The 288,358-nt window shown below is 43.9% G+C and overlaps 1 protein-coding gene across 1 annotated transcript; it reads right to left on the reverse strand.

The window, feature by feature from the left end:
- Positions 1–239,748: 239,748 nt before the first annotated feature.
- LOC147700809 (olfactory receptor 8H1-like) lies at positions 239,749–240,669 on the reverse strand. Its single transcript, XM_086929243.1, has one exon. It carries the CDS (start codon positions 240,667–240,669, stop codon positions 239,749–239,751), a length of 921 nt encoding a protein of 306 aa, XP_086785369.1.
- Positions 240,670–288,358: the final 47,689 nt, after the last annotated feature.

Raw genomic sequence — 288,358 nt, forward strand, 5'->3', positions numbered from 1 at the left:
TTTCCGGGTAGGCCTGTCCAACAAAAAATGTCTGTTGGAAACTGACTTTGAGTGCCCCTAGAACATCCCAGTTCATCCTGGTGTCTATGGTTGAGGTCCATGGGGGTAACCAAGGGACAACTCTGTAAAACCATGCAGAGTGTGGCAGGCACCATGAGGTGCCCACGACGGGGTGCAAGGTTTTCTGCAGACACCAATTTTCCCCATGGGAGCCTGTGTTTTAATTTGAAATACAGGCTCCCATTGAAGTCAATGGAAGTCCTTGTGAACAGTGTTCGGAAGCATCAAAATCGGTCGGGCAGAACCGCCGATCATGAGTCAGTCAGTACCGAATCCGAGACAGTGAGTGTCAGTCGGAAGAGTCTCCAACCAACATCATAATTAGGCCTTTAGTTTTGCAATATACAATACACTTTATTGATAGCCTTGTAAAGGCTACACCGTTTTTAGTCATTTTACAGGCTTTGCATTCGTTACAACCTTTGAAATTAGTATTTTTTTGCAAACAATCACACACTAATGCCTTCTGGTGTGAAAAATTGCTTTTTACTTCTATGTCTTTTGTGGAAATCCCCTTTCTATATACAATCAAGGGTTTATTTGTTACCTTATTTCGACGACTGGGATCAGTTTTGATTAATTCCCAATGTTTGCTTGTAATCCTCCTTACTCCATTATGTTGTAAATGAAACATTGTATTAAGACAGTTTGGATTATCATTTCTTCTCCTCTTTCATTCTAAGTGCAAATCCTCTCTTTTGGTATTTTTATCCTATGTGTACACTTTTTAAAAATTGCATTTGAGTTCCTTCGTGTACCTCCACTTGTATTTATGTTTTGTTCTTCAGTCTTGCACGCATCAGGTGTACTACTACATTTTTTCACTCTCAATATTTCATTTTGTTGAATGTACGTTATACAAATGTTGGGGTCAAAAATGTCAGTGTGTAATTTATTTTCCCTGTCGAATTCTTCCTGGATATAGATTCAGTGATTTCCTCATCCAGAATTCTCAATTCGACATACAGAAATGTTGTCTCAGATTTTTTGAGTGTTGTAAAATGTGGATTGAAGTAATTGTTGCTTGTTGATTCATTGCCGCATTTTGGAGACTCAGGGACTACATGTCCCAAGTGACATTGGGGCTGAGGAGGTGGCGCTACAATCACCTGAAGCTGGCTCTGATTGGTGATATGATATATAGCAAAATGCCTGCACCTGTGGTGCAGGACTCTCTGCCACATTTTGGAGACTCTCTGAACATGTGTACCAAGTGACATTGGGGCTGAGCAGGCAGCCCTACAATCACCTGCAGCTGGCCCTGATTGAATTGACACTATATAGCACAGTGCATTCACCCATAGTGTGGGATTTTCTGCTGCATTTTGGAGACTGGGGGACTACCTGTCCCAAGTGACATTGGGGCTGAGGAGGAGGCTCCATATTCACCAGCAGATGGCTCTGATTGGTTTGGCAGTACATAGCCCATCCTACCCTTCAGAGCCTGGAGTAGGCTGGGCCGGTCCACCGTCCTAATGACCTTCCCTCTGTTTTTACAAACTGAAATCTACTAGTAACAATGGCACACTGCATTCAAAGGTACCATGTAAATGTGAAAGCATCATTTCATTCCTTTTATCGGCAATGGTTGCCCTTAATGAAGAAATCCTGAGTGGAGAATTCAAATTGAGACGGACAATAGTGAGCAAAGTATCACATCTAGGGGAAGCCCCAGGGACCTAATTGACGTGATTTTAATGCCAGTGGAGGTAGGACCTGTTTTAACTGATATGGCTTCAAAGTGGATTACTCCTGTCAAGACGTCTGTACTGCTTAGCTCTCCTTCTCCTGATCAGAACTCCCTACCCAAGAATACGAAAGACCTAAAATTGGCAAAGGGAAGTCATCCACTGTAAAGGATGGAAATGTGGCTTCAGATTCTGGGAAGCCATCTGCCACTATTAAGCAAGGGGTGCCTTTGTGTATTTCAACTATGTATTGCTCATGATATTAAAACATAGTTGGAGCCTTTGTATAGTTATCCATTGGACAATATTGTTGGATTGGTAAAAAGTGCAACCAATGGCTTCCATACCAAACTGGAAGCCTTAGAATCTGCTGCTGCCAATTTAACCCTCTAATTATCCAGGAAGGGGGCAGGGCTTTGGGCTCCCAGGTTATACCTAAGCATAAACACTGCACTAGGATTAATACAATTGACCTCTTCTATCAATTCAATTAATACTATCATAGACGAAAATACAAGGGAAAAGCAAGACGATAAGAGTCTACCTACGAAGAAGATCAACATTATAGGGAGCTCTGGGTGTTCGCTCCTTTTGTTTACAGGGCCTTTCTCCCCCTGTGATGCCATGTTGGTAAGCTGTGAGAATTTAGCCCCCCAGCCTAACTGCATGGGGACAGGAGAGCATAGACCTAGATTGCAGCTACCTCCGTAATCCCCTAGTTGGTGGCTATTTTGGCTCATGTTTTGCCCCTGAGATCACTAGATCCATATCAGAACTTATTTGAAATGTCACACACTGGTGTTGCTGCCAAGACGGGGTTGGGACACATCTGTATACGCAAATCATTATAGCAAGAATTGTGAGATGGGTGGGTCAGAGAAAGAAATTAGGGAAGCTCTACTGTAGTTATTAATTTCAGTCATCTGGACATTGCAAGTCCGTTAATAGATCGAAGGGCTCATGTCAGTCCCCATATCACAAGTGTTACCAATAGGATTTTTTTTACCCACAAGAGCCTTGTTTTCCTAATTGGAGGAGAAGAACACAGGAGGGCATGCAGGGTCTTCAGGGCAGAAGGGAACATGTAGCTGCTATTGAGCTGTCCACAAAATCCCTCTCACTGAGCACTTTAGGGATCAATGACTGACTAATTCACTAACCCAAATCTTTCCCACATTAGAGGGCTAGAACAAGATACTATGGAGCCAATCACACTGCAAATTCAGTAGCCAATCTAGGCCCTCATCAAAAGGTCATGTGACGGATTATAGCGGGTTGTCTAATAAAAGAGATAATAAGAGCTGGCTAAGTCTTTTATTTGAATAGCTCATAAAAAAATACAAGGTGATCAGCAGATCCGCAGAACACCAGTGGAGAAAAACTAAAACAAGGGAAGACCGGGAGTATTACAAACTAGCACACTCCAATTATATAAAAAATATAAAAGCGGCGAAAAAATTCTATCTCACTCAAAAAATAAATAAAGTGGTTCACTCTAGTAAAGAGCTTTATAAAATCCTGAAGGAATTCACTGCCCCCCAGGAAGAACAATTAGTATTTACTCCCACGGAGGAATGGGTAAACTCTTTGTCTTCCTATTTTGATAATAAAATTAAGTTGATCTATAGCGCATTTCCGTATACTAGCCTAGACTCATCATTTCTTGTTGATGACAATCCCTTGCTCATATTCACTATAAATGTAGCCTCGGATACGCCATATCTTACAGAATTTGATCCCATCACTTCCTCTGAAGCTCTTGAAGGCCTTAGGAAAATTAAATCCGCTCTTCCACCGACCTCTTGTCCCCCCGTAACTGCTCGGAGATACTTCAGCTACTGGCTAGCTCCCTTACAGGCATCTTTAACACTACCTTTGAGCTAGCCCTCATACCCAGATGTTGGAAGCACGCCATGGTCAAACCTATTTTAAAAAAGACATCCAGTGACCCCCTTTCTCTAAACTAACTATCGACCTATTTCTTTACTTCCGTATTTTCGGAAGGTATTAGAATATTTGGCGAACAAGCGTCTCACTACCTACATTGAAACACATGAGCTCCTAGACCCCTCTCAGTCGGGGTTCCGAGCTGCCCATGGCACTGAGACAGCTGTAATGGAGATTGTGGACAATATAAGACTCACCCTAGATAAAGGCGATTCCGCAATTTTTTCTCTATTGGATTAATTGGCTGCTTTTAACACCATCTCCCACAGCATTCTGAAACAGCGGCTGTGTGAGATAGGTGTCAGAGGCAAGGCCCTATTCTTGTTTGAAAACTATTTGGCGGATCGCTCCACCTCCATTAAGGTTGACACTATTGTTTCCAGTAGTCTGCCACTTACTGTAGGAGTACCTCAGGGGTCAATTCTAAGCCCCTTGTTATTCAATATATACCTTATCCCGTTAGCCAATATAATAAAAGCCCATGGCTTCACAACAGTGTCGTAAGCCGACGACACTCAGGTGCTTATCACCTGTAAGGCTGATTTTCATGAAACATGTATTAGATTTAAAAAGTGTATGATTGACGTCAGCAAATGGATGACAACAAGCTTCAACTGAACTACAGCAAAACGGAAATCATTCTGTTCGGTAAGGCAAATGAAGTTTGGTCACAGGACTGGTGGCCCCAAGAACTTGGACCCTGCCCCACATCCAAGGAGGTGGTTCGCAACCTAGGAATCATGATAAACTGTTCTCTTTCCATGAAAACTCATATTAACCAAGTATCCGCGTCTGCTACGGGATCATGCATACATTGCGTAAAACTTTTAAATGGCTACCTCTGGAAACCAGAAAACCACTGGTGCAATGTTTAATCATAAGTCGCTTGGACTACGGCAATGCCCTATTTACAACAATCAATGAGTGCTTTCTCTCTAAATTACAAACGCTGCAGAATGTTGCGGCAAGACTGGTTCTTGGCCTTCTCCCCAGACCAGCTGCCATGCCAAGTCTTAAGCAACTACACTGGCTGCCAATCCACCAGAGAAGCCATTTCAAAGTTCTCAGTCTGACTAACAAACTTCTCTACAGTACCGGGCCAGCATATCCTGCAAAAAAACGTGCCCTGGTATCGTCCCACTAGACCCCTAAGATCTAGCTCGAAATTCCTCCAAGTTTAACCCCGGGCCCAGACGTCGCGTAATGGATGTCGGTCCTTTTCCTATGTGTCTCCTCATCTCTGGAATAAACTTCCCCCGTCAATTACCAACCACGAGCTATTTCGAAAAAACTTAAAAACCTGGTTCTTTCCGAAGTAACTGCTACTAAGCAGCCCCAGCCTACGTCAAGGTTGTTGTTCTTCACTGCAAAGCGCCCTGAGACTAAAAGGTGATTTGTGCGCTCTATAAAAGCTTCTGACGTATGACTTATGACTTATAGTCAGTCAGTCAATAACTTTATTTTGGCTGTTGTGGCCATAAAAGTGTCACATGCATACAGTACAGTACAAACATAGTAAACAATCATTTTTAAAAAGGTCCTTGATTACACAGGCTTCTTCTTTTTGGAGTCCTGACTTCCTAAAGCAACAAGGTATAGGAAACCACACATGTTTATGTGCATAAGATAAAATAAAATGGTAGCCATATTTCAGAAGCAGGAGCCTGGGACTTATAGAGACTGCCCTGCCACCATATAATAGATAAAAACCTAGAAAGTGCCAGTTCCTAGAATACAAAAAGGATGAGAAGTTTATTTAAAAAATTCAGAAGCTGGTTCAGTTCGACTAACTTATACATGAATAAAATAGATTAAATGAGCTATAAAAACAATTCAAATCAGAACCGGGGGATGTTTCAGCAAAAATCTATGCTGTAACAGTTAACAGCATGACCCGTCATGCAGTACAATTCCATGTTTGATACAATACTTACTTAATGAATAAAAACTGAGGTAAAATCAGTTAAGAAGTAATACAATGTAAGAGAAATTGGTCTGTCACATGATCAGTGCATGCCTTCTGCTGATCTACAGTTTCCCTAAAAAGTTTGCAACTGCACAGATAATTGGGATGCTGAAATCAGATTTTAAAATATGTAATGTCTCGCTATGACAGCGGATGCCTAACTGTTTGAAGATAGGGGCTATCCACCTAGATCAAATTTTGTGGTACCTAGGTCAGGCAAAGAGTATATGACTAATAAACATGGCTGAATGAGAGCAGCCAGGGCAAATCACAGATGCAGAAGGGTGCTGGGACCAGGAGGCAACAAAAGTGTTAAGAGGGGGGGAACCGAATCTGAATTTCATGAATAGTTTCCTATCTTGGGCATTAGTAACAACCTCCAGATATTGCTCAAAGACACCTTCCAGTTTGAATTCCATAAAGTCGAGAGTCAAACTTCCCCCAGTTGGATGGGAGATGAGGGAGTGCGTGACCCAATTCCAATAGTGTTTCTTAAGTTGGGTTGGAAGAGATTCTGGAGTAACAGTGTCCCAAATGGCTTCCATCCCTAGAGAAGACAGCAGTAATTTTACCCTGGTTATCCAGCTAATTTTCTTGTGGCTATCTAATGCTAGTACTTCGTCCAGAGCAGCAGCATATGGATATAGCTCGGGGTTGTTTTTAGACTTAACAGAAAAAGCAAGGGACATAGCTGAGCCTTTTGCACAACCAAAAATTGAATCTCAGCGGTTGCAGGGGGGTACTCTGTGGAAGGGAGCAAAGTGATCTCAAACATTTGTTTCCCGTCATTTATAGTGGATCCAAATGTTCATACCCCCAGAGTTCCACTCCATATAGAGTTGCTCTCAGAGCTATTTGATTGTAGATACAAACGGGGCAGCTATTGGCTTGCTCACTGCGATCTTATGCTCCTTAACCAAAGTCCCCGAGATACACCCAAGTTGGAGATTCTGCAGCTTGACATGAAATCTCGAAGAAAGGTTGTCAGACAGGGTGATGCCTAAGTAATCAAAGATATTTACTCTCTCTTGGGGTTTCTACTCTAACAAAAGCTTCCCCTAAAGGATTGAAGAGCGTTAATCATTAGGAGCTTGATTTTTGTAGCATTTATCTCAAGCCCTTTCAGCACAAAAAAGGACTTGAAGCATTTAAGAAGGGATTGTAGGCCACTAGGTGTCTTAGAAACCAACATGGTGTTGTCTGCAAAGAGTAAGATTGTCACTTTAACGCCCCGCTAGGGTCGGTGCATCAGCTGGGCTCTCAGCAAAAAACTGGACGACACCATTGATAAAGAGAGAAAAAAGAGTGGGCACCACTACGCATGCTTCGCGGACCCCTCTATCAACCCTAATGTGGTCTGACAAATGACCTTGAATACCCCGATGCATAGTTCTTCTCATACAGGTGAATGGTAAATGATAAGGTGACATCAAAGTCTACTTCAACAATTACTGTTAATAGAGTATCTCCAGCATCTAAGTGATTCTCCAGCTCCTGGAGGGTGGGAAATGTACTTCCTGCTTTCATCCCTCGGGCGTACACATTAAAAAGATCCATCCCCAACCCGCTTTCCAACCTTACCTGAACCGCTAGTATGTCTGGGCTGTTGGTCTTAAGCTCTTTGACAGAGCAGTGGAGATCAATTTTAATTAAGATTAATAAACCACTGATTGGGCACCTAGATTTGCTGGCAATAGCAGTGCGATGGAATGTAATAAACCCAGGGATAAAGATGGGAAAATTGCACCACGTTCCTTACAGAATACACATGTCATGCCTTTCTACGTATTGGATCCAGCGGGCAAGTGCAAATTTAGATCTCACCCCTGCAACATTCCAGGATAGTAGAGATTGTTTAGTTGCATGATCTGTGTTATCTAAGAGTACTGTATTATTACCCCCTCCCATATCTCCTCCCTGTGTACCCAACTCGTGTTTCTCTGGGCTACTTCACTCATGGCGACCACTGGCTGACGTCGAATCTTCATCACCAATTAGAGCAACCAGGGCCATTACTGAACGTGGGGTTAAGTCATCAAGGCTGATTGGCATAGGAGTAAATGGGATAAGGATGAGAGAATCTGACATATGATCTAACGAACACAGGAATAGGTGGGGTTGGGCGAGAGAGAGCGATGTATGGCCTGAAGGGAAGGTTGAACAATACAAAGAACCAACCCAGGAGGTCTATAAGCCAATTATTCTGGCCCAACTGACATTTATTACACTATGTCAGTAGGTGCTACAGTCACCATTGAACAAATTCCAAGGAGCAAGAAAAAAAGAGAAACACATGTGCAGTAAACTTCGAACACAAAATGTGAAGCTAGTTCAGAAACTGGTCAACAAGATCCAGATCGTCTCATAGTGGATAACCATCAAACAGACCAGGTGATCAGTCATATCATTTGGCCGTTCAAACTGTGACCTGGCAGGTCCCTTGATCATCGAGACCCCATGCCACACAGTAAGTTGTTGATACTGGATCGGGTCCACAATTGCTAGCCAGTTTATGATGGTAGAAAGAAATCGTGAAAATACAGTGCAACTAACAAAAAGTGGTGAATTAAAATAGGGTGATATGTCTAAACAAACTATTTTAATGGAAATCTTGGCACTCCCCTAATTAAAAAACAGGAACAGCGCAAACGACAGTATGAAACAAATAACTGTCACAGTATGGGCCAACATGTTTCTGCCTACCGGGCAAAGCGTCCCTTGGATTTCATCAGGGCCACTGCTCTTAACTTGTTTCTACTGTTGAAAAATGTGTAAACTAAATAATACACCAAACACATCAGTGAAAGAAGTATAATAAATGTTAAAAACAATACAACCTATATCTACAGTTATGTACTAATCCTCTAGGTCAATGGATGTCAAAAGTAATCCAGAATGACAGTGGACTGGACCTCACTTCACCTGGAACGTGCTCAGGTATACGAGGCCCTGCTCTCTCCGTCAGTGCCACCAAACAATCCTTGGGGGAGGCTGAAGGGAAGGTTGACAATACAAGTCAATCATTAACATAAAGGCTAGAACCATGGCTCAGCTGATGGGCAAGAGTGTTGGAAGTTGGCTGTAATGAGTGCATTTCAGGAGGGTTTTTTATCTGTGTCCCCATGTGAGTGGAGGGATTAAACCTAGCTTCTTTTGCAATTAGATCATGTGCAAGGTTCGCATTTCCAAAGAGCAATTCTATAAAATCTGTCATGGAGTTGGGGCCATTAACCTTTTTGGCCCCACAAATGTCCTCCCTGATTATTGATCAGCACCCCCTCACATGGCATTTCCAATGTATGCTTTTATTGATAAGGGAGTCTTCATTTTTGTATCTTGTGGTAGACCCCAAGCTACGGACATTGATGGAAAAATACACTTTGGGGTCCTTGTGGAAGGTCTCTCCTACCAGGTAAATCTTGACAAGGATGAGTGTAAGTAGAGGGAGGCATTGGTGACCCATTAGGTGGCAACCGAGCTGGAATTTGACAATAAGCTGTTTTAGCTTGGGGAGCTATGTACCTAGGCATGGGGTCAGAGGGTTTCTTAGGAATTGGATTTGCAACAGACCCTAGAGATAATACTTTTGGGCTATCCAACTTGATTTTAAGGATCAGAGTTTTTGTAGGAGGCTGCTCAGGCAGTTGTGCTTTGGTGTCACCTTTTTTAGTTACCAATATAATTTGGTCCGTTAACTCTTGAACTGCCCTTTTCAAACTCTCAACCTCTGTCCTTAGTTCAAGTATAGTCTTGAATGGACCCCTACCGACCTGTTCGATGATAGCAGTCCCAATTATTGACCAAGAAAGAGTGTCCCGGGCCGCTTGAGCTACTCTTGGTTCCTGACTCCCTACATCTAGGCTGTAATACTCACCTGTCCCCATCACTATTGTCACCAGGGGCTCATAGTTGACCTGAAGTGGGAGGAACCTGTTGGATAGGGTAAGATCGGTGGTTAGATTACTAACAACTGGGGCACTGTTTAGGATCCTGCCCGGGATTTCGGTGGTTTAGCCCCCTCTACTACAACTGCCTCTTCTACAACAACATTGGAAGTATTAAAAATGAAAAAGTGGTCAGAAGAGCAATTTTTCGTACTGTGTGTTTTGGGCTTTCTAAACATAGAAGGGATATGTTTGGACATGGTAGGTTTTTAGTTATTAGAGTAGATTGGCAAACATGAGAACAAAGGTCAATGAAAGATCTACTGGCTGGGATAAGATATCTTCGCATTCAAAAAGAAGGTCATCTACTCAATCAATGGCACAATCTCCTCCAGCCGACTTGCGTGCCATACTAATTTTAATTTCTTTTAATTTCGATTCTGACCCACCATCGTCATTTTCGAAGTCTCTGGACTTCCTTTTCCCCAGGATAGGATGTGATTTGTAATGCCTTGCAAGTCTCATTGGTCGGCCAAGGCTGCTCTCCCGTGATCCTTTTTTGGCTGTGGTCAGAGGATAAGTAGATGATTGTCTGCTAGTCTTCCCAGCAAGCAACCAAGCAACCTAGGATGTGTGCAGATCACTGCTACAATAATCAAAAAACAAAAAGCTACGGAACTGACCACCGTTTGCTTTACCCACACAGGATAAAATCAGTGATATGCAACAAAAATAAACAGAACGTGGGTCAGAAGAAGCAAACAATCTGACCACAGACAACTACCAGCAACCCAGGAAGTTTATAAACAAAAAATAATTGACTCTCTGTAGCGGATATACCAAGTGGATCAAGATCAGGCACTCAAGTGGTGTGACAGAAGTGAAAGACCAAAAGCAAAATCATAGTCAAATACAAAGTCAAACATTAAATCAAAGTCCAGGAGGTTTGAACTCACAGTAGGATTGCACCAGAATTAGAGGGGGTGGCCCTGCCCTGCCTCTTCCTGGCAAAGATGGGCAAGGACGGGCCTGCCCTTGGCCCGGCCATCGCCCAGGCGCATCCTACATGCATCCTGTGCAGCGGGAGCTCACGTTTGACATTAAGCGCCTCCAGGCGCAAGTAAATCCATTGCAGTGCGGGGCAGCCTGGGAAATGGGATTTGGAGGCAGGCTGGCCCTCGCATCTCACCCCAGTAAGTGTGAGCACATCCCGTGCAGCGGGAGCTCACGTTTGACTTTAAGGACCTCCGGGTGCAAGGAAATCTGTTGCGGTGCGGGGCAGCCTGGGAAATGGAGTTTGGAGGCAGGCTGGTCCACGTGTCTCACCCCTGTAAGTGTGACCACATAGTGGTCCTGCATGAAGGAATAATTAATTTTTTACGTCTCATATTTCTCCTCTTCTCTATCCTTAGAATCGAGCAGGGCTAAAGGTGGTATAGTGACTCTACTTTCCCTAAGCATTACGTGTAAGTCTATGTAGATGGAAACAGGGTCCAGTTATTTGTTGGTGATACAGTTAGAATTTAAAAACACTGCAACTTTATTATTTCAAAATGTCTATAGTTCGATTGCACAGTCTAATCCTGGAAAACATTAGCTGGTTTTAAGATCTGCTTTAGAATCATATGCAATAGATCTAATCTACTGTATGCGGTCTTGTTAGCCCAAGATTTCAATATCCATTTTTGTCACTCAGTTTATCTAACAAACATTTTATAGAAGATTTTAATAAGACCAGTTTGAAACTACGAACCGGCGGGGGGGGGGGGGGGGGGGGGCTGTTGATGGTCTTATTGAAGATTTTCATTTGGAATGTTTTGAGTAATATAGAAAAGATCGCGACACCCCTATCTTTACCAGACAAGATTCTAATACTCTCATTGATTATATCTGTCTATTAGAACCCTTCAATTTATCCTGCAATGTGAGGCCAATTGGAACCAGCCTAGTGATAACAATCACATGTTTATAAGTTTGGAATGGTGAACCGATGAAGAAGTCTACCTCAAGGACCAATCATGCACATTAAAATGCGGTGATAGACTAATTTTAAAATAATGTTCCTATTAATTGTGACCGGGACATTGGTCTATGTTTAGAAGGCAGCACGGAACTGGTCCTCTTACTGAATGCTATGGTAGAATCTGTGCGTGTGTATCAACTAACTTGGCAAAGGCTAAAGATAAACATAAGCAGGAGAGGGAGAAGCAATTGCTCTAAGTCATATTACAATCTTTGTCTAGCCTTGAAAAAATTAGCTCCAAGAGGCAAGGGTGAGTTTACCTTAAGCAGAGTGAGATACAAACAGGTCCTACTAACTTAGAAAGAAGAAATCAGAGAGGAAGCATGGACCCAACTTCTCCAGACTAAGATTTAAAGAACAGTTTTAGTTTCCTGAAAATCATCAATTGTCTTTTTTTAAATGGGGTGACTAATATCATCTTAGACTGTGTTATAACTTCAGATACAGAGGGATCTATGGGAGTTTAACATCAGAGTCCCTGGATGAGAGGCAGGGTAAGCCTTGTAGTGATTTTGATTTGGTATTTATGGAGGTGGTAGTCACTGAGGCAATATTAATTATGTCGAAGAACAAGGCTCCAGGCTCAGTTGGGGCACCAGCAGATCTATATAAGACATGCTTGTAAAACAGGTATGTCAGCTTTATGGTCTAGATCCAAGATGTTACCAGTTTTTAAGTAAGGAGTGAAAACAAACCCAAGATTTTATAGGCTTCTATCCCTAAAAGTCTCTGTGTTCAAAATAATGGAGAGAATGATTCGCTCCAGGTTATCTGCCTGGCTGGATCCAAATTAAGTTATTTCAAGTCTACAGTATGGCTTTAGGTGAGGGCAGGGCACTCTTGATTAAATCCTCAATTTACAACTGATCAAAGGGAACTATACAGCCAGTATGGTATGCATGTTACATCCAGCTCTTCTGGACCTACCTTCAGCACTCAACAGAGTCAACAGGACAAAACTCTGGCTTCTCCTGATCAACATGTGTATGGACAGTGATATTGTTAATTTTTTTTACCTGATTTACATCTATACCTGTTGGCAATGGTGAGGTATAATATAACATAGAGTCTTTCTCCTCCTATTGAAATAAACAGGGGGTTTGACAATACTTTATTCTATCCCCACTCCTATTAACATTATATATTTATAAACTGGGGCCAACATTATGTTCAGCTAGCAGAGACATTGTCCACATTGGATCATAACCAATTCATGCATTTCTATATGCTGATTATGCTTTGCTGGTAGCCATAACAGGGGTGGGTGTTCAGCATCTCCTCAATACCTTTGTGTATTTTATGAATTCCCTAGATCTAAACACTAATTACACACACAATCCATACTATGGTCCCCAAAAGTAAAAGTTAAAATACGAAGACGTTTTTTGAGACTGGAGGAGAGCTCGCAACGGTTAACGCATTTGCGTACCTTGGAGTACTTTTTGACGAGAGGGCCAATTGGATCCCATCAAGGCGGGCTGAAAGTAACACTATGGCCAGAGCCGCAGTGGTGGTCTTTGATTTGCAAGTTGGTTGGGTGCTAAACCTGTGCCACCACTCTTCAAAGTGTACTCATCTAAATGCATCTCTCTAGCTAGTTATGGATGTGCCATATGGAAATGCAAGGTACCCGCACAGTTTCAGTTGCAAATACATTTTTGAAAAGAATGTTAGCTCAATCTACAGTCTCTTTTATTGTTCTAGAAGAACTAGGTGATGGGTATATCTCAGATATTCTGTATTGCAGTCACTATTAGGTTGGTTTAGAATCTGGATTAACCCGAAACTAAAATGAACCAAATAATCTATAAATATTGTCTGTTTATGGAGAAGGATAAAAGCATCCTGTGGCAATATTATATTAGAATCACAGTGGGAAAGCTGGGTCGCCCTGAATTACATAGTTCCAAAGAAAAGACCATTAGTTAATAGGTGGCCTGGGTGAAGAAACACTATCTTGCATTGGCTAAGGCTGAGAGAGAAGCTATAGAGTTATTTATACCCTCGGTTTGTTTAAATGTCTTACTAAAGTCCTGCGCTTGAATTCAGCCCTATTAGAAGTGGTCATTATTTCTCACCAATTGTTCCTTTCTATAAGATTTAGGTTATGTATTTTGCATTGGCTATTAGCTAAACCACAGGGCTGGAACACTATAGCAAACCTGGGTCCATGTAGCTGTGATCGTTTCTCAACCCAAGATACTATTCATTTTTTAATGTTTTTCAATTAATACAGCTCACTAAGACAATGATATATACTTCCACTGTTAAAAGGGAAGGGCTTTGTACATGTACGACCTCCCTTATTATATTTATAGATGTTGTCAAACGCAATAGTTTGTTTTAACATGTTTTTTTTCGAATGGGGGCAGTGAGATCAAGAAAGAGACTACCCACTTGGTGGCGGGTTTGTAGGTATATTGATGTTATTACATGGAAGAGGATCTGTCTTCTATATAATGGCTGTATGAACTGGCTCTTAGCTTTCAGATTCGCTAGATTTTATTCATCGTTTGTGTTGTATACTTTAATATTCATGGAGTTTTTTGGATATTACATTTTTATCCCCCTCCAGGTAATAAAAAGGAGATCTGTGAACCTGAGCCATAACAATACCTTTTCATCCATTGTCATCTGATGACCCCTAAGGAAGGCTTTACAAGGTCAAAGCCCCAATTGCATATTCACTATCTGCATCAGACAATGCAGTTAGCAAATACACACAATATAGGTCCTGTTACATAAAATATTGTGCTTCAAAGTCAGTTCCTTAATTGGCATAATCAATTATCAGATGACTTAAACGCTTAAGATCTATTGGATGGTGTCAACAAATGCTGATGGATAATCACAACAACAATGTATAGTCAAGTCAAGTCAAGTCATAAAATTTGTATAGCGCACTACATACCCAGAGGGTTTCAAGGCGCTAAGGAAGGGAAGGAGGATTACTTGTCAAATATCCACGTTTTAAGTTGTTTTCTGAATGCTAGGTGGTTCTGGGTAAGGCGAAGGTAAGCGGGGAGTGAGTTCCATGTTTTAGCAGCCAGGTATGAAAAGGATCTGCCTCCCATGGTGGTCTTGTTGATGCGAGGTACAGTGGCGAGGGCTTGGCTGGAAGAACGTAGTTGGCGGGAGGGGGTGTAGAAGGATAGTCGTGAGTTGAGGCAATCTGGTCCGATGTCGTAGAGTGATTTGTGTGCGTGGGTAAGCAGTCGGAAAGTGATCCTCTTATTGACGGGTAGCCAGTGGAGGTCTTTAAGGTGACCAGAGATGTGTTCATTGCGTGGGATGTCTAATATGATCCTGGCTGAGGCGTTTTGGATTCGTTGGAGTTTCTTCTGGAGTTTTGCGGTAGTACCTGCGTAGAGGGTGTTTCCGTAGTCCAGTCGGCTCGTGACCAGAGCGTGGGTGACTGTTTTCCTTGTTTCGGCGGGGATCCAGCGAAATGTTTTTCTGAGCATGCAAAGAATGTTGAAGCAGGAAGAGGATACGGCGCTGACTTGTCTGTTCATTGAGAGTGAAGAATCCAGGATGACGCCTAGGTTCCGTGCGTGGTCTGTCGGGATGGGTGCTTTTCCGAGGGCTTCCGGCCACCAGGAGTCGTCCCATGCAGAGGGGGAAGTATCTAAGATGAGGACTTCTGTTTTGTCTGAGTTCAGTTTCAGACGGCTTTGTTTCATCCATTCGGCAACTTCTTTCATTCCTTCGTGTAGGTTAGTTTTGGCGGTGCTGGGGTCATTGGTGAGAGAAAGGATCAGTTGAGTGTCGTCCGCGTAAGAGATGATGTTGAGGTTGTGTTGGCGTGCGATGGCCGCGAGGGGGCTCATGTATACGTTGAAGAGGGTGGGACTGAGTGAGGATCCTTGTGGTACGCCGCAGATGACTTCAGAGGCCTCGGACTTGAATGGTGGAAGGCGGACTCTCTGGGTTCTTCCGGTGAGGAACGAGGTGATCCATTCAAGCGCTTTTCCTTGGATTCCGATGTTATTGAGGCGTTGTAAAAGGGTGCTGTGGCAGACTGTGTCGAATGCTGCAGAGAGGTCAAGGAGGATGAGGGCGACTGTGTCTCCATTGTCCAGTAGAGTTCGAATGTCGTCTGTTGCTGCGATGAGGGCGGTCTCCGTGCTGTGTTTTGCTCGGAAGCCAGATTGTGATGGGTCGAGGGATTTGTTGGCTTCGAGGAAGGCGGCGAGCTGGTTGTTGACAGCTTTCTTGATGACTTTGGCCGGGAATGGAAGAAGCGAGATGGGGCGGTAATTTTTGAGTTCGGTGGGGTCCGCTGTTGGTTTTTTCAGAAGGGCGGTGAGTTCAGCGTGTTTCCAGTCTTCCGGGAAGGTGGCGGAGTTGAAGGAGCAGTTGATGACGTCTCGGAGGTGCGGTGCTATGACGGAGTCTGCTTTGTTGAAGATGTGGTGGGGACATGGGTCTGTGGGGGATCCTGAGTGGATGGAATTCATCAGGCGGATGGTGTCCTCAGTGGAGATTGGGTTCCAGTCGTTAAGGGTGTTCACGGGGGGAAGATGATCAGCAAATGGTAGGGTGGGTTGGTTTCCGGGTTGGTTGTCGAAGCTGTTGTGGATGTCTGCAATCTTGTTGTGGAAAAATGAGGCTAGGGAGTCGCAGAGGGTTTGAGAGGGGGTGATGTCGTTGGAGTTGGCTGAGGGATTGGAAAATTCCTTGACGATGTTGAAAAGTTCCTTGCTGTTGTGGGCGTTGTTGTCAAGTCGATCCTTGAATGCTGTTTTCTTGGCTTTTCAGATCAGTTGGTGGTGTATGCGGGTGGCGTTTTTGAAGGCGTCCTTGGTGCTAGTGGTTGGGGCTTTTTCCAGGCCTTTTCAAGGGAGCGGCAGAGTTTCTTGGACTTCTTAAGGTCATCGTTGAACCATGAGGCCTTCTTGCTGCCAGGTTTGCTTTGACGTTTTTTCAGTGGTGCTAAGGTGTCGGCGGTGTTTGATAACCATAGGGTGAGGTTGGCGGCGGCTTCGTTAGCGTTAGAAGAGAGGGCTGGGGAGTTTCGGAGGAGCGATGCGGAGATTTGGTCCGTGGTGATTTTGTTCCAGTTTCTTTGCAGGGTAGGTTGGAGGTGGATGTTGTGTTTTGGTTTGTTGTAGGTGAAGTGAACGCAGCTGTGGTCAGTCCAGAGGAGGTCCGTGGTGTGGCTGAAGGAGACATGATTGCTGGATGTGAAGATGGGGTCGAGTGTGTGACCTGCGATGTGGGTGGGGGAAGTGACTAGTTGTTTAAGTCCGAGGTTGGCTAGGTTGTCCACGAGGGTGGCGGTGTTGCGGTCGTTGATCTTTTCAAGGTGAAAGTTGAGGTCTCCCAGAAGGATGTAGTCTTTGGAGGGGAGCGCGTGTGGAGTGATGAAGTCCGTGATGTCTTCACTGAATTTTCCGCGGGGTCCCGGTGGTCTGTAGAGGAGAGTGCCTCTTAGTGTGGTTTTGGGGTCGATGTGGATCTGGAAGTGAAGGTGTTCGGAGTTGGCGAGGTTGGCGTCAGAGCTGGTTGAGATGCGGATTGATTTCTTATGGACGATAGCGATTCCTCCTCCTGTGTGGCTGGTGCGGTCTTTGCGAGTGATCTTATAGTCTTCAGGGATGGCAATGGTGATGTCTGGGGCGGAGGAAGCGTTCATCCAAGTTTCCGTTAGGAAGGCGATGTCTGGAGAGATGGTGTCTAGTAGATTCCATAGGTCAATGGCGTGCCTGTGGACCGATCGGGTGTTGAGAAGGATGCATTGTAGGTGGTTGGGGTCGGGAGTCAGTGGTGTGGTCGTAGCGGTGATGATGTCGGTGGCGCTGAATTTGCAGGAGAAGCAGGAGAAAGGTCCATGGGTGTGTCCGGGAGCGGCTTGGACGCAGTTGGGGGCGCGACCGGGGTTAAGGGCTAGGAGGGTGGCGGCATCGTAGGTAACGCGGGGGGGGCTGGGCAGCGCGAGGGGCAGGGGGTCTGGCGCTGGGCGCGGTCCAGGCGCGGACGGGTGTAGACGGGCTTACCTTTGGCGCACCTTCGGCGAGGCCGTAGCGTGTGGACGCTGCGCGTGGGGGCATTGGCCATAAATGGATGGTGGAGGGGGCGGAGCGTGGGAGGTGCAGCTGGGAGGCGGGATCTGGGAGGAGCCACGGGCTGCCGAGGGTAAACAGAGCTACAATGGAGCCCGGACCCTGAATCAAAACTGTGTTAGAGCCGGAGTGGGCAACACGTTTGTAAAGCACTTTAAAATGCACTCCACACAAGCGTCTCTATCCTGACTAGTTATCGCTAGTGCGCAGCAGGAGAACAATGTAATGCACCAAGCGGCAAGAACAATGATGAGATACAAATAATTAAATAAATAAATAAACTTGAAAACGATACCGAGCGCTGAGTGCGCTTAACCAGCAGGCAGGCAGGCAGGAGCAAATACAGCCAATTGTGAATGCAGCGTCTGGGGGGGGGCAGAGGGCGAGGGGAGCAACCGCACAGGAGAGTGATCCAAAGCTATGAGACTGTGCTAAGCTGCAGAAGATGGCATCTTGGATTTCCTTTATACTTATCAGGTAGATCTCAAAAAGGAATCAAATGCAGATAACAACATGTGGGTGTGAAGTTCCCTATGTTGTCACTTGGATCAGATGAGAGGAGTGAAAAACTTGCCATCAGTGAAATACTGAAGCTCAAACAATCTGCTAAATCCATTCCACAGTTACAGTCTTCAATCTTTTTGTATAATTTATTTATTGAAAATTTCAAATAAGGACACATACATCTGAGTCCCATTGTACAAAGAGTACAGAAAGGAATCAACGCAGGGAATGTGGCTCCTTCTTCCATTTAGTATCCTCCTGATCCAACTGCCATTCATGGGAGCCTCAGAAAAGCTACCTAAACTACCAGTATATTCAGTTTTGAAAATTCAAAAGAGACGGTAAGTGACTGGGCAGGGGGACAAGATAAACATCAGCCAGATAAACAAACTAAGAAAAGTAAACAAAATGATAAAATGAAGGATATGTCCAGAGAACAAAGACACAAATATATATTTAACCAGAACCATATTCATTGCTTCACTGAGTGCAGCTTAGGTTCGAACATCAAATTATATCCTATATAATTGCTCAAAAGTACAGCATATCAGGGAATATGTAAAACAAAATAAAGGTCTGCATCCTGGCTATAAGTTATTAGCACATTAAATTACATCATAAATAAAAATCAGGCAGAATGCTGAAATTGTAGGCGGACAATTTGCTTAGTTAAAGACGGACATCAAGATGAGGGAGAGCTTGATATAACATGCTTTACAAGTTATCAATGAGCACAGCTGCACAATAAAGAATCATGATCAAGAGGCAATGGAACTGTGAAGTGGTTTAATGGGTGTCAACACATTCTAAGAACTCCACTGCACAGAAGCCAGCATGTTGTCACAGAGGCCAATATGAAGTAGGATAGACGTGGAAAAAGAACCAGGGAATGCTGGCCGGAAGGCCAAAACTATAAAAGATCACCTAAAATAGGCCCTCATCAGCCAGGCTAGCTTCTTCAGTCCATTGGCACTAGGGTTACATGTATGCATTGTTCACCATTCCGTCCATCATTTGTTCTTTTTGCTTTTTTCCCCTAAGTGGGAAGGGTATACCCAGACGTGGTTCCCAAGCTCACTGCACCACTTGATTCAAGCAAGCCTAGCTGATATGGGGAGATGCCCTAAAACTGGTCCCACGATGCTTGAGTCTGGTCCAGGGAGGACCTGGATTGGTGGTTCGGGTTGGACTGGTCCCATGGGGAACAGGGTAAAGACTGATTTGCTTATGGTTAGGTCCAAACTGGTGTGGTGAACAAAAGAATGCTGGAATAAACCCAGATCTTTGTGACTGGAGGTAACTGTTTGCATTGTTAAGCATTCAATCCATCATTTGTTCCTTTTGCTTTTGTCACCCTAAATGGGAATGGTTTACCCAGACATGGTTCCTGTGCCACATGATTCAAGCTAACCTGAATGATGAGGGGTGATGCCCCGAAACCGGTCCTAGGATGCTTGTTTCCAGTCCAGGGAGGACCTGTCTTTGCAGTTCAGGCTGGAGTCTTTCCATAAGGAATAGGGTCAAGTCTTTGTATATGGCCAGGTCTAACTAGGGTGGTGTGGGAGCAAAAAAACTATGTATTAAACCCAGATCTTTGTGACTGGGGGTGAATGTTTACATTGTTCATCATTCCTTCATTTTTTTTTCCTTTTGCTGTTTCAGCCTAAGTGGTAAAGGCCTGCTCATATGTAGGTCCGTGCTCACTGTGCCACTGGATTCAAGTAAGCCTCGCTGATGAGGTGTGATGCCCCAAAACCATTCGGTCCAGGCCAGGCATGGCAGTTCAGGCTGAAGTGGTCCCATGAGGAACAGGGTCAAGACTGATTTGCATATAACTGGGTTCAAACTGGGGTGACATGGTGAGCAAAACGATACTGGATTGAACCCTCTGTTACCCTTTGTTGATCTCTGTTACTGGGGGTGAATGTTTGCATTGTTCATTATTTTATCCATCATTTGTCCCTTTTGTATTTAACCTGTGCTAGAAGCATATATTAATCCTAAAAAGGTAGTGCTACCCAGAATGAGCACTTGGCAAAGAACTAACAGCCTTTTAAATCCATCCATGTTTTAAGAATCTTACAGTAGAACCTTTTACCTATGTAAATTGAGACCCCGCATTTCTTGAAACAACTATGTGAAGGTGAGGCATTACATTAGGCATTGACTGACCTGCTAAATGCTACCCACAGGCACCCCCCAATCTCTTTTATCTTTCTGTGATTCATCAGGGGACTAGTGGGTCTCTTGGATGAGACCAATGTCGACCTTTTTTTCTCTAGGTAATGCATTATTCCTATATGTTTAATGAAGTGTGACATGCTTTAGACATTCATAGTGATCAGTGACTATGATTTAGGCATAGAATGCCCAGAAACGATTGGGTTACATATTATAGTGGGTAAGGAGGTAAAGCTAAAAGTAAAACCTATGTTCCGTAGCAAGTAGCACAAATACGAAATGCCAAAACAAGGCTCAGTGTGAGCAGTACACCATTAGCCTTTTGGCGTGTAGTCCTAAAGGTCGCTAGCTTGTTTCTAAAAGTGGAGACAATCAATACATGGGGAAAATTGCATCCTAATCTAGCATAATGAAGAGAGATGTGGACTGGTGTAATGCAATAAATTCAATAAGATGGGTGATGAGAACCCCCTGTTCATGTTACACTAGAGAAGAAAATTAGATCTCTAATTGTGGATCAGAACTCGTGAGTCACTCAGCACAAACATACCACCTTACCCTGCTTATATAAGAGCTCTATCAAAATTGGGCTGTATTGATACTCAAAAAACATCAATTTATGGGCACTGGGGATGCTGCAGTGCGTGTTAGGACAGTTGAAAGTGCAAATGAAAGTGTCCCCAAACAACTGTAGATCATTAGACATAGAAGACAGAACGTTAACACTTTTATACTATGTAACATTTCACATTCAGTTAGTGATATCATGGTGATACAATAGTGATACCATAGTAGAATGTTTCCAACAGGGAAGCTAATTGATAATAATTAATGGGTCAAAGCAACCAGTGACATAACACAGGTAGTAGAGAACATCACCCCTCATAGTGGTACACCAATGGATACATTGCTTCAATAGTAGGGGTTCATTCCCTCTTTTCTTCTATTCATTCTTTTTTTGACAGATGTTGTTGGTGAGGGAGATTCATCTCTTCTCTGTGAAGTGCCTCCATCGTCTGATGTGAACCAGCATGATCAGATTCATGCTGAGAGGGACTGGTCACTCTTTGATGCCTATAAGAGCTCTTGGGTAAATTACAAGATGAGATTGTCCTCATGTTGGATAGACGGGTCACTAGGAATGGTAGTGTCCATTTCTGAATCATCAGGTGAGCAGAGGAAAGTTCAGAGTATTCCTCCGTCTTGCCATCCGTGTCAGTATTATACAGGGTTTAAAATTCCATACTTAAGGTCCCATAACTTCAGTCTGGCCTGGAATGTAAGGAACCTCTTTCACTTAATGTTCATGTCTACTGAGTAATCTGCTGAGAAGAAGATTTGGTGACTTTCATAGAGAAATGGTGCTTTGTTTTGTTTCGTAGCGAGAAAATAACTGGCCAAAACACAATTGGCCAGAAGGGGACACCTTTCCAGAAAACCATAAAGTCAGATGTCACACTAAGTTAGGAAAACTCAGCCAATCAGAACACAGAATGCACAGTACACTCAGTGATCACGCGCTCCCCATCTTAGGCATCTGGATACGTACTCATTAGCTTTGTATTGTGTTCGATCAGGGTCGAAACCCACCTGTGCTTCTTATCAAATGACCAGATTTATGACTCCGTGACTAGGCCCAGGTTCATGTTCTAAATAAAAATGCACAGTTCACTCAGTTACAGATTGTGAAATGTATGAAATGATGGCAAAAACTAATGTACTTTGACACCGTCTTCATACTCCGACTCTGTTGCCCTAACTACATGTGATACCATATACCAGGGACTTACAATACAATTAAGTGTGCCAGTCAGGTGCAGGACGCTTTTATCATATTTTAAGGAGTGAGCAAAAGCTCTTTAGCACCGGTTACCAGTGGTAAAGTCCTAAAGCCAACATAAATGTAGTCAGCAAAGCAGGGGGGTGAAGCCGAAATGTGAGGGGTCGCCCTGCAGAGATCTCCAAGTCTAACAGTAGCTGATAATGTTAAGGGTCCAAGACTGAGATGCTAATGCTTCACCTCCAAACAGCAGAAACAAAATAATGGGGTTTGCCACAACCATGTTCTTTATAAGAACAGTACCCCCGCATATCAAAGAAATGCACAAGCAAGTTATTTGGAACGTGGTCTCATGACCTTACTAAAACATCGCAAAAAGCTTTATTTAATCCACTGGGAAATCTTGATACAGTGTGAGAAATGGTGAACTGGTCTCTGAGCTGTGAAAATGCAATGGATGCTGGTCTACCTAGATACGAAATAGAAGAACCCTGACTCACACAAAAGAAAAACATGTGTTTCTGCTGGATTACTCCAAGATGTGAGATAACTCCCCACTCTTTTGTAACACAGATTTGCCTGGGGCACTACTGGGAAGCAGTCCACTCTATTTTCACATTAGAACGTCTGCATTATTATATACATTTGTTGTGGTTCCTTTTCTTCATGTGAAAATGATGAACCCCTTCCTCTACACCTCTTCCATGTACCACCGTAAAAAAAGATTTAATATTGCCATTCACATAAAGGGGTCTTGTAGAGGGTGGTGAGCAGCCTGCGAGACTGCCATGTCAACAGAAGAAATGCTTATCCATTTCTTTGGTAAATGACCACCCTCCAGATCAGGGACTGTAGAAGGCAATGGTCATTTACTGAGTGAGTATTATGTTATGCACCACCTTGGCAAAGGTGTTTGTTTCTCAATACCAAAGTTCTAAACTAGAAGTTTGTTACTGAAAACAAGAAATAAAGGTCCATATTGGTTTGAACATTTTGAACCAGAGTTTGTGGGGTCATTTTCACAATTTTTTTGATAGGTACCACCTTGATGTCCGTAGTGGTCCAAAGCAGAAATAGTGCACATTGCAAGGACAGTTGCTTTGATATATATTGACTCATGGTCCTGTGGTGGATGATTGTCAAAGGGGTGTTATGGTGGAACCAGATGAGAATGCAATGGGCACTTCACTGACATATAAATAGAATGACAAATCAGAAGTTTGGCAGACAGAGCATCAGCACGTGTTCAGTGATGCCCTGCAACCTACAAACTCCATCTTTGTCTTGAGATCTCTGCCAATTTCTAAGTTGTCAATGGGCTGATAATTGGTTTGTGAGTATACTTTAATCACAGGTTAAGGCAAATGCCAACTGTCCAGAATATCATTGCCATCAAATGATGTTTCGCCCGTCATGTGAGTAGACTGAGTTCTAGTAATGTGCGACTATAAATCCCAAATCGATTTTGCATCAGGGTTTTACTAGAAAAGTTAATCAAGCCGGATTCAAAACCAGGGCCTCAACTTATACATTATTTTCTTTAACCTCTGCCACAAGGAAATTGGCAACAAGGAGAAACGTGATAGTAAATATGTACTGCTTAGTTGGTTGTAAAGTGTGATTTTGAAAAAAATCTTATGGGGCTGCAGAGATCATATATAACAGATCCAGTACAATGGTTTACACATGTGTGTGATTTATTGTCAATGTAATGTGTACATGTGATATAAAGCACTCCGATGTGTAGTGTTATAAAATAAATCAAAAATGGTAGTATTCAAATTGTTATTTTCTATAAATACTAAGACAAATCAACACTTCTGACATAGGTGCAGTGCATGCATATCTCTCAGATACAAGGACTGAAAAAAGATGAAAGCATGCTTCTTTTAAGTATTTGGGAAGTAATAATGAGCTGTGAGCCTTGGTTTACCCTTCATTGCATTTGCACCTCAATATAAAGCTCAGATAGCTCCCAGCCAAGATACAAGAACTAAAGTAAATCTGATGGCCCCTTAAATTGAGCCTTTGTTATGGGACCAGCTGGAGCCTGAAAAGGAAAGACCACTGCCTGCTGGGATCGAAAGCAGACAACATGAAGCACCGCTGAAGGTGTCCTGGGGTTTGGAAATGATACCAGGAGAAGTTAAGCACATTCCTCAGTAGTGGCCAACTTCTTCGCAAGATGAACAGCGTCCATCCTTTGAAAATAGTGGGTGGACGTTGTCCATCCTTGTGTACAACAATGTGAGCAGACACTAGGTGAATAGGCCACACTGTCCATCCAAGCGTCCAACACACTTGGTTAAATGTGTGCTGCGTTGCACACCAGGGCAGGTCCATCTTTCCCTAATGTGCTGTTGTCAGTACTGGCAGGGCCACAAGTTTACAATGTGAGCAGCACACTCAGTAGAATAGGCCCGGGCACCCTCAGTTACATGTGTACTGTGTGCACACCGGGCTAGTGTACCCTAATTCTAGTACGGAATCACATGGCATCGCAGCACGCTCGCACCTTCAGAGTGTAATGCCAGTGACTATTGAGACATCAGTTATCGCCAACTAAATGAGTCGGAAACCTGATTCTGTTTTTCTTTCTCCTTAAACAAAACAAAACATTCCACTGCAGCTATAAAGAATGACGTCAGCATGTTGGCTTGCAGGCCAGCACAACAAAGGCATTGCAGCTAAACTATTCAGCATTATTGCTGGTGTCAAATCCAAAAATGATGTGATTTTTCTTGCTGAAACGGAGGAATGCCCAGGCCTACGACCTACACAGCTTGAAAGAGACTGTGCTATATTTTAGTTGTGAATTACAAAGAGCGATTGAGATGCTTGCCTTCTCTGCCAATTAAATTGGTATTGAGGATAATAGGGTGCCACAACAGGAATACGGGATGCTTTTCAAATAGAAACATGAAAGGTTTCAGTTTAATGTTTTAGGAGTAGGTAGAGGTCCAGGGCAACAACTGCTTTCTCTTTAAAAACATTTTTACAACCATTCTCAAAGGGGAAGGGGTCCCTTTGGGACACCTTCCTATTCGCAAATGGATTTCCCCTTGAAGCAGGGGGTCAAAATGCGAACGTTTTGAAACCACATTTCAGTCGCAAAATATTCATACCTTCCACTGTGACTTGCTATTAGGAAGGGACTGCCTGAGCACATTCCTTCCTACCAACGAATCGCAAATCCAATTCGAGTGTTGGTAAAAGGTTGCTGAATTGCAAATAGGGTTTTGTAATTAAAGGCCCTTTTCCAGTCACTAAGTGGCCGATTCTGGGAATTGGCCCATCTATGTGTGAGTGTCCCCTAGTTCCTTCCATTCAACTGACCATTATCCGTCCGATTCACATTTCTGAGTATTGGAAGCAGTGCTACAGGATTATCATTGCAAGCCTTTGTGAATTGGCTGACCATGTCATACTCCCTTTAGTAGTTGTACTGAGAGGGGGCAGTGCTTCCATTTTAATAACATTTTAGTCGATTTCTGGGAAATCCAGAATGTCATGTAGGAGCATGTGAACGATGACTAGAGGCGTACTACTTTACGTACTCCAATGTGCCTCGAATAGACACCTGAGAGTGTACAGTTCAGGCTTTTTCGACGTACCACATACATACCCATAACACACTGTCATGCGTTATGTAACTTTGCAAATGTTGAATGCATTTAGAAAAAGAAACTGCACTATGAAAAGATAATGCACATGGTGCTCACTGAGACCCACCACTAGCCTCCTACTCCAGAGACCTGCTCAACAGGCATCTCTTGTGTGGGCCTCTTCACACTAGTATTCCAAGCACTGGGTTCTAGAGTGCTGCCCAGTTACCTGCTGTGAGCTAAACCTGTGCCAAGAAAAGCATTGATGCTGCAGACACATTTTTGTATTTGTATGATCTCAAGGTGTTGTGTCACTCATTGACCTGTGTAATGACCACTGCCACCCTACCTAGGGTCTAGAGCCTGGCTGCACTAGACACAACTTCAAATAAATGAAAGCATGCACGTGGCATGCATAGCCAACAGTACCTGCAGGAACAATCCAAAGTAGAGGTGACTCTAGCACTTAATTCTGGGTCCGCTGCAGCCCCAAAAGACAGATGCAGTGATGAAGATTTGATGTTCCAAAGGAGAGGATGAAATGGAGCAGATTATTTCTTGTGAATGTTACACCGCATGCATAGAGTAGCCGAGATATTTATTAACCCATTTTCCTTCCCATAGGGAGAGCTCACCATCTGTGGTTGGTCCCCTTAGAGATATTCCCATAGCTGGACATAGCATGCCTGGTGTCACTGTGGCAGAAGTTAAGTCACAAAAACTTCGCTGTTAATTACATTTTTGCTGTTTAACAACACAGGCATCATGAGATTAAAAATACATTGTGAACATTATTTAGGTTTAGAAAACAAGTTGGTTACGTTATGTAAGATGCTGTTAAGCAACTTTGAGTGTAAACATACAGAGTGTGTTAGTTAAAATATCCTTACACTTTGTAAGGTGGTTTAAACGGTTATGAATATGAAATACTTAAAAATTCATGAAAAAATTTAATTATATAAAACAGATGACAAAGTAATACACTTTTGTATACATTTTTCTTTCAAAAAAAATATAGTTTGTTTAATAAATTACATGATGAAATGGCACCACATTAATCTCCTTTTAAAAACAAAGTACACCAAATTTTCTGTAAGAAGGAGAAATGTGTTTCTGTGTCCTGCTCGAAGTCCTGACTTTACGAAGACAGGTTCCATGAGTAAAATATAAAAGTCTCTCCTTCCAATGACTTCTGTGTCATGTCTTGCGGCATGTATCATCCCCATCTATTTGGGAAGCTTCATTGGCAGACCATGGACAACTGTATAGCTCTGGGCTTTATGCACCAAGCCATGACCCCTACTGTCCCTATACATGTCAGCAGTCTCGTGTCTATGTATATTCGTCAATGCTCCTAGTGCCCTGGAGGCTTGGGGCCTCCTTTAACCCCTCCCATGCTGGTGACGGAACCGCTGTGTCACCAGCCTTGGTCGCGCTGTGCTGGTGACGGAGCGGTTCCATCACGGCCCGCTCGGCGAGCCTGCGCGCGCTGATTTCGTGCCTGAGCTGGACGTTCCATTGAGCGGCGGGCCCTGATGGAACCACTCCGTCACAAGCACTACAAAAGGGGGTGGTGATTGACTGAGCATCTGAATCAATCAAACACTGACACCCAGTCAAAAGATCTGGGTTGAATCCATCACCGTTCTTTAGCCCACTCTGCCACCCCAGTTCAGACTTGGCTATATGCAAATCAGTCTGACCCTGTGCCTCATGGGAACAGTCCAGCCCGAACTGCTAAGCCATGTCTTCCCTGGACCGGAAACAAGCTTCCGAGGACCGGTTTCTGGCATTCTAGCCGTCTTCAGCCCCGCTTGCTTGAATCCAGTGGCAAAGTGAGCAAGGGACTCACGTCTGAGCATACCCTGCCACACTTATGGCGGCCAAAAGCGGTACAAAAGGGGGTGGTGATGGACGGAGTATCTGAATCAATCAAACACTCACACCCAGTCAAAAGATCTGGGTTTAATCCATCACTGTTCTTTAGCCCACTCTGCCAGCCCAGTTCAGACATGGCTATATGCAAATCAGTCTGACCCTATGCCTCATGGGAACAGTCCAGCCCGAACTGCCAAGCCATGTCTTCCCTGGACCGTAAACAAGCTTCCGAGGACCAGTTTCTGGCATTACAGCCGCTTTCAGCCCGGCTTGCTTGAATCCAGTGGCAAAGTGAGCAAGGGACTCACTTCTGAGCATACCCTGCCACACTTATGGCGGCCAAAAGCGGTACAAAAGGGGGTGGTGATGGATGGAGCATCTGAATCAATCAAACACTCACACCCAGTCAAAAGATCGGGGTTTAATCCATGACCGTTCTTTAGCCTACTCTGCCACCCCAGTTCAGACATGGCTACATGCAAATCAGTCTGACCCTGTGCCTCATGGGAACAGTCCAGCCCGAACTGCCAAGCCATGTCTTCCCTGGACCGGAAACAAGCTTCCGGGTACCGGTTTCTGCCATTCCAGCCATCTTCAGCCCAGCTTGCTTGAATCCAGTGGCAAAGTGAGCAAGGGACTCACGTCTGAGCATACCCTACCACACTTATGGCGGCCAAAAGCGGTACAAAAGGGGGTAGTGATGGACGGAGCATCTGTATCAATCAAACACTCACACCCAGTCAAAAGATCTGGGTTTAATCCATTACCGTTCCTTCCTTCTAGGAAGGATTTGATCCAAGACAGGGCGGTACCGGAAATTCCTGCCATGCTAAGACGGCGGATAAGGATGGCATGATCCACTGTGTCGAAGGCGGCGCTCAAGTCCAGTGGCAGTGATCCTCCTGGACTTGAGCGCCGCCTTCGACACAGTGGATCATGCCATCCTTATCCACCGTCTTAGCATGGCAGGAATTTCCGGTACCGCCCTGTCTTGGATCAAATCCTTCCTAGAAGGCAGAACCTTCCAGGTGACCAATGGCTCAGTTAACTCCAGAGCTCTCCCCCTCCAGTGTGGGGTCTGCCAGGGCTCCTCCCTGAGCCCCACACTTTTTAACGTATACATGTCTCCCCTCGAAGACATCGTAACTCCATTCGGAATAAAAACTGTTATGTACGCCGACAATACCCAGCTGGTCTTCTCTTTAAACCAGTCGATCAAATGTCTGGACAACTTGTCATCTTGCCTCCTGAATATATCCCAATAGATGTGCGACTCTCGTTTGAAACTAAACGGAGAGAAATCTGAGCTCCTTCTCCTTGGGGACCCATGCAGACTCCCCCCATCCCTCTCCTGGCCACCTTGCATGGGATCACCCCCCTCCCCTAAGATGGAAGTCAAGAGCCTGGGTATCTGGTTGGACCAGGACCTCAACTTTAAAGTCCAGGCCAGAAAAACAGCCGGCACGTGCTTTGGCCTCATTCAGATAGCTCGAAAAATCCTCCACCTAATCCCCTTTCAGTCCAGGAAACTGTTAATACAGGGGCTAGTTAACTCTAGACTGGACTACGGAAATGCCCTATACTTAGGTGCTCCCTCATCAGTCATCAACAGACTGCAATGTGCCCAAAACGTCACTGCCAGACTCCTGACCGGGACCAAATTTAGATGCTCTGCCAAACCGGCCCTCAGATTACTACACTGGCTCCCGATTAAGGAAAGGATCACCTTTAAGAATCTCTACATCTCACATAAAATACTTCAAGGCAGAGGCCCGCCCATCCTGAGATCTCTCGTCAAACCACATCACTCCAACAGACAGCTCAGATCAGACTTCCTCTCCTTGGCCAGTATCCCCAAAATAAGAAAGGCCCGCTCAGGGGGGCGACTGTTTTCATATAATGCTCCAAAGCTGTGGAATTCCCTCCCACACCCCATCCGAAGAGAACCCAACCTACTGGCCTTCCGTAGGCAATTATAGACCTGGCTCTTCACATAAAACCCTCCATGCAGCTCCCCCTCTCTGAATGCTACAGGTTGACTGACAGCGCTGGGACGCCCCAGGGTAGCTACGCACTTTACAAATCTGAAATCAAATCAAATCAAACCGTTCTTTAGCCCACTCTGCCACCCCAGTTCAGACATGGCTATATGCAAATCAGTCTGACCCTGTGCCTCAAGGGGACAGTCCAGCACAAACTGCCAAGATATGTCTTCCCTGGACCGGAAACAAGCTTCCGAGGACCGGTTCCTGGCTTTCCAGCCATCTTCAGCCCGGCTTGCTTGAATCCAGTGGCAAAGTGAGCAAGGGACTCACGTCTGAGCATATGTTACATTCTACGTTTTCCCTATCATTCATTTATTTATTTCTGCTTGTATGACATCAGCCTGTTCTTCTGATGTCTGCTCTACACATCATGTTATGATTCCAATAAGACCTGGAATTCTAGAAGGTGTAAGAGGCAGAGAGTCAGTTTGACATGAGATTGTAGCTGTGTACTGGCTGATGCTGTGCTGGACATTAAATCTTCCTTTCTACAGTACTTGATTCCTGTCTGATTTCAACATATTTTGGTGACGAGGGAAAGACCTATCCTATGCTCCTGTCATCTTACCAGCACAGGTACGGAGTGTGTCTAAGGATTATTTCATTTTACAAAATGTTTGTGCTCTGATGGCACCAGCGGCAGTTTTCTTTATATTTCTCATTTATGCGCCTTGATAGCACATGCGGCTGTAACCTCTTAACTTTGTATATATTCCTACATACTATTTTTGAGTTTTAATCTGACTATTTTTCGCCTTGTGAAACTTTTCCTTCTACACACTGTTGGTTTGCCTGCTCTGCATGTTGCAAGTAAGACGCTTTAAATTCTGCTCATTTTGCTATCTTCTACTCCTATTTTGTGGATATTTGAACTATTTACCTTCATTTTCAAGTCAGCCTGAATTGCATCTTTTGATTTTCCACACGCGAGCAATCGCTCTCCCAGCGTTTCACGCGAGCAGCTTCTGAACTGCCTACGCGCACTGTTGCCAAGGAAGCATCAACACTGCAACGTCACCGCCGCACCGCCGCCTACGCGAGCTGTTGTCAAGGGAGTCTTTCAGCGTCTTCCAGCGCTTCTTCTTAGCGCGTCATCACGCACTTTCTCCACGCAACGCGTCACAACGTTGGCGGCCATTTTCGGTTTCCAAGGGAACGGATTTCAACAAAACTACGGAGCTTTGATAAGGGAGCTCATTTACAGCTCATTTACAGACATTATAATCGTTTTTGGCAAAAAAAATTACTACTCAGCAAGACTATTAATTTTACATTTACTTATATGTGTACCAGCTTATTTATTTGCGGTTTTCAGTATTTAGTTTCCATGGAGATTAGTTCATCATTTTAATCATTTAAGTTTAGTTTCTGATGGTTTACAATATTACAACTAGCATGTGTTTTTAACTTTAGGCATTTTGTCAGTAACTTCACATTATTTAACATGCAGTTTGACCCTCCAGCAAAATTCCTTCAAATTAAAGGTGATCCTCCCATGCCTTGGGTAAGATGGAAGGAAGAATTTATCACTTATATGAAGGCAATTGATGGGGAACGCATGGGGGCAGAAAGAAAAAAAAGTATTTTCCTTCATTGTTTAGGATCCAAAGGTCAAGTTATTTTTAGATCTTTGCCTCAGGTTACAGTACAGAGTGATGGTAGTGGTGATAATTTGAATGTCTATAACGAAGCCTTATTACGCATAGAGAAAAGATTTAAACCGGTTACAAGTATTGCATTAAACAGATTTAAATTTTATAAGAGGGCACAGAAATCTGACGAGAATTTTGATGATTTTCTTACAGGTTTGAGATCATTATCTATACATTGCAATTTTGAGTTGTTAACAGATGAAATGATCAGAGATCAAATCATAGTACATGTTAAGAATAAGAAAATACAGGAAAGATTATGGGTGTTGGGTAATCCCACATTATCTGAAGCTATTTCAGAAGCTAAAGCTCTAGAACAATCTGAAAAATGGATGGAAGTTGTTAAAGATAATGCTAATAAGAAAGTTGCAGAAGAAGAGGTATGTAATGTTAAAATTAGGAATGATGGTCATATACAACAAACCTTTCAACGTCCTCTAACTTCACGTTTTCAACAAAATTACAGAAGTGGATTTAATAGGAATTCTCAAGGAATGTTTGGTAGTATGACTGTCTGTTATAGATGTGGTAATAGATCACATTTAGCTTCTTTTCCTGGATGTCCTGCTCTTAACAAAGAGTGTAGAAATTGTGGAAGAATAGGACATTTCACTAGTGTTTGTAAAGATCTCAAACGCAATCCTACACCCTCTACAGATATTGTTGATAAAGGCTTTGTTGTTTCAATAATTGATGTGGTTCCAGCTCATATAAAGAAATCACCTAATGTGGATTTTGCGATGTGCCAGGTCAATATATCCTTGATGGTAGACTCAGGTTCACCATGGACAATAATGACAGAACTCTATTTTCTTGAGAAGTTGAGTAAACAACTAAGTTTGAGTAATTTGTTCTCAAATTCTGTTATTACTCAGGATGGTAAGTTATGGAACACAAAAAGAATTGCTAAATGTAACTATGCTGTTCATGGTGCCTGTGCTAAGGATCTACCTAGTTCTGATATTTCAGGTCAGGGTGATCAAGACACCATTGCCTCAAGAATCAAACGTAATGTTCGTGTTACAAGTAGACCGTTAAAATTGAGAGATTATGTTTAGTTTTCAATTGTTATGAAAAAAAAGGGATGTGTTACATTCTATGTTTTCCCTATCATTTATTTATTTATTTCTGCTTGTATGACATCAGCCTGTTCTTCTGATGTCTGCTCTACACATCATGTTATGATTCCAATAAGACCTGGAATTCTAGAAGGTGTAAGAGGCAGAGGCAGAGACTCAGTTTGACATGAGATTGTAGCTGTGTACTTGCTGATGCTGTGCTGGACATTAAATCTTCCTTTCTACAGTACTTGATTCCAGTCTGATTTCAACAGCATACCCTGCCACACCTATGGCGGCCAAAAGCGGTACAAAAGGGGGTGGTGATGGGCGGAGCATCTGAATCAATCAAACACTCACACCCAGTCAAAAGATCTGGGTTTAATCTATCACTGTTCTTTAGCCCACTCTGCCACCCCAGTTCAGACATGGCTATATGCAAATCAGTCTGACCCTGTGCCTCATGGGAACAGTCCAGCCCGAACTGGTAAGCCATGTCTTACCTGGACCGGAAACATGCTTCCGAGGACCGGTTTCTGGCATTCTAGTCGTCTTCAGCCCGGTTTGCTTGAATCCAGTGGCAAGGTGAGCAAGGGACGCAACTCTGAGCAGACCCTGCCACACTTATGAGGCCCAAAAGCGGTACAAAAGGGGGTGGTGATAGATGGAGCATCTGAATCAATCAAACACTCACACCCAGTCAAAAGATCTGGGTTTAATCCATCACCGTTCTTTAGCCCACTCTGCCACCCCAGTTCAGACATGGCTATATGCAAATCAGTCTGCACCTGTGCCTTATGAGATTAGTGCAGCCCGAACTGCCAAGCCATGTCTTCCCTGGACTGGAAACAAGCTTCCGAGGACCGGTTTCTGGCATTCCAGCCGTCTTCAGCCCGGCTTACTTGAATCCAGTGGCAAAGTGAGCAAGGGACTCACGTCTGAGAATACCCTGCCACACTTATGGCGGCCAAAAGCAGTACAAAAGGGGGTGGTGATGGACGGAGCATCTGATTCAATCAAACACTGACACCCAGTCAAAAGATCTGGGTTTAATCCATCACCGTTCTTTAGCCCACTCTACCACCCTAGTTCAGACATGGCTATATGCAAATCAGTCTAACCCTGTGCCTCATTGGAACAGTCCAGCCCGAACTGCCAAGCCATGTCTTCCCTGGACCGGAAACAAGCTTCAGAGGACCGGTTTCTGGCATTCCATCCGTCTTCAGCCCGGCTTGCTTGAATCCAGTGGAAAAGTGAGCAAGGGACTCACGTCTGAGCATACCCTGCCACACTTATGGCAGCCAAAAGCGGTACAAAAGGGGGTGGTGATGGACGGAATTCATAGTGATCAGTGACTATGATTTTGGCATAGAATGCACAGAAATGATTGGGTTACATATTATAGTAAAACCTAAGTTCGGTAGCAAGTAGCACAAATACGAAATGCCAATACAAGGCTCAGCGTGAGCAGTACACCATTAGCCTTTTGATGTGTAGTCCTAAAGGTCACTAGCTTGTTTCTAAAAGTGGAGACAATCAATGCTGAGGAAAATTGCATCCTAATCTAGCATAATGAAGAGAGATGTGGACTGGTGGAATCCAATAAATTCAATAAGATGGGTGATGAGAACCCCCTGTTCATGTCACACTAGTGAAGAAAATTAGATCTCTAATTGTGGATCAGAACCTAACTCCTGAGTCACTCAGCACAAACATACCACCCTACCCTGCTTATATAAGTGCTCTATCAAAATTGGGCTGTATTGATACTCAAAAAACGTCCATTTATGGGCAGTGGGGATGCTGCAGTGCGTGTTAGGACAGTTGAAAGTGCAAATGAAAGTGTCCCCAAACAACTGTAGATCATTAGACATAGAAGAGAGAACTTTAACACTTTTATACTATGTACCATATCACATTCAGTTAGTGACATCATGGTGATACAATAGTCATACCATAGAGAATGCTTCCAACAGGGAAGCTAATTAATAATAATTAATGGGTCAAAACAACCGGTGACATAACACAGGTAATAGAGAACATCACCCCTCATAGTAGTACACCAATGGATACATTGCCTCAATAGTAGGGGTTAATTTCCTCTTTTCTTTTCTTCTATTCAGTCTTTTTTTGACAGATTTTGTTGGTGAGGGAGATTCATCTCTTCTCTGTGAAGTGCCTCCATCGTCTGATGTAAACCAGCATGATCAGATTCCTGCTGAGAGGGACTGGTCACTCTTTGATGCTTATCAGAGTTCTTGTGTAAATTCCAAGATGTGATTGTCTCCATGTTGGATAGATTGGTCACTAGGAATGGTACTGTCCATTTCTGAATCATCAGGTGAGCAGAGGAAAGTTCAGAGTGTTCCTTTGTCTTGCCATCTGTGTCAGTATTATACAGGGTTTAAAAGTCCCTACTTAAGGTCCCATAACTTCAGTCTGGCCTGGAATGTAAGGAACCTCTTTCACTTAATGTTTTTTTTTTGGAAAACCTTTATTTGATATTTCAACCAGTTACAAACAAGGGCCTACAACCCCCAGGGCCGGCCGGTAAGCAGTTGGAGCACAATAAAGCAATCAAAAACCCAGATTCAGCATCCCGGGGAGCAGATTCGCCACGTCAACAATACGTACTGGTTATAAAACAGAACATGTATGTAACAGGATGCAAAAGGTTTCATTTTATAATATAAAATAGAAGGATCAGGTGCCATACAATATCTCAAGTTGCAGAATAGGGCGGGCGAAATAGCAATATGTCCACAATTAATCGCTTTCGTTTAAATCAAAGGCGCTAAGACGTACGATTTAGGAGGAGCAAGCTTACAATTACAGGTTCGCGCCAGTTAGATGTCCGCCCAGTGACACTGAAACATCACGAGAATTAAGACATAGATAAAAAAGCAGAGATTGACATAGGAGTGAACCCACTACACTGACCCGGAAAAGAAGAGAAGAAAAGAGCGAAGAAAGATAAAAGGAAAAAAGGCCATAGAAACAAAACGAAAAACAAAACTCTCCTTCCCCAACCCCCCACCCTGCACCCCTGCAGATGACTACAGCCTACCCCCCTAGCAGCGTGCCTGTAGCCCAAGAACCGAAACCCGAAATATAGAAAGAACCAGAGAAAGAAAGAAAGAAATTAAACCCCACCCGAAGAGGGGAAATGGAGGGGGGCTGTATTCTACATGTTCCCGGTCTCTCCCTCCCGCCTTAACAAATGGCGCCTCCCGAACCTAACACAATCAAATAGACCACAATGAAAAATTACCCCGGGGGGAACCACAAACCCTGCCCCGGAATCCGTTAATCTAACGAAGCAGTCCCGTTACCGATAAAACCACAGTAAACAACCCAAACAACAATCTCAGCCTTGGCCCCGCCGATCGAATTTGCTGAGTCCCTCGGATGAATAAAGCGCCATCCTCAAAATGTCAAAGGTTACACAGAAGTGGTCGGAACTTAGTTCAGTAGATGGAAAAAGAACAGCAGATCCCAAAGTAGACGGCCGGTACCAACGATGCCCCTCCCCGTCTCCGAGGCCAAGCATTGTTACATCCACCATCTTGAGAGACCGACTGGGGAGGGGGTACGACACAATCCAAAGCAGTTCACAGTGCTGACCAAAAAGTTTCCAGGATGGGAACAGCAGTTAAATGTTCCGACAGCTGCGAAACCGAGGATTCCAATGAAGTAGTTGAGTCACCGATCCCAGCCCATTCAAATAGTTCCACTTCTGTAGGGGCAGGCACAGCTTCCAGCACCGGATCTAAGCGCGCCGCTGGGGCGTCCATCGGGAGGCAAGCTGGCTGCCGGGTCTCGGGCATCAATTTAGGGTCCAGTCTCAGTCCTATAATTCCATCCGCCGCCGACAACAAGTTACAGACCTGGGCTTCCATAGTCACATGAAGTGCCTCATGTGCCGCCAGCACCATTCGCAATGATGGACCACATTGAGCCTGCTCCGCCAGGTTCCGTATATCCTCAGGCATAGTGATCCCCACGGAGAGGCGCCTTTTCCGGGGTAAGATTAGCCAGAGCAGGAATGAGCCTTGAGGGACAAACCGTCAGCATGCAGTAGTGCGCGACGAGACCCCAACCCAAAGGCGCCGGCGATGCAAGTTCCGGACCTCCAGGTCGGGGACCCCTGCAACACAGCACCGTGCATCACTCGTCTCCTCACCTCCGGTACATCACCAGGCAGCAGACGGTAGCAAATCCGTCTAAAAATTTCCGAAAGTTCCAGAGGCCGGACCCTGCCGCCCTCCACAGTCCGCTGTTGTTCAACTCGGACCCGGCTAGACCAGCACTCGAGACCCCGGCTTACAGACTGGGTTAGGCCACAAATCGTTCCTCGACGTTACTCCGCTCCACAATGTCAGAAAAGTCCCGGGATCACACCATCGGGGTGCTGATTAGTTCACCCACACGGATCCGGGGCAGGAAATCAGGATATGTGACAGGATCTTCGAGCGTAAGACGGAGGTCAGCGGAGCCGGGAGACTATGTGGCCATCTTGCTTGCTGTCGTGGCTCCTCCCCTCTTTCACTTAATGTTAATGTTTACTGAGTAATCTGTTGAGAAGAAGATTTAGTGACTTTCATAGAGAAATGGTTCTTTGTTTTGTTTCGTAGCGAGAAGTATAACTGGCCAAAACACAATTGGCCAGAAGGGGACACCTTTCCAGAAAACCATAAAGTGAGATGCCACACTGAGATAGGAAAACTCAGTCAATCAGAACACACAATGCACACTACACACAGTGATCACGTGCTTCCCATGTTAGACATCTGGACACGTACTCCCCAGCTTTGCATTGTGTTCAATCAGGGTCTAAACCCACCTGTGCTTCTTATCAAATGACCAGATTTATGACTCCGTGACTAGGCCCAGGTTCATGTTCTAAATAAAAATGCACAAATCACTCAGTTACACCATGTGAAATGTATATGATGGCAAAAACTAATGTACTTTGACACGGTCTTCAAACTCAGACTCTGTTGCCTTAACTACATGCGATACCATATACTAGGGACTTAAAATACAATTAGGTGTGCCAGTCAGGTGCAGGACACTTTTATCATATTTTAAGGAGTGAGCAAAAGCTATTTAGCACCGGTTACCAGTGGTAAAGTCCTAAAGCCAAAATAAATGTATTTAGCAAAGCAGGGGGGTGAAGCCAAAATGTGAGGGGTCGCCCTGCAGAGAGCTCCAAGTCAAACAATAGCTATTCATGTTAAGGGTCCAAGACTGAGATGCTAATGCTTCACCTCCCAACTGCAGAAACAAGATAATGGGGTTTGCCACACACATGTTCTTTATAAGAACAGTACACCCGCAAATCAGAGAAATGCACAAGCAAGTTATTTGGAACGTGGTCTCATGACCTTACTAAAACATTGCAAAAAACATTATTTAATCCTCTGGGTAATCTTGATACAGTGTGAGAAATGGTGAACTTGTCTCTGAGCTGTGAAAATGCAATTGATGCTGGTCTACCTAGATACGAAATAGAAGAACCCTGACTCACACAAAAGAAAAACATGTGTTTCTGCTGGATTACTCCAAGATGTGAGATAACTCCCCACTCTTTTGTAACACAGATTTGCCTGGGGCACTACTGGGAAGCAGTCCACTCTATTTTCACATTCGAACGTCTGCATTATTATATACATTTGTTGTGGTTCCTTTTCTTCATGTGAAAATGATGAACCCCTTCCTCTACACCTCTTCCATGTACCACCGTAAAAAAAGATTTAATATTGCCATTCACATAAAGGGGTCTTGTAAAGTGTGGTGAGCAGCCTGCGAGACTGCCATGTCAACAGAAGAAATGGTATCCATTTCTTTGGTAAAGGACCACCCTCCAGATCATTCAGTGGCACTGCAGAAGGCAATGGTCATTTACTGAGTGAGTATTATGTTATGCACCACCTTGGCAAAGGTTGTTGTTTCTCAATACCAAAGTACTATAGTAGAAGTTTGTTACTGAAAACAAGAAATGAAGGTCTATATTGGTTTGAACATTTTGAACCAGACTTTCGGGGGTCGTTTTCACAATTTTGGTGATAGGTACCACCTTGATTTCCCTGGTGGTCCAAAGCAGAAATAGTGCACATTGCAAGGACAGTTGTTTTGATATATATTGACTCATGGTCCTGTGGTGGATGATTGTCAAAGGGGTGTTATGGTGGAACCAGATGAGAATGCAATGGGCACTTCACTGACATATACATAGAATGACAAATCAGAAGTTTGGCAGACAGAGCATCAGCACGTGTTCAGTGATGCCCTGCAACCTACAAACTCCATCTTTGTCTTGAGATCTCTGCCAATTTCTAAGTTGTTAATGGGCTAATAATAGGTTTGTGAGTATACTTTAATCACAGTTTAGGGCAAATGCCAACTGTCCAGAATATTATTACCATCAAATGATGTTTCACCGGTCATGTGAGTAGACTGAGTTCTAGTAATGTGCGACTATTAATCCCAAATCGATTTTGCATCAGGGTTTTACTAGAAAAGTGAATCAAGCCGGATGCAAATCCAGGGCCTCAACTTATACATTATTTTCTTTAACCTCTGCCACAAGGAAATTGGCGACAAGGAGAAACGTGATAGTAAATATGTACTGCTTAGTTGGTTGTAAAGTGTGAATTTGAAAAAAAATCTTATGGGGCTAAGGTACCTTCTGCAGAGATCACATATAACAGATCCAGTCCAATGGTTTACAAATGTGTGTGATTTATTGTCAATATAATGTGTACATGTGATATAAAGCGCTCTGATACCTTGCATTGGGATGAGTAGTGTTATAGAAGAAATCAACAATGGTAGTATTCAAATTGTCATTTTCTATAAATACTGGGACAAATCAACACTTCTGACATAGGTACAGTGGGTGCCTATCTCTCTTATACAAGGACTGAACAAAGATGAAAGCATGCTTCTTTAAAGTATTTGTGACGTAATAAGCTGTGAGCCTTGGTTTACCCTGCATTGCATTTGCATCTTAATGTAAAGCTCAGATAGCTCCCTGCCAAGATACAAGAACAAAAATAAATCTGATGGCCCTTAAATTCAGCCTTTGTTATGGGACCTGCTGGAGTCTGAAAAGGAAATACCACTGCCTGCAAGGATCGAAAGCCCACAACATGCAGCACCGCTGAAGGTGTCCTGGGGTTTGGAAATGATACCAGGAGAAGTTAAGCCCAATCCTCAGTAGGGCCCAACTTCTTCAGAGGATGAACAGCGTCCGCCCTGTGAAAAGAATGGGTGACGTTGTCCATCCTTGTGTACAACAATGTGAGCCACACTGTCCATCCCTGCGTCCAACAAACTTGGATAAATGTGTGCTGCGTTGCACACCAGGGCAGGTCCATCTTTCACTAATGAGCTGTTGTCAGTCCTGGCAGGAGCACAAGTTTACAATGTGAGCAGAACACTCTGTAGAATCGGCCCTGGCTCCCCCAGTTACATGTGTACTGTGTGCACACCGGGCTAGTGCACCCTAATTCTAGTACGGAATCACATGGCATCGCAGCACGCTCACACCTTCAGAGTGTAATGTCAGTGACTATTGCGATATCAGCTATCACCAACTAAATTAGTCGGAAACCTGATTCTGTTGTTCTTTCTCCTTAAACAAAACAACACATTCCACTGCAGCTATAAAGAATGACGTCAGCATGTTGGCTTGCAGGGCAGCACAACAAAGGCATTGAAGCTAAACTATTCAGGTTAGTGGTGCTGGTGTCAAATCCCAAAATGTTGTGATTGTCTTGGTGAAACGGGTGAATGCCCATATGACCTATACAGCTTTAAAAATACCGTGCTATATTTTAGTTGTGAATTACAAAAGGCGAATGAGATACCTGCCTTCTCTGCCAATTAAATTGGTATTGAGGATAATCGGGTGCCCCATCAGGAAAACGGGATGTTTTTCAAAAAGAAAAAAATGATAGGTTTCTATTTAATGTTTTAGGAGTAGGTAGTGGTCCAGGGAACAACTGCTCGCTCTTTAAAAATACTTTTACAACCATTCTCAAAGGGGAAGGGGTCCCTCTGGGAGACCTTCCTAGTTGCAAATGGATTTCCACTTGAAGCTGGTGGTCAAAATGCGAAAGTTTTGAGACCACATTTCAGTCGCAAAAAAGTCATACCTACCACTGTGACTTGCTATTAGGAAGGGACTGCCTAAGCACATTCCTTCCTAACAGCGAATCGCAAATCCAATTTGAGTTTTGGTAATAGGTTGCTGAATTGCTAATAGGGTTTTGTAAATTTTTAAAGGCCCTTTTCCCAGTCACTAAGTGGCCGATTCTGGGAATTGGCCCATCTATGACCACACATACCCTTTGTGTAAGTGGCCCCTAGTTCTTTCCATTCAACTGACCATTAGCCGGCCGATTCACATTTCTGAGTATTGGAAGCAGTGCTACAGGATTATCATTGCAAGTCTTTGTGAATTGGCTGACCATGTCATACTCCCTTTGGTAATTGTACCGAGAGGGGGCAATGCTTCCATTCTAACAACATTTTAGTCGATTTGTGGGAAATCCAGAAGGTCATGTAGGAGCATGTGAACGATGACTAGAGGTTTACTACTTTACGTACTCCAATATGCCTCGAATAGACACCTGAGAGTGTACAGTTCAGGCTTTTTCGACGTACCACATACATACCCTTAACACACTGTCATGCATTATGTAACTTTTCAAATGTTGAATGCATTTAGAAAAATAAACTGCACTATGAAAAAATAATGCACATGCTGCTCACTGAGACCCACCACTAGCCTCCTGCTCCAGAGACCTGCTCCGCAGGCATCTCCTGTGTGGGCCTCTTCACACTAGTATTCCAAGCACTGGGCTCTAGAGTGCTGCCCAGTTACCTGCTGTGAGCTAAACCTGTGCCAAGAAAAGCATTGATGCTGCAGACACATTTTTGTATTTGTCTTATCTCAAGGTGTTGTGTCACTCACTGACCTGTGTAATGACCACTGACACCCTACCTAGGGTCTAGAGCCTGGCTGCACGAGACAACACTTCAAATTAATGAAAGCTTGCACGTGGCATGCATAGCCAACAGTACCTGCAGGAACAATCCAAAGTAGAGGTGACTCCAGCACTTAATTCTGGGTCCGCTGCAGCCCCAAAAGACAGATGCAGTGATGACGATTTGTTGTTCCAAAGGAGAGGATGAAATGGAGCAGATTATTTCTTGTGAATGTTACTCTGCATGCATAGAGCAGCGGAGATATTTATCAACCTATCTTCCTTCCCATAGGGAGAGCTCAACTTCATTGGTTGGTCCCCTTAGAGATATTCCCATAGCTGGACATAGCATGCCTGGTGTCACTGTGGCAGAAGCTAAGTCACAAAACCTTCGCTGTTAATTAAAGTTTTGCAGTTTAACAACACAGGCATCATTAAAAATAAATTGTGAACATTATTTAGGTTGAGCAAACAAGTTGGTTAAGTTATGTAAGATGCTGTTAAGCAACTTTGAGTGTAAACATACAGAGGGTGTTAGTTAAAACATCATTACACTTTGTAAGGTGGTTTAAACGGTTATGAATATGAAATACTTATAAATTCATGAAATAATTTAAGTATAAAAAAACAGATGACAAAGTAATACACTTTTGTATACATTTTTCTTTCTAAAATTTGTTTCTGTGTCCTGCTCGAAGTCCTGACTTTACGAAGACAGATTCCATGAGTAAAATATAAAAGTTTCTCCTTCCAAAGACTTCTGTGTCATGTCTTGTGGCATGTATCATCCCCTTCTATTTAGGAAGCTTCAGTGGCTGACCATGGATAACTGTATAGCTCTTGTCTTTATGCACCAAGCCATGACCTCTAATGTCCCTATAGATGTCAGCAGTCTCGTGTCTATGTATGTTCTTCAATGCTCCTGGTGATCTTGAGGCTTGGGGCCTTGCTAGGACCCCTCAGGATGAGTTGGTCAGACAAGCAGGGTGCTCCTTTATCCCCTCCCATGCTGGTGACGGAACCGCTCCGTCACCAGCCTCGGTCGTGCTGTGCTGGTGACGGAGCGGTTCCATCACGGTCCGCTCGGCGCGCCTGTGCGGTGCTGATTTTTCGCCTGAGCTGGACGTTCCATTGAGCGGGCGGGCCGTGATGGAACCGCTCCATCACAAGCACTACAAAAGGGGATGGTGATTGACGGAGCATCGGAATCAATCAAACACTCACACCCTGTCAAAAGATCCATCACCGTTTTTTAGCCCACTCTGCCACCCCATATGCTAATCAGTCTGACCCTGTGCCTCATTGGAGCAGTCCAGCCCGAACTGCCAAGCCATGTCTTCCCTGTACCGGAAACAACCTTCCGAGGACCGGTTTCTGGCATTCCAGCCGTCTTCAGCCCAGCTTGCTTGAATCCAGTGGCAAAGTGAGCAAGGGACTCACGTCTGAGCATACCCTGCCACACTTATGGTGGCCAAAAGCGGTACAAAAGGGGGTGGTGCTCACCCGAAGTCAAAAGATCTGGGTTTAATCCATCACCGTTCTTTAGCCCACTCTGCTACCCCAGTTCAGACATGGCTATATGCAAATCAGTCTGACCCTCTGCCTCATGGGAACAGTCCAGCAGTCTGCTCTCCCTCACAGAAAATGCCTAAACCCAACTTCAGCATCATACATCAATATAGCCATTCCAACTAATACAAGATCCCCAGTGAAGACTGTAAGCAGAAGCTGGGAGGCAGAGGCATCACCATATTTAATGACACTAATAGCTGCACCACCTTCAGAGACATCCATTTCAGCTACATGGAACATTTCATGTTCAAGATATATGGACAGAACCTTCCTGTACAGCCCACAGAACCCTGCAGCAATTTTGCTAGTGAGATCATGGACTTCAGTCAACTTAACTATCAACTGTACAGACCTAAACTCCACAGAAAACCTTGGAAACCTCAACCTCGCCCAGCATGTTACCAAACCTACCCACACCATTGAATACCTCTCTGTCCCGATTTCCTTCTCAATCTATATCACATAGACAGACCCATTCTGCACAACCACTGACCTAACCCTACCTAACGCACCCAACGGGCCCACCCGTTGCAACTAGAAAAACATCACAGAAGACAATTTGACTTCTGCCTTCTCTGGACCCCAACCCGTGCACACCAGCAACCCTTGACTCTGCCACCAGGTAGGTCACCCCCCAGCCACCGCACGGTCCTCCTGTGTGACGCTACCCCTGCTGCCGTGCCTGGTTTTGTCTTAGCTTCCCCCTTTGCGTTTTTGTCTCCCCTTACGCTGCTTGTATTGTTTAAATCCAGTTGCTTCTGTTTAATCTCTGCTCCATCTATCTTGCCCCATCTGTGTGTCCTTGCTGTATTACTGCCAATTTATCTTGCTTTTCTTGTGCCCCACCGCCCCTTTTGATTCCGGATCACCCTCCCGCTCCCCGCCTCACTGTTCCCGCTGCTCCGTCCCCTTCTGCCCCGCCCCCGCCCCCGCTTGTTTCCCGTTCGCCACCCCTCTCCCGCCTCCCAGCTACTCCTCCCTCTCTCTGTCCCTCATATGGAGGCCGCGCAGCGGACGCTTCGCAGGCATGCCGCAGGCGCGCCAAAGGCACGCCCGTCTGCGCCCGTCTAGGCCTTTACCGCGCCCAGCACCAGAACCCCTGGCCACCACCGGACTGACTGCTCCTATCAGCCGCGCCGGGGTACACGAGGACATCGCTCCTGTTAGAAGCGGATCCGCGCATCGACCCGGGACCGCCCGCAAACTTAATAACTTGCCATCCGGCAAAACTCCTGACTTAGAGTCCACCATCTTGGAAGACGACTGCCTTACCTGCGCTTCTCAACGCGGAAAGCCCTAACTCGGCAAGGAATAATTTCTGCCGACTCACTTCTATTATCAACCTCGTGCGCTGTTACTCTGTAGAACTTACAGAGCCCGCCCATAGAATCGTAACCACTGGATATCCAAGTTCCGCTATGCGCATAGTCCTCTCCCGAAGAGGTGTATAAACTGTTTCCAACAGGCAATACAATTGTAATAAGTCCTGATGATGGTCCCAATGTATTTTAGAGCGCGGGATCGAAACGTTGACCTTTTACAGTAGTCATACAGTATAAACCAATGTGTATCATTTACTGTGTATACTACTCTGGTAAAACACTTGCACTATCGATCTGAGAGTGTCCAGTTTGCTCTGCTTTTTTCTTGCCTGTAAAACCTTTCCTCCCTCATACCTATTCTCATTTCTTTATTTTTTCTGTCCTGCGGTAAAGCACAGGATTGTGCTCTTTATATTTCCTGTAATGTGATTTATAAATATTTCTTCATTGTTAAAATAAATTCCATGTCCTGCTGGACTTGGACAAATACATAAGCAGTTCATTAAGGCTTGTCTTATTATCAACGTTCTTTATCTCTGAACTGCTTTGGACCACTGTCTGTTTGCAATTGTCTAAAACCCTTGGTCCACAGCCAATTATAGGGTCCCCCTTGATTTCGAAAAAATCACAAGAGCCGCAGCACCCGACTTAGATACGGCCCCGCCGCCCTCCACGCGCTCAACACTGGACGACCGCCCGCCTGCTACAGAGCCACCCCGAAACGAACCCAAGGACTTTTCACCTGCCAAACCTGCAAATTCACCTGCCTCCGTACCTGCACCCTACCCTCAGGACCAAGCAAAAATAACCACCTCAAGTGCATCCTGCTCAACACCCGCTCCGTCCGCAAACACGCCGTTGAACTCTGGGACCTCCTCAACAGAACAGCACCAGACGTTGCCTTCCTCATGGAAACTTGGATGAATGCCTCCTCAGCCCCCGACATCGCCATAGCCATCTGGACGGCTACAAGATCACCCAGAAGGACCGCGTCAACCAAACCGGAGGGGTACTAGCCATCATCTACAGGAACACCATCAGCGTCACAACCAATTCCAAAGACAACCTCACCGCTGCCAAATACCTACACTTCCAGATCCACCCCGACCCCAAGACCATCCTCAGAGGAACCCTCATCTATAGACCCCCGGGCCCACTTACACAATTCAGTGAAGCCATCGCTGACTTATTCAAACCGCAGGCCCTCGCCTCACCAGACTACATCCTCCTAGGGGACCTGAACTTCCACCGGGAGAACTACAATGACAGCAACACCACCACCCTGCTCGACAACCTCGCCAACCTTGGACTCAAGCAACTGGTGAACACCACCACCACCTACGCTCAACCCCATCTTCTCTGCCAGTGGCCACGTCACCTTCAGCCACTCCTCCGGACTACACTGGACCGACCACAGCTGTATCCATTCACCTTCAAGAATGTGACATCCCACCACCGCCTGCAACAGAACCCCCGCAGATGCTGGAGCAAAGTAACCACCGACCAGCTAACCAAAGCACTGAGCCAGAACCCACCAACCGACAATACCGACGCCAACGCCGCAGCCCACAACCTCACACAGTGGATCACCAACTGCGCTGACGCCCTTGCATCACTGAAGATCCCTCCAGGCAAGCCCAGCAACAGGAGAGCCACATGGTTCACCGACGACCTTACAGATTCAAAGAAATCATGCCGTACTCTCGAGAAAGCCTGGTGCCACGAACAGAAAACCTGACAGCCCTCAAGACCGCCACACGCAAACACCACCAGCTGATCCGAACCACCAAAAGGACATCGTTCACAGAGCAGCTAGACAACAACACACACAACAGCAAGGAACTCTTCAGCATTGTTAAAGAGCTCTACAACCCAAGCGTCAGCAGCAACAACATCAAACCATTGCAAGACCTCTGCAACTCCCTCGCCACGTTCTTCCACCGCAAGATCACCGATATACATGACAGCTTCGGCAACCAGACACCACCTCCAGCCACCGGACCAACGCCCCCTACCACCACCCTCAACGCTTGGACTCCCATCAGCACTGAAGACACCACCCATGTGATGAGCACCATCCACTCCAGCTCACCCTCAGACCCAATGCCCTCAATACATCTTCAACAAAGCCGATACCATCATCGCACCCCAACTCTGGAACGTCATAAACAACTCCTTCACATCCGCCACCTTCTCAGAGAGCTGGAAGCATGCAGAAATCAACGCCCTACTGAAGAAACTCACAGCAGACCCCAAAGACCTCAAGAACTTCCGCCCCATCTCTCTTCTCCCCTTCCCTGCAAAAGTCATCGAGAACACCATCAATAAACAGCCGACTGCATTCCTCAAGGCAAACGGATCCCTCGAACAGCCCTCATCGCAGCCACCGACGACATCAGGACCCTGCTCGACGACGGGGAAACTGCCGCTCTCATCCTCCTAGACCTCTCAGCCGCCTTCCACACCGTCTGCAATCGCACCCTAATAACCCACCTCCACAATACTGGGATCCAAGGAAAGGCCCTGGACTGGATCACCTCGTTCCTCTCTGACAGAACCCAGTGAGTTCACCTCCCCCCTTCTGCTCCACAACCACAGAGATCATCTGCGGTGTACCCCAATGCTCCTCACTCAGCCCTACCCTCTTCAATATCTACATGAGCCCCCTCGCCGCCATCGCACGCAAACACAACCTCAACATCATCTCCTATGCCGACAACACCCATCTAATACTCTCCCTCACCAAAGACCCTGACACCGCCAGAATCAGCTTTCAGGAAGGAATGAGATACGTCGAGGAATGGATGAAGCTCAGCCATCTAAAACTGAACTCAGACAAGACAGAAGTCCTCATCCTGGGACCGTCCCCATCCGCCTGGGATGGCTCCTGGTGGCCCACAGAGCTGGGCTCTGCACCAACACCCATGGACCACGCACGCATCCTGGGATTCATCCTCGACTCCTCCCTCACGATGACCAAGCAAGTCAACTCATCCACATGCTTCAACCGCCTGCGCATGCTCCAAAAGATCTTCAGGTGGATCCCCACTGGAACCAGAAAGGTGGTCACCCAGGCCCTCATCACCAGCCGACAGGACTACGGGAACGCCCTCCACGCTGGAACCACGGCCAAACTGCGGAAAAGACTCCAGCGCATACAGAACGCATCCGCCCGACTCATCCCTGCCACAGCCACATCCCTGCCCACCTGAGAGACCTGCACTGGCTCCCCGTCAACAAGAGGATCGCGTTCAGGCTCCACACCCACGCACACAAAGTTCTCCTCGACATGGGCCCCGAATAACTCAACAACCGCCTCACTTCCTACACACCAACCCGCCAGCTCCGCTCCGCTAGCCTCGCCCTCACCACCGTCCCACGGATTTGCAGAGCCACCGCCGGAGGAAAATCATTCTCCTACCTGGCTGCAAAGACGTGGAACTCCCTCCCTGCCCACCTACGACTGACCCAGGACCACCTCACCTTCAGGAAACACCTCAAGACCTAGCTATTCGAGCAGTATCAGCACCCCCCTTCCCGTCAGAGCCTTGAGACCCACACAGGTGAGTAGCGTGCTCTATAATGTACTGATTGATTCATTGAGCAACTCATGGAAAGCCATCTGGAACATTAACAGCAGGAATATGCCAAATGCCAAACTTCTAGCTCCTCTCAAGCTCTACCCAACAGCAAGATCCAAACCAAAATCCACCTGGTACACAGAGGCGCTCAAACTGATGAAACCTAACTGCATGAAATTGGTGAAGACACTTTAAGCGTCTGAAAGCTGATAAAGTGGTAGCAAATTGCTAAGACCTAGCACTTTTGTGAGCCAGGCAAAACACCACTATAAAACCACCATAACATCTTTTGAAGATGCAATATGTACATGTATCCAATCCCCAGACAAAATCACAGGTTATTTACAATTCATATGGGGATACATTACTTTTTCACCATTCTTGGTAAATAGGTTACTTCAAATTTATATTTGATTTAATTTACAGACCTAATGATAAAAAACAACTATATACATTCTATAAATAATTAAAATGCCAATAGTTAAAAAAAGCGTTATAATCTATGTTTTTAATCCATATTTTTTCCTAATCAAGCAGACACTGAGGAGGTACCGACTGACACCAAAGGTTATCAGCTGAATATTCGAAGATCTAAGTAATCTTTCTGCCTCTTTATATGAGCGTATGCCCAAGTTTTTACAAAGGGGTTTAATCCATTTTGTATGTTGTGATTTATATAATGGGCAAAAAAAGAGGATATGTGCCTCGTCTTCATTTTGTTTCAAGTCGCACAGTTTGCAATATGGGTCATTCCCATTGGGATTAGAGTTTCCCCACCGGCAAGTATTTGCGTTTATTTGTAGAACCCCATATCTATATTGGAGATACATAGTTTTGGCCAGGGGTGGTTCTACCTCGTCCATGAATTGTTCGGATAAGGGGATGTCCTTAAATTGCAAAAACTTGATTGTTAATGAACCAGTGGCACGTTCATGAACATTAGTGTTCATATAGTACCAAAAAGCAGTTTTTACCTGATCTTTACAGTTGGATTGCAAGGAAGTTGGATTTTTCCAGAAGTGTAAAAGACCAATTTTTGTGAGCCATATGGATATATGTCTCAACCACTTAACTGAGTTATAAGTGTCCAGTTCCATAATTTCCATCAATCCCGCTCTATAGTCTGCGAGTTCCGGGGTGGACCATATTCTTACCCAATATAGCATTTGCCTCAAACAACACAAGTAATCTGTACGTTTTAGGTTAATGTCTAGAAAAACGGGGACTAAAGGTGTTCTTGTTGGTAACCTTAACAAACGCCTACAGAACATATTCTCATCAGTATCAAATGTATGATTTGAATGAGGCCCCCAAATCTCGGCGCCATATAAGGCGGCAGATTATGGTTTAGCTTTAAACACTTCAATCGCAGGAGTTATAGCTTTTGAAGTACTTCCTCCATGGATTTTTAAAATAGGGAGGGAGTTGTGTTTAAGTGTCAACCTACTTTTTTCTAGTTGTTTTACCCAAATCAATTTGCTATCAAACCTGATACCCAGGTAGTCAAAGAATTCCACGTACTCAAGTTTGGTGATGTTTAGAGGCAGATTTTTCTTAAAGGATTTTGGGGGGTTAATGGCCATGTATTTAGTTTTATTTGAGTTAATTTCTAACCCCTTCATTTCGCAGTAACTATTGAATTGGTTTATTAAATTTTGTAGTCCTTTAGGTGTTTGAGATATTAAAATAGTGTCATCTGCAAATAGCAGCACTGTAACTGCCTCATTGCATAGTTTAGGGGAATCATGATTACATTGTGCCAGATAGGGGGGAATATCATTTACAAATAAGGAAAAAAGGGTCGGGCCAACACGCACCCTTGTCGTACCCCCCTTTTGACTGGAATGGCTTGAGTGAGTTCGCCATTTCTTCCCCATCCTACTTTTGCAAAATTATCAGTATGAAGCTTTATAAGGTTGGACAGCAGTTCTTCCGGGACACCCATGTTCCTTAAGGTATTCCATAACAGGGAACGAGGGACAAGAACGAACGCTGAGCGTAAATCCATGAATGCTACATATATGCTACACTTCTTATTTATTTGGACATATTTCCAACAAATACACATAAACCTATGTACCTGGTCCACAGTACTTGTCCTAATTCTAAAACCTGCTTTATTTTTTGAGAGGATTTTAGTTTCCTCTACCCAATCTAAAAGTCGATTTAAAATATGTCTGGCAATTTTTTTTAGTAAAATATCAATTAAACTTATCGGTCTGGAATTACCTGGATTGTAACGGTCCCCTTTTTTGTAGATGGTTACTATTTCCGCCCCCTTCCATGATTCGGGGATCGGGGTTCCCATCAGAATGGAATTGTACAGAAAATTTATATAGGGGCACCATACTTCAATATTATGGGTGAACAAATCCCCTGGTAATTTGTCCGGGCCTGGAGCCTTACCGGCCTTAACTGCCTTTATTGCACATAATGTCTCTTCAATGGTAAATATTTCCGGGTTAGGGTAAGGGGGGAGAGATTCAGTATAGGTATCGTCTGAAGGCACCCCTTTTACATCATATAGTTTTAAAAAGTGATCATACCAGATTTTTTCGTCTAGGAAAAAATCTCTATTGGAGCTACCCGATTTGTTATTTTTTGTTATCAAGCTCCAAAAAGTGCATTGGTCATGTTTCCTAGCAGCAACTAGAAGGTCTTCCCAGATCGAGTCATCCCACTCCTTTTTCGCCCTAGAGAGGAGGTTTTTATATTCAATTCTTTTATTTTAATTTTAGGGTTGTTTGGAATTGCTGAAGGGGAACTTATAAGATGCTTTGTGGGATGTAGATCTATAGATTAAAAGGCTGTGCAAACGTGGAAATGTTAATGCAATAAGTGATAAATATTTAGCAGTGCTGCAGCAGCTGATGATTTAACAGAATAAAATCTTGTTTAATTATAAAAAAATACACTACGGATAAAAACATCCACCTTAGGATGCTACAACAAGCAGATACAGAGGCCTCACCGAGCGCATCAACTGCATTGTGAATAGCAACAAGAAATTTGTAATCATTATCAAAGATTTCATCACAACTCCTGCTGCCGCCAGCATAATCGCTCCTCATAAGAATTTTGCAGCAACTCTCAAAAATCTTCTGTAACAAAATCACCTCCTTATGCAATACCTTCAACAGGACGCTGTCACTGTCACAGCTCAACTTCAGATCATGGCCGAAGAACAAACCCTAAACTTGTGGTCCACTGTCAAGTAAGAAAATCCTACTGATCAGCAAATCAATAATACCCATCCTCAATATCTGTATCAACTCAGCAACATTACCGACTACCTGGAAACATACCACCATCAATCTCACCCATCTGTTGCCCCAGCCATGCTCTGCTATTACAGACCCTTCTCCCTTCTACCTCCCTCCTACCTCCAGCCAAGATCTTAGAGAACCTAATCAACCATCTCCTTACTGGCCAGCACAGCAACTACCAGCTCTTCAAAGCCATGCAGTCTTGATTCAGGCCCAAAGATAATGCAAAAACTGCATCTATATAATCTTAGATAGAATACAAGCTGACAGCCTGTGCCCTAGTTGTGGGAATCCTGCAGCCACGGCCTCTTCAATGCATAAATGATGACACTGGCCAATGCCATCCACAACACACATGTACCTTCTCTCCTAAGACAGAAGTAGTCAGCTTAACTCTGACCCACGCCTCTACCCAGGACCCACGCCATGAGCCTCAGAATCATCATTGATAGCATACTCAAAATGACTGCGAAAGTCAACAGCATCAATGTTTTCTACTTTCACACCCTGAAGATTCTGATGAAGATCTTTCATTTACTTTTCATTACTTACAAGCAACTCCAGAAAAGGTGGCACTCATGTGCTATTCACCAGCACCAAACTCTCTACACTGGGATCACCGAGCAACTAACTTGAAGTCTGTGAACCGTTGGAGAACTGCAGCCTTAAGGCCTGGTGGCGCAGGGTACGCCTAAATCCCCGGGATTCACCTGCCTTGTCAAAACAGAGACACGGACTCTTCATCTGGCGTAGAAGATGGTATTTATTAGCTGCAGCTAGTACAGTGGTCTTAGAAGTCGTCAGTACAACGAGGTTCAAGAGAGACTGCCACTTAACTCCGTGGCGCTCAGGTTTATATATCATATAGCACAATGCAATAATGCAATCACACACAAGCATGAGCTATAAGCAAATGTTACAGACAATGATTTAAAGCCAAAGCAACTCAAGTTCCCGGTTCTGTTTGTCATTCGACCCCTTAAGTAAATCACAATTGAATCCACACAATTCGGTTTACTAGCAGAGAAAACACAGCTGTGTGTCGCAGAAGGACAGTCAAGAAACAGGAGAATGCATGAGATGTGTAGCGAAGGACAGCAGATAAAATAACTTAAAGGAAACAATGGTGTGAATTGACATGTAGTACGGATGGGGATTAATCAGCTAAGACAGGAATTAGTGTACTCGGCCAGACCCTGACACTCGTTAGTAAACATAGGCTAGGAAGCCACCTGACACACAAAGCAGAAACGACAAAAACATCACGTTAGCCGAGCTGCCTCAGTGGGGGCAACAAAAAATGGCAGCGATCTCAAAATGGAGGCTGTGCACGAACAAATTCGTAATTTACAGAACCTCAGACCCTCCTTTTGCCATTACTCAGGCAAAACAAGCCAACTCATGCTAATCTGAGTTAGAGTCAACGCTGATATTCATGAGATCTTCAAGTTGTTGCTGCACCATCATTCTAATATTCTGTCTTCTGAGCAGCAGACCCTGGAACGCACAAAGTAGCCAACAGGCCACAAACTGCAGGACCACACTGAACACACAAACAACAAGAGAATATGACAGCTAAAATTGCTCCAAGGAACGTTTAGATCTTTCATCCCCAAGTTGACAATATTCCTCAAAACCATCCCATTAAAGACCAATCTCCTTCATCCTGATGTATCGACTCGGAGATTGTGTGCAATTTGGAAATAGCTTGGTATACTGCTGGAGCGTCATCTGATATATAAATGCAGCAACTAGATCCGATCAATCTACAGACACCACCTCGATCTGCTAGAATCACGTCTAGAGCAATTCGGTTCTAAAGCGTCATAAGATGGTCCACTTGAAGCTCTGCTGTAATGTTATCTATCGCACCTGCGGTAATATTAATAGTGGTCTCAACCACTCGAACCAATTGCCTAATGTGTCTGCTGTTAACCATTGGACCCTTCCTGCCTCTTGCTCTGCCGTGTCTTTGGCATCGAATACACCTCTGCTATGTCTAACTCTGTGATGGTCTGACGAAGCCGTATATGTAGGGGGAAGGAGAAAAGCTATGTAGCAGGTTCCAGAAAAGTTAGAAGGTAACCAAGTGTAAGCTCGATCGTTACAAACAAAATATGTTCCTTGAGACGGAACTAGCGGAGCGAAATCAAGAGATGAGAAAACATATGTATATGTACATTTCTGGATATCATCAATGTTCTTGCTGTTAATCTGAAGACAAAGATTTACTTTATGGGGCACAGTCCACACTGGGGAAGACTCGCCTTTCCTCGTTTTGTCGCTGAGAATGGAGACATAGTGGGTAACATTCCATCCATCATAAGCTTTCTTTTCATCCAATGGAATCTTACTTTTCTCTACAATCTTGGCCATTACCACTATGCTTTTTATCAAGGAGCTATGACTAAAATCTAATCCATTCCCAGGAGTTCTCACAGGGCTTCTAAGTCTGTTGTGGTATGCGGCCGAAAACATTGTCAAATAGGCCCAAGCTGAACCTTCGTACGAAAAAGGAAGAACCAGATATGGCATTCCTTTCTGTGTATTATGTGGCATGAGTCCGCACACCCAACAGTCAGTCATCTTAATGGCCAACTGATGTTGGTGCAACAACTGAATAAACATATTGTTCATATACTCGGCTCTCCTTATCTGTTCATGTGTGGGTAAAGTATGCATTTTGTGTGAAAAGACAGAAAGTCGAGAAGGCAAAGAAGTCATAGTATTAGCAACATTTCTTGATTGAAAAATATGAACAATCCATCCTCTGCAGGCTAATAAAATACACAAAAACATAAAAAACACACAAAGCTACGCCAAATCGACTACGTAATAATTTACAATATTTTGATCTCATTTCTTGCTTCCTATTTTCCCTACCTACAATTATTGTACCATCCATCTTTATCTAAAAAAAAATGTTGCTCAGGGCACTCTTCTTCGATCGCTCAGCTAATCAGTTCTTTATATCCTAAAGCAATAGCCGCTTACTAAAGAACAGAATCAGGTTACAGTCTGAGTCTCCTACCGTGACCCTGCGACGGAGACAGATGGCACTTCTGATACTAATATTACACAAAAAGGCAAAAAGATGACAAAAGAATGTCTTTCGTTAATAAAAAAGTTCAAGAGTACAGTTCATTAGGTCTTGTTCTTAAATTGTAGCGTGCTTTGCTTGGCACGGTCTGATCTTTAAACAGTATTTCTGGGTAGGTGGTGTCCATTCGACGATGCACAGGCACAGCAGCTTGAAGAATATCATCATCCGCTTTTTCAGACTGAGTCCCATAAATCTGAGCATCACTGAATGGGACAAAACAAGGAACGGCTGCAGTGTCCGATTCTCTTATACCACTGTGAGTCCACTGATCAAAGGGTAATGGAAGTGGCACCTTTTTGCAGTGCACTCCATGCTCCCAAATTCGCTTTCCTTCCACCTTGACAGCCGTGCGAGTGACGAGCAACACCTGCGTAGGCGGGGACCACTGAGGCTCCAAAATCTTAGTCCGTTGAAAATTCTTCACACAGACCCAGTCGCCGGGCACGATGGTGTGACCTGGGTCTGTGGAGGCCTCCGGCAGAACACTCTGTACCTGTTGACGGATAACACTTAATTTAGTAGTCAAATCGTGCAGATAGTCAATTAACACAGGATATGGTATGTCTGAGTATCTTTTAGGACGGGGGACACCCCAAACATTAGCTGGGCGTCCGAATACCACCTCATATGGGCTAAGTCCAATACGAGAGTGTACAGTAGTTCTGGTTGACAAAAGGGCTAGGGGCAAGGCATCAGGCCAAACAAGACCTGTACTAGCTTGAATCTTCGCCAGCTTAAGCTTGAGCATACCATTTTAACACTTAACCAAACCCGCTGACTGTGGATGGTTTGCTGCATGGAATTTTTGTTTGATTCCGAGACCAGAACATACTTTCTGCATTATCTGGCCTACGAATTCACTTCCATTGTCACTCCAGACAATGCGCAGCAAACCAAACGTAGGGAAAAATTCCTTAGTTAGTACTTTAGCAGTTGACATAGCAGTGTTATCTTTCAAGGGGTAGGCCTCTATCCAGCGGGAAAAGGCACATACAACACCAGAACATACTTGAGGTTGTTGCAGCAATCCATATGAATGTAATCGATCTGCAACACCTCAAAGGGATATGACGGGGGAGCAAAATGGCCTGCTGGAGTTGGAGTTCCTTTTCCTGGGTTATGCATTAAACAAACAATGCAATGTTTAACCACATTTTCTGCACATTTCGGAATTCCTTCATTCTGCCATACTGGAGCCAAGAGCTTACATATGCCTTTTGCACTAATGAGAGCTGGGCCATGAGCCATATTCGCGACCGGCAACACATAAGCATCCGGTAACAACCATCGCTGATGTTCCGGCAACTCTGTCCAAAAACCCGTTGGATCTAACATTCCTGTCCTTTCTTTCTACATTCTCAATTCTTTCTCAGTGGCTTCTCCCTGAATCGTTTTCACACTCTCAATCGTATCTTCACACATTTCAATTTCCCTCACCCGATTTGCAGGGCCTGCCACATACATTCGACTAGTGGTGTTTCTAGCTGTAGTTTTTGCTACCTCGTCTGCAAACGCATTTCTGCGGCCCACATCATCTGTGATTTTCTTATGTGCGCTGCACTTTATGATCGTTGTCTGTGCTGGTAAAGTAAGTGACTCATTACGATCAGTCACCAACTGACCATGCTGAATCTTTGTCCCGTGAGAGGTAAAAAATCCTCTCTCCCTCCATAACTTTCCAAAATTATGCGCAACACGAACGCATACTGACTATCTGTATACATATTCACTCTCTTTCCCTTCGACAGTACACATGCTCTAGTCAAAGCTATTAATTCAGCTGCTTGGGCTGAATTATGTCCAATACGTGCCGTCTCAACAATAGTGCATAAGGTGGTGACAGCATAGGCAGAAGTGGTTTCTCCATTTGGAAGCTTAAAACAAGATCCGTCCACCCATAGGATCCCGTCCGGGTCCTTGAGCGGAGTGTCCTTTAAATCAATCCTCCCTTTTGTCTCTTCTTCTGATCGAAGAAAACAATCATGCTTTTCCTGATCGTCTTTCTCATCTGGGAGTGGCAACAGTGTAGCTGGATTTAGCGTTTTACATCTTTTGATATGTATATGACTCGCCAGAAGTGTCAGCTCATAACCAGACAAACGAGCACGCGTGAGATGTTGCGTCTTACTTCTATTTAACAAGGTATCCACTGCATGTGGAACCATACCAATGAGTGTGTTATCTAATACTAATCCGGCAGACTGTCTAATAGAAATTGTGGCAGATGCTGTAGCTCTAACACAACTGGGCAAAGCTTTAGCTACTGGGTCTAATGTAGCTTAGAAATAGGCACATGGCCTTTGCTTATCTCCGAATTGCTGTGTCAAGACTGACAACGCGCAACCTTCTCTCTCATGAACGTACAATGTAAAGGCCTTACTATAATCTGGGGTACCCAACACTGGAGCGGAACACAGGGCAGTACGTAAATCAACAAAACTTTTCTGACATTCATCCGTCCAAGGGAGCGGATGGGGCGTATCTTTCAACGTTAATGCCACCAACGGTGTCGCCAAGAGAGAAAAATGGGGAATCCATTGTCTACAGTAGGAAGTAATACCCAAAAAGGCACATACTTCTCTCTGTGTGGTAGGTACAGACTTCTGTGAAATAGCATGAATACGTTCTGCGGTCAATCGCCTTTCCTCCTTCGAAAAGAGATGACCTAAATAGGTCACTTCTTGCGGACATACTGTAACTTGGAGGGCAATACCATCCCTACTATCCTCAGCAATGGGGATGCTAAAGAAAGCCTTCTTAAGATCGATCACTGAGAACCAAACCGCCGAAGCAGGAATTATCGTCAATAAGGCTGTAATGTCCGGAACAACAGGAAACTGTGGTACCACTATTTTGTTGACTTCCCTTAAATCAATAACAAATCTATAGACAGGAGGCTGTGAAGGATCTGTCCTCTTAAGGATCGGAAGAACAGGGCTATTACAGACATTGCCTCTAGTCTCTGCGACCACACCTTTCTGAATGAAGTCATCAACAATAGCCAATAATGCTCTCCCTCCATCACAGGAAATACGATATTGAGGAATGCGTGGCATTCGAACTTTATCTTTATCTGTGACGACGTACGGTGGGATTGCAAGACGACCCACGTCATTCGGACCCGAAGCCCAAAGACTTTATTGGAGAGAACGTAACTCAGGTGGAAACTTGTCTCATGATAAATACATAGGGGACATCAATCTTTTTCCCAACGTGAGATGCACACCAGAAGGGGAACAATACAATATCGCATGCAATCTTTTTAAGAAATCTAAACCCAATAAATTCTCATTACAACCAGTTGTCAGGATCAGTGGAGCTTCCAAATCAAAAGGAGCAATCGAAACAGGCAAGGGGCAAGAGACAGGATTACAAACTGGAGCACCAGAAAATCCCACAGATGTCTTTATTAAGCCAGACAAAGGGGCCCAGGGAGTTTAGAATGAATGATCGAACTTCTCGTTGCACCAGTATCCAAAAGAAATGGTTCTGAAACACCCATTGCATTGACAGTGACATACGGCCCATCTTGATCTACTGGAAACGACACAACTCCCTCACTTCATCCTTGGCTGTCCTATTCGGTCTGAAAATTGTCATGCCTTTCTTCAACATAGTATTCATCGTTGTAATACTGCGTAGATGGAACTGCCTGCTGGTCAAAGTAATTTGAGGTAGATGGGACACGAGAACGCTGCTCCTGAGAGGGCGCACCTCGTCCTCTTCCACTAGATCCTCTTTGAAAATTCCCACAACCTCGAGAAGCAGACATCCCATCATTACGCTGTAATACGACTGGACAACTACTTTTGAAATGTCCTTCCTCCCTACAATATGCACATTGATTAGGACCTAATGAGGGTCTCGGCGCAAAATACTCAGGTTTTTGCAACAGTCTCTGAAACTGTGGAGGCTGCTGAAACTGAGTGTTTTGCTGATGCTGATTCGAACGAGGTGGATACGCCTGTGGTAAATAAACTTTAGTTTTCAAATCCTTATTTTTCTTCTTTTGCTTCTCCTTCTCCTCCTTATCCCTATTATCATAATACTGTGCAGTAGAAAATATTTTGGCAGGTGAAGAGACAGCCCATGCACTTTCAGAACTCTTTAATTTATTCGAAAATTCGGGGAGCAAATTATATACAAACTTGTCCACAAACAATCGCTGACCACCCTCTACACTCAAATCCTGACCGCTATGGTCTATAAACGTTTCTTCAAAACGAGTGAAAAAGTCCGAGACACTTTCATCTTTCTTTTGCTTACACGCTGCCAACTTATCCCAATTTACTCGTACCGCCGGCATCATTGTCTTCATTAACTCAATTATTCTACCTGAAAGAGCTGTAATCAAATTCTCGGGTTTTGCACCACCCACCTGATTCGCATCTGAAGCTCTAATAGCAACCCAATCACCACCCAATTCGGCCAAATGATCTTCCCTACGAATCCGTGCCCATATACCTTGCGCAACAAAATTTCCAAATAACATATAAATGTCGGCCAAATTCATAATACAAGCATCAACTGTTTGGGACAATTCTTTGTAATATCCAGCAGGATTTTTACGGGGGTCGGGAAGAGTTTGCTTGAGCGCCAATACTTCAGACCTCTTCCAGGGTTTGTGAACCCATATACGCTGGAAATGAGCAGGGACAGGAGGTGGATCAACCACTGCGTCTCCCCATACAGGAGGGACTTCACGCATCAGATAATTCTTGCTACCCTTTTTATTAACGGGATCAACCTCGGAAAAGGACAGAGATAGAAATATTGTTCGAAACGCAATGAGTCTAGTTACCGCCTCCTCAAATCGGTGCCCTACAATAAAACCTTTGTCAAAATCACCTTGTAATTTCAGGAGGTCCGAAGGGACTCTATCTAACTCCATATCTTCCCAAAGTCTAATAAGAGTTTGACACATGATGTTAAAAATATACCTCTGCGTGGGCTCCCCCCATTGATGAAAACAACTCATATCATCGGTACTATATTCTGGTCCATGCTCAATCCATTTGAGAGCGAGAGAACCCAGAGCGGTTTTCTCGTCCGCAAAAGGAAGCTGACAGTGAGATTGCCGTCTAGAAAAAGCTGGAGACAATTTTAGAGACCTAACAAATGGAGAAAAGACATTTGTAACAGCATCTGCTATCCTCCTCTGTGAAATAGGAGAATCCCTCGAAAGAAGAGGAGGTATTACAGATGTAGCAGGCAATGGAGACTGAGACGTAGCATGCTGAAGAATAGGAGCAGGAGAAGGAGGGGGCTGAGGTACAAGCTGCGAGGGCAGAGCAGAAGTAGATGAGAAAGCATTAAGGGGCTGAGCTGGTTGCTGGAAAATCGGTAATTGAGCAACCACTTGTTGAGGAACGGGAGGAGGTAACGGAGGTGCATTCGCATTCTGAACATAGGGCGGAGGTCAATTCAATAAACAAGTCATTACGGAATCTTCTTATAATTCTTTACTCTTATCTGAAGAGGAAGTAGGCAACATCAGATAACATCTATCTATCGCCATACGATGTTGTCTCTCTGATATCTCCTTCGCATCATCTGCTTCATTATCTTTAAACTGCTGGGCAGCCTGAAGGACTGACATGTCTTGTGCTTTCTTATCCTTTTTCGCTTGTTTAATTTCTTTCTGCTTGGCTTCTTTACGCCAGAGGCGAAAGGAGTCAAACATAGCCGGCCGGGCTTTTCTTCTGAACAGAATTGTTTCCAAATTATCTAATATAGCGGGATCGAAGCTACCATTCTGGGGCCAACTCAAAACTTCAGTATTTTTCGTATATCGGACCCATGTCTCGTTAAATGTAATGGGACCAATACCATGTTTCGAATAGAGCTCATAAGTCGGAGTTCCAACCGGAGGGATCGGACATGACTCCTCTAACTGGGAATCCCTTGTACAACACTAACAACAAAATCTTTTGAACTTACTCAGCCCAGGCATCGTCACTTCTCTAGAATGATCACAAACAACAAGGGGTATAGATCAGTGAAACAGTACAATCGTACTTACCCTTTGGCTTCAGCTATTGCAATATCTGAACAGAGACTAAGAATAAAAATAAAACTAAGGTCTGTGGGAGCGACCCACCAAATACTTATCTAAGAATTGTTCTGCGCCAGCGAAGGTCCGTCTATCGTCTCGCTCTACCAAAACTTCAGAAGTATCCAAGGCAGGGCGAGAGTCAGGGCAGCAGTCGTCAGCAGCCGTCGGAGAGGAGTAGCCGCGCCGTCAAAGACCTTCTGTCCACTTCCGACATGTAGGGGTCGATCATGTGATGCACTTCCTCTGGAGTTTTTTGCGGGGCTCCTCACGACCCTCGGGCTCAACCGCTACCGCTGAAGTGGCCCCACGTGGGGTGCCAGTTGGAGAACCGCAGCCTTAAGGCCCGGTGGTGCATGGTACGCCTAAATCCATGGGATTCACCTGCCTTGTCAAAACAGAGACACAGACTCTTTGTCTGGCGTAGAAGATGGTATTTATTAGCTACAGCTAGTACAGTGGTCTTAGAAGTCGTCAGTACAACGAGGTTCAAAAGAGACTGCCACTAAACTCCGTGGCGCACAGGTTTATATATCACATAGCACAATGCAAAAATGCAATCACACATGAGCATGAGCTATAAGCAAATGTTAAAGACAATGTTTTAAAGCCAAAGCAACTCAAGTTCCCGGTTCTGTTTGTCATTCGACCCCTTAAGTAAATCACAAGTTAATCCACACAATTCGGTTTACTAGCAGAGAAAACACAGCTGTGTGTCGCAGAAGGACAGTCGAGAAACAGGAGAATGCATGAGATGTGTAGCGAAGGACAGCAGATAAGATAACTTAAGATAACTTAAAGTAAACAATGGTGTGAAATGACATGTAGTCCAGACGGGGATTAATCAGCTCAGACAGGAATTAGTGTACTCGGCCAGACCCTGACACTCGTTAGTAAACATAGCGAGGAAGCCACCTGACACGCAAAGCAGAAACGACAAAAACATTGCGTTCGCCGAGCTCCCTGAAGGCAACACAAAATGGCTCAAAATGGAGGCTGAGCACGAACAAATTCGTAATTTACAGAACCTCACCATCCAGAACTTGGCAGCCATAATCATCCTCAACCTCCCACACATAATGTACATTACACAACACGTCAGGAAGCCCACTGGCACCAGATATGCATACCTTCTCATTTCAAACTCTACACAAGAGCGACCCCATCTTCTCTGCCAGCGAACACCGTCACATTCAGCCACACCACCAATCTCCTTTGGATTGGCCACCGCTGCATCCACTTCTCCGTCGCTAAACCCACCGTCCATCACCACGCCCACCGATACCCTCGCAAAAGCTGGAACAAGGTAGCCGAAGAACAGCTCAGCACCTCACTCAGCAAAACCTCTTTACCGTCATCTACTGATGCTAATAGCCCAGCATACAACCTCCTCTGATGGATCTCCAACTGCACGGACACTTTGGCTCTCCTGAAGAATGCCCCAGGCAAATGACACCCTAAGAAAGCCCACTGGTTCTCTCCTGTCCTTGATGAGTCCAGGCGCACTTGTAAACAGCTTGAGAAGATATGGAGGAGCAGTAAGGCCCCAGAAGACAACTCAGTCTTTAAGACTGCTGTCACCACACATCACCACCTCATTAGAACTATAAATAAATAAGCACTATAAGAAAGGATCAACTCCAATGCACTCAATAGTTAAGAACTCTTTTCAAGGGTCAAAGAATTCACCAGACCAAGCACAGAGACAGCAGACATCCCACCCTCCCAAGACTTCTGCAACAACCTTGGCACCTTCTTCCACCACAAGATTAAGGAGATATACAACAGCTTTGACAGCCTTAATACACAAGACCCTCCCGCCGTACCCATAACCATCACTCCCAATGACATGACCTCAACAGACCCCACTCAACAGGACTCCCCTCACTGCTGACAACAGCCTCAAGATCATGAAGAGCATCACCGCCAAAGCACCTGAACTCTGCCACACCGTCAACTGCTTCATCATTCTTCCACCTACTCAGAAACATGGAGAGATCAACCCTTTGCTGAAGAAAACATCTGTCGATTCGACAGACCTCAATAACTTCAAATCCATCACTCTTCTCCTATTCCCAGCCAAGGTCATTGAGAAGGCCATTAATGCCCAACTCTGGTTCATCAAGTTTATTGAAGCAAACCACATCCTGGGCCTCTCCCAATCCGGCTTCCGAAGTAACCAAAACACCTAGACCACTGTACTTGCCACCGCCACAGATTCTGTCTGCACCCTCCTTGACCGAGGCAAACCTGAGCCCTCATCATCATGGACCTCTCTGCTGCATTTGATAGCGTCTCTCACCCGACCTATGGCCAAGACTTCATAACACCAGCATCCGTGACAAAGCCCTGGAGTGGATCTTGTCCTTCCTCACCAGCCAATAACAGAGAGTCAGACTATCACTGTTCCACTCTGAACCCTGAGTGATCAGCTGTGGAGTGCTTCAGGGCTCCTACCTGAGCCCTATTTTCTTCAACATATATACGGCTGATAGGTCCAGGAGTATGGTGGCTGCCTCTATCTTTTATTTACTAAAGCTGTTACCCATTGTTGTTATGTCAACAAAAAATTCCAGGCTGCTCTGACAGGCCTCTGACACAGCCTGGCAGTGGAGTGATGGCACAGCAGAGGGCACATGAGGATGTGAGAGTGGGGTAAGGAAGGCACAGCAGTAGTGGACTGTAGATATGGGTGGAGGGAAAACTCTGCACTGCCGGCAGAAACACAGAGTTTACCAAAACTCAGCCACTGGAGTCTAGTTTATCAGCATGCTCACCCCTAATTTGTGCCAGTGTAACCAACACGTCACACCCTCCCTCATACAATACTGAGCTGTCACTATGGCAGAAGAGTGTAATAGTGATACCTGATGATAAACCGGCAGGCTTATTGAGACTAGTCATGAGAGACTCCCAGCCATGGAAAGAAACTATCCAGCACTGTTGAGTGCACGAAAAAAAGCCTCCTGTCATCGATCATCATGTCAGTGCAATATAGATGCAATCTTGGACAGAAGCATGTGCTGTTTTCCAAGTTTCATATATCTTGTAATCTCAATGTAAACCAATACATAAATGATGTATAAAAAAAATGCATGACGCCTTTTGGTGCATAAAATTAAATAGATATGTAACACAAATAAAATATATGTTTATTTTAAGAAAGCACTAGAACTGTTCATAGCTATTTCTTCCTGTATGCTTCACTACATAAACGAAGAATGATTGAGTCACTTCGTTATTGAAATGTTTGTATAACACTGCAGCTGGATAATTTAATTTAATTTTAGTCTTTTTTCTGTGTCGGTGTTGAAACTGACGTCAGAGGTAGGGGCTGCCAATCTTGTCTTTGGTATCTGGCGCAGCACATGTTGCGGACCCGCGTCCTGTACATCTCTCCTCTGAGTGGCTGTTTTGAGAAGTGGGGCCCGAGGAAGGATCAGAAGATTACGAAAAGCATTTTTTATTTATTTATTTAGTGCATTTTTATAAAGCGCAGACATTACCAGAAGGGGTCAGAGCGCTGTACAATAGAGCCAGTTACGTTACAAGAGAACAGTGGAAACAAAATACAACAATACAAACTAAAAATGAAGGTTACATAAACACAAAATACAACAAAGCAAGCAGGATAGAGGAATGTACAGGAATAAAATGAGAATTTTTTTTTTTGCAATGAGTGAACTTCCGAAAGGGGTCTGAGCATGACAGTATTAGTTCTGAAAGTGTCTTTGAAAGAGGAGCAATTTGAGATCAGCTTTGGTGATCCAGGTAGAGGAGGTGGCTCGGAGCAATGGGGGAAGTGAGTTCCAGATTGTCACTGCATTACCTGAGAAGGATTGTGCCATCGATCTTTCCCTTTTGAAGACGGGGGCTCAAGCAGAAGCTTTTCCGCAATGCACGAGGGTCGTGACCCTCCGGGCAATTTCAGTTTGTTTGCCAGGTAACGAGGGGAGGACGTGTGAAAGGCTTTATGCGCGATGCAGGCAGTTTTGTAGATAGATCTTGCCTCGATCGGAAGCCATCAAAGAGAGGACAGGATAGGAGTGATGTGGTCACTTCGTTTAGACCCTGTAATGAAGCGAGCTGCTGAATGTAGGATGGATTTGAGAGGGGAGAGGTGCGATTTAGGTAGGCCCGTCAGAAGAGAATTTCAATAATCCAGTCTTGGGAGAACCAGCAATTGTACAAAGGTTTTTAAGTCTTTCTCCTGGAAAAACTGACAGATCCTCCACAGAAGGCGCAACTGGTATTGTGTGTTCTTTGCAATAGAGTTGATGTGGGAGATTAGGTTGAGTCTTTTGTCAAGTATGACACCTAGGAATTTTGCACTGTCGACAATGATGGGTTTGTTGTTGAGTAAGTTCAGCTGATACATCCACGATTGAATGGGAGGCGGTGAGAGAGAGGTAGAAAGGAGGAGGAATTGAGTTTTGTCGGGATTTAGAGAAGAGTTGGTGAGCTAACAACTAGTTGTAAATGGAGTTGAGAGTAGAATTGAGTAGTGAGAGATTGTGTGCAGAAGACACCTTGAGGTAGATTTGATTATCATCCGCATAAAGATGCTAATGGATCCCAGATTTGATTAGGAGGTTGCCCAATGGTTCCAGGTAGAGATTAAACATGGTGGGTGCCAGGATAGAACCTTGAGAGACACCATTACCTACAGCCAATGGAGATGAAAGACTGTTGGCTATCTTAATCATTTGCGATCTGTTCGAGAGGAAAGATGCAAACCATTTCAGCACTGTGCCATCCAATCCACAGTGTCAAAGGCTGCAGAGAGGTCTAGAAGAATCAGAAGACACGATTCCCCAGAGTCGAGTATATGCAGCGCAACATCAATCACTTGCAGCAGGGCTGTTTCAGTGCTGCAATTTTGGATGAAACCAGATTGGAAAACGTCGAAAAGATTATTGTCTATTTTGTGTGGTGCAAGTTGTTTCGCAACACATTTTTCGGTGATTTTTTAAAGAAAAGTGAGATTGGTGATAGGGCGGAAGTTGTTGAGGTTGTTCGCATCAGCTGAGGTTTTTTTTGTAGAAGAGGGGTAACTTAACCTGATTTAAGGGCGACTGGGAGGGAGCCTTGACTAAGGAAGAGATTAACTAGCCTGGTCCAGTATGAGAGAGTATAGTTGTAAAAATCAATGGTGAAGACGCTAGGGATAGGGTCAGAAGAATGGTTGGATGGTTTGGTTTTGCAGAAGCATTTAAGGAGTTCAACTTCCGAGATGACGTCAAAATGTTGCCAGGTGACTAAAGATTTCCGCTCCTCAAAGGGGGTGGAGTGGGCAACCTGATTCAACAGGGCTTTGACCTTTTCATAAAAAAAAATAGTGAAGTTGGCTGCTCTCTTTGTGGAGTTCTCTGGCTTAGTAGTTAGAGGAGAACAGTTAGTGTTTTTGATGAGGTCAAAAAGATTTTTGGGTCTGTTATTGGCTGATTCGAGGAGGGATCTGAAATGCGAAGCTTTTTCGTGGAAGATGTGGTTGTGGTATTTGGATCTTGCTGAACGTAACTGAGAGAGATTGGTGGTGGAAGGAGATTTTCTCCAATGTTTCTCATGGCTTCTAAGGTTTTTCCTTTCTTCGTAGAGAGTTTTATTAAACCAAGGTGCTGAGGGGGTGGGTATTTTCCTTTTGCTTTGGAGTGGAGCTACCTTGTCAATTTCGACAGCTAGGACTGAGAGGCACTGAGAGGTGAGAACGTTGACATCCATGTTGGGATGAAGTCTAGGAAGTGACTGCATAGCAGTTACAAAAAGTGTCAAGATCAATGTTTTTAGTGTTGCTGAACCAGGTAGTAGCTCTTTTATGTTGACAGAGCATTATAACGTGCAAGAGATGAAAACAGAAGGGAACAAGGAAGTGGTCAGACCAGTCTACATGGATAGGGGGAGCAGTATTCAGCAGGTCTGCTTTGGATATAACAAGATCCAAAATTGAGCCCTTGGAATGAGTGGTTTCCGAGCAATGTTGGAAGAGATCGTTAGCTGAGAGAAAGGTGGCAAGCTTGTTGGCAGCCGAGTCTTCCAATGAGCCCCAATGGAGATTAAGATCACCCAGGAAGATCTGCCTGTCTTTTTTAGATAATTGGTCATTGATGAAGTCAGTAGGTTCCTCCCCAAAGGCAGAGCATTTACCAGGCGGGTGGTAGATGGCATGGAATCTAAAGGGTGAGCCATGATGTATTTGCAGTTCTAGGGATGGGCATTCAAATGTGCGGAAAGGGATGGTAGGGAAGGCTTTCATTTGAAGGGAATTCCTGAACATGATAGCAACACTGCCCCCAATGTCAGCTACCAGCAGTCTGGAGCAGCAGGAAAATTGAGCAGCAGTCTGGAGCAGCATAAATTGAATAGGCAGCGGGTTAGGTGAGTCATAAATATCATAACATCAAAAGAAGGACATTAGAAAAGATTGGCTATCGAGTTCTTTGTTGAAATCAGCGTTGACACCATGGACTTCAGCAGCTTGCAGTATAACCTGGTTTGGGTGTTAAAAAAAGTACATTTAACCTCACCCTGCCCACTGGTGGAACTCCACGGAATCTGGCTGATTATTTTGGCAACTTTGCAAAATTCAATTGAGTGAAAAATAACACGCTCCACCCAGCCCTGGTTGTAGAAGGCTAAGTATTTTTTTGCGACAGGGTGGAGTGGCCATGTTATATACGACTCCTCCATTACTCCTCTTTGCCTTTGAAATAGTTGACAAGAGGAACACATAATATTGAAGGCCATACATAGCATAACATTGTAGATGTCACGATTCTGCATGAAGTCGCACATGTGTTTGGCTAAATTTCTCAATTTAGCTATATTTACTGTACAAACCCACCCCTTTCCAGTGCACCAGCCCTCCTTAGTTATGTATATGTGTGGTGTAGGGTGTATTAGGTGTACTTTGTGACCTTGATTGGTAGCTTTATTGTATATGAAGCCTTTTTGATAGCCGAGTATTTTCTGTGCTTTGCAATGGAAATAATTCTATAAACATTCGTTTTACCTTCTCGTTTTGCCTTTCGTTTTACAAACAACTGAAAGCCTCTCAAGATATTCAATGCAGACTAAATGTTGCAGCTTTATTTCAGGTTTGGCCTTCCAAGATTCTCTTTCGCATGCGCCGGTGGAAAGTCTTACCGAGCGCATGCATACACTGTCAAACGCACGCATACGGAAGGTGTGGCTGGGTGCGGTCCTGTATTTAAACCGCACCCAGCCTTCTGGAAGGCGCTTTGCCTTCCGCCAGCATGAAGGAAGGACGTGCGAGCTCCCGGTTGGAAGAAATCGGCAGTCAGACCTGATGAAAACAAATTGAGGCCTTCGGTCTTCAAGGAGTTTTATCCTGGCATTTCCTTTACCTTCGCGAGAACATGCAAAGACAAAAGATAAGTAATTAGCATTTAAGGCGCCCTTCGCAAGAAAGGAAAAAGCGGAACAATTTTTGGAACTTTTCTTACTTCAAGAAGAGATTGCAGAACTTCAGGACAATAGCATTTTGAAGCTTAATTTGAGTGTTTTGGGTTTTAGAGTTTAACGAACTGAGTCAAGGTTAAGAGGAGATTGGAAAGGAGATATTTCCAAAGAGAAATGTTTAGTTCCCATGTGCTAGTGTTTATTTCTTCTTGTCTAAAAGGCTTTGTGTTTTAGATCAGTGATGCAAAAGATTGGCGAAAAAACAGAACACCATTAAAGTAAGTCAAGAAGAAGAAAATAGGTTCTGGTTAATTGTAATGTAGAAGGGGGTTCGAAACAAAAGAAAGAGATGTGAAGTTTAATTCTTTTAATTGTCATTTACAGAAAAACATTTAAAGACTCGAAATCACGGCACGTTAACACACGACAAGACGGGACAACAGAACTCCTCTCATCAGCACAACTCAACATGACAAGAAAGACATACTGGACGAAAGACCGACAACTGTTGTTCGCAGGTAGGTGGTGTTAGAACTTATTGCGAGGAAGTTCAGGAATAATGAGAGAAGTGACTAAAAAGATTTGAAAAGACAAGGAGAAGTAATTTAGTTATTCATGTTGTTTCGCAGGTCGACAGCAGAACAACTACGTCCAGTACCGGCCCTCCTCCCCTTGGCCTAGCTCATATCTTGTAGTGTTTTATACTTCCTCCAGGAAGGGGTTAGTCTTTAGGGAGGTTGGTCCCTTGCGTCCCTGCGAATTTTCTACGCGTCTCATATCAAGACAAGGTAAGAGACGACGTTCTTAAAGATCTTGACAGTAGATTAATAAAAAGTGAACTACAGGTATGTTTTTCACCATCTATTTGATGTCACTCAGAATCTCAAGGTGTTGGAATATTTTTATATGCGGCATGTTGATAGTCTCCAGGGTTATTCACTGCTGAAACTGTGGTAGCAAGGATAAATGATTCATTTATTCTTGGATATGCCTTCCTACAACAAGATAAAAAATATACAGGTTCAGGATCCTTCCTGCCTTGTGCATATTGGTCAAGATGTTTCTGCCTATCTTTCTGGCCCTTAAACTGTCGACATTCTCAGGACCAATATTGCCCCCATTTCTGCCTTTAAAATGCTAGAAAATTGATTCAAAGTTATGTGTTGGTCAATTTTCCAAATCACATTTGACTGTGAAATCTTTTTTTTTATCTTCAGTGGAAGATAGTATAAAAAATGTGCTGCCTCAGCAAAACCTGTCCTAAACTCAGTTGTTTTACTCATCTCACTACCATTTTTTTAAATCTCACCCTTGGCTAAAATAATAAATGACCCTAGCACAGTAGACAATGGCATACTCTGAGCTCATGAAAGAAAGGGTGGAGTTATCTACAGACCACTTTGAAATGATTAGTCATTTAGAAGTGGACAGGAACAGATGGCAGAACAAAGGAATGATGTAGGAATACCTCTTATGATTTGTAAATGCCAGGGAGGGCATCTCCTTTTCTTTCACAGGACCTTCCTGAACATCCAGGATCAAGTCACAGTAAGAGGGACAAGCAGTTTGGTTTGATGTTATCATCCATATAGGGAAGTAGCCAAGGAGCAGAAGGACCCTGCCAAATTTAAATGGGAACCTACGCAATTTTATATAAAGGCACAGATGAAATGCTGAAAAAGAAGGTAGGATAAGTGTGATTCACCTGTTATGATTGATTGGCAGATGTGTTTAAATCACTGGCTAATGCATATGGTACATTTGGTATCTCAACTACCACCTTCTAAGAACACTTCTGGGCCTAGAATGATCCACCTTCAGAGGACCAGCCAAGGTGCTGACACTTGCTGAGGAAGGTCACACAACAGATGGCCAAGAAACTATGTCCATCCTACTTGGAACTGTTCAATGTGCTGGATACAGTTTTAGATAAACCTCAGCGTGTGCTGCCTGGCTGCATCTTCCACCTTGCCATCTTGGAGTATTTTGAGGCCAAACAAGTGACTAAAAGTCATCCACTAGGCTTCTCTGAAATACTCTGAAATACAAACAATTCTTATACAAATAAACAAACATCACACACAAATACATATTTACTAAAATACATAACATTAATAAAAATGTGATATTTTTGGCAAACAATATTAAACACTTCAATATTATTTACATCGATATTACTTACCTAAAGCAATATTCTTGACCACGAGAATTTGTCTGTCAAGATTCCTTACCCACGATATTTTCGCCATGATATTTGTGCAATTCGATATTTTTTACTCGATATTCTGTTTCTACACCTATTTCAACCATTCCCACCATTCCCTCCCTTGAGGAGCTGCAATGTTAGTGATGTATGCAAATATTTCTTGCTTTTCATTGCTTTGTGCTTTATTGCAAAATACTGCTTCTCAATAAAAAGTGATGGATACACATAAAACTGTGGTCTTATGGCTCAATTACTTTTTAATTACCAAGGTGAATATGTGCACAAAGTATCTGCCAGTGATATTTTGAAGTTTTTTATATTTCCTATTCTGTACAGGACATATCTGAGCTGAATGTGGTTCCAATTTGATAAGGCAACAAGGGTCCTTAATTTATCATGATAAACAAGAAACAAAAAATAATTTATAGACAACAATGTGTGCTATAAGCAGAAGAGTGTCCAGCCTGACACGTATTTAATCAATGTAAAAAAAAAATCAAAAGGATTAAAGTGAACAAATTTACAGTGGGATACAGTCCTGTATCCCGTACATATAAACCATATAAGACATGAACAAAAGTAATTGAGAAGGGATAGGGGTACTTTTAGGCAAACATATAGAGAGGGGACGCTGGTAAACAAATTGAGAGTAGCCTAGCTGACCTCATGTAGTTAACACAATTAGGTAACACAATGGAGAACTAGTGTGTAACTACAATAACTGTTGACAGCGTTTTGATCCTGTACATAAATAAAAGGATCATCATCAGGACTAGAAATACATTGCCTGAGTATTAAACAATTCAGAAAAAGGGGTGGTGATGAACAGAGTGTCTGAATTAAGCAGACCACTCTTACCCAGTCCAAAGATCAGGGCTTGATCCATCACCGTTATTTATCTCACTGCACCATCCCAGCTCAGAACCTGGCTATATGCAAATCAGTCTGTCCCTGGCCCAGTGCATCATGGGAACAGGGCAGACTAAACTACCAAGCCAATTCTTCACCAGAAAGGAGACAAGCTACCGGGGACCGGGTTCTGAGCTGGGATGGTGCAGTGAGCTAAAAAACGGTGTTGGATCTAGCCCTGATCTCCTGACTGGGTGAGAGTATTCTGCTTAATTCAGAAACTCTGTCCATCACCACCCCTTGTTGTTAAATATTTTGTCCACCATAAGCGTGGAAGGGTATACTCAGATGTGAGTCCCTTGCTCATTGCACCATCAGGATTCAAGCAAGCCGGGCCGACGACGGCTGAAATGCCAGAAACCAGTCCCCGGAAGCTTGTTTCCTTCCCAGTGTAAGAATTGGCTTGGTAGTTTGGTTTGCCCTGTTCCCATCATGCACTGGGACAGGAACAGACTAATTTGCATATAGCCAGGTTCTGAGCTGGGATGGTGCAGTGAGCTAAAAAACGGTGTTGGATCTAGCCCTGATCTCTTGACTGGGTGAGAGTATTCTGCTTAATTCAGAAACTCTGTCCATCACCACCCCTTGTTGTTAAATATTTTGTCCACCATAAGCGTGGAAGGGTATACTCAGATGTGAGTCCCTTGCTCATTGCACCATCAGGATTCAAGCAAGCCGGGCCGACGACGGCTGAAATGCCAGAAACCGGTCCCCGGAAGCTTGTTTCCTTCCCAGTGTAAGAATTAGCTTGGTAGTTTGGTTTGCCCTGTTCCCATCATGCACTGGGACAGGAACAGACTAATTTGCATATAGCCAGGTTCTGAGCTGGGATGGTGCAGTGAGCTAAAAAACAGTGTTGGATCTAGCCCTGATCTCTTGACTGGGTGAGAGTATTCTGCTTAATTCAGAAACTCTGTCCATCACCACCCCTTGTTGTTAAATATGAGTATTAAACATGCGTTAACATTGTGTTACCCATCTGTCACACAAAATCACCACCCAGTCACGATGTACTGACCCCATAATGTTCACATTTGTCTGCCCCCCAGGCTGAATATACATGTTTCATTGTCCAGGTGACACTCACTACCCTCATTCCGTAATGTAGTTGTGTATTGTGGGACTGAAGTCTGAGGTTGTATAGTGACAACAGCTACATGCAGATCTGCATAGATGCTGCGAAACTGAAGTGCTGTGGCATCTAACCACAGAGCCACTCAACCTTGATGTAGCAGTATACCATATGCCATACACAATGAGCTAATAAGGATGTTGAAGTAGTGAGTATGTCAAGTGAGTGAAGAAAAGCAACGTATCCAAGAGTCAAGGCAATGTTGTGCTTGTGTGAGTCTAAGCTTAGGCTAAGTACCACATCTTTCATCTTTCACTCATTTCATGCATGTGTACTCTGACAGGATACGAAGGAGGAGACTACCTATCTTTCAACCTGTCCCACACCAGGTGACGATGGAGGAGATCGACATCATCAGGAAATTTCATTTTGATCACCTCACACTGCGAGAGCTATGCGCTCATTTGGAGCACCATTTGAAGCCAAAACGAATATATCCTGCTGCATTGTCTGCTTCAGTGAAAGTGATGGCTGCACTGAATTTCTTTGCCGCTGGGTCTTTCCAGTACACTGTGTCCAGCGACAGTGGGATGTCACAGACAATCTTCAGCATGATGTTGTGTGACCTCCTATCAGCATTGATGCTGTGCAAGGACCGCTATGTCCACTTTCATAGGCGTGATGAATTGCCAGCTGTGAAGGGGGATTTCTTTGATCAGGGAGGCATCCCAAATGTTGTGGGAGCTATTGATGGAACCCACATTGGCCTTGTTCCACCACAGTCACGTCAACACATTTTTCAAAAACCAAAAACACTAGCACTTCATTAATGTACAAGTTGTATGCCAGGCTGATCAGATAATCACACGTCTATGCAAAGTTCCCTGGTTCTGCAGATGACTCCTACATCTTGTGGAACAGCATTATACCACAATTGATGGCTAATCTGCACCCGAGCAGGCCTGGCTTGTTGGTGAGTGTGCCGTGTCAATGACTGTGATGTATGTGTGACATGCAGCTCTTCTCACATATTCTGATTGCAATGTATGTCTGTGTTCCCCACAACTAGGTGACTCAGGGCATCCAAATCTTACAAAGTTGTTGACGCCACTGAAGAATCCAACCAGGCCCGGGGAAGTCCACTACAATGATGCCCATGGGAGGACACATCATGTGGTGGAGCGCACTTTTGTACTGCTTAAGTCTAGATTTAGGTTTCTAGAGACGAGTGGTGGTGCACTACTCTACTTCCTCCAGAAGGTGTGCCAGATAGTAGTCGCCTGCTGCATGCTAACCAACATGGCCTTGTTCAGGACGATCCCCTTGATTCTGGATGATGATGAGCAGCAGCCCCCTGCTCCAAACCCACACATGCCCAGTGACGGTGACACTGGTGAGGAAGAAGGCCTTGACATGCATCAGCATCTCATCGCCAACTACTTCCGTTGAATGTAAGTGAACAATGAGCAACTAGGGCTGTGTCTGTGTGCTATGCTTTTGTCTACCAAACTTTGATGATTGTTGCAGGGATTCTGTCCACACACAGAACAATGCACAGGATTAGAGGACTTGGGAAGGCAGGGGCGGAGTCATCCTACCACATGAGTACCCTGAAGCACTAGACCCAATAGCCATAGTGCCGAATTAGCTCAAACACCCACTGTCAGTAATACAAGCGCACAGACACCCCCGGACACAACACTCTCAGATCTCTCAGGAATAGCATTTACAAGGCCCACTCTGTCACCCTGACTCTAATACTTGTCGACAATAGGTTCATTTAAGGACACTAAATGGTTCAGAAGTTTGATTTTAACTACTGTGTAAGAACATGCAGTATACTGCACGAAAGTATTTGATAAATGCATATTGTACAAAAACAATTAGCAGAGTAACATGTCCACATATCATTAAGTAAATGGCATATCAATCATCCCTCTGGATGAGGCTCTACAAATCCATCCCCCCTCCCCCTGCTGGAAGAACCTGTATCAAATGCCAATAAACTTTGGGCTTTGTGAGCAGAACCCACTCCTCAGCCCGAAGATGGTGAAATGTACATCACATGTGCTGTGTCACTCTTCTCTCTGGATAAACCGCTCCCGAAGTGTGGTGCACCTAGCCCTCTGCACCATAACATCTAAGAGGCACCCGTAGTCACTCACAGCTTGGATACTCTGTTGATTCGTGGTGATAGGGCCTGACCTGAACAGAATGACAAGGGACATAAACAAAGCTACTTGCAAGACTTCAAAGTCAGAGATTTTTGTCTGCGTCAGCTGCATGATGGAATTCAGGCTCATACTATTTATTTTATTTTAAAGGTTTTATATAGCGCTGGCTAGACCCGAAGGTATCAGAGTGCTTCACATGAGTTTCAGACCATTATTGCGGGTTACATCATTACAAGATTATACAGGGCCCGATTCACAGAACTAACTTAAGACAAAATCCTAAACTTGCTACTTTTGGTATTCACAGAAGTTAGTATTTTGTCTTAAGTTTGTCTTAAGTTTGTCTTAAGACAGACTTAAGACAAAATCCTAACTTAACTCTGTCTTAAGTCTGTCTTAAGTCTGTCTTAAGACAAACTTAAGACAAAATCCTAACTTCTGTGAATACCAAAAGCAGTAAGTTTAGGATTCTGTCTTAAGTTAGTTCTGTGAATTGGGCCCTCAGTTTCAAAGCATAGTTACCTAGTTACATGTTAGGTCGATAAAATCAATAATGATATATACGTAAGGGAAAGAGCAGGTATGGGGGAGATTCAGGGGAGAGGGGGTAGGAGAAGGGGAAGTAGAACAAAGAATGAAGGAGGGAAAGAGGTGGGGGTGCATGAGAGACAGAGTATGAAAGAGGAGGGGAGGGTGATGGGGGCACAAACCGGGGGATGAGTAAAAGCTGCGTCCAAAATCCGGTAAGCTGTGATACCAGGGGAAGTGGAATCATTCCCACATCTCCATTGTGTGAGGCTCCCTTGACGCAGAGGACTCTCTCAGAGGGGTCTCTGAGACTCCAAGGCCTAACTTTTAGATCCTTCCCCAACAAGGGGAGAAGGAGTGTCTTGGCAAGGGGGGGCATACCATAGCCTCAACTGTGAGTGGCTCCCTTGATGCAGTGGACTCTCTCAGCGGGGTAACTAAGACTCCAGAGCCAGAATATTGGATATTTCCCCAACAAGGGGGGAAGGAGTGCTTAGGCAAAGGGCACAAGGGACAGGGGGCTAGTCGGCGTAGATACATGTTATGTTGAGAAAAAAAATAAAGACACACATGAATGGAAAAAAGCAGGCAAGGGGAGAGATTCAGGGGAGAGGGGCTAGGAGCAGGGGAAGTGGACAAAGAGTGAAAGAGGGAAAGAGGTAGGGGAGGATGAGAGACAAAGCATGAAAGAGGAGGGGGAGGATGGAAGGGGCACAAACCGGTAGACAAGAAAAGCTGCGTCCAAGGTCCGGTAAGCTGTGATCCCATGGGAAATTGTATTACTCCCACATCTCCGTTGCGAGAGGTTCCCTTTACGCTATTGACTCTCTCAGAGGGGTCTCTGAGACTCCAAGGCCTACCTACTGGATCATTCCCTAACAAGGGGAGAGGGAGTGCTTTGGCAAGGAGTGCCATAGCATACTATCATACCTCAACTGAGTGGCTCCCTTGGCGCTGTGGACTCTCTCAGAGGGGTCACTGAGACTCCAGGGTATGAATATTGGATCTATCCCCAACAAGGGGAGAAGGAGTGCTTAGTCAAATGGCACAAAGGGACAGGGGGTTAGGAGGAGGGTCAGAACTGGCAGGTCAGCAGAGGGGGAACAGACAGGGTCCTTGAAAGGCATGGGTCATGGAGAACCGGGAGACAAAGGGAGGGAGTCAGTAAGTTGTAAAATCCCACAAGGAAGAGATACAGGTAGAAGAAAGGGAAATGTATAAGTTATGGAGTCACTCAAGGGAGAGATGCAAATGGGTAAGCTCAAAATCGCAAAATAGTGAAAGAAAGTACAACAAACTACTACATATGTTGGTGGTTAGAGTTGTGTCTCTGCAGCTAGAAAACTCACTCAGGATTCCATTATTACAACAATTAGGCTAAAATGATTATATAATATTTATCTAAAGAGAGAACTGAGAAACAAGACATTCAAGGAGGTAGAGAGGGAGAGGGAGGGGGAGATGGAATGGGTGATAGGAGAGACAGTATCTACAGAATGAACGGAGAAACAAGACATCCAAGGGGGTAGTGAGAGGGAGGGAGGGGGAGATGAGATAGGTGATAGGAAAGACAGGGGCCTGGGGGGGGGAGAAAGAGATAAGGCAGTCCAACCGAGGGGTAATGTCTGAGGGTCGGCAGGATGTGGTCCAGCGGACTGAGAGAGAGGGAGACCCATAGGTTCCCTCTTTGCCACATTACAGTCTTATTTATTCCCCTGCTCTCACATGGCACTTTACTAATGCCTCTGCCTGGGGCGTGCACTCTATTCAGCAACTCTGATCTTCCGCGAGGGGGACCTAATTGTTCCTTTGCATTTCCCTTCGCTGTTCTTTGGGCCATGGCCTCTCCACCTTTTTGTCTCTCTGATCCCCCTGTATTTCTCTAAACAGGGTATTTCCTTCCTTTCACTCTCTCCTTTAAGGGTCCGTGGCTGTACTACTGGTGCCTGCTGCCTTCGGAGCCCGTACTTGCAGCACTGTCCCTGGGGGCCACTATTTTTTTTTCTCCTCCTTCAGACTTTCTCCCCCTTGACGGAGTTGCCGCACTAATCCTGCCCTCCTCAGTCAATTACTGCGTGGGCCGGGAGCCCGGGATACCTCAGTGCCTCTTGCTCCCTCCTCCATTACGTCTCTGTCTCTAGGGGCCACTCCAGCGCCGGCCTTCCACTTTCTGCTTCCCCAACTGCGCTTGGCAGAGCGCAGAGTGCGGTCTGAACTCACTCCTTCCACTCCCTCCAAAGATCACTGCCCCTGGTCAGTCTCGATTGAGTGCTTCTTCACCGCTCCTCACCTTGATGGCTTAAGCCCCAATGTTGGCAACTCAGGGCTTCACTCCACTCACCTTTTCTGCACTACACTTTCTGCCAGCCCCTAATTTCCTGCACCGCGCTCCTCTCCTTTTCCCCTCAGCTCTCCTCACTCACAGTCGGTCCGTAGAGCTTACCGCCATTTTCAGATTTAGCAATCCTCAGCTTGGCGCTCCCAAATTTGTCCATGTTCGTGTTGCGATTACACGCTCTCCATGCACTGTCCTCTGAATATTGGAATAGTAGGGTGTAGTCAAGCATCGTGGTAAGTTGGCACAGTTTTTGGGGGTGAACGTTTTGCTAATCAGTTCTTTTGTGGCATTGCTGCCATGTCGCACGCCGCCACCGATATCTCTGTGAGTGCTGCAATGTGCAATCTGCACTTAGGCGATGCAGTGCTTCGTAAATGAAAAGTCCTTGCCGGTTCTGCATGGGCCCGATTTCGATAGCTTCGTCTCTGTGTGTTGCCTTTAACTTTCAACGCCTCCGGACCTCCGCATCAGGGGTCTCTTGTGTTACTCTTAGGGGTTATTGCCCGTAATTATATAGCAATGCAAAGATTTTGTGCCGTCGGCCCTGATACTGCAGCCATCCGCTTATGCCGAAATTAACTTTGTTCACCTCAGCGATGCCGATAACAGGTATCGTATTCACTTTGTTATCCCCAATGGTGTGAGGAGAGTTGTGGCATAGCTGCGGTGGCACCAGTAGTTTGCAGACACGGGGACATATGACAGCCTCCCCTTTCTCAGTTCTGTGGTACCAAGCGAAAGAGACTGCAGAGGTCAGCAAAGTCAAAGCTAATGCTGACTGGGCCAAAGTCAGAGATGACTGACAGTCTTTGTCAGTAGGAGGTGAAAAATGGACAATATTGAATTAGTTGCCACCAGTTCCGGATGCTGGTAAGTAGTTACGGATCCAAGAAGGCACATGCAGCTTCGAAGGCAAGCAGTTCCAAAATAGGATCCAAATCAGCTACAGCCAAAAGGACCACCATCCAATCCAGTAGCATGAAAGAACAGATGTGCTCCTCGGACCACGAGGGCGAAAGGAGCACTTCATGGCATGCTGGAAGTGGCTCAATGTAGGCATGGCACAGGTGTCATTGCGCAAACACAAAACTGCAGCTGGCATCCTGTCTGACATGTTGAAAGGCATCTCATAAATGGTTATCCCCAAAACAGGCCTGGCCGTGGGCCAACATTGGACTCACCCACAGGTCATAATCAAGATCAGCACAGGATGTGTTTGAAAGGCAGACATCCATGGCCCATTAAAAGGGGCATCGGTGACAGTGGAACACAGGTTGCAGGCAGGTGAAATAGGCATAGTGGAAGGTGAGCCAATAACTAATGCAGAGCACAGCCAATGGCATACATCCAAAGACGACCTGCATCCATTGACGGTACAGTTGCACCAGACTGGGGTTGGCCTGGACCACAGGACTGGATTCCATTGTGCGATAGTAGTCGGGAAACCAGCAATCTGCAGTACTGGCAAAGGGTTGATGTGAAACCTCCAAATGCAGCAGGTAACTATGAGGAGTGACACCCGCTAGGGCTGCAATAATAGTGTGCAACAAAGTTACATGGCCGGAACCTACAAGGAGAAATCTCAAAAACAAGTGGGAGTGTCAAGTCTTGCATACACTGAATTGAGCGGGACAGTGAATACACCTGGGATTCGAAGGTCTCACTGTCTGATGTGAGAGCGACTACTTGTTGAAACAAAAGCCCATTGAGTCTGCATCACTAGGGGGAGAAAAAACAACATTGCTACAGCAAGGAACTCATAGTGCAAGTGTTCCTCTTTACAGGACTACTGTCCGTAAACCGCAGCAGTTGTGGTCATTCAGGATAAGATAAATTCCATTGAGAAGTAGATTTGGCATGGGTATCTCGTCAGGGACTGTTGTTCATGTGGGTACAAATTCAAAAAGAAGGGACATGACCCAGGAAAAGGCCTGTGTAACGCGACTTGAGTTTGTGTATGTGACCATGTCACCTTTGGCCACATGACAGCATGTGTTTTGATGCTGACTCTAGTGGGATTCATTGATCAGTGCTGTGTGTTTTGTGACAACTTATGTCATATCCATATTGATGTTAGTAGGGGGATGGGAGCACCCTACTTCATCTCCCAGCAAATGCAGGTCTGTCAAAATGCTTACTTGCAATGTAGCTGTTACTGTTTCACCTCAGTTGGGCAGTGAGAGGTACCGAGAAATTAGTGTATTTTGGCAGCTTTGGCAGCAGACACCAATGTAAATTTATCTTGCCGCTACTGATGTGGTATAATGTCGTGCAACACTGGTGTCTAGGGATTGACAGCACTGCCCTGCATCCAGCCGTGGTGACTCACTTCCACAGAAAGACAAGTATGCATTTCAACTGCAGTGCATGTACCGAGTTGCTGAGGGGTAAACTGTGCTGTGAGGTGAAGTTGTGTGCTCCCATCCCCCGTCTGTCCATGTTGATAGTAAGGGCCTGTGTTAACTGGTATGCATCTTGTATAGTGTTGCCTAGTGCAGGGCTTTTTTTGTATTGCCATCATATGTCAAAGTACTGTCTTTTCCTTGGGCCGTTCCAGGTTCCCCATCCTGTCAATGGATTGTCGCATTCATGTCTCATGATACATTTCAATATGAGTTAACATAAGACTTACTATGACAAAAATATCATCTTGACACAAAGGCATACAGGTGTGATTTTTGTTCATTTGTCAATGAGTAATAGGTGGTGGTTTAAGTAAAAAGTGATGGTACATGGATAGTTCGGGTAGAACACACAATGGTGGGATTCCACAGTCCAACAGTACACTCCCATCCTTGTGGCAATGCGGGATCAGATTTACAAAAAAGTCATTGCTAATTGTGACACTGGTGACATCAATGCTGTCTCCGAGAACTGGTACGGCACAGTACTTTGTTTGCCACGTGATCCTCTCTGGGACTTTTTCGGATGCCCCTATGCCGTTTGGCCTGGGGGAACCTGCTGCTTGCTCGGAGGTGCCTGAGGATTCGCTGTGATGTGACTCACCCTTCCCTGTGGCCGTTGTTGAGGTGTTGTGACTATCATCTGGCTGGCCATGGGGACGGTGGCAGGCTATTTGTACTGCATGCATGTCCCTCAGGACACCCACAAGCTGGCCCATGTATTCAACAATTTGTCCCAAACGAGGGTCCAAGGACCCCTGCAGCAGGCAGAGTTCATGCAGTTCATCAAGGACCTGGACCATCTGTCCCTGGTTCTGCCGGTATGCCCCAAGGACAGTTTGCACGGTGGCCTCGGCCTCAGTCTCATTGTCCTCCTGTGATTGTCGCTCAGTTGTCCTCCCACATGCCCTGCTGCCTCTGAACTGTGGTGGCACCTGGCGCTGCCACCACACACTGTCCCCAGCATCCAGAGGCAGCCTGGTGGTATTGACTACAACTGGCACAGGGACAGTGTTGGAGGCAGCAATGATAATTGTGGAGCAGGCTGCCACACAGGACGGTGCTGATGGGGTCAGCGTTGTTGTTGAAGAGTGGTGGTGTTGGTGGAGACTGTGAGGGCTGGAGACTGCCCTTGCCTGGGCACGCCAGAGGGGCCAGGCGGGTCTTCCTCAGCCGTAAAACCAGGGAGTCTGCATCCGAGGGTTCTGCTTCTTGTAAGGGAGACTGGCTGAGCTCGTCCACGGCATGGGCACCTGCTGTTGCTGGCGAGTCACCTCTTGAACATAGGTTGGATTGTCAGCATGTTCTGTACACGGAACAACTTTGGTGTTCATATTTGGCACATTTCAATTGAGACAACATGATCTTTCATCTTTGCATTACTTGTCATTCATGACAGTTTGTCAGTAGTGGGACATGATGTGGAGGTGAATACATTGCTCATCAGTGATGTGACATCGCTGTAGCAACAATTTCATATGTACAGATATTGTATTTACAAGTACATGCCCTCTGGTACCAACTTATTATTCATCCACTTCTGTTCATTCTAGGATATTTGTGACTTTGCAATGACTGTTAGTCTACTATGTCACAACTTCCTGATTTCTGTTGGACTTTTTGTACTCTCCCCGTGTGCTTTGTGCTGTTTGACTGAGACTACATGCATGCGTTGTGTTGATGTGAGCCTTTATGCTTTGGGATAATGGTACTTGCACATTGGGTTATGTCCACTGCGTTCTTGAGTTTTGCTTTGCAGTTACATGTGACTTCATCAATGACACTGTGATTCATGTGAACTCTCAATGGTATTTTCTGTGTTTGCACTGGCTACAACTTATGCAGCTTGATAGAGTTGGCTCACTAGTGCGGGATGTGGTGGTCAGATAGCTCCCTGCTGTTTGGGAGGGCCTTGTGGGAGTTGTGGTTTTGCTTTCAGGTACCGACAACTCCCTCCCGCGCAAGATAGCTACCTACCTGTTAATTGAAGCAGAGGAGGGTGATGGCTGCCACCTGGCTGTGGGGTGGAGAGGGTGCTCCCTGCTGATTGGGAGTGAAGACAGACCGCCTTGTGGGAGTTGTGGTCTTTCTGTCAGGTCCCAACAACCCCGTCCTGAGTAAGATGGCTTCCTACCTGTTAAGTGTGGCAGAGGAGGGTGATGGCTGCCACATGGCTGTGGGGTGTTGAGGGTCCTCCCTGCTGTTTGGGAGGGAAGACAGGGTGCCTTGTGGGAGTTGTAGCCTTGCTGTCAGGTCCCAACAACCCCCTCCCGAATACGATGGCTACCTAGCTGTTAAGTGAAGCAGAGGAGGGTGATTGCTGCAACATGGCTGTGGGGTGGGGAGGATGCTCCCTGCTGTTTGGGAGGGAAGACAGGTGGCCTTGTGGGAGTTGTGGCCTTGCTGTCAGGTCCCAACAACCCCCTCCCGAGTAGGATGGCTACCTACCTGTTAAGTGAAGCAGAGGAGGGTGTTAGCATCCACATGGCTGTGGGGTGGGGAGGGTGCTTCCTGCTGTTTGGGAGAGAAGACAGAGGGCCTTGTGAGAGTTGTGGTCTTGTTGTTAGGTCGCGACAACCCCCTCCCGAGTAAGATGGTCATGCTTACATACCTGTTAAGGGAAGCAGAAGAAGAAAATGCTAGCCTAATGCAACACTCATGTTGAAAGTGTGCATTGTACATGAATTTGATTTTGTCTGGCAATTGAGGTTCACTTGTTGTGCACAACAGTACATTATAGTAGGATGTGATCAGCTTGTTTGTACTTACTAGCCTTCACTCCCCCCTCGATTCCTGTGAGACTCTTGGGATGCAGTATGGCAAGCAGGTTCTCTTCCCACCAGTTCTTTGGGCCGCCTCGTGGTTCCTATGGGCCTGATCCTTGACCCGGGCCTTGAGGTCGACCCACTGCCTTTTGATGTCACGCAGTGTGCGTAGGGTGGTCCATACAGCATTGACTTTGTCGTAGATCCTTTTCCACATCTGTTTTTTGCGCACAAGTGTGGGTTGTTGGACCAGGCTTCCATACTAATGTGGTCCTACCCTTATTATCTTATCTACCATCACTTTCAACTCAATGTCAGTGAATTTGGGCATTTTCTGTTTGGCCATGGTGCAAAGGTGAGAATAATGCAGGGTGCAGGGGGTGGAGGAGTTATGTGATGTGTGTCAGATGTTGGGTGGGAAGTGGTGTTGTGTGGAGATTGGTGTATGTGATGTTGTGCTGTGTGAGTACATGATGTCCTGTCTCTCTGTGTCAGCTTCTGGTGTGCAAAGGATGCTCATCCAGGAAGGTGTTGGTTTTATGCTGTGGCATGTGGATGTGTTCACATGTGTGATGTCCTCCAGGCATTTCTGCCATGCTGGGCATGACTTACATTGCCAATGGACATTTGGGATGTATCATTGTGGCATGTGCGATGTGATTGAGGACAGGGTTGAGTACAGGCACACATTGTGCATCGCTGTTCAGTTTGTTACTACCACCATCCTTTTAGTCAATGTGCAAGCAAGGAAATCAGAACGCAATGCTCCGTCCTCCAGCTCCGCAGTTTCATTGTCTTTGGCAATGCGGTCATTTCACGGCAGGAGCTCAGCGGTCAGATTTTAACATTTTCCAGTCTTGGCAAATGTTCATTTTTGAGTTCCGTCCACCGTGGTAGGATTTTCTGTGCATTGCATCATAATTTGACCAAGGGCGATGCCGAGGGTAATGTGGGTGGATTTTTGCTGTGAGCACTGCAGATGGAAGCCTTTTCCGTCCGGCATCGTAATTGGCCACTTAGACTTTAGGTCAAACCTAGTCTTTAGGTGTAAAGTTAGACTTCAGGTCTAAGTTTACCCTTGCAAATCAGTCACTATGGGCTCTCACAATAATGCTTATTGCTTTCCTGAGCCTGATTACATCCACTATGGGAGGTTTTCTGTACTCCAATTCTTCCTAATAATGCTTTAAGACTTTTTTTAGTTTACATATTTTTGGCCAAATGCAATCATGATATCCTCCCTAATGTGGATTATAATGCAGCAGCAGAGGCTAAATTTCACACTTGGACTCCTGATTTAGCAATTGAGCATTATGGAACTGGACATTTTTCACAAACATGTGTAAAGACTGACGGCATGGGAACAACAAGAACATTGTCTGACTAAAACAAGAATGATGTTTTCAAGGACTGAAATTTACACTTACTATGGGGGTCTTTCATCTCCTTTGGTGGTAGGTCAAGGTGTTCCTCAAGTCTCTATACTTGCACCCACATTGTTAAATCTCTATTTAGAACCATTGGGAAATCTCCTAAGCAAATCCGTCATCATCTCTATGCGGACGACACTCAAATCTACCTCAAGGTTGCCTCCACTCACGATCTCTCCATCCTAAGCTCTGCTCTTGACTTCATTGAAAACTGGATGTCAACTCATCAACTGATTCTGAATCCCTCCAAAACTGAATTCCTCCTCCTCTCCTCCTCACTTTCTCCTCCCTGGTTCAATCATGGATGGATCATATGAATTTACTTAACACTAAAACCCATCATTGTCGACAGCGCAAAATCCCTTGGTGTCATACTCGACAAAACTCAAACTACTCTCCCACATAAATTCCATTGCAAAGTCTGTTCGATACCAACTGCGCCTTCTTTGGGGGATCCGTCGCTTCTTCCCGCAGCATGACCTTAAAACCCTGGTCCAATCACTGGTCCTCTCCAGACTGGACTACTGCAAATCTCTTCTTACTGGCCTCCCCAAATCCGACCTGTCCCCTGTTGTAAATGGAATGATGACTCCACAAGCAGGTAAGTGAAGTAATGGCTTTAATGCAGCACAGGTATAGGTAGGTCAGCCCCCCGTCCAACCAGAGCTCCAACTGCCAACAGGGCGAAGGAGAACTCCAGAACCCAGAACACAAGGAGAGATCTAGAGTGCTGGCCCAAGGAAGAAGCAAAGCACTGTACAACATATCTCCCCCCTTTGCAAGGAAAGAAAACACAGGAAAAGGAAAGAAACATTAATGCACATAGTAATTCAAGTACATGGGTGGGCGACGGGAGAGAGAGCTCCTCAAACCGACATCAACCAAAGAAGAGGAAGGAGAAACAGGAGCACGAGGTACAGAAGCAGGAACAAGAGAGGCAGGAGCGGAATCAACCACAGAACCACTATGATATGTACATAAAGATGTGGAGGCATCGCCACCACCCACCTCCCCCCGTCCAGTTGGCAGAGGGATGGGAGAGGAAGGACCACCAGAGGACAGTAAATAACCATTACAACCATCAAGCTGAGTAGGAAACAGGTCATCAGAAGAAGAATCTTTACGTTTCTGGTAGAGTGCTACCCTCCGATAGTTCCAACTTTCACCATTGGCCAAGACAATGAAGTGAGGAAAAACCTTCTTGACTCTGTAGGGACCCCTAAACTTGCTAAGACCCTTAGCGAGTCTCCCCGGCTTAACCTTAACCAGGTCACCCACGGAGATGGGCAAGGGGGTACTGTCATGAATTAAGGGGACATCGCCACCAGAGCCCTTCAACCAAGCAGGGGTCAATTTAGTTACTGGTGTGCGACCACACATTAGTTCAAAAGGAGACTTTTCACCACTCGTATGTGGTGTGGAGCGGTAAGCCCAGACCAGCTCCTGGACACGCTCATCTGAAAAACAACCAGTCTCTACAAACATCTGAATCACACCCTTAACGAGGCGATTCACTCTTTCACAAAGGCCATTACCCTGTGGGTTGTAAAGACTAGTCTTCTGATGCCTGATGCCACAATCGTTAACAAAAGAAGTCATTTTCGAGGACGTGAGTTGAGTCCCATTGTCTGAAATGAGGACACGACAGAAGGATACCCCTCGTTGATAAAAACACTCTTCAAAAACTTAATGGTGGCATCAGTAGTGATCTCTTTTACAAATTGTACACACAGCCATTTTGAAAAACAATCGATTAGAACAATTGCGAAACGATGATTAGTAGGTAGCTCACTCATGGGGCCAATGAAGTCTATGCAGACACTATGCCAGGGAGTATTCTCAAAGACAATTTTATGTGTGGACTGAGAGCTCAAAACTTTGAGGCGCTTCTCACCTTCCCTGCAGAAACTACACTTCAAAACACAATCAACTGCATCATTATCAATAGAGGGCCACCAAAAGTTCTGTTTGACACGGCGTTGAGTGAGACTTTGACCCAAGTGTCCCTCATGGGCCAAGTCTAGAATCCTCCTTCTTAATAGATTAGGAGGGACAAAGCGATCACCTCGCATCAAAACATCTTTTCCCTCTAAAGAAAGTTCATCCAAAATTTTCAAGAAGGGTCTGACTGAAGGACTAACAGTACTTTCCCTCCTTGTTCCATTAGAAACAAGACTGATAACAGCCTTCAAAGTCAGATCTTCCTCCATGCCCTTGGACCATTCATCACGGGAAAAAGAACCACCGCCCACCAACAAAACATCCTCCATCACGGCAACAGCAAGATCATCGGACGTGATCTCAGAACCACAACAAGTGGAAGGAATAGGGAGCCTAGACAGACAATCCGCTTGGATATTCTTCCACCCATGAACAAATTCGATCTCACACTGATAGTCCTGTAAGCGAGAGGCCAGTCTCGCCAACCTTGGAGAACCCTTACCAGCCCCACCAGGAGCTAGAACATTTAAAAGGGGTTTGTGGTCTGTGCGCAGAACAAACTTGTAACCCCACAAGTAGGTTCGAAAGTAACTTGTTCCCCAGACTGCGGCAAGAGCCTCACGCTCTATTACGGAGTAGTTTGACTCAGAGGTGGACAGAGGCCTAGACGGAATGTTATGGTCTTCTCAACACTACCATGTCTTTGTAAGAGAACTGCACCAAGGCCAATGGCACTGGCGTCAACCATCAGGATGGAGGACCGAGCAGTGTCAAAAGGGGTGAGGACATTTGCAGATTTAAGTTCCCCTTTGATCACCTTAAAGCAGGATTCGTGCTCAGCAGTCCAACAAAACTTGACACCTTTTTTTAGTAAGGATCTCAGGGAAGCAGTCTTGGATGAGAAATCTCTTACAAATTTCGAGTAAAACTCGATCAAGCCCATAAAGGACCGAAGTTGATCCTTATCAACTGGGGAGGGTGCTAGCTCAATGGCTTCAAGTAAGTTTTTCTTAGGTTTAATGCCTTCTTCCGACAAACAAAATCCTAAATACTCTATCTCTTTCAACAGAAAAGCACACTTCTCTTTTCTTAATGTTAAACCAGCCTCATCCACCCTAAGTAACACATCTTGTAAGATTTTATTGTGTTCTTGTAGAGAATCACCATAAATCAAGATATCGTCTTGAAAATACAGCACCTTATCAAGACCCTTAAAAACTTCAGAGACAAGTCTCTGGAATACGCTAGCGGCTGAGACTAGCCCAAAGGGTAGCCTAGTGAATTGGAATGTGCCTTCACTGGTGATAAAAGCAGTTAAATGCTTTGAGCTATCATCCAGACAAATTTGATGGTAGGCGTGTTTAAGGTCCAACTTACTGAAGAACCTTGCCCCTTTAAGGGTTGATACCAATTCACCAATGTTAGGTAGAGGGAATACATCGGCTACAACGCACTTATTTAGGGAACGAAGATCCACACAGAACCTGATCTTGTTGTCCGGTTTCTGCGAGATCACAACAGGCGAAACCCAAGGAGATGCTTCAATGGGTTCAATGATTCCCCCTTGGAGCATTTCCTCCAGGGTGGCCTTGACCTCATTCCGTAAAGCAAAGGGCACTCTCCTTACCTTGTGTTGAACAGGTTGTGGTAAATATTTGATTTACCGTCCTAATTTCTATGCAGGTAAGTACTTACTCAATAATAACTCAATCGGAAAGAAAGAGGCAGAGTCCGTGGTGTTAGAGTTCTTAGGGGTTTTATTCCTTAAAAAGGAATGGTCAGACCGGATATCATGTTCCTACCACCACTGGGGTGTAGGAAGGGATAGAGCAATATTTTATTGACAATACATAGCTTATATACTTAAGTCACATTATAGAAACTAATACAGTAGGCGTAACAGCTGAGAGAAACAAGATAAAACATACATGTGGTAGTGATACGTAATTAGAAGGCGTGAACATAGAGGTGTGTGCTAGAAACGTCACAGGTAGGTGTCACAAGTGGGTGGCACAAAGCAGAATCTTGTAATGTCAGCAGAAATCTGAGGCCTGGATGCGCGCGCAGCTGCATGACGTGTGATTGACGTGAAACTGGAGGGTGCAGGGGACTTGACATTTACACTGGCGGAAAGAGACAGAAGTCTGGCATGTCAGATCAACTCGTACCTCTATCATATCTGATATCTGATGTTTGGGAACCATATTATCTAAACGGAAAAGGTCTCTGGGGCAGAAGCTATTCTATACTGACTGTGAGTGCGTGTATAAGCGCCTAAGTGTCTGCATGAGAATGCGAGGGGCATGGGCCTACCATGGTAACAGAGGCTATGAATTACTTGCACGGAGACAGTGAGGCCGGGCCCTTTGCTCTGCAGCTGGGGGAATGTTTACTTAAACTAGTAGGCAGGAATGCATTTTCAAGGAGCGGAACAGATAATTCGAAGGTTGAATACAGTCTTGGCAGGCAGCAGGCTGAGCTAAGCGCCGTGAGCCGCACAGGGAGTAAGGCAGAGGTCACGGGTACAGAGACAGCCTGGGCTGAGGCTTTCGGAGTCAGAAAGCAGGAAAAAAGGCTTGATGGCAGAATTCAGGGCCTACTTCGCCAGAGCTGAAAAACGTGTAAAGTACACCACAAAAAGACGTTGGCATAGCATACTTAGAAACGGAATATTCAACCCATTCAGGGTGGGTCTGAAAGAGGACATGTTAACGTTGGACGCAAATGTATTTGCGTCTTCATAGCTGGCACAGGAGGGAAGTTACATGCACTTTAAGCTGGTACATGGAGACGGTGGGGTACACGTTAGGGAACATTACTTGACCATAAAATTTATATTTCCTCATTCCCTCCTTGTTCCCTACGGACCCTTCATGATATATCGATCCTCATGAATCGGTCAGTCTGTTCTTGTAACATCATTTGTTCTTCTTTCTTTCTTTCACGTTTTGAGAGAAAACTGGAATGTTCAATGCACGATGTGGCACACAGTCCACAAATCGCTGGCCCACACTGTAGGCACAGGCAGCAACTGAATACTATGACGAGGGCAATGCCTAGGAAGGATAGGATCTTCCATCCCCAAGCGGTTAACGTTGTCCAGAACCAACCGGACCAAGTCCAGGTGCCTGGATTCTGATGTATCTGACTTGCAATTTTATGAAGACGTGTAATAGCTTGGTATACCGTTGGCGCGTTTTCTGGAATGAAAACACAGCAACTTGACCCGATGACCTTACAAGCTCCGCCTCTATCTGCCAAGATGACATCAATAACAAGACGATTCTGAAGGACAATAACCCGCATGGCGGACTGCTCCTCTGTTAAGTTACCTAGGGCGGAGGCCGTTTCATTCACTACTGCTTCAAGTGTTCTAGTTAATCTGCGTATTAGTTTACTATTTTGGACGGGGCCTGTGAAGAAAAAGAATCCTTTATTGAAATCTGTGTATTGCTCCCATGCCGTTTCAGTGTAGTCGACAATCGGGAGATCTCTTCGGAGTCTATTCTTTACTAGATTTGTATTTCTGTGATAATCAGGAGGGGCTAGAAAAACAGGTGGCAGAAGGAATGCAATATAACAGGTACCATCCCAATCTGGAGGCAAGCGGATATATGCGCTATGGCCACAAACAAAGTAGGAATGACGGGTAGCTCTAAAGGAAGATTTGCCTTGATCACTGAATTCGACCACAGTAGTACATTTACTATGACCTAAGTGTACTGAACCCTTCTTACTGACACATAAATCACCAGTGACTGGTAATACTGACATAGCAGGGAGAACTGGTGCAGCTTCGGATTCAACAGTAAGAATCATAAGGTTAATTGTATAATTACCTAATCCATATACTTCATTTTCTAGATCAGTTCCTATTCTAGTGGGGAGTCCCTTCTTGTCAGGGTAACAGGCATTAAGCAGAACTAAGTTCAAGTTTCCCCAAACCCAGCTCCCCTTGAAAACAGCGACATCAGGATCTACGGAATTAATTATTCTAAACCATGCACCACAGGAGCCATTGTGAGTGAACGGGTACGGAAAGAGGGGCAGAACTCCCTTGTATTTCTGGTAGGGGGGAGTCGGCCACATATCCAGCAGTTTGTAGCGTTGTTAGTCTGATGGGAGTGATGTAATATACTAATGAATGTGTTGTTGCGCAGCGCAAGTCTGTAAGAAAGTTCGTGGGGAGGTAATTCACTAAAAGAATGTTCGGCAGTGACATTGTAAGCAGATTGTTCACGCTTGAAGATAGGGTAGTATATGGGAAGCAATATACTCGCAACAATAATCAGAAGACTTAGAAAAAACATAATCAATAACGTCACTATACAGTGACTGCGCAGTGATTTGCAATATGTACGTTTCTTGAGTTGTCTCTCTCTCTCTCTATCTCGATCTAGGGGATACATGTCAGAAACTATTTAACCGTCTGACTTGCTAGATCGAAGTTTCATGCGGTACTCCTCTTGGGGAGTTTTCTCTTGTTTCGGAACTTTAAAGTCACTAGGTTAGATGCAGTCTTTGGAGGGGGTGGACGAGTCTGTTTCTGGCATCAGTTCATTGCATTTTTTTATATGACTCGTATGGATCCACCCCTTTCGGCCTTCCACCTTGATAGCGGTCCGTGTTGTAAGAAGGACGGTTTTCGGCTCTTTCCAGCGGGGCTCCAGCGGACTTTTCCTGTCGAAGTTCCTAATTAGGACTGTGTCACCGGGACGGACATCATGCGGCTTTACATCAGTGTTGTCAGGGAAAGCTGTGGCAACCTGTGAACGACATGATTGGAGTGCAGACATCAAGGAGGCAAGGTAATCTGTCAGCATATTACAATCAACATCGGTAATTTTCTTAGGTATGGGCGTCCCCCACATATTCGGTGGTCTGCCAAAGACCACTTCATACGGGGATAGTCCTGTTCTCGAATGTGCGACCATTCTCATATAGAACAATGCAACTGGCAGGGCGACTATCCAGTCGACCCCTTTCTCTTTACAAACTTTAGCAAGGCGGGTCTTTAGTGTCTGGTTATGCCTTTCTACAAGGCCAGCGGCTTCGGGATGTCGGACACAATGGAATCTCCACTGATATCCTAGCAGCAGGGAAACCTGTTTCATGAGTTCGGATGAGAATGGCTGTCCGTTATCTGAGTATACGACACGAGGCAAGCCGTATCGTGGGAAGAATTCTCGAACCAGCTGCCTGGCAGTGGTCGGAGCAGTGTAATCTGGGACTGGATATGCTTCGGTCCAACGGGAAAGTGCACAAACAATTACGAGGACATATTTGAATCCTCGACAACGGTCCATCTGGATATAATCCATATGGAGGACTTCAAAAGGGTGATCGGGAGGATGAAATCCACCTTGCTCTACAGGGACGCTTTTACCTGGATTGAACTGACAACAGATCATGCAAGTACGCACTTTCTGTTTTGCTGCTGCTCGTAAGTGTTTGTTGTACCAGAGATTCTGTAAACTGTCTAACATCGCTTTCTCTCCTAGATGTGCTGGACTATGTGCTGTATTGATTATGACTTGAACCATAGAGTCGGGGAGGAACCATGTAGATTTTCCCTTCGTCATCCAACCTTGATCTGTCTGGATCCCTCCTAGTTCAGTCCATTTCTTTATTTCATCTGTAGTAGCATGTGTCTGAATATCGATTACATCTAGTGTGGGATCCCTGACTGTCATACAATGTGTCAGTACTATTGTCTTTGTCACGTCAGTTGTCTGGGTGTGAGTCAATGCTGTATGTTTTGCTGTCTGGTCTGCCAGGTCGTTACCCTGGGAAACAGAATCTGTAACTTTAGTATGTGCTTTACACTTCATGACGGATATGCCTGAAGGCAGATGTATTGCTTCTAACAGTGCTTGAATGAGGGGACCGTGTTGGATCTTGGCACCGTGAGAGGTCAAGAAACCTCGTTCTTGCCATAACATTCCGAAGTCATGTACGACTCCGAAAGCATAACGGGAATCAGTGTATATGTTAACATTTCTGTTCTTGGCTAGTATACAGGCTCGGGTCAGAGCAATAAGCTCTGCCGCTTGAGCGGACAGCGTGTCAATACGATATGTTTCTTTAACTTCAGTTTCAGTGGTCACTGCATACGCGGCCACTAATTCTCCTGTACTTGTTCTCATACATGAACCATCCACGTAAAGTGTCAGGTCTGGATTTGTCAATGGAACATCTGTTAAGTCTCGTCGAGGCTTTGTTACTGCATTAATAATCTCTAAACAATCATGCGGGGCTGGATCTGTCATAATTGAAGGTAACAATGTTGCGGGGTTTATCATGCTGCAGCGTCTGATTTCTATGTGTGGCTGGAATAGCGTCAATTCATAACCTGTCAGTCGTGCTATAGTCAAGTGTTGAGTCTGAGTTCTGTTTAAAAGAACCTCTACAGAATGTGGAACTTGTACTGTTAATTGATGTCCTAAAACTATTGAGTCGCTCTGTCTGATTGCTAGTGCTGTTGCTGCTACTGACTTTAAGCACGCAGGGAGTGCCTGGGCTACTGAATCCAATGTACTTGAAAAATAAGCGCAAGGCTTATGTGAACCTGCTTGGTCTTGAGTGAGGACAGACAACGCTGTACCATCACGTTCTGTAACAAAAAGTGTAAAAGGTTTGCTGTAACATGGTGTTGCTAAAACTGGTGCTTGGCATAAAGCTTTCTTTAATTCCTCAAAGGCTTGTGTATGTTCCTGAGTCCAAGGAAGGGCAGTCGAAGTCGCTGCCTCCTGTGTTGTCAACTGAATGAGTGGTTTAGCTAGAAATGCATACTGAGGAATCCATTGTCTGCAGTACGAGGTGAGGCCTATAAAGGCCCGCACTTCCTTTTGTGTCTGGGGTTGTGGCATATTTACAATTAACTGGATGCGATCAGGAGTGAGCTGTCTCCCCATTTTGGACAGCAAGTGACCCAAGTACACCACTTGCTGAACACAGAATTGTAGCTTCGAAGGGGACACCTTGTGTCCCTTGTCGGCCAGAAAATGTAAAACTGTCAGTGATGCTTGTTCACATTCGGGTTCACTTCGTGCGGTGATCAACAGATCATCGACGTATTGCAGTAAGGCGGTGTTAACTGGCATTTGAATACAATCTAGTTGTCTTTTCAGTGCTTGACTATAGATGCTGGGGCTTTCTGTGAATCCTTGAGGTGCGCGTGAAAATTTGAAACTTCGTCCATTTAAACTGAATCCGAAGAGGTATTGGCTCTCTGGATCAATAGGCACACTGAAGAAGGCGTTCTTGAGGTCAATTACAGTAAAGAACGTGGCTTCAGAATCAATAGCAGTCAATAGGGATGAGATGTCGGGAACCACAGGGTACTGTGGTACAATGCATTTATTCAGTTCTCGTAAATCAATCACCAGCCGATATACTGGCGGTGCATTGGGATCAGTACGTTTAAGAATCGGGATGATAGGGGAATTACAGATATTGGAGTCGGTCTCTATGACCACTCCTTGGGCAATGAGCTCTTCAATGATTTCCAGTAAAGCCACTACAGCATTGGGTGGTAACTTGTATTGTCTGATTCGGGGTAGAACAACACCTGGTTTCAGTGTAACACGGCATGGTGTAATGTGCATGCAGCCTACATCGGTTGGGCTTTGTGCCCACAAGTGATCTGGTACATTTTTCAATCTGACATCAAACTCTCGTAATACATAGTGACCCTTGAAATCTCGCAAAAAGAGTCTAACTCCTTCTGGGGAACAACATATCACTGCTCCTAGAGCCTTCAATGTTTTGATACCTAACAGATTTTCTGGACATGATTTCGTAAGTAACAGGTCTGTAACACGTGATAATGGACCCACAGCCAGGGGGACTGGTTCTGATACCTCATTTACAATAGGCTGTCCTGAAAAACCAAGGGAAACATTCTGTGAGCCTGAGAGGGGTGCCCCTGGGACTTCGTCATGGCTGATTGTTGTGCGGCTTGCCCCTGTGTCAATTAAAAACTTTCTGTCTTTTCCCAATACTTGACTGTGTACATAAGGACCCTCTTGATCTACAGGAATCTCAATAAGAGGCAAGCCAAACTCCCTCTCTAGGCTGTTTCATGTGTATCGTGGATAATCGGGGTAACCAGATTGGGCATACTGGTACATCTGTTGTGAAACTTGCTGAGTCGCGGCAATGGGCTGTGGCTGTGGTACCGCTACCGTCTGTGCTGTATGTGATGGAACATGCATAGGCTGTGTATTCTGTGGAGTCTGTTGCTGGACCTGGTCTTGTCTAGGTGGACGCGGTCTTTCTTTAGTTTTACCTGTTGATATATTATGTTTCAAGACTGGGCATTCATGTACGTAGTGACCTGGCTGCTTGCAATAGTTGCATGTTCCTTTAACGGGAGCTGCTGAATTCTGGGTCTGGGTCGTACCCTTTCTCTGGCCGTCGGCTGGAACCGACTGGGCCACTAACATTTTCATTTTCGTGTCTTTCATACGTTTCTGTTCATGATCCTGTTCTTCTCTAATTCTGTTCTGATGGTATTGTAACATTTGTAACATCTGGGATGACGTATTTGCTTGCCATGTACTCTCAACCTTGTATACACGACTTTTAACTGCTGCCAGGGAATTCTCGACTAACTTTGATACAAAAAGGTGCGGGTACGATTCGCTACTTGGTTTAAGGCCGCTATTAATAAGGAAACATTTCTCGAATCTTGAATAGAAGTCACTAGTATCTTCATCGTGTTTCTGTTTACATGCTGAGATAGCGTCCCCATCTTCCTTTCTAGTCGTCAGTAATCTTGGCAGAACCTGTACTATCAAACCTGGTAATGCTTTAGTTTTCTCCCCAAGGCCTAGCCCTGGGGTACGAAGTTTTTCCCCGTCTTCTATTTCTGCCCATGCAATCTTTTTGTCTCCCACCTCCCATTCTCGTTCCTTTAGTTTCTCGTAGATGCCGGTAGGCAACAATACCTTTAACATTTTCATGATATCTTCATATGTGTAATCTCCCATCAGTAACATGTCTTTAAGTTCTCTATGAAAACCCGCAGGGTCTTTATCATGACAGGGTACTAGTTTCTTCATTTCCAATAGTTCTAACTTGGTCAGAGGTGTGTGTACATACACACGTTTCAAGGTATTATCGGTACCCATAACTGGATGTACTTCTCGTAAGGGGTTCTGACTTTCAATGCCATGCAGACGCTCCATATGGTACATTTTTCTTTCCGGGGGCGGAGCGGGAACATATTCGGTGCTTAAGAAAGTGTGGTATCTGTGCCGTTGTTCTGGAATTATTTGTATTAACTTGGTACTTAGACCTCTCCATCTATCCATGAGTAGTGCTTCTAATGTATCGTGTAAGGGACCTGGATCAGAATGTTGGTTTCTGTATAACGTGAGGAGGTGCTGAATCATGTATACACCTGCTAATTTCTGTTCGTCTGGGGATAGGTTCAGGAATGTCTGCGCTACTGTGTCATCATTGTATATGTTCGGATTGTCAGCCCATAGTACTGCTGACCGGGCTAGTTCTTGTTCATCCATAGAATTGAGTACATGGTACCCCATTCGTTCTCAAAGCATTTTATCAGTCTCTTGGAACTGATGTTCAGGAGAATTCGGTTTTGATATGCCATAGAGAAAAACTCTCTTGCTTTCTGGACGAATGCCTTTCCTAAGGTAAGTTCCCTTACCTACATACGCTATCGTATCTGTAGTCTTTTCTGGTTCTTCAGGTTCTTCCTCCTCCTCGGAGGAAGCTTTTTCTTTCTCTTTTTCGTGTATTTCTATCACTGCTTTTCTTATTTTCCTGTACATACTGGCTATGCAACCCCCTTTATCATGTTTTCCTTCGGATATATTTTGACCCCACTTGTTGAGTCCCTCTAATTCATCCTGTTCTGTCTCAGGCCTGTCTCGTTCTCTTATTAAGCAATTTATGAAAAAACGTAGTATATATGCTTCAGTGTCAACTTTCTGATGTGCCATGGCCTCCTTAATACTTTCAGGGTCTTCCCCAGTCTGGACAAAATGATATATTCTATCTAGGTGCTCTTTCATTCCTCAGAATAATATTAGGTAATCTGTAGCTTGTCGTAAGCGTAGCGATGCTATCAACATTCTATCGTCTTTGCCGGGTACTGGATCATATCTGTAAACTGAAAGCGGTCCTTTGAGTCTGTCGAGACGGGGTGATTGGGACGTAAGGTGGTTCTGCATGTCCCTAAGGTGTAATCTGTGTGTTGGTGGCGGGGTCTGGTAACCCCCGGTCGCACCTCCTGAGGCAGAGGCTTGGGCATTATCCCTCTGTGGAGTCTGTATGTGTACTTGAACTTGTCTTTTAGTCGGATCAGGTAGAAGCGGATTTGGTATATTAATTTTAGGTGCGGGAAGTGGTGGAGGTGGAGGAACGATGGGCTGTCGAATGGGGAAACCTGGTTGCGGTAATGGCGGGATATGGTCTGGAGGCGGGTTGCCATCTCCGTCACCGTCAGTAGGCGGGACGTGGGCATGTGGATTGGTGTAAGCGGGTGCTACATTGTTTAGATAGGAATTCAGAAATATGTCTTTAGTAGTCTTGTGAGTTACTTTAGTTGGCACCAATGGTGGTGGCAGATTTTTCGGTATTTCTGAAGTGGCTTCAGGCGAACCCTCGGCCATAAGATACATACCATTTACAAGACTGTTTCGTGCGCGGTCTACTTGTTCTGATTTTACTCGGATCCCTTCAGTAACTAATTCGTTTTCTCGGGCTTTATCTGATTCTTCTCTATGTCTGTCTTCTCTACGGAGTGCTTTTTCAGCACGTTTATGTGATTCCTTACGCCAAAATTCTATGGCGTCTTTCTGAGATTGTCTGGCTTTCTTTTTACATAGCGCTTCTTCTACCTTCATGATGCACTCGGCATCCCATGTTCCGGTAACTGGCCATCTGTGTCTCTCGTCTAGATGCTTAGTATAATCGGCCCATAAATCTAGATACAATATGGCATCTAAGCCATGTTTCTGATACATGAAATTTCCAGGAGTGTCCCTAGGGGGGATAGGAATTTCTTCCTCTAGTATCCCTTTCCTAGTTCCTATCTGCTTTAACTTATTGAAAAACAGCATCTTGTTTACTTAGTACTGAATGCTCAATCCTTGCTACTTAATTCTGAACACCGCTAGTTACACAAAAACACAATAATGCACATAAAAAACAGTCACTCATACCACAACGTTAATCACATGAAAGACATTTGAGACATATATGACTACCCCTCTATACTGGATGTACTGCTAAACAGCACAGATACACTGCTAAGAACAGGGCAAAAACTAGAATAACTGATATACTGCTAAACAGTACAGATACACTGTCTAAAACAGTGCAGACCGAATTTGTGTACCCAAACCCGTCTTTACCGGATACATAATAATGCACCCGTCTAGATACGTCCCAGCAATGGTACTCACCGGGAAGCACGGAAACAGAAGGCCTCGGAAAACTCGACTGGTCTGGACCGGACTCGACTCGACTCGACACGTGGATACTTCGGAAACTGGTGGGCCTCTTGACACCTCGGACCTTGCTTCTTTCGGCTAGGCTCTGGTCGGGATCCTCCGCACTCCTCACCGCCTCGTCTGGGTGCTGATCGCAGTCTTCGTCACCTCCGTGGGCCAGAGGGAGATACAGGAAATCCTGCCAGTACGCGTAGTTCCGTCTAACTGATGGCAGGGGACAGAGCTTGCAACGCACCAACCGGCGCGTGGGGTGGGGGAGGGGTCCCTGTTCGGGCGCCAGAATAATGTGGTAAATATTTGATTTACCGTCCTAATTTCTATGCAGGTAAGTACTTAATCAATAATAACTCAATCGGAAAGAAAGAGGCAGAGTCCGTGGTGTTAGAGTTCTTAGGGGTTTTATTCCTTAAAAAGGAATGGTCAGACCGGATATCATGTTCCTACCACCACTGGGGTGTAGGAAGGGATAGAGCAATATTTTATTGACAATACATAGCTTATATACTTAAGTCACATTATAGAAACCAATACAGTAGGCGTAACAGCTGAGAGAAACAAGATAAAACACACACGTGGTAGTGATACGTAATTAGAAGGCGTGAACTAGGCGTGAACATAAAGGTGTGTGCTAGAAACGTCACAGGTAGGTGTCACAAGTGGGTGGCACAAAGCAGAATCTTGTAATGTCAGCAGAAATCTGAGGCCTGGATGCGCGCGCAGCTGCATGACGTGTGATTGACGTGAAACTGGAGGGTGCAGGGGACTTGACATTTACACTGGCGGAAAGAGACAGAAGTCTGGCATGTCAGATCAACTCGTACCTCTATCATATCTGATATCTGATGTTTGGGAACCATATTATCTAAACGGAAAAGGTCTCTGGGGCAGAAGCTATTCTATACTGACTGTGAGTGCGTGTATAAGCGCCTAAGTGTCTGCATGAGAATGCGAGGGGCATGGGCCTACCATGGTAACAGAGGCTATGAATTACTTGCACGGAGACAGTGAGGCCGGGCCCTTTGCTCTGCAGCTGGGGGAATGTTTACTTAAACTAGTAGGCAGGAATGCATTTTCGAGGAGCGGAACAGATAATTCGAAGGTTGAATACAGTCTTGGCAGGCAGCAGGCTGAGCTAAGCGCCGTGAGCCACACAGGGAGTAAGGCAGAGGTCACGGGTACAGAGACAGCCTGGGCTGAGGCTTTCGGAGTCAGAAAGCAGGAAAAAAGGCTCGATGGCAGAATTCAGGGCCTACTTCGCCAGAGCTGAAAAACGTGTAAAGTACACAACAAAAAGACGTTGGCATAGCATACTTAGAAACGGAATATTCAACCCATTCAGGGTGGGTCTGAAAGAGGACATGTTAACGTTGGACGCAAATGTATTTGCGTCTTCATAGCTGGCACAGGAGGGAAGTTACATGCACTTTAAGCTGGTACATGGAGACGGTGGGGTACACGTTAGGGAACATTACTTGACCATAAAATTTATATTTCCTCAAGGTAAACTGCCCTCCTTGAGAATTATGCGATGTGATTAGCCTATAAGTTCACCTAACTGGTCCCTAAAAACGTTTCTATATTTGGCCAATATGTCCTCCAAGGATGAGGTCTCAACAATCGAAATGGGATTATCAGATCTAGGATCAACGACAATGTGCAGATCATATTGATGGGGACGACCTAAGATTGCTGGTCCATCCGTTGATATATATATTTTACCATAGGCTGATCTGCCTTTGAAGTCAATCTTAGCTTCAAAGAAACTTAGCATATCAATCTTTTTACCTTGGTAGCCAGACGGGAAGATGTCACACGTCTCTAGTACCCTTTCACCCCACACACTCTTCAATAGAGAAGAAGGAATTATAGTCCATTTTGAACCCGTGTCAACCATGAGAGAAATGATTTTCCCATCAATAACAAAGTCATCCTTAAAAGGATTACCTCTCTGGTTGCTACACGAACAAACCGTGTCAGACAAAACCAAAATTTTGTTAACATCACGTCTCAAATCATCACATTCATTAATGACTGTAATTCTTGAATTGTTCTTATTTCTACACATTTTTGCGAAGTGTCCTACCTTACCACAACGCAGACACTCTTTGTTGTTTGCAAAACAAAATTTCCCATCAGAAGAATGAGAAAAACTACCACACCTAGAGCAAATTTTTTGACTATTTTTGCTAAAAGATGACTGTAGCACATTCTTTTTCTGAAGAACATATCCTTTTTTCCTAACAATTGCAATGGCTGTAGCTTCATCATCGCTATTATCACTAAGCATATTCTTATTGGAGACTTCCGCCACTTTAGTCTCAAGACCACTTTTCTGCAGTTCCTTCATACACTTTTCGCTTTCTTCCACGACCTTAGCTAGTTCTATGGCATCTTTCAATGTTGGATTCTTGGCCGCCCACAAGCGTTCTTGAACTTTTCTATTGTTGGCTTGGACGACTAACTGGTCTCTAATTAATTCGTCCGCCATCTGGCCAAAGTTACATTTAATCGATAACTCGCGCAGTCTTGCTACAAATTCATCAATGCTTTCATCAGCCAATTGCTTATTTTTATAAAATTTATATCTCTGAAGAATAAGGTTCTCTTCCTTGCCAAAACGAGTTTCTAACCTTGTTACTGCCTCTTTAAATTCATCTAGATCAGCTTGTGACCCTGCAGGTAGTACTTGTGGTAAATATCTGAAAAGGCGCTGTCCTTCTTTACCCAAAGTGGTCATTAATAGCGCTTTTTTCCTTTTGGGTGAATAGTCCTCTCCATCTAGGGCTTCAATATAGTTATTGAACATGACTATCCAGTCCTCCCAGGCGATAGGTGGATTGCCTGGCTCTGATAAAAATTGAGGAGGAAGGGCGACATTAATTGATTGAGCCATGGATAGATGAACTTCTATAACGACCACAAATGGAGTAAAGGGCAGAATAATGTTCACCACACAGTAAGGAGCAGATACGTTTTTAAATGTGTGCTTACTTCAACACGTAGTGAAGATCCAATGGCAAGTAACGATATTGTACGCGCTCCGCGCTGATCGTATCCCTTGAAACAGTCAACGCTAGAGAAGGATACTTTTAAAATGGCCGATTACGTCGTGCGTGTAATTGACACGTTAGACGTTCTTGACAGTGAGAGTCTAGGCGCAAGGAGGCTGCGCTTGAGAAACGCTACTCACCTTGCTATGCGTTTCCGTGACGCTAGTCGTGTTGAGCGAGATTGGTGACGCTGGAGACGCTGCCGCCTGAGTTGGTGATGACGCTGCCGCCTGCGTGATGATGCTGCCGCTTGTGTTGTAGTGATGCGTTCGTATTAGACAGCAACTCACCAGGGTTCTGAGACATTGGAGAGTATGACGTCAATCACCGCCAGGAAGAAAATTACCATAGAGGCAGGAAACTCCACGAAGGACTATTTTTTTGGGGATAAAATAGTCACCGCCAACACTGAAGACGATGTCTGCGTCCTCGCTGTCCACACGGGGTTCTTGAGGGGCTCTTGAGCTCTACCGCACTGTAATGGTTTCCTTGGCTGCAGCAACACACGGAGAGGTAATGGTCGGACGCTCCACCAGTCCAAGTCGCCAAATGTTGTAAATGGAATGATGACTCCACAAGCAGGTAAGTGAAGTAATGGCTTTAATGCAGCACAGGTATAGGTAGGTCAGCCCCCCGTCCAACCAGAGCTCCAACTGCCAACAGGGCGAAGGAGAACTCCAGAACCCAGAACACAAGGAGAGATCGAGAGTGCTGGCCCAAGGAAGAAGCAAAGCACTGTACAACATCCCCCCTTAAATCTGTCCTCCATTCAGCAGCTCGTTTCATATATGGGGCCAAAAGAAGCGACCACATCACACCCATTTTATCCACCCTCTGTTGGCTTCCCATCGAGGCAAGATCTATCTACAAGACTGCATGTATCACCCACAAAACCTTGCACTCTTCCTCTCCTCACTACCTGGCGAATTAACTGAAACTCTCTGGAGGTTCTAGACCATCACGTAATGCGGAAAATCTATTGCTTGAACCTCCCACTTTCAAGAAGGAAAGGTCGATGGCCCAATCCTTTTCAGGCAGCACAGTGAGAATTGGGAACTCACTTCGGCATCAGCTCCGGACCACCACCTCTTCCCAGGCCTTCAAAACTGACCTCAAAGCTCTACTCCTTCAAAGACACTGCCAAATTTAATTCACACCCTCTCTATTATCTGAAGGGAGTCCTTCCATTATAGGAAATTCTGTTCTACATAACTATAGAAGTGCTTTACCAAAGTGTTCTTCTGGTTTGAAAGTCTGCCTTTTATTGCAGTATTATACTTCTACTTGTATTGTGTACTCCTTTGTACTATGCACACATCAATTTCCATTTTGTAATGTATCATTTGCCACCATTGCCTCATGTAACGTAATGTTTGTTTTTGTGTTTTGAGTAGCTGCCCTTTAGTGCAGTTTTATACCTCTATTTGTACTTTGTACGCTTTTGTAACATACACACATGTCACTTTTTTGTTTTGCCTCTTGTAACGTATCGTTGGCTATCTCTTTTATGTTGTTTGCTCTTGATACATGCACAATTGTCACTATTGCCTTACGTAATGTAACGTTTGCTTTTGTAACATGCTGATCTGTAATTTTTCCTCATGTTTCACTACTGGTCTTGTCTGCGCTATATAAAAATGCATAACATAAAAAAAAAAATTGTGTTGGGGATCAGGACTGCCTGCCATGCATGCATGATCCTGCACACCAAATTAGGATGCAACTGCCACCATGGCGGTCTCATCTTGCAATTTAATAATACTGTGACTGCTGCCGACTGCAGCACCAGTCGCAATGTCAAAAAAGCAGGTTGTGTATTTCACTGCACCATGTGGCAGGCACCACTCGTGCCTGCCACTTAGTGCAGTGAAATGTAGGGGGGTACCACTGGTACCTCCTCAGTGCGCCCACACCTCCCCAACACAAGGGGGGCCCGCAACTGTCACCCAAAAGCAATCCCCACCAGCCTTTCCATAGCAATTTCACCGCCATGGGAAGGCTGGCCTGCTAGGCACCCCCACCATTTTACCTATGCATACCGCTCTGCCAGGCAATCATAACCATTGCCTGTGGCGGATCCGTGGAAGGCGGTCTTTGTGCCCACCACAGTTGCGGTCAGATTCCCCCACCATGGTATTGTGCCTGGGGTAAAATTGCTTTATGATTGCGGAAGGCCCGCCACTGCACTGCTGGCGGTGGTGGGCCTTACGGCAACATATAGACACCCTATGTCTCTGATTGTGCAAATGATGCGCGTTAAAAACATGTACCCAAGTGCTTGACTCCCGATGCAAAGCAAGCAAACCAACCTAATTATCTATTTATTAGATGATTGGACTGGGTTGTCATGCAGGTCATTCTCTTTGCTTATACTATTTTGAAAGGATAGTTATTTATGAATACCTGTGTGACCCCCCCCAACATTTCTTAATAGGAGTCTGACCTAACTAGCTTGGACCAGACACATATTTTCTGCTTCATTTGTTGAGTTTTGAACTGTTAAGAAGATAAAAACGATGAAAACCATGTGGTACTGTAACTGAATTCCAAATGTATAAGAAAACACTGTAGAAAAGAAAAAAAAACCTTTGAACATGAAAGGTTCACATACCTTTGGACAAGAGAAAATAATGAGGTTACTTTACAAGCACTTGACATCGTCTTCAAGAAGCAGCAGTCCTATCAGTGCATTCTGAAGCATGGAAAATATAAACCAAGTTGTTGTGCCGAGTCTGACAGACGTGTAAAAAAGGAAAGAGGAGCACAGTTTCAGATTGGGCAGAGTGCTCCTCCTGATTAATTCTTCACCAGCACAGTTTTATAAGCCTTTTAAAATGCTCTATTGACCCTAGGGGCATAATCCTGCCACTGTACATTACTAGCCCTGGGCAAAGAACTACGCTCCGTTCGCGGAGTTTGCGGAGTTTCGGCAGCTCCGCGCTCCGCGGAGAACGCGAAGTTGTCGAATACTCCGCGAACTGCTGCGTAGCGTAGTTCTCGCGCGCTCAATAGCCTTTTCGCGTGCGCGAGGATGCTTGTCGGGAAGATCGAGTTGCCGAACACGCAGAAACTGCAATCTGGCACAGAATAACTCGCGAACACGTTAGTAGTGACCGGAAATAAGGGGACGCAAGCGGGCGGGACAAACCTCATGGGTAACTTCGCGCGCTACACATCCCGAGCATGCAGGCAATCAATCAATCAATCAATCAGGATATTTGTATAGCGGGCTACTCACCCAGAGGGTCTCAAGGCGCTTGGGGGAGGGGGGTCCACTACTGCTCGAACAGCCATGTCTGGAGTTGCTTCCTGAAGCAGAGGTGGTCTTGGGTCAGGTGGAGATGGATGGGGAGGGAGTTCCAAGTCTTGGCTGCCAGGTAGGAGAAGGATCTTCCTCCCATGGTGGATCTTCAGATGCGTGGCACGGCGGCGAGGGCATGGCTGTTCGATCGTAGCTGGCGGGTGGTAGTGTAGAAGGTCAGCCAGTTGTTGAGGTACCTGGGGCACAGGTCGTGGAGGGCCTTGTGTGCATGGGTGAGGAGTTGTAACGTGATTCTCTTGCTGACGGGGAGCCAGTGAAGGTCTCTCAGGTGTCCAGAGATGTGGCTGTATCGGGGGATGTCCAAGATGAGTCGTGCAGAGGCGTTCTGGATGTGTTAGAGTCTTTTCTGGAGTTTGGCTGTGGTTCCGGTATAGAGGGTGTTTCCGTAGTCCAGTTGGCTGGTGACGAGTGCCTGTGTGACCGTCTTCCTGGTTTCGGTGGCGAGCCATCGGAAGATCTTTCGGAGCATGCGTAGGATGTTGAAGCATGATGATGAGACGGCGTTGACTTGTCTGGTCATCAAGAGGGAGGAGTCCAGGATGAAGCCCAGGTTGCGTGCGTGGTCCGTTGGTTTGGGTGCGCTGCCCAGGGCAGGGGGCCACCAGGAGTCGTCCCAGGCGGAGGGTGATGATCCAAGGATGAGGACTTCCGTCTTGTCTGAGTTCAGTTTCAGGCGGCTGTTCCTCATCCACTCGACTACGTCTTTCATCCCTTCGTGTAGGTTGGTTCTGGCGGTTCCTGGGTCGTTGATGAGGGAGAGGATCAGCTGGGTGTCGTCGGCGTAGGAGATGATGTTGAGGTTGTGTTGGCGTACGATGGCTGCAAGGGGGCTCATGTAGACGTTGAAGAGGGTGGGGCTGAGTGATGATCCTTGTGGTACGCCGCATATGACTTCGGTGGCCTTGGATCTGTACGGGGGAGGCGGACTCTCTGGGTTCTTCCTGTGAGGAATGAGATGATCCACTCCAGTGCCTTCTCTTGGATTCCGATGTTGCTGATGGTGGTGTTGTCGGTGTTGCTCTCCATGTGGAAGTTGAGGTCCCCTAGGAGGATGTAGTCAGCGGAGGCGAGGGCATGCGGGATGATGAAGTCTGCGATGTCTTCGCTGAATTGTGTGCGAAGTCCTGGGGGTCTGTAGATGAGGGTGCCTCTGAGTGTGGTCTTGGGGTCGGTGTGTATCTGGAAGTGAAGACGTTAAGCGGCTGTGAGGGTGGAGTTCTGGACTTTTTGGTTCCGTCCAGAGGTGTCAGGGAACAACACCCAAAGACCCCGGAGTTCCACCTGCCTTGGTGCACAAATGAACAGAAACACGGGCTTCTCGATGGTGGCGTCAAAGACCAAAGGTTTATTACTGCAGGGACACAGAAGTCACAGAAACTACGCATGGGCAGTAACTAGGAGCCTGTTCAAATTGTACAAAGAGGGTTGCTCCTTATATACTAAATTTTGGCCTTCAGGCGAATTCTTTACATGTTGGTACATTCCCAAAACCTTTGTGTCATAAACAATAAATATTTGGCGTACATAGGAACCGTTGATAAAATCTGTTACAAAACATCTACGAAGAGGGGTTCCCACTAGTTCATCACAATCTCTTGTCAATATTGCATTCAAGAGCTGGACCGCCTCATCGTAAATTTCGTTACCTCCCCCTAATAAAGATTCAGAAAGAAAGAAACGGAGCCAGGTGTGGAAGATAGAAAAGCGGGATAAGAGATGTTTGTAGGTTGTAAATGGGCAAGGCTACCGGCTTCGGCCGCCTAATCGTGATCAGGACAATGGACACGAAGACCAGTTTGGCAGGACTGGCCTCGGGCAGAGGAGGCAGTCTTTGCCGAGTCATGCAGCTACAGCGTGTTCTGGTCTAAGGTGCACGTGTCACTAGAGAGGTGAATCTCCGGCTAAGGCTACGTGTCCTTAATCGAAATGAAGTGATCAGAGGTTATTGCGTATGTGAGGGCAAGAAACACAAAATGGCGACCATGATCTAAGATGGATGCCGTGGGTAGATCAGAAATGTGTTTATAAAAGGAGTGCTCTTGCTCGGAGCGTAGCGAAAACACCAGGATATACTAAATGGATCATTTGCGGTTCGCTGATACCAACATTATGTATTTCCGACAATATTGAAAACACGGGTTCAAATCGTCACGGAACCTCAAGGGTGTCGTCTGATTGGTCGTGATGCAGATGGTGTTCTTGTGGACGATGGCGATGCCTCCTCCTGTCTCGTTGACGCGGTCTCTCCGGGTGATCTTGTATCCGTCCGGGATGGCGACGGCGATGTCGGGCGCTGAGGAGGCGTTCATCCATGTTTCCGTGAGGAAGGCGACGTCTGGAGATGTGGTGCCGAGCAGGTTCCAGAGTTCCACGGAGCTCCCGAAGACGAAAAATGGCTTGCGAACGGGTCAAGCAAGCTACTACGCATGCTCGCGGAGCTATGCGTAGTTCGCGGAGTGCAAGTGCATCTTCGCGTAGCTCGCGGAGTGCGGCTACGCGAACTATGCCCAGGCCTATACATTACAACCCTACAAAACTTATCTTCAGAAGTTAAGCTACTAAAAGTTAGATGTTCACTAAAAGTTGTGCATGTTACCTTTCATGAAGCATGTTGCTTGGCATTCATTAAAGGCTGTGCATGTTACCTCTTTTGGAAAATGGCTCAGTCTGAAGGGTCAACCCAAAGTTTTGTCTTCTTTCTTCTCGATTTCGGACATTTGTTTGTTTGTTGGATTTAGGACTCTGGGCACTTTGCCACTTCTGATAAATGTCCTGGCCTTTAAACATGGTATTATTGGTTTATACCTGTTTGGAATATTTTATTTACTTGTATTCCATTGAAAAGTGGTATACCATGTACCCTGGGACTGAAAATGAAATGCTACTGGTGGTCCTGCAGCACCAATTGTGCCACCAACAGAAGTAGCTTTTCAAACCTGTCTCAGGCCTTCCACTGCAGGCCCAGTGTGTTCAGTTTACTTCCACTTCAACTTGGCATTTAAAACTATTTGCCAAAAATGAGACCCCTTTTATTACACATAAGTCATTTCTTAGGTACGTCCTAGGTATTCCTCATGGCAGGGTCTGTGTGAATGAAGGGTAGGATATGGACGTGTATGGTTTGCATGTTCTTGTAGTGCCAAACAACCTATTTTGTTTTTTATTACTGTGCGGCCTACTCCTCTCATAGGCTAGCATTGGGAATTCCTTGATAGCCTTTTAAGCTGTAATTCCTGATCACAGAAGAGTAGCCACTTCATATTTCATATGTTTGGAATGATAATGACAAATCCTCATCCCTGGTTAAGTTGGATTTGGCATTACTATTTTATAAATGCCAGTTTTAGGAAATTGACATTTCTTTGTACTTAAAACTCTGTGTGCTTTGCAGCCTGTTTAAAATATATGGCTAGGTGACACCTACACTTTATGCATTCCATTAGACAGCCACAACACAGGACCTAGCAGACAAGACTGGGTTGAAATGGATACTTGTGCACACCAGAGAGCTGCTTTGAAGTCACCCCCACATATCAGTTACTTTGGGTATAAGTACTAGGTCCCTTACCCAATCAAATAAGACAGTTCTGGACTTGTAACTAAACTCTTCCAAAATAACTGTTGTGCTGCTTAAAAGACTCAACTGGACTGCTGATCTGGAAGGCCTGCTTTTCTGTCTGTTGCCCTACTGCCTGATGCTCTCTGATTTTGCTGAAGGAGAGCTGGGCTATGGTTTCCCTCCAAGTGATCTTCAAGGGTTTATTCGTTAACCTACTGTTGCTTAAGACCGGGCATATCAAAGTTCCCACCTCTGCTCCTGTGCCTAGCTCACTGGAAGTGGCCCAGACACTTGCAACAGGGATTTCAATGCATTTTCTGTCTGTGTGTAGCAGAAGTGGTCAACTGACCGGTTCTGGGAGTAAAATTAGTGCATCACCCCAGATTCAGCTCAAGAGATGGACTCCTCGGCCAGTGTATAACCGCCGCTGCTGCTACGGTGATCGATGAATCCCTTGACTGCGTGGCAGAATTTGGTGCATCAGACAATGCCTCTCAACTCTGGCACCTGTCTTCAGAATTGATGCATCGTCTTCACTGATTGGAGAAGATCCACGCATCATGGACTTCAACACATCAAGTTGTTTGTGACATGGAAAGGGTCTGTGGAAAGCCATTGCTTGATTGCAGTCGGCATAAACTTTCATTTTACCCCAGTCCAGCACCACCTAAAGTAACCTTTTTAACGCTTCTTACTTCTGAGAACCTTACTGCATTTATTATATTTCAATGAATCAATTTCTATATATTTGATGTTGTTGTTTTGTTTTTGTTTTGTTTACAATATATTAGTCTACTTTTATAAAACTGAGTGGAATATTTTTGTGGTGTATTCATTGTGTTATGGTATGTATGTCTTTCAATAATACTTTACACATTGCCGCTTTAGATAAGCTCGACTGCTTTATGCCAAGCTACCAGAGGGGGAACACTGGTTAGCCTGACTAGAGTGATGATTTCTGCCTGACCTGTGTGCATACCTCAGCCACCCAGGAAACAACCTCTGTTTAAGCATGTTACCTGCTGTTCATTAAACGTTTTGCATGTTGCACCTCTGGTCAAAACAATTCTGAAGCAGGACAGAACCCCCAAGAAAGTTGCATCATTAGTGAACTAAATGGAGATTCCTGGCAGCTTCAGGTCCTGATTCCATTAACAAGCTACAGTCCTGTTAACTTTGAAAGTGTTTGCACCTTCCTGAAAGCTTCTGACCATGAACACTGATAGACCTGTCATCACTAGAGGGGTTAAATATATCTTAATAACCTGAAGACGTGTCCTGCTGCCTACCTAACTTATGTACAACAGTTTTCCTATCTCTTTGTTGTCCTTGGGACTCTGAGCACTTTAGCATTGCTAACCAGTGCTAAAGTGCATGTGTTCTCCCCTAAACATGGTGACATTGGTGTTTACCTGATTGACATATTTAGATTACTTATGAGCCCATTGTAAATTGGTATACTATATACCCAGGGACTGTAATCTAAATGCTAGCAGTGTGCCCGCAACACTGATTGTGCCACTCACACAAGTAGCCTTTCAACCTTTCTCAGGCCTGCCATAGCAAGGCCTGTGTGTGAATGTTACTGGCACTTTGACTTGGCATTTAAAAACACTTGGCAAGCTTTAAACTACATGTTTATTACCTATACATCACCCCCAATGTAGGCCCTAGGTAACCCTAAAGGCAAAGTGTTGTGTAAGTAAAAGGTAAAAGTAAAACTTAGGACATGCACTTTTAGGTTTTACATGTCCTAGTAGTGACAAATAGTTACATGTTTTGTTCACTACCGTGAGGTCTACGTCTCTCATAGGCTAGCATTGGGTATTCCTAAAAAACTTTTAAGCTGTAATTCCTAATAAGGAAGGAGTAGCTGCACTATTTTTCTAATCTTTGCAATGGAAATGATCCTCTTTACTGATAAAGTTGGATTTAACATTACTATTTTAGAAATGCCACTTTTAGAAAGTGGACATTTTACTGCTCTCAATGCTCTGTCTGTCTTGCATTCTGTCTCTGATACTCTCCTGGGCTGGGTGACAGCTACACTTTGTTCATTCCTTCTGGACAGCTACAAACACAGTAAGGGTGGGTGTGGCAAGGAACTCATCTGCATTCTGATAGCCTTCCTGGGCAGGAAGGGGGAGAGGAGCTGATACTTGTATCTGAATAGGCAGTGTCTTGTGTCCCACACAAAGGGCTGATTACCCCCTACAGGGCTAGGATGAAAGGGGACCTGCAGACATCAAGGGGCTGCTTTCAAGTCACCCCCAGTTCAAAGGCACATGTGTGTATAAGTACTGGAGCTCTGACCCTACCATGAGAGTTCACTACTGAGCCTGTGAAGAACTCTGCCAGGAGTAAGGACTGCTGTGCTACTCACTTGAAACTAGAGTGACTCCAAGGGCTTAGTGACTTGTCTCCTGTTTCTGAAGTTGCTGTTGTACTTTGACATCTGTGTGTCCTCCCTTGTCTGTCCTGGGCTACAGAAGAGAGCTCTGCAGCTGTTTTGCTCCAAAACCGATGCATAGTCACCCTTGCACCAATCAGAACTTACTCAGTCAGAAGACATCCCTTTGCAGCTTGGTGATGAGGCAGGACCCGACTGTGAGGTTCGACGATGATGCATCACTGGTCTGGGGCCCCGACTGTGGGGTTTGACAAAAACTTAGCACCTGCATCGTAGGGAGCTTACTGATGACACAGGACTTCAACACTTCGACAAAATGTCGTGAATCAGAACCAATGTATCATACTGTCGACATAGACGCTTTCCTCCATCCAATGTACTTTGTCAGCAGGATCTGTTTGACTACTATAGCCATTCTGCCCACCATCGCTGTCGGCCTGCATTTTGGAATTACCCTGGTTTAGCTTTTTGTCTTTTTGGTATTGATTTTCTCATAAAAATGTTCTCTATTTTTCTAAACATGTGTGAAGTCGTTTGTGGTGTTTTCAATGTGTTACTATGCATGTGTATCCGTGTTGCACACATTTAGATACGCCTGTCTGCTCTGTGCCAAGCTACAAGAGGGTGAGAACAGGTTATCCTTTAGTGTGTATCTAGATTACCCTGAATAGAGTGAGTGTTCCTGCTTGGGCAGGGTGCATACCTCTGCCAACCAGGAATCCCAGTTCTATCAAAAACATTTAAAGAATAATCTATCATACCTTTGGGAGAAGTATGGACATTCATAACTTATTGTGATCAGTTTATCTATCATCATTAATCATGGATAAATGATATCTTTCATTGACTGCAGTTTAATCCGTAGTGCCATTATATTAGGGTTTGGGGTTGTTTGTGAAGTTAAACAATCTTGCCAACTTTACCCATCAACTGCCACATTCCAGACACCCAGAAACATGCCACTGTCTCACCCATGTTCACAAAATCATCTGCTGACATCGCCATCGTCTCCAACTACAGATCAATGTCACTCATACCATACTTAGTAAGCATGGGTGAATTTTGCGAATTTGCAATTCGCAAATTTGCGCAAATTTGCGGATATTTTAGACCGTGATGCGCCCTCTGATTCATCACTGCCACCCTCTCGTTTTTTATGCCCTTCTGCCCTCTGTACCACTCGTTTTTGTGCCTTTCTGCCCTCTGCCTCACTCGTGTTTGTGCCCTTTTGCCCTCTGCCCCACTCATTTTTGTGCTCTTCTGCCCTCTGCCCAAACTCGTTTTTGTGGTCTTCTGCCCTCTGCCCCACTCGTTTTTGCCCTCTGTCCCACTCATTTTTGTGTTCTTCTGCCCTCTGCCCCACTCCTTTTTGTCCCGTCCTGCCCTCTGCCCCACTCGTTTCTGTGCCCTTCTGCCCTCTGCCCCACTCGTTTTTTGTCCCCTTCAGCCCTCTGTCCGACTTTGTGCCCGTCTGCCCTCAGCCCCACTTAGAATGGCATCGGCAAGCTGCCAGCGCTATTCTAAAATAGCTACAAAGTCAGCTTCAACAGGAAGCACTAATAGTCAAATTAAGTTACACAATCATTAATCACCCCAAGTTTGGGGTGATTAATGATTGTGTAACTGAATTTGAGCTTCAACTCGAGCACCTGCTTTACTTTATCTATTAGTGCTTCCAGTTGAAGCTGACTTTTGTAACTATTTTAGAATGTCTCTGGCAGCTTGCTGGCAGCTTGCCGGCGCCATTCTAAAATAGTTACAAAAGTCAGCTTCAACTTTTGACCCAATCCGTTCCGCTCGCGGATTTTGCGGGAAATTCGCGAATCTTACGGATTGCGAATTTGCCGAAAATCCACAAAATCTGCGAGCGGAACGGATTTTACGCCAATGCTTAATACCTAGTAAAGGTCTTGGAGAAACTAATCAACCAACACCTCACCAACCACCTAATCAATCACCAACGTCTCAACACCTTGATGTCTGGATCCACGCTAATCACACTACAGAAACAGCACTCATCACCAACACAGACAACATCTGCATGATCCTTGACAGAGAGACAAGGTAGCTTTCATTGATTCTCCTGGACCTCTTTTCAGCATTTGACATGGTCTCACACTCCATCTTCTTCAACAGCCTGCACAAGATTAGCATCCCTAAGTGAGAAGGGCAGACCAAGAACATGGCAGCAAGCAACAAATGGGCCCTGTACGTCAGATTCCGAAATCAAGATTTTAATTGACAGGTTATTAAATAAGGTCTGTATGTATTTTAAATGTGGTTTAGCCCACTTTGACTATGTCTAATTTGGTTATCATGAAAGGAAACAGTATTATGACCACTTTTAAATACTAGATTTATGAGTTATGTGTATAGATAAGTTTGGTCAATACAAAATATAAGCAATTGGAGCCATATTTAAAGCTCAGCATCCTTCCTCTACCCCAGCAAATAACCAGTCTCTTGGACAGTAGTAACTGTTTTTCACACTCAATCAGGCGATATAGAGTGATCAGTATGCAAGTACCTCCACCTCAGCTCCATGTCAGGAGCAGAAAGTTACCATTCAATATTCCATATTTAATGCAATGCGAGTTGTCCCAGAGGCGATACAGCCATAGGTCTATATAGGTATAAAATGCATGCTGCAAGGATATGTAATGTATGGACCACAGCCTGGTCCTTGAGGAAAAATACCCGTTTGGGTGCAGCAGAAGTTCCAGGTATCTAATGTAATTTTCAGCCCCATTTCCTCCACTCATTTAGGTCTAGCAGACCTGCTCTTCTCCAGGAGTTACCCAGAAGCTGCCCAATAGAGGGTGAAGATTTGGTGCTTGATGGATGTGGCACTTGGTACATTTTCCAATTCCTGAAGGGCAACAGGTGTCGCAGGAAAGCCAGGAGTGACAGCCAATATATATATCAGTTTTGAATACTCAGCGTTCTAGGTTGTGCCCATGCCTTTTCAGTCATGGTTGGTAGTAATGTAGCAGTCCTGGGGAGTAGATGCTAACTCAAGACCCCTTCTTACTCAAACACTCCCAGGCTTTTAAAGTGCATGTAATGGTGAAGGCTTTTACTTTTAATTGGGGGCTACTGTACCAATCAGTGAGCAAAGCAGGACATCTCTCTCAACCGCAACATGAGGCATGTGTGGGGTCAGTCCATTCCAGTAGAAAGGAAAGTGTGTCTGCGTATACAGATTGCATAGCTCTGGATTAGTAGCCTCAACCCCTCCCAATATAGGAGTTTGGGTAGTATTTATTTATTTATTTTTATTTATGTATTTAATGCGATTTTATATAGCGCAAACTTTACCCGAAGGTGTCAGAGCGCTTTACATAAGAACCAGTTGCAAAACATAAGGACTTAGGATTACATGCGTTACAAAAAAGATACAAACAGAAAAAATTGCAAATGTACAAGAGGTAAAGTCACACAAGGAAGAGATACACACCGAAAGAAAAATTGCAAATGTACAAATAGTAAAGTCACTCAAGGAAGAGATACGAATGGATAAACTCTAAGAATCACATAGGAATGTTAGAGAGCAGAAAGGTCTACTGCATATACTAGTGATTAGAGTTATCTCTATATACATAAGGAAGGGAGACGAATGGATATACTCTAAGAGTCACATAGGAATGGTAGAGAGTACAAAGGTCTACTGCATATACTAGTGATTAGAGTTATCTCTATATACATAGGGAAGGGATACACATGGATATACTCTAAGAGTCACATAGGAATGGTAGAGAGTACAAAGGTCTAATGCATATGCTAGTGATTAGAGTTATCTCTATATACATATGGAAGGGATACAAATGGATATACTCTAAGAGTCACATAGGAATGGTAGAGAGTACAAAGGTCTACTGCATATACTAGTGATTAGAGTTATCTCTATATACATAGGTAAGGGATACAAATGGATATACTCTAAGAGTCACATAGGAGTGGTAGAGAGTACAAAGGTCTACTGTATATACTAGGGATTATAGTTATCTCTATATACAGAAAAGCAGAGTTCCATTAAGTGGGGTCGGAGGGGGGATGCAGTCACAGCACCAAGGGAGGGTGGTAGGGATATACGGGTATGAAGAAAAGGCAAATCAGAAAAAGGAAGAAACATTTGAGGATCGTCAAGGGGGAAACGAGGGAAAAGGGTTAATGGACGAGGGAATGGGCAAGGTGGCGGCTCAGGGTCCAGAGAAAAGCGGCCAAGAGCAGCAGCAAAATGGCAGCCAGGACAAAAGAAAAAGTAAAGAAGTCCAGGAGAGTCCATGGCATAGTTTCTTTCCTTCGAATCTGGCTGCAGGGCTGCTGCCTGGGTATGTTCCGGAAGGGGCTGCGGTGTGCCAAGCAATATAGGTTGGGACTGGAGGGTAGACATGTCCAGGGTTAAATCTCAGGGCCGCCATCTCTCACTGGTTTTTGGAGTGTGTATGCTCAGAGTCCGGTGGCCATCTTGGGGTCAGGCAGCACTGGTAGAGGAGCAGATGCAGCAAAGGAGAAGGCTTGGTAAATTCTGCCCCTGGCTGGGTGGGCACGTCAGTGCATAGGAGTTTTGCACACCTCCTACTCCTCCACTGCCAGCAAAGCATAACCAGGGCCGATTTCGGGAGCTCACCAAGGTGTGGGCGCCATTTTGAAGTCAGGCACCGCTATTCCATCCCTGGTTTGCATCCCTGGTTTGTATAATGTGTTTACAGAGAGGGAACAAGTAACAAGTGAGCGTTACAGGAGTCGGGGTGGAAGTGTCTCGAGAGGCGCAGTGCCAGTTTTCTTATTAAAAACTATTTTGCTGATGCAGCTGTAGAGGGAAGCAGGGAGAAGTTTGGCACCGAGGTTTTCCGTGTTATTTGTGCCGAGAGCTGCTACTTCTATTTGCGTGAGGCCTCTACATCCCGCTATTCACAGCGGGAGTGCTATACGCCACCCAACCTGCTCCTTGAACTTTGTAATGATAAACCCACAGTTGTTGCATGTAACTGAAAGTGAGTTTTACAGCACCCACATACTTAGGTATTAAAGGGAAGAAAAAAATCTGTTTGAGAATATTTTTGGCATTTATAAATAGCACAAAAAGGGATTAATTTCATGAGATCATTTGTAAGGGATAGCATACAGCTTCATTATCAGCAAACTGGCAATGTTTCTAAATAACTGCCAATGGATTTGATTGCTGAATCCTAATTGTTACCTTGATTGGCAAAAGAAACACTGTATCATTTTCTAGGGAGAACAATAAACACTTTCTCCTTTTACACAGAGCATAGAAAACAAACATTTCTTTTAACAAAAGAAAGCGAACTTAGGCTATAAGACCTCGCTGTTTGCCACTGGCTATCCTAGCCAAAGTAGATCCCCTTAACTTCCCTTGCAACAGCTGTGGTTCTGTTGGGCTAGCACCTTGAAACCCCTTCCATATATGTGTTCTATATTATCTAAAATTGAGGTTCTGTGCTTTATATTGCTCTGTTGCCTCTTTGGTGTGTGAGCCATGATCCTAACATCTACAATGAAGAAAGGAGGCGAAAGTGCTTGAACTCATTAAAATATGTGGGTTAATAATGTCCAAAATGCAGGGTTACCTTAATGTAGATAAAGGGAAAACGAGAAAGTACCTGGGTGAAACTTGGCAATTGCTGCTCTAATACAAGATGTTCAAAGCTGTGGGGTATATCTTAAAGTACAGTTGAACATCAGTAACCACTTTGGCACAACCTCTGCAGGCTGAAGTCAGCCCACCATGAGGAAAAATAGTGGGAGCAGTTTTGTCAAAAATGCAAGGGTTGCCTTGCCTCCATGTCAAGGATGACCAGTCATTTTCATTTCCTTTAAAATAAATACACCTCCAAACTGGGAATATGCTTCTGTAAAGCAAAAAGGCAGCACACATGATAAAGTAGGTGTTGCTACCCTCACATTAGTAACACTACTTTTTCCTTTGTGTGACCACCAAGCCTTTAATGGTGGATGTGAATTCAAAAAAGCAGAGTTGAAGCACTGCCATAAATTGTGTGGGCCCTACAAGGTGGTTAAGGTAGTGGTCCTGACACCTGCGAACATAGAACTGTGGGCGTGAGCATTGACAGCTGGGGTTCCACTATCAGAAATCCCCCTTGATTTAGAACCCTGAAGTAAATGGAAGTGGAAAAGACATCCATAAATGTTAGGCAGATGCTCTTTTTGGACACACCTCTAATGGCCCTGGATTTATAGTTGTGGAACTAAGCCTGATATTACGGTAATATAAAGTAAAGAAGAATAGTGATTTGGTCATTTGTATTGCAGAAAATTATTATTATTAGTATTAATACCATATGCAGGTCACTTGATTATTTCAAAGGTGTTCTGGTGCTAATAACATCACTAGCTATTTTGTAACATATTATATACCACATGCATATCTATTAACTCCTTAAAGAAAGCTACTTGAGTAGCTAAAAAAACATTAAAATGTTTTGCTTTCATAGTCTAACCTGAATTCTTCATCAGCACATTTTTTAGCTCTCTGTTTTTCAAACTGTATATGATGGGGTTACATAGTGAAGTAAGAACAGTGTAGGTGAGAGACAACATCTTGGTGTCTTTCATTGAATAGGCTGACGTTGGACGCATATATGTAGAACAAAGGGATCCATAGAATAAAACAACAACAATGAAGTTTGAGACACATGTCGAAAATGCCTTACTTCTCCCTTCTGTAGACTTCATTTTCAGGACAGCTGAAAACATATTGATGTAAGATGTGATAACTAAAATAAATGACATCACTGCCACTGTAGTACCAAGGATGTAGCTCTGTGTCTCAAGAGCATGAGTGATGGAACAGGAGAGCTTCATCAGAGCTGTCACATAACAAAAGAAGTGGTTGATTGTGTGGGATGCACAGAATGATAGCTTAGCCATTAATACTGTGTGTGGGGTTGGATCTATGAGACCAACTATCCAGCATCCAGCTGTCAATCCAGTGCACACAGCCCTATTCATGATGGTCAAATAACGCAGGGGAAGGCAGATTGCCACATACCTATCATAAGCCATGACTGTGAGTAAAAGGCATTCTGTGGAGGCTATTCCAACAAAAAAATGCATCTGAAGCAAGCATTCAGTGAGAGAGATGAATGTGCCTTTAAAAAAGAAGTGGGCCAGCATTGGTGGGCAAATGATTGAGGTGTAAGTGATGTCAACAAGGGATAGGTGTTTGAGGAAGAAGTACATAGGAGACTGTAGTTGTGAACAACAGCAAATTACTGTCACAATAAGAAGATTTCCAATCAGAGTAATCAGATAAATCAGTACAAAAGCAACAAAAAGCATAACTTGAATCTGAGGAAAGTCTGAAAACCCTACAATAAGAAACCTTTCCATCAAGGTTATATTCACTTCTTTTATTTTCCCAGAGATACAATTCTGGTGTGAAAGCTGAAATAAAAAACATAAATACTTACTTATATCTATATAGTTTTATAAGCCAATACAAAAAACATTTTGCAATACAATATAGGTGCAACAAGACTGACCATTCTGGTAAATCACTTAGAATAAAATAGTTGCATGAAAATCTTGAGAAAGAAAGGGAGATGCAGCATCACAGTTGAATTCATTAATCTTTCAGGATTACAATATTTCATTAATACATACATAAATAAATGACATAAGAATAATATACATAATTTCATTGCTCATACATCATTGCAAAAACACCCTATTGCTGGGCCAGATTATAACTTAATAAACCAAACCTATCACATACACCTAAAGTGCAACATGCAAAATTAAGACATTAACAGGAACCTGTGCCACCCAATTCAGTTTTACAATTACCAGTTCCTATTTAATATTGTGAGTATATAGTTCAAGTCTGAGCACAAGACTTAAGAATTCATCCAATCAGACATCTTTCCCCAGATTATTTCTCCTAATCGACATTTCCTTAACTCTTAAGAATATAGAGACTAGACTCCAGGTTATATATTGCCAGGAGTCTAGCTCTCTACATTTCAACCAGACTGAGGCAGTACGTAACCTAGTCACTGCAGTTGCCACAAGAATCAAATACACTCCTTTCCTCAAAGTCCAATTAGTTTGTGTCTCAGCAGTATCATTAGGGGTGTAAGGGTAACAGATATACCAATAATATCAGTCAGAAATTGTTTAATTCCCCTATAACTGTTTTTTTTTTTTTATTTCAAAATTTTCCATTGGAAATTTCAGGGTTGTATAACATACAGATTAGAAGTTGCTATGTACAAATTCCAGTGCATGTAACCATACATCATTCAAAGAAAAAAAGCATATGACGTGAATTGGCAAAGAAAGGCATAAGTAAGGTCCCATGATGGTGTTTATATCGTTCGGGAGGTTCTTGAGGATAATATTACATTTATCCATGAAGCCTTTCTGACATGGGCCCCTTAGAGGATAGAGATCGAGAGGAGGGGGAAAAGAGGATAGAACCAGATAGGGAGAAGAAGAAGAGAATAGAAAAGAGAAAGCAGAGGATATACTCGAGAAGATGGGAAGATGGCGAGGAGGTAAGAGGTCAAATGTAAGATGTAAGATGTAAGATGGTACACCACGAAGCAGCAGTGCAGTTCAGGTCAGGGGTAACGTGATATTCAAGAGCATGAAGAGTATGAAGAGCAGGATGGTTCACGTAGGTTTATGGGTTTTAAAGTAGATATCCAGTGAGTTCCAGAGTTTCCTTTGTGGGGGTCGCCCTGGGTTGGTTTGTAGATTGATGTTATCTGCCCCTCGGAGGTTAATCACCCAATTTAACCAGCAGGCATAACTTGCCTTTTTGGTATCTTTCCAATTGTTTAGGACGACCTTCTCAGTCGCCGTGAGGAGGAGGTCTAGGAGGGCCCTATCTACTTCAGGGATTTGGGATTCCGTCGCAAAGCCGAAAACAAGATAGGGAAGTTCTTTGGTAGGTGTGATATTAAATACTTTGTGGATGAAGTCAAATACCATATCCCAAAAGGTTGAAATGCAGTCGCATTGGAGGATGAGATGGTCAAGATCCCCTTCCGCACGCTTGCAGTTCCAACAAAATGCGTCAGGGCAGAGTTTGTGTGCGTATAGGCGAGCCAGCGTCCAGAAGACTCTATGCATGAGCCAGAACTTGGCTTGTGATAATGTAGGGCTTATTTTATGGATCATGCAAGATCTTCACACCATGGACCACTCCAGCTCAGAGATGGAGAAGGAGGCGATTGACGACCAGAACTCAGTAATTTGTATAACCTAGAGACCTGGTGACCTATTTTTTTTCAGGAGGAGAGGAATGTTGGAAGAGCCGGTTGTGTGGATGCTAACCCTGCTTTTGTAATGGCTGCTTTTACGTTAAGGAATATGTAAAAGTCGGAATTATCGATCCCAAATTTCGATTGGATTCTTGTAAAGGGTAAAGGGTAGCCGTTATCGTAAAGTTGGTGGGGGAAAATAATTCCCTTCTTAATCCAGGCTGGATTGAATACTTGCTTACCTTTGTATGTGATTGTGGGGTTTCTCCAGATCGCTTCCTATCTAGATCTTGTTATCGACGTGTCCAGCAGTTTATCTACTCCAAGTGAAGCTATTTTGGTGTTGGTAAATATGGGTTTCGAACAGGGGATCGGATTTGCCTTCATTGATAGGATCGAGATGGGAGGGATGCCTTCAAGAAGAGCTTTTTCAATGTCTAGCCACACCGGTGAGTAGTCCACTGGGGGGGACAGCCAATAGGATCCTTGTTTCACTAAAAAGGCTATTTGATATCTCTTAAAGTCTGGAAGATTGACTCCACCAATGGATTTATCTAGTCTCAGTTTCTGAAGACTGATACATGCTTTTTTTCCTTTCCAGATGAAATTGTTAATAGTTTTATCTAATTTATTATGAAACTCTTCGGACAACATCAAGGGGAGCATGGTGATTAGGTAATTTACTAGCGGTGTAATCATCATCCTGATCGTCTCGAGCCTGCCCCACCAAGTGATGAAGCGGGGTGACCTGCCGTCCAGGTGAGTTTTAATTTTTTCGAGAGTAAGTTTTTCATTGTGCTGTAGAGTCTCGATAATGGAACTGCCAAATTCTATTCCTAAATATTTGATGTAGTTTTTTTGCCAGGCTAAACCTGATGTGCCTAAAGATTCCTTATTAGTGAATATGTTGAGGGGTTTGACTTAAGATTTGTCACGGTTCAGTTTGTAGCCTGAATGTTTAGAGTAGGATTCTATAGAGTCCATCAGTGCAGCTATAGAGGTATCCGGTCTCTCAGTGACTATCAGTATATCGTCCGCGTAAGCAGCGATTTTTGCATTCCTATCGCCGAAGGTGATGCCACTAATATTGATATTTTGTTGTATGTCGAGGAGGAGAGGTTCCAACGCCAGAAGGAATAGAGCGGGAGATAATGGACAACCCTGTCTAGTCCCTTTTTCAAGAAGGAATGGCTCTGATAGCGAACTGTTAATGGCAATCCTATTCAACGGGGAGGCGTATAATGCCATGACCATATCAATAAAAGCATCACCCATGTTAAATATGTGCATGCATTGGCGGAGAAAGGGCCACAACACCCTATCAAACGCCTTCACCGCGTCCAGGATGATTGCTACTGCGGGGGCATTTGAGATTTTCGACTTCTCCAGCACATGACATAGGAGTCTCGTGTTGTCATTAGATAGACGGTCTTTCAGAAACCCCTCCTGTGAGTTATTGATTAAGGACGGTAAAACGGCGTTTAATCTGCACGCTGGGGCCTTTGCGTAAATCTTGCAGTCCAAATTTATGAGGGATATTGGTCTATACTTCTTAGGCAGTAATGGGTGCTTTCCATCTTTAGGTATCACTATTATTGTTGCCTCACTCATCGTGGGAGTGATTCTGTTTGATATTGTGAAGGATTGGAATAGTTTGATGAGATGTGGGTTAAGTTGTTCCTCAAAGGTCTTATAGTAATTGGCCGTGAAGCCGTCTGGCCCCGGAGCTTTATTATTCTTTAGTGTTTTTATGGCGGAAAGAATTTCTTCCATTGTCAATGGGGCCCCTAATTTGGCTTTGTCAGTCTCGGATAATCGTGGGAGTTGAATTGAGTTTAGATATTTATTGCACTCTTCTATGTTGAATCAGTTATTGTTCTTATAAAGGTCCTCATAGAAGGATTGGAATGTGCGGAGAATGTCTGTCTGTTTGGTTTGGGTGGTATTGGACTGGTCTCTAATAGATGTTATATGGAATTGCTTCCTTTTGTGTTTAAGATAGGAAGCCAGGAGCTTCCCTGCTTTGTTACCCTCACAAAGCCTTAAGGCCTTAAATTTATTAATCCATACTCCTGCCCGTTTACTGAGAATGGCGTTGTATTTATATTTCAAGTTAGTCAAGCGGTCAAGCGGTCAATGGTCGCTTTATTTTTCAAGTCGAGGGAGTGTTGCATCTCTAGCTGCTTGATTGTTTTTTCTAAAGAGTCTAGTTTGCAGTTTAATTCTTTGTTCATACGAGCCCTGATACCTATCAGCGTACCCCTTAATGTGGCCTTAAACGCATCCCATACTAAGGCGGGATCTGTTTCTGGCTGCAAGTTTATCTGAAAGTATTCTCGTATGCACTGTTCTATGATTTTCTTGTTCTCTGGTACCAACAATATCTCATTGTTGAAGCGCCATCGTCTAGGGGGGATAAGTGAGTGTGAGCCTGCCAGTTTTATATGGATACATGCATGGTCCGACACCAATATGGGGGCTATATCAGTTTCGTCGATAAGGTGTGTATGTGAGTCAGATATTAATAAATAATCTATTCTTGAATAAGAATTGTGAGGAGGGGAGTAGAAAGTATAGTCACGACCATCCGGATGTTGGAGGCGCCACGAGTCATGTAGGTGGAATTTAGCACACATTCGTTTCAGTGCCTCATGAGAGCATGGGGGGTGGTACACACTCTTGAATTGGCTATCTAGCAAGGGATCTAGTTGTAGATTAAGATCCCCACCAACCACCAGGAGCTCATCTTGTGCAATATTTTCAAGTTCTTTTGATACATATTCCCAGAATTCAGGGAGGTCTGTATTAGGGCCATAAATATTTCCCACATAGATATGGTCTTCGTCTCTTTGTAGGTGTGCAATGCTTAGTCTATCAGCATCAATCTGGGATAATTTGGTTTCCTGCATGAGAATTATATCCCCTTTAGTTTTGGCCAAATAATTAAAAAATGTTTGCGCTTAACTGGGTGATTAAGCTCCTTAACGTTTAGCGAGACAATATGCAGAGAGGCTGCTAAATTCTTACTTGTAGCCATGGACATGGGTTGGTTTCAATGTGGTGGTGAGTCGCCCGGACATTTGGGAGAGTGTGGCCTTCGCTGTGAGGTTCACTTTCTCTCTCATAGGCAGGCTGTGTTTGATAGATAATCCAATAGAAAGTGATGCAAGCAGAAGATGAACCCTGTATATGTGGCACACATCGTGGTGGCAGTGAGTTTTTAATAAGTGAAAGGTAGCCGAGAAAGGGTGAGAGGAGAAAGAAAAGGAAGGAAAGAGAATAGAGAATAGGAAAAGTGTAGTACATAGCAGAGATAATCCTGAAACATCCGTCTTTACAACCCCACAACCCCCCAGCCCCCCCAACTTACTCAGCCCTCCTTACCCCCCTCCACCCCCCTCGGTACTCCCCCCTCCCCATCTCCTCTTCCCAAAACTCGAACTGAAGAGCTGAGAGGGCAGTGCTGTCTACGCTCGCACAGGGACATATGTAATAAAACGGTAGTCGAAACATCGTGTGATAACATTCTGATAACATTTTGGTAACATTGCGAGAAGAAGCATATTCTACATACATTCAACTTAGTGCATTAACCTCACCGAGGGATAAGCGACGTAACCTCTTAATTAAAGAACCCCTACTTTTTTGTGTTTAACAGGTAGATCTTCTGCCAACAATTCTAATAATGCTTAGATAACATTTAGAAATCTAGCGAGAAGAAGAGTCTTCTACATGCAAATAATTTAGCGCATTTAGCTTGTCTAGGGATAAGTGAAGCAACCTCTTAGCTAAGGAGCCGTGGGATTGCTGTGGGCTTGCTCCACGACAAGTGAACTAACAGTGGCGGCTAGTACTCTCTAGAACTCTCTAGAACCCATAGATAGTGAGGAGCACAAGCCAGTTGAGCACTGCAAAGCAATGCAGTGCAATGCTGGATCCTTCCTATAAACGGTGCAAGATCTTTTTAAGACATACCTAAAGCTGACCTGCATCAAATGTCCAGTTTAAATACGGCTGAATGGCCGCAGTATGACTGGCACCATTTTGAGTGAGACAATAGATTTATAACTTGCCTTAGAACATATTACAGAGATCAATCACCGAGGCTATGTCAAGTCTCTGAAAGTCAGTGAGAGTCAGTGAGTGTCTTAAGCCAGGGCGATAATACTGGAGTGGCAGTCCGACTAGATCAAAACCCCTAAGGAGGCCGAAACATTCCCATTCATATTTTACAGTTCAGCACCTAGACATACCTGTCAGAAAGATCGTGGATGAAGGAAGCTAGAGACCATTCTGACTGCTTTTTTCGTGAGCGTCCGTTTTTCTTTTATTAGATTGGCCCCCAGACGTGTCCATTTCTTGTTGTGGTTTGTCACTCAGATAGCATGACAAGTCATATGGATTAGTGAAGAAATGAGAACGACCATGGTCTGAGATCTTGAATTTCACTGGGCCTGCAAAAGAAAACTGGATATCTTTCACCTGTAATTTCTCTCGAAGTGATAGCAAACCTTTCCGTATTTCCACCGTTTCCCTGGAGTAATCCTGGGTAAATGTGATTCGGTTACCTTCCCAGGTGATATGGTGTTTTTTTCTGGCATACTGTAGGATGGCTTCCGCGTGTTGGAATCTAAGTGGTTTGCATATGAGAGGTCGAGGGCCTCTCGACGTGTGTTGTGGGAACGTCGGTACTCTATGAGCTCTGTCCAACTCCAGCCCATGTTGGAACTGTATCCCCATAACAGATTGAATCCACGCTTCCAGAAATGATATGCAAGAATCAGCGTCTTTTTCTGAATTTTCAGGGACCCCGAAGATTTGCACATTACCCCTTCTGTTGCGATCTTCCAATTCTGAGGTTTGGCGTCTGAGGTCGCTGGTGGCCGTTTGGAGATGCTGTGTGACTTTAGCGCTGTTTTTTGACCTGTCTTCAATGTCACTAATTCTTTGCTCTGCTTCGTCAAGGCGGAGAGTTAAGGAGTTCATGTCAGCCCTGATCACTGTTAATTCAAGTTGCATCGCGTCGGTGTTACTTTTCGTTGACTTGGCTAAGTCGTGCACATCGGCCAACATCTTCAGAATCATGTCTAAAGTGCTAGCAACGTAACCCCTGTTCTTAATAGCTGAGTTTGAGATGGAAGTTTCTGGCCGCAACTTCCTAGTGTTTTTGGAGTCTCTATCTGCCATTATCGGTGTTTGGGTGGTGCACAGTAGTTAGAAAGGTACTGGTCGAGCCGCAGCCGGCTGCTGAATCGGACTTGGACTCAGTGGTTGGGGATCCTCTACTGGCAGCCTTGCGCTTCACAGTACACAGTGTTCAGGGGCTCCTATTTTCCAGAGTGAACCCCCCCGGTAGGAAGTAGGATGTAGTGGAACACATAGTAACAACACTTAGTGACAAGGAGACAGAGTATCTGTATTAGGAGACCGGGCTGCAGGTGATAGTGAAGGTGTTCCGTAACGATGTGCTACTGCATTACTGCATTAGAACCTAACACAGCGGTTAGGCTGGCTTCATCAGCATTAATAACTCGTGGCTTAGTGTGTCCTCAGAAAGGCAATCATTAGTTGCTGGAATTTGTATACACGAAGCTGATTGTGCGCTGTGAGTGGAGACTCAAATCTGAGGCAGCCATTGATTTTGCACCCATTTGCTTCTATAATCGTGGCGACTACATCGAGGGTTTATGGCATAATCAAGCCAGATATGCGCCTGGAACTGATCGAAACCGGTATACAGACCGCCATCTTGATACCATGCAGCAGCGATAGATTGTAGGACCTCACCATGCACATAGGGATGCAATCGTTACCACCTTGGGAGTATAACTATGTGGAAATGGACACCGCCTTTGAAAGTAAACGCTGCTCAGCACCGTAGTTGTAGGAGGAAACTCGTTGTCTTCACATATTCGTTCCCACACCATTTTGAGGTCAGGCAAACAGAGTTCAGGTTTAGAGTTTAGAGTAATTCTTACAGCCCCGTGGAGCCTGAGTCAAGCGTCGCTGCAGTGCTTTGCTGCTTTGCTGCTCGCGCTAACCTTTGTAATGAGTGGCTGACACGGGAAAAGATAGCAGGCTGGAACCTCCGCTCACGTTGGGATGGATCCCGCGGGTCTAAGATGGCGGGCGAGCCGTGAATTACCCGGGCACAAAGCCGTTCCTTGAGGCCAGACCGCAATTACCGGGTGGTTCGCGAATACAGTCTCAACAGCCTGTGCTCCAGTAGATGCGGTCGCTTGAATCAGCTTTATTGCATGTTTTCGTGGTCTGTATCACACTGTTTTTGCCGCAATTCTGGGTCCCGTGCAGCACGAAGACAGACTAGGCGGCCATTCTCCCCGCCGTCCAAGCCACGCCCCCCCTATAACTGATTTAATTTAGGACACATGAAGAACATATAAAGTATATCCACCTGTTCAGCCTTGCATGGAGTACATTTACCATCAGCTGCCCCTCCCCATTAACATATTTTTGCTGGGGTATAATATAAATTAAAAATTGTTTCGTAGGGTTGTGCCCTCAGATTGGATGGAAATAAAATCTTCTCTCCTGTTTTGATGGATTCCTGCGATAATTCTCTTTCCTGATTAATCCCTAAATTCCACTTATGATTCTGGGCTTCCAAATTGTATGTTTGGGTTTCTAAGAGCCAGCCATATAAAATGGCAATTATGTTTCTCCATGTAATTGCCTCAATTAGAAAGTCCTTAGTAATCATACTAAAGGCATTTTTCTTTCTAAACAAAACGTCTCTGATCTGTATAAACTTTACAAAATATGTCCTTGACAATGAATCATTTTCTTGTAATTCTGAAAGCAAACTAATCTCAGTGTATAAATCTCTTAGTTTACTTATCCCATTGTGTCTCCATCTTACCATAACTGTATCCCAAAAAAGGAAGGTAATAATAATAATAAAGCAGACATAGGTGTATTGAAACAAAACCTATCAAGTTGAAGGCATCGTCTAACTGGCTTCCTAACTTTATAGGTCATTGCCAGAACCTTAAATCCAGTTTTTTTGTAATACCCGGGTCCAGATTCTTTAGCAAACACATCTTTACCCATTAACATTTGATATAGATGGAGCTTCTGCAACCTCTATATTGTCCTCCCCTGTTAATAAGATTCTCATATTTTGTTGAAGACAGCCCCAGTAATAAAATGTAAAATTACATATTGTCTATCTCCCGAGATCCAGGCAGTTTAATACATTTCTGTCCCCCTCGAGGTTTCCTCTGACTCCATATAAAGCAATTAAAGAGTGATTGTAGTTGTTGTAGCTGGATTTTAGTAGTATCCAAAGGTACACCCCGAAAGAAATATAGAACTTTAGTCAAGATGCTCATTTTAAAAACATTGAAGCTTCCACGAGTGAAAGATGCAAACATTCAACTCTATCAAACTCTCTTTCAAGCTTCCCACGAAGATAAGGCCAGTTTGCCACCGTCAATTGATGCAAACAATGTCTGATTTTAATCCCTAATTATACAGCTTCCTTGACAATCCTTGGGTCATTAAAGAAGGCCTGCTTAAAGCAGATAAATTGGGTTTTAACTAAATTTATTTTATAGCCAGAGATTAACCCAAACTCTATAGCCACCTTCTCAATTTCCACCACTGCCATTGCCAGTTCTGCAGTGAGTATGGCTACATCGTCTGCATATACAAACACCCTGTATTCCCCCTGTCTTTGAAAAATGGATTTGATAGCCGTATTATATTCAAGCATAGTTATAAATGGATCAATATACAGAGCAAAAAGGGCGAGCAGGGACAACCCTGTCTTTTACCTCTAAAAATTGATACTGAATCTGATTCTAGACCCATTGCACATATTTTTGCTGTAGGTGTTCTATACATAGCCCTTATTGCCACTATAAACCCTGTTCCAAATCCTTGGCAGCACATACTTGGCCAAAGAAAGTCCCAAGAGACAAAGTCAAATGGTTTTTTGGCATCAAGTCAAACCAATCAAAGTGGGGCTTGTTTTATGTTAGCAAGATCTAAAAACGTAACAATCCTCCTTATGTGATTGACCATGCCTCTTTCAGGAATTAAACTATGTTGCCTATGTGATACTATGGGAGTGAATACCAAGCCAGATGGCTTGCCAAAATCTTTGTATGGATTTTACTGTCCCAATTCAGTAAAGATGCAGGTCTATACGATCCTGGCAGCGTGGTTGGTTTACCCATTTTTCAAAGATGACAATATTAGTCCATTGCAAAAACCCCAGTTGATGGACAGAATGCAGAACAATGTCATACATTCACCTCAGTACAGAGATCCGGGCCTAAATCCATCGTTTTTTTGCACTCCACACCACCCCAGTTCAGACATGGCCATTTGCAAATCAGCCTTGACCTTGTGCCTCATGGGAACAGCCCAGCCCGAACTGCCAAGCCATGTCTTTCCTGGACCGGAATCAAGCATCCTAGGACCAGTTTCTGGCTTTCAGCCATCTTCAGCCAGGATAGCTTGACTCCAGTGGTGTGGAGAGCATGGAGCTCACGACTGAGCATACCCATCCCACTCGGGGTGACAAATGCAAAATCAACATTTGCTCACTAGGCTGAAGACTGATTTGCATATGGCCATGTCTGAACTGGGGTGGCTTGGTGAGCAAAATAGCGATGGATTAAACCCAGATCTGTGAATGGGGGTGAATGTTTGGCCATTGTGCAACTTTCCGTCCATAATCTTGTGTGTTTTGCTGTTCACCCTATGTGGGAAGGGTATGCCCAGACATAGGTCCCTTGCTCACTAGGCCACTGGATTTGAATATATCAAAAAATAGTCTAATCTAACCAGCTTATTATACAGGAAAGAATAGAAGGCCAAGCAAGTGTCTGGATATATACATTTCTCCCATTCATTAATTAACCTGTGGTCAAGTATAAATCAGTGCAGAGCTCTGAAACCCTTAGGTTCCCTTCATGTATAGTTGCCCCCCTCCATCTTATATGTGCCACCTTTAAGTGAATAAGAAAGTCTCCATAAAGGACCAGGGATGTTAGTCAAAATTCGAGTTCAACATAAAATCCAAAATCTACGCCTCATCAATATTTGAGCCATATACCGAGCATAATGTTAATTTAACTGAGCCTATGCAACATTCAACTACTTCCCAACGACCACACTTATCTACTATTATCCTTCCTGCGGTACAGATAGCATACTTTGTAAGAATAGCAACTCCTCGATTTGACGTTTGTTTGTTGTGTGCAAGCTAGCAAAGCATACCCTAATCCAGTTAATACTCTACACTTCACCCATGGGGTGCGCGTTTCTTGGATACAAACAATATCAGGCTGCATTGTCCTTAACTCCAGAGCTACTGTATGCCTTTTATCCCTATCGTTAAGATCATATTTATTCATAGAGTATATACAGAGTCTTTGCAGGATCATCACATATCCACCTTATTACTGCAAAGGTGGCCCATTCCTTCTAAAGGTCAGATAAAAAAATTCAAAGAGAGTTGACCCGGCTTAAATATATTGCCTTATCTAGAATTTTTTGCTGGAACATCAGTGTAATATTATCTTGCTTACTCCTTTGACAAAATGGTTTATTTTCCCCTTGCATCCCATCTTAACACTCTGTGCCGCCTCCACCCACCTTGACCCCACTGCTTGCTTCATCCCTTTCCCTCCCCTCCCATGAAGCCCCCCACCTCACACCCATCCTTCAAGACTTTTGGACCACCAAGGTCCATTGTGAAGGATGGTGGTCCTCACCTCCACCAAACCCCAATTACCTATTACCCACAGTGTTTGTCCAAAAAGAAAAGACCAGGAGAGAAAGTGCAATGATAAATAAATACAATTCCCCACTCCATTTTACAGACATATCTATACCCTTAATCTAAATATCAAGACATCTGAAGAAAATAAAATGTTGCTTTTATTTCTCAGGTAAAGAAGTGATCTTTATCCTTCTATATGACTTTGAGCTTCGCAGGATTGAGTAAGAAAACCTGAGCCCCCTTTTTCTGAAACAGTGAGATTAGCTGTCTGAGTTGACATCTATTCTCTACAATCATTTGGCAGTGATCTAGTCTGACAAAGAATTCATATCCATTCCCAGACCTTTTCCTATCTGGATGTGCCAAGTCTATAAAGGCTTGATGCAACAGAAAATTATTCAAACAAATTAGCACTTTTTAAATTTAACAAGTTTAAATGGAACACGGTGAGCCCTCTGCACTTCACGGTCCCAGCACCATTGTGATAGTTCATGGAAGGCTTCTGTAAAGAGTTCCATGGTAAATGTACAAACATCTAGGCCTTCGACTCCCTCTAAAATCCTGGGAATCCTAAGAATCTTTTGTCACAGACGATTCTCCAAGTCACCCAATTTTCATTGAGTATCATCTTTCTAAGATGAAAGCATATCTGTTGCTGCTTTTTGTGCTGTTAGTTCATCTTACAGTGTTGAAGTTTGTTTCTCTGCCAACCCAATTCTCTGACTCTCCGTCCTGGTCTCTTTCCTGTGTTCTATTATACTTTGATAAATAACACTGAGTTATACCTCTTCCAACCTGTCTGGAGCTATGGGGCCCATCCGAATCGTCTCCGGAGGATTTTTCCTGGGAAACCAAGTGCTGATGAAAATGAATAATCTCCTGAGAGACCACGTGTGCCTTCTTTTAACTCCAATTTACATTAATACAAGCACTGAATGATTGAAGATAAACCATAAGTTTATTAGTTTATCCCGACAAAACTTTTTGTCATTGAATCAATACGTGAGTTAAACAATTTGCTTTGTAAAGAACAGACAAAGAATTACCATCGACTTCATTTCTAGCCATACGTAATTCAGTAAAACGGTATGTGCATATTTACAGTGAAAGAATTTAAAGCAAAAACATTGCAATGAATCATACATACATGGACATAAATAAATCAGAAGTGAAATGAAAAAACAGATAAACAATTCACAGTTTGAGAATTATAAATACAACAACGTGCAAGAGCGGGAGTGAATATTTTCAAAGGAACAACTCCTAGCTCATGAACTGGATCCGTTTGTATCAAATAATCAAAGAAAGCCCATTTTATATATGACTGACAAAAGCCATTAGTGTCAAGTCAAATGCCGACGCGTTTCAAATCCTGTTGCTTTATTTACAGGATTCTCATCAGGGCGGTGATTCTAGTCCATGTTGCTTTATTTACAGGATTCTCATCAGGGCGGTGATTCTAGTCCATGTTGCTTTATTTACAGGATTCTCATCAGGGCGGTGATTCTAGTCCATGGACTAGAATCACCGCCCTGATGAGAATCCTGTAAATAAAGCAACAGGATTTGAAACGCGTCGGCATTTGACTTGACACTAATGGCTTTTGTCAGTCATATATAAAATGGGCTTTCTTTGATTATTTGATACAAACGGATCCAGTTCATGAGCTAGGAGTTGTTCCTTTGAAAATATTCACTCCCGCTCTTGCACGTTGTTGTATTTATAATTCTCAAACTGTGAATTGTTTATCTGTTTTTTCATTTCACTTCTGATTTATTTATGTCCATGTATGTATGATTCATTGCAATGTTTTTGCTTTAAATTCTTTCATTGTAAATATGCACATACCGTTTTACTGAATTACGTATGGCTAGAAATGAAGTCGATGGTAGTTCTTTGTCTGTTCTTTACAAAGCAAATTGTTTAACTCACGTATTGATTCAGTGACAAAAAGTTTTGTCGGGATAAACTAATAAACTTATGGTTTATCTTCAATCATTCAGTGCTTGTATTAATGTAAATTGGAGGCATAGGCAATTTTTTGGATTACGTTAGTGTGGCCCTGCCTACCCTCCCTCCCATTGGGCCCAGCCACCATTGTGGGTTTAATCTTTTAACTCCTGCATTTCAGAAGGACCCTTTTTCGAACTGTGTCTGGGGCAATGCCTTCAACTGAGATATTTTCATCCTTCATGCATAAGTTGCTTGACTCACTTCAAATACCTCCTAATGAGTCTCCTCCTGAGCTCTTCTTGTGCAAATAGGACTCCTCTTCAATGGACGAGTTGGATGAGTCCTTAGGTGTCTTCAACACCCTATTTGTCACTGTCTTCAGAGCTGAGGCCTCCAGTGTGCCTGAGTCAAAGTTGTCCCCCTCAGTAGTCACATTCTTTTCTAGAGCTATTTGGCTACAGGAGTGGCACCCCCACCAATGTTGTTGCTGAAGTAGGCTCTTCCACTCCAGAAGACAGTCCAATTTTGATTTTAAATTAGCCCCTGAGGATTTGCTCATCTCCAATGTAGTCTGGGATAGTATTCTCTCATCTGAAGGAAGCTGCATTAAAGTGTAGCCCGCATCCAATGAGTCGGTTTTCTTGGAAGAAAATGTTGCGACAGAGGGCTGCTGGAGTAAACTTTTTACCAGACACAGGGAGTTTCTCAGGAGTATACTCATGTTTCTTTGTTGATTGCACCCCAGGGCCCTGAGGTCCTGTCTCAGCTTTGCAGTACACAAAGGATTTGAGGAGCTGTGCACCTTCTACCCTCTTCTAATCTTAGGTGGCATCGTGGTATCCCAAGAGAGAGTGCAGCATCCAGCTGGGCCCTGGATCCAGGAAGAGCAGCAGAGGAGCCGACAGGAAACATGTCCTCAGAATAGTAAATATCACCAAATACATCGTCCTGCAGAGAGTGCATTGTAGGCAGCCCAGATCAGCTTTGTTTAAGCCACAGCCATATATCAATCAGTCCGGGAGAGGTTAAGCAGTCTGATCGGGAAGAGAGCACTGCTCAGCCAACTACACTGCTGCCACCTTGCCTCTAAATACATAGTGATTGTCTGATTATTTGCTAAAATATTAATTTAAACATTTTGGTCCTCATTTAGGGTTTAGAGGTCATTGCACATTTCCTATTTTGTGGAGGAAATTCTAAATGTGGAAATGGATTTACTGGCTGAATTCCCATACAGTAAGACTCTTATGTTGGAAGAAATTGAGCTGTGTGTTGTACTTCATAGTATTTAGGGTCTCCTTCAAGAACTGCTGAACCGCCAGTACCCTCCAATCTCTGTAGTCCTTGAATACAATGCAACATCCATTATCTTTGTAACCATTAATTTTTCTTTGCAAGTCCTTGAACTTGTAACATCTATATTAAACTCTAATTAAGTGCATCCGTCTAGCATATGTTCACAATACACAAAAATGTATTTTGTAATAAAATGTCTTCATTCAATTGCTGACACATTTCCTGTTCTGGTTATCAGTCTTCCTAAGGTGCTGCTGTAAGTGCTTGCTTATTCTCCTCCTGCAAAGGTGGCTTATGATCTTACCTTCAGCTTCTAAATTAAAAGCATTAGGGAAACTTATCTTTTTCCTTGTTTGGAGTTGAACTGTATCATTAAATGGTCGTCATCCAAAGTGTCTATTATGTCTGAGAAGTACATAGTCAATCAATCAATCAATCAAGGGTTTTTCAAGTGCACTACTCACCCGTGAGGGTCTCAAGGCACTGATGGGGGGTCAGCAGTTCTGTTTCAGTCAAAGAGCCAGGTCTTCAGAGCCTAACTGAAGGTGTTCAGGGAGAGGGCAAGTCTGTTGTCGGTGGGGAGCTCGATCAAGGTCTTGGCTACGATGTAGGAGAAGGATCTTCGCCCTCCTCTGGCTCTGCGGATGCATGGGGTTTCGGGGAGGAAGAGGTTGGTGGAGCGGAGGTTTAGTTTGGAGGGTGATTCTGTCGAGAACTTGGGGTCCAGTTTTGTGCAGGCATTTCTAGGCATAGGTGAGTATTTTGAAGGTGACTCTTTTCTCAATGGGTAGCCTGTGGAGCTTGCGTAGGTGTTGGCTGATGTGTTTGTGTTGAGGGACCCCGAGGACGAGCCTGGCGGTGGTGTTCTGTATTGTTTGGAGCTTGCTGAGTAGGGACTTGTTGATACCGGGTAAAGGGCATTTCGGTAGTCCAGCCTGCTAGTGAGGAGTACGTGGGTGACTGTCTTTCTTGCCACGTGGGGATCCATTTGAAGGTCTTACGGAGGATGCGGAGGCTGTTGAAACAGCTGGAGGTGATGGCGTTGAGTTGTTGATTCATGGAGAGGGAGGAGTCGAGTACGATGCTGTGGTTCTTGACATGGTCTGTGGGGGCCAGAGGGCTGCTGAGGGCAGTGGGCAACTAGGTTTTGTTCCATGCCAAGGGGGTGGCTCCAAGGACGAGGACTTCTGTCTTCTCTGAGTTGAGTTTTAAGTAGCTGTTGCTCATCCATGTTGCGACATCCTGCATTCCTTCCTGGAAGTTGAGTCTGGTGGTGGTGGGGTCCTTGGTGAGGAAGAGGATGAGCTGGGTGTCGTTAGCATAGGAGACTAGGCTGAGGCCATGCTGTCGGACGATGGTGGCAAGGTGAGCCATGTAGATGTTGAAGAGGGTTGGGCTGAGTGATGATCCCTGTGGTACTCCGTAATTGATTTTTGTGGGTTCGGAGAGGAACGGTGGCAGTCGGATCCTTTGGCTCCTGCCGATGAGGAACAATCTGATCCAGTCAATGGCGGTGCCTTGTATGCGGGCGTCATGTAGTCTGTCGTTGACAGTGGTAGGAGACGTGTCAAAGCAGATGTCGTCATTGTCGGCAGTCTCGGTGTTTGGTTTCTTCTGAATCCGAATTGAGAAGGGTCTTCATATGTGCCTTTATGTAGTGTGATAGAAAAATTCCTCTAAATCATCTTCAACTACAACCTAGATAACTTTCATTCCACAGTGATGCATATTCCAAATGAAAATTGCCATAACTTTGCAGTGACAAATAAGTACCATAGTTCATACCAAAAGTTAATGAATCTACAGGACCATTTCCAAAACATGAGCACATGCACATAAGTTTGATCCAGGAAAGTTTTGTACTGGTGATTGGTCATGATTGATGGGAACATTTAAGTTAATATCAGAAAACATGCAACAGTTTGCATCAAACTTTGACTAGAAAATCCTGCTTTGCTCATGTAGTAGTAATATTTAGTCCTAAATTATTTCAATATTATGACTAAAAGCAAAACTGAGGGGATCTGGCCATCCGGGAATTGGATTGGAAGCATGTTGTGGCTGCTCAGCACCATCACTGGTGAAATTACTGATACAGAAGCTCATCACCTGTGGTCTTTGAGTGATTACATGCCACAGACTGCTCATAAGAAGCAGAGGCACATAGCAACTTACTCCCTATATCTGTATAGGAGACTTCTGTGGTACCAGCTTGTAGGAGCGCCGGGAGGCTATTGCACCAGCATTTTGATGAGAAATCGGCTCACTGGCTGCTCCAGTAGTTTATACGGCACATCAAGGAAAAGGTATCCACAATCTTCAAAACATTAAAGGCTAACTTTAGGAGATATAGAAAGGCATCATGGAAATCGGCTCCTGCCTGCCTGAGCTTGAATACACAGTGGATGATCACTCCGATGGGCTCCACACAGCAGAGTACAGCATTCCCATGATTGAAGAGCAATACTAAGCTCTGTCCCTTAAGCAAGAAGACCAGAAAATCCTTTCAAGAGAATTAATTCGAATCAGGGGCTACCGAGTAGTGCAGAAGCTATTAACATTGCAAAATACATCCAAAAACTGATTTAGCATGTCTATGATTGGCCTGGGACTACACCCACAAGACCATTCCTGCAGGCCAATGCAAGGATAGTCCTCTGGACATTCTGAATTTTTTTTTAGGAACAGGCTTTGGCTTAATTAACAACCTACTTTGAAATGTACATCTGCAACCTGCATGAGGTTTGCTCAGGCTATACCTCGTTTAACATGTAGTAATGCTTGAACTCCAAACTTTAGTTCTTTGCAAGCGGTACAGACAATGTAACATTCAACATTTACAATCCACTTCCATCCGAGGATTATTACATTCCCATGCAATAGACCCACACATGGACACTCAGGGCCTGGTTCACAAAGGTAAATGTACACTTTTGTGTATGTTTACGATTGTTTGCTATTCATATAGGGAATTGCCAGTGGTATCATGATGAGTACGGACTTATCTTCTTATGTGCGGAGACTCTGCACTGATAAAGATAGTACCCAAAAATCCCTTTGCAAATAGCAAACAATCTTAAACTTATACAAGATTACACATTTACCTTAGGGAATCAGGCCCTTCATTACTTTATGTTGTATATCAGTGATGTCATCACAATGCAAACATTCACCTGCACAGAGGATGAAACCCAGATCTGTGACTGGGGTTGAGTATTTGAAAAGTTTCAACACTCTGTCCATCATTTTATTTTGTGATGTTGCTTCTTCTATGACAAGACAATCAAAGTGGGGGAGAATGGACAGCTTGTAACTGTGTTTCCAAGGTTTCTTTCTTTCTATAGTCAAAAACCCTCATACACGCATGTGGTTCGATGGCGGTATATCTTGATTCTACGCCTATAACAATGCGCTAATGCATCATCATCGGGTCTTTGTTTGTTGTATGCTTATCTCTAGCCAGAGGCAACCACTGGATGCGTAGTAGTGTCCACAAATTGTGTCTACAAGTGCTCATTAGTGATGTGGGTTAAAAAACTTCTTGCTCACCCCAAAAATATATATTTAATACAAAGAAAGATGAGTCAAAATTGTTAAAAGCACTGGTGTATAGATGTGGATCGTGTGACTAGATCCGCTATACGTTCAATTAAATATCAGGTCAACATGTTTCTGCCCCTTTGTGCCCAGCCGGGTCTATGGGGCATTCGTCAGGACTAAGGGTAACTACTTACACAACTTGTGAAGCTACTTTCAGTGGGTCTTGTGTTCCACTGCTAATCAAAGGGCAGTCAACTGTGCCTCTAATTACCAAGTGAGTGCTTCTACGGGGGTCGAGATATTTTCTTCAGAGCAGCTTGTCGTGTTTCGCTATCCTGAGCTGTCTCTGCCCCCGGAGGGCAGAGACACCAGTGGAACACAAGACCCACTGAAAGTAGCTTCACAAGTTGTGTAAGTATCCAAAGTGCGTGTTTACAATTGGCTGCCATATGCTAATGCAGACACCCTTGCACCAGAGTGCAACAGTGCTTGCATTGCAAGAATGATTGCATTCCTGCACAAAAACAATCAAAAGAGGTTTTTTACTCTTTCAATGTGTGCTGCAGAATGCGTATGATTCTGACGCATTCCTAGGTTTATGACACACTATAAATCTGGGAATGGGGCAGAAACCATGGATATTGCATGGAAACACCCACAGCAACACCCATGGCATGCCCCTTTCACGCAAAGTGCAGCAATGCAAGAGGCCATATTTACAAGGACATGACAAGCCATGCAGGATGGCTTTCTGTGGCCTTGCAAACATGGAGCACCAAACTGCATTGCCGATGTGCCGAAAAATATGCCCTAATGTATTTGCATAATTCTGTATTATTAACACCTAAACCATGTGTTATTGACAGATCTCTGTTAAATGTTACGAAGCACTCATGAGCTTGGATTTCACTAACAAAATTAAACACTTTATATGTGTTATTTAAAACAATATTTACATATAGAAATTCTCTATTTTTAGTTAAAAAAGAAAACGGTGATGTTGGCTTACTCGTATAATAAGTCCTAATTGAACAAGAATCCTGGAGCCGAGTGGTGACGTCAGGCATCAAAACACGGGTATGTGCAGCTGCATTAGAGTGACGTCCACGATGAAGCAATGTCATCTCAGACGTGCTATAGCAAGAGTGGGAATGGGACTGCATACAAGAGGGGACATTTATCCAGGTTACCACTCACTGGGATTGCTATACAAGGCACTCTAGCATCAGTCAGGATTCCCCCTAGACATGATCCCCTATGATGGACAATACAGCAGAGATGTAACCTCTGTGCGATCTGTTATTAAGAGTTAATCTGTACAGTCGCTTGTGTGCCTTACCAACACAAGCTTCATTAGTTAGAAAATACGTTTGAAAACTAATCAGAAAAGTTAAATCTATAAAGAATGTGTAAAAGTAGTTGGTGAACAAAGAATACATTCCAAAAGTATTGCGAAGCTTGTTAATTAAAGCTTCATGCGGTCTTTAAAAAATAAACAAAATATTCACCTCTGAATAATAATATTGTGTGGGTGAATGACATCTCATAACTCCCATTTAAAATCACAATTTTCCGATGTGTATGAGACAAAATAATGGAATATACCTTTCTGGGATCCAGCTTGAAGTTTTGTAGCAGGGGTGTCCAGTATATAAGTTTTGTAGTGAGGTTATCCAAGTTTCTACTTATTAATGCTAGGAAGGTGAATAAACCACAGGCTGGGTTTCATTATTGTCACCTTATAAGACTGCCATTCATTGGGTTCAGAATATGCCAGCATACAATGTAATGGGTGGTTGCATGATTCTAAATTTGCTAACATATGTGTTGTAGGAAAGTAGGATCTGCTTCTTATGGTTAACCCCACATTTTGCTTGATGTTACACTATATTGACTGGTCTGACTGGGTTCCTGCTAATCAGGACCCCAGTCTATCTGCGTTCTCCTTGAAATGTTATGCCATGAACTTTGGTACACTCCAGATTGGATCTTGGTGTACCCTTATAAGTCACTAGTATGTGGTATCCATGTACCCAAGGCATAGGTACCCCAGAGGCCTCCCATGGGCTGAAGCATGTATTATGTCACCCATGAGAGGCCATGCAAAATGGAACTACTGGTCTGCCATTGCAGCCTATGTAGGCCGGTGCTTGCACCAATTACTTTAGGAATAGGTTCACTATATCTATGGGTCACAACACTCAAAACTCACCCTATAGCCTGTGAATTTTAATTGTAATACACACTGTAAACATACTGCTAACATAATTGTTCTCCCAATCCCTTTACTTAATTTGGATTACTTCCATAAAGAAGGGATATCTAATAGGAGCAGAACAGGAAGCATTGTGTATGTTGTAATATGTGTTGGTTGCTTTGAACATACCGTGCCTGAAGGGTTTCTGGTCCACCTTATTTTTGTACACTATTTTTAAGAACCTTGGTCCACATATCGTGTTTTTGCTATTTGGTGTGATCTATTTTAATAAAAGATTATGGAGAAATGTAAAAGCACAGTAGGCAATTTAGACACCTTTTTGGTCAGAGCTGAGTCGCTTTTGACTCATGAGATTCAGCTAACAGAATGACGGCTATCGCTCAACACCACATTGTTACCACTGACTAGGGAAGAAGGATCTAATATTCCCCTAACTCCACAAATTATTATTCAAGCTAAGGAGAGCAACCCTTTGATGGATAAACAACCCTCACATTTAACAAATCAAGCGAGGGATACTGATAATAGTTTAGCCTTAGGGACTAAACCGGAAACCCGGAAACAAACCAAGCTGACTAAGGTGAACACTGATAAAACCAGTAAGAGGGGTGTAAAGGGGGGCATGGACTGCAGTAATACAGGAGTAGTTGGTTCTAGCCCACGATCACTTGAGCTTGCAGAGACACAAACAGAGACACAAACCGATGTAACCTCAAAATCTATGGGCACTCAGGTGGAAGCACTCATTTCAAACTTCAATATACCTCCCTTAGGTATCCAGGCAGCCCTTGAAGACATAGTTAGGGAAGTGTTAGAATCTAAGATTAACTCAATGATGCTACGAATGAACACTCTTATGGAAGAAAGATTTGGGCGCTTAGAGGAAAACAGGTCAACACGCAGAACCCATAAAGAAAAGGGTACAGAAATAGGACATCAAGCCTCCTGTCAATCGCTTAATATTGGACAGCATTTGAAAAAGGTCACGCTGCCAGTGAAAAGCACACAATCGCAAGGTATGTATGGGCACCCATAAGTTAAATATGAGTGTCATCAACTCCACCCTAGCGCTTCTAATCTCAAGCCTTATGTCCTGTCTATATCACACAGGCACAAAAACAGATGAAATTGATGCAAAAAGGTTTCAGCGTGACCAAAGAATTATGATATAAGTTCACTGGTATGTATCTAGTTGCCTCAATTAAAGTATAGGTGACTCTTTCGTCGTAAGATAAGGGCTTTCCTAATGATGCACTGTGTATTTATACAGACATCGGTGTATTCGTGAATCTATGCGCAGATTGAAAGACGCATGAGGATGGGAAGAATAGACCATTGACAAACTGTCTCCCCGGCTTTTAAGTAAGTTCATTAATGCATAAAAACCCTACAGGCCGTTGCTAATGATCAGGACAAAATGATTCCTATTTTTAATCAAATCCTGAAAAGAACTTCTTCTCTTCACATCTACAATTTAGATTGCGCGACCCATGAGAAGTGGTAGCTCAACTATATCTGAAGACAGGGGTGCCCTGATTATTAACAACAGGAACCACACTCCAATAATTGAAGTAGGTGTCAGGATCTCCAGGTGCTCCAACGCTTCGCAGAGGCAGTACTGACGAATGTCCCGATCACCCTTCCACCGGTACCCTCGCTTCAAGAGCAAGACCACCAGCAGCAGGGAAAGGGGAAGTGGACAGAGAAGAGAATACCTGTACTTCGACTGGCACCCTACTTCCAGCGACTGCTATTCATCTCGCCGCCATTTCTGTAGGTGCCTAATACACAGAAGGGGGAGAGAGAGAGTATATACCACAAACCTTCTTACACTGTGCTGACTATTCGTAAATGATAAATGAAACTTGTCCTACCAGTTTCTGCCCAGGTATTTGCCTCTCTTCTATATTTAGGAATGTTATCTGACTGAACTTCCTGCAGTGAAGACATATACGAACATTAGTATTTCTACCCAGAATATTTCTACACTCGCACTCACTCTCTCTATCAACCTGAATTGTACCTGTGAAGTTCTTCGTCAGACTTTGTCTTGGGGTTCTGTGCAAAGATATCCTCGGGTCAGAAGTGCCAGCAAAGTTCACTAAATCTCTGAAGCACGCAAAAAGGATAAAGTAAGGTACAAGGGGGAGGAAAGGCAAGGAGAAGCGCAAGGGGAATGTCCTGCGGGGAATTGCGAGTGGAGGCAATACAGTTTGGATATTTGCTGAATTGACGAGAAGATGTAACGCCTTACTTGTAGAGTTCAAGTTTCTCTTCAGCTGAATACTTAACTACGTCGTGTCAGATCGAGTCCTCCTCGACACTCGCCTTCTCCTGAAGAACCGTAGGATATTTGGATGACAGCTGTCACAGCTCTTAGACAGCGACTGGGAACTTTGTAAGACCAAGGTGCCTCTCTGAGCAGTGAGAGCGCACGACAAGGATTTCTCTCATGAAAGTCTCTGAAAACTCTAATACTGTGATACTTAGAACGTCTTTGATAATTGCTGTTATTCTCCCGTCATGAATTGTTGACGCGGAGCAGCGACAAGAACAAGCTTCTCGAACGGAATCTTCGTTGAAGTGCGCATGTAGGAGCGCGCGCCTTCCAGACGTCCACTAGAGGGCGCATCTATCGAATACAGTAAATGGAACATTGAGCGGCCATCTTAGGGAGGGGAACTATATACAGTCTTAACAGTTCTTTAGTTCAATGACTCAGATTACCTCTGGAATCTCTCAGTCTGCCAGAGGAACAAGGAAACCACACATTAGATCGTGCAGAACGGGGCCAGGACAGGGAGCTGACCAACAGTCTTGAGGAAGCTACAGTGGCTACTCGGTGAATCCTGACAGTACCCCCTCTCAAGGACCGATTCATCGGTCCTGGTTTGTGTGGAAATCTGGAGTGAAAACGTTTAAACAGTTGTGGGGCGTCAAGGTTGCTGACCGGTTCCCAAGACCTTTCTTCTGGGCCAAACCCTTTCCAATCCACTAAATACTTCAATTTCCCTTTTACGTACTTGGAATCTAAAATATCCTTAACCCCATATTCTGGATGCCCTTGAACATTAAGTGGATCTGGAGGTTTTGTAAGCCGTATAGGCGATTGAACCTTTTTCAGCAAGGATACATGAAAAACTGGATGTACACCTATCTTGGCCGGGAGTTTCAGTTTTACAGTAACTGGTCCTAACACCTTTTCGATAGTATAAGGACCCACAAATCTAGGCTGGAATTTTCTGTTTCCCTTCAAATGTAAATTTTTAGTGGACAACCACACCTGATCTCCTGCTTGGTACTGTGGGGGCTTTTTCCTATGTGAATCTGCAAACTTTTTATAGGACGCCTTAGCTTTCTCTAGATTCTTTTCAGCTGCTTTATGCAAAGAACTCAAATCTAAAAGGGCCCTCTTGGCTGCGGGGACATCTAACTCCTCTTGTAACACCATAAAGTTAGGATGTCTACCAAAGTTCAAATAAAACGGAGAGTAACCAGTAGATGCACTCTTCGCATTATTGCAAGCGAACTCTGCCATCCACAACTTTTCGGACCATTCCCCACCCTGATCCAATAGGAATAACCTCAAGTACTGTTCTAATTCTTGATTGGTCCTCTCTGTCTGCCCATCGGATTCTGGGTGGTAACTAGTGGACAGTCTACCCTCTATCCCCATCCCCTTTAGGAAGGCCTTCCAGAAGTGGGAAATAAATTGGGGACCTCGGTCTGAGACCACTATCTTAGGGACACCATGAATTTTGACAATATTTTCGCTGAATACTCTAGCTAATTGGACTGCCGTGGGAATTCCTGACAAAGGGACGAAATGACTCATCTTCGTGAATGTATCTACCACCACCAGGATGGTATCAAATCCCTTGCTCAATGGTAGGTCTATGATGAGATCTAAGGAAATTGTATGCCAAGGAGAAGGGGGAGTGGGCAAAGGCTGTAACAACCCTTGGGGAGCCTGTCTAGTGGGTTTACTCCGAGCACAAGACTCGCAAGACTGAACATACCTTTTGATCTGATCGGACATTCCAGGCCACCAAAAATAACGTTGCACCAATTCTTGAGTCTTGGCAATTCCTTTGCGACCCGCTAGAGGATGGTCATGACAGTTTCGCAAAGCCTTCTCCTGAAGCTCAAGGGTTGGAAGGTATAAGGCTTCTTTGACATATGGTAACTGCTGTCGACACTGACGCTCTTCTCCTAGTAGCACCCACTGTTGAATTTCTTCTGAGGTTAAACTCTTACGGACCTCTTCTTTGAAATTGTCCAACGTAAGCGCCCCCACGATCTTTGTTTCTGGAATGATTGGTTTCGCTTCTACGGTATGCTCAGATTCTTCGGTCTGTAATCAAGACAGCGCATCTGCTTTCCCGTTCTTGGGGCCAGGTCGGTATGTAATCACGAAGTCGAAGTCAGCAAAGTAAAGGGACCAGCGCAACTGACGAGGAGTCAAGGTCTTAGCCGTCTTCAAAAACTGCAGATTCTTGTGATCGGAATAGACGGTGACTGTGTGTCGTGCCCCCAACAGATAGTGCCTCCAGTCCTCAAAAGCATCCTTTACTGCCAATAGCTCTTTCTCTGTGATGGTATAGTTTATTTCAGCAGAGTTCAATTTTCTGGAGCGGTACGCCACGGGATGCAACTGTCCAGTCTTTGGATGGCGTTGAGAGAGAACTCCCCCGATGGCCTGATCTGAAGCATCAGCTTCCACGTAAAACGGTTCGGCAGGATCCGCATGCAGTAAGATGGGGGCAGAGGTGAATTGTTTCTTCAGATTCAGGAAAGCGGAGTTTGACTCATCTGTCCATTCAAACTTTACTCCCTTCTTCAAGAGACCTGTGATGGGAGTTATCAATTGCGAAAATCCTTGAATAAATCGCCGATAGAAATTGGCAAACCCCAGAAATCTTTGAATTTCTTTCACATTCTTGGGGGCTGGCCAATCTTCCACTGCTTGTACTTTTCCTGGGTCCATGGTCACTCCTTGAGGTGAAATAACGAATCCCAAAAACTCCACTTGTGACACATGAAAAACACACTTTTCCAATTTAACAAATAGCTGGTTTGCTTGCAATCGTTCTAGGACCAAACATACATGCTGAGTGTGTTCCTGAGGATTCTGCGAGTAAATCAAGATATCATCCAGGTAGATGATGGCAATCTTATCCATTAAATCGCTCATTATGTCGTTGATAAAGTGTTGAAACACTGCAGGAGCATTACAAAGGCCGAATGGCATAACACAATACTCGATAAGACCAAACTTGGTTCGAAAGGCGGTCTTCCACTCATGCCCTTCTTTCATTCGAACCAAGTGATAAGCTCCTCGTAAATCCAGTTTGGTGAAAATTTGTGCTTCTTTAATCTGATCCAAAAGAACAGAAATCAATGGCAATGGGTACCTATTTTTAATGGTGACCTGATTTAAAGCACGATAGTCTATGCAAGTTCTGAGACTACCTTCTTCCTTCTTCGGTATGAAGAACAGAGGTGAGGAAACTGGGGACTGAGATGGCCGGATAAATCCATTCGCAAGATATCGATCCAGGTATTCTTTTAAATGCACATTTTCAGCTTCAGTCAACGCATAAATTCGACTACAAGGAAGAGCAGCTCCCGGTTTCAAGTCGATGGTGCAATCATAAGCACGGTGGGGAGGCAATACTTCAGCTTCCTGTTCACTGAACACCGTCTTGAGATCTCGGTACTCCGGAGGAATTTCTTCCGTCACTATCACTCCAATGGACTGTCCGCCAAACGACAACAACATGGAGGGCGTAGGTTCCTTCTCAATATTCTTAGAACCGTAACAGTGGGACAGGCAAAACTCTGAATGCAGACTGACTGTCCGGTTTTCCCAATCTATAGTCGGGTTGTGGAGGGTTAACCAGGGCAGTCCCAGGATCAGTTGAAATTGGGGGGCATCGATTAAATTGAACTGCAACACTTCCCGATGTCCCTCTCCTTGAGTAATTTCCAATTCTTCGGTGTGACTAGTGATTGGTCCGGAGGTCAAATTGGTCCCATCTACGGCACGTACAGGCTCGGGATGATCTTTTGCGATTGCCTTAATTCCCATCTGTTTAGCATAGCGGATATCACAGAACTTTCCAGTAGCACCGGAATCGAGCATAATGGCCACTCCACAAATCTGATGTTCACGGAATTGCATGGTTACATGAAGGATTACATGAGGAGTCATGGTCTGTAGCGTATTTAAAATCAAATGTGACTTTGGAGTCGTCTTATCTTCTTTCACCACCAGAGCGACCCCGTCTACTGGCGGTTCACCACGTTTCCCTTAAACGGAGTCTTGGGACGCTTCAACAATCTTTTACAAAATGGCCGGCAGTACCACAATACAAACATAACTTCTTTTGTCTCCGTTGTTCTTTTTCTTCATTGCTTAAAGGGCCTCGAACTGTCCCAATTTGCATGGGTTCCGACTCTGAATTCCCTCCGGGTCCTTTTTCGCTCTTCGCTCTGTCAAAGCGCGGGAAATTTATCTTCCAATCTTTCTTCTTCTCACCTTTGCGCTCTGAGTTCCGAAAATCCAATTCCAAAACCAAATCTACCAAAGCTGACAACTCGGTGGGTCGATTGGGAATCTGAGCCAGGGTGTCCTTGATTTCATCTCTTAAACCACGATAAAACAAGGCAGCTCTCTTTTCTTCTGGCCAGCTAGTCTCTAAGATCAGTTTATTAAACTGTGTGAGGTAAGTAATCAAATCTTTAGATCCTTGACGCAGCTCCAATAATTCGTTATCGGTGGCCTGAGATATCCTTCTCCGATCAAAAATTCTAAGAAACTCAGCCTTGAATTTAGTGAAGTCACTAAGCAAAGGATCATCCTCACTAACTAAAGGCATGGCCCAATTGGCAGCATCTCCACTTAAATATGACAGGATAAATGCTACTCGAGATTGGGCGTCTGGAAACAAAGTGGGTCGGCACATGAAATGAAGGGAACATTGGGTCAAAAAATATTGAGCTTTTTGAGGATCTCCCGAAAACCTTTCAGGAGTAGCCAATGGGATCAACGGGGATACCGAATGAATGACCTGAGCTACAGATTTTGGATCCACAGCGGCACCACTAGTGACTGGTACCGCTGAACTCTGTACAGGATTCCCCATAGCTAACCCATCTACCTTTTGTGCTAACAACCTAGCCTCTTGACGGGAAGCCACTAACTCTGACCTTAAACTTTGGTTTTCATCTCGAACGGCTCCCAAATCTCTCTGAATCCCTACTAAGATTGCGCCTAATTCCTTCAAGTCCATTCCCTCAGCCATACTGCCCGGGCGAAGGTAAAATACGTGGGCACTTCAAACTGTCAGGATCTCCAGGTGCTACAACGCTTCGCAGAGGCAGTACTGACGAATGTCCCGAACACCCTTCCACCGGTACCCTCGCTTCAAGAGCAAGACCACCAGCAGCAGGGAAAGGGGAAGTGGACAGAGAAGAGAATACCTGTACTTCGACTGGCACCCTACTTCCAGCGACTGCTATTCATCTCGCCGCCATTTCTGTAGGTGCCTAATACACAGAAGGGGGAGAGAGAGAGTATATACCACAAACCTTCTTACACTGTGCTGACTATTCGTAAATGATAAATGAAACTTGTCCTACCAGTTTCTGCCCAGGTATTTGCCTCTCTTCTATATTTAGGAATGTTATCTGACTGAACTTCCTGCAGTGAAGACATATACGAACATTAGTATTTCTACCCAGAATATTTCTACACTCGCACTCACTCTCTCTATCAACCTGAATTGTACCTGTGAAGTTCTTCGTCAGACTTTGTCTTGGGGTTCTGTGCAGAGATATCCTCGGGTCAGAAGTGCCAGCAAAGTTCACTAAATCTCTGAAGCACGCAAAAAGGATAAGGGAAGGTACAAGGGGGAGGAAAGGCAAGGAGAAGCGCAAGGGGAATGTCCTGCGGGGAATTGCGAGTGGAGGCAATACAGTTTGGATATTTGCTGAATTGACGAGAAGATGTAACGCCTTACTTGTAGAGTTCAAGTTTCTCTTCAGCTGAATACTTAACTACGTCGTGTCAGATCGAGTCCTCCTTGACACTCGCCTTCTCCTGAAGAACCGTAGGATATTTGGATGACAGCTGTCACAGCTCTTAGACAGCGACTGGGAACTTTGTAAGACCAAGGTGCCTCTCTGAGCAGTGAGAGCGCACGACAAGGATTTCTCTCATGAAAGTCTCTGAAAACTCTAATACTGTGATACTTAGAACGTCTTTGATAATTGCTGTTATTCTCCCGTCATGAATTGTTGACGCGGAGCAGCGACAAGAACAAGCTTCTCGAACGGAATCTTCGTTGAAGTGCGCAGTTAGGAGCGCGCGCCTTCCAGACGTCCACTAGAGGGCGCATCTATCGAATACAGTAAATGGAACATTGAGCGGCCATCTTAGGGAGGGGAACTATATACAGTCTTAACAGTTCTTTAGTTCAATGACTCGGATTACCTCTGGAATCTCTCAGTCTGCCAGAGGAACAAGGAAACCACACATTAGATCGTGCAGAACGGGGCCAGGACAGGGAGCTGACCAACAGTCTTGAGGAAGCTACAGTGGCTACTCGGTGAATCCTGACAGTAGGTTGGATTTATAATTCCTCAATGAACAACCTAGACAGTGACCCAAGCTAGATGCATCCACAACTAGAACAAAATCTCTCTTTATAAAACAATTAATGGCATGTATTTATTTTTAGAAAGAAGAATATATTGGTTTTTAATCGTCTGTCCTGAAGAAGGTGTGATTATACCTTAAGCACCGAAACGCGTCGACAAAGGACTCATTTTTATTGTATGTGTAAATTGAATATGTTAAGTAAATTGTGAATTTCTTGCCTAAATTATCGGTGACTCTGAGTTAGAATACCGTAATTCGGAATTGCTAAAGTAAAGTGTTAATACTGTACCAGAGCACTGTGCATATATATATTGCAAAAATGTTTTAATGACTAATGAATTTGTTTTAATAAAATAAATCTTGAGAGATTTTAAACTCAAATCTAGTGTGGAATTACAATAACATCTTGTGTCACGGTCTTGAAACAAAAACTATTGGATAGATATGTAGGCCTGTTGGTCACAAACACAAAAGCCTAATAACTCAGAAAGGAAATTCCTTTGAAAACTAAACCCAGCTTGGTGGGGGTCAAGAAAGTGGGTGGATTCGATGAAGGTGCACAGACAATTGACCATGAAGGCTTCCAGACCTTTACCCTGATAAGGAAGAAGGGAAATTGGATGGAAATTGGAAAGAATACTAGGGTCTGCTCCCGTTTTTTTTGGAATGGGTGAGACCACAGCTGTTTTAAAGGAGAGGGGAACCACCCCTGAAGAGAGAGAGTTGTTTAAGAGAGAAAGAGGGGGCGTGGGGATGTTAAGGTAAATCTCACGACTGATGTGAGGAGGACAGCTGTCCTGGGGAGAACAAGACTTGATTTTTCCAAGAAGAGAAAAAAATATTTCTTCAGTAAGTGTGGGGAACTTGAGGTAGTGAACGGGGTTGGGGGGGAAGTTGTGGGGTGCAGTGAAGTAGCAGCAGAGGGGATGCTGGCTTAAAGCAGTTGCGATGGGGGGATTTAGTGGTGACACAATCAGGTTTAACCAGTTCATCCACAATGGAAAATATGTTTTTTGATTTACAGCTGGAGCTAAGTATTTTCGTGGAGAAGTATGTAGATTTGGCCGCAAGGATGGCTGCTTTGTAGTCCTGTAAGGCCAGTAAGAACAGAGTTTTTTTGAGGGGGCAGTAATGGAGCCTCCACTTGCGCTCCAATTGGCGCAAAGCGAGCTTCATGTTCCTAAGATTTTCTGTAAACCAAAGTTGGGCATCATGGGGTCTTTTCATTTTGAGGGCCTTCTGAGGGGCAACGTGGTCCCTTGCCTGGGCCAGATAGGAGGCAAGGGATGCAGCCTGCCCATGAGGTGAGCATAGAGGGTCCGTGAGGTAGGGAAAAGGGGAAAGAGTGGCTGTGAGGCCAGTGCAGAGGGAGGGAATGTCAACCTGTTTCCAAGTTCTTACCATGGTGGGAGCATCTGCGTGCGTTGTAGTGGTGTTCGGCAGGCTGATGGAGAAGTAGACAAAGTAGTGGTAGGACCAAGCACAAGGGGAGACTTGGGGATCAGTAATATCAAGATTGAGACTCCAGACCTGGTCCAAAGTGTGCCTTTTGATGTGGGTGGCCACATTGATGTGTTCGATGAAATTAAGCCCGGTGAGTAAATCCGTGAAATGTTTGGATAGGGGTTCTCAAGTGGGACATGTGGCCAGTAGTTGAAGTCTCCTAAGTCAAGGAGCTTAGCGTGGGTGACCACAAGCTCTGCGGCCAAGTTACTGAAGACCTGGATAAAGTTCGGCGAAGGATTAGGTGGCCGGTAGCAGAGTACACATATGAGGGGAAAACATTTAGAATGCAATGTGACTGCTGAGATATCGGCCAGAGAAGTGTTACTTTACATTGCTTTGAGCAAATTCAGCTCTAGAGAGGTGAGCCCTTAGTACGATAGTGCCTTACGTACTTTGAAAGGCACCTGCAGATGGGCGGAAAGACAATGGCGCAAGTCCTACGAGGCTGATAGGAAAGTCGCGTATCTTGCTTCTGTCAAGCTTAATCATCGAGCCATATGCAGATCCCGCGCAGCGTTCTATTCCTCTGAATTTCGTAATAGCCCTAACCCGTCTAAGACTATCTTCAAAGTCCTCAAAGACCTTTTGGCGAAAAGGATCTCCTCCCCGGAAGCCTGCTCCATCTCCCACTGCGAGGCCTTGGCTTCTTTTTTTCTAGAGAAAGTTCAGACTGTCTATCAGGCTTTCCCTAGTATTGGACCACCTCCAGGAGCCCAAGTCGGCACTCAAGGCCATACTATTCTGCATTCTCTCCCCCCGTTACTTCCTGAGGGGTTTAACAAACTGGCCCAGTAAATTAAGTCCGGCTCCCCTTCGGATCTGTTAAAACCTGCCCTTTTTAGAGACCAGTCTTTTCTGGGACGCTCCACGTTGTGCTCCCTGATCAATATATCACTGGCTTTGGGTGTGGTTCTGGCCAAATGGAAGCAGGCGGTGGTCTCTCCAATTTTGAAGAAGCCTTCGTTGGACCCTTCACAACCGGAGAACTACCGTCCTATTTCATTGCTCCCCTGGCCGGCGAAAGTTGCGGAGGCACACGTTAATTTGGCCCTCTCAGACCATCTTACACGGACCAATGTCCTGGACCCCACGCAGAACGGTTTCCGTGCCGGCCACAGCACGGAGACAGCCCTCCTCGCCATGGTGGAGCATTTGCGTGCGGTGTTGGATGCGGGTCAGACGGCGGCGCTTGTATTATTAGACCTTAGCGCCGCCTTTGACACCGTCTCGCACCGTATTCTTCTGCACCGCCTGGAGGAGATTGGCATCGGTGGGCTCGCTCTGCAGTGGTTTCGCTCCTTTCTCGACAATCGCTCTTTTTGCGTTGCCACCCCGCCTCACCAGTCCAAATTCCATCCTCTGGCCATGGGGGTTCCGCAGGGATCCTCGCTGAGTCCCACGTTATTCAATCTATACGTGAGACCGCTGGCTGATGTCGTCAAGCAGTGGGGCATGAATATGGTCTCATATGCCGACGACACTCAGCTAGCGGTTACTATCAGCGGGGATGCGGAGCAGGATGCCCCTAGGTTTCAGAGTGGACTGAGGGCGGTGGCTGGTTGGATGAATGCCAACTATCTCCAACGCAAAAAAAACTGAAATCATGATTGTCGGAAAGAAAGCGGAACTCTGGGGGGACAGGTGGTGGCCTCCGGAACTTGGGCCGTCCCCGACTCCGGTCACGGAATTAAGAAATCTGGGAGTCTGGCTGGACCCCACCCTTAGTTTTGCTGTTCATACTAAGAGTACAGTGGCCTGCTGTTTTGGTGTTCTTCGGGGCTTATGACTGGTCCTCAAATTTTTTGATGCCTCGACCAAGCAGTTGGTGATTCAGGCAACGGTGATCTCCCGGCTGGATTCTGCCAGCTCTTTACTGTTGGGGGCCAATCAGGCAGAAATCACCCGCCTGCAGCGCGTTCAAAACGCTGCTGCCAGAGCGGTATTTGGCCTTCCTAGGTTCTGCTCCGTCTCGAACACTCTACGCTCCTTGCACTGGCTGCCGGTCAAGATGCAAATCCAGTTTAAGGTCTTATGTTTGGCCTTTAAAATTTTGAAAGGTTCTGCTCCCCAGATCCTTACCAAGCTCTCGCTGTGGTTCCCCGGTTTAAGCTTAGTCGTGCTGGGGGCCGATCCTTTCGTGTGAGAGCGGCAGCGCTTTGGAATTCTCTTCCTGTAGAAATCCGTCTGATGGAGGATCTATTGCTGTTTCGAAAGGCTATCAAAACTTTATTATTTTAATTCTGCCCTGTAGCGGTATCCTTTTTTATTCCTTGCTTTTAGTGATGCTGTGTTCTACCTTGTCGTGTGCCGGGACGCTCCTTTGCTGGAGCAGCTGCGCACATTATAAGTGCCCATAGCATAGCATAGCATAGATAGAGATGTGAAGATGTGCGGGTGAGAGATGATGGCGGAAACCCCCCCCCCCCGATCTTCCCATCTGGCCAATTTGCCTGAAGAATATAATATTTATCAGGGAGAGCAGCCAGGATATGTGGCATAGATTCAGAAGAGAGCCATGTTTCAGAAAGGAACAGAATGTCAGGTCTGATGGTATCGAGCAGATGAAAAATCTCTACCTGATGCCTGGCCAGCGAGCGGGTGTTTAGGTACCAGACGGAGAGTTTGGTGTGAGTGAGTTTAGGGCAAGTGGGGGGTAGGAGCCTGAGGGTCACTAGGTAGTACCAAGGGGGAGGGAGGGGAAGGATCAGCCGGGGGTGCGGTCGGAACAACAGAGGGCGGGGAATAGATCCCAGTGTAGCGTAGCCTGTTACGGAGTGCAGTGCTAATGGGCCAATTGCCGCGGAGAATTCTAAGCTCTGCTGAAGGGTAGGAGAGGGTAAGTTGGGCAGGGGGTATGGCCCTAGGCCCCGGCCGGCGGCAGACGGGCGCAGACGGGCTTGCCTTTGGCGTGCAATCGGTGCACCCGCTGCGCTTTTCCGCTGCGCGTGCGCATTAGCTGTGACCTGAAATAGGGGGAGGTGCGCCAAAACCTGGAGCTCTAACCCTCTTAGCCCGGAAGTGAGTCTTTCTCCAGCTGAGCCCTCTGCGCAACGGCACTTTGCTGCGTCGGACCAGGGCAAAGGAGATATGAGAGGTACACAATTTTTACAAGTACAACGAACAATACTGTGTTTTTTAAAAAAGGATTCTTCTATAAGTGCATTAAAAATTTGCAGTTACCAGTGCTCTGATCTCTGCAACTGCGTCAGCCGAGTGTGCGCATTAGCTGTGACCTGAAATAGGGGGAGGTGCGCCCAAAGCTGGAGCGCTAACCCTCTTAGCCCGGAAGTGAGTCTTTCCCCAGCTCCAACTTCTATAATAACTTACCACACCCTCAGCTGATTAATACTCTTAAAGAGATATCATTTTGGAACTTAAAAATAAATACCAAAAGAAAACACCTACTATTATTTGGGGTGGCGACTTTAACATTTCTCGTGTGTCCACAACCATAATATAACCTGTGGTCTACAAGAAGAGAACGATGACAACTTGACACAATTAGAGTGGGGCATGTTTAAATGAGACTTTAATCATACTTCAACTGACCCTGGCAAACAAATTAATGTCACCCACAGTCCCTCTAATCCCACCTTTAATGGTATAGGCTTCTTTAGCTGCATAGATTTTATCTTTTTATCCTCTACGGCAGCACCTGTCACTTTAATTTTAAAACACATGTCTGAATTTTTAGTGACCATTTTCCGAACTCCGTTACTCCCTCTCTCCCGAGGGGAAGGGACAAGACACACCACCAGAGATTACATGGTGAGGAAAACCTGGTGTTGAATAGTATATTAAAAGGAAGTGCAAAGTGAGGTCAGTTGTCTTTACCCTGCCAGCGGAGCAGCGTAGGGTGGTAGAAGGAGGCCGACTCAGGCGGATTTTATTACAAATCCACCTACCCACCATGGCGTTCTGGATATGCTCATGAGGCAGGACACAACAGTCACTATGAGACATGCAACTGCATGAACCAAAAAACCGCTGTAGGCACATTTTAGCCTCTTTTCTTCACTGTAAATAGTTTCACTTTCTTCTACTTTAAGAGAAAACATTTTCTTAAAAATACGTGAGTATGGTTGGGAAGTTGTGCCCCCGTCCTGAAGAAGGAACACCAGTTCCGAAACATGTCGACGCACATCAGAGGTAGTGTCCTTAATAAAGACAACTGACCTCACTTTGCACTTCCTTTAAATAGCACCAGCTAGGGGTCTCGAATAAAGTTTTTTTCACAGAACCCACTAGCCAGGTACTTTTTAATTTCTCACCACACCTTTCACTCACATTTTCCAACATCCCTTCACTTGCACTTAACACACACCACACATAGTCAACTTCGACAGTGCTCCCGCATAGTCGCTGGTCGCAGCAAGCCGCATCCCTCTAGCGGGATGCGAAGACCCCGATGATGAAGCATGACACCAAGGGGCCTGTTGGTGTGTGAGGGGTATTTTTCACAACACTGAGTGTCCCCCATCCCTGAGGTGTGCACTCTGAGTAGAAGTAGGAACTGCTCCATTTTTCTTGCAACAAACTGAACACCATTGTCAGTTACTATGGTATCAGAGATCCCTTCCCTGGTAATGAGTTTTTGCAAGAATGTCTTAACATGCTTACTTTCAATGCCATGTGAAACCGCTATCTCTGGCCATCTGGAGAACAAGTCAACCAGAACTAGAAAATATCACTCAGAGCCAAAAGAATGAACCGGGCCAACAATATCCAGTCTGACTTCTTTCCAAGGACCATCAGGACGATCACGTATGTCCATCAGTTGGATCTTTGGCTTCGCTACCTTTTCACTCAAGACACTGCACACAATCTCTGATAGCACGTTCTACCTGCAAATCCATTCCTGGCCACCAATGGGACAACCTGAGTCTCTCCTTGATTTTTGACATCCTCTTATGTTCTGTGTTGGACTTGACCCTTCTGGCAGGTTCACCCCTAAACTTTTTGGTTTTTGAATGTGAATTGGTGGTAGTGATTTTTGGTTTCTGCGAACTTTCACTGTGTCCCAGTGGAAAGTGCGTGCGAACTCTGAGTGCGTGGAGTAAGGTTGGCCTACCCTCTCATAGGAATGCATGGGGAATGTCTGTGTCCCTGGTAGTTCCTGATGCGTGAAGTGTGCAGGCTCGAGTTTGGTATGTGCGGACTCGTGTGATTGAATGCTGCGCAATGATATGTGTCTAGTGTGGAAGTGCCATTTCGAGACATAGGTGTGCGTGTGCAGCGAGTGTGCTGGCACGTGATTGGCTGGAGCTGGCTGGTGAGCCTGGCTCCAGGAGTCTGGATAGGTCTGCCCGATGGTGAGTGTGGAGATTAGCATGCTGATGGCTGGGGAGGGAAGAACCTGGGTCCTGAATAGGGCTGGGCTTTCCCCACACAATGCTGGCTCCACCCCCTGTGGTGCGTCTAATGACCCTAGCCCTGCCAGTGAATAGAGTGAGGGGCTGAGCACATCAAGGGTGCTCCCAGACCAGCTGCGAGTGGTTCTTCCTCCACCCTGCACAAAGACAAAGGGTTTCACTGTATAAAAAGGGGCTGTGTCCCCTGAAAAAATGTTCTTGCCTGATCCTACCTGAGGGGGGCTGCTGCTGGGCACCAGGAGGAACCGCTACTTGGGACTGCCTTCCTGCCTGGAGGGCCCAGTGAGCTGGCCCCTGGCCCCTGGCCCCTGGCCCAGCCTTGCCCCCCCTGCCTTGCTCTGCTGAGGGACCTTGGGGATGACCTTTATCCTGGACTTGTGTCTCTCTAAGCACCTGGGAGTGCTGTATTTTGTCCTCTAAGTGCCCATGAGTGCTTTACTTTGCTTCTTTCCCCTGGGAGTGCTTCATTCTTCCTCCAGCGCTTAGGAGCGCTTTATTTTTACTACAGCGCTAGGGAGCGCTGTAATTAGCCCCTAGCGCTTGGGATCGCTTCACTGGCGAAGACCGGTGCCCACCCGGTCTCTTTTGCGTGCTGTGGAGAGCTGAACAGCGCGGGTGCCCACCCCGCTCATTGCTGCCTTTGTTTGCCGCTCCCTGGACGGGAGCTCACCCCGTGTCTAAGGGCGAAATCGCCACCGCCGCCCGGCCGGAAGTCAGACAGGCTGGGGGCGGGACAAAGGGACAGCCGGAAGCCTAGGCAGGAGCCTACCCCACACTGGGACGTGTAGGCGGGAGGAAGGAGGGCTGCCGGCACTAGCGGGGCTCCCGTGAGGGGGGAGAACCCCGCACTGAAGAGAGAGCCCCACGGCAGCCAGCCAGAGAAGCCCAGCAGAGAAGAGCCGACGCCGCGAGGAGACGCCCCCTCCCTAGGTATCCGGTGAGTGCTGGCGTGTCCCCGGTCGCTCCTCTGCTCGGGGCAGTACCGGGGGCCTACAGATTGACGAGCCCTGGGAGGCTCGGGGGCATTGCTTGGATTTTTTTCGAGCCCACAAGGGGCTACAGCCGCATTTAGCCTTCGCGAGTCCCCTGAGGGGAGACTCTACCAGACGAGTATCTTTGCTTTCAGAGCCCCGAGAGGCTCAAGGCGCCCCATTGTTGTTCAGAGCCCAGCGAGGCTCCTAGGGGCATTTCTTCTGAGCCCCAACGCTCCAACAGAGGGGCCATTGTTTTCAGAGTCCCCAGTGGGGGACTCCAACTATCAGGGATATTTCTTAAAGCCCACAAGGCTTCTGGGCGCATGGTGATTTTGAGCCCACGAGGGCTCCGGGGGCAGTGAATTGTTTAGAGCCCAGAGAGGCTCACAGCCCACATTGTGTTTAGAGCCCAGAGAGGGTCTGGAGGGCCCAGTCGATGGTGCAGAGCCTGCGAGGCTCCAACGTTGGCCCTCAATATCTACACAGCTGCCCAGCACTTAGTGAGCTGCTGCCACGTTTAGGCCCCCCTGACTTTGGAATTATTAAGGAAGTGAGCAACCCGGAATACCCTTGAGGGCTTGGGTAAGTAAATATAGAAAGGTAAAGATGCCTTCAAGGGACTTTGTTCAATCTAAGTTTTGTTATTTAAAATTAATATGAGAAGAACCAATTTATCGTCCTTACAATGAGTGAATCAAAACTGATCAAATTGTGTTGTCAACATGAAACATATAAACAAAGACACAGGGTGTATACGAAAAAAGTGTTTTTATCAAATAATTCATTAAGAAAAATCAACTTCATATACAGACAAATAAGCGAATAAGATTTTAGGACTGTGGGTACACATAAAAATAAATTGCTAAGTGACTCAACAGAACCTAAAAGACACCTATCACAAAACACATTGAGTAAAACAAAGCAAGGGATGAAGTGCAAAGTCGACGTTTCGGTTTCTTAGCAGTTATTTGATGAAACCATCCTCAGGACTGTAATCAGTTCAGATCTGTATAGAAATATTGTAGTCTGCAAGTTAAAAGATATTTACAGTTACAATATTACATTGGCTATATTCAACACACCCTGGTGACAAAACAATTACACTAAACTGTAGCGACAAAAGACATTATATTTACAACATATACGTGAACATAAAGTTCATGCTTCTAAAGACAATATCACTTTGTGGTTGATTAATTTAAAAGACAACAAGCATTGCATTGGTTTAATCTGTCCACAATAAACATTTACTTCTCATGTTCTATTTATAGTAAAATCAAAAACATTCTAGAACCATTTTGTGTTCAAACAAACCATTTAACTCTTGGGTTGAAAGACCTATATTGCATCAGGGTCATTGTATCCATATCAAACAAATGGGCGCATACATTAAATCATTGCTATGACGACTTCATAGTTGCAAATCTATATGTTCAGCATTAATGCGAAATCATTCAGTTAAAGGAATTGTATATAGGATGTTATATGAAACCCTTTATGAATCAGTAGTGGTGTCCATCTATTAGTCTAGGTATGTATGTTTTATAAATACCTGTTTGCGGATTATCGTCATCCGCAAGAAGATCTTGGAAGGATCACAGTATCCTAGGGACCTGACTGGAAATTAAGAACTTATATTTTAGATCTGTGTATTAGTGGTCACAAGAAAAAAAAAAAAAAAAAACCTATTTAGATGTTAAAGGACATACCTATCGAATGCGGAGACCGCTCATCCAAGTTGGATGTAGCGTCTGAACTTCACTCACATAGGGTTCACGTATTCATACACAGTAGAATTCATCTAGAAAAAGTAATGGTAAATATTTTCACGATGTATTCAGTTTTTATAGAAAGAGCCCATTACTACTTAGAGGTAGATCTTACCCAGTGTATGTTAGGTGAATTATTATCAAATTTCTGAGAAAAATCAGGGGTCGATGCACATAATTTGCGCTTAAACGAGCCTGTGAGCAGTCAGAGATCCTGCAGTGTCTGTCAGAGGGTACAAGAAAGGGTGCACATTAGATGCTAAAGTTTCTTAAATCTATTGGCATTATAATACTTGTAATAGCCTGTGGAGCATCATAATAAGTATATCGTGGGATGCTCCACAGGCTATTACAAGTATTATTTCTGATTTTTCTCAGAAATTTGATAATAATTCACCTAACATACACTGGGTAAGATCTACCTCTAAGTAGTAATGGGCTCTTTCTATAAAAACTGAATACATCGTGAAAATATTTACCATTACTTTTTCTAGATGAATTCTACTGTGTATGAATACGTGAACCCTATGTGAGTGAAGTTCAGACGCTACATCCAACTTGGATGAGCGGTCTCCGCATTCGATAGGTATGTCCTTTAACATCTAAATAGTTTTTTTTTTCTTGTGACCACTAATACACAGATCTAAAATATAAGTTCTTAATTTCCAGTCAGGTCCCTAGGATACTGTGATCCTTCCAAGATCTTCTTGCGGATGACGATAATCCGCAAACAGGTATTTATAAAACATACATACCTAGACTAATAGATAGACACCACTACTGATTCATAAAGGGTTTCATATAACATCCTATATACAATTCCTTTAACTGAATGATTTCGCATTAATGCTGAACATATAGATTTGCAACTATGAAGTCGTCATAGCAATGATTTAATGTATGCGCCCATTTGTTTGATATGGATACAATGACCCTGATGCAATATAGGTCTTTCAACCCAAGAGTTAAATGGTTTGTTTGAACACAAAATGGTTCTAGAATGTTTTTGATTTTACTATAAATAGAACATGAGAAGTAAATGTTTATTGTGGACAGATTAAACCAATGCAATGCTTGTTGTCTTTTAAATTAATGAACCACAAAGTGATATTGTCTTTAGAAGCATGAACTTTATGTTCACGTATATGTTGTAAATATAATGTCTTTTGTCGCTACAGTTTAGTGTAATTGTTTTGTCACCAGGGTGTGTTGAATATAGCCAATGTAATATTGTAACTGTAAATATCTTTTAACTTGCAGACTACAATATTTCTATACAGATCTGAACTGATTACAGTCCTGAGGATGGTTTCATCAAATAACTGCTAAGAAACCGAAACGTCGACTTTGCACTTCATCCCTTGCTTTGTTTTACTCAATGTGTTTTGGGATAGGTGTCTTTTAGGTTCTGTTGAGTCACTTAGCAATTTATTTTTATGTGTACCCACAGTCCTAAAATCTTATTCGCTTATTTGTCTGTATATGAAGCTGATTTTTCTTAATGAATTATTTGATAAAAACACTTTTTTCGTATACACCCTGTGTCTTTGTTTATATGTTTCATGTTGACAACACAATTTGATCAGTTTTGATTCACTCATTGTAAGGACGATAAATTGGTTCTTCTCATATTAATTTTAAATAACAAAACTTAGATTGAACAAAGTCCCTTGAAGGCATCTTTACCTTTCTATATCCCCTGACTTTGGGACACAGGGCGTCCTAGCCCCTAAAAGGCCAGTTGGCCTTGGTACAGTCACAGGTGGTGACCTATGTGAGTTCTGCACAATTGTGTTCTCCTGCACCTCTGAATGTATGTTATGCATCATGTGTTTTCCTTCCCTACACCTCTGAATGTGTTGTGATGCATCATGTGTAATGTTCCTATGCCTATACCCCTAAATGTATGGTGATACTTAGGTGGTTGTTCTTGCTAGTACAGGTGGTGCTAGTGAGGTTCTGGTTCCCTGCGTGACCTGTTCCTAAGGTGGTTAGGGTTGTGTAGGTGGTACTTACCTGTTACCAGTAGTTACTGGTTGTGTGCTTTATGTTTATATTTTGTGCTTCAGTAGTTTTATATTCTATGTTCTAAGTGCTAGTTCTAAAAGTGCCTATTCCTGACAGTGGTCCATGTGGCCCTGTCTTGTATATATAATCCCCTGTAAATTCTGCCCGTGCCTGTTGGCACATTGTAAAGTGTGTGTTTTCATCTAATGTGTTTTGGTATAATACAAAGGCTATTTTTATATATAACCTTGTGTGGAGTTTCCTTTGTGGTGTGCCTTGGGTGTTGTTGCTGGGTGCGCGCGCAAACACTTAACCTACATAGCCTCCAAGATTAGCCTTGTTGCTCGCGTCACGTTACCTAGAGGGTGAGCAGGGGTTATCTTGGCGTGTAACTCCCTTGCCCTGACTTGGGAATGGTGGTCTCTGACTGACTTTGGCGCAAGCCCTGGCCAGCCAGGGATCCCATTTCTAACATTCTGCATGTGCCAAAGCAACAAGTTCTTCCCATAAGAATAGATGGGGGAAATAACCTCACACCCCTAACAAGTAGACCACCATACTCAGAGAGTTCATCCTTGACATGCCAAAAATGTCCTAACTCATCATCGCTTTTGGGTTTTGTCTTCCAACCAGTCTTGACACGTTCCAAAACCTTAAGCAACACTTTGTCAGAGTTCAAAGCTTCCAACCACCTTTGTCTAGTAATACTGTCACCCTCAATGTAACACACCATGTCATCATCTTCTTGTACACAGTCATCTGATGAAGCTTGCTTATCTGAAACAACCAGACCTGACAATTCATCAGCGACCTTATTGTACACTCCAGGCAGGTACTTAATCTCAAAATCATAACTTTTTAGTGCAACAACCCACTTGGTGATCCTACTGGATACTGCATCAATGCCCTTTTCTTTAAAAAATCACACAAAGATTTGTGGTCAGACCTAACTTCAAATATATTGCCCCAGAATAGGGTTTTTAGTTTCGTAATGGACCAAAAAACAGTGAGGGCTTCTCTTTCTACAATAAAATATCTCAATTCTGCCCCTCGTAGACTCCATGACAAAACAAGATTATGTTGTTGTGTCCTTGGTTCTTTTGTAGTAGAACGGCACCAAGACCCTTCATGCTGGCATCAGTTATCAAGTAGGTTTTCTTTTTGGGATCAAAGCAACTTAATTTAGATGAAGCGTGCAACCTTTCCAAAACTCTTCCTCATATGCCTGGTCCCACACCATATCACACCCTTTGCGTAAAAATTACCTCATCTTGAGACTGAGAGAGGCAAAAACGTGAACAAACTTGCTATAATACTCCGCCATCAATAAAAAACTCATCACTTATTCTTTATTGTCAGGTGAATGTAGTTTGCGAATAGTATCAACAAAGATCAACCCTGGGCATGACATCCCCTGCAGAAATGGAGTGACCTAGATAGTCAATAATTCTAAACCGTCAGATTTAAATCAATGAGTCTACCTAACACTTCCAAAACACGTTCACCATGCTCTTTATTAGCCCTTCCATAGATTATTATATCATCTTGATATACTCTCACACCAGTGATATTATTTAATGCATTCTCTAAGGCTCGCTGAAAAAACGAAGCTGCTGACACCAGGCCGAAAGGAATCCTGGCAAAGAGAGAGGTGCCAAATGGAGTCACAAAGGCCGTAAGGTCTTTTGAATCTTGACTCAATTTAATCGGATGAGAAGCAGAATTAGGATTGATCATACTAAAAACTTTGGCACATTGAAACAACATCCACATATCAGCAATCGATCAACTACTACATGTTTGTTCACTTCTCTTAAATCTACACACAGACGGAGCAAGCCAAGGAATGGTTCAACCTCCTCAATTATGCCATCAGCTTTTAAGCGTTCTAATTCACTCAGCACTTGCTCACGCACTGCAACAGGGACGTTGCACACTTACTGCACACAGGTTTTACACCATAAACCAGCTGAGCGGGATGTACATAATCTCTTAAACAGCACGCAATTTTGCAAAAAACTTGAGGAACCTTCAGTTTCAACATTTGCATGAAGTCCTCAGATGAGGTGTCTTCTACAGTATAGATTACATGTGTGTTGAAGTTCTCTCTTAGTCTAATACGGGGTGAAGAATTAGCATATAAGAATATACCAAGATCTCTCTGGTGGAACCAGCTTAATATGCTGTCTCCTTTTTGAGAAATGTAAATTTTAGCATTGATCATTCTGTTTTTGTATTCTACGGGTCCGCAAAAATAACCTAATTGCTTAATCGGCTCACCCCATAAGCTTGTGGTGTAATGTCAGGACGGCAGTTTTTTACTTAAAATTATGGTGATTTTAGCACCAGAGTCAAACAAAAGTGAGGTACTTCCACCATGTACTAAGACCTCATCTATGGGACCATTCTTACCCTCGCAAATACCATTGACTTGTAGCAGAATTTGACCACAATCAAGTTCAGGATCAGTTTCATTAACATATTCTTCATCTTCTTAAATTTCATTTACTTTTTCCTTGTAGGATTGACCTTTACATACCACAGCAAAATGACCCATCCTTTTAAAATTGGTACAGGTGGCTTTCCAGCCTGGACATGACCTGTTGTTGGCCAAATGACCTAATTTGCCTTAGTGAAAGCATTTGTCCATTGTGCTTTGCACATGTGCGTTCAGATCCCATCCTCGTCGCCAAATGTAACATCGAACTCTGCGCAGATTGGAGTTATGAAGATAAGTGTATTTTCAGGAAGAAAAGGATCCCATCCACAGGAACCCTGTATACATGATGGAGGCTCAGCTTCAACTGACAGCCTCTTAAATAACACATTCTAAAGCTCCAGGCAACAGGAGCAGAGACCTAGAATACTACAAGTTGTCTAGGCTGTGATCTACTGGGTGTAGATTTTTAGGTCTATGAGGACAAACAAACTTCTCACAAATAGCTCCACATAGATAAGTATATTCTATTTCAACCCCAGGAGGAATCAACACTGACGTGTTATATCCCCTTCATCAGTTATTGGGGGTTCTCTTCAGGTTGTATGACTGGAGAACATCTGTAGGATTGTATTTGCTATTGAATCAATGTTCCTCTTCCAAGCACTTCATCATGTGGTTACCACATCTACTACGTTCCACCTCACCTGACTTCCTACTGTTTACCACCACTCAGGTTCGTGTTGCACTCTTTGGTATTTTATTGTCCCCACTCACCACAACTGGCAGTTGTCTTCATAGCTGCAAGTCTTGCTAGCCCTCTCCAATTTTCAGTCACTGGCTGTGAACTGACAGCTTTTGCAGACGCGGCACAGGTGAAAACATGTAGCTTCTCCTGTCAGTGTGTGTTTTTGCATCTTTGCTTGATATTCATGATGCCTTCATGGCTTTCTTCTCATCACATGTGGCTCACTTGTTGCCCTGCTGGTCGGCTGGCTGGTGGTCTTCTTCTCAGCAATGCGGTGTCCTCGCGATCCCCTGCCATCTTGTCCACAAAATCTTCAGCAACCCATCTGTGGTCAGATCTAACTATGCTGCTGGGATTGGAACTTAGGTCAGGCCTCCCTAAAATGTCATGGTATAAGACAACCAAGGGATCAAGGAAGGCTGCTCCTTGTTCAGACAGTCTTTTATAATCAATCTATTGAGACCAAGTTCCTCTTTTGTCTGAATTGAAAGAAAGAGTTTTAAAGGACAGAGACGAAGCTGGTTAGTAATATAACCTTATCCCAATTCTTCATGAACAATTTCATAGGGTAAACTTCGTGGGACTCTCAAAAGGCCCATTAGGAATTTTTGTTCTGAGTTTTTTATTTGGGGTGACATGGCCAGAACTCCATATTCCACTGCCATAACTGGCTATTGGGATGCACTTAGAATTAAATATTTACATGAGTCAGAGTCAGAGTCAGAGTCAAAAATACTTTATTCGATTAATTAAAATCATAAAAGTATACTACAGACACATTTAAAATAGAAAGACATACATACATTTATAGGACAATACTGTTCAATACATAGCAAGCATTTGTAAAAACGTTAAAAACGGATAAGAACATTTGTGCAGGGAAAAGTCAGGTTCAATTATTACTTTTTTCTTGTAAACAATAGGTCATGTACCTTAATTAATCCATCACTTTTGGTTCTATAGATAATTTCATTGGCATTCCCATATTACTTTGATTCTTCGGGAACAAAAATGTACGACACATAAAGGAAAAGGTTGATCTAAGCCTTGGCTATTTACAGAGTACATTCAGTGATTGAGATATTCAATAATCTAAGCCGTTTGGCTCTCATCGCTGCTACCAAAAAGTTGGGAACCCCAAACATTACAATAGGGGTCTCCATGAGTTGTAGAAACAACAGGGCGGGTTTCACTTGCATAAATCCCCTGTTCCTCAAAAGTGGTAGAATATATTTTTCTCTCCCCTCTGCAAAAAAAAGACAGAAAAATACAAAATGAGTCAGGTCTTGGTCAGTAAAAGCATCACATTTGCATGGAGCATGATCACTTGGCTTATTCCATTTCGGGTATTCACCCAGAAGGAGATGCATCTGATTGAAACGGAATTTCGTGAGAAGCCACCGGTGATATGGCCTATTCACTACCATCAAATAAGGCTGAATGGACATGGTAGAGATTACAGTGTAGTGAGCCCTTACAGTGTTTTTCTCAATTTCCTGGGCTTCACGATGCATGTTTCTAAATTTTAAAAATTGAGCTTTAATCCATGTAACATCATCTTTACACAGCCTTTCCGGATTACTATACAATTCAGTGTGGCCCAATTGAGTAGCAACAGATTTGATATAGTTCAGCCATTTTATGTCTTTAACTCTATCTCTCCCCATGCAGTCACTGATGATTTGGCGATTTAGAGTCAAGCTGGGGTTCAGCCATAGTTGCACCCAAAGAAGTAGTGGGGCCAGGTTAAGGGTATCCTCGATATATCCTTGCCCTAATTCTGACAGGACAGAGAAAGTGGGTGTAGACTTTGGTAGACCCAATAAAGAGCGCATGGACCTATTCTCTTCTTTCTGTATCGGGACTAGGTCCCTATATCCCCAAATCCCAGCCCCGTATCTAGCCAGGGCCAGGGTTTTAGCTCTATACAGGGTGAGTATGGCTTCAGTAGGTTTCCCCCCCAATCTCTTTGCAAAGCCCAATATGGCTGCAAATGACCTTCGTATAGCCATCGCTTTATTTACAATCTGTGGGGTCCAGGTGCCCAAATCATCAAAAATAACACCAAGGTATGTAAATGTTTTAACTTTGGTCAGTATCACTCCATTACATCGCAGGGTTTTTGTGGTTTTCTTTCCTTTCCCTATAGACATAACGTGCGACTTTTCCATATTTACAACCAGGTCTAGTTTTTGCATAAAAGCCCCAAAAGAATCAAGGAGCAACTGTAAACCATTAGGAGTTCTGGCAATGAGGACCGTGTCATCGGCGTACATCAGTACAGGCAGAGGTGACCCACCCATGTTTGGTATATCTGGGGTAGCTGTTGATAAAACTGAATACAGAGAGTTGATATACAATGAAAATAACATGGGGGCCAAAATGCACCCCTGTCTAACCCCTCTTGCTGATCTAAACCCAGCGGTGCATTTACCATCCATTGTCATACGCACTGATGCAGTCAAGTCACTGTGCAGGTAGGCTAGAAAGTTTACCAATGCAGGGTCCAAACCCAACTCTGAGAGAATCGTCCACAGCTTCGACCTATTTACTAGGTCGAACGCTGTGGACAAGTCCATAAAAGCCAGATGGACCGACCCCCTAGCAGTGACAGTATATTTACAAATGGTCATGTATAAATTAAGACACTGTTCCTCAGTACCCCTCCCCGTTCTGAATCCATATTGGGTATTGCATAAAATTTCATTTTCCTTTTCCCACATGTTAATTTTATTTAATATGACCTTGCCAAGAATCTTAAATGATGAATCAAGTAACGATATCGGTCTATAACACCTAGGATCACCCCTTTGCCCCTTCTTAAAAATTGGGATGATGACCGAGTGTGACCAAGAAATCGGTATGTCAGACGTATTCATACATGCTAAATTAAAAACATTTGCAAGTACTATGGACCATATATGAGGGTGTGCTTTGTATATATGAGGGTGTGCTTTACATGACAGATGTTATGTGGGTGCGCCGGAATCCGACCTGGAAAAATCACCTCAGCTAAATATAGCTTTGTCAAAGGACATCACAACATGACTTATAAGTGGATGACAATTAAGGCCAGAATCTAGCTGAACCCCTAGATGTCTAAACTCATCCATCCAACTAATATGTTGTTCATCTACTATACATATCATAGTTTTCGTTTTGGGCGGGCCAAAGTTCATCATGTGTGATTTCTAGAAATTGGTGGAGATGTCAAGGCTGATCATAAAATAATTAAAAAGGATAACAAGTCTTTTCAATCCCTTGGCCATCCGAGCAATTAAACCTGTGTCATCTGTATTAAGCAGAGCCGGAATTGAAAGGCCACCCATTTTGGCACCATCCAAACATGGGTCAGTCAGTGCTTTATCTAAGTGAATAATATAAAGAATAAATATAAAAGGTGCTGTGTGCATTCAACATTAGGCCCATATCGGAAGCTAGCTGAAAGGTCCTTATGTAAGTCATACAGAAAACTAAATAGCGCAGGTTCTACTGCCATCTGAACCATCATGGTCCACAGTTTGGAACAATTATTTGTGTTGAAGGTAGAGCTGAGGTTCATGAAGGCCAAATGGATAGCCCCTTCTTGACCTTGGTATACTTACAGATCAGTAAATAAAGGCTCACATTTTGCTCAATCGTACCCTTTCTAGGCCTGGGCGGTGAACCCCGATCCATGCAAAGAATTTGTGGAGTTTTCTGCACTCTGCGCTCCGCGGAGCTCACAGAGTGCAGAAAACTCTGCTCCGTGTAGTCAAGCCGAGTCTTTTCCCGCTCACACTCACAAACGGAAAGTTGGCGAGCGCAAGTTGCCGCTCGGGTAGAATTTCTACGCGAGGGGCAGGAAGATCAGTGCGAATGGCGGTTTGCATTGCACTCCGCCACTTCTGGAACTCCGCCGAGTTTTTTTGTCACTTCGCTGAGTTCTGTGTCGCTAAAATATGCAAACTACACCCAGGCCTGACTCCATCCTGGCCTGAACCCATATTGAAGGTCAGATAAAATATCTTGCTCGATAATTTTCATCACTGTATCAATCATAGATATGGGCCGGAAGCAGGCGGGGTCTGATCAATTGCCCTTTTTAAAAACAGGAACTATAATTAATTGGGATCAGGATTATGGGAGGGGGGGCATTGGCTGTGGAGTTTAAATGCAATGTTAGTAAAGGGGCGCAAAGATAAATATAGGTTTTAAATAGGTCCCCTGACACCACCTCAGGCCTGGGAGCATTATTTGTTGGAAGTCGAGAGATGGCTGTAGTGACCTCGGACAAGTGGAAAACAATTAAGGGACCATCCATCATGTCCATTAATTCACTCTCCTCTTCCTTATGACTATAGATGGCCTTAAAATTATCAACCTATGCTTGTGGTGTAATAGTGGATCCCTGATTAGAAAGTTAGTTGCTGTTAAAAAGAGGACAGCTTTTCACTCTCCAATAAGCAGCACTGTCATGCTGCTGAGTAGAAGTAAGAAGATTCTCCCAGGCCTCCTCTTTAAGCTGGGCCTTTTGATTCTTGCAGGCGGAGCTTTAGACAGCCCAGCCTTTTTTAACTTTCTACTGGCATGGGGGTGTTTCAAGCAGGAGATTCCAGGGATCCATATGAGCTTTAGAACACCTTTTATCGAACTATCTAACTTCATGGGTGGCAGAGGGCACACCTACTATACAGAGCATTGTTTTAATAAACTTACAAATATTTAAAAAGGACTTCATAATACCCTGTTCCTACTCTTCCTTTGAAAGACAAGAATGAAAATCAGCACAGCAGATGGAAACCAAATAATAAACAATGTCTGAGGGGACAACGGAGGCCCACCGGACCTTGCGTCCCTGATTAGTCAGAGAGGTTGGCTCATTATATAAAGGTACTATGCCAATAGATTTGCTTTTTGGTCCATAGGAAAAAAGCTGTCAGGGAATTATGATCGCTTAAATTGTGCCACATTACTTTAAATTCTAAAAGGACTAAGGATAAGCAAAAAGAAACAAAGATACAATCTAAATAGAACTATGACTAGGGGGCATATGTATCAAAATCCCGTTTTGCGAATCTCAAATTGCGAGATTTTGTGATTCACAGTTTCACATTTGCAAAACAGGTTCTGTTGGACTTGGCCCTTCTGGCAGGTTCATCCCTAAACTTTTTGCTTTGATATGTGACCTTGTGCTAGTGATTTTGGGCGTCTGCACACTTTACCACTGTGTCCCAGTGTAAAGTGCGTGCATGTGGTGAGGTTGGCCTGCCCTCCCATAGGAATGCATGGGGAATGTGAATGTCCATGGTAGTTCCTGATGCGTGGGTAGTGCAGGCTCGAGTTTGGTATGTGCGGACTCGTGAGATTGAATGCTGGGCGATAATGTGTGCGGCGTTAATGTGTCTAGTGTGGAAGTGCCACTTCTAGAAGTTGGCATGCCTATGTAATAAAAGTGCAGTGACTGTGAGGCTTGTGATTGGCTGGAGCTGGCTGGTGAGCCTGGCTCCAGGAGTCAGATGGGTCTGACTCGGTGGTGAATAGGGAGACAGCAAGATGGGTGGGAGGAGTGCACATGGGACCTGAATAGGGCTGGGCTTTCAGGAGGAGAGGGGCTGAGCACAACAGAGTGCTCCAAAACCAGCTGCGTCTGGATTTTCCCCCACCCTGCACCCTCAGACAAAATAATTATGTGTATAAAAAGGGGCTGTGACCCCTTGCAAAAGGTTCTTTCCCTGATCCTAACTTGAGGGGGGCCCGCTGCTGCTGGCGCCAGGAGGAACCGCCACTGGGGACTGCCTCCCTGCCTGGAGGGCCCTGTGAGCTGGCCCCTGGGCCCAGACTTTGCTTCCCCCTGCCTTCCTAAGGACTGCTCCAGAACTTTGGCCTGCAAAGCGCCTGGGGGAGCATTTTATTTATACTGTCCATGGAGCGCTTTAGTTTTCCTTTTCTAGGGGCCCTGTATTTCTGACCCCCCAGAAGAAATGGAGCGTGGGGGGGGGGGCTTTTCCAGCTCTGTGCTGCCTTTCCATGAGAGGGAATCCCGGGCGTAGGGATTCCCCCCTCCTCTCACACCTCACGGGTGCCCAACCCGCTTATTGCCATAAATTACGTCCTTAGTGGGTGCCCACTGTAGTATTCCATTCTGTACTCCTCCCTCTCTTCATCCTTGTACTTCCCTTCCCATGTTCCATTTAGAATTGTTTTGGTTCTTACTGCCTGAGGATTCTTAGGGATCCTTGGGAGTGTAATGTTCTATTGAGAACAGTTACAGCTGTGCATCTGTTCGTGGTGGTTGTGTAAGCTGTCTCTGTACAATAAACTGGATTAACCTTCAAGAAGCCTCTTTCCATTTACTACATATTCTGGCGACGATCGGGATACCAAGCCTGAAGCTCTACGGACCCGGTTTTATTCTTCACTTAATTTTTTTTTTGTTTCTCAACAAAAAAGAAGAAGAAAATTCAGTGTGGAGACAGCGTTCACCGTTTGCAGCGTGAATTTCCTTAAGGTACTCTTTAAAAAAATTCTTATGTGTTAAATTATAACACCAGCGGCAGCATTCCTTATTTAACGTGCCTTGATTGCACCTGCGGCTGTTTCTCCGTGTTTTGCATGTTAATTTGAGACTTCGGGCGATTCGCGCTCACGATCTGGAGATTTTCATCTTTTACTTTCTCTCCATTTGTTTCCATGTGAAGTCTACCTCCAGCTGTGTTTTGTGGAACTTTTGGGCATTTGCTACAGCCTTATCACTCAAGCGCATTTTTTAAAAAAGCACACGAGACTCACCTACTTCTTCGCGTGCGCTCCACTCGCTGCCGGAATTCTTTCACCATTCCTTTGGATCAGACGCGTCATCGCTACACGCTTTCCCTGCGTGCATCCACGTCTTTCGTCAGCGCTCTCCTTTCACGCACAGCGCTGCGTTCCAGCGGCCATCTTGGATCACCATAGCAACAAAACGCCGATCGGAGTCCCGTTTTCTTAATTCTTTCAACGCCACTATTATTTATGTAATTCAACCACCTATCGATATTTACCACAGTTATTTGTGTATTTTTGATCATTATGCTCCGTAATTTGTTTCCTGCTTATAGTTTTGTTACGAGGAAACTGTATTGAGCACCTACGAGGAAACTGTATTGAGCACCTTCATTTACAGGAAAGGTACCATAGACTTCTATGCCATTGTGTTACTACTGTGTTTTTGACAATTTGTCTAACCAAATAACTGTGACTTTCATTTCCTTTGTTCTTTCTTTTGGGTGTTTTTAACAATATTTTAAAAAAAAAAAATGTCGAACAACATAATTTCACCTGCACATTTCCTACCTTCGGCTGGTGATCCCAAAGTTGAATGGGATCTTTGGTATCCAACCTTTTTAGCTTACGTTGATGTGGTAGAAGAAGACGGCTGTTCTCCTAAAAGGAAACTCGCCTTACTTAAAAATTGTCTAGGTGGCGCCGGTCTTAAAGAACTAGAAAGTCTTCTGAAACCTTCTGAAATTAACACGATGTTGTGTGTTGGTGATACCGAGTGCAAAGGTTTTCCTAGTGACATCATTCTTATTAATGGTGTAGAAATCTCCATGCTCATTGACTCCTGTGCTTGGTACACCATAATAGGCAAAGATGTTTTCGACAAGTTTTGGTCACCAAAAGAACTGTTACCACCCGACATACATCCCGGAGGGTATACTGGGAAGAAGATAGGCCTTGAAGGTTTTATGTGGGCAGAGATCAGTTTTAAAGATAGAACCATCAAGGGGAAGGTTTACGTCTCCTCGAAAGGAGCATCTATCTTATGCTGGCCCCATCAGTTTGACTTAGGGATCAAACTTGATCCCAATGCCTCCCCTCCTGTATATGTGGTTCCTCCGGAAAATGACTTTATTTCCCAATTAAAAAGAGATTTTCCGTGTATCTTTAATGATAATTTGGGTGTTTTCGCTAATTTCAAACACAGCATTATCCTTAAAGAATCAGCTGTTCCTGTCCGACATAGGGTCAGAAATGTACCCTTAGCCTACCGTGATAAATTGAAGTTAATTTTATCTGACTTAGTTTAAAAAAAAATCATCGAACCAGTCGAGTCATCCCCATGGGTTTCGCCCGTTGTTTTATCCCTTAAAAGCAACGGTGAACTTCGTCTGTGTGTAGATCTCCGCAGCTTAAACAAGGAGATCTGGATCGACAGACATCCTTTACCCAACATACATGAGCTCATTTCCACTCTCTCTGGCGCCTGTGTTTTTTCCACGCTTGATCTAACCAGCGCCTACCATCAGGTAATTTTACATGAAGACTCCAAATTCTTAACCACTTTCATTACACCTGAAGGTTTGTTTCAGTACCGTCGTATGCCCTTTGGTCTAGCTAGTGCAGCGTCCGTATTCCAACGCCTCATGAAGACACTTCTGGAAGGATGTGAGGGTGCAATTGCCTTCCAGGACGACATCTTGGTACATGGAAAAGATTTTGAGGAGCACGATAAAAATTTGGCTAAAGTTTTAAAAAGTGTACAGGATTTTGGTCTCACCCTTAAATTATCAAAATGCAAATTCAGACAAAGTCAGGTTGAATACCTAGGCCACGAGATTTCAGCGCTAGGAATCAAACCCAAACTCAATCACATCAAGAGTATATCTGAAGCCCCTGCTCCTTTGAACAAAGATCAACTTGTTTCCTTTCTTGGTCTCACAGAATTTTATAGTAAATTTGTCAAAGATTATGCTTCAAAGGTCCACCCTCTCAGGGTGTTATTGAAGAAGGATGTGAAGTTTTTGTGGAATAACGATCAGCAACATGCTTTTGAATTACTTAAACAAGAAATCATTAGTGCTCCTTTCCTAAGACCTTTTGATTTAGAAAAAGAATGCATAGTGTGTGTGGATGCGAGCAATGTTGGCTTAGGTTCTGTCTTGATGCAAAAAGACAAGGGTGAAGAGTACGTTGTGTCATATGCTTCAAGAACCTTGCGGGGCGCTGAGTTCAATTACTCCACAATTGAAAAAGAGCTACTAGCTTGCACCTGGGCCTCTGAACATTTTAGGCAATTTCTTTGGGGAACCAGGTTCTGTTTAAGAACCGACCATAAACCCCTAATCAATATGCTGGCAGCTGGTGGTGGCAGGACCTTAACAGCGCGCCTAGCACGTCTTGCAGCCAAATTGCAAGAATTTCAATGTACTGTGGAATATGTCCCTGGACGGTTAAACGTGCACGCTGACTGCATGTCCAGGTTGCCTTTAGTAAATTCTATTTTTTCTGTTTGTTGGAACAATGAGTCTGATGTTGTTTCTAACATCGATGATGTCAACGATTGTGGTCCAATTGGTGTTTCTCCTAGCATCTCTGAAATTGAGTGGAGGGAAGCCATGGCGAATGATTCTGACCTTGCTTCCTTAACCAGGCACTTACAATATGGTTGGCCTCATGAGCGATACTTATCTGGGGACATTCTTTCTTTTTTTAAGGTAAATGACGAACTCATGTTTGACCAAGGTTTCGTGTTTCGTAGCGACAAAATCATTCCCCCCACTTCTTTGAGAGAAAGAATTATTTCCATGGCCCATGAAGGCCATATGGGCATGTCTGGCACAAAGAGGCGCATACGCGAGTTCTACTGGTGGCCTGGTGTAGACAGAATGGGTTCGCTCATGCTCCCCTTGCGACAAAAGTGACAAAACCGTTAAACCCTTGTCTGTTGCCACTACCCCCATTGAATTTGTCTCTTGCCCCTGGAAGAAATTGGGCATTGACATAATTGGACCTCTTAACTTGTCTTCCCAGCAAAATGTGTTTGGTCTGGTCCTTATCGATTATTTTTCTAAGTGGCCAGAACTAAAAATTGTCGACAAGGTTGGTTCCACTCAAATTATCCAATTTCTTGATGAGGTTTTCTGCAGGGAAGGAATCCCCGCGGAGATAGTGTCGGATAATGGCCCGCAATTTATAAGCAAAGAATTTTTGTCATTCATCCAGAGGTGCGGTATCGTGCACAAAAGGGTGTCGAATTATAACCCACAAGCTAATGGTCAAACGGAACGCTTTAACCGTGTCATCAAAGAGTCCATTCAGCTGGCTGTTAAAAGCAACCTAGACTGGAAAAAAACCCTGCGTTCCACCTTACTGTCTTACCGCACCTCACCCAACTCTGTCACAGGGTTTTCACCCTTTGAATTGCTTAGAGGCAGGAAGCCTGGCTCCAAACTTTTGCCTTGGTGGATGAAAGTTAAATTACCGGTTGATCCTTCTGTAGATCCCGCTTGTGTTAAAGACAGAGTTTTGAAGTATCAGGAAAAAATGAAAGCCAACTTTTTGTCCACCAAAAGCTCCGGTCAGAAGGTCAGGGTGGGTGATTTCGTCCGCGTGAAATTAGGCAGAGCTTTTGACAATAAGTGGAATAAGTGGTCAGACCCTTGCAAGGTTATTGAAGTATTTTCTAAGGCTGTGAGAGTTGAGGATGGGAAAATATGGAATTTTAGAAGGATTTCTTTGTGTAAAGGTTCAAATCCTTCTAATGTGGAACCCTACTCTGCACCATCCTCTTCTAATGATTTTACCACTGCTAAAACTTTGTGTGATCAAAATGATGCATCTTTTTCTCCTTTGTTTAACTCTTTTGACTCTGAAAACCAGACTGTTGATCCTGTTGTTCCTGTACCTAATAACTGCAGTACATCCATGCCTGACAACAGCAACCTGATCACTGAACCACCTTTTAGCTTTGGCAATGACCCCGTTAGTGGAAATGTTCCCATACCTTGTCCTGTGACTTCTAATGATGATAATTCCTCTCTTAGGAAAAGCGTTCGTGTAAAGCATACTCCTGTAAAGTTGCATGATTACTACCGTTAAGTTTTTTTTTTGCTGTTTTTTTTTTGTTTTTAGGGGGGAAGGTGTGTAGTATTCCATTCTGTACTCCTCCCTCTCTTCATCCTTGTACTTCCCTTCCCATGTTCCATTTAGAATTGTTTTGGTTCTTACTGCCTGAGGATTCTTAGGGATCCTTGGGAGTGTAATGTTCTATTGAGAACAGTTACAGCTGTGCATCTGTTCGTGGTGGTTGTGTAAGCTGTCTCTGTACAATAAACTGGATTAACCTTCAAGAAGCCTCTTTCCATTTACTACACCCACCCTGCCAGGGACCGCGTTTTTGAACCGGGAGCCTACCCCGGATTGGGCGGGGAATCACTGCCGCCGGCCCGAGCCACCAAGACAACCGGAAGTCAGGCCGAGGAGTGCCTGAGGTGGGGCGCGACTTCCGTTTGTCCTAAGGAAGCCCAGCGCCCACATGATTGCCCCTGGAAACATAGAGAGACGTGTCCGAGAACCCCGTCGTGCAGCTGAGGGACAGGGAAGTGCTGTGGTCGCTGGGGGGGCGCCCGTGTTGTGAAGATAGCCCCGCCCCCCCTGAAGAGGAAGGTCCCAGCCGTCCAAGAAGTGCTGTGGTCCGGGAGGCTCACTGATTAAAGGGAGAGCCCCGCAGCCCAGGAGGAGAGCCGACCCAGGCAGCAGCACCGGAGGAGGTGCCCCCACCACAGGTCCGGGTGAGTGGGGGCCCGTTGTGTTGATTTGGGGAGAGGGAGGCATCGGGGCACATTGCCGGTGCCCGCCCTCCCAGTAGTGCTATCTTCGTTCGGGCCAGTCTTTGTAGAAGTAGAGCAGCCCCGGCTGGCAGTGGGCCGCTCCCCCAGAGAGGCTCCGAGTTGTGAGGGCCCAGTTGTTTGTTCGTAGAGCCCAAGAGGCTCCCCCGTGGTTTTTGGCCCGTATTGTTTATGTAGGAGCCCGAAAGAGAGCCCGGAGGCACGTTGGTGCCAGGTACAGTTCCTACAGCTGCCCAGCACCTAGTGGGCAGCTGCTTCGTTTAGGCCTTACACAATCTTCTTTGACCGCCACACAGCCTGTCCTGATTTTGGTGGAATTTGTGTGAGTAACAAGGACCCCCTGAACCATGTAAATGTACAGTAATTTATATAGCGCAAATCACCGAGCGGTTTCTAAGCGCTTGCTTAGGGATCCCGTCCTGGTATTCCTCTGTGGGATAACCCCGGCAGGGTATCCGCAAGGTGAAAGCCAGGCATCCCGCCGTGAGGCCGTTGTGGAGATTAAGCAAGCTATTGCCCAGAGTCGCAGAGTGTGAACCCGTGAATCGAGTAAGCACCAGAGCGAGAATTGTCGAGTCCATGGACATTTTAGGACTCAAGACCCCGACGAGCCGGGAATTGAACCCTGGTCCCGGGCTGACCTCTGCTTCCAGGTCTGCCTCCTCTAACCAGTGAGCCACACTTCTCCATTTCCGTATTCAATGATTCCTAAGACAGGGAAATATCAATTGCACTTTATAATTCCTAGGCAATCCAGATATATGTAACAGGGTAGCACCATTCCTATGCCAAAATTAGAATAACTATGAATTACCAATTTAAGAAGAATGAACAATTCTAATAAAAACAACCATTTATCAAAAAGAAGAGGAAAGGTTAACAGTTTTTGCAATTTTTAATTATCTTGAAAAGTTTAAAAATCCTTACATAAGGATGTACATAATATATTCATCAATACATGACATTTATAAAAAGATTGACAAGAGAGAGATATCAATATGCTTTGTATATTATATATCAAACAACTTAAAAAGTGGCACTAATACTATTTTATTCTTTCAACGCGCGTTTCGCCGTAGTAACACGCCTTCTTCAAGAAAGAAGCCACGATAAAATCTAATGAAAAATAAAAATTACATAAAAAACATAGGATACATATATACATATTCATAAATTCAGATTTACACAAGCCTATCCTCTTTAAAAAACAACATTATAATTGACATACGAATATTTAGTATATTATCTCTAAGTACATTTAATATGCATTTAATGAATATTTCATAGCAATCTTCTCTTAGTGATTGGTGCATACAACCCCACGTTATATTTCCTTTCCAACATCAGAATCCATTGTGCTGCATTTATAATATTAAAATACATACATTTATCTCTAGTGGCCTAGATTGCTGTAGCCATGGATATCGATTTAAAACACAGTCATAATTACTCACGATTATAATCTGCTAGTGTATTAATGTATTGTGTTGAATAAAAAGAAAAAGTTTTTGTTTAATAGATTATTTCATTGATATAATAACCAGACAACCTCAAGGTTGGATATTCAGAGATTGTAAATACATAAGGGGATACCTTTATATAGAATATGTCACCCGATCGATAAGGTGCATAAATATGCATTTGATGTTTGTCCTGAGTTGGTAGGCAAAACGGGAAGAGAAGAACTCCTATTGATAAAGTAGAAGAAACTTTATTAAAAAATGTGTGCATCTATATTTATCGGTAAAAGAGCTATTCTTTTTAATATAAAAATGTATCTCCACATTTCCTATTACTTAAAATGCAGATTAATAACTGGCATTCTGATTTATTAGGATTCAAGCCCGTCTAAAATTGCACAATTATTAATAGCAATCTGAATTGTTAGGAATAAAGACCGTCACTCGTTAGTGCTCAATCCATACTATATAGTGTGCTGAAGAGAGCAAGCAAACTAATGGGGACATGAAAGTCTGCACTGAAACAGCGATGTTACATAATATCTGTGACATTGGTGTGGTGCCTGAGATATGATTCGTAAGCGCTACAAATGATAATTCACAGAGGTTCGTGTTTCACTCGTATTTAGTGAATAAGCGGGATTCAGGTAACAATACCTATCCATAAAACGGAATGATTGATGCAGTTTATAGAATTATAACTATTTATTGTCGTTAATGAACAAGTAAACTAATGTTACCTGATGTAGTTGTTAAATCTTTTCATGTGCGTCCCAAACGTGCGTTTCTATTTTTCTTTATACATCCTTTCACATTCCGTAACTGCCTTCCCGAGTTTAAAGAGCTGTACTGAATAAAATAAATTAGACAGGCTCCTAAAATACTCTGCCATTAACTTGCTTTTATCCTTAAAACAGGAGTTGGATATATTTAGATACATTTGGGGCCAGATGTAGGTAAATGAGATTTACCGATTTTTAATTACCGAATTTTACGGATTCGGTAATTAAAAATCGGTGAATCTGAGGGGTGGATATGTAGGAACATCCAGATGTAACTTTTACCGAATCGGTAAATATCTGTATTTACCGATTCGGTAAATACCGACCGGTAATGCCCCATTCATTCCTATGGGCTTTGAAGCCCATAGGAATGAATGGGGCATTACCGGTCGGTATTTACCGAATCGGTAAATACCGATTCTGACAAGGCTGCAGGGGGTGTCACTTTGACACCCTCTAGCACCCCCAAAAAAGGTTCGGGGGCCATGTGGCAGGCATACCTGCCCTAAGGGCAGGTCTGCCTGTCATATGGCACAGGTGTGCATGCACACATGTGCATGCACACCAGAATCGGTATTTTACCATCAAATAGTATTTGATGGTAAAATACCGATTCTGTAATGTTTGTGGGACTCAGAAGAGTCCCACCTACATATCAATTTTACCGAATCGGAAAAAATACCGATTCGGTATTTTACAGAATCGGTAAATTTACTGATCGGTAAATTTACCGATTCTGTAAAATACAGGGCCCTACATCTCAAATTGCATTTACCGGTCGGTAACGGCCGAATTCGGCCGTTACCGACCGGTAAATGCCTACCTACATCTGGCCCTTGGTGTTTGTTTTGTTACCTGATTATTTTACTAATGTCCACTTCAAACGATCTTTAAAAGTAGAGTTACGCTCCATCCCCGTGACTTAAAAAATACGGGAGTCGACAAGGGGTGCCTTTAGTTAAACATGAAGCGCTCTATTTAATAAGCGAGAAAGGAGTCATTCTACCTACATTTAAAACTAAAGACTGCGCTTGGGTCGTCATTGTGGACCCAGGTTTCTCCTTCAATAATAGAGTTACATGATCTGCATGTGGAGCATTTAATTGTACCTCTGATAGGTTTGTCACTGTCTATCGATTTCTGAACTTTAGTGCTAATCGCTTTATTGGATCATGAATGTACAATCCAATCTTTTATGTTCCTGTTTCGCCGATGAGCGAATAAGGGTTTTGGCAATTTCACACTTTGACTAGGGTTACTATTGAGGATATGCCAGTTAGCGTTTATTACCTGTTTCACCTTAGAGTCTACGGTGGAATGCCGTGTAACACAGACAAGTTGCTTCTTATTAGTTTTACATTCCCTCTGTGTATTACTTTTCAGGAGATAGTCTATATCCACCAGCCAGTGGGGATATCCTCTATCTAAGAATTTCTGTCTCATTAAGGAGGCCTGTCTGTCATAGTCCTTTAGATTTGAGCAATTTCTCTGTACTCTGAGAAATTGTGAGAACGGTATGCTCTCTTTTTAACTTCGCGGGTAAAAGCAGGGTATTTCTGGCTGTAGTTTGACTTCGGTGGAAACAGGGCGCTTCAGCCCCTGGGAGGCCAGTTCGCCTGGGGACAGTTCATGTGTTGTTCCCTGGCGTGGGGTACATGTTTTTACCTCATGTGACTTGGGCGCAAATGTGATGTCTGCATAATATACAAATGCCTTTATGCCTATACTTCTAAATGTATGTTCATGCTTAGGAGGTTGTTTTTTCTAATATAGGTCCTACTAGTGAGTTCGGGGTTCCCTGCGTGATATATGCCTAAGGTGGTTAGGGTTGCGTAGTGTGTACTTACCTTTTACCAGTGATTACTGGTTGTGTGCTACATTTGCTATTTGGTGCTACAGTTATTTTATGTGCTATGTGCTAAGCGTTATTCCTACAAAGTGCTAATTCTACCAAGTGCTAGTTCTAAAAGTGCTTCTGCCCGTGCCTGTGGCACTTTGTAAAGTGTGTGTTTATTATCTAATGTGTTTGGTATAATACAAAGGCTATTTTTATATATAACCTTGTGTGCAGTTTCCTTTGTGGTGGGCCTTGGTTGTTGTTGCTGGGTGCATGCGCAAATGTTTAACTTACAAAGCCTCCGGGATCAGCCTTACTGCTCGTGTCACGTTACCAAGGGGGTGAGCAGGGGTTATCTCGGCGTGTAACTCCCTTGCCCTGACGTAGAGTGGTGGTCCCTGCCTGGTTTGGGCGCAAGCCTTGGTCACCCAGAGATCCCATTTCTATCAGTATGTATTTAAAAAATCGCTAATTTTTAGCGATTTCTTAAACATCGAAAAAAATTCTCAGAATCTTCATTTGCGATTTCTTATTTGCGAAATTTGCAAATTAAGAAATCACAAAATCGGGAATCTGCAATACAGGTGCAGCTTGATGACATCACAACCAGGAAGTGATTAGCTGCACCTGTTTGCCTGAGCAACAGTTAGAGGCAGTTTGGAGACTGTGAGGAGGCAGCACAGCATACAGAGTACCCAAATGGAGTCCCAGACGCTACATGAGAGCAAGGTGGTGAGAAGAGGAAGAGAAAGCATAAATTGTATGATAAAGGGCAGGAGGTGCTGATAGAGGAGATGGCCTGCAGCCATGAGCTCCTCTTTGGTAAAAAAGCTTTGAAAGTTCCAGAAGCAAGGAAAAGGAAAATTTGGATGGAAATCCAAGAGAAAGTCAATCGTACCATCGAAGAACTACGCAAGAGGTGGTACGATATGCGACAAAGGTCTAAGGAGAGGGTGGCAGCCAGACTAAAGGAGTCAACCAAAACCGGGGGAGGAACATCCACAGCAGCACAGCCAACACCCCATGAAGAGCTTGTGGTGTCCACTCTCCTGCCTGAGAGTGTAAGTGGTGTGGCTGTCATCGACAGCCCAGACCCTGCATTCAACAGTCAAGGTAAGAGGCATGGCAAATATTACTGCACACATCCCCATACCATGCATACTGTGTAGAATGTGTAAAATAGAAAAAACACATGTCACTCCGTTCCACTCCTTACAGCACACAGAGCAATGCATCATGGGATTTGTTGTTGCCCCAACTCCTGCTGCTGCCCTGCCAAGGGGAGATGGGCAATTGTCATCCAATGTGTCTGATACTTATGGCTGAATATTGGATCTTTTCTGAACAAACGCTTTCAATATAATATTAGTGTAAGTGACACTTAACTTACTCAATACAGAGCTTCGTAGTATAACTCACATCTTCTTAATATTGCCATTTTCATTGATTTTATGTTTCCCCCTTTTTCACTTTAGTCCTATCTGCATCGCCCTCACCTGCCCTTGCCCATTATCGGTGCAAGACTATTTCTTTTCGACTTTTGCCAAAGGTGTGTTGTGACATTCAAGTGTTTATTGTGACAGTCATTGACTAAGATACCACTATACCTTAGAGTTTCAGCATTACGGTTTAAACTGTACCTGAATGGAACATTGCGACTATCATTCAGATTAAATCAATTAACAACATCTTTTGATAACGCACAGGGAATTTGCAATTGTTCAGTCGCCTCAAGGGAAGACAGGAAGTTATTGTGTAACTCTCAGAGAACTTCCCTTGGCACAGACCTTTTTCTGGTGTAGTGCCCAATTAGTACTCTGATTACCGAAATGATTACTGACACTGTGTCAGAACTTGCTTGACTCCTTTCACTAGGCAGTTCGTGACTATTTTTGGATTGTACATTTTTCCATTGTTCGCGTTGGGACTCTTCTTCTTTCTTCTGTAATAGTGCGCCCAGACGCCTTTGGCTTGTCTCACCGGAATATCCACTGATACCCTGACTGGGTTGGAATTATCACCAGTCCTGGGGTAAGCATATTGATTTCTTGTTATTTATACCTTTAACACTGTCCTCAGTTGACTCAGCCCCTTTATTAGGGTTTCCAGTAGTCAACATCAGTCTTCCTTTATTTTATGTCAACCGTAGGGATTACCCATCTCTTCCACTTGGATCTAGGTATGTACTAGCATGCCTTTACCCATGGTGCAAGAGGAGTTAGTTATCTTTCCTCCCTTTCACTTTTTTGGACACCATTGGTTATTTCCTCATACACGGGCTCTTAAGGGACTTTACTTTGCATCCTTGTTCTGTTCACGCGTGTGGTGACATTTCTCAAATTTGATGTTTCAATGACCATTGTTAAGAGAATGTTGTTGTTTTCTTTGAAATTTAACTTTGTCTAATCATGAAAGCATATATACTGAAAGAACTTGGTAACAATTTGTATACTTGATCAAAGTACCAAAGGTATATCTTATAGAACAATTGATCATACCATCCTGCCTTTCATCTATGCCACGCCGTAATACCTGTCAAGATTCATTTCTTTTCCTCACACGCACTTAATAATTTTTCCTCTTGCACAATTACAGCCTTTTTGTCTTAGGCCTTCTAATGTTTTTAGCAAATTAGGTCAGAAAAATAAAACAATATTTTGTTTATTATACAGTTTTTTAATGATTAGCATTTGTATGTGGCTTTCACTCCATATCCATATGGATTGGAGTTGTAACTAGAAATTGTGACTGGATCAGCCAGTTAAGATTTTTTTTTCTGTTGTTTTTTCTCCAGCCCTGAAGTTTTGGAGTGCACCAATGAAACACGTGTCGGCTGGCGCAATAAATGCAATTGCTACATATATCAACTGCCCCTATTGTTGGTTCATATACGACCAGACAATTATCACATTTCTGTATCAAGTTTGTGTGTGCATAGGTTTTTTGTCCCACTTTTTGTAACTGTATGCTTTATTATTACATTGTCAAGGTGTTGTTAGGGTCACCCCTTTCCTAGTAGCACCACTCCATCATAATAATTCCTTATAACCAAACCAAATATCCAGTGGTGCACAATCTGTCCCTTCAGCTAAGTTCCCTGTTCTTGCTTAAAACTATCCGATGTGTCTGTGTCAGTCACATCAATTGTGGTGCCTTTCCTCATAGCCATGTTATGAAGCATTGCGCAGCTTGCCACGATTTTACAGCATGTCTCAGGGCTGTATGGCAGTGCTCCTCAACTTTTATGAAGGCACCTGAACCGGCTCTTTAGGTTTCCAAATATAGGCTCTATGACACAACGCGTAGATCTGTGCGCCCTGTTGTTTCTCCTCTCCCTTGCATTGGCTGGACCCAGGTACGGGGTCAGGATGAAGGATGAAGTCCCGCACTGCATTGGCACTGTCACCTGCAGGGATATAAATAATAGGGCAGAGCTCTGGGGTTTTAGCAATGTTGACCTGCTAGCAATGGCTGAAAACCAATTCTATAAGGAGCTGTTGTCCATCCCCAGGAGTTCCCCTAGCTAGCCCATTCAATACGATCTCGGACGCAGATCTATCAAAGACCTTATAATTATGCGTCCGTTTCTTTATTGGGCTTGCCTGTGGCGTACACCAGAGCTAGAGAGCTACGCAGACGGCCTCAAAGAAATCATGAGCTTGCAGGGGTCATACAAAATAGCTTGGCTTTCCAAAATAAAGGAACTGTTGTTGGCCACTGGCCTTTGGGTGGCATGGGAGTCTGGTGCTACATTGTCCAAACTAGAAGTCAAGCGGGCTTACTGGCGGTGGGTTGATGCCCAGGAATCTAGAGCGGATAACTTGGGCTGGCTCACCGACGAGTTTTGCTTGCACAAAACTGTCCCCTTACTTGAACCCTACATGGACTTTATTAGAAAACCCAAAGATATGGCCTTATATGTACAGTTTCGATTAGGAACCCTACCAGTCCGCGAACGCACTTCTAAATGGAACCCCCCCTACCAGACGCCTGCCACCTGTCCGCACTGCAGCACCGAACTGGAAACAATCCCACATGTTCTCTTTGTCTGCAGTGCCTATAATAAGCCAAGATCCAAATGGTTAAAACCTGTCTGTCTCCTCCTTGAGTCCAGAGGCTATGCTCCAGCATTAAGAATTCTACAATCTGATCCTAACACAGTACTGGCGTGCGGGGTAGCCAAATTCCTTAGTTGGGCGTGGGTGATCAGATATAAAGCTATGTGACGAACCCTCTTCCAGGCAATCCTTGGTTCCTTATTTCTTTTAATCTCAAAGCTGTAAATTGTTTAGTACGTTCTTAAACTGTCTTTTTAACTATTTATTGAGTGTTTTTTAATAATATGCATTGTATTTTAACTGTCATGTGCTTTTAAGATATTATCATATCGAAATAAAGCTTTGTACACACACTGAAAAAAAGGTAAGTCAATGTCCGCCCCAAGAGATGTAGTGGATGTATGGCTGTGTGGCATTCATTTACCTAGCAGGTATCCCTCTCCAAACTCTCCAGCACTCAGGCGTCTGTGTATCCCACTATGTCTAAAAATGAAAGAGCTCTGTGTGCTGCCAGGGTGTTTTGGTACAATGTCATTGATCATATACTTAGCATTGCACACAATCTGTACATTCAGGGAATGGAAGCATTTACGGTTTCTGTAGACATATTCAGTTGCTGCTGGGGGTGTGAGGGCAAGATGGTTCCCATCAATACAGCCAATGATGTGGGGGAAACATGCAATCTGGTAAAAGTCAAGTTTGGTTTATTGTAATGCCTGTTGGGTGCAGGGGAAGTATATATGCTGTGATAGCCTCTGTAGCATTGATTCTAAAAAGGCATGGAAAAAGCACTCTGTGACACCCCGCCAACCTCTGCTATGACTCCTTGAAAACTCCCTGATGCTAGGAGGTGCAGTGAACACAGGACCTGCACATGGGTGGGAATTGTTTGGGTCCTGCATTATGGGTGTTTCAAACAGGGTTTCAGCTCCTCAATCAGGTCCAAGATGGTCTGTGGGTGCAGCCTGTACTTGGCATGGATGTCCTCTTCAGTCTGCTGGAGCCCGAATACGCAGCCTCCTGTCTATCACATATAGTGCTGCCATTGTGTAAGTTTCAGTTGCATTGTGGCCTGCTTTAAATACCTTGCACCTGGTTACCACCTGCATCCACTTGGCGGTAATTGCGATTTCTTAAATTACGATTTTGGCCAAATCAAAATTTGTGATTTTTTGTTACATTTCTTTGCAATTTCTTAAATTGCGATTTCTTTTGTGCGACTTTCGCAAGCAGAGAAAATCGCAATTTTGGAAATCGCAAGGATATTCGCAGATTTTAATTTTACGCAACGTAAGAAATCGCTATTTTGCGATTTCTTACTTTGCGATGCGATTGTGCTTCATACATCTGAAATTGCAAATTTTTAATCGCAAACGCTGTTTTTTGCAATTCGCAGCGTTTGCAAATAAAAATGTGGTTGATACTTATGCCCCCTACCCCCTTAAATGTAGGTATTTTCTCAACTGAGTTCTCCTAATTAGAATCCATTAAATTGATCAGGTTGAGCTCAGTAAATAAACTATTAATGGAACGACCTTTGGTTGTGTGCTTAAAATGCACCGGGTCGATAGTTGATTGCTCAAGGTCAAGGACATTATACTTGAGACTTGAAGAAAATGGATTAACATCCTTGCCTCACATAATCACAGTGCATGGACGTCCATATCAATACAAGTCTTCTATAAAGGCTTTAATACTAGTAACAGCATCCCAGTTCATTCTTAGATATGGCTGCATTATAAGAATAATAAAAAGCAAACTACACTTGTTAGTGAAAGATAAAAAATACCCAAAACAGTCTACGAGTTAGATTTCAAAACAACTACTTTACAGCGGAAGCCTACGTTTATTAAAGTAGTTAAGCCACCTCTAGCACGACTGCTTGATGAAAGAGTTGCTGGTACTATATTAAGCATGGGCAAATCTTGCGAATCTCGCGTTCGCGAATTTTGCGGATTTGCGAACTCGCAATCCGCAAAATCCGCGAATTCTCGCGAATTTGCGGATTTTAATTTTGTTTTTGTGTTCGCGCGGGTTTCTGCCAGTTCGCGAGGGTTTTGTACAATTTCGCAAACGCGAACTTACCTGTCGGGTCGCAAGTTTTGCGAACTTGTTGTTTCTACGTGTCCAGCCTGTTTGGGACACTCTTCTTCATCACTGCCACTCTCTGTCACCACTGCCACTCTCTGACTACTCATGCCACCCTCTGGCCCACCCATGCCACCCTCTGTTTCATCACAGCACCCTCTGGTTGTCCAGTGTACATTATTGTGGCAAAGCAAAGCACACCTTCCCTGCCTCAAGTGACCTGAATTAATTTGGGGCTGATTAATGTGTCACAGAATATTTTTTTAGCTGGCACCTGCTTCCTTAGTGCTTCCTGATTAGTGATCTTTTGCACTTGCTAAGTGCTTTCATTGTTGCAAAATTAGTTACAACACCTGCCCTGCCCCAACTGACAATAATGAATTAGGGGCTGATTAATGTGTCACTGGATTTGAATTTCCAGCCTGGCTCCTGCTTGTCTGCCTTAGCTGTAATTCAGGACCTTTGTGTAACTATTCTGAGGGTCAGAGCAGGGTCACATAATAGTTGCAAGTAGGCAACTGAACTCTGGAGGGGCCCCTCAGGAAGCACTACAGGAAATGGCTACTAATGATGAGCTTGAACTTTTGAACCTGGTAAGTAGTTTCAGTTTTGCTAAGATCGTATTTCTGCAATTTAGCGCTTATTCGCGGGGCGCGAAGTTGAACTGGAAAGCCGCGAACTCACGCGAACAGTGCGAGCAAGCCATAAAATCTGCTGCTCGCGGATTTGCGGATTTTACGGGAAATTCGCGAATCTCGCGGATTGCGAATTTACCGAAAATCCGCAAAATCCGCGAGCGTAACGGATTTTCCACCCATGCTTATACTATATATATGAAGTAAAATCATCCACATGTAAGCAACCCTTAACATCGGACGGTTCTGCAAACAAATGATGTCAAATTAGTCAACATGCTCCGCCATCCGGCATCAGTTAACCTGCTCTGAACACCAGCTGTGTTACAACTGAGAACTCTAAGAATCCCAAGACTATTCATCTTGGGTCCCATACCCGGATCCTCCACTTTGGGGGCTGGGTCCAGCCAATCAGGATCTTCCAACTGGCTCAGAGGTGAAATATGGTTACTAAGTTGAATACTTGCAGTACTACTGTGTCATGGATGATTGGGCAATCCATCACCCAGCCTTTTTCTGATTTGAGTGCAGGCCTCGGATGTATGACGTGACAACGCATACTGTTACTACGCATACCTTTACAACGCGGTATTTACAACGAATACCGTTACAACGCATAGCGCTTAGAGGTGCTGGATAGTGGTAAGTATAATTTTATATTCCAACTCCAGTCCCCGTGGACACTAGGGAAGGTGTTGGATATAAAATTATACTTATTCCCTATCCTAGAGCGCCCCCCAGCGCAATGCGTTGTAATGGTATGCGTGGTAATGCCTGCGTTCTAATGGTAGTGCGTTGTAAAAATTCCGTTGTAAATGTTGTATACCGCAGGCCTCCCCTACCAGGTACCCAAGAAATATGTGGTGGATAGAAAAAACCCAAAGGGAGTACAGATATTCGGTTCATTGAAGCTTAAAATACAGTTATACAGTTACCCAAAAACATCTTCTGGGAAGGACCGATCCAATCTCCTCTGCCCGGCTCTGGAATACAGGCTAGTATACATTCACCCTAGTTACCAGCCAATGAACTACTTTCTTCTTAAGTTGGTCGTGGTTTCCTGTGCATCCTTACTTAAAGGAGGGACGCCCACCAGTATAAGAAGGTAGGGGACAGCCTCTGGGGGCAACTGAATGGCTTGAATACCAGGGTGATCATCCATGGACATTTTTGGAGATATGTGGGAGGCTACCATTGTAGGGTTGAAATGGTCATGAACACGCAAGGTTGCGTACGTAATGCGACTTGCTTGGATCAAGACCTTTGAAATAATCAGTAATGTATTAACAAACATGTTTTGTGTACTAATAAATGCACCACCTTACATACAAAGTATCTAGGGGAAGCTTGTTTATGTGCTTTTACTAAGGATAACACGCTTGCATCTAAAATAGCTACTGCCATTCTGGGTTTTCATTGCGCATGCATCCGTCATACTCATATGACATTACGTACTAACACTTTTGAAGGGAACTTTATCGCTTCTGCGCACTATTGCTATGTCTGTAACCCTAGAAAGATTGCATCGCTGCTTTCCCTAAGGTTGTCTGTCTTGCCTAATGATTAAACGCATTAGTTAAAATGTATTAAATGGAAATAGTATAGTGATAAGTTGTATACAGTGCATTCATTTATTATTTGTTTTAAAACGGTTTCTTTTCTATTCTTGCATGTAACACATTCTGTCCCGGGATGATGCTGTGACTCCATGTTGAAAATCCACACTGCGCATGCGTTGACGTCCACCCAAGTCTACCAGCTATGACATTGAACCGAAGCCAACATTCAGAATGGACTATGAAACCCTGAGAACCTGAACTTTGACCGGAGCTAGAAAGAACTTGACTATGAAAAATATTTCAATAATTCATACATTTGCTACAGGGTGGAATAATACTTGATGAGAAAAATTGCAATAATGGGCGGGGTTGGAAATTGAATATTAAAAAGAATAATATCATTTTGATGTGGTATGATGACCTCTCCTCATCCTTTATCCAATCAAATTTCGGGATCCTGACACTTGCAACATTAAAGGGGTGGTACATTGCCCTGAAAAATAGTATAACTAGGGTAGGCTTAGTTAGTTAGACTGTCCGACTTATCCGAATAGTTGACCTGTCACTGACCCAACGCACTCAATAGGTACCGGGAGCAGGGTTGCTGGCGGAGCACTCTGTCAGAAGACTCGAAACCCAGATCGGAGTTTGGGCCAAAGTGCTTGGCAAAGCACTTTGTCAGTGGACTTAGAAATTTTCCTGGGTATTTGGCTGTTAGCTGCAGAGAGGAGTAACGCTGGCGTTGCAACTTTAACTGCGGGTGCTGGTCTTAGCCATTGGTGGTTCCGTCCTGATCCAATTTGGCTGTACCTGTCCTGATTCCTGATTTGCACCTGTTTGCCTTGCTGGCATCCTCATTGGGGTCCTGACCTTATTCTGGCCCATTGACAGGGTTGGATTTTCTTGCACCATTTAGGTAAATATGAATAGGGCTTGTCAATTGCATTTACTCTGCGTTATTTGATGTCTCAATGCTTAACGACTTTTCCTTCCCATCCATTGCAATTATTATTCTAATCTGCATTTTCTTAATTGAACATGAGTTATTAAACATTTTATGGTTTCGTATATTCAAAGATTTACCTTAGATAAGGGTTTTCAAAACTTCCAGAGTCTGTGATTACATGTGTTATACATTCTACCTAAAATAACCAACACTCTGATCCCGTAGGACTTTAGGTGCCAGTGACAAAGGTTTGGTAAGATAACGGTATAGGTCCTAAATGTCAATAATTAACTGATGTGAGTTAGAAGCATGGTTACCTGGTTAGACTCATATAGGGCCCAGGTGAGTATGTCTGGTGACTTGCGCACTCTATCAGTTATTTCTTTCTAGGAGCAGGGGGAAGGGTAGGGTTTAGTTAAGATAGGTAGTTAGTTAATTAACTCGTTATGTATTGATCGATTAAATTGTGCTTTATATTTGAAACTGCATTTGAAAATGTACTTTATGTATTAACCAAATTTTGTTCGTACTCATTATTATTATTATTATTATTATGTTTCTTATATAGCGCCAGAATCGACCCCCGAAGGGGTATCTCCGCGCTTACCTTGGGAACCCGTCCTGGCTTTTCCCTGTGAGATAGCCCCTACAGGCCATCCCCAAGGAGAAAGCCAGGCATCATGCCGCGGGGGGGCCATTGTGGAGATTAAACAAGCTTAATGCCCAGAGTTGCAGAGTGTGAACCCATGATTAGGTCAGGCACCGAAGCGAGAATTATCGAGTCCATGGACATTTGAGCTCAAGACCCTGCCGCGTCGGGAATCAAACCCTGGTCCCGGGTCGGACCTCTGATTCAGGGTCTGCCTGCTCTAACCAGTGAGCCACACTTCTCCACCTCCACTTGTTTTATGTTTTGTCTGGAATCCCCGGGGGCAGAATATGCAGTTGGTAACTGGAAGCCACGCTGTAGTGAGGTTACTTACCTGTAGGAATTCAGTGCATGGTTAAGTAAAACTGGGAGCACTGTTTAGGGTTTTCTGAATGAATGTGTGAATAAATGATAGCAAAGAGTTCGCTGGCAAAACTTGTGGTGTGATGTCATCCTCCTGGACCTCTCCGCAGCGTTCGATACTGTCTGCCACCGCACCCTAGTTCAATGCCTCAGCAACGTCGGGATCCAAGAGAAGGCACTGGAGTGGATCAGCTCGTTCCTCACCGGAAGAACCCAGAGAGTCCGCCTCCGCCTGTTCAGATCTGAGGCCACCGAAGTTATCTGCGGCATACCACAAGGCTCATCACTCAGCCCCACCCTCTTCAACGTGTACATGAGCCCCCTCGCAGCCATTGCACGCCAACACAACCTCAACATCATCTCCTACGCCGACGACACCCAGCTGATCCTCTCCCTCACCAACGACCCCGCCACCGCCAGAACTAACCTACACGAAGGGATGAAAGAAGTAGCCGAGTGGATGAAGAACAGCCGCCTGAAACTGAACTCAGACAAGACGGAAGTCCTCATCATTGGATCAACACCTTCTGCCTGGGACGACTCCTAGTGGCCCCCGGCCCTAGGCAGCGCACCCAAACCAACCGACCATGCACGCAACCTGGGCTTCATCCTGGACTCATCCCTGTCAATGACCAGACAAGTCAACGCCGTCTCGTCTTCATGCTTCAACATCCTACGCATGCTCCGAAAGATCTTCAGATGGATCCCCACCGAAACCAAGAAGACGGTCACCCAGGCTCTCGTCACCAACCGACTAGACTACGGAAACACCCTCTACACTGGAACCACAGCCAAACTGCACAAAAGACTCAACGCATCCGGAACGCCTCCGCACGACTCATCCTGGACATCCCCCACCACAGCCACATCTCCAGACACCTGAGAGACCTGCACTGGCTCCCCGTCAGCAAAAGAATCACGTTCCGCCTCCTCACCCACGCACACAAAGCCCTCCATGACCTGGGTCCCAGGTACCTCAACAACCGCCTGGCCTTCTACACTCCCACTCGCCAACTACGATCGACCAACCATGCCCTTGCCGCCGTTCCACACATCCGAAGAACAACCATGGGAGGAAGATCCTTCTCCTACCTGGCAGCCAAGACCTGGAACTCCCTCCCCATCCACCTCCGCCTCACCCAAGATCACCTCTCCTTCAGGAAGCAACTGAAGACCTGGCTGTTCGAGCAGTAGCGGCCCCCACCCCCAGCGCCTTGAGACCCTCCGGGTGAGTAGCACGCTATACACATTTCTTGATTGATTGATTGATTGATTGAAAGGGTCACACGGAAGGAGTAGCAGGTTCTTCTGAGCTTGATTGACAGCAAAGGGGATCGCTGGTGAAACTTTGGTCTTGTAAATAACCCAAGAAAGGGTAAGGCCAGAGAAGTAGTAGGTCCTTTAATGCTTGTGTGAAGGGTAGGCGGAAGGGATCTACTCGTAATATATGAAGAGTAAGCGGAAGGGATTCACTCGCAGTATATGAAACTTATCTGTCCTTTGAATTAGTCACTCAGGTACAGGGGCGAATGGTTTTATGTTGTTAATTAATGAAATTTGCACTTTAGAGCAAGAAAATTAAGTTTTGCAAAGGAGGGAGTCAGTCGCGGAGCTGCGCTGACGTCACTCAGAGCCGCGCTGGTATTGGTTGAGACAGCGGGCATGTAGCGAGATAGTAATTGGAAAGGAGGGGTGAGAACAGGAGTGTGAGAACTTGTCTCACGGGGAAAAGCTGCGCAACTATTGGTGGAAACTATTTGAGATTGAGAATTTAATCGGTCATTAACCTCATAGCTGCTATTATACATTCCTCCCCAGTGCTGCGCTGTCCATTAGAACTAGTGCTGAATGGACGTTCAATGGTCGTGCGCAGCACTGGGGAGGTAGTGCTGCCGTCGGCCAATGCACTGAGGCAGCACTTAAGGGGTTAAAAATAAGAGACACGCTGGCATTGGAAGCATTTTTGTAAACAAACTGAGTATTGCAGCAAAGATTTTGGCTTGATATATATGTGGCATATAGGTCCAATTGAAGGAAATCGACCTGATAGAAGGTACTTTGGGTTTGCGCATGAGCAATACATTAGAGGGAGACCTTATTTTATGTACGGAGAGAAGAGAAAAATGTAATTTCTGAAGAGAGTTAGGAATTTTTTCAAGAAAGATAAAGTCATTAAAACCAGAGAAGGAATTATTATTCCACCACCTAATACGCCAGCATCATACATGATGGTTGAAAGGGGCTATCACACCTGTGTGTGGTTAGAAAATTGGATGGAATACACAAAAGATGATGATGTATTAGCTTTCCCTGAAAATGTTAGCTTTAATGGTAGAGTTCTGTACAACCTGAGAACTCCTATGAATAAATTAGATCCCAGACCTAGATTAACACAATATGAGGCATTGGAGGAATGGTAAACTGAGGCTTTTGAGCGAGATAGGCCCAGAAGCAATAGAAATTGCAGTACATTTTTTCCCCGTCATCCAAAAGAGACATGAGACAAAATTATGAAACAATGGAGGCAGTCCATGTTAGTGGAAGGGCTGTACCCTGTACAAGAATTAGAAAAATCCCCTGTGACATCTGATGACAGGTGGTGATTCAGATGATGATTATATGGATGATTTATTAATGAAGAATCCACCACCTTACCATGAAGAAACAAGAATAATAAATCCGAGTGCTCCATTTTTTGCTCCACCTTTAGTTCCACAAATATTACATGGGAAATCACTAGAAAAAGTGTTAAAAGAGAGAGAAAAGGAAGCAATAGTAAAACAAAGAACTGAGTTACTCCAGAAAATTTCCCAGTTAAACACGAGTCCTGAAGCTTTAACAATTCCAGTCACTATTGGCCCTGTTGTTCCTTTATATGGAGACAAACAGCCTGGTCTAAAAATACCTGTTATGACAACACCTGTAGTCCAGCCTAGAAAAGAAACATTAATAGTGGATGATCAAGAAAGTGAATGTTAATCAGTAAATTCCCTTATGGATTTAACTATCAGAGAACCAGACAGAAACTCGGCTAGAAAAAGTACACCTGGAAGTTCTAGAGAGGTACGGATGGAGGCATCCTCAGGTACAATAAATGCAACTGTAATTACCCCAGAAGAGATAGAGAGATGGCCTTGAGAAATAGAAAATCCAAAACAACACTGCTAAAATTATTGTACATATACAAGTTAATGGTTGAATTGGAAGAAATGATTGCTTTAAATGTGGGATTAGAGAGGTTAAATACATTTACAGAAGATGAATTGTTGTTTATATGTAAGAGCATTACTAGAAATACCAGAGTATTTCATGAAAAATTAATGAATACAGCCATGGATATGGGAATTGACGTTGGCAGATCAAAAGTTTTGCAGAAACCATACAGAGGTGAGTTTACTGACAAAGATTTAGAAAACATGAATGTGTCAGGGAGAAAGGTACACATCAAAGAGCTCATGAATTTGCTACAGAAATGGGGTGACTTAGAAAGGTGGAAAGCCAGGTGGGCTAAGAAAAAGGAGGAAGCACACGCAAAACAATCTACTTCTGAATATTTGTTGAAAGAACCCTAAAAGGTAGAAAAACTGTATCCTAGTACCAGGAGGAGGTTATGTACATGTCCCCAGCAAGATATTTTATCATTTACAAATGATTTTCCAAAATTACGAGAAAAACCTGTGGAATGGTACAGACAAGTTGAGAGATTTGTAAAAGTGTCAAAAGTTTTATTGAAAGATTTGGATGGATTGTTTGACATTGTTGTACCAGTAGACTTGTGGACAGATTGTAAAATTGATATTGATTGGCATAGTGACGAATACCCTAGAAACCTGAAAACAGGAGCTCCGTCTGATGAAGTTATGAAAAAGTATAATCAAGTAATAATTTACCTGAAAGGGAAATTCCCCCAAAAGAAACTGATTTGACTAAAATAGTTTTTTTTTTTGGAGAGCTGGTGGCGCAGGCGCAAACTTGGACCTCGTTCGGAAGAACACCTGAGGAGAGGTGAGCCCGGGAGTTAGACAGCGGCTCTCCCCTGCCCCAAATCCACTCCCACGGAAACCGTCGGGCGGGAGACTGCTGTTGCAGGAAAGCGGCGACGAAGTTGATTTCGGAAGTGACTGCTGGCTTTAGCAGAAAAACAAAGACAAGCAACAGAGAAATCGAGCCTGGGAGGGCTAACTGGGCTTGAACTGGGGGTTCCCTTGAAACCGTTGAGTCTGCAGATGCCTTGTTTTCCTGGACTTCGCCGTGGGTTGTTCCCTGCACCTGTGGTGTTTTTCTTCTGCCGCAGCTCCTCGCCGGACCCGCTCCGCTGGTCCCGCTTCGCGGTGTGGAGAGAGCACCTTGAGCATAGAGGGGCTCTGATCTTGGACACCGGACTCTGGGCTTTGGCAGGCAAGTACAGGGCTGCGAGCGGACCCGCAGGGACTCCAACTTCCAGGAGCCCCTGCGTGAGGTCAACCCACAACACCTGGGTCGCTTTCCCTGACTGCCACGCCCCCCGCCCTAGCACTTGAAAGCAGCCTCCTTCCTGATCGACGTGGGATACCTTGTTTGCCTGGACTTCGCCGTGGGCTGTTCCCTGCACCTGTGGTGTTTTTCTTCTGCCGCAGCTCCTCGCCGGACCCGCTGCGCGGGTCCCGCTTCGCGGTGTGGAGAGAGGCGCCTTGAGCATAGAGGGGCTCTGATCTTGGACACCGGACTCTGGGCTTTGGCAGGCAAGTACAAGGCTGCGAGCGGACCCGCAGGGACTCCAACTTCCAGGAGCCCCTGCGTGAGGTCAACCCACAACACCTGGGTCGCTCTCCCTGACTGCCACGCCCCCCGCCCCACCCCCTCCTCTTTTATTTTTGCACTAGGATCCCGCTGCGCAGGAGCGCGCGGGAGAAGCCCGGGACAAGGGCAGGACCGTCTAAGGCCGTCATAGGCCGGAGTTGGCCGGGCTGGGCCTACCCCTCTTGGGTCGTTCATTCGAACCCTGGTCCTATTTACTGTTACAGCCCCCTGCCGAATATAACCCATCACTTATCATTATGCCGTCCCCGGCAAGGGAGAGTACCCCATTGAAGCCGGGAGGAGTTAAAAACAGGACCCTAGAGAATTATTTCTCCCGGGCGGTGGGGGAGGGGGACAAAGAGTGCAACCTGTCACGGTTAAGGGCAGAACGGAGACGCTCAATAGATAACTTGAAAAACACCCCCCTTGGAGATCAACCCACCATGCCCAGGGAGGAGTTGTCCCTAATAGATGATTTTCCACTCCTGCTGAGGGATTGTACGAACACTTCACCAGTTGCAGCCATGAGTATAGCTCCAGCTACCAGTCCAAGCCCTACTAGGGTGACCATTGATTTAGTCTCCCAACCCCCCCAGCACTTAAGGCTAGGAAAGCTAAACCCAAGCCAGCCACCACGCAAGGAGTATTTGGGCCCCCTCCTAATAAACGTAGGAGGAAATCGAAGGGAGCCCAGGGAAGGAGCAAACCCAAAATCTCTAACTCAGATTTTGGGAATTCTTCAAAACCCCCCGTATTAGCAGCGAAATTACCGGCTGAATCACACCCCAAACCTATTGCCCAGGAGGATCTAGCTCCCGCCCCGATAAAAGATACAGGAACTAATATCGCTAATGTCCCCCTCTCTGTTGTCCCGCTTGGAAACCTGGAATTCTTGCTAAGGTCTCTATTACTACCGATTAGCGAGAGTATAAAAAAGATTGAGATCAGACTAACCATTCTGGAGGCCACACTAGGTAGTCTGAAAATTCCGGCTGGTCATCAGGGAAGGCATCTAGAACCTACTCCCATCACATTAGCCCCTCAACAGCCTGTAAATAGTGCAGCAAACACAGTCCTCCCACAAGCCGCAAACGCGGCGGTCTCGCAACAACCCTTAAGGACTAAGCCTGCACCAACTAAGTCCCTTAACTCTAACACGCCCATTCCTCCTTCAGGCCCTGTTCTTCCGGCACAGCCGGTACATAGTACCACACTGGCCCCTCTAATGAAGCTTCCCCCGAGACCACGTAGGCCTAACCTACCCCCAGAGACTAATGATTTCACTGTAGTCATGGCGGGTGTCCCCCCACTCGAAGTAGGTGAAACTGAGGATTTTTGTGCCCTGAAAAGTAGGGTAATTAAGTGGTTAAACATAAATAGACCCCTCCCGATACACCTTAATAATGAAATCATAATGGTAAGAAGGGTGCCATGGGTGGGGAGAACACACAAATCCATTATAGGGGATTGCATATTGGTGAGTTTTAGGGACACAGGAGCGGTGTCCTACATATGCCAAGGGAAGAACAGATCCAGGGAATCCACTATCCAAACCCTTCGTGTGTCTGTCTTTTTTCCCATTAGTCCAGTCCCATTGCAGCCGCCCCAAATTCATGACAACTGGGAGAGGGTTGGCAGGAGGGGGAGACACCAGGACTTTAACCCTAGGCCATTATTTGGCCGACCAGAACCACCCTTTTACACCTATAACCGGTTTAATTGCCTGAACGGTCTAGAGGGGGTAGATTGACAAACGGATAATGCCCCCCAGGGTTATATGGAAAAGGGAGTTTTTGTAGAGGTGCTGGAGGAGCAAAGCTCTCAGGCTCAGCAAACTCTACCGAGTGGTGTTGGGAAATCTGTGTATGCTGAACCTAAGGCTACAGCCATATAATGTATAGGAGGGGGACATGGGCTGGCCACGCAAGGGTCAATACAGGAAATACCATCAAGGCTCCACGGGGGTTCAGAACGGAGGGGGGAGGGAGTGAGATTGATCTCCTGGAATGTAGCAGGCATAGCGGGCAAATTTAACAATAAGGAATGGGTTGATTTTATTAGAAAATGTCATGTTATATGTGTACAGGAGACATGGGCCTCAGTGAATAATTATCACCTACAGGGGTACAAGTGTTTTTTTGTTCCCGCCCGAAAATCCAGATCAGGGAGAGCAATGGGTGGTGTGTCCATTTACGTAGATTTAGACCTCCCAGGCACCTGGTCTTCCCCAGATTGGAATTCACATGGGATCCAGGTAGTTCGGTTCCGCGGAAAGGGGTTAAGATTTTCTGTTTTTAACATCTATAACACTGAGATAGCAAACAACCACATCCCGCTACTAGCTGAACTAGACCATAGGCTGGGACAAGAAACAACATTCCAAAATAAGGGGCAGTCTCACAGGCTGCTTTTAATGGGAGACTTTAACTGCCATCTCTGTCCGGCACTGGTCAAGGTAAACACAGACTGGTCACAATGCCCAATGGAGAAGGGGCCGCATTTTTCTCATACGCCTACTGGGTCGGCTCTCAGTTTGCTTCGGCTTAAGTATGACTTAGAGCATACCATTAATATGATAGACCCACAGTCGGATGGCACACTTCCACCAACTTTCAAGGGCAGGGGTTGCTCATCTATTATAGATTACATTCTGGCTTCGAGATCCCTGATAAATAAAATAATCAGTGTAGGGATAGAATGGAGCAGTTTCAGCGACCACAACCCTCTTGTTTTGGTGCTCTCGTATAGGGTGGGTGCTGGAACCAGAGTCCATCGCACAATTGAGGAGAGGGTCACAGACCAAGGCAGGAGACTGAAATGGTCCAAAATAGACGGAGTAAAGTTTTATAAAACTTTGGGTGACAAGGGCCTACCGGCCATTAACAACTGTCTAGACCTAGAAGTCCAGGGATCAAGGTTACTGGAAGCATTTGACCAGATCGCTAACCTGATCGACGGCCTACTTAAGACCAGTGCGCCCACACGTAACCTGGTAAACCCCCGGTGGTTTGATAAAGACTGTTGTAAAGCACTGAGGGAGTTGAAATGCTGCCTTAAGCTAAAACCAAGGGACCCTCAAAAAATCAAGGTGTGCAGAGAAAAATATAATAAAGAGACCAAAAGGAGGAAACTTGCCCTGCAGGCAGAAGCATGGGCAGATTTAAGAGAGGCAGGGGAAAGAAAGGATCTAGCGGGTTTTTGGAGAATAATTAATAAACCGACCTTTCAAGAAAATTATTCCCCGGAGATAGGGGCTAACATCCTCCCGGAGCAGCGGGTCACACACTTTAGGGGTTTATATAACCATGAGCCCGGCATCCCTGTAGAGTCACCGGTAACCCCAAGTCAGGTTCCCCCGGTAGTATTCACTCTTAAGGAGATTACTGCAGGGATGGAGGGTCTGACTAAAAATAAAGCCCCGGGGCCGGATGGAATTCCCCCTGACCTGTTTCTTAGCAATATAGAACTATGGGCCCCTCTGATGACCAGGGTCATAAATACTGCTACCACCTGTGGTCTGCCACCATCCTGGTCCAAAGCGATTATTGTGCCAATTTTCAAAAAGGGCAATAGGGACGACCCCAAGTGCTATCGGCCTATTTCCCTGATTGACGTATCGGCCAAACTTTTGGGTAGGGCAATCCTTAACAGACTGTCCGAGTGGACCGAAGAGAATAACACCTTCTCGGACACTCAATACGGGTTCAGGACAGGGAGGTCCACCAGTGACCAATGCCTTAACCTTTATATGCTGACTGCCAAATATACTCTGGCCAGTGACAAACCTATTTACATGGGATTCATGGATTTGGCAGCAGCATTTGACCACGTCAATAGAGGAAAGTTGTGGGATATGATGTCAAGCATGGGGATTGAGAGTGGTTTAATTACCATATTAAGGGAATTGCACAGCGACACCACGGCCAAGGTTCGATTTAATAGGGAGGGAGGATTGTCTGACTCTTTTCCATGTAAGAGCGGAGTCAGACAAGGTTGCATTCTTGCCCCTTTTCTGTTTTCCCTTTATATTAACAACTTGGAGCAGTTTCTTTTGGGTTTAAAGGCAGATTCCCCAAGGGTCGGGCCGCGGCATATTCCTGTTCTGCTCTACGCAGATGATGCGGTCTTGCTTGCACGTACACCCCGAAGCTTACAAATCCTGATAGACGGGTTTGTCAAGTTCATGAGTACCCTGGATCTATCTGTCAACCTGGGTAAATCATATGTGCTCCTGGCCGGCAAAAACCATCCCCTAAATTTACTTACACAATAGGCACCCATATTTTAGAGGAGGTCAAAACGTTCTCTTATCTTGGAGTAACCTTTGACGGCGCTCTGCAGTTTAACTCCTTGGTGGCGGAACGTTGTAGCAAAATGATTGCCTCCAATGGAGCAATAGCTGGATATGGCAGGAGGCTAGGTAGATGGAGTCCGGAACAGGTGATGAACTTGTATTGCTCCGTATCATGCTCCAAAGTAATCTATGGGGCAGAAGTATGGGGCTTTGTGAACACCACTAGAATCCAACAGGAAGAAAACAAATATCTGAAATCTATCCTGAGTGCACCACCCAGTACTGCTGGAATCATAGCTCATAGCGAGCTAGGGAGGCCATACTTGGATGACCTGTTAAAACTTAGGCCAAAATATGGGTTAATCCAGATGCGCACCTAAGCAGAGAAATTTTATTGGACTGCTTGGATAGGACAAATTGTATGCGCATCCCCTGGCTTAAATTCGTAAAAAACACCCTTGAAGATTTAGGTTTTGGAAACCTCTTCACGAACCCTACAACAATTTCCGCCCAGCACAACAAACAAGTAGGGGAAATTTTCCTAGAGCGGAAAATCCAATGCAGAGCTGAGGCTGAAGGAGTTAAAAAGACTGTGAGGGCTCATAATCTGGTGAAGAGTGTGGAGGGTATGGAGCCTTATCTGTACCTCGTGCATAATGCACAGGATAGATTTCTTATGTGCCGTTTTAGACTGAATTTACTTCCTTTTATGTTGGCTTCACCAGCAGGTTTCACCACGTCAATTGAGCAGAAGGGACCCTGCGGCTGCGACAACAGGTCTCCGCAGGATTCCCTCCATTTTGTTTTGCTTTGTCCCTATTTTTCTATGCCCAGGCGCAGATTTCTTGTAAATATTTTAAAAAAAGCCCAACAGGAACATGCCAGGGATGCATTAGTCTTTTTGCAAAAAGCCTCTGATCCCCTAACCTTGTGCTGTATTATGAATTTTATTAAGGTTGCGGTCCGATTAAGGATGACTAGGGGAGAGGAATGAAAGATTTTGGATTTTCTATTTTAAATTTATGGACCTGTATGTCGGTATTTCTATTTGTATTAACTTTGTGTATAAGGATCTTGATTAATGTTTAATGACTTTTTATCTCTGTATATATACATGTGCTTTTATGGTGTTTTTTAATCACCGAATAAAGATTCTTTAATTGAATTGACTAAAATAGACAGAACTACCCAGAACAAAGAGGAATCTGTGCATGCATATTATGAGCGTCTCTTGCAGACTTTCAAACAGTATAGTGGGCTGGAAAATATTGACACACAAGACATGACCCATTTCATCTATCGGTCTGTGCTAGGCCTGAGACCTCAAATTTCTCAATGGAATACTGGCAGGCCAAGCCTATAGATGAAATATTTAAGTATGCAACATATTGTGAAGACGAATTGGATAATAAAAGAAAGAAATTGGTAGAAAAGGTAATGTGGGCACAGGTAAAATTAGCAGAACAACAAGAACTCCAGTTAAGTAAGATGACAAATGTTAGATTTGGGGATCTCTGGTTGGCACAGGTAAGGACTTGTAACAAGCCGGGACACTCTGCTCTAGTCAGGATAAGGGGATTACCCTCCAAAATAACCCCTGCTCATCCTCTAGGTAGCTTGGCACGAGCAGACAATGTCATGGTTACACATAATCCTCATGCTGTATGTTCCCAAATTTTGTTGGTTAAGTGAGAACTGGAATCACGTTTTGTCAATCAGCAGGAATATCCAAAGTATCTATGATAATAATGAATGCCTTGATTATGTACCTTTATGACTATGGTTTTATACGATATTAATAACGTTGTTTAGGCTGTGGATATTGTATTTCTTTAAAAGATTATTCATGTTTGCCATGTTCAGACTCTTGCTGCCAAAGTCAGACTCTGGTTGCTCATTAAACACATGTATTTGACTCAATTGCTGGTGCACTCGGCTCAAGTGCTTCTGAACATCTATTTAAGCCGCGCATGACTGGATTCCTGTGATTTGTCTCACCGGATCTGAACTCTTGCCTGTTCTCCTGTCATCGCGTCCGGATCGGCTTCCAGCACCAAGTCTTCTTCTTCCCGACTGGATCAGCTCCCAGCACCGCGTCTACGTCGGAACGACTTCCATGGCTTCCTGACCTTACCTTCATCACCTTTTGGACTCCGTCAGCCTTTTGATTCCTCCTCTTCGTTTCCACATTCCTCTGGATACTTAACACGGAGAAGGACGCTTGTTGACCGGCAACCCTGGAAAAACAAAGAAAGTCAGATACGTGAAACATTCTTTTTATACAAAGCGTAAATGTTAATCTAATCTCTGTAACTATTCCTCACAAGGAAAAAACGAATTTATTGCTCACCAGGGAATACAGAATCTAATAAGGAATCAAAGGAAAAGAAAAAACACTTTTAAAACAAACATAATTTCTTTGGCAATCAGAAAGAAAGAACAGTTTGTTTAAAAGAACAGTGAAAAGAGGCCTTAAAGACTGAATCGTGTTTACTTCATTTCAGTGGTAAGAAGAATTACCACGTGACAAAGGTATTGATCATTCAAAGAACCATTTAGACAAGGCACAAGAGTGTATTGTATTGAAAGTAGTTATGTCATTGTTTACTTTTTCTCTTTTAATAGAACAAGAGACATACATTATTCAAGTTTATCTCAAAAGGTGAAACCAATAACCTTATATTGAGTATACAAGCAAGAGAAAAACCCTTGGGGCTTATCAAGCAATACTTTTAGGTAAAAGCCATATAAGGTCTGTTATATTTATGCTAGATTTATTAAGAGTATTTGTCATTTAAGTTCTGTTATGTAATTCATTTCAAGATTGACCTGATCTGCCAGACAGAAGGTGCTAACCGATAATTAAGAAACCCAGGCAGGCAGCGATGTTCAATCATCACGCTGAACCAGAAATCTCTCTTGTCTCTTTATTTCCCAATTCCCCTTTCCCTTGGAGGACCTCTTGTTATAGCAGAGTTACTTACCTCTGTTGTACAGTAGGTTTTCGAAGGGATTTGGGATCGTTCATCTCACAAGTGAAGACACAGGAGTCAGGTGAGTGAAGTCATGACAGACAAGGCTTATCTTAGAGACGTTATAGGTTAAGCATTTGTGAACACATACAGTAACTCAGTGACAACACTACAGATGGACACCACACAGGTTTTCTATCAAAAATAGGTAATTTTAATATAAGGCTTAGCACAAGACCACAATAACGACATAAATGACCACAGTACTATTAGAAACGTAGAGTTCTTGTTAAATGCGTACTTTTTAAGTTCTCTGTGACTCGTTCTCTTGTTTGGCTCGTTCGGCAATAGAAAATGAACACAAAGAGTCTAAAGTGTGCAGCGGATGCTTCTGTCCAGTGCATACGGGGATGGGGTTTGAGCCAACACAGTACCTTAGATGAAGAGTTCATCACGGTCGTTGCGATGGAAGCAAAGGCGATGGAAGCAAAGCCGATGCAAGCGGCGTTGTCGGCCTGTCATGGTGTGAGCTCCGGCTTGTTGAAGTCATCTGTACGAGAAGTAGAGCAGTGAGCCACGTTGATAGAGGCGGACGGTGCGCAATGCTGTGCGTTCACTTGCAATGCGAGGTACGAGCCGTAGTCTGGAAACTGTGGCGTTCAGTCACGGATGCTGTGCGAGGCGAACGTACGGAGCGTACTTCCCTTCCAGATGCGATCGGTTGACTCAAACTCGCCGGCAGTGTGCAGGTCGTAGCAACCAGGTTGATGCGATGTGGCAAAGCGTTGTACGCGGCGTCATCGGCCAGTCAGTGTGAGGCGTAGAGTCGCGTTCATGGAGGCGGACGGGCGGAGAGCGGTGCGTTGCGGGTCTTCGGATCGGTTGTACAAGTCGTACACAGCTCCCGGCCTCGGCAAATTCTAAAAACAGCATTTCAAGCGGCAGAGTGCAAGGCGGATAAAGTCCACTGTTCCTGGGACTCTGATCAGGGGGCAAGCTCGCTTCCACGCCCTTGGAGATCTTGAGCACAACTTGAATAACATTTTTTACAGTCTTTTCCTCTCCTTTAGCAGCAAGGCAACCACTGCAGGCCAATCCCCCAGGACAGGGACAGTACTCCTCTTTCAGCTTTCCTGGTTCCTTCTCCTCAGGCAGAGGCTTCTTCTTAGTTCAAGCAGGATCTAAATTCTTGGCTTTTCTTTTCAGTGTGAATGGTAGAGACATCAGATGCCCCCTAGGGGGTGGAGCCAGCATTGTGGTGGAAAGGCACAGTCATATTCAGAGTCGACGTGCACTCCTCCCACCCATCTGGATGTAATCTCTCTATTCACCACCTGGCTGCCCAGCCTATCTCCTGGAATTCCCCAGCCCTGTCACTCACGGAAACCAGACAGCAGATACACATCCTAGCAGAGGCGAGCTGAAATGGTTAGGCAAGCAAAGACCAACTTTATAAAAATGGTATTTGCAAACACAGGATATTAAAATTAACTTTACTAAAAGATGTATGTTATTATTCTGAGTTCAGGCATACTAAACTTGAATTTCTACCATGATCTCTGAGTCTGTTAGGATTATAGAATGTAATAATTCCAGCAGCCCATTCTGGCCTATGGAGAACAGGTAGCCTTACAATAGTGAAAAACGAAAATGACTGTAATTCACTATTAGGACATGCCACACACATCAGGGCTTGTCCTGCCTTATGCTTACAATGCACCCTGACCTTGGGCCTACCATAGGGGTGACTAATATGAAGTTAAGGGAAGGTTTAGGGACTGGCAAGTGGGTGCACTTGCCCAGTCAGCATGATAGTACCAGACTGCACGCAGGTTCTGCAATAGCAGACCTTAGACACATTTTACCAGACCGCTTCTGTGGGTGGCACAACCAGTGCTGCAAGCCTACCAGCAGAATTTGTATTGACAAGCCCTGGGCACTCCTGGTGCACTGTACTAGGGACTGACAATAAACCAAATAAGCCAAACAGTGAATTCAATCAACATAGCAATTTTACACAGGGAGCACTTGCAATGAATGAATGAATGGGTGTCTTATAATGAGCAAAACTTAACCCCGAGGGGCATCAAGGCACAGATGACAAACAAAAAACAGAACAAAACAGAAGGAGGTATAATAATAATTAATAAGCCAGGGAGAAGAGCCATGTATTTAAAAGTTTACAAAAAATCACCAATGAGGGTTGGCTGGAGAGTTCAGGTGGGAGCGCGTTCTACAATTTAGGAGCCGAGAGGGAAAACGTTCTTCCTCCCCATCTCACCTTATTGAATCTAGGGACGGTGAGCAGGTTTTTGGTGGATGAGCGAAAGGATCTACTGGGGATGTAGGGGCTGACTAGAGATTTAATCCCTTTGGAACCTGATCCAAGTACCGTCCTGTGGGCCAGACAGAGGAGATTAAAAGAAATCCTGGCCTGGATTGGCAGCCAATGGAGATCTTTGCTCGCCATGGTGGCCGATGAACGCCTAGGCAGATTGAGAACCAGCCTAGCGGCAGTGTTCTGAACCACCTGAAGTCGCTGAATCAGTTTCTTATTAATGCCACCATACAGCGCATTACAGTAGTCGAGCCTGGAAGATACCAGGGCAACAGTTGACTGTTTGCGTGCTTCAAGGGACAGATAAGAGGCGATCTTTTTAGTGTCCGAATAATAGTACAGCAGGTGGCCACAGTTTTGTTGACCTGAAGGTCAAATGAGAGGGCCGGATCAATTATTACACCTAAATTTCTAGCTGCTTGTACCGGTTGGGGACAGTCCCCTAATGAAACCGTCCACCAATCTTCATTCCACAATTCATGACTCCCTCCAAAGATCAAGACTTCAGTCTTCTCTCCGTTTAGCTTAAGATGGTTATGTATCATCCATACAGATACCGCTTCCATGCACTCTCTAAATTTAGGGGCAGAGTCTCTTGTCGATCGGGAAGTAGAGACAATGATCTGAGTATCATCGGCATAGGAGAGTACCTGGTACCCAAAGGAACTTATAATTTTAGCAAGAGGGGTCACATAGATGTTGAATAATAAAGGGCTCAAGGCTGAGCCCTGTGGGACCCCTCAATGCACCGCCTGGGTGGGAGACAGAAATTTGCCCAGTTTAACTCTCTGCTGTCTCTGATGCAGAAAAGAGGAAAGGAGATTCAGAGCGCTGCCCTCGACCCCTTTCACCCTCAACCTGTCAACCCGGATTGAGGGGGACAGGGTGTCGAAAGCTGCTTTTAGATCCAACAACACCAATAGCGTGGTTTGCCCTTTATCAACCTCTGCTCGGATGTTGTTAACAACCACCGTGAGGGCCGTTTCTGTACTGTGGGCCGCCCGGAACCCATGTTGGGAGACATCCAACAAATTCTCATTCTCCAGATATGAGGTCAGGTGACGATTGAGGTGGGCTTCGAGTATTTTGGCCAGGTCTGGAAGTAAAGAAATTGGCCAAAATTTTTTTAGAACTTCGGGATTCAAAAGAGGCCTTTTTTAGCAGGGGTTTAACTACTGCGGTCTTCCAGGCTATGGGAAAAATCCCTTCAGACATGGCCATATTCATGATCTCCAGTAAAACAGGAAGGACAGCCTCTCTGCATGCTTTAGGAGTTTTTAAAGGGCAAGGGTCTAAGTGGGAGCAGGACTTAGTAGCGTCAAGGAGAATGTTAAGCTCTACCAGTGACATCAAAGGAAAATGTGTTAAACGGGAGCAAGGACTTGCTTCCGGGACCACAGGAACTGTGGCACTGGTTGGCAGTGGCACAGTGCTCTGAGCAGCTAACACCAGCAAAAACACATGCGGCAACAGTACAAATGGAAGGGAGACCCACGCCAATGGTGCCATGTCTAACATCAAATAATTCTGGAACAGCAGGAGAACAAGGAGATGGAAATGGGGAAAATATAAAGGAAAGTTCAATAGAGAGGAAGCAAACAAAAAAATCCCCTGTCATGGGTGTGTTAAGTTGGGACATTGGAGGAACGAGTGTAAAGAGGTGTTGAATAATAACAGTGTGTCTAATAATCCTTTAAATCCACAGACACAGAATGAGGTGCAAAGGAAACCATAGCGGCAGGTAATACAAAACCAGTTACCCCTCGCACCTATGCAAAAGTCTAGGAGCAAATCAGGATATAGTGTGAAGATCACAGATTGGGAGGGAAATAGTGGAGCAGACCCAGTAACATTACAGTTCCTTATGAGTGGCACATTCTTTGCTGAAGATTTTGACTGACGGTGCCTAGAGGGGAGGACGAGGAGAGCTCATCCTTGCCGGTAGAGCAGTCTGGTCCATATATTGAGGGAAAAGTTGAGGGAAATGATGTTACCTTTTTATTGGACACAGGCACTACCCGTTCTACTGTGAGAACAGCAGAAGTTCCAAACATACCCCTCTCGGGAGAAGCAATTCAAGTAGTTGGCGTTTCTAATAAAGAAATTAGTACCCCAGTGACAGAACCAATGGAAGTTAGAATAGGCAATTTAAAAGAAATGCACAAGTTTGTCGTGTGTGACTCATGCCCAGTGAACCTGCTGGGTAGGGATCTGATGTGCAAGATGAACTATACTATTTTCTGTACCCCTAGTGAAGATGGAGTTTATAAATTGATTTTAGCAAAGCCAGAAACAGAAAATAAAAAGCTGACTATAGGAGACATACCAGATGAACTGAAACAGACCGTAGATCCTGTTGTATGGGATTTTACAGGAGAAAATATAGGTTTAATGGCAAATGTAGACCCAAACAAAGTAAGGGTGAAGGAAGGTGCAGAGTACCCAAACATTCGACAGTACAGAAGGAGCTCAGAAATAAAAGCAGGTGTTGCAGAATAAATAAAACGATTGGCTGAAACAGGCATTATCCAAGAAATAATGAGAAGTCCATGTAATTCACCGATAATTGGCATAAAGAAACGAAGTGGGAAGTATAGGGTCGTACAGGACCTCCGCAAAATTAATATATTTGTTGTCCCATGCTGTCCAGAAGTACCAAACCCTGCAGTGATTCTATATCAGATACCGTGGGGAGCTGGATCGTTCACTGTAATTGACCTGTGTCACGCCTTTGTTTTCCATCCCATTACCTACAGATAGCAAATATCTTTTTGCTTTCAAATTCGATGAACATGTCTACGTTTGGAATGGCATGCCTCAAGGGTACACAGAAAGCCCCTCGATCTTTAATCAGATTTTAAAGAAATGTCTTGAATCTCTGATGTCGCCCGGAAAATCAGTCCCAGTGCAGTACATAGACGACCTCATGGTGGCGTCTAAAACCCAAAATGACAGTGTCATTGACACAATTGCCTTGCTAAATCATTTAGGTGAGGAAGGACATAAGGTCTCACCTGAACAATTGCAATTATTTACCACATCAGTGAAATATTTGGGGAACCAGATAAAAAGAGGTGTCAGAAGGGTTACCTCAGAGAGAATCAGAATAATCAAAAACATGAATCTAATTCAAACTCAAAAAGAGATCAGGATGTTTCTAGGAGTTGTAGGCTATTGCAGACAGTGGATTGTGGGATTTGCAGTCCTAGCAAAACCATTAATACAGATGACATAGAAAAGAGCAAAGGATCCAGTAGATGATGAAAGCATTGAAAGCATGACATCTTTCTTGAAATTACGAGAATGTCTGTGTACAGCTCCAGCATTAGGAATGTCTGACTACTTGAAAGAGGTTGCACTGTTTTGTGACACATGAGATAATTGTGCACTTTCAGTTTTAACCCAAATTCATGGTCTGATGAGACGTCCTGTGGCATATTTCTCTTACACGCTGGATCCAGTGGCATCTGCATTGCCAGGTTGTCTGAAAGCAGTGACTGCCACTTGTGCGAGTCTTGAGCAAAGTGAGTCCATTATCATTGGGCATCCAGTGATTGTGTATGTCCCACATGCAGTCGTGATTTTACTGACAATAACCAAAACCCAATATTTGACCCCTAGTCGGCTGACTAAATAGTAGAGAATTCTTGTAGGTGTAGGAAATGTAACAATAGGCAGAAGTAATATTCAGTAATAACACTTTTACCAGATTCACATTTTGCAGAAGTGAAAGAAGTGTATAGACTTGACTGAATACAGTACTAAACCACGACCAGACATTAGAGAAGACCCATTAATGAATTCGGAATATGAGCTATTTGTAGATGTTTCATGCATGAGACATGAGGAAGGAGGTTTAAGTGCTGCCTATGCCGTGTGCTCTTTGGGGGTTCCAATTGAAGCATCCTATTTACCTGGAGTCAAGTCTGCACAAGTAGCCGAATTGGTCGCATTAACAAAAGCCTGTAAATTTGGGAGAAATTGGAGAGTAACCATTTACACTGATAGCCAGTTTGGTTACGGGGTTGTGCATGACTTTGGACCACTTTGGATGCAAAGGGAGTTTCTGACTTCTTCAAGTACTCCTATTAAAAATGGTCATTATGTGAAAGATTTACTGGAAGCAATCCAGTTGCCAAAATGTGGCTGTGGTCAAGTGTGCTGCTCACCAATCTGGAAATGACAAAGCAACAGCAGGTAACTGATTTGCTGACCATTTAGCCCAACATTGTTCAAAGTACAAGATGGCAGTAAACAAGAAAGTTGATGCATGTGGAAACAGCTGCCAACTTATGGTGCTTGGAAGTGTGAGTATGTGGGAGGAAGTGAGAGAATTGCAGGATGAGGCAGAACAAAAGGAAAGGGAAGAATGGGTAAAAATAGGCTGTCAGAGAAGGGCTGAAAATGGTGTTATTGTTTACCTTGATGGGAGGCCTTTGTTACCAGACTGGATGCTTGCTCCTATGGCTAGGATGTACCACGGAGATTCACATTTGGGGCGAGATGCAATGATTAGACTGTTCAGACAAACATAGTTCAATGTGAGATTCAGGAACACAGCAGAGGCTCTATGCCATAGATGTTTAATTTGCCAACAAATGAATCCTGGTAAGAAAACAATAGTCCTCCCAGAGAAAATTGGGAAAGCAGAAGGCCCTTTCATAAGGTTGCAAATTGATTTCATTCAGTTACCCCCTTGCCGAGGACTGAAATATGTTCAAGTCATTGTCTGCCTGTTTTCAAATTGGTAGAAGCATATCCTACACGTAGGAACGACAGCATCAAAGTAGCAAAACTCCTACTTAGCATACTGATTCCTCGTTTCGGTTTTCCGGTATCGATTGAATCAGACCGAGGCTTGCATTTTAATAATGAAATAATTGGCCTAATCTGTGAGCGTTCAAAGTCAAACAAAAGCTTCACTGTGCATATCGTCTTCTGGAGTGGTTGAACAACTAAATGGCACAATCAAGTCCAGATTGGGAAAGATGTACGAATCTACCCGATTAGAATGGCCCGATGCTCTGCCTTTAGTTCTGATGGGAAGTATTTTAGATTGGAACACAGGCTTGAGTCCGCATGAAATTCTGAAGGAAAGAGCAATGAGGCAGGCTTTGGTGCCAGGACACAAACTGATTAATATATCTGATGACTTAGTACTGGTGTACTGCAAGGAACTGGCTGACCAAGTGCGCTCTATCTCGCACCAGGTTGGGGAAGACACTGTTGCCAGACAAGCCACACCAGCACATGATCTGAATCCAGGTGACTGGATAGTGTTAAAGAAACATACTTGAAAATATTGCCTAGCACCGAGTTGGGGAAAACCACAAGTGATCCTGGTTACTACCACAGCTTTAAACTGTGCAGGAGTTCCAAACTGGATCCACGCCAGTCATACAAAAAGAGTGACAGAACCTGAAGAGATTGGGGCTGAAGGTTGTGCAGCTGAGGGGTCTCAAGAAGTTCATCAACATCTTTATACAGTATTAGAGAACACCATAAAAGTACAATTTAAAATAACATTATAGTACACATTTACATTATTTCCCTAACAGTCCAGTAACCCCCTATCCCTCCCCAATTTTCAATAATTAATTTTCACGGGCCTCTTTTTCAACAGATCCCTCTTGTCTCTCTAAGTTTAACTGACATTCTTAAAAAGCCCATAATAGAGAGTAGGGTCAAGGGGTTCTGCGCCATTTGTAAAAATAAAAGGGCCGCCTTGGCGTATTTGAGTTTATTTTTTTTCAGTAAACAGACTAAAAAACGGCGCCTGGGCAATGCATACAAGGGGCATAAAAATACAAGGATATCCTGCGGAGATCGCTGATCGCAGCTGCAGGGACCCTTTGGCTGGATCGGCTAATAAATAATGTAAAAAATTGAGCCTAAAACATGTTATTAAAAACCTATCCTGAGCGTTGTGTATAAGGGCGAGGTACGGTTCCATTCCATCACTGGACCTCACTTAGCTATAATCTCTGATCAACTGTTTTCTCCATTCCTTCTATTCTCTTATTTGGGTGTTATGCGTAAATAACTTCCTCTTCACACTGCCCATTTCCTGGCCTGCAATTCCAGTTGGGTTTACAAAGAGATCTTTACAGCCAATTTTTTCATAGGCCCCCTTTAGGTATTTCAGCCATGGAATGTTCATTCCCCTGTCTCTGGCAAGACAGTCCATGATTATTGATTTGGGCAATGATGCCTCTGAATTGACCCAGATCTTTAGCCATGCTATCCTGGGTCTAACCTGGAGCCTGTCCTCAATAATCAAAACCTCCTCCAGTTCTGCATGAGCAATAAGAGAGGGGGCGCACTGTGGAATTTTGAGGAGTCTTTTCATAAACGTATTATTCTCTACTTGTAATTTGATGGGGTCAACAATCCCCCAAAGTTCCGCCCCATATGCAGCTTTGGAATAACAAATTGAGTTATATAGTCTCATCACTTCGGCCGGGGACCAGCGTCCTAATCTACATCCAAAACTCATTATTGCCCCTGTGCTAGACACTAGCTTGTTGCAACACTCATCTATTAGTGGTTTAAAATGTATGTGCCCATCGAATAAAATGCCCAGGTACGAGAATGATGCACCTTTTTTCAATTTGTGGTCACCTATTCTATAGTTAACACCTTAGCAGCGGTACGATTTACAGTGGTGTGCTGCAGATTTCAAAAACCCATGTTACATGACGAGCTCAGCTCGTCATCAGCATACGAGCGCCGTAGCTGATGACGCGCTGAGATCGTCATCAGCAGCGAAGGGGTTAAAGCTTTTCCTTGACTTTGTGCCTATTTCCATTACATATGACTTGGTGAGGTAGGCCGACAACTCTAGATTATTCATAAAGTCCACAAAACCATCTATTAGTCGCTGTCGACCCAGTGGTGTATGTGCCAAAAATACTGCGTCATCTGCATAAAGCAGAACCGGGATTTCTCTTCTGTCTACTCTGGGGGAGTCCACATTGAAAACTTACTAGGGCTTATTCTAGTCCATTTATATATAAAGAAAACAAAAATGGGGCCATAATGCATCCCTGCCGCACACCACTAGTGCAGGTAAAGGATTCAGTACATCTGCCCTCTAGATTGAATCTAACTTTGGCCGAAGTAATCAATTGTGGGGCCTTCGTAATCTTAATCAGTTCTTGATCTGCCCCGAGGGAGCTCAGTACGGCTCACAACTTCTCCCTGTTAACACAGTCAAATGCTGCGGTAAGGTCCATAAATGCTAAATAGACCGCCTCATTATGTGGCGATAGTATATTTTGCCACCAGTAAATATAAATTTAAACATTGGTCTGTGGTAGATCTTTTAGCCCTGAATCGGTACTGTACATCTGAAATAATATGGTTTTCCTCAGCCCAGTTCATCAATCGATCTAAAACAACTTGTCCCAAAACTTTAGCAGTGACATCTATAAGAGAGGTGGGGCGGTAGCACTGTGGGTTATCTCTATATCCCTTTTTAAAAATTGGCACAATAATGGCAGATGAACACGAACGGGGAAGCCCAGTGACTATGCCAGCATTTATTATTCTTGTTAAAATTGGCACCCATAAGTCTACCTGGCTTAAATAAAGGTCCGGGGGAATCCCATCCGGACCTGGTGCTTTGTTTCTGGTGAGATCCAGAATACCAGCGGTAATCTCTTACAGGGAAAACTCAAGTGTTACATTCTCCATCCCTTCCTCATTATGCTTTGACTCACTGTTCCCCCAGTTATATAACCCTCTAAAATGCTCCACCCATTGCTCCAGGAGGATATTACATGCTATTTGCGGACTGTTCCCATCTTGGAAGCAAGGGTTATTGATTATCTTCCAAAATGTGGCCATGTCTTTTCTTTCAGCCGCTTCTCCCAGGTCCTCCTAAGTTTGTGACTGGAGGTCACCCTTCCTACGCTTTACTGCCTTCTTATAATTTAGTCTGCACTGCGTTACCCTGTATTTGTCCCTCGGGTTGCATCTTACAGCTGCTCTTAATTTTCTCTGTGCAACAAAACATTCTTTGTCAAACCATATAGGGTCATTTTTAGGCTTGCCCTGACCTGTTGTCTTTAAAAGGCTGTCAATTAGGCGGCCCATTTCATCAAATGACTCCACTAACTGCGGTCCTGCAACTGACAAGTCCAGACATTCCTCTAGGAGTTGCTTCCCTTCTGTTGCAAGTGATCTATAAAATTTTCCACCATCAATACGTGTCCATTGTAGTCACCTACTCTGATTGGTGGCTATTTCTAGATTGGACCCTATTCCCTTTTTTGTGATCTTCCTTCTTACTGAGTCTGCAAGAGACAGTACTAGGGGGGTTGTGATCACTAAAACCGCTCAGTTCAATTTAAAATCTCATTAGCCATCTCCTAAGCAACTGAGACACTAAAATGAAATCAATGAAAGAGCTGCAGCCCCTCCCCTTAAAAGTCGGGGTAATCGGGTTGTTAGATTCCACCACCAATAAGTCTATTGTATGTTCAAGCATGTGATTTTCCATCATGCTGGTCAACACCTTTCCCTCCAATGTATGTTCAAAATGTGGACCTTGCTCTATATTATATTAGCTCCATGCTTCTTTGATCGGTAACTGTTTGGGGCATAAATGACAAGTAAAATCCCCTGCTATTAGAAGCATGGGTTCCATTTGCACCTGCTTCTGCTCCCTCATCTTGCTTAATCTGCCGTCAAGCTCTGTCACTCTGTTACATCCTGAATTACTGAAATTCACCAGAATTAAATTGAGGTCCCTACTCTTGAAGCGTAGGCCTATCATATTCTCTAGCTTCCAGCTTAGATCAATCCACCCCCCTTCCAAGGACAAATCTACAAATATGAAAAGACAACCCCTCGCTCTTCCAGCAGTAGATTTGCTTGCGGGCATTTAAACGATTTATACCCGACTATGTGAAAATTGGAATGATCAACTTCCCAGGTTTCTTGGAAACAGAATATTTTAAAGTTGTTGATTTGTTCCAGCCATTCCTGGTTCCGAAACTTGGCTGACAGGCCCACTACATTCCAGGATATCAGTTCTATGGCTCCCACTGGCGTGCTTATATGCAAGCAAATATCTGTGTTTAACCTACATAGTCCCTGGGAAGCCTCCGTTCTTGGAGTCTTTTCATTTTCTATGGTGAGCTGGTGTGTATTTATTACAGTTCCTCTTTCCTTTCCCTGCTCCTTGTCTTGTGATCTTAGATTTGGAGGAGCCACAGCTAACACCCTTTCTCGACCTGACCTCTCCCAGTAGTCAATCGACTTCGCTGAGGTGTCTTCCCCAGTGTAGTGGTGCATATCTATTATACAATGGAAGTGGTGACCCTTCCCCCTCCCATGCTAATGCAAACACCCCTCCCCAGCTCCTCCCCTTCCAAAATAACCATTTGTTTCCATGAGTCTTTCGGGATACTTGAGATTATGTGTACAGTCTGATGGCATGTCAAAATAACTGAGATTCTGGGCCACAATAGAGGATTGTTGGTGTGTCTGAACTTCCCCACAGACATTGGCCACCACCTTAGGATCATTGAAATTAATGACAATACTATCTCCTCTTTGCTTTTTTGGCCTTCCTCCTACCCAACTCACTCTCTTTGCAACGAGAATCTTACATTTCACGTCTCGGGGCAAAGGTCTATTATTATTTAGCCAATGTATTGCCTTGTTTTTGACTTGATCGTTCCATTCAGCCTTGCCCTCTTCCACTTCTGGGACACCTGTCAAAACCGCTACATAGGACGTGCAATCTGGGGGTAAATGTAGGTGGGGTCCCCGATTCCTTACTATGTTCTTATCTCCAGCTTTATCATTTATGTTACATCTCCTGTGTGCCTTTGTGAGCATCGCCTTTTCGCCCCTCAGTATCCCTCCCCCTTCATTTACTTTTCCAGTTAGATCCACGGTCGTGCTTGTGGTCGGAGGGACTGTAGGGCTAGAATGTACAATAGGGTTCCTTCCTCCCTCCCTACTCGGTTCCTTAGGCTTGTCCCAGGCTGCTATCTTGTTTTCGGTACCTCCCAGAATTGACATTATCAGTTCTTCCGTTTTCTCAAGTCTGTTTTCAATTATTACAAGTCTGTTCAGTAATGGCTCCAAAGATGTTGATATAAGACCTCCTATTTTCTGCCAATAAATTTCATCAGGCAATGGTACAGACGCTGGTGGGCCAGGTGCAGTTTCGCCCACAACTACAACATTTGCTGTGAGATCAATTTCTTGTGAGACTTCAGTTAATGATAAGTCTGTTTGCTTCGGCTCTCACTGTAAATTTAAAGTCTTGGGCTTCACTCCTTTTTGCACTGCCCCTCCTCACGAACCACCCCGTTTTCTCTTAGCTGCCACTCCATGAATTGGTCTGCATGTTTGAGGGACTCTTTTTGAATTTCTGCCGTGCACACAGTTTTGCTCTTCAGTGTGCCAGGCAGTATAACACATACCGGGAGGGGAGGGTTCGGGGGATCTCCATCCTTGTCAGGGGATGTCAGAGTTTGCTGAGAGCTTTCGTTCCCCAACTGGGGGACTCTTGCGGATGCACGCAAACAATGATTTTCCGGTATGCGAGTGTTCCCAATCCCCCCTAAAGATGCAAACACCGGCTCCAGGGACAAACGTCGCTCAGTGATGGCAATCTCGTGCGCGAGCACGGATGTGGCCCTGGTTATGAACTGATCAAAGGTCCCTGCGACGTACCCTGTTCCGGCTCCTTTCCTCCCTTTATTCTCACGTGCTGCCATTTAAATTAGTGAGGATGCCCTTACACAAAATAAAGTAGGAATAATGCAATCGCCCGCGCGTGTTTCGCAAAGCGGAAGCGGCGAGGTCGTTTTATTCTCCCACACAGGTGATGGTGATTCCAGGGACTGCCTCTGGCCTTCTGGGACTTTGAGTACCCTGTTGTTCCTGCAAAGCTTTTTCCAAGACCTCCAAACACGCTGCAGCTCCCGCAAAGCGGGAGCGGCGAGGTCGCTTTATTCCCCAGCATAGGTGAGCGCAATTCCAGGGACTGCCTCTGGCCTTCTGGGACTCCGAGTCCCCTGTTGTTCCTGCAAAGCTTTCTCCAAGACCTCCAAACACGCTGCGGCTCCCCAGGCAGTCATTCACTTTTAAAAACTGCAATGTAGGTGAAAGCATGGAGAGTTTCCCTGTTTGATCAGTGCATCATTCAAATAAGACTAGTGCTGAGACAGGTGACTGGGTAGTGTTAAAGAAACATACTCGAAAATCTTGCCTAGCACCGAGGTGGGGAAAACCACAACAAGTGATCCTGGTTACTACCACAGCTGTAAAGTGTGTAGGAGTTCCACACTGGATCCACGCCAGTCATACAAAAAGAGTGACAGAACCTGAAGAGATTGGGGCTGAAGGTTGTGCAGCTGAGGGGTCTCAAGAAGTTGATCCAGAAGTAGTTGATGATGAACAACCGACCGCCAGTCAGGATGATTGGATTCCAGTAGTTGATATACCTGAAGAAATCATAAGAACAAGAAGTCAAACGAATTTAGACAGACAGAGTGATAGTGAGGATGATTTAGGAATAGAAGAACGTAATCAGATTACGCAAATCAAAGTCAATAGTAATCTTGAGGAGGAACAATCAGGGAAAGACAAAGGTACTCAGAAGACTGAAACAACATCTGAAGTTCTGGAGTCTGAGAAGGGAGAGACAGATATTAGGGAAGAGGTTCAGGCGGAAGACAGTCAAAAGTTCGAAGAGCCTGAACAGGTACAGACAGAATTAGAAAAACGTGTTCAAGAAGAAAAAGGTAAAGCAGATCAAAGTCAAAGTCAAACTCAGCAATTACCTGAACAAGGCCAGATTAGTGACCAGGCAGAAGAAACAGAAATAAGACCTGGACCTAGACAGATAGAGAGGGAAACTGGGAAAAGTAGTGAAACGAATGTGCCACAACTGAACAAAAATAAAAGAGCATTAAATCAAGAGCAAAGCACAGTGCCAGATAAAAGACTCAGAAAAGGAGACAAGTGGTCAAGATTTGTAAAGAGACTGAAATTTCGCCTCAAAACAATAAATGAAGAGCCTGAGCAAGTAAATGAAATATCAAGTTGAACTGGAACATCCACAGCACCTCTGAGAAGAAGTCAAGACTGAATAACAAATGCAAAGGCCCTGAATGGACCTATGTCATTCTTGAAGATTTCGAAAACGTAGAAATAAGTGACAAAAGTGATGATGAATTGATTACTGATCAAACTGGCGAAGAAGTGAGACCAACCTGAAGACAGTTACACAGAGTAAATGCTGTGTGAAAGTTACAAAGAGGGGTTGAGACTCCTTAAAAGTCAGTAATGGCTGATTCAAGTGTTGCTCGAAGACCGAAACAAAATTGCTTAAAAACATGTTGCAGAATATGCCTATGTAGTGTAGTAATAATGGTTATAGTATGGATAGGTTTAACAGTATCTATCCCATATCTAATGAATAAACATATGCAAAACAACACTAGTATAGCTGAAAAAGTGGATACACCTGAGAAGGAAGATACACACGAGAAAGCACTTAGTATTAAACAACATAAGGTAGATTTAGAAACATCAGATGAGGACGAATTACATTATAGTAGGATAAAGATTAGAACACATTTAAATGTATTTGCTAACCTTTTAGTACATTATGTAGAAGCTATGGAAATAAATGACTGCTATGTCTGTATGAAATTACCTACTTCCGTAGTCGGTGTCACTTACCACCATTTGCCCCTAACATATGCTATGTCATGTAGTATTTTAGCTAACTTATTCTATAAGAAAGGACCTTTACAGTACTATTATTCTAACTCCGATCTGATAACCTAAATCATGTACATACTAAAAAGTTATGTAACACGTTACATGGGTGAATATTTTCTAACTGAAAATACAATAGATATAGCTGAAGCTCACAAGAATAATCTAACATGCCTTTTACATGAAAAAGAAAATATATATTTTGAATTTAGTTGAGAAAAGGAGACAGGATTTCCAAAAGAAAGCTAAAGATCACAAAAATAAGGATCCTAAATGGGCTGAGAATATGGGGTTTACTTCAAATGGCAAGACTCATGCTGCTATGTTGCTGGAGGGCAACTCTGTCTCCATAGAGAGAGAACGAGTTATTATAGCAATATATTCATTGGTTCCAGAGAGTGTGAACAAAATTATAAGGTAATTGGGGGTTGAGGTTTTAAAGATGTAACTGAACCTGTATTTCCTGGCATATACTTTATATGTGGAAACAAAGCCTATTAGTTTACCAGAACACTGGTATGGGAGTGGCTATTTCGGAATAGTATTCCCAAAGGTACAGCATGTAAATAAAGTCAATGGAGGCAATGAAGAAACTAATGAATTAACAAAATATAAATGAGAAATCGTTGCTGAAGTTGTAGGTGACATTTTTAGTGCACTGATACCGGGAGTGGGAGTGGTTCTGAACACACACAGAATTTGCAAATTATCGACAGTGGTGGATCGCTTATCAACTGACACTGCTGGAGGATTCTTAATGATCAATACCGAATTGGTTGCGATCAGATCAATGGTTTTACAAAATAGACTTGCTATTGATACATTATTAGCAAAAGAGGGCGGAGTCTGTAGAATGCTGAAGGCGCAACATTGTTGCACTTACATACCAGACAAAAGTGTGGACTTAAAAGGGTATGTGAGAAATATTACTAATTTGGAAAAAGAACTCAAACCACTTGAGGTTGATAGTGCCTTGAAGAGACTAATAGATGGTCTCCCCTCAATAGGTCGTTGGTTTACTAATGTAGGTAAAACATTTGTAGGTAAAATACTGATGCCAATGGCAGGAATAGCTCTGTGTATTTGTGGAATAATGCTTTGTTGCAAATGGCGTAAAGACAAAAAAACTTACATAGTAAATAAAAAAGGGAAAAAGAGAAATATTGATGAGGTTGAATTACAAGAGCTGAATGGAAATATATACAAGAAAGTGAAAATCGTTCACATGAATAACGTAAAACAACCAACTAAAAGGTTTGAAGAAATTGAATTGGGTGAAATGTGAAAGGTTGGCATCTGTTTTAATAATTGGTGATGATTTAAAATATCATCAAAGAGGGGATTGATGAAGCAAGGTTGCGTACGTAATGCGACTTGCTTGGTCAAAACCTTTGAAATAATCAGTAATGTATTAACAAACATGTTTTGTGTACTAATAATTGCACCACCTTACATACAAAGTATCTAGAGAAGCTTGTCTATGTGCTTTTACTAAGGATAACATGCTTGCATCTAAAATGGCTTCTGCCATGCAGGGTTTTCATTGCGCATGCGTCCGTCTTACTCATGTGACATTACGTACTAACACTTTTGGAGAGAACTTTATCGCTTCTGCGCACTATTGCTATGTCTGTAACCATAGGAAGCTTGCATCGCTGCTTTCGCTAAGGTTGTCTGTCTTGCCTAATGATTAAACTTATTATTTAAAATTTATCACATGGAAATAGTATAGTGATAAGTGGTATACAGTGCATTCATTTATTCTTTGTTTTAAAACGGTTTCTTTTCTATTCTTGCATGTAACACATTCTGTCCCGGGATGATGCTGTGACTCCATGTTGAAAATCCACACTACACATGCTTTGACGTCCACTCGAGTCTACCAGCTATGACATTGAACCGAAGCCAACATTCAGAATGGACTATGAAACCCTGAGAAGCTGAACTTTGACATGAGCTAGGTACTGGACTATAAAAAATATTTCAATAATTGATACATTTGCTACAGGGTGGAATAAAACGTCATGAGAAAAATTGCAATAATGGGCGGGGTTGGAAATTGAATATTAAAACAGAATAGTATAATTTTGGTGTGGTATGATGACCTCTCCTCATCTTTTATCCAATCAAATTTGGGGATCCAGACACTTGCAACATTAGGGGGTGGTACATTGCCCTGAAAAATAATATAGCTAGGGTAGGCATAGTTAGTTAGATTATCCGACTTGTCCGAATAGCTGACCTGTCACTGACCCAATGCACTCAATAGGTACCGGGAGCAGAGTTGCTGGCGGAGCGCTCTGTCAGAAGATTTGAAACCCAGATCGGGGTTTGGGCCGAAGTGCTTTGCGAAGCACTTTGTCAGTGGACTTAGACATTTTCCTGGGGATTTGGCTGTTAGCTGCAGAGAGGAGTAACGCTGGTGTTTCAACTTTAACTGCGGGTGCTGGTCTTAGTCCTTGGTGGTTCTGTCCTGATCCAATTTGACTGTACCTGTCCTGATTCCTGATCTGCACCTGTTTGCCTTGCTGGCATCCTCATTGGGGTCCTGTCCCTATTCCGGCCCATGGTCAAGGGTTGAATTTTCTTGCACCATTTAGATAAATATGAATAGGGCTTGTCAATTGCATTTACTCTGCGTTATTTGATGTCTCAATGCTTAACGACTTTTCCTTCCCATTCATTGCAATTTTTATTCTAATCTGTATTTTCTTAATTGAACATGAGTTATTAAACATTTTATGGTTTTGTATATTCAAAAATTTACCTTAGATAAAGGTTTTCAAAACTTCCAAAGTCTGTGAATATTATATGAGTGCATGTGTTATATATTCTACCTAAAATAACTAACACTCTGATCCCGCAGGACTTTAGGTACCGGTGACAAAGGATTGGTAAGATAAAAGTATAGGTCCTAAATGTCAATAATTAACTAATGTGAGTTAGAAGCGTGGTTACCTGGTTAGACTCATGTAGGGCCCAGGTGAGTATGTCTGGTGACCTGTGCACTCTATCAGTTACTTAAGCAAGGTAGCCAGACAGAAACAGAAGCTGTCCGATGAACATCATCACCGTTTTTCGATATTATTTAATGCTATCCACAGACCCTTTTAGATGTCCCACTAACTGCTCCAGTGCAGAAATACAGGTGCCAAAAGCACTAAGGGCTGTGAGGATCTTGTGATCCAGATTACCAAGCAAATGTTCAGCATTGATCTCATATGCAGGTTTCACTGAGGCCTCCCTAAGGCCAAGTGCAGACTTCCTGCTTTATTAAAATGTAGTTGTCATGAGTTTGAAGTTTTTCTTCGGGCTCCCAATCTTTGGATCTCACCAGAATGTTTGTTGGTAGTAAAAGTATGACTAGTAGGGTGTGCCTCAGTGTTTAAAAGATTAGAGGTGGAAGAAGAAGGAACAAGGGAGCGATCAGTGGGGACAGTGGTGGAACCAAAGCCCCCCTACCTTCTGTGCATCTAACTGAAACAGTGGCGTGTTGGTTGTCTGCAAGCTCTATCTTGGCACTTGAGAGGTAAAATGATACTTCCCCACTGCTTGATTTAAAAAGGACAGGAGGGTCTTGCTAGCTCTTGGTCTTTTCTCGGCCCCATTGGTAGCCTCCGCATTCCTCATCCCCATACTGATAGAACTCGATCTCACAACAATACTGGCCGTGCGTAAGAGATCAGCTGGCTACCTATCAGAAACAATCAGCAAATGTCACTGAAATCCTCTCCAAAAAACCACAGGGTAATAAAAAAAGATACAAAAGGCCCATTCGCCACCTCAAAGATGGAACTATGGTAGAGATGTAAGAGAAGGGGCCCAGCCAAGAGTCCGGTTGCTGATGGGCACAGGACGGGCACGCTCTTGACCCATGCTTTACCTGGACGCCGTCCGTGCACAGCCTGCGCCACGAGACCCGCAATAGATATTTAAGCACCTCCGGGCACGCCATGATGCAACATAGGACCGGGAAGTCTGGGAGGTGAAGTCCTCTACCCAGTGCGGTCTATTCTGGAGTATGCAGACTTCCCCAGGACCGGAACCCGCAACGTTAATTTAAGCGTCTCCAGGCACGGCGATGATGCAACAACGCACGCACCGGGGAGTCTGGGAGGTGAAGTCCTCTCCCCCCTTTGCAGTATGCGCGATTTCAAAATCATATTTATCACATTTCGCCAAAAGTTATTCATGATCAAAAAAAAGTTTTTTTCCTGGATAATACCTTGGTGTATGTGCAGTTACATTACTTATGTTCATCATGTGATTTACTCTTTGGTTGCAATATGTGCTACACAATTTACAGAAGGTACCTACTCAATGTTCTGAACTGATACTTTTATTTACACTTTACAGACTTACTCATTGAAATTTGTCAGTGCAGTGCATACAGTTACAGCATTCCTGTTTTAAAATTCTCCTTAAACACATTTCTGCATCCAATTTTGTAAACAGTGAAGGCAACAAATTAAAATGTGAGAGATGTGCAAAGCCAAATAGTCAGGGTGTGCTTGTTACAAACCGTGTGTCCTGAAGTAGGAATAACAAATCCAACCACAACTACGGGGGAACTCATTCACCAACGTGTTTTCTGTAAGAAATTGCTTCTTACTCCTGATCTTGGTGCGATGTTGGTGTGATGTGGGTTCAGAGTCCTTAGCAGTAGTTATTTAATTTATGTACACAGAGAAGGAAATGCAAAACCACAGTTGATGGACAGAATGCAGAACAATGTCATACATTCACCCCAGTACAGAGATCTGGGCCTAAATCTATCGTTTTTTATGCACTCCACACCACCCCAGTTCAGACATGGCATATGCAAATCAGCCTTGACCCTGTGCCTCATGGGAACAGTCCAGCCCGAACTGCCAAGCCATGTCTTTCCTGGACCGGAATCGAGCATCCTAGGACAGGTTTCTGGCATTCCAGCCGTCTTCAGACCGGCTTGCTTGAATCCAGTGGTGTGGAGAGCATGGGACTCACGCCTGAGCATACCCATCCCACTCTGGGTGACAAATGCAAAAACCACAGTTGATGGGACAGAATGAAGAACAATGTCATACATTCAATGAAGGAAAGGCAGCTGTGCACATTCCACCACAAAATAGAACACCTCAAACGAAGATGTCTTCCCTTAAACTTAAAGATGTGGTAAACTAAATGCTCCAAAATGTAGACATCAAATGTTGGTCTGATGTCAAGTTGCCATATATCTCCAATCACGATCATCTTTAACCATCAACAAATGTTTTCGTTGTGTTACAGATTCTGATATAGCTGTATATCTTTGATGAAAGGTACACACATGCATGGGGGTATCTGCACTGAGAAGAAAATACCTTTGCAGGTTAACAGACCTGTTAGAGAATGTGCAGGAAATTGATTTGAGCTTAAAGTAACATGTTAAAAATATTACTGATGACATTTAAGACAATGTAAAATTCTTTATTCTCTTCTTTATTTTCTTTCCCATTACCTTTCAACTTAAAGAGAGATTGCATTCCAATTCCCTTATACAGGATTATTCATCAAGATAATAGTATATTATTAGAAAACATCTTGGGAAACACTCCAGATGTTTTGCCTCCAAACACTGAGGCTTCCGTATGAAATATTCTCCTAATTTTATTTTGTTCACCTTCTAGGAATATATGCTTTGATTATGCTGCATTCATCCCATTGTGGTGGAAACGTGACCTCAATATACCATAACCATATACCACACTTCTTTGAAAGTGTGTGTTTCTGACTTGAGTCCCATGCAATCCTTCCCAATTCATACATGTTATCTTCTAAAATGTTTTATCCTGACCTAAACAATTTCAATGATACACTGTTCTCAGAGTTCCATTAACATCATTTAGGCACTTCTGGGGGACGCAGCTGGGAACCGCGGCTTGCCTCTTGGAACCCCTAACGCTGCCTTTGAGGCTTATTGTCACAGAGAGAGTGTGATAATTTCCAGGAGGCAGCTCACCCTTCTGGTCAGAATTTGAGGCTTCACTCTCCTTTTTTTCAGCCAATTTTTCATTATAATATTAGTGACAAATTTTATATTTCTAAATATAAGCGCAATAAAAAATAGAGTACAATTAGCTACCTTGGGACCTACCATGGTAGCTGAGGTAAGAAAAGATACATGTGTGAGCGTGCTGGTGACTGAAAGTGTGTTTATGTGAGAGCAAATCCCTGAGTGTAAGCTTATGAGTGAATGGAAGTGAGTGAGACATTAACAGGTAGTGAATGAAAATGTGTGACATTGAGCATCAGTGAGTATGACTGAGACTGAGTGAGATTAAGTGTGACTGTAAGAATAAATGAGAGTGAGGTGTCAGTGAGTGTGAAAATCATTGTGAGTGAGAATGAGTGATATTGACAGTGAGGGAGTGAGTGAGTGAGAAAAAAGAATTAGTAAGAACAAGAGTGAGTGCAAGTGAGTGTGAGTGAGAGCGTATGAGTGAGAGAACAATTTTAAGTGACAGTGTGTAACTGAGTGAGAATGTGTGAGTTAAAATGAGTGATAAGTGAGAGTGAGTGACAATTAGGGAGTGAGTGCAAATAACTGTAAGAGAGTAAGAGACAATACATGAGTGAGTGCAAGTTAGTGAACATAAATATGTGCTAGTGATTGAGTGGATGTAAGGGAGCATGAGAGAGAATTATGTATTTTGCTTGTGTGTCGCCATTTGCTCTGGTAAAGCGAAGGCAGATCTTATCATACGGAGGCACTCATGGCAAAATACTGGCACTGGCATATTAAAGGCATTCATTGGCATGGTAGATGCCTGTAACAATATACTGGGAGGATGCTGGTTAGTATTGGCATACTAGTAAAATACTGTTACTTGCATACTAGAATTACTTCTTGACATATAGGGCACCCATGGAAAATGCTAGAGCTGGCACACTTGTGGAAATTCTTGGCATGGGGAACCCATGACAGAATGCTGGTTCTAATATGTTAGAAGTAATTATTGTCACGAGAGATGACAACCTTGCATATAAGAGGGTGACAACTATGATGAATCCTGACCCTGACTTACTTAGGTAATTTTTTACATAAGGGTCGACCAAGGTATATTGCACTATTTGACTCATTTCCTTTCAAATTTTTCTCAGGGTCAGGACCTCTCAAACCCTCTTTGAATAAGTATGATTTACTTGCTTTATTGGCTCACTCCAAGCTTGGGTCAATATTACCCCCGAACTTTCAAGTATCATGTCAGCACCCTACTATCAGTGGTATCTAAAATAGACATGGATGTGTTGTGCTGTTATATCAATGATGCATCTGTTATGAAACTTCAGCAATGTCACTTATTGTAATGTCATTAGGATTAAGGTCATGTGACATGATCTCATGGGAAAATTCAAGATCAAAGATCACATAATGCCATTACCTGTGATGCTGTTAAGGTCAAAGGATGTGTGATCTCACTTCCGCCACCCATTGAAGTTTGGTGTATTGACGTCCATGCATAGTTCTTTACCGAATACTGTGTTATAGTCCTACTTGATCTACTGAGGCATAACATGTTCATGTTTTTCAACTCAGGGGAATGGCTTCTTTGCTCACCATCATCAGGATAAAAAAGTTCATAAGGAAGCACTGTGCTGCTGTGGCTGCTGCAATACATTCCTTGTGCATCTGTCTTGTCCATGTTACTGAAAGTGGCAACTACCTCCAACACGAATGTTGACTGCCAGGAAGAAATACAGTTTGAGTTTCATATTTTCATAAGCCATTATATTTTCCTGTTGAAAATGCTTACATTTCATCCATTCCTTCCCCTAACTAGCTGCAATGTGTGTAATGTATGCATATTTTTCTTGCTTTTCAGTGCTTTGCGGTCAGTTGTGATAAACTGCTTCCCCCAAAAATGAAATGGATACACAAGTACTGTTGAAGTCTATCATGATGGTGGGCGGATAACCCCCGCCGGGCCAACGGTAACCACCGCTGCCCCGCCGCCATCCATGCCTGATTTACCCCTCCCATATTAGTATGGGCGGGGGGTCCACGGCAGGCGGAAAGACCGTCCGCCGCTTTTCCGCCAGTCGACTCGTCAACCGGGCGGAAAAGGCCCATAATATGGTGCCGGTGTCTGCAAGACACAGCCATCCATATTATGATGATGGCGGAGATCAGCCTTTCCATGGAGGCATTGCAGCCATGGAAAGGCATACAGTTTTTGCTTTTGGGGGCCTGTTGCGGGCCCACAGAGTGTTGGGGGGGTGTGGGTGCTCAAGTGGGGTACCTATGGTACCCCCTACATTTGCATGCGCAAGGTGGCAGTCACCATGCGGTGCCTGTCACGTTGTGCATGCAAATGCACAACATTTATTTTTTACATTGCAGCGGATGCTGCTTACAGCACCGCCCACCGCAATGTAAAAAATGCGGGATGTGCCCACCAGTGTGGCGGGCGCATCCTAATTTGAATGGTGGGACTGCCGCACCTATGGCAGGCGGTCTTTATTGTCGTTGCGGTAAAGTCCGCCCACCATCGTAATAGACCACTATGGTCTTATAGCTACATGACTTTTTAACGTCCATGGTGAATATGAACACCCACTGTTTACTGGTAATATTGTGTAGTTTTTAGTTTAATCCTTTTCTGTACAGGACATGTTTGTGAGCTGAAAGCTTTTCCTAGATATACACTGAGAAAGAGCTCAGGATAATGACTTAAAAGCTCAGCCAAGGTCACATGCCTTGCTAAATTGAATGAGCGATGTTGTACGAGTGAACAGGCAATTTTGCCTCAGCATTTACAGTGATCAAAACAAAATGTTTTTTTCCTTGATACACCAGTGTTGGTGTGGCCTATGCACTGATTAAAAATAGCACTTTGCATTTACTTATTTCTAAGTGCCTTACTGCATTTATTAAAATTAAATATCTCAACTTTCTATACAATGGGTTTTAGTTTTTTTGGCCTGGCTCTGTTTATAAAATATTAATCTATTTTTTATAAACATGTGTTTATTCTTTTTGCAGTGTTTTCATTGTGTTACTGTGTATGCGTGTGTGTGTGTGTTGTACAAATACTTTACACATCGCCTCTATAGAAATGCCTGACAGCTCTGTGCCAAGCTACCAGAGGGGGAGAGCACTGGTTACTTTGTAGTGTGTACTTAGCTTACCCTGATTAAAGTGGTGGTTCATGCCTGGCCTGGGTGCAATCCTCAGCAATAGGAATCCCATTTATAACAACCTCTCATTAGGCATGTTTCCTGTTGTTCATTAAATGTTATGCATATTACCCATATGGCCAAAACCATTCTAAAGTAGGACAAAACCCCTGAGAAAGTTGTATCATTATTGAACTAAACACATATTCCTGGCAGCTTCAGGTCATGCATGATTGATTCCAAAAACAAACTACTAACTAGAGTCCGGTCTGTCACTGCTTCCAGTGCCGATTGTGCGGAGGGCAGAGAAGGCAGGAGGAGTGCTTCCGGCCTCCACGCTTTGGGCCAATCAGCGGGCTAGTTGAAGGTGGGAGAGGTCCATAAAGGAGCACACCTTGCACAGCGCGCTGCGGCAAAAGGCAGACAGTGGCAGAGTCTGCTAGGACCCGGTTGCCGCATTATTACCTGCAGGGAAGCTCGATATTGTGCTAATTGTTTTAAAGCATTTTTAAGGATTGCTTGTGTACTGCACCACTTTGTTTTGTTGTCACTCACTGCTTTTATTCTCCTTCCGCCCCGGTCCATCACGGCTTCCAGTGCCGATTGTACGGAGGGCAGAGAAGGCAAGAGGAGTGCTTCCGGCCTCCATGCTCTGGGCCAATCAGAGGGCTAGTTGGAGGTGGGAGGGGTCCATAAAGGAGCATAGGGGGAAGGATGCGCAGTGGACGCGCTGGTGGCGCGCCAAAGGCGCACCTAAGGCAAGCCCGTCTGCGCCCGTCTGCGCCTGGACGACGCCAGACGCCAGACCCTCTGATAGTTTTGAAAGAGGAGTGCTGGCTTATTCCAGAGAGCGCCTGCTGTCCCTTGGATCACAGCCCAACCCTCGCTGCTTGCGTCTGGGAGAAGGAATGGAGGGGCCTTTTTGCTGCCACAATTGTGGCTTTGATACCTGCCTCTACTACTCCCCCCCTCCCCCTGCCCCAGGAATAACCCACCCTAAAAATCCTCCTACTTAATGCCCGCTCCTTGGTAAGACACTATATGGAAATGTATGATCTTATTGAAGGTGAGACTCCCGATGTGCTCTTTATCACAGAGTCTTGGCTAACCGATGACACGGTGGCTGAGCCCGGCCTTGCTCTTCCTCTTGAGTACAGCATTTTGACTGTGAACAGGATGTCGAGGGGGGGGCTTAGCTGTCATCTTTAAGTCTAGGTTCCCGTGTTCTTTGGTCAGAGAGCCTGTAGCGGGGTGTGAATGCGCTCGTTTTGTTCTTTACCCTAGCGCCCACTTCTCCCTCGCTGGACTCTTAGTTTACCGCCCTCCTGGTCCCGCCGCTGAATTTAAGTCTGCCATTGTCGAGGCTGTAAGCTCTTTAGCCTTGACCACGGCAAATTTCAGTCTCCTCGGGGATCTTAATTTACATTTCGATCTCCCCACAGACCCTGAAATTGGCAGCTTACTTGCCGACCTCGCTGCCTGCCAACTAAGACAACTGGTGGTGAGGGCTACTCACATGCCTGGACACCTGCTTGATCCGGTCTTTTCCAACATTCAGGGGCTTACAGCTAAGGCTCCCAGCCCAGTGTGCTGGTCAGATCACCTTTTAGTGTCCCTCTTCCTTGTACAGGAATTTATATAGCGCAAATCACCGAGCAGTTTCTAAGCGCTTGCTTAGGGAACCCGTCCTGGTATTCCCCTGTGAGATAACCCCGGCAGGGTATCCGCAAGGTGAAAGCAGGCATCCCACCGCGAGGGGCCGTTGTGGAGATTAAGCAAGCTATTGCCCAGAGTCGCAGAGTGTGAACCCGTGAATCGAGTAGGCAGTGAGTGAGAATTGTCAAGTCCACGGACATTTTAGGACTCAAGACCCCGCCGAGCCGGAAATTGAACCCTGGTCCAGGGCTGACCTCTGCTTCCAGGTCTGCCTTCTCTAACCAGTGAGCCACACTTCTCCACGCCACGCTTCCTACCTTGCTCCCTAGAGTTAATCTTAAATCTACGCTGAGACGTTGCTGGCACAAGCTTAGGTCGGAGGAGTTTCTCGCTGTCCTAGAGGCTTGCCCTCCAACACTAAGCACGGGTCCGGAACAAGCCTTCAGACTCTCTTATTCTGGCGAAGCAGTCTGTTGGTCGCTGCACTAGCTCTAATGCCTGGTATAATGATACCTTGCTAGCTTGCGTAGTATCTGTAAAAAACTTGAACGGGTCTGGAGAAAGAACTATGACCCGGAGGCGAAAAAGCGGTACCAGGATTGGATTAAAGCCTACCATAAAGCGATACATCTGGCACGTGCTGCCTACCTCACTAATGAAATTAAGGCTAGCAAAAACCCTGTTCAATGCATTTTTTAAATTTTGAGTGACTTTAAAAACAGGAAAAAAAGCCCTCCCCATACATTTACATCAGGCGAACAGTGTGAAGCTTTGGCCAAATTATTTGTTCTGAAAGTGGAAGCCATTTATAAATTTTTTCCCTGCTGCCCTACAGATCAGGTAGCCGCTCCGGCTCCTCGGCCTGCTAGCATTTTATAGGTCATACCTACCATCGCTCAGGATGAGCTCTTCGCTCTAAGTAGTAGGGTCAAATCAGGGTTCCCTTTGGACCCCATGCGGCTGGATCTCTTTAAGGACTGTCTTCCGGTCCTTCTTAATCCTCTATGCCAAGTGATCAATTCCTCCTTTACTTAGGCGGTGGTATCTCGGGCTTGGAAACTAGCTAGGGTGGTCCCACTGTTGAAAAAACCCTCCCTCGACCCCAATAAGCCCGAAAACTTCAGGCCTATATCCCTCCTTCCCTGGGTCACCAAAGTGGTGGAGGCCCACTCTAACAACGTCCTCTCTAGCTTTTTGAACAGCAATAGCAGCCTGGATCCCTCACAGACGGGCTTTCACCCCGGGCATAGCCCCGAGAATGCACTCCTGGTGGTATGCGAACATCTGCGGTCTATTTTGGATGAGGGTCAAACAACGGCGCTGATCTTGCTCTATCTCAGCGCCGCGTTTTATACTGTCTCCAATCAGATCCTACTGCGCCGCCTTGAGGAGGCTGGGGTAGTGGGCCCGGCCTTAAACTGGTTCCGTTCTTTTCTTTCAGACAGAGCATTTCAGGTCACAGCGCCCCCCTTCCTCTCCCATGTTCATCCTTGCAAGCAGGGGGTCCCTCAGGGTTCTGCCTTAAGCCCCTGATTGTTCAACCTCTATGTCCAGCATCTGGTGAGAGTAGCTTGTGAATATGGCCTGACCTTGGTTACATACGCCGACGATACACAACTGGTGGTTGCCCTCACCGACGGGTGGTGTTCTGGGCCCTGTGCGGTTTCGAACCGGGCTCGAGGCGATTGCTGAGTGGATGACCACTAACTGTTTACAACTTAATGCTAGTAAATCGGAGGTTCTGCTGGTGGGAAGAAACAAGGACCTCTGGAGCACTCAGTGGTGGCCGACATCCATGGGTAATGCCCCAACCCCGAAGTCAGTGGTAAAAAATCTTGGGATCTGGCTCCATTCCACCCTTGGGTTCCAGGAACACACAAAAAAGGTGTCTGGCACTTGTTTCGGACTCCTACGCGGTCTCAGACCCATTCTGAGGTTCTTTGATCCTGCTACACGCCAGCTGATTGTTCAGGCTACTATTCTGTCATGCATAGACTACGCCAATTCTCTTTCGTCAGGGGCTAACAAGGAGGAGGTGAACCGCTTGCAGAGAGTCCAAAACGCTGCTGCACGGGTCTTGCTTAGGCTCCCTAGATTTTGCTCTACGTCAGGCGCCATTAGGCGACTTCACTGGCTGCCTGTGCTAAAAAGGATTGAATTCAAAGCGCTCTGCTTAGCTTTCCAAATTTTCAAATTTCATCCACAGAAACTCTATCCAAACTGCTGACCCCATATGTCCCCAACCACCAATTACGCTCTGCGGAGCAGCTGTTGGCGGTGGTCCCCAGTGTGAAACATGTTAGAGCCGGGGGGAGGTCTTTCGGCCATTTGGCCGCCAGGCTGTGGAACTCTCTTCCTGCACAGATACGCCATCTGGATGGGCTTTTTCCCTTCAGTAAGACCATTAAAACCTTTTTGTTCCCCAAATAATAGCCTTGCTACCTCTGTTATTTGCCTCTTGCACCAGGACGCCCCTTCGCTGGGGCAGCTGTGCGCTCTACAAAATTACTTAATAATAAAAATAGTCCCTGCTAAGTTTGAGAGGTGCTTGAACCTCTGGAAAGCTGCTTACCGTGAATACTGTTAAGACCTGTCATAGATAAGGTGATATTCCTCCAACTTTCTGCCCGCTTATCTTCGCTTTATGCTGTATCTTTTGTTGGCCTTAGACTTTACCACTGATAACCAGTGCTAAAGTGCATATGCTTCGCCAATAAACATAGTGACATTGGTGTTTACCTGATTGGCATATTTAGTTTACTTTTAAGTATTTTGTAATGGGATATACCATATATGCAGGGACTGTAATGTAAATGCTACTAGTGGGCCTGCAGCACTGGTTGTGACACATACACAAATAGCCTTTCAAACCTTTTTCAGAAATTCCATTGCAAATCCTGTGAGTGCAGTTTACTAGCACTTCAACTTGGCACTTAAAACCATTTGCCACGTCTTCAACTACACTTTTAATATACATAAATCACCCGTAGCATAGGCCCTAGGAAGCCTTAAGGACATGGTGCTGTGTATGTAAAGGTAGGACATGTAAATGTAAATGTATTTGAGCTTATATAGCGCACAGCTACCCACAAAGGGTTTCCCGGCGCTTGCTTAGGGAACCCGTCCTGGTATTCCCCTGTGAGATAACCCCGGCAGGGTATCCACAAGGTGAAAGCCAGGCATCCCACCGCGAGGGGCCGTTGTGGAGATAAAGCAAGCTATTGCCCGGAGTCGCAGAGTGTGAACCCGTGGATCGAGAAGGCACCGGAGCGAGAATTATCGAGTCCGTGGAATTTTTGAGCCCAAGAACCGCCGAGGCGGGGAATTGAACAATGGTCCAGGGACGATCTCAGCTTCCGGGTCTGCCGCCTCTAACCCCTGAGCCACACTTCTCCATGTACTTCTCAATGTACTTTTCATTTCCGGGTCTGCCGCCTCTAACCCCTGAGCCACACTTCTCCATGTACTTCTCCATGTACTTCTCCATGTACTTTTCATTTTATACATGTCCCGGTAGTGACAAACAGCTACATCTGTCTTTCACTACTGTGAGACCTACTCCTCTCACAGGCTAGCATTGGGGATTCCTAAAACCACCTTTAAGATATAAATCCTAATTAGGAAGGAGTAGATACATCATGTTTTATATCTTTAGAGTGGTAATAGTGAATCCTCTTTACTGCTAAAGTTGGATTTACCATTACCATTTTAGAAAAGCCACTTTTCGAAAGTGGACATTTCTCTGCTCTCGCTGCTCTAAATGACTTGTCTCCTATGCACGTCTGGGCTGGGTGACAGTCCCAAATACAGGAAGGGTGAGTGTGGCAGGGAACTCCTCTGCATTCTGATAGCATTCCTTAGCATGAAGGGGGAGAGAGAGCTGACACTTACATCTGAATAGGCAGTGTCTTGTGTCCTACACAAAGGGCTGATTACCCACCTCAGATGGGATTGGGATGAAAGGGGACATTCACAATTCAATGGGTTCCTTTAAAGTTACCCCCACTTCAAAGGTAGATTTGGGTATAAGTACTGGGGCTTTGACCCTACCATGACAGTACACTACTGGAACTGTGAAGAACTTTTCCAGGAGTAAGAATTACTGTGCTACAAGAATTGGACCTCTGCCTGGCTGGCTGTTCTTAAAGAACTGTGCCACTGCTGTGCTGAGCTATCCTGCTGCCTGCTGGTCTCTGCCCTGCTAAGGACAAGGCCTGGACCCATCTCACTTGAACCTAGAATGACTCAAACGGATTGCTGGCTTGCCTTCTGTTTCTGAATTCTCAGGGACATCAAAGACTTCTTGCAACACTGCTGCTGTTTGACTCTGTCATCTGTGAGTCCTCCCTTGCCTGAGGGGCCCCTCTGATCCTAGGCCTCAGAAGAGGGATCTGCAACAGTTTTGCTTCACAACAAATGCATACTCACCTTTGCACCAATTTGAAACGATGCACTGCCATTTGATGCCTATGCAGTGCTGATCATAAAATATCCCTGCACAGCTTAACAATGACACAGGACGTCACTGCGAGGTTCGATGATGATGCACCACAATCCGAGGTCCCGACGTTGAAGCTCAACCGAAAGTGCAGCACCAGCATTGCAAGTGTTTCGGCAACAATACACTACCCGACCGCGAGGTTGGACTTCGACACATTGACCTGACTGCATGAATCGGAACTGACACATCATACTCCTAACAGCAACACTTTGGTCCATCCAAGGTACTTTGTCAGTTGGACCTGTTTGAGTCCTTTTGCTGGCCTGCCCTCCATCACAGTCACTCTGAATTTTGGATTTACCATGGTCTAGCGCACCCTCAAGTAAACATTTATCGGTATTGACTTCTAAGCAATGTTTTTGTGTGCATTCTTTAAAAATCCATAACTGCAGTGCTACTTATTAGGGATTTGTTGTTTTGTTTTATTTTTATCAAAAAAATTGTATTGTTTGGTGTTTTCATTCTGTTACTCTGTGTGTGTTGTACAAATACACAGTGCCTCCTTAGATATGCCTGCTTACTCTGTACAAAGCTACAGAGGCTGAGAACTGGTTATCTCTTAGTGTATATCTAGCATACCCTGACTAGATTGGCGGCTCCTTCTTGGACAAGGTGCTTATCTCTGCTAACCAGAAATCCTAGTTTTAACAAGCACATTCAAATAATAATCTATAGTACCTTTGGGGGAAGTATGGGCATTCATGGCTCATTGTGATATGTTTACCTATCGTTATTAATCATGGAGAAATTAAATAAATGTATTACACTATAACCAGTAGTTCCTTTATATTAGGGCACAGTTTGTTTAGACATAGTGCTTCACTGACATAATGTGTACTGTGCTTAGTTTGTGAAGTTAAACAAGCTAACCAACTTCCCTCATCAACAGCCACATTCCAGACTCCTGGAAACATGCCACTGTCACTTCCCTGCTCAAGAAACCACCTGATGATGTAGCCATGCTTTCTAACTACAGATCAATCTCCCTTCTACTGTGCTGGTAAGTTCTTAGAAAAATGAATCAACCAATGCCTCACCGACCACTTCATGAACCTCCATCTCCTAAACATGACACAGTCTGAATCCACGCTACTCACTACAGAAACAGCACTTGTTAACAACATTCATATGATCCTTGATGGAGGAGACAAGGTAGCCCTCTTTTTCCTGGATCTCTTCGCAGAATTGTACATAGGCTTGCATCCCATTATCTTCACCAGCTTGCACAAGACTGGCTTTCAAGAAGAAGCTCTCTACTGCACCTGCTCCTTTTTCATGGCTAGAACACAAGTTTCAACCTAGCACCTTACTCCTCAGAATCCCATAAACTCATCTGTGGAGTGACTCAAGGTACCTTGCTAAGCCTCATGCTCTTCAATACATACATGATCTCTTCAGCCAACATCATTTGCACAAACAACATCAACATACTCCCCTACTTCAACAACATGCATTTCATACTTTCCCTCTGTACAAGACCACAATACAAAACACCATTTCACTGCTTGCATGGTCAAGGTCTTTAACTGGATGAAAGCAAACTTTCTGAAGCTTAACACCAACAAAACAGAAGTGATGATCTCTGGCAAGAACGAACCACTGACAAAATATCGAGTACCACAATATCGAGGTACAAAAATATAGTGATAAACATATTGAAGTCAAGAATATCGACATCCTATCTACATCAAGTACAAAAATATCCCCCCAAAAATATTGATGTCTAAAATATAATTGTTAAAAATATCGATTTTTTTAAATGTTAAAAAAATAATGCAAAATAAAGTAAGTAATACATATAACTAAAAGAAACAGTTAAAATATTAAAAAATGTTTAAAAATCATAACAAATACATATAATGTTAAAATTAATTAAACATATAAAATATAATATATATAATTACTTAATAATATTCATAAAAAAGTATTTTAATAACTTATCAATTGTTAAAAACATTTTATACATTCTAAATACATATATAAACATTCAAGAATAATAGAAATACACATATAAAAAATAGATATAACAAATTAAAAAAAAAACAATATTTGTAAACTTTTAAAAATAAATTATACACAACATTAAGTAAAAGAATACAGAACAATATTAGATAGAGGAGGGGATAAAATTACTATTGCAACTCCAGAAAGTGCAACAGTAGGGAAGGTGTTTGATAGCGTAGGGGTAAAAATTGCTATTCCCACTCCAGAGAGTGCAACAGTAGGGAAGTGTGGGATAGCGCAGGGGTTTAAAATTACTATTCCCACTCAGTGAGTGCAACAGTAGGGAATGTGTTAGATAGCGGAGAGGTTAAAATTACTATTCTCACTCCAAATATTGCAACAGTAGGGAAAGTGTTGGATAGCGCATGGGTTAAAATGACTATTCCCACTCAAAAGAGTGCAACAGTAGGGAACATGTTGGATAGCGTAGGGGTAAAAATTACAATTTCCACTCCAGTGAGTACAACAGTAGGGAAAGTGTCGGATAGCGTAGGGGTAAAAACTACTATTTCCACTCCAGAGAATGCAAAAGTAGGGAAAGTGTTAAATAACGTAAGGGTTATAATTGCTATTCCAACTCCAGAGAGTGCAAAAGTAGGGAAAGTGTTGGATATCGTAGGGGTAAAAAATACTATTACCACTCCAGAGAGTGCAACAGTAGGGACAGTGTTGGATAGTGTAGGGGTTAAAAATAACATACTTATCAATTTTTTTTATTAAATAATGAATTAATAATACATTAACAATGCGTTATTTATAAATACCAATAAAATAAATAATTACTTTAATAACATTAAATTACTTCCCACCGTATACCACAGTAACACCCCAACCCTCTCTGCGTAAATTTAACACAATTAATATAATGGTGAATTAATCAATTAATAAAAAAATTTACCAATTAATATTTAATTAACAATACATTAATTAGCAATACCAATAAATAATAATTAATATTTATTTATTTATTTATTTTAGGAATTTTATATAGCGCTAGCTGGACCGGAGGGTAACAGAGCGGTTTACAGCAAGTACAATTATGAACATTATAACCATATATACAATATAAGTATTATGGTAGAACATGAGGGTTTGAGCTGGGTAAAGATCAGACAAAGGAGTGAACGGGCTAGGAGCGAGTACGGTGTCGATCAATCAAGACAAGCATCCAAGAGGTTTCTTTGCTCAAGCAGGACGGGTGACCAAGAGGTTTTCTAGATCCGAGTCAGTGTCGACAGTCAAAAAATTGCAGTAAGGTGTGGAACCATCTCAGGTGCTTCCTTTGCTCTTATTGTTTCACTCGAGAACAATCTAGGAAAAGGACTTTGAGCAGGTTCTTGAATTTAGGGAATGAAGGGATCGTTCTGATGTGGGGGAGATGGAGTTCCAGATTGTTGGGGCGTTTCCAGCGAAAGTTTTGGCTTGCGTTTTTTGTTTGCTTACAAGTTTTCAGTGGAATGAGTAGTAAAGTGTTGGAACTCCTGAGGTTCCTGGACTGGCCGGCCCGTTTGAGTTTGGCGGCCAAGTTCTCCGGTTTGCCTGTGTGCAGGGCTTTATGTGTGAGGCAGGCTGTTCTAAAGCTGGCTCGCAATTCAATTGGGAGCCATTTAAGTTCCCTGAGTGTGGGAGAGATGTGATCGAATTTCTTAGTTCCTGTGACCATTCTTGTTGCAGCATTGAAGGTTGTTTTCAGGGGGGATAGGTGGTATTTTGCTGTTCCCGTCAGGGCTGCGATTCCATAGTCAATTCTGGAGAACACCAGTGCTTGAGTGGCTTGTTGAAGGTCTTTCGGGGGAAGGAAGGGTTTTATTTTGTACAGTAGTTTCAGGTTGAGAAAAGCACTTTTGGCAGATCTTGTAATGTGTTTTTTCATGTCCAGTTTAGGGTCTAGGGTGATACCTAAAGATTTTACAGAGTCCGCGGGGTGAGGGTACCATTGAGGGCGTCAATGACTTTGAGCCATTCTTCAATTTGGTTTTTTTTTGTCTCTGTTGGAGATGATGCGCACTTCTGTTTTCTCTTGATTGAGTTTTAGGTGGTTGATTGTGAGCCAGTGTTGAACCTCTTTGAGCATGACATTTAGTCTTTGGATGTCATCGATGGAGGTGGTTTCCAAATATAACTGTGTATCATCCGCATATATGTGGAAAGGGATGTTACAATTCCTGAGAAGTGTGGTAAGTGGTTCCATGTAAATATTGAAAAGTTGAGGGGAGAGCACTGACCCTTGTGGGACACCTCTATTGAGGGGGTGGGGGTCGGACTCAAAGTTTTTAATTTTTATTCTTCATGAGCGGTTGTGGAGAAAGGAAGAGAACCAGTGGAGGAGCGTCTTTTCAAGATTAGCTCTTTGAGTAGCAGAATGTGATCGACTGTATCGAAAGTGGATGATAAGTCTAGGAGGATGAGAAGGTAGCATTGGTCCAAGTCAAGTGACTTGTGTAGAATGTCTATGACATTGAGGATTGGGGTTTCGGTGCTGCAGCCCTTTCTGAAGCCCGATTGATGAGGGGTTAGAAGCTTGATGTTATCCAGGTGTTGGGTCAGCTGAGGGAGTACACACCTTTCCAGGATTTTGGACAGAAGAGGTAAGTACGAAACAGGTCTGAAGATGTTCATATCCTCAGTGTCTATCCCTGTTTTTTTAGTAGTGGCGTAACTTGGCCTACTTTGAGGCAGTCTGGTATGATTCTAGAGCTCAGTGAGCTGTTAATGATCTTGCACCATAGTGGGGCTAAGATGAGCTTCAGGTACTAGGCCAGGCGCTGGGGAAGCTGATCTAGGGCGAAGGATAAAGGTTTAGCATTGGAGATTAGATTGACTATCTCTGCTTCCTGAATGGGGATGAAGGAGGACCAGTGTTTTGAGGGGTTCACGTAAGTGCTATCCTTTTTTTCAGATGACTTGATTTCGGTGCACGGGGAGAGATTTGGGCCGATAGAGAGATCAATCTTGGCTATTTTGTCGTTGAAAAAGACGTCTAAGTTGTCACATTGTTCTTTGGATGCCAATATTGAGGATGTCGTAGGTTTGGATGTTTGGTTCCTGATGATATTAAAGAGTTCTTTGGGGCGTTTTTTCGTGGTATCTAGAGCAGAGCAGAAGAAAGCTGTCTTTTTGTCCTTAATGTGCTTTTTGGAATTCCTGTGGGCTGCATTGAGTTGATTACGATGGAGGGTGGAAGGATTACTGAGGCTCTAAGCTGTATTCTTTCTTCATTAATGTCAGTGGTGAACCATGACCTGGAGGTGGTAATTCTGGATTTTTTTTAGTTTCAGGGGGCAAGGTGGTCCACGGTGAGCATCATATTGGAGTTGTAGAGAGAGGTGAGTTCGGTAGTTGAGAGGTGATTAGTAATGCTAGGGAGGAGAGAGCTTTTTCCTTCTTCTAGGTCAGCCTGAGGGATCTGAGCTGTGTTTCTGACCCATTTGGGGGGTTCTGCTTGGCGGGTTGAGTTAGGATCGTTTGGTTGATGTGGAAAAGAATGATGTGGTGGTCTGACCAGCCCACAGGAATGATATGGTCGATGGTGATTGCTTTGCTTTTGGTAATGATTGCGTCAAGGATTGCTCCTCTGTGGAGTATTTCTTCTGAGAAATGTTGGGTCAGATTATTTTCTAGAAGGAGGCTGTTTAGAGTTTGAATGAGCGGGTTTTTTGTTTCATTCCATCTTATATTGAGGTTGCCGAGAATTATGCTGTTAGAGTTGCTGAGTACGCAATGGGCGATCAGGTCAGAGAGGTGTTCCCCGAATTTGTTGGAGTTGCCTGGGGGGCACTCCAACAAATTCGCCACTGAGAGTCACTCAAAGGAGCTGTACAGGCAGGAGGTAAATTACATGATGGAGATGTTACTTTTGTGAATAATTGCTATGCCTCCACCTCTATTCTCTTGTCTGTCTTTGTTAATCATTGTGAATCCGGAAGGTACCAGCATGTCCATGCTGAGGTAAGAGAGATTGTTTAGCCAGGTCTCCGTGATGAAAGCTATATGTTGTATGTTTAGAGGCATATCTGCAATTTATGAGCATGCATTTTATGGGGGGACCTTCTTCATTCCTGTTCTTGGTGGGTTGGGATGTAGGTAGGGAGGTTAGGTGAGCTGGGGGTCTAGGGACTCTTGGGGGGTTGTTCCCTTTCAGCTCCCGTAATTACTTGGATCAAAAATAAGGGGAGGAGTTCCAAGGGGGTGCAAAGGTTAAGGCAAGCGGTGTTGCTTCCTGGGAGGGATGTTTGGATTTGGGGGAGGAGTTCCAAGGGGGGTCATAGGATGAGGCAAGTAGTGTTGCTTCATGGAGGGAAAGTGTGGATTTTGCTCTTCTAGCTCTTTTTGAGCAAATCTCATTCCCTGATTTATTGGTCGAGGGTCAGGATCTGGGGGCATGAGGTCCACTGGGGGGCGGTGCTTTACTCCTGGGTTGGGAGGGAATTGGCGGAGCGGCAGAGTATTGAGTGGGCTTTCGGATTTTGGCCAGGGTGGATAGGGTTTCGTTCAGGCCTCGTATCAAGATTTCAAGCTGAGATTCTAGGAGGTTGAGGCATTGCGGCATGTTATCCATGGTGGGAGGAAGGGTGTCAAGGACAGCACTGCCCGCGGGGGGAGGTGTGAGGTCCAGTCATGTTGGTTAATGGGTGAGGAACTACCCGGATTGTTCTGAGAGGGTTCATGGGTAGGAGGAGAACTGGCTGTGGCCGAGAGTCACTCCTCATTTGGGTTTGGGGGCGGGGAGGGGTTGTGGGGAGGCTGAGCTTGGGGGTAATGCTCCTATCTGGATGGCTGGTTGGAATGGGAGGGGAGGCCAGGTTGGACGGGGATGGATCATTAATCAGAGGAGCAAAGTGGCTACAAGTGCCTCTGGAGGGCAGGGGGGATCGCAGAGAGGGCGCGAGAGGGGTCCGTTGCCTTGTTTGTTGTTGGAAGCTCCTTGGGTGAGGGGGAGGGGTCAGGCCATGTTGTGTATTGTGCAAGGGTGACTTTTTTAGCGAGAGGAAAAGGGAGTCGAAGACCTTGAGGTTATCGCTCTTATCCTGTATCAAGACAGTGCCATTCTCGTAAATGGTTTTATGGTCTGGTGTTTCGAGAGAGAGATCGTTAGTTTGTGGCTATGGGCTATGATGGTAGTTTCAATACAAAATAATTATCAATTAATATTTAATTAACAATAAATTAATTATCAATACCAATACATATTAATCATACATTACTTAATTATAATACATTACTTCACACCCTTTTCCCCTATAACAAAAAACAACCAGCTCCTAAACTAAATTAACAAAATTATTATATTTATCAATTAATCAATTAATACTAATTAATTACCAATTAACAATCAATAAACAATACATTCATCCCCTGTAAACCTAGAACCTGCTCCAATGAAAAAAGAACACAATTAAGATAATTATCAATCAATACATTAATAAACAATTTACCAATTAATTAACAATAAATTAATTATCAATCCTAATAAATAAAAATTCATCAATACTAAATTACAATTAAATTACTTCCCACCCTATTTCCCTATAAACCCCCAACCCGCTACAGAACTAAAATGCAAAATTTAATTACAAATAATTAATCATTTCTAGAAATCCTGATTTAATTTACTATAAATATATCACTTCCCACCCTATTTCCCTATAGACCCACAACCCGCTACAGTACTAAAACGCAGGCCTTCACAGTGCATTTAATGGTGGAGGCTTTTACTTCCAATTTAGGGCTTGTGTACCAATCAGTGAGCTAATTGTTGTATCTATCTCCACCGGAACGTGCTGCACATGTAGGGTCAGGAAATACCAGTAGTAAGAAAAGTGTGCCAGGGTACACAGATAGTATAGCTCTGGATTTGGAGCCTCAACAGCCCCCTTTGGGTAGAATGACCATTTTCTTGGGGCCTTAATGTCTCACTATGGACAATGGAAGGGCTATCCAGCAATCAGCTTGCACCATGATCTTTGTGATGGCCACTATATTGTTGCGTATTACCAAATGTGAGTTGTAGTGCACCCAGATGCCTAGAAATTTAAGGGAATCAATACATGTAATGGGGTGACCCTGTCAGGTCAGCACGAACGGAAAGTGAAGGAGGCGACCCGCGTGTGTTAGAAATACAAAGGAGCAAGTTTACAACCATCTGTATAGACTATATCAATACAGAGGTGTAATGAACATTTAGCCGGCCTGATTAACACGGACCGACAATACGATTCAAGAGGGAGAGACCAGGACTCCATGCGGAGCTAGGTCTGCAAGAGGCTGTCCCATATATATATATACAGTCCTGATGAAGACCAGCACCTGATGCGTGAAAACACCGCATCGCCCCCCCTAGGGTCAAAACGTCGACGCAATCCTCTCCTTTGGCGTGAACAAACTATTCAAAATCCTGTAGGATCCAAGATCTAATTGATGTGTCTACAGGATGATTGTATATGTATAGTTGTTTAACCCAAAAGTATATGAAGTAACACATTTTACTTGGTGTTTTTAGTATTACTCTAGCACAAAGTTTTTGTGCCTTATATGTTTTAAATGTTCGTTAGGGACAGTGATTGAAGTATTTTGTGTTCACATGTGAAAGATTTGAGTAAAATTTGCTTTCATTTTTCTTTATGGTCAGTGAGTTTTGTTTGTGAATGTATTAGTACACCTGTCTTGATATCCTGGTTAGGTACGAGACTGAAGAAAGGAAACATTGAAATACTAAAACAGTGTGTATTTCTGTCCGACAGAACCATTATTACTTTATTTATTTTTTAGAAATTTAAGGGAGTCCATTTGAATAGGAAATATGATGAGAAGATTTTCATGTTGTTAGTGACTAGGAAGATTTAGGGTTTTCTGATGGTTAATAATATTGATCCATGTGGGTATGTTAACACAAAAATATTCGAGTTTGGGTAGTATGATCATGTTCATGATGCCTCTACATCTCACAATTGACAGCAGGAGCGCTATCTATGATTCAACCTGATCGTCTATCTTTGTGATGGCCAACCTGTAGTTGTCCCATGTAACCGGATGCAAGTCTTACTTTATCTTTACCTTCATTGGCAAATGCAACACTGTATCATTTTCTTTGGAGATCAGAAGATCAGAAGACACTTTCTCCTCTTACAAAAAACTTAGAAAACATGGCTATCTTAGACAAAGTAGGACTCTTTACCAGCCATTGCAATAGCTGTGTTTCTGTTGGACTAGCACCTTGAAACCAGGGGTGGGTGGACGTTCGATATTTCCCTCTACAAAGGTCCATGGAGTTACCCAAAAATGTAACGAGATTTTGTGGATTTCCTCACGTTGCTGCTTTTTTGTATGCTGTGATGCTCGTACTAATTTTTAGCACCCGGTACCTGTGCTGCATTGTAAAATCAGCAAAACGAATAGGTTTTCAACCTGAGCAGCAGTTTTCTCACTGTGAGGGGCACCTTTCTCAATGCAAGCTGTTGCAGCCTGCCATGACCACCTGTGTTGTGAAACTCGCTGAGAGGTAGTATAACACTTGATTTTCTCACTAGCATGCGCCATCAAACTATTGGTGAGCTGCACGCAAGAAAAATCTCCACCACACGCTGATTGGTGGGGTTTATCGGAAACTCCAACTCCAAAAAGAAAAGCCAAAACACCACTAACTTTACCAGAGGAGCAGAGCTTACAACCCACTCTACTTGAAACCCCTTGCTGATATGTGCTCTCCATCACTTGAAATTGAGTTGCTGTGCATTATATTAATTTGTTGCAATGGTCCTGAAATCTACGAAGAGGAAAGAAGTTGAAAGTGCTTGAATCCATGAAAATATGTGGGTTAATATTTTCCAAAATGCAGGGTTAACTTAATACAAGCAAATGGAAAACAAAAAACTACGTGGGTGAAGCTGGGTCTTTGCTGCTCCAATAGGAGCAATGAATTGCTAAGCAAATCCAAAGGCTTTCAGAATTCTGGGGCCTTTCTCAAAGTACAGCTGAACATCAGTGGCTGCATAGGCATGACCTTTACTGGCTGAAGTCAACGCACAATGAGGCAAAAACAAAAGGTAGGAGAATTTTCTTCAACAATATGAGAGTTGCCAGGCCTCCATGACAATGATGTCCAATCAATTTTTTTTTAAATAAATAAACATTCAAACTGGGGAATTGCTTCTGTAAAACAAAATGGTTGCAAACAAGATGACCTCACATTAGCAACACTGTTCTTGTTCCTTTTTGTGACTGCCAACCTTTAATGGGGGACATGAACAGTAAGAAAACAGAGTTGAAGCACTGCCATAAATATTGTGGGACTTATGATGTGGTTAAGCTAGTGGTCCTGTGGCCGTATAACTTTGTGGGGTAAACGTTGACAGCTGGAGCTCCACTATCAGAAACAAAGTTGCCCCACTTTGATTTAGAACCCTGAAATAAGCAGAAGAGACATCCATGAATTTTTGGCAAATGGCTCTTTTACATACAGCACTAATGGCCCTGATGCTGTAAGTACTCTTACTCTTGCCAACATCATTGGTTAATCATAGGACATATACAAATATGCATATGTATCATATAGGAATAGGAAGCTCAATGAGAAGCTAAACAAATAAAACAGACATTAAAACGCTTTGCGGTCATAGTCTATCTTGAGTTTTTCATCAGCACATTTTTTAGCTCTCTATTTTTCAAACTGTATATAATGGGGTTACACAGTGGAGTGAGTGCAGTGTAGGTCAAAGATAATATCTTGTTGTCTTTCATTGAATAGGCTGATGTTGGTCGCATATATGTAGAACAAATGGATCCATAGAACAAAACAACAACAGTGAAGTGTGAGGCACATGTTGAAAACGACTTCCTCCTTCCTTCTGTAGACTTGATTTTCAGGACAGCTGAAATTATGTTGACATAAGATGTGATAACTAAAATAAATGACAACACTGCCACTGTTGCACCAAGAATGTAGGTCTGAATCTCAAGAGCATGAGTGCTAGAACAGGAGATCTTCATCAGAGCTGTCACATCACAAAAGAAGTGGTTGATTGTGTGGGTTGCACAGAATGATAGTTTAGACATTAATACTGTGTGTGGTGTTGGATCTATGAGACCAACTAGCCAGCATCCAGCTGTCAACCCAATACACACAGCCCTATTCATGATGGTCAAATAACGCAGGGGTTGGCAGATCGCCACATACCTGTCATAAGCCATGACTGTGAGGAAAAAGAATTCTGTGGAGGCTATGCCAACAAAAAAGTGCATCTGGAGCAAGCATTCTGTGAGAGAGATGAATGTGCCATTAAGAAAGAAGCGAGCCAGCATTGGGGGGAAAATAATTGAGGTGTAAGTGATGTCAATGAGGGCCAGGTTTGTGAGGAAGAAGTACATAGGAGAGTGCAGTTGTGAACTACAGCAAATTGCTGTGACAATAAGAAGATTTCCAGTCAGAGTAATCAGGTAAATCAGTACAAAAGCAACAAAAAGCATAACTTGAATCTGAGGAAAGTCTGAAAACCCTACAATAAGAAACTTTTCCACCAAGGTTAGATTCTGTTCAATCATTTTCCCAGAGATACAGCTCTGCTGTGATACCTGAAAGGAAAAACATAAATTCATAGTTATTGCTTTCTGATTATTTGATTAAATATTAATGTAAACATTTTGGGACTCATTTAGGATTTAGCGTTCATTGCACATCCCTCATTTTTTTGGAGTACGATTAAACAACGGAATTATCCTACAGTAACATCCTCATTGGGGTGGAAATTGTATTTCATAATATTTAGAGTCTTCTCCAAGAACAAGACCATTCTCAGTACCATCCAAACTCTAACTGAGGTCCTTCATTATCTTTGTAACCCTTCATTTTTCTTTTCAAGTTCTGGAACTTGTAGCATCCATATTAAACTCTCATTAAGTGCATCCCTCCAATATGTGGTCACAGTACATAAAAAGGTATTTTGTCATAAAATATCTTCATTCAATTGCTAGCACATTTCCTAAACTGGTTCTCAGCCTTCCAAAGATGCTATTGTAAGTGCTTCATATGTGGTTTCTAATCCTAAATTCAGCTTCTTAATTACAAGTATTTTTGAGTAGAATTATAACATTAAATGGCAATAAAAAGTGTCTGTCCTGCCGGAGAGGTACATGGATATCATCATAGATGTCTTTATGTATTGTGATTGAACGAATTCCTCCTAAAACTTCTTCAGCCCACAGCTAGATCATTTTCATTCCATAGTGATGCACATCCAGAATAAAATATACCTAATTTTGCAGTGACAAATAAGTATCATAGTTCAAAGCAAAAGTTAATGACTCTACAGGAACAGTTTCAACACATGAACACATGCACATAACTTTGATTCAGGAAAGATATGTGCTGGTGATTGCTCATCGCTGTTGGGAAAATTCAAGTTAACATCAGCAAACATGCAAAGATTTGCATCAAACTTTGACTAGGTCACACTTTGCCCATGAAGTATTCCTTGGGCCTAAATTATTTCAACATTATGACAAAAAGGAAATCTGAAGGGGGGGTGGGGGGCTTGCATCAGGGAATTGCAATAAATGCATGCTGTGGCTCCTTCATCCCTGGTTATTTCACTGGTGCAGCTGCTCATTACATGCAGCTTTGAGTTATTGCGGGGCATAGTCCACTCGCATGAAGCAAAGATGCATGTCAAATTGCTCCCAATAGTGTATGGGAGACTTCTGTGGCACACTTTTGCAGAGCAGCAGAAGGCTGCTGACCTGAGTGGTTTGCCCAGACGTGGGTCCCTTGCTCACTCTACCACTGAATTAAAGATAGCCTTGCTGATGAGGATTATGAACCCGAAACCGGTCCCAGGTTGCTTGTTTCCAGTCCAGGGAAGACATGGCTTGGCAATACGGGATGGACTGTTCCCATGAGGCCCGGGTTCAGACTGATTTGCATATGGCCATGTCTGAACTGGGGTGGTGGAGTGAGCTATAGAGAGGTGATGGATTAAACCCAGATCAGGTGACTGGGGGTGAGTGTTTAATTTGTTCAAACGCTCTGTCCATCATCCCCTTTGGTATCGCTTTGTTCTCCCTGAGTTGGCAGGGTATGCCCAGACGTGGGTCCCTTGCTCACTCTACCACTGGATTAAAGATAGCCTGGCTGATGAGGATTATGAATCCGAAACCGGTCCCAGGATGCTTGTTTCCGGTCCAGGGAAGACATGGCTTGGCAGTTCGGGCTGGACTGTTCCCATGAGGCCCAGGTTGAGACTTATTTGCATATGGCCATGTCTGAACTGGGAGTGTGGAGTGAGCTATAGATAGGTGATGGATTAAACCCAGATCAGTTGACTGGGGGTGAGTGTTTGATTTGTTCAAACGCTCCGTCCATCATCCCCTTTGGTATCGCCCTGCATCAGCACTGAGACCGCATTTGCACTGAGACCTATGAGGGGTAGAGAGGGCCTTTAGGAAACGGAGGAGGTGGTGGCACTCCCTGGGCTGCTGTAGTGCCCAGAGAAAGCTTTGCGACTGTGATCTGCACTGAAGAGCGGCTGTCCACATTGTCGGACGTCTGACTGATGCGAGCAGCTGTGGCAGATCACTGCCTGTGCAAAGGCAGACAGCGAGGCACGGCCAACTACTATTGCAGACTCAGTGATCCATCCAATGGACTCAGTAATAGGAGGTGGCAGGCCCCTACGGGAGCACGCCCATGGACCTTGACATATTGAGGTTTGCACTGTTATTCACACCTGCTCTTGATGCAGCACAGATAACCTCAGGAGGAGGTTTTGCCTGCTCTGTGAGACCTTATACACTGTTGTGGGGGTTTCCTGGCTGACCGCCTATATTTTATGAAGTCCTACAATGAGCTGCAACCTACAGAAATGAGGCATAATACTGATGTATTGGGAAAGAGCCTGCTCCTTAAGGGCCTACTACTGCTACCAATGTTTCCTGGGTACAGATCAGTCAATAAATCAGGATTTAGGGAGTGTGGCTAATCACCGGTGAGGGTAGCCAGGAGCTGGAATCTACCTGCAATCAGTGAAAGAGCCAGGTCTTGCGTCCCTTTTTAAATTCCATGAGAGTGGATGTTGTTCGGAGGTGGAAGGGAAGGTTGTTCCAGGATTTGGCGGCGAAGTAAGAGAAGAAGCATTCTCTGTTCTGGCTACAACAATGCAGGGAGTGTGGGCTAGGGAGGCAGAATGCAGGTGTCTGGAGGGTTGGGGGTATTTCAGGGGTTGGTTGATGAATGCTCGCCCCAGGTCATAGAGGGCCTTGTGGGCATGATGTACCATCTTCTTGACTTGGCATCTTTTCTGGATGGGGACCCAGTAGGGTTCTTGAGCGTTCACTGCCCATGCCTAATATTTATGAACTGTTTGAAGGACAGGAGAAGTGCGCAAGAGTCATAGAAAATAAGATTTAAAAAATTAGATCCGAAGTCCAAATTGCAAGAAAATGTGCATGAGCCTGGTCAACTCTAAATGTTTCTGTGGGGTACGAATTCATTATACAGATTGTGGCCGACGACCATTCTTTGTGCAAAGCACTTTGATGTTATGCATCCACAGTCTTGCCGTACCCTATTCCCCTTACATACTGGGTGATAGACCTGTCAACCTTATGATGGTCTTCCATCCAAACTGTATTCCTACTTAACTCCATTTCTGTGCTGAAATTAGTTTTTGTTGTCCTTAGGACTCGGTGCATATTACCACTGCTAAACAGTGCTAACGTGCCTATTCTCACTCCCTTATACAAGGTTTGGTTGGTTTTCACCTAATCAGCATATTTAATTTACTTTTTCGTCCTTTGCAGAATGGTATACCATTGAAGAAGGTCCTGTAAATTAAATTCCACTTGTGGGCCTGCAGCACTTATTGTAACACCCAGTTTTAAACTGCTAATTTGCCTTGCACTATAACCCCCTTGCCAAACCTTAAACTCCTATTCTATTGCATATAAGTAACTGAGGTAGTCCCTAGGTATTCCATAAGGCACAGTTAATTGTAATTAAAAGATTGGGCATGCCCTTTGAAGTTGTACTTTTACTGGTAGTGAAAAACTCTTAAAATCATTCTTCAGTACTGTGAAGCCATCCTGTCCCACATAATACCATTGAGTTCCCTTAGTACATTTAATAAGTGCTAACTTTTGATTGGGAGAAGTTATCCAGATCATATTTGGTATCAATGAAATTGTACAAAAAAAATCTCTTTAATGTTAAGGTCAGATTTTTTATTACAATTTTGAAAATGCAACTTTCAGATAGTTTGTGCCTGCAGCCTGTCTTGGGTCACATGACTGAGTGTAACATAATTCCTTATAGACAGTCACACAATAGAAGGAATAGGTGTGTCTCAATGGGCCATCTCCGGACAGGATCGGGAAGATGGAGATGAGCACAGCCCTACTTGCAACTGAATAGAGTGTGCTCCGCCTTCACACAAAGTACCTCTCACCTCAACATTTTCACTGCAGCCAGTTTGGAGCCAGGGCAAAGGAGGGAGGAAATTCCATACACATCAAATAACTTTTCCAGAAACTTCTCCCTCCTTCCAGAGGAAGGCCACCAGGGTAGACAAAAGGACCTTAAGACCCACTCTTCAGTTCACTCCTGGTTCTGTGGAAGGACTCTCACAGGACTGCCTGCAGCTGTCACCTACCGTGTACCAGGCAATACTGCTTTGCTGTACCTGGAAGGACCTGTTTGCTGCCTGGAGCCTGCTTGGAACCCTCAGAGGATGGCTGTGCAGTTGAGCCTTGAATTTCACCTGAATCCAGGACTGCCAGAGTGACTACAAGGGATTGTTTGCTGGCCTCCTGTTCAGATCCTCATGAAAACAAAGGCTCCTACCATCTTGAAACTGTACCAGAACCCAGTCTGAGGGAGCCCTTAAGCCCCAGTTGAGTTCTATCAGTCTTGGACCCTCGGTTATGGTTCTAAAGGAGCCCAGGTGGCCAAATCCCAAAACTGAACACTTAAAAAATGTTTGGCCAAAAACTGCTCTGAGAAGAAGGAGGAGAGAGGGGCCAACCTGTCCACCCAAGGTGCCTTGCCGGCTTCTACCACTGCGTTCTTCCCTAATGCAGCAAGTCCTGTTCAGCAGTCCCTCAGCAAAGTGGTATTCAACCTCATGGAGCAGTCTTCAGCTACAGCCCTCTGCTGTGTCCCGCTGGAGATTTTTGACTTCCAAAATAGAGACTAGTTTCCAATATAGAAATTTGCACCACTGCTTTAGCCCCAGGCTCCCTGACGATGATGTTCCCTCCTCAGACACCTCCTTCAGCCTTGCCCTGCTGAACTTTAACTTCTCAGAACATGTTTTCTCATAACAATTTCTAAATGGTAAGGTAAGCACTGACTGGAACCAATCCACTTTTCAGATCAAAACCACGCTCCATTGCGGTCTGCCACATTTTTTACTGTGACCCGGTCTTGCGTGACTAGATGTCCACGATTGGCATTTTTATATTTTAGGTGCTAGCTTGCACTAAAAACATGCAAAATGAATAACTCCATCTCCACTGATTGTATTTTTGTCATATTGTTCTCAAAATGTTTTTGTAACTGTACTCTCTTCTTCTAAATTGGGAGGGATTTTTATTGTGTTTTTTAAATTTTTTTTATCCTCATTTTGCGATTGAATGTATAAAGAGTTTTGGGAGTCTGTTGTTTCAACGTTCTATGCCGTCACTGCCCCATGTTTCTCTTGCTTGGTTGGGGAGTATCCCTTAGGTGTTGTTTCTAAACAGGTTTCTCCTTTATCCTTGTCAAAAATTCTATTTCTTATGGGGGGAGTAGCTAGCCATCCTGGCTACTCAGCAGAAATGATTTCCGCCTGAATTATTGCCATTGCTTTAATCATTGGATTTGGTTACCGGATCTATATAAAAGATGTTAGTTAACTGTTTGGAAGTACTGTTCTCATAATTACCAAAAGTCTGACTTTTTGCTAGTTTTCCCTTTCCTAACAAGTTTATTCATTTTAAATATGGAATTTAGCCAGTTTGCGTGTATAGGAGGTGCTGGTTTAAACCAGTTAATACAGATCTCTCTCCTTGCTAACAGTATTAACACAAACAGTAGCTTTTCCTGTTTTTAGTCAACTTACTTGTATTCATATCGTTAGTGAAGTAAATCCCAAAAATAATGAGACTTATACTTACATCTATTTGAAGTCCCAACATCATGGTTTTCGTCTTACCAACTTCATACCAAAAGGAGGTGAGTGAAGGGAATTTCTGGAACATACGGATGTCATTCGCCTTCTCCATTTCACATTTGGGACAGGATTTTTTGGGGTCCAGTATGCCCTATGAATTGTGAACATGTGGTTCCTTTTCAGAGTGGCTGCTTTTAAGGTGGACCAGCATTTTTCTAAAGATTTTTGCCAGGGAGTCTGGAGGTCTAGTTCAGGCATATCTTTCCTCCATATTGTTTCGGGAACTGGACAGTCTTCCTCTCCAGCCACTATGAGAGCCCAGTACCATTTAGATATTTCCTTTTTTATTGGTGAGGATTTTGTCATATCCTTCTCCAAGTCTTCGTTACCCATTTTTTTCTGTGAGAGATTTGGCCCAACTGGTCAACTGATAATATTTGAATTTAGATAAAGTTGAATTAGTGGTTGAGAGTATTTGGTCCCAGTTGATTATGGAGTTGTCTATCAGAAATTGCCCCCAGCTTTCGATTCTAGCTGCTTTTAGTGGTAGGGCGAGAGCATCTTTTAAATCGGAGCAAATTGCTGTAATACGGTATATTTACTGTGTTTCTAATTTGATACCATATTTTTGCAGCATTGTATAAAATCTTTAGTTTTATTTTTTTTAAAGAATTTTGGGTGGCCAAATTTGAATAAAAAATGGTCTACTTTGCCAGTCATATTCTGTAGAAAGACTGGGTAGGATTGATACTTCCTTAACAGGGGTCTCATGTTCTTAAATTGAAATGCCCTATAATATTCAAATAGATCTGGACTGGTTATTCCTCCTTGCTCTTTCTTCCTCGTTAGTTTGTTCCATGCAATTCTTGTACTTTTAGATGACCAAATGAAGCTGGCTAATTCACTCTGGATTTTCTTTAAAGCGTCTTTCTGGAATTCCAGGGGGAAAGTGTTAAAAAGATATGTAAATTTGGGTATGATTGACATTTTTATGATGTTAGATCTTCCCAGAAGGATAAGGGTAGCCCATCCCACACTTTGAGTAGTCTCCTTGTTTCTGCAAGGACTCTGTTCAAGTTCAGTTGGTGGATTTTTTCTAGTTTATTGACCAGGTTGATCCCCAAGTATTTTATTTTATTTCTATTGTATGGAGTATTGGGGTGTGTATTCCAACTCATAGCCTCAGTTTATGCTTGATTTGTTAAATAGCCTGATACGCTGCCGAACTTAAATATCGTGTCCTCTATTGCATTGGTGGAGTTTTCAAAGTTATCTGTGAATATCATCAAATCATCCACATAGAGTGTCATTTTCTTTGACCAGTTTTGATGTTTAAAAGGAGATATTAAGGTATGGTTTCTCAGGGAACATGCAAGAGGCTCAATATAAAGGTTAAAAAGTAGGGGGATAGTGGACACCCCTGTCTTGTCCCTCTTTGTATTTCAATGTTGCTGGTGAGGGTTCCGTTGATTAGTATTTTTGCTCTTGGTTTGTTATATTTTTTCCCTTATTGTGTAGCCAAAGCTTTCCCCTAGATTTTATTTTTTAATGGCTTGGTTTAAAAAGGCCCAGTTGTTTCTGTCGAATGCTTTGGCTGCATCAAACGTGATTATGGTTAGGAGTATTTTTTCGCAGATGGCTATGTCAATTGTTGCGAATACATTGTGTGTTATTTCGTGTATTTGTCTACCTTTTATAAATCCTTTCTCGTCAGGGTTGATCAGCTTTGATATTACTGTGGATAACCTCTTTGCTATGACTTGCATGAAGATTTTGTAATCACAATTTAACAGTGAAATAGGTCTGTAGGATTCACAGAGTTTCGGGTTTTTTCTGGGTTTTAAAATGATACTGATCGTCGCATCATTCCATGAGTCGGGAATTTTTTCCTGTTCCATGTATATTTTATTTTTTAATTCTGTTAGGTGAGCTACCACTAGCTACCACTGAATCCTTCAGTACGAAATAAAATTTGTTTGGTAGTGCGTCAGGGCCAGCAGCTTTACCTCTTTTCAAATCTTTTATAGCAGCACTTACTTCTTCGAGTTTAAATTCGCTATTTAGCTTTTTCTTCTCCTCCTCTGTTAGTGATGGGAGTGGAACATCATCTAGATATTTTCTAATTTGATCATCAGTTAAATTCATATCTTCTTTGTATACATTTGAAGAAAACGTTGCAAACTCCTGCATTGTTACTGAGTCGTCAAAACTTGATATTATTTGGTTGCTCTGAATACAATATATTTTATTTCTTGTTTGGTCTTTTTTAGTTCTCCACACCAGCATTTTTCCGCAGCCTTCCCCATATTCGTGATTTGCCATTTTGCTTGCTTCTCATTTTTTTTCCACTATGTTCTCCAGATAGTCGGTTAATTTCTCCTTGAGCTCTCGGTCCTTTTTGTCTAGTGTTTCTTTCGGTTCTGTGGGGCTTCCTGCCGCAATTTGCTCTTCCATTAGTTTAGTTAGTTAGGCTTTAGATGTCAGCAGGACCCCCATTTCTGGTCGTATTTGGCAGTCAGTCTCTTCTAGGATAGTGAGTGATTTTCGGCGCCTCGCTGGATCTGGTTTCTTCGCTGCTGTGGCCTTTTTCAGGCCTGGGTCTCCAGACTTATTGCTATCAGTAGTGTTGGAGAGTTCCCATCAGCTCGGAAGCCTCTCCCCTTCACTACTTGAAAATACGGCGAGTTTGTTATTAAATCAATTTCCACCATCTCTATGGTGCCGCATCTGTTTCCAGGGCTGCTCCAACTGCCTAGATTCCTCCGGAACAAGAAGGGAATCCTCCCCAATGCCTTCCGATAGTTTCTGCTCGCGTCCAGCGCCACCGCAAAGGTCCCAGCGTACGGCGTCCCAGCGTGCAGAGTCTTGCTTACTTCGGAGGTGCTCCAGCGAGGGCCAACTTGCATGCAGGATCCCTTGGAGTCACCAGCGAGCACCAGGGTACACCAGGTAAAATCGCTATTGTGCGTTTGTCATTTTTTCGCAAAGTAGATGAAAAAGTGTAGTTAGTTTTCAATTATGCATCGGTGAAGTCGGAGCTCCCGACCGAACGTCTTAGTCGGCCGCCATCTTCCTTCATTCTTGATTTTTATTGTGTTGTGTTTTTACTTTATTGCTGTTTGTGTGCTGCATAAATACTTTACATATTGCCTAAGTTAAGCCTTACTACTTTTTGCGCCAATCTACCCAAGGTTAGCAACAAGTTAATTGACTGAATTTTTGTGGTTCCCCCTTCAAGGGATTGTTCAGTTTCTCATACAGGACATGACTGTGCCCACTGAGTTATAAGCCCACGGGTGCTGGGTTTTGGTGGCAGGCCACACCAGGTGCTCTGAGTAATCAAAGGCATTCTCAAAGTCCTATAACCAGTTCCTACTGGACAAGGCCACATGCTGTTTCCAGTGGGCAGTGCAGACAGCATCATTGCCCACTTTTTTCAGCACCAGATGGGAAAATGTTCAACAGTGTCAAAAAGATACAAAGAACAGCATATACCCTTTGGCCTCAGACTCCTTCCATTCTCCCTGCTCCTTTATCTCATCAATTTGTAATTGGTAGTAGTATGTGGCATTTGATGTCCGCCCTGAAGCTTTGTTCATGATATTGATTATGGCACTCTTCATGTCATTTATAATATATAATATTACTAATGATATAATTAATGAGGTATTCCATGGTTCCGTGTTCGAATGCCCACCAGATCATTTGTACTATATAAATATCTATATGGCTATGCAGACAAAATTGCACCAGTTATTTACCATTACCTCAAACAGTAGGTGTAGAATAGGACAGTTGGCTCAGCTCAGTATCCCCAAAAGGAACCAGATGAGGTTATCAAGTTATGGGGCACACATATGTTGCTCCCTGGGCCCGTGGCAAGCTGTGGGATGGCAGTAGTAAATGTATTGCTTAGCAAAAAACATACATTTACAATATATAAGAAAATCATAATAAATTAATTAATTTACAACATGAAACAGCTTTAAAATCGGGGGATAAAAGAAATGCCAGGCAAGTTGGTTGTTCTATCAAGCCAATCCAGGTTATTCTATGACATATTTTTGGAGACCGCACGAGGGGCCAGATGTAGAAAGGCAAATACCGGTCGGTAACGGCCGATTTCGGCCGTTACCGACCGGTATTTGAAGATGGAGATGTAGGGGCATGTTAAAATACAGATTCAGTAATTTTACCGAATCGGTAATTTTTACCGATTCTGTGAAATACCGAATCGGTAAAATTACCGATTCTGTATTTTGACATGTAGGTAGCACTGCAATCAGTGCTACAGGGGTTTAAGAATTTGTTATTTACCACCAACTAGAAGTTGGTGGTAAATAAAAAAAAACCTTTAAAAAGCATTTATTTTATTTTTTAAACAGTACCATGTTGCAGACATACATGCCCTAAAGGCATGTATGTCTGCAACATGTTCACCCATGCACAATTGAGGGGTGCAATGGGGTGTCAAAGTGACACCCTACCACCCTTCAATGTTTCCCCCAATTACCGAATCGGTATTTACCGATTCGGTAATTGACATTCATTCCTATGGGCCTCCAGGCCAATTGGAATGAATGGCAATTACCGAATCAGTAAATACCGATTTGGTAATTACCGAATCATACCGATTCTGTACTGAAATCGGTAAAATTACCTAAAACCGATTGCCAGTTCCTAAATACCGAATCGGTATGATTCGGTATTTAAGAATCGGTAATCTGGGATTACCTATATCTGGCCTTAGGTGAGGTTTAGAAATGTCAGCACTTTGCCAATGACCTCAAGAAATGTTGATGATAAGAAGTATCTAATTGCTTTACTAATAGTACTTGTATTAGCTGCAATGAAAGCTTACTTGAGATATTTCTTCCTAAGATTTATAAATGAAGGGCATAAGAATATTATGTGCCCAATCAACTTGTTTTAATATCCTTATAATTTGCAGATGTTCAATGTTGGGCACTGTGGAATCCAAAAGCCATGAAATTGATATATCTGTATGTACATTAATCAACATCTGGAATATTTGTTTATGAAGAAAGGCTCCAAGGACAATTTACATGTGCCAGATGTAGGTTGATATTGGTGTCTATGATATAGTCTGCATATGTATTAGACAGTTGAGTTCTGAGATCATTCAGTCTACAGTTAGACCTTAGAGTATACCATATTAAAACATTTCACTCTAATGCAGGAAAGCTTTTAATGAACTTGTAGTGTAGTTCCTATTTTCCCAATAGGCCCTGCGCATTGGAATAACATACCCAATAGTATGGACATAGAAGTTCGGGTCTTCCAGGTCTCTACTGACTATGCTAAACTTAATTGGGTTTGTTACCAACTAGCTCAGAGGTCACTGGAAACGTTCTTGACTGAATAGGAAGTGATCAGCTTCCCTGGTACAGACAAGTAGGGATTCAGTTTTCCAACAACCGCATAAACATGACAACTTTGCTCCTTAGAATAAGAGTCAATCTCTAGAGTTGTGTGAAACAATAGACAGTTATTTTACTCAGTCAGTTGTGCAGATTACTTTCACCAAGATGCAGAGAAATAGAGAGACGGGCGTTTTCAATAAAAAGGTATTATTTATTGAACAGTCTTTCTTCTCATGCAAGAGAAATGAATTGCCACAATTGCAAGACTAGTTATTATAAAAAGTGCGTACAGTAAAATGAGGATTGTGAAATAATACTGTAAAAGCATTGATATGGTTTCTTAGCCATACAAGGGTTTAAAATGAATAAAATATATACATTCATATATACATTAGGCTAACATACTCAACTGGTGCTTCTAACTACGCCTACCCCGGTTTACCTGACCTAAGCCTAATACTTGGGAGGAAGTAAGGAAGTAGCAGTTTTAGTTAAGTTGGTTTTGCCAAGGTTTGCTTCAAGAATTCTCTCTAAGGGTTTAGTCAACACCATACCTCTGAAATAGAATATTGGAGGGCTTGGATCTCCTTCCAGGACTCGATATCCCAGTCACTCGCAAGAGTAGGCTGGAAACGCCGGAGCTGGATTTTCTCGGCAGGAGAAAAGACAGCGTCTCTCTCAGCGCGTCGAGGAGGAGGAGGGGCAGCGTCCGTGGGCAGCTTGCATCTGCTGGGCTCTGTAAGGGACAGCTGATCTGCTCCTGTGTTCACCACACCATCGCTGGCATCGATGTCGTTGAGGCAGCGTTTGCTTAAGGCAACGTTGGTAATATTTATACCTGAAAGGTGCCTTGTTTGACGTAAGTTTTTGGACATAAGACGTCAATAAAGATGTCACTAGGAAGTGATCGTCTCTCAGTGCTCATTAGAGTTCTATTCTAATCAAAACATAGCAAGCGGGGGTTTCCCAGGTTGCTGAGTTTTTATCTTGTTGAAGAACTCGGAGTGTAATCTAGGAATCTTAGATAGTGGCTTCTGCTGTGTCATTTGCTCTAATGAGCTGCAGAGGAAGCGATTCTGAAATGTGGCTCTGATCGTGTTAGGCCAGAGACGAGTTTCTGAAATATCACTCTTGATCGTTTATGCCATTATAGGGGTACAAATGGATTTAAAGCTGTATAGGGGCATAAGGTCACAGTATTGATCGGGGTCCTAGATTAGAACGCGACACCCACTCCACAAATTTATGTCCATCAATTTATTAAAAACTATAGCAAAAGATTGGAAAGGGGCGACCATTCGGTCCCCCCGAACGTATGGCAGAGTGCCACGATCCCCCCGGGAAGCCATCTTGGGCGGGAGGCGAGTCTCGGCTGGTATGCCCGAAGCGGCGTAGCCGGGGCGCGCCTTTTCCCGCCCTAGAGTGGGTTGGCCTAGACACTGACGCAATCGGCCACGCCCTTGGGGCAGGCAGGGGCGGGTTTACGCCCGCCCTGAAGACGGATAAAAGGAGCAACAAGTCAAGAAAGCATCCTCTTGTTCCTGTGCTCTGAAGCTGCACCTCCTCGCTGCACGTGAGCTCGAGACGGAACGAAGAGCCAATTTTGAGCGTTGTAATCATTCTTGTTTGTTTTCTAGATACTCTGTTGGAGAATGCCGAAGAAGGCGGGAAAGCGAATGACTACCGACCAGATGCTGCGCGTTCTGATGAAGGAGGTGACCGACCTAAAGAGGCGAATGGCGGACAAGGATGAGGAAGGAGGGCCGAAACGTCCTTTGGCAGGAGCAGCTCCGGGAGGAAAAGGCAAAAGGCCCAGGCGGGGAGCAGCTGGGGGAGACATCCCGGGTCCCAGTACCCCGCTCGAAGCACCCACTCCGGCGCCGGAGGAAGGGAATCCGATTCCCGTTGTGGTCACCCCCGTGTCCGAGGAAGATATGCCGCCCGAGTTGACAGCACAATTAGCAGCGTGGTTGGGTAAAGGTAGCGAGGGCGCCACGGCTGTCGACGCGCAGGTTCTGATGAAGCAACTGCGTGAAACACGGGAGGCAGCGAAGGCATCCACACCGGCTGCGGCAGGGGAGAAACCACAGGGGACAGGTTCAGTCGCAGAGACGGCGTCTGGTTCAGGTAAGCGGCCATTGCCGATTGCGAGGGATGAGTCGGCACCCTCTCGAAGGGAAAAGTTGGGTCAGCATGTCCCTTTAGCTATTAAAGAGAAGATATGGGCAGGGGAGTATATAAACATCTTCTCGTTGCTTACTGATCATTATGAGATGGAGCATGTTAAGTGCCAAAAGGACCTCATGCATCCGAGTGTTTGGCGCGCAAAGATGGCCGCCTTTAAGGTAAATGAAAACATTGGCAATTGGGGCAAAGCGTGGGGGGTTTTTACAACCATCCTGGGGGAACGTAGGCCCGAATTGCTGCCGGATTTGCCGATTTATCAGTCCCGGATCATGGGGTACTCTGTATCACACGAGGGCAATCATTGGTTCTGCTATGATAATATTTTCAGAAAATCAAAAGAACATGATAAAAGCTTAACTTGGGATTGTTATGATTCCGTGTCCTGGTCCAAAATGGAGGAGACGGGTATGTTGAAATTGCCATTAATAGGGAGTAACGTGGGCGAATCCTCCCGCCAAAATGCGGGGACGCCCTTTCGATCAGGTACGGGTACCGACAATCACTTGAGGCCTACCGGCAACACAGGAAAAAGGGGGGTTTGTTGGAACTTTAACAGGGGGAAATGTACTAGGCCTCAGGGGTCATGCAAATTTAGACACGAATGTAGTGGGTGTGGGCAATCATCCCATCCTGAGTCCACGTGCAGAGCCAAAACGGGTGATAACGGGGGTAGAGGAGGCGCCAAACAGGTCTGACATAGTCCGAGGGGCGCCTTTACCTACCCCGATTGATACCCTGGCAATGATTCCCTGGCTCAGCGAATACCCGGACCGTGCTTCCGCTGGGGTGTTGCGGAACGGGTTTTGTTATGGTTTCCGCATCCCAGTGGGGGACTTTCAGGGTGTAGCAAAATGTAAAAATCAGATTTCGGTCTTACAGCATACGACCGTGGTACAGGAAAAGATCCGGAAGGAGGTTACTCGAGGTCGAGTCGCCGGTCCATTTAGTATACCGCCAGTGGCTAACTTTGTTTGTTCCCCGTTAGGGGTGGTCCCCAAGAAAGACCCGGGTGAGTTTCGGCTGATACATAATTTATCAGCCCCACGTGGTCTTTCCGTAAATGAAGCGATAGACCCGGAAGTGTGTTCGGTGCGGTATGCATCTTTCGATGAGGCCGTAGCCATTTTGAATCGCCTGGGGCCCGGTGCGCTGATGGCAAAATCTGATATTGAGTCAGCGTTCCGGTTGCTCCCGGTACATCCAGACGATCAGCGTCTCCTGGGTTTCATGTTCCAGGGTCATTATTACATGGATAGGTGTATGCCGATGGGGTGCTCTATATCGTGTGCCTATTTCGAAAAATTCAGTAGTTTCCTACAATGGGTCTTCACAAAGAAGACGGGTTTTCGACATGTGATGCATTATCTTGATGACTTTTTGTTCCTGGGGACAGCTGGGGATCCGGAATGTGGGCAGGCTTTGGCTGCATTTTGTGTCTTAATGAATCAGTTTGGTGTTCCATTGGCACCAGGTAAGACTGTGGGTCCCTCGACTTGCCTCGAGTTCCTGGGGATCGAGTTAGACTCCGGAGAGGGTTGTTTTCGTTTGCCAGGGGACAAAGTGTCAAGGTTCAGGGCATCCCTCCAAATGTGTATAAGTAAGTCTAAAGTTCAGCTGCATCAATTACAGCAGTTAGTGGGACAGTTGAATTTTGCCCTAAGAGTTATACCAATGGCCCGCCCCTTTTCCCGCTCGATCGCTCAAGCCATGGTCGGCCTGAAGGAGGGTCATCATCGCACGAGACTCTCGGCGGAGGTTCGCCAGGACATGCGCATTTGGTTGGCATTTCTGGCGGATTTCAATGGTCGAGTTGTCTGGAACAAGCCGGCCGTGTCCTCTGAGGAGCTGGGGTTGTGGACAGATTCAGCAGGGAGCATAGGTTTTGGTGCCATTTTCGGCACTCGATGGTCTGCACAGAAATGGCCGGCATGGTGGCATGACAGTGGACTGACAAGTAACATTGCTTTCCTGGAACTTTTTTCCATTCTGGTGGCCCTGAGAACATGGCCTGAGGGGTTCAGAGATCACTCTGTGGTGTTCTGGTCTGATAATATGACCGTGGTTGAGTGTATCAATAGCCAGGCAGCACGATGCAAATGGATTTTGAGACTACTCAAGGAAATCGTACTACTGTGTATGGAATTGAATGTGCTATTTAAAGCAAGACATGTCCCGGGGGTGTTGAACCAGGCGGCTGATGCCCTTTCTCGTTTTCGTATGCAGGCCTTCTGGGGTTTTCTGCCCACAGCGGACCCGGAGCCGGCACCCTTTCCCGAAGCTCTTTGGTCTCTCGGTGCCCCGAACTTCGTAACCTCGTGGGAGAGAGTTTAGCACCCAGGACGAGGAAGGCATATGAAGGGGCGTTCCGTTCCTATTTGGCCTTTTTGGGGACTGTTAGAGGGGAACTTTGGGGCCAGGAGGAATGGGTAGTGAAATTTCTGATGTCTTTACATCGGGCAGGGAAATCGGTGGCTACGGCCCAGAGGCATCGGGCTGCCATTTCCTTTGTTGCTAGGGCTCATGGGATCCAGGACCCGACAGCGTCTTTCGCGGTACAAAAAGCGCTACGTGGGTGGCAACGCCTTGAGGGTCGCAGAGTAGATGAGAGGCGCCCGATAGGTTTGGATAGGTTGGCCCTATTATTATCCAGACTCACTGCAACATGTTCATCTCAGTTTGAGACAGTGTTATTCCGAGCCGCTTTTACGTTGGCATTTCATGGGGCTATGCGGGTAAGCGAACTAGTGGCGAGGAACAAGCAGGATGTGACGGGAGGTCTGTGCCAGGAGCACGTCCAGATCAGAGGGGAGGCAATGACTGTCTCGTTTGTCAGGTCCAAGACCGACCAAAGTGGGTTAGGGGATTGCATAATCATACGCAGGATTCCCGGGTCCTCCATGTGCCCGGTGAGGTGTTTAGAGGATTATTTGACACAAAGGGTGGCATCATGGGGGGGGGACCTTGTTGAGACACGCTGACGCCACCCCACTGACAAGGTTTCAGTTCCAGCGGGTGCTTGCGATGTCAATTACTGCCGCGGGCTTGAACCCGGGCGAGTTTGGGACCCATTCCTTTCGGATAGGGGCTGCTACAGAGGCTACAGCCAGGGGTCTGGATGTGGAACAAGTAAAACGTGTAGGGCGTTGGTCCTCCAATTGTTATAAACGGTATGTGCGGCTGCACATGTTGTGAAGCTGTAATGATGTACTCACGCTTCTTGTTTTTGTTTGGTTTTCAGTTGCGCAAGCCTGCGAGGCGGGGCGGACTATGCAGTCGACCCAACACCGGGCCAGCGGTCAGACATCACCGGCTGTGAAAAAAAGGAGGTGTGGGTCGTGGGCCACTCATACGTGAGGCGTGCCGCGGACGTATTCAAGGCGGGTGACACGATTCACGTGGCTGGGGAATACGGGTACAGTGTGTCCTTCTACGGAAGAGGCGGTCTCTGTATTGACCAGTTTCAATCATTTTTCGAGGGTTTGTTAGGGCGGACGAGGTCACCGCCGTCTGTAGTCATAGTACATCTTGGGGGCAATGATTTGGTCACCACTGGTAGACGACTTCTTCTCGAGGCGATGCTTTCCACTGTAAGTTGGTTAGCGAGGAGAGTTCCAGGGTGCACAATTGCGTGGTCCCATTTGATCCCACGGAAAGTGTGGCGGGGGGCTTTTTCTGTTTCTGCTTTGAATCATTCTGTAAGAAAAATTAATAACAAAGTGAGTAGGTTGTTCCGTTCCAATACACTGCATTCTATTTCGCACGGTTGTATTAATGATGACAGTATGTATTTGGGGGATGGTGTGCATTTGTCTCGGGTGGGGAATGAGTTACTCATAGGAGACTTCATAGCTTGGCTGAAGACGTTGAAACATCAATCAATCAATCAATCAGTGACATTTGTAAAGCGCGCTACATACCCGTAGGGTCTCAAGGCGCTGGGGGGGGGGGGGTGCCGCTACTGCTCGAACAGCCAGGTCTTCAGCTTCTTCCTGAAGGAGAGGTGGTCTTGGGTCAGGCGCAGGTCGGACGGGAGGGAGTTCCAGGTCTTGGCGGCCAGGTAGGAGAAGGACCGTCCTCCTGTAGTCGCTCTTCGGATGCGGGGGACGGTGGCGAGGGCGTGGTTGGCTGATCGGAGGTGGCGTTTGGGAGCGTAGAAGTTGACTCGGCTGTTGAGGTAGCTCGGGCCTTGGTCGTGTAGGGCTTTGTGTGCGTGGGTGAGGAGGCGGAAGGTGATTCTCTTGTTGATGGGGAGCCAGTGAAGGTCTCTCAGATGTCCGGAGATGTGGCTGGATCGTGGGATGTCGAGGATGAGTCTGGCTGAGGCGTTTTGGATCCGCTGGAGTCTCTTCTGGAGCTTGGCGGTGGTCCCGGCGTAGAGGGCGTTGCCGTAGTCCAGTCGGCTGGTGACGAGGGCCTGGGTGACGGTCTTCCTGGTCTCTGTGGGGATCCACCAGAAGATCTTCCGTAGCATGCGTAGGATGTTGAAGCACGCCGAGGAGACGCTGCTGACTTGCCTGGTCATGGAGAGGGAGGAGTCCAGGATGAAGCCCAGGTTTCGTGCATGGTCTGTCGGTTTGGGTGCGGTGCCCAGGGCGGGAGGCCACCAGGAGTCGTCCCAGGCGGAGGGAGAGGAGCCCAGGATGAGGACCTCCGTCTTGTCCGAGTTCAGTTTCAGGCGGCTGGTCGTCATCCACTCGGCTACCTCTTTCATCCCTTCGTGTAGGTTGGCTCTGGCGGCGGCGGGGTTGTTGGTCAGGGAGAGGATCAGCTGGGTGTCGTCGGCGTAGGAGATGATGCTGAGGTGGTGTTTGCGTACGATGGCCGCGAGGGGGCTCATGTAGACGTTGAAGAGGGTGGGGCTCAGGGATGATCCTTGGGGGACGCCGCAGATGACTTCGGAGGCCTCTGACTTGTACGGTGGTAGGCGGACTCGCTGTGTTCTTCCGTCGAGGAAGGAGATGATCCATTCCAGCGCCTTGTCCTGAAACATGACCTCTAGGTAGGAGTTTTGTGGGGGGTCCGGATAGCCGGTCAACTATCCGGCCTGTGGCGGTAAGGTCATGATCGGTGAGCACTAATTGGAAGATCCCTATGAGTGGGTGTCACCCATTACGGATGGGAGCGCTCGGGGGAGGTGGCCATTGGCCCCTCAACGGGGAGGCGGTCCCTTCTAAGGATGGGTCGCCGAAAGGAAAGGAAAGGCGGTCAAGGCCCCTTCCTGGGTAGGAGGGGTTACAGCCCCCTCCTGGGGAATTTCCCGGGGCCTGGACGTCTGCGACGGCAGATGTGGTAAGTTGTGTGGGGTTTGGGGGGGTCTACGCTACCTTCTAGATACCTCACACGAGTCCTCGTACGACCTTTAAGTGGCGTCGAGTTGTATTGGGGCCCCCGTCAAGTCAAGGGAAATGGGTAGTTGCACTTGAGGTACGCCTCTGTGCGGTCGCCCCTCACAAGTGAGGGGGATACTTCTGGGTTAGGGATCTTGACACCGGTGACGACCTTGCCGTTGGCCCTTAAACGTTAGGATGTACAATTTCAAAATTTCAAGTATAAGTTTGGTAGGATGTTAGTTCGGCTAGGAGAACCTTTGTATTAGAGAATATGTTAAGGTTAGCCAAACATCTCAATGTGGTAATGAAATTGTACATAATATGAAACTTTTGATTTAATGTTTTAATTTTGTTTCATATTTTAATAAATACGGCCGGGAGGGTCACTCCCTCCCGTCTTCCAAAAACTTCATAACTGTTTCCAGTTTCCCATCCTTGGGGATTGTGTTGAGAGGGGGTGGCGGGTATCTCAGCCATATGGAAAGGGGCGACCATTCGGTCCCCCCGAACGTATGGCAGAGTGCCACGATCCCCCCGGGAAGCCATCTTGGGCGGGAGGCGAGTCTCGGCTGGTATGCCCGAAGCGGCGTAGCCGGGGCGCGCCTTTTCCCGCCCTAGAGTGGGTTGGCCTAGACACTGACGCAATCGGCCACGCCCTTGGGGCAGGCAGGGGCGGGTTTACGACCGCCCTGAAGACGGATAAAAGGAGCAACAAGTCAAGAAAGCATCCTCTTGTTCCTGTGCTCTGAAGCTGCACCTCCTCGCTGCATGTGAGCTCGAGACGGAACGAAGAGCCAATTTTGACCCACCCACCAGCCCCTGAGGACAGCAAGTAGTTTTTGAATAAAGTTGATGTTTAACTCTGATTTTCGTTTACAGGTTGTGGTTATTATCGTGTTGACTTTGAGTATGCAATAAACAATGGTCAATGTGCGTTATGTTTTGCAAAATAAAGTTATTCTGCTTTAGTGTCATCAGTATGCATGCTTTTAATAAAATTGTGTTGCTACTGTCTTTTTTCAGGATTTAGTCCTTTAGTAATTTAGTTAGCATTGTCGTATTTATTTTGGTCGGGCGGTAAGGTCATGATCGGTGAGCACTAATTGGAAGATCCCTATGAGTGGGCGTCACCCATTACGGATGGGAGCGCTCGGGGGAGGTGGCCATTGGCCCCTCAACGGGGAGGCGGTCCCTTCTAAGGATGGGGCGCCGAAAGGAAAGGAAAGGCGGTCAAGGCCCCTTCCTGGGTAGGAGGGGTTACAGCCCCCTCCTGGGGAATTTCCCGGGGCCTGGACGTCTGCGACGGCAGATGTGGTAAGTTGTGTGGGGTTTGGGGGGGGTCTACGCTACCTTCTAGATACCTCACACGAGTCCTCGTACGACCTTTAAGTGGCGTCGAGTTGTATTGGGGCCCCCGTCAAGTCAAGGGAAATGGGTAGTTGCACTTGAGGTACGCCTCTGTGCGGTCGCCCCTCACAAGTGAGGGGGATACTTCTGGGTTAGGGATCTTGACACCGGTGACGACCTTGCCGTTGGCCCTTAAACGTTAGGATGTACAATTTCAAAATTTCAAGTATAAGTTTGGTAGGATGTTAGTTCGGCTAGGAGAACCTTTGTATTAGAGAATATGTTAAGGTTAGCCAAACATCGCAATGTGGTAATGAAATTGTACATAATATGAAACTTTTGATTTAATGTTTTAATTTTGTTTCATATTTTAATAAATACGGCCGGGAGGGTCACTCCCTCCCGTCTTCCAAAAACTTCATAACTGTTTCCAGTTTCCCATCCTTGGGGATTGTGTTGAGAGGGGGTGGCGGGTATCTCAGCCATAGCATGTGTAACATTACCCACCACAAAATACATATTTGTATTTGAAATGGCGTATTTGAAATACATGGAATTATTTGTACTGTACGTCTTTAAGCATAGAAATCATTCAACATTATAGCATATGTAATCAGTGAACGATTTTGCAAAAAAATTACACATGAAATATCTCTTAATACAGAAAAGAAGGGTGAGATAATTTCATCACATAGAAATGCAATTGCTGTAATATGTGCTAGAGGCTGATGTAAAGTTATTATGTCTCTAGATTTACCTAACAATAGAAGCTTCTGTTCTTTATGAATAGCTCTACTTTAAGCAAAGAATTTTTGTACCAGAAAAAAAAGTAAATATTTTTAAAAATCGGTAAATTAAAAAAAAGAAATTCTGGTGAAAGGGGGAATAGAGTTCCAACGCTTTTTAGCAGTTTTTATTGATCAAAACTGAAGGCCGAATTCAGAGTTCATGGGAACGCTGTGTGTCGGAATGCTTTTCAAAATTATTGTTTCTGTTCGGGGGAGAACATCATATCAGACAGGCTCTTAAAGAATTGGTCTACAAAATCAGGTGACAGTTCGACCAAGTTCGATAGTGCTGTAACTTGGCAGGCGTGAGAATGATTGCTATCATCAAAGTCTGGATCAGCAATGCTCACAGAAGGTCGTACCTGGGTGATGTTGCTTTTATTTCTCGCTCCACTGTCACCACCTAGTCGTAGCACAGGAGTCTCAACGAATGCCGTCATCAGGATTGGCAGCCGCTGGGGACAACACAATGCGTGGGCTGTTATAGGACTTAGCAAAGTATCGATATCCATTGGTACTGCTGATGGAAGTGCAAGACAGATGTCCAACACGCACTCATCTCCACATAGCATACATCGAAGCACAGGTAAGATGCAGGTCTGCCATATAGGTCTGAATGAAAGAAACCAGCTCATGTTCAGATCTCTCAGCCTGGCCAATCCAAGGACTCTAGTTATTCGGTCCCGGTAGCGTATTGCTAGGATCGTTTCTTCCATTCCTGCCGGAGTCATGCCTGAGTTTTGGCTTGCCATAGCGGAGCAGGAGGGTCAAAAATAAAATGCCTGCTACAAGTCCTAAAAATAGGGGTATGCCGCCAAAGACTGAATGGACAAAATTAGGAATGATTCCTAGAATTGCTTCGAATGGTGTTAACAGTCCCGAAAAAATGGTCTTAAATACGCCTGGGATGCCTATGGCACTCGACATGTTAAGGATTTGGCTAAGCATTTCTCTGAAATGCACGGGGCAATTTGTTGATAAAAGGTCATGAATCTCTGATGTTGTCCTTGCAACTTGGAGTTCATACGTCTCTTTTGATGACGTTATGGGCACTGTTGTCTGCAAAAGCACAGACTTCATTCTGCTTAAAGTATCAATTCGTATAGAAGAGAAATTCAAACGAGGCCATATGGGAGTCTCAGTGTCTCCAGGGCCGTTTGGAAACAATGCTTGCATACAGCATTTGACCATGGAAGTTACTTGAACGAGATATGCCTTCCTTGGCAAAAGGCCACAACAGCTGTTATCCGTTATTAGAATGTAACTCCCATTCGAGAGTTGCTTAAAGAAAGGCTCTATCTGCAGTCCAGGTGTGACATGTTGGTGGCATGAAAGGTTCTTTGTATTTCCTTCACAGGCTCCGTGTAAAATAATACCCTGGCACAAAAGTATACCGCCTAGTGAATGTTTACAGTTTTCACCATTAAGAAATACATTTTTGTTGGTGTCACTATAGCATGTGTGTGTGTATGGTAATTTCCATGTTGACTTAATGTATCCTTTACCCAAACGTTCATACTGGCCAGTCGGTATGTATTCAAGGCAATTTTTAAATTGGAAATTTGTTATCGGAATTGTGATAATCCCGTGTATTATCCATTCAATGACAGGACTTTCTGACATTGTCAAAGGTAATCTCTCAAGTTTTTCCATGCTCAGGATTGTATAGTCTGCTCCTTTCTGTGCCAAGCTGATTTGCTTATCACTAAGGTTAAAGATGGAAAATAATGATGTTGTGTTGATTAAATGCCAAGGCACATAGCCTGAACGAAGATTTTTGCAGCGTCCAGCCTAACTGTACAATAGAACGCAATTGTGACTGGCCATGCTATAACATTAGCAAGTCTTTGTCTATTATATCTATGGCAGATGATACAATACTGTCCAGTGAATATATTCTGGAGGACAGAGTCATTAACCCATTGTCCACAATAGAAAGTGATTTTTCCAAATTAATACGATCAATTTCTCGTATTTTTTCTGCTGTTTCAATTTGTGTGACTTTCCAAGCCTCGTTGTAAGCCGCATATATACTGGTCGCTGTGAAATGTTTTTGACGCTGTTTGCGTGGTCCTAGAATGAAATCGCGCAAATCAGCACCATCTTTAAGTAAAGATAAGTGTAGCTTAATTTCTGCCAGTGTGGATGATTCTAGCCATTCAAGGCACAACTTCCCTACACTGTATGTTGTTACTATCCCTGGATGTTGTCTCTGGGAGTATCTAGGGTCTGGTCTGGTCATTGTTAACCCCTGTGTTTTATTCAGGAATCTATCTTGACAGTTATTCGTGTCAGTAGGCCAGATTAACCACTTTTCCCAATCAGGATGTGTTCTGTTTAGATGTAAAATTTTAGATACGTCTATTTCAATATCTGTTGTTGTATTATCAGGTATTGGCTTCGGAATAGACGGTTTGTTAAGGTCTTTGATCTTAGCTAGGCCAAGACAGGTTGTTTGGTGAATTGTGTCATTTAAAAACATTAATTGTTCTGGGATCTTGCAGGCTCGAAATAATGCTTCTAGGCCTTGTACCTGCCAATCTTTTGTACCCCAGATTGTTTTTGTTTCAATGTTATTTTTCCAATAATCAAAACCAAATGTCATCATTTTTTCATAAAATGCTTCTGAATATATCAGTTTAGTATTAGTCAGAATAGTTTTCAATCCTGTTTTGTCTAACAGTTTATAATAAAACGTTTCTGCATCACTGGTGTTAAACCCTGAGAAGTACTGAAATTTCTCATAGAATGTTTTAGAACTGCTTTTAGGTGGAGTAGCACAATGTTCCCATTGGTTATATTTAAAAACATTTCTAGGTTGTGCAGATTTATGCAAGTAATGGTCACTGTAATGTGAGAAACAATACATCTGTTCATAACTAGACGAACCTTGTAAATAATCATGTTCTGTAAATCTTGCTCACAACACTAAATCAGACATCATATTATTAATACTTTCAAAATACCAATCATCAGAAAATGTACTTGGTTTTACAAAGTCACTTAAGGAAACCTTGAACTGATGAGGATATTTCAGGATTTCGACCGGACCATATATTTCATAGTCAGTTTTGTCCCATACTACCCCGCCGGGTATTGGAATGGCTGTGACATTTACTGTTGACAGTTCTCTTTTCTTCACATGGGATGATCTGTGTGGTTTTAGGACTAAGTTGATGTTCTGACTCGCTGTGTCCATTGAACTGTAATAAACCTTCCTAAAATCAAAACTAAAATTAGGCATAGTAGGAGTATGAATATAACTGGAATAATCCAATGCTCAATCAACGGTGCATCCAGATATACTTCTTTGATCTGATGAAAGAGTTCTGTCGCTTTTTCTTTGAAAGTCTTTCTTTCTGGCATCACTTCTGGGTTGCTTTGATCCTCAGAAAAGGTATCGAAATTGATGAAGTAGCCAGAGACAGTTCTGTCAACTGCTGAGATTGTTCTCTCAATTGTCTTTCGGTAGCACATTCTGATGCCACATCATTGTAGACTGGTGTTTCTTGACGAACTGTTTCAATCTGTGTTTCAAGAGGCACGAGTTCCATGGCATTATTGCGTAGTCCCTCTCTGTGCACTGCAGGCTTATCAAATGTGATTAGTCTTTCAGTTTGAACCTCTTGGATTGTTGCAAGTTTGGGTATTCTGTTGTTTCTCGGGAGTCCACTGGGCCTACTGTTGATTATAGGCCACATGCTTGTGGTTTTACCAGGTCGATTGATACAACTCTGTTCTCCTTTTTACCAGCAAGGGGCGGTAGTACTACTGATCTTGTTCCGTTGATAGCTAAGACAGGTACTGCTTTTCTGTAAGAAGGCCCAAATTCCTTCTTCACCGCTACTTTTTCTCTGACTAGATCCCCAATCTTTGGAATCCAGACAGGCCTTGCTGGGGCTGGTGGTGCCTCGTCAGTGGTAGCTGGCTGTTGCTTTAACTTTATGTTGCTTAAGGATTTTCTTGTTTCATTCAAGTCCTGTAAAACAGCCAAACGGTCTTTGATGTCAAAGTCTTTATTCTTATCTTCTACCACTGATACCTGACTATCTAAGTCCTGAATGTGCATTCTAGTTCCGAACAATAGTTCATATGGGCTGAAACCTTTTAGAGAATTTCTTGGCAAATTGTTAAGACTTAACTGGACACGTATTAAATGTTTGACCCACCCATCACCCGAACCTAATACCTTCGCTGTTATAGATTGCTTTATGTCCCGTTTTTTTCTTTCTACCACACTGTTCCCTTCAGGGTGTGATGGACAAGAATACTGCAAGCCAACGCCCATGTTGGCCATGGCCTCCTTATAAGCTCGAGAGCTGAAAGCAGGACCCTGGTCAGAATGGAACATGGCAATTGCGTATGTGCCGATAAAGACTCACAGATCTTTTATAACCGTTCTGGCATCAGCCGAGCGCTGGGGCCACATCTTTTAAGTGGATTTTGTCTTAATGATAAACAATGGGACGCATTTCTCTTGTTTGATTATGCGAATAGATCGCCTTATGATTTCTATTAGGGTTCCTGACACTACACTGGCCGGTTCTCCACTGCGATCTCTAATGCAGTCTTCACAAGTTTTTGCAAAATCATGAATACCTATACTCATTTCCGGCCACCAGTACTCTGATTGCAATTCTTTCAGAGAGCCCCTGATTGTTTGGTGTCTCGGATTCAACCCCATATGTGCTTCCTGTGTAAGGAAACCCCTCCGGTTCGTGTTTGGAATTACCCTATCCCCCACTCCAGGGATTCGAGCAAAAGGTACGGAGTTAGCATCAATTACGTATGCATAATTGAGTGGATATTTCACGGGTAGCGCTGCACAGTCGCCTTTTATGGACGTTTTTACTGCCAGCATTGTTTCCCCGTCTATGTGTTTTTCTGAACGCTTTTTTGTGGCTACGGAAGCCGGTTTAGTAATCATTTTTAATCCAGCTCTGCAATTTATTATTGTAAGAGTTGACGCAAAAATGCGAATTGCACACTATTAGTGTCGGGAATTCACATTCTGCATTTTCAAGCGCCATCTTTAAAGATCTGATTTCAGCTCGCTGAGCCGAACAGTTCCTTACTGATTCAGTTTTTGTTATTTTCGGGCTGAATTTACCGCACAGCCAGCGACCTTTAACAATCGCACAAGCTGCATCGTAGGATTTGTTCTCTACGTTGAAATGCTGTACAACTCCCGCCAGCTACGCTCTTCCAACCAAGCCCTTGCTGCTGTTCCTCACATCAACAAAACGACCATGGGAGGAAGATCCTTCTCCTACCTAGCAGCTAAAACCTGGAATTCACTCCCCATTCACCTTCGCCTCACTCAAAACCACCTATCATTCAGAAAGCAACTTAAAACCTGGATATTCGACAAGTAATTCCCCACCATTCTTCAAGCGCTGTGAGACCCTCTGGGTATGTAGCGCGCTATATAAATTACTTGACTTGACTTGACTTGAAATCTATCTGTATAGATTATACAGGCGTACTGTGGGAGAGGCAGAAGTTCGATTGGCAGAGGATATTCTTCTTCATATGTCAAATCATTCAGTTTTTCCAATTGCGGAGCGAAATAGTATTTCACATCTTCCGCTCCAAGAGAATTTACACACTGTATGCATTTCGGATCCAGCGTTACTGTAGGCAGGTTTGCTGGGCTGAATAGCGCCTCGAAGGCGAATTCCGCTGTGAGGATATTGTTCCTTCTGCCATGTGCTAGTTCTCGTTCATTCGCTAATGCAGTTTCTACAGCTTTCACGGTATTTTCTGTGAGACTGAATGTTTTTTCCGCTTGTGTGTACAAGTGAGATTTAATTGAAATTGGTACCTTTTCTCCCTCATTAGAGGTCAGGTACGTGAATTCGCATCTTCCTGGGATGATCCGGATTACAAGATCGCGTGTGTTGTCACGTGTATCTAATTTTGTTTTTGCTAACATGTCTGTTTGCAGTGATCTCAAAATTTCTGTGTGTTTTTGAGTCCAAGTGATTGGTTTAAAATCAGATTTAATTAGTTCATAGAGAGGTTTAACTCTCTCCGCATAATTTAGAATATAAGTTCTTCTGAAATTCAGAAAGCCTAGAATCGATTGTAAGTTCTTCAGCGTTTTTGGTGCTTGGAGTACAGCGCACTTCTCTAAGAAGTTGTCCGCTAGGCTTTTCCCTTCACTTGATAATTCGTATCCTAAAAATAATACTGTCAGATGGGAAATTCGAGACTTTTTAAAGTTGAATTTGTAACCCTCTGCTGGGAACCCAAGTATAATGGTGTTCACTCTTTTCAAGTGAGTCTCCAAGTCGTCGTCTGTTAGATAGATATCATCTACATAAGATAATGCCTCATCATCATACATTTGTAATAACTCTGTTACTCTGGCTGAGAATAGTCCTGGGCTGTTCTTGAATCCCTGTGGGAGCCTACAGAAAGTTTTCTGAGACCCCATTACTGAGAAAGCGGTCAAGTATCTGCTTTCTGGTGCAATATTTTGACAAAAGAAACCATTAGATATGTCTAATGTCGTTTTATATTTTTTCCTAACTATGTTATTCATTAGTGCAGCACTATGTGAATTTTGTACTGCAAATGTTTTGCAACATGCATTAAGGTGTCTGTAATCCAAAACTAGACGATATGAATTGTCTGGTTTGGAGACAGGAAACAGAGGATTGTTCATTTGAGAGGTGCATGTTTCAATCACCTCCTGGTATTCAAGTTGATCTAAAATCTCCCTGACTTGTTTTTTAGCTTCTTGCTTAATTGGATACTGCCTTTGTGCAGTCGGTTGACTTTTTAACTGGATTTTGTGAGGAGGAGAATCCTCATCCCATCCTACGTGATTTTTACATATTGCCGGTGCCTGGGCCACTGCCCATTTCCTTGCATAAGTATATTTTTTTATGAATCGGAATGTGATTCGAGAAGGCAGGCATAATCATTTCTTCGCCACGAGGGCACTCCCTGACAAACTCCGGGGGGCAATCTTTTTCAGCTAGCAGGATGTCATAGCCTTTTGAGAGTTTATCCCAAAATAGACCCTTTATTTTCCTAGTCTTATCACCCTCTATACGCAGTGTTATTTCGTATATCTTATGGGGCTCGCTAACTCTGGTGTCAGCAGTTTCTACTTGAATGTATTCATTCGTGTCCACTGTCTCCAGATAACTCATCAGGATCTTGCAAGCTATGGTGAGTTCTGCTGCACTGTCTAGCATTGTCTGTGCCCACTCCCCGTTTTTCAACTGTGTCCTCAGTATTCTCGGCACGTTCGATTATTCTAATACTGGCTACCTTCTTTCTTGGAAATTGAGATTTTTTACTTTGAGCAGATTCCTTGTCTTTGGACTTGGTGTGCTCTCCTGGGTCTGACCGTCCTCTTCTTTCCGATTTCTGCGAAAAAGATCAAGAGGGACGTGTACCAATACTTTGATATCTATCAGGTTTCTTCAAATTATCCCTATTTCTAAGGTTATATCTTTTCTCAGAGGGCTCCCTCTGGGGAGACTGGTGTTCTCGAGTCGGAGTTCTTTCCCTCCGTCGAGGAGACCTTCCTCTGGACTGGAAAACTTTTTATTTGGGAGTGGATTGTTTATTTCCATCCCAGCTCTTTTTAGGAGTGTTTGAATTATTTTTAATAAATACATTTTCAGGATTTTCGAGCAGTTGGGGCTTTTATTGGTGTTCCACCCAAGCTGTCTCTACCTAGTTCTTCATAACATTTTTCTATAATTCTGGCAAGCTCAATTGGTTGATCTGTTATATCTGTTTCTTTCAATTTCTGGCGGATCGCCACAGATGCTGCTTCTCCTTTTATATTCGCTGGTAAAATAGCCGAGACCTGCTTGAAGTCTTTCAGTAATTTCATACCAAGAGTTAAAGCAGGTTCTGGACCGTATTCATTCTGAATCTGTTTTAGCACTTCTGGTATTATCGCCATTGACGGAACACCATGTGTTTTTGTGTAAATGGAAGCAAAGACTGTACCCCAAGTGTCACAGTCCTCCACGAGTGGTGCGACCCCCATTGGAAGGCAGATAGTCAGAATCCTGTGTTTCTCAATAGGGGTAGTATTCGGAAATACTGCCTCTATTGGAGTAATTTTCTGCGCTAACCAGAAAGGAATTTGTTTCCGTTTTATGGGTGTTTTACCAAGACATGATTGTATGTTCTGTGGTGTAATTTTATTGGTGTTCCCCTGATGAGGGGGCAGCTGTGGTACATTCACAGCTGTTTGGACTGTAGCAGTCCGCATTACATACTGGACTAATTGCCTATGTATTTTGATTAATGTTTTTAGCTGTGCTAAAAGTTCTTCTCTAGACATTTTTGCAATGTCCGGATGTGGTGTGCAGCTGGCTAGAACCGGCCACATTGCTCCTGGTCTACCTAGTGGACCGAGCCTGGTAATATGATCATTATGTTTTAGGGCGCCTTTAAATCAGACCAGGTGCTCTTGGTATTTTAATGGGATTTCAATCTCCTCGAAAGGAGCGTACTCTTCCGGTGGATCCCCTATTTTGTAATACTGGAACTCGTGTGTTGCGGCGTTTGCCGCTGGAAATTTTATCCATGAATAGAATACCTCTGTCTGTCGATATTCATGTGCCTCTATCAGGAAGACGACTGTGCCACCTTGTGTGGTCAGTCCATTGTCTATAGGTTTTAACGTTATAGATTTTCTTAAATGTACCGGAATGATTATTGCACCCGGTTCATTATTTTCATCGGGACCCTGCTGAGTCGCATTTACTGCGGGTGCAGCGGTTCCGTTTTCAGTGTCTGACATTTTATTGTCAGAAAGGTTTTGCAAGCAGGTCTCCAAGGAGACAAAGATTAGGTGCACAATATTTTGGAACACTGTATCCTTCAACGTTGAATAAACCAGAGCTTTACATAGGAATCTCTTCCTACTAAGTTCGGGCGGATTTTAACCTTTCACCCACTCCAGACGTCTATTGGAGTATTTACGGTAGAAAGGTGTCTGTGTGAAAAATGCACGACTGAGTTACTCTAACGTCTTGCGTTAGTTTTATCGCCTTACCAAACGTTGGGCGCCATGTAGTGTAGTTCCTATTTTCCCAATAGGCCCTGCGCATTGGAATAACATAAACAATAGTATGGACGTATAAGTGCGGGTCTTCCTGGTCTCTACCGACTATGCTAAACTTAATTGGGTTTGTTACCAACTAGCTCAGAGGTCACTGGAAACTTTCTTGACTGAATAGGAAGTGATCAGCTTCCCTGGTACAGACAAGAAGGGATTCAGTTTTCCAACAACCGCATAAACATGACAACTTTGCTCCTTAGAATAAGAGTCAATCTCTAGAGTCGTGTGAAACAATAGACAGTTATTTTACTCAGACAGTTGTGCAGATTACTTTCACCAAGATGCAGAGAAATAGAGAGATGGGCGTTTTCAATAAAAAGGTATTATTTATTGAACAGTCTTTCTTCTCATGCAAGAGAAATGAATTTCCACAATTGCAAGACTAGTTATTATAAAAAGTGCGTACAGTAAAATGAGGATTGCGAAATAATACTGTAAAAGCATTGATAAGGTTTCTTAGCCATACAATGGTTTAAAATGAATAAAATATATACATTCATATATACATTAGGCTAACGTACTCAACTGGTGCTTCTAACTACCCCTACCCCAGTGTACCTGACCTAAGCCTAATACTTGGGAGGAAGTAAGGAAGTAGCAGTTTTAGTTAAGTTGGTTTTGACAAGGTTTGCTTCAAGAATTCTCTCTAAGGGTTTAGTCAACACCATACCTCTGAAATAGAAAGTTGGAGGGCTTGTATCTCCTTCCAGGACTCGATATCCCAGTCACTTGCAAGAGTAGGCTGGACACGTCGGAGCTGGATTTTCTCGGCAGGAGAAAAGACAGCGTCTCTCTCAGCGAATCGAGGAGGAGGAGGGGCAGCGTCCGTGGGCAGCTTGCATCTGCTGGGCTCTGTAAGGGACAGCTGATCTGCTCCTGTGTTCACCACACCATCGCTATCATCGATGTCATTGAGGCAGCGTTTGCTTAAGGCAACGTTGGTAATATTTATACATGAAAGGTGCCTTTTTTGACGTAAGTTTTTAGACATAAGACGTCAATAAAGATGTCACCAGGAAGTGATCGTCTCTCAGTGCTCATTAGAGTTCTATTACTAATCAAAACATAGCAAGCGGGGTTTCCCAGGTTGCTGAGTTTTTATCTTGTTGAAGAACTCGGAGTGTAATCTAGGAATCTTAGATAGTGGCTTCTGCTGTGTCATTTGCTCTAATGAGCTGTAGAAGGAGCGATTCTGAAATGTGGCTCTGATCGTGTTAGGCCAGAGACGAGTTTCTGAAATATCACTCTTGATCGTTTATGCCATTATAGGGTTACAAATGGATTTATAGCCGTATAGGGGCATAAGGTCACAGTATTGATCGGGGTCCTAGATTAGAACGCGACAAACTCTTAACAATGAAACGTTGCTACCAGTGATCAATTTTCCTCCAGAGGAGAGACTTAATAACATAGAGAAATTAACCTTGAGCAGTTATTTATACAATACTTATTGATTCTGAATTGTCACTTGGAGTGAACTCATAAATTATCTAAACAGGAGACTGGATTTTGTATCAACATTTTTTTTTTCATTATACATATAGTAAATTCATTACATCCACATTTCATTCGATTGAAGAGCATATAAATCAGTTTAAACACATTTTGGTAAACACATTTCTTTAAGGCAACAAAAAAAACTACTGATGAAATTCAGCCGTTTTTTACAGTAGTAAGTACACCATTTGATCATAGGTATTGACAATGTATCAAATTAGCCATACAACAGCAGTTCATATTATTCCACTTATTTGAATTCATTCAAGGACATTAAACAATCAAAGTGGTGTAGTAGCATCGGCGTTTCGGTCTTTCCAGGTTAAATCACCAAGACCATCCTCAGGACGATTGTTGTTGCACCCATAATCTAGCATCAAAACATAACAATTAAGTTATACTAATTCTCATTAAAACCAGCTCACATATACAAAGATCGTCTGCTCACATCAAAACCAATTACTCTAAATACACCAAAAGTGCCACAATCACCAATACCTAAAAAAAACAAAACCTCAGTGTTCTATATCAATGGATACTCACAAGGACACTATATACATCTCCGATTTTTCACCCTGTAAAATACATAACCAATGCCAGCCATAGTCAATACTCGCTAAATTACCCAATGTGAAAATGTATCTTAGCTACCATCTCGTGATCTACTTAACAGGTCTTACCTGCCAACAACAAAAGCGGTCCCCACTGTTATATTGTGGAATTTTTTTTAGAACGATGTCCTTTAATCTGTGTAGTCCAAAAAAGAGGGTATAAACACTATTAACAAACCCTTGTTACTTTAAACCAATGCAGAGAGCAAGTTAAACGTCTCACATGGGCAATTGTACATGGAGCATACACCCAGTACTTACTTTTGGACAGCTTGTGCGTAGAATTACAGCTCGGAGTAACTGAATTACTGCAGCATCGACAATTCATCCGCAGTACGCGACTTATCAAACAAACCACGTATAGCGCTACCTTTGACCTTACGCGCATGTGCATATCAGCGAAAAAAGTAGAGAAAACAAGTCGGCCATATTAAGATGGTGAAATTAGGCCATACATACTAAGAATAACACCCAAGCATGTTAACCCTTCGGTGCGAATGACGAGCTCAGGTCGTCATGAGGCACAGTGCTTGTGTGCTCATGACGAGCTGAGCTCGTCATGACCACACCCATTTCTATTAGGGCCCAGCACAAGAGAGGAATATCTCAAGCAGCGAAGGTATTAAACATTCCGCAATACCAAGTCTAAAGGATAGTGAATTTTGAAAGACAATTTTAAAGACCTCATGCCAATAACCAAAGTATATCAAAAGAGAAGGTTTCATATCAGAATAGCGCAAAAACTCCCATGGTTAAAAAGGGTTATTACAGCGGATGACCGTCATCATTACTTATACAAAAAAACAATGTACTATTACAGAATGCACGAACGAGGGCTCACCAAAAAAGACTGTGATATTAACACAGTATCAGCAAAACATCAAAGGTAATTAAGTCGTTGATTCTTACAGGGTGGCTAAAGTTTGCCATTCCACGAACAGATTATAAAACGCCCGTATTGAAAATTCTTTTTTGTTAAGGTAATCAAATACCTTTTTACTTAACCATAAACCTTCCAGGCCTTGTTTGGTCAAATCAAGGATCTCACTTCTGATTCTGGATGTAGGGTCACTTGGTAATTTTTTATAATGTAGCATATTGCCGAGTTGCCTCAAGGCTTCTGTGTCATAATCACTTCTGTTTTGTATGATAATACTTCCCCCTTTATCAGCGGGTTTGATAAGTTTATCATCTCTACTGGCAAGATTTATTAGGGTCATATGTTGTTCTCTTGAGAAGGTATATTTCACATATCTCTTTTTATCTTTAAAGAGTTGGTCAATTTCCATCAAAACTACATTCTCAAAGGTGATTAATTCCTTAGGCATGAGATTCGTAGCAGGATAAAAGGTAGAAGGACACCGTAAACCTGTGATGTTATGTTGTGTAATCATAGGTTTTTTATTGAAAAAATATTTCAGATGTATTGTTCTGAAAAATCCGTAAAGCTCCATCTGGGTAGTAAAGTGGTCATTCCTATTAGTGGGTACGAAAGATAGTCCATGACTCAAGAGTTCAATCTCTTTTGTATTGAGTTCATGAGCAGATAGGTTGAAGATAGGTACTACCTCCAAAGCCTGATTATTCTGTACATTCATTGTATCCATATCAGGTTCTATCATTGCCCCTACCATTCGTAGTAATTGTTCCTTGTCTGGCGAAACCCGGGGGTGTATTGGTTCCTGTACCACCTTCGTCGTGTGTTTCGAGCCCGTCCCCTTTGTGGTTGCTGGCCTCTCGATAAAAAAGGTCTCTGTCCTCTACCAAACCTTTGGTTGGGAGTATTCACCCGACCTGTACCTTCGTCAGAACTCGATGAAGCTGTATCAGAAAAAGTTGTGTGTTTTGGTACCCAATTAGATTGTACCTGACCTTGTTGAAAAAAATCTTTTTTCAAATATGGGTATGTACGTTCTTTGGTATAGTTCTTTAAATCTTTTTGGAGATTTTCAATCTTTTTCAAAATATTATTTCTCTGAAAATCAGAAATCACAGTATCTAACTTTTTTAGAAACTCTTGAGCATCTGTAGTTGATGGGTCCTCACGGATTTGCTTCTCTAGTTCTGCTATTTCTATTCTCAGTTTTTCTATGTGCTGCAATGCTGTTTCAATGCCCAGAACCATCCAACTTCTAGAGCACTTATTAGATACAAAACTGAACCCCACTTTGAAATCTTCGTCCTCCACAAATATTGCCGGAATGCTCCGTACCTGTAACCCTACAGGAATGATGTTATTATTAAAACAATCAGTGAGGAATTTTGCGTGTAATTCTGTTCTTATTAACTTCTTATGTAATCTCTCAAGATTATTTCGAACTGCGGTCTGTTGTGTGTTATATCCGGTGTCACTTGTTTGTGGCCCTAACAATGAGGGCCCTCCAGCTATTTTGGCAATATGTTCATCACTATACGTGAGGGTTTCTAGTTCGGACATTGGGGAGAGACAGCTCCTATATGTTTTCAATTTGTACAAAATATTTGAACAGCTTTTTACAAACTTTGTGACAGCACTATTCCTTCAACCCCACCAAATTAACCATACAAAAAAATTGGAAATGAAAATTGTGATACATGAGCAAGAACGATCAACATAAAAGACAAAAAAACACTTTAAATATAAAGGGCCCTTGCAGACAGCGTCTGCGCCACTAATCTACAAACAACAGGTCAACCCACTATTCCACAAGGAACTGGGTATAATCAATAACATAGAGAAATGAACCTTGAGGAGTTATTTATACAATACTTATTGATTCTGAATTGTCACTTGGAGTGAACTTATAAATTATCTAAACGGCTAATTAGATACATTGTCCATACCTATGATCAAATGGTGTACTTACTACTGTAAAAAACGTCTGAATTTCATCAGTAGTTTTTGTGTTGCCTTAAAGGAAAGTGTTTAAAGAAATGTGTTTAAACTGATTTATATGCTCTTCAATCGAATGAAATGTGGATGTAATGAATTTACTATATGTATAATGAAAAAAAAAATGTTGATACAAAATCCAGTCTCCTGTTTAGATAATGTATAAGTTCACTCCAAGTGACAATTCAGAATCAGCAAGTATTGAATAAATAACTCCTCAAGGTTCATTTCTCTATGTTATTGATTATACCCAGTTCCTTGGGGAATAGACTTAGGACAGTATTAGCTCCTTTAACATGTTTTAGCTCAGTCAGTACCATTTGCTTTAAAGACTTTACTTTTGCAGAAAAAGATTCACACATACACTTTAAATCTACCCCTAACCCTGCATGATATTGAGGCAGGGAAATTAAAGAAAGCTCAGTCTGGATTATGCTGTGAAGAGTTGATGAAGGTAAACTCAATAAGGCTCTAATCTGTTTCATATGCATTCAATTATCTTGTCATTAAAGATGACAGAGGCATATATTAGAGTAAGGATAAGATTGGCATTAGGTAGATTACATTGATTGATCTATTGCCATCCGCCATTATTTTGCCAAAACGTTTTATATATTTTGAGATGACAGTTGAATTCTTTTGCATATTTTGGGAGTGGTTTGTCCATGGCAATTCTTTATCTACTGTTAAATGCAGGTACGCATAGGTCAATGTAGATGCCCTTATTTTCCTTGATTGATTTGGGGTTTTGCTAAAGGACATGACTTTTAATTACCCCCAATTTTATTCTTGTAAGTCAGAAAGCTGGAATTCCAATGCAGCTGGAGTCAATGAGAACATGATTAGTCTTGTTGGCATATGCCTTTTAGGTAATTGTTTTTGATACAAGTGTCTAGTTAGTTTTACAGAGAGTCATGTTCTATCCTCTCAACTGACAAAAAGTGTAGTAATTTATGGCCAATTCCCCATTTTCTATGTTTCCAATTTGTCCATAGTTTTATTCAGGGTAATTTTGTTAAATACAGAAAAAAAACAATATATCTGACATAAAACTTTAGATGTTTTTCAATCATGAATTCACTAATAGTTTCAGCATGACAATGTGTCTATCATTGAATAGTCAGATGTGAATCCTGACTGGTTAAAGGGAAGTAATTTAGACTTAATGGTCCGGAATAAAGATCATCCATAAAAAATTTGCCTAAAGCTCTCCCTCTGAATTGAAAAGGACAATTGGCCAAACACGTTTTAGGGTTATCCTTTTGTCATTTTTATGGATCGGATGTATGATGGTCTCTTTCCAAGAAGGTGAAATGTGACCTAAATAGGTTATATAGCAGTATACTACATTAATCTGGGTCTAGTTTTGAAATACTAATTGGTACAGAATTTGTTCCAGAAGTTGTGATCAAGAATATTATTTCTTTTAGTAAAATTTCTAGTGTGAAAATTAAATATTCAGGCAGGTCATATCAAATGTGAGCATTGGTTGTCTGCAACTTGTTAATGTATATGTTCCACTTCTTGAAAGGTATGTAATGGTCATTTGCAGCCTGTGGAACTGGTAATGCCTGAATGGTGGCCAAGCGCCCTGTGGCATATAGTTTCAATGCAAGACTCTTGGATCAGGCACAAGAGTGGTTTATTATAAGGCTCTCTTTCTGGTTCTTGCAGGCCAATGTAGAGCAAAAGAGGCAAATGTTCTAGATCCTCCCCAGTCACCCCTGCTTGACTGGAGAGAGGGTATTTGGCTGCTGGCCTTGTCGGCCCCCAGTTTCTCAGTCATGCTGGGGTCCGAGTTATTTTGTCCTCTTTGAAGGCTAGTTATTCTGTATTGATTAGGAATATAATTTGTTTTGCCTCATTTCTATAACAGTTCATGAACTATGAGATAGTTGATATTGTAAAACAGGCATTCAACTTTCTAATGCCAATACCTCAAAACTGCTGGAAGATTTTCTGGCTAGGCACAGCAGTGCCCTCTATCTGCTTACCAAGTTGGTTACTATTCAGAACCTAAAAGCACATTTGGAATCATGGTGAGTTAGGCAATCTTTATTTAGAACCCATGACCTCATATATGTTATCACACATTTATGTGATATCATCAGTGATGTTCTGACATGAATGTAACTGGCACCAGGCTTCCTCGAGCTAAAACAAGAGTAAAATCAGAAGGGCAAATCAAACATCAGAAAAGAAACAAGTCTATGTTATTTCCTAAAAAGAGTGCAATCCTTTATCTATTTGAGTCCAAATGGCAGTGGGTTCCATATTGCAGACCCAAAGACACCTGCCCCGGTCCACACGACTTATGCCTCCTAAAACATGGGGCACCAAAGGCAGTGGAGTGTCTTAGGTGTAGTGTAATATGATATGCATTTTTGAGTCAATGCCATTGACTGCTTTGAGGAACTACAAAAAATGAACCTATGTCATCTCTGAATGGGTAGTTCGATGTATTGAGTGACATGCCTATGAAACATGCTTTTAATATGCACATTTCTGGGGGAAGGAAACATGATTGTATGTCATCTGGGAATCATATGAAAAGGTATATATTTCTATATGGCTGTTGAATTCCATTGGAGTAAAGGTTTGAACCCTGAAAGCATTTCTATGATGTTTAAAGGTTGCGGATGCTCACCCGCATGCTGTGAATGGGGAGAACGTAATTGAAGGGACTTGTGGATTCCTCTCTAGAGTTTAAGCTCCAAAACAAAATGACATGGCCAAACAGCTGACATGAAAGTAGAGGGAATATCAATGGGTTAGCCACTTACTCCTTGGAGAAGGAATTACAACTAACAATGAATTTCTATTTTCATGGGCCTTGGACCACACCTGAAGGAGGCATTTATTTTCCCCCAAAAGGAAACGCACACACTTTCTTATAGCCCTCACCTTTTTCCATGACAGGCAGGGACAGCAAGGGGAGGTAGCTAGTCACAGAGATGTGTAGACCATAGGGCCACACGTTTGTAGTCCCCTATGACATAGGCATCTTTTTTGTCTTTGAATTGTGAATCAGTTTATTTGATTTGGGACTGTGCATCACTTTTGTAAGCAAACATGGAACCTTGTAAGGTTGCTTTTTTCTAACACAAATAAGGATTTGCGTTGCAAAGTAATATAAAGTTGCACTATGCACTGCTTTGCATTACATTTCATCAAGGCCTGTTAAATATGCGGTGTATTTTACATGAAAATCCTAAGCCTCCTTAAGGCAGGGGTAACAAGGAGAAATGCTTTAATTTCTCATCATTTTTCCTTCTTTGAATTGTTGCTGCATTCTACAGCACCCAAAAAAAGTGTGAAATGCCCTAAAGCATAGTTTTTGTACCAGAAACTTCACCTTCCTGTACAAAATCTTTGCTGACTCCAATGAAAACACTGTTACACTCTGGTGCAAGGGAGTCTGCGTTTGGCACATGGCAGTCAAAGGTGCACCAGCACAGAGAGAGCAAAACAACACCACATCTTAGTAAACAATGTGCTTTTCCGCTCTTTACCATTCATGCAATGCAGCACAGCAACTTGCTGTGCTGAATGATGTTTTTTTCAGTAAATGTGGTCCTAAGTTCTTAATCACATTTTTCTCATTAGCATAAATAATAAAATGTGAATAATCAAGCAAAAGATGATTGCCTGAACATGTTTGTTTACTAGTACAGACTTTCTCTAAGTTGCAACATTTTCTGGTTTGTATATTTTTATTACATGTCTTTATCAATTTGGAGAGATGCAATTAATAAATATACGGAACATACAAGTAATACCAATATCATCAACAAGTATGAGTAAAGCATAAATTGGCAAAGAGAAAGAGAAAGGTGGAAGAAAAGATTAGCGCAGTAATAAGAAAGTCCCGGTAAAGGTAAATACCATCCTTCTGTTTCATTCCAAATCAGAGAAGAACAATTGAGGAGGTGGCTATTTATAAGGCCACCAGCCAAATAGTACATAATCCCTATGATTTTCCGAGCAGCTGGCAAATTACTACATAACCTGTGCTGTTAAGCTAGCTGGCCAGGTAAACAGTGTGATTGAGGTCTTTATTTAGCTGGCCATGGAGAAAAAAGGCACTCCGGGAAATGGTAGCGGGGCGGCCATCTTGTAAAGGGGATGTAACATGTATCAAGCATTTGAAAGTAAGTGCATATATAAATGTGCAGCAGTATGTACTTAAAACATTTCTGTTATTTTAATATTTAAATGAGAAATGCAGGAATCAAATATCTGTTATAGGAGCTCCGCATTATGGCACACATATACTTTGCACTGCAGTTTAATAGTGAATAATGGAAAGTTGTCTGCATGGAATAATGAATGCAGTTTTGAAGCATGTCACATAAATGTTTTATTCACTCATAAGAATACATTGTTTTTTAATGTTCATAATCATCCTTTTGATTATTTTTTAGGGCTAGGCTCTGTTTGGGTTTCTTATGGAAGTCCTTGTGCTAGCCCTTGGCTTTGTGTCAAGGGGGGTTGTGCTTCCTTTAATATTTTAAACCTGGCACCCCAGCAGCAGTCGACAAACAGCTGAACAAATGGAATGCAGATAGATAGGTTGCATCTGGCCTCAGAGTGAGGAACATGTACAGTAGACAATGGTGCTTGGAGACTCAGTGCACAGGGACACTTGCAGGAGGTTAATTGAATGAGGCATAGTAATGGGGATTTTGTGGAATGAGAAAGTGAAGGCATAAGACAAGTAAGTCATTCATCAGCCAATCATCACATAAGGAGTTTACTCTGATGTTGTGAATAAACACACTTTTTATACTATTTATCCAGCAGAGTGGGTTTCAGGAGTAAATGCTTATTGGTCCCATGTCTTGAGTGGCTCCTTCAGCCACAGTGCCATATTAGTCACCACCACAATGTATCTTGGAATTGTAGTTCTGGTTGTAAGCATGCTAGGCAATGTTTTAAGTGGGCAAATACTTGTCTCTACTGAGCCCACATTTCTATCCCTGACAATGCTGTCTCACCAAATGCAATCTGTAAGGCCACTTTTTTAAAATCTAAGTGTAAGGCTTGGAGGTTGCTACTTACTAAAGTCATTGTGGAAGGGGCGAGGGGAAGGAGAAAAAGGGTCAGGAGGTGGAACTCTCAGAGGGATAGGATGGCCAGAGCCACCAGAACCATGACAAGAAGAGCCTGGACCAGTGAGAAGTAATCTACGAGGACCAAATAGACAATGAGGACCATGAGGAACAGAATAAGAAAAAACAATACTGGGACCAGGGTGAGAAGGATCAGAAAGAGCAGGAGGATCTTTGCTCACTTTACAAGGACCCAAAACAATAGAAGTAGCCAGGGTGGAAGTAATAGAAGGCCATGGACCATAACAATGTTAAGAGCTAGGAGGTCACCAATCGGACTGGAGGGATGAGGACAACCACAGTCAAGAGTAGGTAGACCAAAAGAGTGCCAGTAATTGGAGACCTTTGAAAAAAGGACCAGAGACAGGGGGGCCAAGACCACAGAGATCCAGGGGGCTGAAGCAAATTGACCAGGACCGGAAGATCACAACCAGAAATGACCAGGGCAAGCAGGACCTGGAGCCCCTAGATTAGAATTACATGGGGGGTATAAAGGACCAGGAAGGCTAGGCCCAGGGGAACTAGGATTAAAAAGGTCATGAGGGTCAGACACAGTGGGATCATAAACCATGGTGACAAGGACCATATGAATCAGGGTGACCAGCAACATGAAAATTAGGAGGACCAGTGCCGCAAGGATGAAGAAAACCAAAATCTGGAGGACAGTTACTGAAAGGATCATGATGGAGGGGCCCATGGTCAGATGGACATGAACAAGTTACAACAGTAAACCAGAAGACCATGACGACTAGTAAGACTAGGCTGGGGAGTTTGGCCTGTGTACTTGGAGAGCCAGTGAAGCCAAGACCAGCGGGACTTTCACCCGAAGAACCCCTATTTACATGAGAACAAGACAAAGAAGTACTAAGCCCTGGACTACATGGACAAGAGGGCAGGATATGATGGATCAGATGGATTAAGAACAGCAAATTAGACTAGATAAGCAAGGGGAAGAAGACCAGGAGGACTGTTTGATGAAAATCAGGGTGAGGAGGATGAAAAGATGCAGGACCAGGAGCTTGTGACACAGGAGACCTGGGATGCAAAGGACTAGTGACAAGAGAGTATGGGAATAATAACTGGACAGACAAGGACTAGAAAGCACATGACCAGAAATGTCCTAGACTAGCATGAACTGGAGGTCAAGGAACATTAGAACTAGGAAAGACTAGGGTGATCTGGGCCAGGAAGATGTATTGCAGAACCATGCATGTAAGAAGTAGGAGGATTAGGGCCAGTAGGATAAGGACAAGATTGAAGAGGACTATGAAAATCTGTACCTGGAGAGCTATGGCCAGTATGTCCTGGATACTAGGATATGCAGGACAGTCACTACAATGCACTACGCAGCCAGGGAAAGGGCCACTGCCAAGAGCTCCATAATACCGAACAAGGGGAATAGGAAAACTAAAAGGATTATGACCAGGAAGGCGGGAAACACACTAAAAGTACCATGCAGACCATAACCTAGAGGACTAGAGTATAGAATAGGGCAGAAAACTCAATAAAGGTTCTCACATATCGCTATGTCTTGGTCCATAGTATCATTGAGTTGCAATCAGGGTTATGTCTTTCAAAATAGATTGGAGACATTCAAACATTTGGGATGTTTAGACCTATAATGTATTGCCTGCATATAGGCCAGTTTTACCACTAAGAGCCTCATGTCTTAAAGCCACAGAGTTTGTGAAGACAACAATATTTTTCATTATATGCAAAACCCTTTTTATGAGTTGGACATTTCTTTACTAGTAAAAGACTTTGCAAACACAAGGAGATGATGGACGAGCGCTGAAACATTTCAGCCATTTGCCCCTCATCAGCCAGAATAGCTTGAATCCAGTGGCATGGTGAGCAAGGGACCCATGTCTGGGCATAGCCTGGCATTTTAGGGCGAATAAAGAAAACACAAGGAGATGATGGACGGAGCGCTAAAGCTTTTCAGACACTCACCCCAGGCAGAGATCTGGGGTCAATCCATCATCATCCATCATCATTCTGTAGCTCACTTCACCACCTAAGTTCAGACCCAGCTATATGCAAATCAGTCTTGACGCTGTGTCTCATGTAAACAGTCCAGCCCGAACTGCCAAGTCAGGTCTTCCCTGAACTGGAAACAGGCATCCTAGTAAAAGACTTGTACAAATGTTTCAGACTTGCAAATAGTAGGGGTCGTCAAAGTTGCTTCCTCTCTTTCCTTTCCAATTCAGAAAATACATTATTGATAGTTTGTGATTGCAGTTACTGCTGCAAACCATTGATAACCTAACAACCTCAGGTTGGAGCGGAAACTTATTTGCAAACAGGAACAGGCCATCCTGTGACCCATTTCCATTGGAAATCATGTTGCCAGCCCCGGGATGGGGAGTGGAGGGTTAAAAAGGGCAGGGGGTCTAGTGAAGTAGTGTGGCTCACTGGTTAGAGGCGGCAGACCCGAGAGCAGAGGACGGCCCGGGACCAGGGTTCGATTCCCGGCGCGGCAGGTTTCTGGACCAGGGTCAGCGGACTCGATAATTCTCTCGCCTCGGTGCCCACTCTGATCAGCGATCACACTCGGCAACTCTGGGCATTAGCTTGCCTCATCTTCACTAACGGCCCCACCAGACCGCCGGGGATGCCTGGTCTCACCCTGGAGATACCCATTAAGGGACCATCTCTCAGGGAAGCCAGGAAGGGTTTCGCAGCGGTCGAAGCGCCTTGGGACCCTACGGGTAAGTAGTGCGCTATATAAATGCCTATACATTTACATTTACATTTACAAGTTTTCCAAAAATGAAAACGTATGTGTTTAAACTAGCTCTGGTTCCTTTAGGAAACATGGGCTGCTTTGATTTTTTTAAATAATTTTGTAATACAGTCATAGTGATGGTGGTGTGCTGTCCCTTGCAGCCACCCTCCCTGTGCTTTCAGCCAATCACAGAGGGTCACAAATTGCCACTTGCCTGATAAATATTATTTAGACGGTCATTCTGTAACACCTTGTGACTCAATATGTTGTGACTCGACCATACAGCCCACAGATTAGTTTGAAAAAATACTGTTCTATTAGCAAAACTTGTGACCTCTTTTTGTGAATGAAAAATTCATACATCAGGACCCTAACTTCTATAAAGATATTGATGTCAATTCAGTTCAGTCAGTCAGTTAATAAATTTTTTTCGATCTAATATAAAAAATAAATCCTATAAGTGTACACGTTTAGGTAATATCTTCTTTCTTAATACATAAAGCCTAGTGAGAGCTAGCGATTAAATAGCAAGTTACAATTTACAACCCCGACACAGAGGAGTATTACATTGATGGTTTTGATGGTTTTGAACTGTGCATGGATTTGCAATCCAGTCTCTATACTTTGTGCAATAAACGCAATGAAGGACCAGATAAGGTGCTACATGTACCCAATTACCAAATTAGTTACTAAATAACTAAAAATGGTTTAGAATAAAAAACATCCTTTCTGAGTCTTAAAAACCCTTTTAAAATTGTACATGTATTATACAAATCATATGTCATATCAGTCCTAATTCGCTTGGTTTTCGATATATTTTTTTTAGAAGCTCAAATAATAGTGGAGCTAAGAGTTGTAGAAAGCTTTCCAATTATAGGAAATGCCTTCTTCCCTTGCAGGCCCAAAGAAATGATGCTACACAGGATCATACATAAAAATCTTGAAGCTTCTTCAGGACAAACAAAGCAATACGACATTGGTTGAAAGTATACCGATTTAACCCCATCGCCGTGGGGCTGAATCCCCCGCAATGCGGGGGGAAGGGGGACTGGGCGCTGCGCCGCGGTGCTGCTGATGAGCTCAGCTCGTCACGCAGCACGTTGGCCGTGTGCTGGTGACGAGCTCAGCTCGTCATGTCCCGCCCGCCTAATGGAATGCCCAGCATTGGGGGAAATTATCCCCGCGTGGGCGTTCGGCGGAGGCCATGTAGAGGCTCATCCCGTCATCAGCACACAGCCACCGTGCTGCATGACGAGCTGAGCTCGTCATCAGCACACAACGGGTTAAAAGAGGTAAAATGTATCTGGCTTTCTGTTCCATATAGTAGTGGCAACATTATAAAAGGTAGAGGTCCGCGGATAGAATATCACATGGGCATGTTTTCAGACCACTAAAAGAATACTTTTTCACAGGGAAGCCCAGCATCAACGGAATTAAAATAACATAAAACCTTAAATGGATAAACCCATGCTGTGGGTTCCTTACTGCTTCCAAGTACAGGTATTTGCCCTCTGCTAAAGATAGAATCAAATAATAGAGTTTTATAGTTATTTTCACGTGTTGAGATTCTTTCCTTTCGTGGCTGGCTTTGCTAAAAATAAAGCCTTTAGCCTCTTTTTTAGGAATCTGGGACAAGAGGTTGGATATACATACAATTCTGGGATGCCTATTGAGTTCAAAGTCAATTTAACACAGTGTAGCCAGGAAATTGTATGTGCCCTGTCCAGTGAAAGACAGTTTGGTATAATAGCCTGATTGAGATCCCCTGTGTGTCTGCTCTATTTGGAGTGCCACAGCATTAGCAGGGCTAGTCTCACTATGTCAGACAAATAGGATAAGTCCAGATCTAATTGAGTGACATAGTACGAGAATGAGCGAAGTGATCCTCTTGAAGAAACTGTTCTCTATCCTCTAGAGGGAATCTGTTGGCACTATATCCCACACCACTGCCCCATATGTTGTTTTCGAGATCGTTTTGGCACTATAGATCTTTTTTATGGTGGCTATGGGTTTTGAGCTCAGTTTCTCTGTAAAAGCTAGAGACTGTAGCCAGAGTACGTACGCTCCATTGTTTGTGCCCTGCTGCCCACCATGTGTAACCAGGTTTGTTTGCTATCAAAAACAACTCCTAGATCGGAAAAGGTCTCCACAACCTCTTGTTTCCGTGTCCCAATATGGAAAGATGAAATCTTTTTTTTGGGGGGGTGATCCTGACACTAAGTTGAAAGTTGTTGATTCATTTGCTTTTAGATCCAGGGATGACATGAAACTCACGTAGGTGTCTATTAGGCGTTGAAGTGCTACGCCTGTCCTTGCTGTTTGGATGACGTTGTCCGCATAGGCCAGGATTGGTAGTGCGACTGGGGTAAAAGAGGGGACATCAGCTGTACATCCTTTTAAGGCAGCTTTTACCCCATTTGAAAAAGTGAAAATAAAAATAGGGCAAGAACGCAGTCTTGTCTGACTCCCCTCATAATCTTAAAAGGTCTTGTACATTCCCTGTCCCTTCCGTAGCAGACAGACGCTGTCACCTGTGAGTACATTCGGTGTATGAGGGTGATCAACCTGGAATCTATGCCCATCTTGGTCAATATTACGCACAGTTTTGAAGACCCCACTTAGTCAAAAGCCGATAGGTCCATGATATATGTTGTGGTGCACTTAGCAATGGTCAAGCCTAGGCTCAGACATGGATCAATCGTTCCTCTGTCCTTCTGGAATCCATACTGAGTTGGCATCAGGATGTTATTTTCCCTCGCCCAGTCTTCTAACCTATTCAGTAGAACACAGCCCAAAGGTTTGGCATCCAGAAGGATATGGGACGATAATTCTGATGTTTGGATGTATCCCCCTTTTTGAATATTGGGACTGCAATACCTGTTCTCCTTGATGAACAGTCTTGTTTGCAATTCTACCTTTTGAAATCTGCAAAATGCACAATAAAAATAATGTCAGGCTGTTTAGGGCAGACAGGCAAATAGTGAAGTTCCACTGCTATTTGCATGGCTACTGGACAAGTGTGCGCTCTGTCTACTAATTAGCCAGCCACCAGGTGACTAATGGAGTTTTTTTTCAAATTATTTACAAGGCCACTAGCAATACAGCAAATCAGCTGCCTGGTAAATATTGAAATGTCTTTGTTAATTGCAAGGCTACTGGTCAAATAATATATTTAACCAGCATCCTCATATATACTAAATGTTACTTGCTATGTGCATGACAGCTGTTCTCACTGTACATGTCTGCTGTTTTGCTTGAAAGCTTGCAATGAGTGTCATTTTTATATGTACTTGACTACTGGCCAAGTATAAAATCTCTGCTATTTAGCTATGGGCCGGGTAAATAATAATGTTTACTTGTTGTTTGCACGGCTGCTAACCAAACAGTGCAGAGTCTCTCATATTTAGCCAGCAGCCAGGTAAAAGGTTAAGTTTTTAAATATTTTCCTGGCTTCCTGCCAAAAAGTGCGTAAACTCTATTATATAGTCAGCGACTGGGTAACTAGTGCAGTTTCTTTGCAATTTTCAAGGACATCGGCCAAATAGTAAATAGTATATACAATTTAGCCAGCGGCCGAGTAAACATTGTATTGTATTGTATTGTATTTATTATTTGTAACGCGCAACTGTCACCCTACGGGTATCCTGGTGCCCAAACAGGAAGTAGTCAGATGGTACAACAATACACTAGCTGTCATGATATATAGAAGAGCCGCCGGAACTGTTAGATAGAGTTGCGGGGATTGGACTTTGGCAAACAGCCATGTTTTCAGGTTCTTTCTGAAACCCAGTAGGGTGTCAATTTGCCTGATGTTCTGGGGAAGCTCGTTCCACAGCCTAGATGCAGAAGTGCAGAAAGCTCTGCCTCCCATCCTCGATCTCCTGATCCTGGTAGTTGCTGCCAAACCCTGGCTAGAGGAGCCCAGGGACCTGGAGGGCTTATACCAGGAGAGACTTTCCTGTAGAGGGATAGTCCCGTGTTGTGCAGGGCTCTGTACACGATGCATAGGGACTTAAAAGCGACTCTACTCCCAATTGGCAGCCAATGTAGGTCTCTTAGTGCCAACGTAGTGGAGGAACTGCGAGGTGTTTTAAGTGCCAGCTTGGCCGCTATAGACTGGACCCTCTGGAGCCCCTGTAAGATGTATAAGGGGGCCCCTAGATATTAGGAACTACAGTAGTCCAGTCTGGCCAGGATCACACTCCTAACCACTAGCGGTCTAGACTCATCAGGTAGAAGGGGCAAAATCTGTCTGAGCTCCTTCAACAGTCCAAAGCAGACACTGATGGTTTTATTGGTCTGAGAGGTCATTTGGAGATCAGCATCAAACAGTACCCCTAGATTGCGCACGGTCTTGACTGGGATACAAGGATCAGCTCCCGGCACAAGCCTGAACTCAAGGGAAGGTTGTTGACTCAGTTTGGCTGACGAGCAGTAGACTACCTCTTTCTTCCCTTCGTTAAATTGAAGGGAGTTTATTGTCAGCCACCTGGAGACCCTGCTCATGCAGTTCTGAAAGGTCTCCATGGTCACCGCCTGTCTTCCTTCTAAGGAGAACACCAGTTGGGTGTCGTCTGCGTAATTTATCAAATATATACCAAAAGATTTAATCATGGGGATCAGGGGCTGCAGATAAAGATTAAAAAGAATAGGGCTGATCGAGGAGCCCTGAGGTACTCCATGACTGACAAGGGAATTGGGAGACGAAAAGGGTGCTTGGGTCATCAGAGAACATTCACTATTTACAATGTGGCTGCTCAATTAGCTGCCACTTTTAATTAAAGGAGATAAACTGCCCCATTTAAGTACAGACAAACAACTGAGAGATTGAAATTAGAAGACAGTTGCGCTGAGTTGAAAGTGTTTCAAAAGAACTACAACAGTTATTTATGAGAGCCCTGCTTCACTTTTACACCACATAAAGTGATACATGTGTGCAAGGGTGGCTACATTGGCACTAAGCTACCAAAACTGCATCAGCAGAGGGAGAAAGGACAGGGATGCAAAATATTGCATGAATGCAGTGCATTCTTGCCCTCTCACTGTGGCGTAGGGCAGTGCAGCAAGGAGACTTACTGCACTAGCCTACGCCAAAATCCCATAAACGAGGTCATATAATGGCACATTCTAGACT

This window comes from Lissotriton vulgaris, chromosome 7, assembly GCF_964263255.1.
Source record: "Lissotriton vulgaris chromosome 7, aLisVul1.2, whole genome shotgun sequence".
Taxonomy (NCBI): Eukaryota; Metazoa; Chordata; class Amphibia; order Caudata; family Salamandridae; genus Lissotriton; species Lissotriton vulgaris.

Bases quoted from the DNA above. Each gene is read 5' to 3' on its own strand.
- LOC147700809 (XM_086929243.1), bottom strand. From the start codon at position 240,669: ATGATTGAACAGAATCTAACCTTGGTGGAAAAGTTTCTTATTGTAGGG.